The sequence below is a fragment of the Myotis nattereri genome (genome assembly GCF_964212035.1).
Source record: "Myotis nattereri genome assembly, chromosome: 11".
In the NCBI taxonomy this organism is placed as follows: domain Eukaryota; kingdom Metazoa; phylum Chordata; class Mammalia; order Chiroptera; family Vespertilionidae; genus Myotis; species Myotis nattereri.
This window is the reverse complement of record NC_138086.1, coordinates 72,907,548-73,195,905: the sequence shown is the minus strand read 5'-3', so window position 1 is coordinate 73,195,905 and position 288,358 is coordinate 72,907,548. Positions and strand designations below refer to the sequence as shown.

At 39.8% G+C, this 288,358-nt stretch overlaps 1 protein-coding gene across 1 annotated transcript; it reads left to right on the top strand.

The window, feature by feature from the left end:
* The first annotated feature begins 152,502 nt into the window (after nt 1–152,502).
* On the top strand, nt 152,503–287,913 carry VPS41 (VPS41 subunit of HOPS complex). The gene is made up of 29 exons (XM_081101827.1): nt 152,503–152,545; nt 162,628–162,666; nt 178,307–178,414; nt 185,131–185,208; nt 203,354–203,428; nt 213,579–213,641; nt 216,846–216,911; nt 235,917–236,036; nt 237,144–237,290; nt 238,922–238,988; nt 243,483–243,580; nt 247,316–247,445; nt 248,923–249,038; nt 250,697–250,753; nt 253,900–253,961; nt 255,567–255,648; nt 258,411–258,503; nt 260,561–260,688; nt 262,142–262,286; nt 264,204–264,245; nt 264,407–264,457; nt 267,473–267,610; nt 273,224–273,278; nt 276,773–276,913; nt 277,921–278,057; nt 283,389–283,488; nt 283,591–283,635; nt 286,141–286,220; nt 286,788–287,913. The coding sequence occupies exons 1-29, from the start codon at nt 152,525–152,527 to the stop codon at nt 286,866–286,868; spliced, it is 2,565 nt and encodes an 854-aa protein (XP_080957953.1). The 5' UTR covers nt 152,503–152,524; the 3' UTR covers nt 286,869–287,913.
* Nucleotides 287,914–288,358: the final 445 nt, after the last annotated feature.

The window sequence follows — 288,358 nt, the reverse complement described above, 5'->3', positions numbered from 1 at the left end:
GCACTCAATTCCAGATCCACACTTTAAATTTGCCTTCACCTTCTCACAGTAGGCCCTTCCTCAAAAGTTTACCTCCTCTAGGTGGTGGATTTTAAGCAAACATGAGTTCTTGAGTTTGTGAATTCTAAGGAATCCATACCTGGCCTCCACTTTTCTTCTTCCTGATCCCTTTGGATATGACATGGTTTGCACACATGCCCACAATACCATATCTTACGCCTTAGCCAGGCCGAATTAAATGGACATGGTGAGGAGGGTTAGGTCCATGGTGCAGATAAAGATGTGTGTCCTTGCTGTCTGGCGTAAGAGCTGATAATGAGCCAGACTGAAATGGAAGCTGTCACTTTGCATCATATCAGAGTGACCTGAACAATGTAAAGAAATTAAAAGCTCCCGGTGGCAATGGATCCTATTTCAGTCATTAGCTGTGTGGAGGGACAGGCACCATTCAGAAAACTGGATCCAGTGGGAGTCTTTGGTCCCCAGGGAATTGGCCACTAATGCCACTTTATGCCCCACTTCTTTTTAATGCACACCAAGTACAAATAAATCTCTATTCTTTGTTTTTATTATTATTTAGGTTCAGCTACTGTGGATGGAGAAAGAAAAACAAGGCAACAGAAGTGAGGAAGCTCCCATGCACTACAATCAAGATAGCCAAACAAAAATATTTTTAACAAATGTATATGCAAAAGAATATTTGTGTTCATCTGAGAAATATTAAAACAATGAATATAAAGTGTGACTTCTTTATAGGACTTTCTCTCTCTAACAAACTGCCTCTCTCTCTCTCTCTCTCTCTCTCTTTCTTTCTTTTTTTTTTTTTTTTTTTTTGAAGCTGGCCTGCTGAAAATGAATGAGATAAGCAAGCCTAGGACTGACTCTTATTTCAGGCTCAGAAATATGAAAAAAAAAGTAATATATTTTTTAACAGAAAGTCTCAGAATATATGCTTCAATCTTGGGAGTTTCAAAAAAGGCAGCGAATCAGGCAGAAGGACAGAAGGTTACAGATTAGTACTGGTCATTGCTCAAAGAGTACAGGTTATAAATAATAAAGGAGGAAAGGGTGAAGGACACTAAAATATAACTGGGGACCCACAATGGAATAATCAAAGCAGAGAATCTAATTTCAGCTTTAAAAATACCATCTCACATTGAATTCCAACTGTATAGGAATCTTTCTGCTAACACATTCCACAGATACATAAATGCCCACCTCACATATACACGGCTCCCAACTTTCAATGTAAGTACTAGGCTAGTATGTGATTTCGAGTCTAACGGCATGGTATTTTTTTAAAAAAAGTGAAAAATAGTATTTGCTATGGAAGTTAAAGTGCAATTAAAAAGAAAGACAGGAAGACTAAAGAGGATAGTGATAAATATTTTCATATGAAGCCCCAGGATCTATAATTTCATAAACTCTATAAATTGTATGATACATAGACATTTTACATTAGGTGTGTCACACACACTTGGATTATTTTGGTAAATGTACCGATGTTTCCATAGGCAATATCCAGCTTTTCCTTCCTCCATACACAACCACACATGCAAGAAAGAGAAAGCCTATCCAGACACTTAAGGATGTATCTGTATCTCAGCTAACTGTCCCGACCAAAATGCAGGTAAATTCAACTGCTGAAAATAAGTCTGGCTTTCTAGAGTTAGGAAAACCTGTTAGATGAATCTCGGTGGGGGGCTTTTGAATTATTCTGTGAGTCCATAATTTGTATCCACTGAATGCTTGTGGTGGTTTTGCTGCAAGAATCAGTCAACAACCATCGGCTTTTGGTGGTTGTGGTTATTGCTGCAATTTATTTGTAATCTCTTTCCATGAAATGAGCCCCTAGTACTGGATAGAACATTTGAGAATTACACTCTCCAATATGTCTCAGAAGCCACTGTTGTCACCAGAATGACGACAGCTGTAATGAGAATAGCAAGATTATTTACACTGGGAAGTTATTCTTATTTATTTCAAAATATAGCCCAGCTGGCGTGGCTCAGTGGTTGAGCATTGACTTATGAACCAGGAGGTTGTGGTTCGATTCCTGGTCAAGGACACATGTCGAGGTTGTGGGCTTGATCCCTAGTAGGGGACGTGCAAGAGGCAGCCGATCAATGATTCTCTCTCATCATTGATGTTTCTATCTCTCCCTCTCCCTTCTTCTCTGATATCAACCAAAATATATTTTTTTAAAAACAACATAAAAAATACAACTGGCTGTTTCATGAAAGCACAGTTGTTAATCACCAAATAGTATATCTGAATAGTGCAATTTAATTTCTGAAAATGCACAAAGATAAATAGAATTTCCATATCTGTGGAAATGATTAGCAAACTGAATTGTGTAGCAAAATAGCAAGAAATGAGAGTGATCTTCACGTCCACGGCCCTTGTTTACTACACTGTTCAGGTGCAACATCCGGTAGATGTTAATATGAATGGACCTCAGATCCCCATGAGCCTGTGTCGGGGAAGCCCACACTATGGACGGGAGGACACAGCCAGGCAGCGTTCTGAAGGGCTGGGGAACATTTTAGGTTTCTTGGTCATGGTTAGTCACTATGGGCATGCATATATGAAATTTAATTTATATTCTATATATGTTTATAAATACTTATATTTTTATTAATTTACAGATTCAAACTAGTTACTTAATTTTCTTCTTGTCCTATGTGAAGCTGTTGATATGTCAGTACATATACATTAAATTAAAAAATAAAATAAAAAGAGAATAAAGGTCCAATCAAGGAAACCTGCAACTCCCTTTCCAAGAAACTAAGGAATCATTGCTGAGGCAGTACAACCAAAACAGATGCCTTCAAATTATCCAAGACATTTTAAAAATGAACAAGCGATAACAGAAATGTTACTGTTTTTTAAATCCTGACCAAGCCAAATGGACTATAGAAGCAGCCCCACAAAAGTTTTGAACTTGCCCCAAATTTGAACGCAATTGATTCTCGAATAGTATTTGAGAAAATCATGCTTATCTACAAGAAATTATCTTTTAGTTTTAATTTGGCTCAAACCAAAGACAACTGAAGATTTTTTCCACAGGCATGTAACCAAACAAGTGTTCTATCTCCCACCAATTTTGCGAACGCTCGAGTCCCTGGTTGTTGATGGACTGTGATTGGGGGATTTTCATATTTCTCTGGTGAAAAAGCTAAATTTCTAGTTGTTTTACCCAGGGCCTGGCGATTGTGCATCTCTGCCATTGGATGGCAGACGCATTAAGAAAGAGCAAGTGTGTGTCTCGTACAGCACCACAGAACAACGGCTTTATTGCCTGAGCAATTAACTTCCTAGCTTTAGCACTCAGGGAGACCTACTATTTTTGTCAGTTATCATGACAGCCGATTTATGCACATTAGCTCTCACCTGCAAATAAGTAAACCTGGCTTAGTATTTCCATATGAGAAAGCAGAGGCTCAGTGAAATTAAGTAACTGGCCCAGATCACACAGTTCATGACGATGGGGTGTTCAGAGGCATCTGTATCTATGGCCTCCCAAGGGTAGGCCTTCACTGAACCCACTGAGCAGCAAGCTGAGACAGAAGTGGTCCGTTTAAAATAAAGTCCTGGCCCTGTGGCTCAGTCAGGAGGAGCACTGTCCCATACAGCAAAGAGTCCTGGGTTTAATTCCCGCGCAGGGCACATACCTAGATTTAGGGTTTGAACCCCAACCCCAGTTGGAACACATGAGGGAGGCAACAGATATTTCTGTCTCCCTCTCTCTCTCTTTCTCCTTTCCCCTCTTTCTAAAGTCAATAAAAATGTTCTCGGGTGAGGAGGAAAGAAAAGAAAGGAAGGAAGGAAGGAAGGAAGGAAGGGAGGGAGGGAGGGAGGGAGGGAGGGAGGGAGGGAGGAAGGAAGGAAGGAAGGAAGGAAGGAGAAAGAAAGAAAGAAAGAAAGAAAGGAAGGAAGGAAGGAAGGAAGGAAGGAAGGAGAGAGAGAGAGAGAGAGAGAGAGAGAGAGAGAGAGAGAGAGAGAGAAAGGAGGAGGAGGAGGAGGAGGAGGAGGAGGAGGAGGAGGAGGAGGAGGAGGAGGAGGAGAAGAAGAAGAAAACACAGCAACACTGCCTGTTTCCTTAGATTTCCACCCCCTCCCCCCCAGTTATGTCTTCAAGTTCTCTTGTGAAAGGTATGTTAACTGCTTATTCTGCATGGGGCCCTGAGCTAAATATTGCACAAACTTTACTTCACCCAGTGGCCTATGGATATGCCCATTCAACTAATGGGGAAACCGAGTCACTTTGGAGATTAGCTTGTATACGCTCTGTGGTAGGCTGGAGAGCTACCTTTCAAGTGGTGGGGTGTCCGCACCAGAGCGTATGCTTTCCCGGTAGGTCTCGCTGCTCCTCATGCTGTGTCCAAATTCCAGTGCCTGCGAATCATGTGAATTTTACATATTTGTCCTGCTCTAAGCACACAAGGAGGTTTATGACTTAAAGGTAGGTTACAGTACAACTTGCAGGAAATGTAAAATCCTTCTGCAATATATGTTTCATAAAACATATTTTCCCAAAGGCTCAAATGATAGGATTTAGACTACATTACAAATTAGGTAAGAAAATGGGAATGGAATCAGATCTCTTAATCTAATCTATATCAGTGATCACCATCATTATCTAAATCCTGATTTTTAAGTATTTATGTATATGGCACCATATAAATTAACTTAATGCACATTAACCTTTTTCTACTGGGTGGACATACAAACTTTTGAACAAAAGATTCCCTGGACGAATGTATAAGTTAAATAGGAAAACAGCAAACATACTGTTGCCTACAATAAGGTAATGAATGAAGAAGCACATGTTTCGAAAGATAAGTATTGACCAATATCTTCTAACCAGTCGAGAAAAATCACTACAGCAAGACATTCTGCTGAGAGACAAGTCTGGATGGGAGAAGAGACTTGATAATCAAGCCAGCATCTACTGAAGGCTTTAGCACTCCCACTGAACAGATGAGGAAACTGAGGCTCATAAAGGATAAGCAACTTGCCTGAATTTTATGCACACGCACACAGAATTGAAAAACATAATTTTACACAATACTAACCACCCTTAATTGCGTTCAAAGTTTTTCTCCGTGGGTCTTGGTAAAAATCATTTTTTAAGGGATTGAAAAAAATCACTAAGTCACTCTTGCAAGCTGGCTAGGAAGTCTATCAGGACAGCAAAACTGTTGGTTCACCAAATGTCTCTAGACTTGAGTGTTTTTCACCAGTGCTGGACTCCTGTACCAGGTGCCAATGAGGATTGAGGCTCTGGAGAAGTATAGTGAAAGTAATATGATTTCCATAAAGGAAGCATAAGGAGTATGCTTTATTTTTCAAATCAGGGTCATAAATACTCTATTTCATTTCATAATAGTCTGCAATATTCTACTCTATTCCATTTTTAAATAAATGTTATTAACCCACTATAATGGTTTCATGACACCAGTTGGAAGTCAACATTTTAAAAATAAACTAGAGAAGAATTGAATAGAAATATTTTCAATGTAAAGATCACCCTATTGAGTTGGGTCAATACATTAGAAAATGTGGGTTTTCTTTCCAGCTATTTCTATCATGGAATAGCTGTTAAAAAAAAAAAGGGAATATATTTTGTCATTCAACAAAATGACATGATCATTATAAATATGTTACATATGATATTGTTGATTTTTATTAAATGTATGAATTTTCATGGAAGATAGAGATAATAGTTGGTTGTTGGCTGGTATCTTATTCCTGTGTTATTACTAACTAGAGGCCCAGCGTGCACTGGTGGGGTCCCTCGGCCTGGCCTGTGGGAATCAGGCTGAAACTGGTTTCTAACATTCCCCGAGGGGTCCCGGATTGCAAGAGGGTGGTTCTCGGTTCATGCACCCCGGAATCGGGCTCCCTCCTCTCTGGTTCAGGGTGCATCACCCAAGAATCGCAGCTGCTAAGTCACCGCAGCTCAGCAGCTCCTGTGTTGAGCGTCTGCCCCTGGTGGTCAGTGTGCATCAAAGCTACCGGTCAGAGTGTCTGCCCCCTGGTGGTTATTGAGCATCATAGCTACCAGTTTGGACAGACAAACGGTTGGACGGTCACTTAGGCCTTTATATACATACATTATTTTAGGTATATAGGACTCTATAAACAGATACATGAAGTTCAATATGGTATTGAATCTGTTTGATAAATATCATATGCATGGGATTATGAGCTTCTGGTCTTTAAATGTCTGGTGTGATATTTGTCAAGCTCTTGTGGAGAAGTACTGTTTTATCATTTCTTCTTACCACGCAGCTCTTTAACTTGGCTTGGATTTTATTTCCTGCCATGTCAAACATCAAATAAAAGCCTTGTGCTCCCCAACCCTAAGAACTTGAATTCATCATAGATTCCTTTCTCTTATGAATGGCAAGCTCTTGATTCAAGACATTGCTTGTATTTGAACCATTTATGACATATATTCTTATTAATCTGGAAAAATTGTGGCACAAGGAATCGAAGCAACTATCAATTTACTGTAGGTCTTAAATAAGAGTGCTTTTTCCATAGGTTAGGTCTTCACATTTTCTATTTCATTTTTACTAAAGTAATACATCAGCACAATTTTTTAAAAGTTAAGTAGTGCAAGGTTTGTAGGAGAAACTGCTTATTTTGCCCCGTCCTTCTTCACTCCTGGGTAGTTCCCTTCCACACCTACATTTCTATATATTTTTAAGGGCCATGCCATTTCTTGATTTTCCTATCTTAGCCATTATTCATAGCTTTCTGAAGCATAATTTTCTTTTTTCACAGTTAGCTGTGTAATATTAAACAGCTACCCTCTCTCTTTGTATTCTCATCTATAAAAGAGAGATGATAATATATATTTCAAAGGGGTGATAATTAAATGAAGTTATATATACAAAGTACTTAGCAAAGTTCCTAGTACCTTGTAAATGCTCAATAAATAGTAATCATGACAGTGATCATGATAATCATAACTTGCTTCATAATTTTTTAATCCTCACCTGAGGATATGTTTTTATTGATTTTTAGAGCGGGGGGAGGGAGAAACATCAATGTGAGAGAGAAACATCGATTGGCTGCCTCATGCACAAGGCCCGACCTGGGTATTTGCCCTGACCAGGAATCGAACCAGCAGCCACCTTTTGGTGTACAGGACAATGTGCCAACCAACTGCGACCCCCTGCCAGGGCCACTTGCTTCAGCATTTTAACTAGAGCTGGCCCTGAGTGACTTGGAGCAAAGAGAATACCCAGATGCAGGCGCAGGTCTGCTGAGTAGACTTTGTCCCAGTTCACTGCAAGAGAGTGAACGAGGTACTTCACCGCAGAACAACCTCTTCCATTCTCATCTGAAAATGAGAGCCAGTGATCCAAGTCTATAATTAAATACGTACTTTCCTAATCCAGGTCAGAATTGCTGCTTCCAGAACTACATACCTATATTATACAAAGAGAAGGTGCCTTTTTCAAAAAGAGATCTTCCTTCAGTTTATTTTTGCCAAATGCGCTCCTTCCCCTCCCTGTTAAACGTGGTTGTGTCTGAACATGTAGCACCTGAGCTCCCAGAGCGCCCGGGGCCTTGACCTGATGATGCCGCCTTTACCCAGAATACAACCTGCTAGCCCAAGCCCAGGTGCCATGGTTCCTGCCTCAGTAAATACAGAGAAGTTTCTGCTCTCACTTCTGAGACTTCCAGGTAATGGGAGAAGTCTTATGGGTTAGACAAGTCCTGGTATGACTTTTAAAGATGTGAAGCTTTTGGGGGCCGGGGGCAGGGAGTGGCAGGCTCCACAGAGCACCGGGAACAGGAAAGGACAGCCAAGAGGGACTCCGGCCTGAAGTTACTTACCTCTTTGGAGCCTCATTACTTAAAAACAAAGATCAGGGGAGAAAGGGAAAGAAATATACATTGAAGGTACATTTAAAAAGCTTTGCCCTGGCCAGTGGTGCTCAGTGATCATATTGTCAGACCCCAGCTAGGCCTGTGCACCTAAGGGTCATGGGTTCAATTCCTGGTCAAGGACAAGTGCCTCGGTTGCAGGTTCGATCACCAGCTGGTTGGGATACGCGCAGGAGGCACCAAATGATGTATATGTGTCTCTCTCACATCAATGTTTCTTTCTCTCCCTCTCTCTTCCTCCCTCCCTCCCTCCCCCCCCATCCCCCACCACCCCCAGCCCTACTCCTTCCACTTTCTCTAAAAAATCAATGGAAAAAATATCCTTGGGTGAAAATTAACAACAACAACAAAAAACTTTGAAGGTTTTGAGGAAAGCTTCAAAAAAAAAGTGAGAAAGAAGTTGACATTTGTTAAGAAGAAAGATATGGTTGCATATCTCACCTCCTGACATCTCACCACCTAGTAAGTAAGAGAGCTCTGAGGAATGCTGAAAGGCAGGAGACCTCGGCTGGTCTGGCTGCCCCCTCTGTGGCTGCATGATCACAAACACCAACCTAGGTCTTCTGGTCTTGTCCGCAGAGTGAAGAGTAAAGCCAAACATCTCAAAGGCTTGCTTTCCATGCCTGCCTGATATTAGAGGTGGCTCTTCTCTCCTTTCACAATTGGGAACATAAACTGCTCGTTGTATATATTTTAACTGCTAATAGTGTATTTTAGCTAGCTAAATCACTATGATTTATACCTGTGTAAACCAAAGGAATACAGGCATATCACACAAACACACAGATATGCACATATCTACCTACCTATCTGCATATGTTCTCACATAAGTGTGTGCGTAATTAATTTTTATGCATTTTATAAAATTCAAAAGTCCTCTTCAGCTAAGATACATTGGTATTTTCTCAAATTAGCAGCACAGTGTTCAGCACAAAAATATTATTGTTAAACATTAGAAGGTAATCTTCTTTTGGTGTAAAGTTTAACATCTTTATTTTTATGGCATGAAGCTCTAACTCAGCACCTTGTGCACAACAATTTTGTAAATAAAATCCCTTGCCTTTAATACCACAAAAAATCAGTGCCATCTCTTTTCTTCCCCCTGGAAAAATCGCCTTTTCATTAACTTGAACTGATAATTTCCATGTGAATGATATTGTTTATCTGCACTTTTCCCACATTTGACCTTATTTTTTCTAAGAAATATAGAATATTGCTTTGGACCTTTGAACGGCAGGAAGCTGGAGGAAGTGTCTGTTAGAATAATCTTCACCTAAAGAGGTTTTAAGACTCACCACCTATCCATTGACCCATGAAGGGTAAATGCTAAGTTCCCATAGTCAAATATTCATTCGAACCCTTCAGAATAGATGAATGAGCTTGCCTCTTATTTAAATTACTCTAAGATGGATAAGATTTTTACTATCAGTTGAAAGGTTATAATCATGACCACCATCACCATCACCATCACTTGGTTGTTAGAGATGACAAAAATGACAAAGAAATTTGGCTTCACCCAATCACTTCCTATGTAATGTTTATGTGGTGTGCACGCATGTGTGTGTGTGTGTGTGTGTGTGTGTGTGTGTGTGTGTGTGTGAGAGAGAGAGAGAGAGAGAGAGAGAGAGAGAGAGAGAGAGATCTAGCACTTTTCTATGCAAATCCATATTCAATATGTTTACCTATGCATTTTTTGTAAATCTTACAGTCTAGCATCCTAGATGGCCCCAAATTAGCATTCAATTAAACTGTTTCTTAAAGTGACACAATCTGCTGACCTCTACAAATTAAAAGTATGCTCTGGATCTAGCCAGAGGGGCATTTTTCTTGAATTTTTTCCTTATAATGGGCACTTGCACTCCACTCTCCACACCTGCTCACCTTGTTAGCCTGTGACCAACAGCACTGCACCATGTTGGAAGCAAATGTGTGCTGGTGAATCTGCGTTCACAGATTATTTGATCTAGGGTGGATTTTATTGAAATGAGGCACTTTTCTAGGTTTTAGAAACTAGAGATGAACTATTTCTGAGGACCAATCCCTGAGTAGCCAATTTACAATGAAAAGAAACAAATTTGGGATGAGAGATGCAATATTATCACATCCAGTTCTTCAACTTTTTACCTCATTTGTAAGTTGACTGGGGTGGTAGCTAGATCTGTAGGAGCCGTGCTATTACCTGGGCCTATTTCAGCTCCTGTTCCTTCTCTATAACTTTAAGAAAAATGTTCTATTCGCTTAACTATTTTCTCTCCTTTTATATTTTCCTTCCTTTTTACTCTGGCTTGATGAGAAAACATGTTTGTTTTTCCCCAGCAGCAGCATGGGCTACTGCCACCATGAACCTCTGAGACAGCAACCAGAAACCCAGGACAAGATGGTTTGTGGTATGTTCTAAACTTCTGGCGAAGTTTACCCATTCGTTTTACTTAGGCATTTGTTTTCTTTATTCCTGACGCTTAAAAAATTAAATTAAAACTAAACTAAAAGCACATTTTCTCTCTTTTTTCCTTGTTTTGCAAACAATGGTGCTATGTTTTCATAAAGTGGATATCAGAAGGCTTTCCTTAATTTAAATTTAAGACAATTATATACTTCAAATGTTTTCTCCCATATTTTTCTTTTTATATCCTGTGGACCTTTGTCATTTCTTTTCCAAACTGACATAACAATAAAATTAGGATATTTATTTGAGTTTTCTGATTCCCAAAAATAGTTTTTTCCCTGTAGGGATAAAATTAAAAATTTTCAACTGTCTTATAAAAATCAAGAATACTTAATTAGGGGGTTAAAAATATAAACATCTAATCCATAATAGCTTAAGATGGCAGTATGTTTTCTCTGGGGAACAGAAACTTTAGTAATATGATTAGCATTGCTAATCAACACAGATTCTTTCAGTACATAGTTATTATATAGCTACATGCCAAGTCTAATTAATATTCCACTCTGCCAGTCAAGATTCATTTTTGTTCATTTGATCTATGAACTTTTTTTAGTATAGCACTGATTTGGGGAATATAATTGGCCCCTAGAGGGTATAATGTATGTTAAAAGTAGAAGAAAAAACCCACTCAATTCTTATGCCCTAAGCAATTCCATGGAGATACTCATTGAAATAGCCTGACAGTGGCAATTCAGTTTAAACAGTATTTTTAAATGTTTTCTCTCTGTCCTGTCCTCCCCACCTTTTTTTTTTTTTTTAGTTATAAAATAACTGTATTGAAAACTGAGTGGACAAAAAGGGAATTTGTGATCAAGCATAGTACCAATGGCATAAGCGTACAATCATATATCATCGACTGTTAATAGATGAAAGGGCTTATGTGCTATGTGCTACTTCCAGTATACAGAAACATTTTTGTTACAGAGAATACTTCTTTGTAGAAGGATTTGTTCCAATGGAATTTTACCTGAATCCATTCATTTAAAAGTCGTATATGACCACGTGTATATTTCAGTTACCACATTTGAAAGGCTAATTTTATTTTTTAACTTTCTGAACCAACATGTTGAGCCAATTTTCAAATAGGCAGACACATTTGCAAGGACTGGATCCTCCTTTGTATACAAGTGAGAAGTCTGGTGACTCACAGAATTAGAGAAGAGGTCATCTGTAACCACCCTCAGCTCTGCTTTAGGACTTCAAACGATGAAGAAATCGCTGCCTCTTTAGCAGGTATGTTTTAATTTGGGACAGCTCCAGCTAAGAGATAATTCTTTTTACATTGTGCCAAATCCACCCCCCTACAATCCCATATATTGGGGTTTGTTAAGCTCTCCATCTACCTGGACTAAACCTCGTCTTTCTCCAACATAGTTTTTTAAACCTTCCAATATTTGCAGACCTCTGTCATGGCCTTCAAAGCTTTCGTTACTGCAGGTTGACTCTGTTGTTTCATTATTCAGTCCTGTGTGACATGGTTATGAATCCTTTTATCTTCCAGAGCACTCTCACCTGAGCACGCTGTAGTTCCTCACTTCTAAATGGGCCAGCATGCAGAATTGAAGGGCCCTCGCTTTTAAGGGCATATCATATCATTTTGGTCTCTGTACATATATCTATACATCTACATTTTTATCTGTATCTATGTCTAATCTATTTAAGTACATAGGTCTCTAATGCAGCTATGGAATATAAAAGCTAATATCTATGATTTTAATATTTCTTGAATTCCTTAGACAGAAAAACATCAACCAAAAAGAACCCCACAAGTGATAGAGCAGAAATGCTATATTCAACTAACTTGCTAGAATTTCACTTTAATTTTACTACCCACAAATACCTAAATACTAAGAATAATTCATAATCAGCTGCTTCTTTTAGGAAAAAAGAAATTGGTAGTGAAGTAAAAATGCTTCTACAATAACCTTTCTTAAAAAGTCTTCATGGGCCCTAGCTGGTTTGGCTCAGTGGATAGAGCGTCGGCCTGGAGACTGAAGGGTCCCGGGTTCGATTCCAGTCAAGGGCACATGCCTGGGTTGCAGGCTCGATCCCCAGTGGGGGGCATGCAGATGGCAGCCAATCAATGATTCTCCCTCATCATTGATGTTTCTATCTTTCTCTCCCTGTTCCTTCCTCTCTGAAATCAATAAAAATATATATTTTTAAAAAGTCTTCATGGTATTTCTGGTGTCAAACAAATCTTAGTAAAACATCTTAACCTCTTTGTGGGTCTTTACAAGCCTAAAGTTGATATGTTCAGACCGAGATTCAGAAATTTTCAGAGTTGTTTTTAGGGTTAATGACATTCAATCAACTATGTGCTGGTAACTGCTTAAGGGCCAGCTCTTTGGGGGGAAATGGATGCATATATATTTTATTTATTATAAATTGAAAAATAATTATAACACAGTTTATAATAATAACAAGATATACAATACTAAAATTCTGCATACCTATTCTTCTTTGATTTACTACTTCTTACTAAATCTATAATAAGTGAAGGGAGAGAGCATAGGTCCAAGGATGATGAAGTCCAAGGGTGATAAGGACATTATGTTATTAAGCATTAAGGAGGAGGGTCCCACTCTCACTTGTATTTCCCTACATTCTAGCTAAACTTTTATAAATACTAACTAAAGGCCTGGTGCATGAAATTCATGCACAGATATGGTCCCTAGGACTGGCCTGTGATCAGGGCCATCTTCCCCAATTGCCCGCAGCTGGCCCAGCCCCTGCCCCCGCCACCCCCCCTGGCTACCCACCCCCGGTTCCCCATTCGCCATTGGGCGATCGGAGCCTGACGGCCGGGGGAAAGGACCAAGAGGTGGGCCGGCCCCACCCCCACCATGGGTTGCCCTCTGTGTGTGGGACAGGGGATGGGGGTCTTGGCCTGGCGCCACCCATGTCCCCCACCACCCACCCCCAGTTCCCCATTTGCCATCAGGCAATCGGAGCCTGCCGGCCGGGGAAAGAAGCCAAAAGGTGGTCAGTGCACCTCATAGTGACTGGTTGAGAGGTCATTCTGGTCGTTCCGCTGTTAGGGTAAATTTGCATATTATCCTTTTATTATATAGGATGTTATTAAACTCCCCTCAATTGATGCCGAAAAGTATCTGACAAATTCCCGTACCTATTTATGATAAAAACTCAGCAAGTGGCAATAGAGGGAATATACCTCAACATAATAAGGGCCAATTATGTCAAACCCACAGCTAACATCCTACGCAATGGGGAAAAACAAAAAGCGTTCCTCTTAAAATCAGGAACAAGATAGTCATTTCTGCTTTCACCACTCTTATTCAACAGCACGAGAGCTCCTAGCCACAGCAATCGGGTAAGAAGAAATGAAAGGCATCCAAATTGGAAGGAAGAAGTAAAACTGTCAATATTTGCAGATGACATGACACTGTGTATAAAGAACCCTAAAGATAAAGATTCCATCAAAAAATTACTAGAACTAATAAATGAATTCAGTAAAATAGCAGGATACAAAATAAATATCTAGAAATTAGCTGCATTTGTAGACACCAATAATGAACTATCAGAAAGGGAAACTAAGAAAACGATCCCATTTACAATTGCTTCAAAAAGAACTAAATGCCTCGGGATATATATTTAACGAAGGAGGTAAAAGGCATGTGCTAGGAAAAGTGTAAGACATTGAAGAAAGAATTTGAAGAAGATACAAATAAATGGAAGCATATATGGCGCTCGTGGATAGGAAGAATTAACATCGTTAAAATGTCCATACTACCCAAAGCAATCTGCTGATCCAGTGCAATCCCCATCAAAATAGCAGTGGTGCCCTTGCCAGGTGACTCAGTTGGTCATCCTGAACACCAAAAGTTTGTGTATGTGATTCCCGGTCAGGGTACGTACCGTACCTAGGTTGCAGGTTTGATCCCAAGTCGGGATAGGTAGGGAAGGCAACCAATTGATGTTTCTCTCACCTCTCTCTCTCTCCCCTCCCTTTTTCTCTTTCTCTAAAAAGCAATAAAAACATATTCTCAGGTTAGGATTTAAAAAATACCAATGGCATTTTTCACAGAATTAAAACTAATAATCCAAAGATTTATGTGGAACTACAAGAGACCCCAAATAGCCACAGCAATCTTGAGAAAGAAAAATGCTGGAGGTATCACACTACCTGATATCAAATTATACGCAGCGGTTCTCAACCTGTGGGTCGAGACCCCTTTGGCGGTCGAACGACCCTTTCACAGGGGTCGCCTAAGACCATCCTGCATATCAGATATTTACATTATGATTCATAACAGTAGCAACATTACAATTATGAAGTAACAACGAAAATAATTTTATGGTTGGGTCACAACATGAGGAACTGTATTTAAAGGGCCAGAAGGTTGAGAGCCACTGGCTAGCGGAATCAAGACAGCATGGTACTGGCGTTAAAACAGACATACAGATCAATGAACAGATAGAGCTCAGAAATAAACTCACTACTATATGGCCAATTCATATTTGACAATGGAGGCAAGAACATACAGCAGGTAAAGACAGTCTATTCAAACTGCTGTTGGAAAAACTGTGCAGATACCTGCAAAAAAATGAAACTAGACCATTTTCTTATACCATATACAAGAATAAACTCAAAATAAATAAAGATTTAAGTGTGAGACTAAAAAACATAAAACACATAGAAGAAAACATATGCAGTAAAATCCTAGGCATTCCTCTTGGTGGTATTTCTTAATATATCTCCTTGGGCAAGGGAAATAAAAGAAAAAGTAAACAAATGGTACTACATCAAACTAAAGAGTTTTTCCACAGCAAAGGAAACCATCAACAAAATGAAAAAACAACCCATTGAATGGTAGAACATATTCATCAATGATACATGTGATGAGGGGTTAATATCCAAAATTTATAAAGAACTCATACAACTCAACACCAAAAGAAACAAACAATTCAATTTAAAAATGGGGCAAAGGACCTGATAGGCACTTCTCGAGGAGGACATGCAGATGGCCAATAGATATATGAAAAGATGCTCAATGTCACTAATCATCAAAGAAATGAAAATTAAAATCATTAATAGATATCACCTCACACTTGTCAGAAAGGATATCATCAATAAACCAACAAACCACAGGTGTTGGGGAGGATGTAAAGAAAGGGAACATTTGTGTGCTGTTGGTAGGAATGCAGATTGGTGCAGCCACTATGGAAAACAGTATGGAGCTTCCTCAAAAAATTAATAATGGAACTGCCTTATGACCCAGCAATTCTACTTCTGGGTATATATCCAAAGAAACCCAAAATACTATTTCAAAAGAATATATGCACCCCTTTGTTCAATGCAATGTCATTTACAAAAGCCAAGTTATGGAAACAACCCAAGTGTACATCAATAGACGAGCAGATAAAACATGTAGTGGTGCATATATGCAAGTGAATACTAGTCATAAAAAGAATGAGAGCTTACAATTTGCTACAGCATGGATGGACCTAGAGGGTATTATGGTAGGTGAAATAGGTCAGTAAGAGAAAGACAAATACATGTGCTATCACTTACATGTGGAATCTAGAGAACAATATAAATGAACAAAACAAAAACAAACTCATAGATACAGAGAACAGACTATGGTTTCCAGAAGTGAGGGGGCTTGGGGGGCTGGGTGAGAAAAGTAAAAGGATTGAGAAATATAGATTGGTAGTTAGAAAATATTCATAGGGATGTAAAATATAGCACAGGAAATATAGTCAATAATATTGTAATAACTGTATATGGTGCCAGGTGGGTACTGAATATATCAGAGAAAACACATTTTAAATTATGATGGTCTAACCACTATGCTGTATGCCTGAGATGAATACAAAATAATATTGAATATAAACTCTAGTTGAAAAAAATTTTTTTTAATTTAAAAAAAATTTTTCTTGTAGACACACTCAGTAATCTATTTTATTATGAAGTTTTTCTAACTGGATTTAAATGAAATGCTTTTATGAAGGGTTCTGTAGACTTGCATTTCATATTTCTATAGTTATGGCATATGCCACGATCTACAGAGAATGGTTGCAAGCACCAAACTCAATATTTTCCCATGGTGCCCTACTGCCCTTCCCATGTAGGTACATTTGCTGACAGCACTGTGTGAAGGCAGGGACCCAGCAAAGTTCTATTCCGACATCTCAAGAATTCCCTGGAGAAAGGAGGGCAAGAGGGTATTGGTCCAAGGAAAACAAGATTCTGAACTAGAATTCTTACCATAGTAAAAAAGAAATCAAAATTCAAACCATGACTTTTTCTGTTAATAGAACTGCTTAGTCTGTCACTTGAACAACACGTAAGAGTTGAGCACATTTTAATTTGCTGGGTCCATACTTAAAATAATCACAGCTAAATCAGAGCTTTAATGGAGTCTTTTGCTACCCCATTTTACTCAACAGAACCAGAAAGAACTTTATACTTCATTTATATATCTGTCTGTCTATCTAAAACACCAAGTATATGCATTCCTGACTCTGATTATCATTTTTTGTAAAAATCATCATACATTAGAAACTATGTATGTAGAATCAATTTTTATGAGAAATCAATATGCTTGAAGAGGGAATATTCTAGATATAACCAGAAATTTTTGGCAGAATTAATTTAATTTAAATTTATTTTTAAATGTTGGTAGGAATGCAAATTTGGTGGTATAGATAATTTTCTTATAAACAACAATAATTACTGTGAAATGCCTTCAAACATCCAACTTTCTTTTACCAAAGCATCTTTCTTTAGAATGGCCAGTGGCAGACATAAAGCCTCAGAATAGGTTATTATAACTGAAATTTCTGTCTGTTATTACCAAAGAGAAATGTATTGAACTTAATATGTTAGGTTTGGGAAATCTATTTTCATTTGCTATAACCAATGGTCTGTCATAAGTGTGGACATAGTGGACTTCCAGATTCTATCTTCCATGTGTCCCTGATGCCCTAAAATTGAGACTTCCTTTATTTTTTTTTCATGTTTTATAGAGTAACAACCCACTTTCCAAAAACTAAACTATACCTCTTAATCTCTATAAGAAAAAAATAAAAGTGATAAAAAGGTAACTTTCAGTAGAACTTAACACAGAAATATCTATAGATACTGAGCTGTGCTTATTATGTGTGTACAAGTTATTTCTGTTTAACCTTGCCCCAAACAAGATCTTCTGTTCATTAGGAATGTCTAATCCACTAGTAAGAGAATAATTCCTCTAAAATAAATTTACTTATTTTAACTTATCAAAGAAAAAATGAATAGATGTAAAAAAGTATTAGTGCCTTTGTAGTAGTTCTATATGAGTCTCTATTTTTTAAACAATCTTCTCAGCAAAAAAGTAGAGTTTATTTTCCTTCTTTTTTATTTAGAGACAACCTTAATGGTATGATTTCAATAAATAGAAACTGGTCAAAGTGAATGACTTCCAAGGACAGGTTAGCTAAGCCTCATTTATGAAAGCCTAATTGGTTAATTCTCTTTCTCTCTCTCTCTCTCTCTCTCTCTCTCTCTCTCTCTCTCTCTCTCTCTCTCTCTCTTCCCGCCCCCCTTGCCCTTGGAAACTGCCCACCATCTTGTGAGCAAGCGCAGGTCACATGGAGAAGCACATGTAGGTATTCCACTCAGCAACCCCAGGTAAGTTGGAATCAACCACTAGACACGTGAAAAAACAAGCATTCAGATAATTCCAAGCCCAGCCTTTGAACTAAACTGCCACAGTTGAAACCAAGTGGAAGAAATAAGCACTGTTTCTACCAACCCTCCCCAAACTAGAGATTTGTGAGCAACATAAATGTTGGCATTGTTTAAGCCACTAAGCTTTGGAGTAGGTTATAATGCAGCCCTGGGTCGTGGGAACAGCCATAGAGTTGCAACCAGAGTCCTTGTCCTTGAAGGACCAGTGGCAATTTAAGGGCACCTTAGTAGAAGACACATAGGGCTGGTGGTGGGTGCTCTGGGTGGGCCTGAGACTGGGCGGGAAGAATGGGAGGCGGCTGTAGAGTTGTAGCCTGTGTAGAGTTGTAGCCTGTGTAGAGTTGTAGCCTGTGGAGTTGTAGCCTGTGTAGAGTTGTAGCCTGTGTAGAGTTATAGCCTGTGTAGAGTTGTAGCCTGTGTAGAGTTGTAGCCTGTGTAGAGTTGTAGCCTGTGTAGAATTGTAGCCTGTGTAGAATTGTAGCCTGTGTAGAGTTGTAGCCTGTGTAGAATTGCAGCTTCCCCAGTTTTGCTAATTCAGAGGCAGATTTACGTATTTATAATGAACACTCCACCTGGTCCTGCCCCTTTTTCTTCCAGGAAGGCCTAATTCTTTACTTCCCATCAGAGTTAGTCGTAGCTGAACACAACTCTCTCACTCTGCTCCTTTGCCAACCTGGAAGGCCTTCTCTGTTCTAACTTTGAGATCACAGTTTCAGAAAACTGCCTTTCCTAATGTAGCTCTGGAGATCATGAGCATCCAGGACAAAGGTTACCCAGTTGCAGGTAACATGAGACTATTTTGACTGACCTACACAAAAAAGGGAAAGGGGGATAAGATTTGTTGTAAGAGCTTGAGGTAGCTCAGAGTCAACGGAGAAAGATACAGATGTAGACCTCTGAAAAGACAGCAATGAAGACTCTTCCAGGAATCAACGTGGCTAAAAACCAGGGGCAGCCTCTAGGGTTACTACCACTGAGACACACTCTGGCTGCTGGTCAGTCCTTGGATCATGCGGCTCAAGAATTATCTCCCTAGGAGAGAACTTGATTAACTGATTTAGGGCACATTCACTCGCTTTATCCAGGCAAAAAATGGAACATCTCATTTGATAGTTTCCCCAAAACTGTTTCCAGTTGAAGACAAGTAATTTGCCAATTAATAACCACATATTGTGTACTCAATGTTCACCATAACACCTGATCCTTCAAATAAGGCCATGCCCCCTATCATTCATTCCTCTAGCATCCAGTACTTCTTTGGCAGAACAGGCCTCAAAACAGTAAGGCCTGGAAGCGGGGGAGGGTACATAGGGGGAAAAGGGGACATCTGTAATACTTGCAACAGTAAAGATCAATTTAAAAAAATTTTTTTTTGGGGGGGGGGGTAATCATTGTTTAATACCTGAGTTCCTTACCATCTGTAAACTCTATGAAAACAGGGACCAATTCTGTCTAATTTCATCACTGTATTCTCAGCACCTAGTGTAACAGCGAAAGGTTCTCAATAAATATTTGTTAAATATGTGAACAAACACGTCTTTACCTTTGTTTTGTTATCTATTCTTGCTGATACACACACACACACACACACACGCACACACACACACTTACTTTAGTTGAATGGTAGATTCCTATGGGAAGAGTCTATTTCCCTTAATATTGAGTAAGTATTTGCCCAGTGTGGACGATGTCCAGAAACATCCAATTCAGAAGCAGTTCAATTCAAAAAACATTTATCTGGCACTTAATATAGGCAAGATCCATTATCTGTCCTCTAGGGAATTGCTACCCAGCACGGGAGGCAGACAAATGCACAAGTCGTGATAATACCAGGCAAACACTGGAAAGGGCTGCAAAAGAGGTTAATAAATGGAAGAAGATTTGGAAAGCAAGGGAAGGCAAAATTCATTGTAATGAGGGAAATCAAGAAGCTTAGCCAAAGTATTTTGACCACAAAAAGAGGGGTTGCAGCAGATTAGGATGCATGCAGTAGGTATTTCTAGATAAAATAACCTCTCAATAAGTTCATCATCAGCAACTTAAAGACCACATCAAGATATGAAATGGTTATTTGTACCTGACTTTTTTATCTAATTGATACGGAGTGCTATTAGCTAACAGTGTGCCGATATATAGAATCTATAGGTTTTCCTCTAAAATGCGACTAGCTGATAGGGGAAAAGAATGCATCTCTGACGAAACAGAAAACCAAGAATCAAGGTGTCCTTTCTAAGGGTAATATGAAAGAATTGCCACTTTTATGGGGCAAATCACCTTACAGAGTGCCTAAGAGTGAGAAAGCCTTTTTAAATATTTAAATAAAGAAGGTAAACTACATATTCCTAGGGGTGTCTAAGACTCTTAAAGTCTCAATGATTTTGAGGAAGGTAGATTTTGAACCCCCATGAAGCACAAAATCAGAGATAGCAATATTTTTTTAAAAAATCTTATATAGAAGAAGCAATTCTTCTCCTATGCACTGACTTTTAATCAGGACGTGTTAAGAAGGAAACTTAACTTTTATAAAAATATGGAAAATTCAGCTATAAAGTGCGGTGCTAGATGGAAGTGTCTTCGAGGTGGTGGCTAGAAGGGAGCAGGGTGGGAAGGGCACATAAAAGCTGGCTAAGGGGCTCCGTAAATAAATCTGCACCCAATGTATAGCACAGTAGGAGGGGGTGGCTGTGTTCCCTCTGTACAATATAAATCCCTTAAGAGAGCTCAACCTTGTCTTGGTTTTTTTAACATTATCCTTTCCATGATGGCACTACCCAGGGGTGCAGCCACTGCTTAGCTATCCCATCACAAACCCACCGAGGAACCACAATAAAAGCTGGGGCACCTAAGGGGCAAACCTCCTGTTCCCTCAATGAAGAAAGTCAGCACTGTCAAGAAACACATTATATGAAGGAGATAGTCACTGCCACTAGCACTCCCAAGGAGAGCTTGTCTCTTAATATTAACATGAACATGTACAGTAATTCAATCTGAAAACATGATTTAATGTGTTTCAATACCCCCATATATTTATCGACATCAATTGACACATGTTAAATAAGTGGTTTTAGAAGTGCCAATAATTTCTGATAGACATGTATGGGGCATGAATAAATATGTAATTTAAAACGTGTGGAGTTGCCATGGTAATAGCAACAACACAAAGATGCTCCCTTAGTGATCCTAACTACTTTGATGTCTGTAAAAGGAAGTAGGTTGTAGTAATCTCAACCCAGATCTCTAAATAACCTTGATAAAAATAACCATATTTCCCCAAAATATAGTTTCAAATGTCAATTTAACTGACTTAAATATTCACAGCACGCTCAATTCTTTAAAGTATTGCACCAAATGTTTTTTTGAGGTTATCTTACTTTTAGTATATTCCTTTAATATATATATACTAGGGGCCCGGTGCACAAAAATTTGTGCACTCGGGGACGGGGGGGGGGGGGGTCCCTCAGCCCGGCCTGTGCCCTCTCACAGTCTGGGACCCCTCGGGAAATAACGACCTGCTGGCTTAGGCCCACTCCCGGGTGGCAGAGGGCAGGCCCAATCCCTAGGTGCAGCCCCTGGTCGGGCTCAGAGCAGGGCCGATTGGGGAGTTGAGGCGCCACCCCCTGTCATGCACAGAGCAGGGCGGATTGGGAGGTTGCGATGCCACCCTCAGTCACGCTCAGGGTAGGGCCGATTGGGGGGTTGGGGCACCGCCCCCTGTCACACTCAAGGCAGGGTCGATGGGGAGGTTACGGCACCACCCCCTGTCATGCACAGAGCAGGGTCAATCAGGAGGTTGGGGAGCTCCCCCCGTCACACACAGAGCAGGGCCCATCAGGGGGTAGGGGAGCTCTCCCCTGTCACTCACAGAGCAGGGCCCATCAAGGGGTTGAGGAGCTCCTCCCTGTCACTCACAGAGTAGGGCTGATAGGGGAGTTGGGGCACCGCACCCTGTCACACACAGAGCAGGGCCCATCAGGGGTTGGGGCGCCGCCACTCTCACACTCAGGGCAGGGCCAATGGGGAGGTTATGGCTCTACCATGTAACACACAGAGCAGGGCCCATGGGGGGGGCGGTTGGGGTGCCGCACCCCGTCACACACAGAGCAGGGCCCGTGGGGTGGGAGGGTGGGGGCGCCACACCCTGTCACACACAGAGCCGCAGGGCGATCAGGGGTTGGGGAGCTTCCCCCTATCAGGCACAGATCAGGGCTGATAGGGAGGTTGTGGCCCCACCCCCTGTCACACACAGAGACGCAGGGCGATCAGGGGGTTTGGGCGCTGCCCCCTGTCACGCTGATCCCGGTGCTGGGAGGCATATTACCCTTTTACTATATAGGATAGAGGCCTGGTGCATGTGTGAGGGCCTGTTGGTTTGCCCTGAAGGGTGTCCTGGATCAGGGTGGGGGTCCCCACTGGGGTGCCTGGCCAGCCTGGGTGAGGGGCTGAGGTCTGTTTTCAGGCTGACAGGTGACTGAAGTTCCCAACCGCTCCTTTTTTTTTTTTTTTAAATTCTGGGCCAGCTTTAGCTCTGGCTCCAGCTCTGAGGCCTCTGCTGCTGAAAGCAGGTATCTGGTTTGTTTAGGTTCTATAATTGAAACAATGTATAACTCCAGCTCTGAGATCCAGGGCTCGCTGAAAGCAGGTTTCTGGGGTTTTGTTTAGCTTCTATATTTGTTACAAAGTTTCTTAAACTGCAGGCTCAGAGGCCAGCAAGGCAGGCGGTGAACATTGGAGTCCTCCGTCACTGAAGCAAGCAAGCCTCATGTTAGCTTCAAGCTGCCTGGCTGCTGGTCGCCATCTTGGCTGGCAGTTAATTTGCATATCTTGCTGATTAGCCAATGGGAAAGGTAGTGGTCGTATGCCAATTACCATGTTTCTCTTTTATTAGATAGGAGATATATATATATATGGTTTTCCCCAGCTGGGTATCTCAGCTAGAGCATCATTCTGATATACTGAGGTTGCAGGTTCGATCTCTGGTCAGGGCACATACAAGAATCAACCAATGAATGCATAAATAAGTGGAACAACAAATCAATTGTTTTCTCCCTCTCTTTCTCTTTCTCTCATCTCTCTCTAAAAACAATCAATGAATTTTAAAAAGGTGTACAAAAGGTTTATTCTTAAAGATTAGACAATCCTATTTAAACACTGACTATAAAAATCCCTAAAGGACTGAAGACAACATAGACATCTAGTCACAGCCATGTTCCAGTACCTAACATGCCTAACCCCTTCAGACAAGTGCTTTACCTTGGAGGCAGAAAGAGCACCCCACTAGGACAGAGAAGACTCCGGAACTAATCGAATTCTCTTTACTTCTGCAGCAGAGATAATACTCTTTATATCTAGCTTCAGTTTGGGGCTTTGTGGAGAAATTTAGATTAGGAAAGCAGATCTTATTATACAAAGCCCCTCCCTCATGTGATCATTAATATCAGATCCACACCCCCTAGCAGTGATCGGCAAACCGCGGCTCGCGAGCCACATGCGGCTCTTTGGCCCCTTGAGTGTGGCTCTTCCACAAAATACTGACTTCTGCACATGGGCCACAAAGTTTCAATCGCACTGTACGTGCTCGCCCCCATGTGGTATTTTGTGGATGAGCCACACTCAAGGGGCCAAAGAGCCGCATGTGGCTCGCGAGCCGCGGTTTGCCGACCACGGCCCTACAGGATTGCTTCTCAACCTGAGAAAGATGTACTGTTGCTCTAAGAAGTGAGGAAAAAGAACTCACACTAACTAAGCATTCCCATGTGCAGGCTCCTTACTTGCCCCTCCTTTCCGTAATCTTTAGCACACTGTTGGGTTGTTACTTGAACTCTCATGCTCAAATACCCCTCTTTGAAGGTCAAGAGCAGTGATGACCCTTGGTCACAATCGTTCTGCTGCACCATTCTTCTGTCTTCATGTGACTTTCCATGGGATGTTGCTCTTGCTCTGAAATTGTTGTCTAGTTCACCTTGATATGGTCACAAAAGCATCCTCTGAAAGATATCTGGGCATTTAATTGGAGGCAAATGCTATGCTCCCTAGTGTTGGCAACAATGTGGTCAATGTGGAAAGAAAGAAGAGCTCGGTCTAAGAGCTGGTAAATTCCCTGGGAGAGGCAGCTAGCACAACCTGGAGAAACATTGTCCAAAGGCGGGCTGCCATCAGGGTATCGGACTGAACCACAAGTTAAAGAAGCATTTGCTGTTGCCCACAGGCATCTGGTTTCATGTCATTTGTTTAATGTCAAAATTATTTTTAAAATCCCTATGATTCAAAAGAATCATATCCAGTATTTTAAATTTAGAGAATAAAGTCTGTAACTGCCCCTTTCCATCTTTGCTCACCCCCTTGCCCACATATTGTCCAAGATAAAGGTAGTGAGCCTGGCCAGTGTGGCTTAGTGATTGAGTATTGACCTATGAACCAGGAGGTCACGGTTTGATTTCTGGTCAGGGTACATGCCCAGGTTGTGGGCTCAATACCCAGTAAGGGGCGTGCAGGAGGCAGCCAATTGATGATTATCTCTCATCATTGATACTTCTATGTCCCCCTCTCCCTTCTTCACTGAAATCAATCTATATATATATATATATATATATATATATATGTATATATATATATATATATATATATATGATAGTAAATTAGTGTCTCTTCTAGAAACTGGTTGTTATCTATTCACTTTTTCCTGAATGGACAGTCAGAGAAAGCCATGCCTATTGTGCCTGAGGAAGGAAGGGGTGTTGTCATCAGGAGAAAAGGAGGGAACTTTTCTTTGACCAAGAAAGCCCTGGGGCTGATGCTTCCTTGGGGAGGAGCACAGCTAATTCTGAAGGTCTCAGATTTTTGTTATTGGTTTTCTGGTGCCTGTTGCTAAAAGGTAATCAAATTCCTTCTAAAAATGGCAAGCTCATTTTCAAGGCTTTAATAAAGTGTGGAACGACTGGTATTTATTCAGAGCTGGTTCCATTCCAAGCACTCAATAGGGCTTTACACGTCACCTCATTTCAACTTCAGGCCCGCTCTATGAGTTAAGTGCCATCGATATCTCCGTTTAGAGATGGAAAAGATGAGGCTTGAACCTATATGTATACCTTGCCCAAGGCCTGACTCCAGAGCTGTGACCCACTAGTATATTACAAATAAGCAAACATGAATTCTAGAAGAATAGAGACTGGAAAGACAGGGAGGAAGAGATAAATCTAGTTCCTTCTCCCTTTGGACACAACAAAGAAACAATTACTAAAGAATGGCATTTGACAGCTGTCAGAGGGAAGGGGGCTGAGAGGCTGGGTGAAAAGGGTGAAGGAATTAAAGCAAAAAAAAAAAAAAAAAGCAAAAAAAACCACAACAAAACAAAAGACCAAAAATCATAGACAACAGTATGGTGATTACCCCATGGGAAGAGTTGGGTGTGGGGAAGGTAGGAGAGGATAAAAGGGGGGATAAATGGTGATGGAAGGAGATGACTTGGGGTGGTGAACACACAATACAAATATATAGATGACATTATAGAACTGTACACCTGAAACTTATATAATTTTATTAACCAATGTTACCCCAATAAATTCAATGAAAAAAAAAAGGAATGGCATTTGTGTTTTGCAGCAGTAGGCACCAAACTCTATGATAAGAACATTGTGAATGTAATACGTCCTAACTCGCTTAGCAATCCTTCTTCTTCCTCACTTTTTTGGGTAATAGTTTTTCTCAGATATTTAGGCTTCTGACCAATGAAAAACTTCTGAAATACACGAGTGTGAAGACCGAGACTCCCTGGAGAGTCACAGGAAACAATGAAGTAAATAGAACGTCAATATGTAATGTTGGCTGTGGGCTCTTTGAAGGTGGGGTGACTTGTTCATTTTTGCATCCTCAGCATCCAGTGCAGTGGATGAGCTAGACGAGGTGATTGATTCTGTCTGGTGTACTCCCCACCGAGGCCCCAGAACCACCCCACCTCCTGCCGCACGCAGGTGCTCACACTATTTGTTGAGTAGATGAATTCACTGCATGAACTGTATAGTGGAGAAAAGATCTGTCTAATAAATAGAACAAAGTATGGGTTTCACTTCTATTGTGCCACACTGTAAGTACATTGTATGTATGTACATCTTTTTATAGGGGAAAGTAGCACAAATGTGAGAAAATCCGTTTCAAAACTTTTCACAGCAAAGAAGAGGAATATAAGAAATGGACACACAGAGTTGATGAAAATTCCTAGAGAAAGTAATTTCAAAGATAGAACATAGAAATGATCCCAGGATATTATGGTTTTATTTTCATCAAGTGTTTTATTTTGAGAGGAAAAGCTGGTTCTTTTTAGCTCCTACAAATGTGCCCCTCTCCAAAAAATAAAAATAAAAAATGTTTCTTTGTGCAGCTTTGTGACTGTCAGAGAGCAAAGGAGGAAATGTGATAAATTTTGACAGAGAATAATAATAATAATTTAACACCTGCTTTATTTATTCTCTAGTATCCTCTCTGGAAAAGGGCATATATACTAAGAATGGAATTAAATGACAAATACAATGACATTGTAATTTCAAAGAGTGCGACATGTTAAAAGTTTGATAACCATTATAAAATACCCACATAATCACATTTATATTGAAAATGTCATCACCTTGTATCTATATTTTAAATATATAAAGTCAATCTTTAAAGAATTTAAAAATAATTTCACATATATATTTCTTTCTTCTGATGGGCACAATTGTGCTATTTTGCTTTTACATTGCATGAAGTATTTCACTATATAAGCTCATTTCAAATATTGTTAAACCAAAAGCCTTAAATTATTTTTATGTTCACTTGTTAAATGTTCAAATCTGGTTATATTAAAGGAAACAATTTTGACTTTCAGCTATCTATTTTTGAATTTTAAGTCATTTTTTTTCCTAGGCTGCAAAAGTGTATTACCAAATAAACTGACAAAACATCTCAGCAACTAATATAAACATGTAATTTTAATGCCTTCTAATCACACAAATTAATATGAGATTTTTCTGCTTGTGCCTGACCTTCTTCAAATTATCCCCCCATTTTGGCTGAATCAGAACAACTGTGGGCTATTTGATAAAAAAAAAACAAACCCTAAGTGTGTGAAATAAGAGCCCTCGTCTCTTCTGCCAGACTCCTCTTGACAGAAAAATGATAGAAGCATCACATCCCTGGGAGAGTAAATGCAAACTGACAAGAGATGAGCCTTTAGATGTTGAATATAATCTTGAATTGTGCTTGAAGTGTCTTATTATCTTGTCTTTTGATGTCTGAAGGGGTGGCTTATTGTTAGAAAAAGGAAAACCCTAGCACATCTTTGCCATCTTTAAAAATTGTTTGGCCTTTAACAACTGCTTTTCCAACTAATGTCCATTTCTCCTGACAATAAATATGGCAGGTCGCCGGCAAGTGACAAACAATTTACTTTACATGCCACACTCTTATGGGTTTTGAGAGCTCATGTGGAAGTGTTTCTTAAAAGGCCCATAGAAATTAGCAGTGTTATAAATGCTAAGCAGTCTGAGGTCTGTGTGCATATACTGATGTGAAGTTACTCGTCATGGTTACTTCCTGCTGTTTCTGGTTTCGTCTCTTGCTGGTGCCAAATTCAAAATTCAGGTTCTTTCTTTATTTACAAAAAAATAGGCAGGCAAAATAAAAAAGTAACAACCCAGTCTGCTAGGTTCCATGAAGGAAATCCACTATATATATATAAAATTTCCAATGCACACTGCAATATTCAGAATAATATAGAAACAAAATCCTATTTTTCCGTAGGATATCAAGGGCAATGCTGGCCTTGCTGAATTTTGCCTCCTATCTCAGACTCTTCAGCACTTTTTCATTTCTGCTGTCCTTTTGGTACCCCTACCCTTTGTATCTACCATGTGTTTTGTGGTTTTTGTTTTAACTTAAAAGTTTAATGATGTTCCCCGTCAATAGGATTCCTTGGCAGCTAAATCACAGCCATGCCCGTTTTCTGTCACCCAGCCAGACTTTGTGAAAGCTTTCAAGATCTTTTCTCAGACCTCCGTCACTCTAAGAATCCATAAGAATTCTCCAAAGGACCATAAACTGTTACAGGGTTCAGGTTATTGTATCATTATAAAAACATATTGATACACTACAGATGACAAGACGGGTAGCTGCCACTCGAGGCCAGTGCAACCTCCTCAGCTCAGCGCCATCAGCTGTCTCCAATCGGACCAGTTCTGTTCTTTGTTTATGTTTTTTGTTTTTTTAAATCAGGCACCGATAGGCATTCGTCCATTTGAAAACATGATGCTTACTTTTTAACACTTTACTGATTGCCTACATATTTTGGGTGGATTGTTAAAAAAATTACTTATAAACATGGAATCTAATGGGAGGAGTAAATATTCCAAACTAAAGCAAAGAAATAAACCAGTATTCCTGTAAATGTGAATAATTTCTTAGGTAACTCTTAATGAAAACCTGACTTAATCTTAGGTATCATAAAATGATGAGCCAACTGACACCTAAAACAACGGTATTTGTTTCTTTCCAAAAGTTTATGAAAGTTTTACCACATAATCCAGATGAGCCCTGTTCGGAATATTTAGCCAGGGATAGAGGGCGGTGCATTATATCGATATAATGAAAGTGTTAGGCTTATTCAGTATTTCTGTCATGCTTCTCATTTTGCAAACTGTATGCTTCTTTTCGACACATTTATGTCTTCCAATATTTTGCTAAATAAAATTAGATACATTAAGGGAAAATGCAGGTTTGGGAAAGGGCATTTCACCACCTACATCTATAAATTTTTAAATACAGGAAAATTTTCCAATTGATGTTTTTATTCTCTCTTAGCCTCAGTTGGGCATACCAAGAATTCATCCTACAATAATACTTTTTTGTGCTTTTTAGACAACTCTGAATGTTCGAATTTTTAAATCAAATTAATCCCTCAGGCCCCTTCTACTTCAACAGTGATGATTTTGTCATGCAATAGGTAACCACGTCATTAATTTACAAAAATAAGTCTTGCCATACTGAAACTAAAAGACAACTCAGCACATATGTGGCCATCAAGAACTGCAAAAGGAGATTAATAACACCATGCTATTTTAATATCAAATGCTGAAAATATGATTTCTTTATTTGGTATTTATCTTGATATGTGTACATGGAAATGTATATTTAGGCACATGGAATCCTAACAGGAGTGTGTAACAAAAATTGTGCTTACTAACTACTGAACACAGAATACCTTTCACTTAAAAAAGAAAAAGATGTTTATCTTGTGATATATGTATATCCTATGAACAGACAAATATTTAGGTACCCAATATTTAGATTTCAAGAGTCTTTCTGGCGTGGGCAAGTTTGGTATGCTTTAAGTACATATAAATCAGAGTGTGCAGAAACCCCTAAATCTCCTGGCTGAATTAAATGGCTCCCTTTCTGAGAAATCCTGTTGTCTCTTCAGCTCAGTGTAATAGCAGCTTCAAAGAAGACACTGGAATTTGGGTTATAGCCCAACTATGCCTGAAGCAATCCTATCATATAATTAGTTGTCCTTTATTCACAAACTTAATTTGAATAAGCTTATCTGGAAACTTACAATACTATATATAAGTGTAGTATCGAAACTTTTTTTCAATACTACACGTGTATAGCATGAGAGAAAATAATATAAATTAGGTTTCATTAGTTTAATGGTAGGGAAAATACACGCATATTAGTAATTTGACCAGACAACTGGAAGTGTCACACAAACACTAGAAAAAATATGGAGGACACACTAGGGACACACACACATTTTCCATGGGTAGCATCACATTTATTCACTGTGCAGCCATAATGCCTAACAACAAAAGCACAGGGAAGCAAAAATAAAGTATGGAACTGATAAGTAAATAGAATTGCAAGTGGAATTTTAAAATTGTTATTTTAAAACACCCAATATAATCTTTAAATATGCATTTCCTAGCTTTCACAAACTTTTATTACTGAATTTTCCCCCTCATTAATAGGATGAAATTAAAGTAACATGAGATATTTGGAAAGTACCTCAATCTGGGAAATACTGATTATTTTACAGGAAAAAAAAAGATAAAATACTAAGAAAACTGCTACTGCCAAACACATTCATTAAATAATTAAATGGTTTCATGTTGGCTATTGTTAGTACATTATAAATGTCCTAAAAATATATTAATTCTACTTCATTCTCAGGCTACAGTAATAGGTTTTATTTTAGTTATTTACTAAGGAGATTTTTAAGCTCTTGATAAATGAAGGTTTAATTACAGAATCTTATTTTCAAATGGTCTTCAGTAAAAAGCAAACCTCTTAAGCATGCAGTTTACGTGTAATATTACTTAGTTTGTCTAATTGTAATCTATATTTTTTCCTCATATTTTCAAATAGTTTTGATGGTAGTGTAGTCCTCTAATAAAAGTGACTGAGACTGTATAAGTTATGTTGTTCCAAGTGGGCAATTTTTTAATTAAAATTAAAAACTGTATATTCTTATCACATATAAGATATTAAAAGCACTATAAAAGGAAAGACTGGAAGAGAAGTCTGAGTATGGATTTTCTTTTAAACTGTCAAATAAAATAGAGACTTTCATATAATATACTAAGACTTTTTGAAGTGGGTGGAGGTAGAGGAGGGTGTGGGAGGGGTAAATGGTGATGGGAAAAAATAAAATTAGAATATACCTTAAAAAGAAAGAAAGAACTATGTTAAACAGGTATAAAAGAGAGAGAGAGAGAGAGAGAGAGAGAGAGAGAGAGAGAGAGAGAGAGAGAGAGGTCAGAAACTATGCATCTTGATTAGGTAGTTTTTTAAAATGATTTTTGAATACTTACAAAAAAGTTAATTTCCATTCTCTGAGAATTACAAACTTGCTTTAACTAGAAGCGATTCGGTGTTGTATTTTTTTCTGCTTTCTGGCTTCACACTAAAAAAGCTTGTCCATTTTTGATAGCTCACAACAATGTCACAACACAGTGCAAGAGATGCCACCAAACTAGTATGCTCTTGTTTCATATGGTTATGAAAGCTGACTTTGAAAATCAGAGGGTGGGAGTTTACCTTTAAAAAATTGAGTCAGGTCAACATGTTCAATAAATAGAAATCATTAGAAGCCCCCATACTGCCAAAGCCTAAATACTCCTTTATGAATGAATTTTAATATACATATTCCTAAAGGTATTCCCAAAGGCAAGCCCAGTGTTGACAGATTTAGAACCTCGTTTAGGCTGGCAGCAGAAGGTATATGTGCAACTGTAAAACAGCATATTGAAACAAATGATGCTCACTTACTTCCCTCTAAAAGCAATGACACTTGAAATTTAAAAGGATAAGCATTTTGAAAGTAAGACCGAAATGGAATTAATCAAAGGAAAACTAAACAAAAACACCAGCGAAGTACGGAGCCTGGGAAGCCAGCAAACAAGAAAATTCCAGGGCCACACTGGGTATTAAAGACAAACCCATCTGCTGGAGAATGGCAACCGTTACTATGAGCTTTCTCCAGCTACCTCTGCCTTTGGATATTTTTTAAACATTTATTAACCTGACAGCAGGAAACTTTACACAGATTGCCCCCCTGACAGGGTGCCAGTGTGGTATGAACACTTTGCGATCTTTTTCTTTAGCATAAGAAAATCCAGAAACGTGGTAACTGGAGCCAGGTGCACATTTGGGTAAATGGGGTTGCTCTTCCAAAGGTCTCCGTTCTCAGGGAAGATCTGAACACTCAGGGCAGCCCAATAGCGAAACTGCACCCTCCACCCTCCCTCCTTCACATCTCCTTCCTTTTTAATGTGCGGGTGTCTGATGTATTATTAATCCCCAAACATAAATCAGCAAGGTCGCCAATCAAAGCAAGTGCCAGTCCTCTCCCAAATTATCTGTTTACTGTCTAATAACAAGCAAGGTCCACTTCCAACAGTCACGCCTCATTTTTTAAGTGAAAGGAAATTTTATTTGGCCAGTTCTTGAAAAGAGCAGTGCTAACTCTATAATTAAATCAGGTGATTGAGAAAGAAGGCAATTTACTCGAGGGCTGAGCCTTGGGAGCTGGAATCTGGAAGGCACCTCTATTTATTAATGATGACATAAACTGGCCTGGACGAACTACAAAAACATGATTATGCCATGTAACCTTTAAATCAGAAACACCCCAGACATTAAAAAGACTAAAACGCAATCATTTTATGGGGTGATGGTACAGGTTCATATTCCTAATACTTTATCTTATTTCCAGGTGTTTATAGCACCACTGAACAACAAGAAAATAAGCAGCATAAAAATAAAAGAAAAAATGCAAAACCATTATCAGCATTTTGATTTGCTAATGTGTTACCCAGGCAGTAGCATCCTCACACACTGCAAGACTGAACTTTCTTCTCCAAACAGAGGTCTGATCTGAGCACAAGCATGGCAAATGGACAAAAAAAGTGCCCACTGAGTCTTAGGTCAGGGATCGGGCACTATCCTTCATAGCTCAACAACGAACATGATGAAAAGTTTGAACTTCACTGCCATTTAATGTGAATTTACTTTTATTTTGAAGCTCACACCTGCTATTTAAAGTAGATTTATTCATCAGTGCAGTGTCACAATGGGGTAAAAAATACTCAGCTAAATTTGTTTAAACACACACAAACTCTCACTGGGGTGTTTTGGGTTGTTTTTTTTTTTTAAAGAAATACCTTAGTGCATTAGATTTTCTTAAATGTTAAGACATGTATTTAAAGGTGCATTTCCCCCTCAGTCATCAGAGAGCAGCATGACAAGGGCTTGTTTGACTATTAAACTATAATTGATTTTTGACATGCAAATACCTTCCATGCAAATACAGGTGTCTACTGGTTTCTTTTAAATAACTGTTTTCACATAGAATCTATCACTCAAATGATTTAGTTGATCTAAAAATATCCTGTTATAATATTTCCCTAGCCAAACACACTTTCTTCAGTAAAAAATAGTATCAATTTTTAATTGACATAATATTAAAACTTTCAAAAATATAGAATCACGATGCATACTTTAAGTAAATAGATTTCTCTAGGGAATTTTTCTCATCACCTCCCAGCAAAATCCCTCTTGGGCTTAAGCCCGATGTCCTGATTATTGGCCCCAGCATATTTTATCAGAATATTACAAATATCCAAAGCACTGAAACCTTGAGAGAGACATTTGAATAAAGTAATAAAGACAGTGATGACATAATGAAGGCTCCACTTATGCACAGGGGAGAGGCCGCATCACCATAAAGTGCAGTCCTCATAATGCCCTACCCATGACCTCCACGCTGACCTGCGGAGACCACTGTCTCAAGGGGTGACAGATAATTTAGTCCTTTATCCTTTTGTCATTGAAAATGACTCTACTGCCATAAATTCTAATCAAGTCAAACTGGATGGCAATTTAAAAAATAATCTTATAATGCATGTTTCTATGAGGAAGATAACAGAGAGGAAAGGAAAGGAACAGCCCAGTACATTTTCTAGCCAGGAAGAACCACTGACTCAACTTTCAACCCTTTTCCAATAGTTCACAGATAAATGACATTGAAAACACCCACTCTTAGAAGTATCATTGCATGCAATTTCTTTTAACCTAGGAAAACATAAAATCATAAGAGAAAACCAACCACCAATTTTTATTCCAGGTACAATGTTTATATATGGCTTTTTGTTTATATCTCAGCTGAAGGCTTGAGAGTTGTGTGCCACAATCCACGTGCAGTGTGATACAGCTGAGAGGCAAGACTACTAACCCAGCCGCCCAAGGGAGTTGGGACTTTAAGAACAGCAATCATGAGGTTTAACTTGAAACAATAAAAATATTCCTGGGAGGAAAGCTGTTAACAAATCATCATTCAAATTTCAAAGATATATGGGAGAAAATATTTGGGGTATGTTTTATGTGGTCTCACTTCTTAGCTGACACTGCATGGGCAAACTTTAGCACAGATATTTCTCTAGGGATATATATTACTTTCACCCTGTCTGTGGCCATTTTCCTGGCCAAGTTGTTGATGCTACCATTTGAGTTTTAGCATCCAACTTGACTGAATGTGGAACACTGAATTTTTGATGGGCATAACTAAAAATGAAGTGCCACGTTGACACGAGTGCTATAAATGTCACTAGAGAAACACAGCAACCTCTTCCTTTGAGATTCTTTCCCCAAGTTCAATGTGGAGAGTGGTTTTGAATATGTCATCACATATTAAACGGCTGGCCCTGTGCAGCGTCACTCATTTGACCATGCAGCTGAAGCACAGTGAGACAGAACCAGATTCTCTGGTAATGCCGTAATGCCCCTCGGAACACACGTCTGTTCTCCTACAAATGGTTTCCTGCGGCTCAGAGCTTAGCATAATACAGTCAGGAACAGAAAAAGGAGATAGCTCTTCTACAGGCTTTACCAGAGTAAACAATGCACCACTTAATGATATCACAGAGAACGCGCTAACCACATGTTTCTCAATGAAATGTGGATTCATCTCTCTTAAGTGTACTTTAGTTTCCATGGCTGTTCAAGTTAAGCAAAACGTTGCCTCTGATGTAATTACTCTATAAAACACAAGGGCGCTTTTCGGAACTTTCTACTTAGGCTGGCATATGGCTCCTGGTTTCTCCTTCTGGTATTCTGAGCTGCTCAGAGCACTGAAATATTCTGCACAGTATGTTTCTCTTTGGATGCTGTTAAGTGCAGAGGTGCAATTTAAGGGGAGGCATAAAAGGCCCGATGGCTCCTGGAATTTCCTTTGTTTATCCATAGAGGGCATCGGCATTAGCCTTTCCCCTGCAGTTCTGTGCTGAAGGTGCCATACTGTGAGAGAAACAGACTTGTCCTCTGGACTACTAATTTAAACAAGACACAGAAGGAGGAGTCACCGCCAAAGAAATCTATTCATACTGAAACTTCTCCTGGTGTTGCTTAATGTCTCTCCACAAAAGTAAATATATCAAGGGGGACATGATTTGTCATAATCTGCTTCTTTCATTGGAGGGGCACAGTTTTCAGTAGTACAGTGTATATATTATAGGAATGATGCTTTAAGAGAGTATATGAGAAAATCACTATTTAGAAACAAACTTGGATATTCTCAGTTATTCAGGAAATAATGTAATTATTCATTATCAAGTAAAAATTTAATCAACACTACATATAAAAGCAAAAACATTGAACATAAATATGGCAGATAAAATAATGGTCTATTAAATGATCACCCATTGAGTGTTGCCAAAGTTGCTAAAAATTCTGGGAGAGAAAGTTTTAGTCAGTTTCATAGGCTAGAATTCCTAAGCTAAGGTCCCAGTGATGTTAAAAAGTGAGAGCATAACAGACCCCATAAATAAAATAAATTAATATTAATATTAATAGAAATAGAAATAGAAATAGAAATCCCAGACAATGTGGGATGCTTTCCTTCCAACGGGCATTCTGTTTTCTCTCACATTGTCACCAGGTTCTTTTTTTCAAGTTTTTAAAACTGTTCATCTACCTAATTGGAAACTGGAAAATATTCACTCCAGAGGCCAAACACAATCAGATGATATGTAAAGAATATAAGATACAGTGGAGGTTGTTCTGGGTTCTCTCTTACAGATTCAGAAGTAGTAAAGAAACCCAAAGTGGAGATGAGTATCTACTATGATTACTAAACTAAACTATGATTCCTACTTTAACTATAAAGATTCCACTTACGATATATCTTCAATGAAGTTTTAATTTAATTTTCTTTGACTCTCTTGGCTTTTTAAAAGCTATTTCGCTACCATGCAAATCAGTAAGGAGTGGCATAAGTCTATAACAATTTTCAATGGTGGAAAATCTAAATAAATGTTGAAAAGCCAATTTAATTACCCCTCCATTCAAACCAGTGGGGGGGGGGATGAGAAGAAGAAAAAACCAAGTTGGGATTATAAGCCAAAGTCTACAAAACACATTTACTTTTTAATAATGCATGGGAAGTTTAGGGACAAATATCCCTTTATCTGCAGTTAAGTTAAATATACAATCAATTACTTTTGAAAAGTCGAAGTATTAGTTACTCCACATCAGAGAGGCTGGACATGGCTTTTTGCTTTCCTGTAATTTATAATTTTATCTGAGTTCTCTCACTAACCCACTGAAATGAAATGAGTGTTTTAGGACATAACTTTTCCTACACAGATAAAAAGAGACTATAACAAAATATTTCTTTAGAGTGAAAATGCTGACACCTTAATGCCTAGGTATGGGAAATTTATGTCAGAGGTAGAAATGCTGCTTTTCGAAGAACAGGTGATATGATAGAAACCCTTGAAGCTGGAATCTACTATACTACAGTATTTTACCAACAGAAAAATTAGCAGAGTTTCTCTGCAGCAGCCCCCTAATGTTTGATTGAGTGAACATTTAAAATCAGAGAAACACTCCTCAGGCGAAGCTGGCCTAGAGTTGCCAAACTATCAAAGCTCTTTTCTCTCTACAGGTTAAACAAAAATAAAGCTCCTATTTTAAACTGAATTAACGACTTTCTTAACAAAGCAGACTATGCACTGATTTTTTTTTTTTAATTCAGGAACACAATTGTTTATAACCTGAGACCAAGCAGTTCTCTGCCTGATTATGTACATATATTGGTATCAGGTTTACATGTTAGGTTAAGATAAATATAAATATAAATATATATAAATATATATATATATATATGCACACACAGGTAAGTATGTATTATATATATATCTATATATAAAGATATATAGATATATACATATATACATATATAGATATTTAGTGCTATAAACATTGGAAAATAATTAAAGCAAGTGTTTCAGGAGCCACTGTCCTGAAAGCCGCATGTCCCTCTGTCCCATAAAGCGCTTCTCAGCAGAGACAAGGATCACCATCCATCACTCAGTCACCAGCCCCAACAGCCACTCGCTCCCCTTTCTGATTAGAGATCACAGTTGCTTGAGTTGGCTTACGGAGTGTCATCTGTTTGAATAAGCGATGTCTTTGCTGGGGTGGCACTCTGCTTGGTTTTTTTTTGTTTTGTTTATGAAACAAAGATTCCTAAAAGGTCCTGAGCTCCCTCCACACCCAGGAAGAGGCTATGCACATGCTAAAGGGGAGAAGGTCAGGCAAGGGACTCACAGGACCGCTTTCCTTACCTCACCGCCCCCCTTTCTTAAAAAAAAAAAAAAAGAGAGAGACACTAATTGTGATTACAAAATGTTATTTATTTGCACAATCCCTGCAGCCACCTTTGTTTACCTGCCATAGAAGGACTGGTATTGATATTTCTCAGCTCCCCTCTGTGGTCTTTTGACTACAGATAATAACACTTTACTCTCCTTCCCCTTAACAAAAGGCTGCAAAGCAAGCCGAAACCGAGTCAATGTTTACCCAATAATTGTTAACCGAGTCTCACAAATGGCACTGATTTCCTGATTATTACGACCATCTTCTTCTTTCACATAATTTCTTAGCCGGGGGACTCGCGCAGTATTTGACAAGTCGCCATGGGCAGCGGGGAAGTTCCTTGTTGGGAAAAGTTTGGAGGGCACCCTCCTAGCCCGCTGCCGAGACCCGAGCCTCCTCTTTTGGGGACTCGGGAGAACATTGCATGAACCACAGGGAGAGAAGGAAAAGAAAAAAAAAAAAAAAGCGGGGGTGGTGTGCGGAGTGCTGCTCCGGACAGCAGGGCAGCCCTGGAATGACATACCTAGACAGACTTACCGAAGAGCTTGCTGGGAGTGTCCTCGCTGTCATTTGATTCCACGGGCGCCAGCAGAGGCTCATTCAGCTCGCGGTCTGGAGTCGCAGCCTGGTCCTCACCTCTCAACTCCGCATTCATTTCACTCCGCACTGACAGCGCGGGCTGGCGGGCTTGTCCAGCTATCATTGGATCCTAGGACGGGGAGAGAGCGAAGGGGAGGAAGAAAGTGGCGGCTTCAGCGTGCGCGTCCTCTCTCCCTCTCCCTCGCTTCCCCCTCTTCCCCACGCGCCGCTCCCTCTCTCCTCTCTCTCTTATCTCTGGCTGCTCCCGCTGTTATTGCCGGCTGCAGTCAAGTGAAGAGCTATTACAGATCCGAGGACTTCTCCATTACTCCCCACCCTATTAAAGCCCAACTAGCATGGGAGAGATTCAGGAGGCCTCGGAGGGGAAAGAAAAAAAAAAAAGAAGAAAAAAAACTTCTTTGAAAGCAACCTCACCAACACGGCTTTAATTGTGGGATGTGCTTTTGTGCGAATGTTTTTACACCTTGTTCCGTCTTTAATGCAGTCAGAAGAAAGGAAGTGCTGGGTTTGTACTTCAGCCACACGCTGAAAAGGCAGGCGCACCCTATGGAGGAACCGCTGGCTATTTTAAGAAGCCCTCTCCCTGGGGGACCAGCAATTAAACCCTATCCCCCCCGCGCGAGCGGAGAAAGGGGATGGGAGAAAAGAGTCCGCCAAATGCTCTCCCTGGAATAAAAGCGGTTTCTTATGTAAATTCCTTACACACCCTGAGAAGTTGACTCCACCGGTCCCAGATTTGGGACCCACGCTAACGCCAAATCAAATGCACATTTCAAAGCAAACAATGCACCACAACATATAGGAAAATTGGTCTAAACGTTTTTAAAGGAATTGGAAAATACTTACAAACTGTGTCCGATAATTCGGAAACCTAGAGCATCATACGCCCAGAGCATTAAAGAAAATGGAAGGGGGAAAAAAAAAATCACCTTCAAAAGAGGCAAACTTTCAGCCCCGGTAATTTAAATCTGCTTTATCTCCAGCTCATTAGAAGGGCAATTTAGGATCAGAGAAATATTGTCCAAGTGTAGCCTTTTATTCCATTGGCAAACCAAGATGCATAATATTGCTTTAGCAAAAGTATCGGATGCAGAAGGGAAAGAAAAGCAAGAAGTGCCCTCTTTGCATTATCTGGGAGCTATTTATCGCCAAGTTCATGCCTAAATGGTTCCTGGGCAGGAAACAGGTGACCAGTGCAGGAGCAGGTGGGGCCACATGCTCTCGTGTCCCATCATTACATTGGTTGTGGTTTGCCTGTGGTTATTTTTTTAAATGTATTCATGCCTGAAAAGTGAATTTGATATGACACATGATAATCTATGAAAATGTTAATCAATACAAATAGTTTAAGCTGTCATCAAATGCACTTCTTTAGTCAATACTCATACCACCGAAAACAATGTCACTGTCACCAGGGCTTAATTTGCACCGCACTTAAATATTGGACTCCGTGCATCAATGCACTTCTTCTTCAAATACTGTAGGTAAACACATTTTCTCCCTCTTTAAGGCTGAAGCACTCAGCACGCATTTAGCTGAGCCGAATCCTCCCTTTTGAATACCTTGATAGGTCCACTGGAGGGCAAAATTAATACTTAATTGAATCTCACAGTCATCAAAATAATCAATACTTTTTTATTATTTATTCTTTACAGTCTGTTGACTGTTTCAAACCTCTGAGGGAATGGTGGAAAGGATTCATGGCTTTGAAACACTGTCATTTAACAAGGTAATTTTCAGTGGGGCATTAGGGGTTGTGAAACATATAATAAAACAAAAATCGTGGCTTATAATAGGAAGAAAGAAAAGAATTATATTTCTGCCATCTAACAAAACAGGATAAACAAAAAGCAAGTGCAGAGAGAGAGCGAGCGAGAAAGGAGGGGGACGGGGGCGCAAGAAAGACTGGCTTTTGAAGGGTTTTATCATATCAAGAGCAGAGCCGAGCTTTCATAATGCTGACATTTCTCATCCTGACAATCCTAAACAAGTGGAAAGGATGAGACCGCAGATATCATCTTTCATCACATTCCCCAGCTTAAGAACCAACATGACAGCTCCTCTCCCCTTTACACTGTTAATTACTAAATAAAATACCACTCTCTGTCAGCATCAGATGATTGCAGATAGCAACCACAAACATCTCTCCATTGTCCCTCCCCCCACCCCCTCCCCACGCACCCTGAAACAGTAATACCTACCTTGAACTCTTTAGAAAATAAATTAGGCTTGTCTTCCTATATTGTAAATATCTGAAATGTAATCAATGTAATCAATGTGGTCGATCGCAGTATTGGCAGCCTAAATTTGCTGGTGATAGATTAGCATTTCATCTACTGTGTTTGGGTGCTGTGGTTTGGAGAGCTTGAAATTCGGGACCGGAAGCAGGCAGAGGGGAAAGGAGACACAAAATTCTCAGATTTCCCCCAAATTTCTTTCCTGTGTATCTAAGAAAGAATGTGTGTTTGGATTCGTTGGATTCAGTTACTAGAGCTGAGTGGGTTGAGAAAGGAGCACTCACTGCTTTATCTCATGGCTTTGATATGTACACTTATCACATGAGGTAAAGAGCCTGGATTTACATTCTAATACGTTCTTTTTCTTTTATGAAATGCTCAATACTCAATATCTCTAAGCTAATGGAAGGGGTGTGACTTGTGCCTAGTCTTTGAGGCCACCTTGCTCATTTGAGCATTTTTTAGGGTGTAGCGTTCATGGTAAACTGTGTTTAGAATGGCATGCACTACCTCATGATAAGCCAAATATGGTGATTAGTGTACCAGTGAATATCTGGGTAATCTTAAAACAAGAATATTCTCTTCTTGCTTTATTTGTAAATGGTCAACTGAAGCTTGAACCATAGAGAGGAGCCGAAATGCAGCTGCTAAGTTCAAGTGCACTTAAATCTCTAAGATGCTCAGTCTGGTTGATGTGTGCAAAGCATGTCCTGGCAGATGGTATATATTCACTGACCATTACCTCTTCTTTTTAAAATTACTGTTATGTACCTCATACATGGCTAGGTCCTCAACTAGTATCTTTCGGTGACTTGAGCCTGGAAATTTCAGGAGTTTGTTATTCAAGTATTCATTTGATTTCTCATCTCACAAAACACTTTACATTTGCCATGATGCAGCTGCAGCCCACATATATATGTGCCTGACATGGTTAAACAGGAAACCTCCAGTGAGGCAGAGAGCAGACAGCTTTTAATCACAGCTGCAGCCACTGGGGGGTCCATTTGAAAATGTGTCACAAGCAGTAACCACTGAGTACAGTCGTATATGTGATGGGGGAGTGCCTCTTTCAAGCAGCACAGGGCCTGGAAGTCATTCTCTCCCTGCCAAAAGCGACGGCAGTCTGTAAAATCCCTTTCTGCCAGAGTGGAGAAATGGTTTTCCAATGTGCACCTGCACAGGGGCAGGCAGGAATGTAAGAGGGCTGCAAGTTCCTCATGCTTGCTGCAGCAGCAAACGGGAACGGAAAGAGCCAGTGCCAGCAAAAAATCAAGCTGGTGAAGACCTTTTACTTGAAAATCTGAAATTGTCACACTACAGGTGAAGAAGCCGGAACGTCCCTGCAATGCATTTATCAGCCCTGAGAGAAGGAAGTGACTGGTCCGATATGAATGATGGTGAGATGTGCAAGAACAGGACATAGTATGTGTCCATAAAGAACACTCGCAAGGTTCATCGGAGACCCAAGAGCCAGACGATAAGAAAAGAAGCGTGAGACGTAGTTCCTATTAGCAAAATCTCAACAAAAATGTCACTATAATGGAAGGACTGCAATCAACCTCAGAATTACACAGAAATTATTTCAATCTCCTCCAGGCATTGTTACAGAATAAAAATACGCCCCATGTATCGAATGCCTTTACCAGACAGGCGCTTCTAATATATTTAATGTCACCAAACGGTGCCAGGTATTAGCCCCGTTTTAGAGTTACAAGACTAAGACTCAGAGAGGCTAAGTGACTTGTCCCAAAGCCATACAGCTAATCAGTGGTGAAGCTGTATTTGAGCTCTCGTAGACTCATCTCCAAAGATCGACAGCTTTCTATACTGTACAGCGGGCACTGCGTGAAAACACCCATGGACTTAGGAACTCATGGCGTTTTCTAGAACTTGAATTATGGACCATGAAGGGTCTTCAACTCTGGATAATGGATTCCCAGAGGACGCTCTGTTGGTATCTCTTCCCTTCAGACGCTAAGAACAAAGCACTTGTCTGTCCGACCCTGCGTGGGTGAAATCCATCGGGCGATATGGTGTGGTAGGACACCAGGCGGTGTCAACTGTCCAGGCATGCACTCAGGTTCACTCTGTACATAAACTTAGCAAATCATTTAACCACTCTCACCCCTGGTTTTCTCATCTGGAAAATGAAAACGCTGGAATAAAACAGTATTTTCCAAAGCCCGTACCACAGAACACTTGTCCCAAAAGATATTCTACAATAAGAGAGTTTTGCTCTTGGCCGGTGTTCTCAGTGGTTGAGTGTTGACCCAAAAAGTCACCAGTTCAATTCCCAGTCAGGGCACATGCCCTGGTTGCAGGCTCCATCCTTGGTGGAAGGGTGCAGGAGGCAGCTGATCAATGATGTTTCTCTCTCATGATGTTTCTCTCACTATCCCTATCCTTTCCCCTCTCTCTGAAAATCAATAAAATCATTTTTTTTAAAAAAGGAGTTTTGCAATTACACACACATGAAAAACACAGTAGAAAAGTCTTTTAGGAAAGAAACAAATTTAACTCTGCCTAACATAACATTTCCCCAAATTATACAACTATGGAAGGCCTTTCCCTTATCATCTTTATTATATTACCTAATGGGTCTAGTGCTTCTTGAAACTCATTTTAGAATGTGAACACTTAAATGACAGTGAATGTAAATGAGCACATGTAAGTCAGAGCTCTAACTTTTAATGATTCTGCAATAATAGGCTAGAAGGCTTCACCAAGTTCACTTCTGTCCAGTGCTTCTCATATTCTAATAATTTTTTACCTCTTTAACATTCCTTTCAGTTTATTTATATATAACTATATACAGACTAGTACATGGTAATTCTCATCATATATTAATTCATAATATTTTAATATAATTTTTAAATAAAGATGTCCCTGTGTATTTCTGTTGTAAAACCTTTATTTGAAGAACAGATATAAGGCACTGTATGAAGGAGAATTCAACTTGGCTTTTAGCAAGTTGTTAAAAATGCCAGATAAACAAAGATATAATTCAGCTAAAGACCACCAGTAATTCAACCAACAGGGTTTTGTGAGCATAATCATCCTCATTTTATAGTCAGAGAAATGAAAGATAGCAAGATTATTAACTCAGCAAAGCATCCGTGTTGAGTGATGGTCACGCGATAGAAATATCCAACCCCTCTAAACTGAGCTTGAACCAGGTCCAGCATATTTTTATGCACATAGAAGCCAACTATGAAACAGGCAGTCATAAGGGCTTTTAGGAAAATGTACATAAGACAGTCAAGCTTCAAAAATCCAAGGAAACAATTCATTTGGTTGTAAAGAGCCAGAGTGTGGCAAGGTCATACTCAACAGATCAATAAAAAATTTATATCAATTATAAAGAAAAAAATGTATTGGATTCTCCCCTCTCTTAAAATGCCAAGATTCAAATAGGAAAAATGTGAAAACAAATTATCTACAGCAAATTTAAGAGGCAAAGACAGCATCATATTTTGTATTTAATTTCTCCCACTGAGAATAGGTAAAAATCAAAATCACAAATAGTTAAGAGGAAGAAACTAGACCTTCCTGGGTTTGGGGTTAAAGAAAACTTTAAGGGTTTTTTTTTTTAATTTCCTTGTTCACAAAGAAAACTAATCTCTGTCTTTCTTTTACCAATTAGCAATTAGTAAATAGGTTAGTTTTCAATATGATATTTAAGGTAGTATAGAATATTTTCTCTCAAGAGAATTTCTAATTTTTTATCATTAATATTCCATCCTATCAACAATCTTTAAAAACACAATCTATTTGACTTTGGAGAATAAAGCATAGTTTATTTTTATGTTTTTTATTGATATAAGTATATATATTTATTGTTGAAATTTTGAAAATTAATGACAATCAATAAACACTGAAAGTGTCACTTCCTAGACTGCAAACAAAAATTGTTTTGCAAAGAGCAGAAAATCTCACATTCTTAGCAAATACTAAACAGACAGAAAAATTTGCATAAATGAACTTAATTTCTAAGCTTAAACATATTTATGCTTGATTATTTCACAATAGATATTCACAGCAAGATATTGATCCCAATCTACATTTCCTTCCTCAACCCAATAATCTCAACTGCTATTTCCCTTGTCTCTCCACTTTACAGTTAGTGTGGCTGAAATCATTGAATGTAATCCAATCCTGAAATAAACGAGGATTGTGTGAAAACCAGGCAAGGTATTCAAAGTGAATCACCACCTCTTCCATCCTGGTTTCCATACCAACATGGCTTTATATAGCTCAAGGGGGTTCCTGTGAGACTAGAGCGAGGTAATGTACAGATAATGTATATGAATATGTTTGGAACAATAGAAAGTGTCACACAGATAGACATTTCCATCATACCACCTCCCACAAAAGACATGCAATTGACTGTGGATTACTTTTCTCTCCACACCTTCAATTTGGAAGAGGAGAATATGCCGTAGTGGATGCTGTGGTGTGACGCCCAGATCCCCTTTTTTAGGGACCAACTTACTAATTTCCCAGCTGCCACAGATGATGGTGGCTGAGGATGGCTCACAGCTGAGTTCTGCCCCTGGACTGTCCTTTGCCTGAAGGTCATGTCCTTTTCTCATGGGGCAGCCCACATTTTGCTCCTGGCCTGCAAAGCCTAAAATATTTACTCTCTGCCTCTTTACAGAAAAGCTTTTCAGACCTCTGAGCTCCACCTGGGAATCAGTCCGTTCCCTTCATCAATGCTCAGGTGCCAGGGCCAGCATGTCATCAGAAACGCCCACTCCACAAACTCTTCAGTTCTATCTGTTCACTGTTCACTGCCCACCACTCCCTCACCCTGTATTTTACTGATTAGTATAATGTATATTAATTTCAGTAAAATTCCTAACTTGCTCAGCATTAATGGGGGTTGGAATATGTACTGGCTAAAGTATTTTGGAGCTATCCCCGACTCCTGTGTGCAACCAGAGAATATTTAGAATCTAGCAAGTCCTATCACCTATGATCTTGAGGCCAGGGGACTAGGGAGTGACCCCCATACTGTCCCATGTCCAGTCTTTCAGTCAGAGAGTTCTACTTGCCTGATGCTAACTGTGGTAGAAAGAGATATTGCTTCTGGAATCTTGCTCAATCTTCCTTAATGAACCTTCCATGCAAGGTTTGTTAGGTTCACTAAAAATGACAGAATTATGACTTCATCAAGCTTACAGACACACTGAAAGAGCTATTTTGACATGGTATTCAGTAAGTATCTCTATTTATGGAAGCTTTTGGTCTCAGAGCTTGTTTTCATTATAACTAGGTAGCTAGACTTTGGGGATATAGTCTCCAACCACTGGGGATTACCATCATCTACCAAAAGGAACCTAATAGTTGTGCATACAAAACTGGTGTGAGCCCACAGTTAGAACACTCCCCTTAGAGGCTGGCAAGATCATTACAGAGTGAAATAGGGTTTAGAGCCTCTGTTCAGAATATGCCCTGGGCAAATTACACTATTTGCTGCCCCCACCAATCCCTAACACTTTATCCGGAAGATAGTTAGTTAAGGTGAATGTCCAGAATCACTCTGAAAGGATAAAATAAGACTGCAAAATATCTCCTTTGCTTTAGTGTCAGAGGATGGTATTTCATTTAAGTGTGTACACAGTTTGTCTCTTGTCTTTTTGTTGAACCTCAAGTAAATGTGCAATCTCCTTCTTCACCATTAGTCCCCACCTATGGTCTCTATCATTCTTCCAATCCCACCCGGAGTGCCACATCCTCTTAGCAATGTTTATACTCTAGCAACAACCCCAATTAAAGAAAAAAGCAGTAGAAACAGCTGTATTGAAACAAAAACAAGCAAATAATACAAGCAAAACAGCTCATCAGTGCAAACCTGTAGGTTGAAAAAACAACAGAACAGTCAGTCAAACAGGAGTCTGCCAGTTCTTGACTTCTACAAAGCATCTACTGTGCAGTTAGACACATCTCATCTGAACCATCACCTTGAATCTCTATAGCTCCTCTGTCCCCAAGAGGTTAAAATGACTGTATGGGTGATGCTTCGTATATACTTATCTGGGAAGAAAGGGAGACACTGGTATTGACAACCTAATAGCACCATCAATTCAATTTCTGCTGCCTTTGTGAAAAAGCATCAATAAGAGTTCAATCTGGGCTCATCTAGATCTGGTCTTTTGGTAATGGGTTTATACAGCAGTATCGACATTGCATACACATACCCTATATTCATACATTCTTCATAATCTGATGGCTTCAAATGGGTATCAAAATTTAATCAGAATGTAACTCAGATTAAAGTGAATTTCCATTTAGTTATTTGAATGTACAGAGAACATCTGATCTCTATCCTAAAAAAGCTTACTTTCAACATCTTAGAAATTCTAACAGACATAACTAATGTGTATATGTCTGCATACATATATACTGTATATTGTGTGTATTACATAATTTTGGGGTCTCAACATTTGTAACCTTTGGAGAAAGTGGATAACATAGACCTGGTCTCTAGTCTCAGGGTTTTTAAACTGAGCACTGAACTGAGAAACCTTAAGGGTTTTAGGGAGATGCCTCCAAGACCTCAAAGGGAAGCAGGGGACGACCAAAGTGCCCACTCTGGGTGTTTAACACCACATTGGCTTCTCTCACCTATTTTACATGAAGTCTTCAGTATATGTGAAGAAAGGCTTTCCCAGGCCTGCCTATATTGCGTACTTAAAATGCATCACAGCCCTAACCGGTTTGGCTCAGTGGATAGAGCGTCGGCCTGTGGACTGAAGGGTCCCAGGTTTGATTCCAGTCAAGGTCATGTACCTTGGTTGCGGGCACATCCCCAGTAGGGGGTGTGCAGGAGGCAGCTGATGGATGTTTCTCTCTCATTGATGTTTCTAACTCTCTATCCCTCTCCCTTCCTCTCTGTAAAAATCAATAAAATATATTTTTGAAAAATAAAAATAAATGCATCACAGAAGCAATAAAATCAACACTTTTTCTACTGGATATTCAAAAATACTGAAGTGTTAGACTCTACAGCTGAGATTTTTGAGTTCTTTGCAGGCATACGTGTCTCAGAATTCCCAGTACAGGGCATTGTGTCGGATAGAAAACAGGCTCCCAATAAAGGTGTTTTGATTCATTGATTAATGGATTGCTTATGAGGAAGGAAGGGAGGAAGGAAGGAAGGAAGGAAGGAAGGAAGGAAGGAAGGAAGGAAGGTTGGTTAAGGGCAAGGATTGTCCTTGGTTGATATTTTTAACATTTTAGGAATACATTTAATCATGTCTCAAATTACCCCAATATGAAACTAAGGCCTTACCTGCTTATTCTACTTATCTGGCATGTTCACACCTACACTGACCCATATTCTGCTTCTGGAAATGGAAGTAAATTTAGTTTTGTGTGATTGTGTTACTTTGTTTTACTGTAGGACAAAATGGAAGAATTTAATAGCAACACTGAAAGGGGAAAAAGTTTTTATTTTCCCTGGAACTGAGTTTGAATAAGAGAAAAGCTGCCAGTGGTCCAGGGAATAAGCTTGCCCAAGCAAAGGCATGAGCACTGGAGCTCAGGTTGGCCCCAGGTGAGTGCAGCCTCATAGCACTGTCCATGCCCCTTGTTCAGCCTGGAAGCCTGACACCACTCCTACACAACTCACTCTTCTTTGCAGTATCCTTCATTGGGCATTCAGGAGCAGTCTCATCTCACACATACAGCATATTAAAAATACAATCTCTATATATAAAAGCCTAAGAGACCATCCGTTCGACCGTTCAACAGGTAGCTATGATGCACACTGACCACCAGGAGGCAGATGCTCAATGCATGGGCATGGAAACATGGAAGACTGATGAATCTCAGAGGGAAGGGGGAAGGAGGAAGAGCATGAAGAGATTAACCAAAGATCTTATATGCATACTAGAGGCCTGGTGCCAGTGGGGTCCCTCAGCCAGGCCTATGGGGATCAGGCTGAAACCAGCAGTCCGACATCCCCCAAGGGGTCCCAGATTGTGAGAGGCCTCTAGTTTTATTATAAAACTAGTTTACAATAAAGCTAGAGGCCCAGTGTATGAAATTCGTGCACTTGGAGTGGTCCCTCAGCCTGGCCTGTGCCCTCTCACAGTCTGGGAGTCCTCAGAAGACGTCCAACTGATGGCTTAGGCTGTCAGTCGGACATCCAGAGTGCTGCTGTGGAGGTAGGAGAGGCTCCTGCCACTGCTGCTGTGCTCGCCATGGAGCCCCCTGCATTGAGCGTCTGCCCCCTGGTGGTCAGTGCACATCATAGTGACCAGTCATTCCTCCGTTAGGTCAATTTGCACACTGCCTTTTATTATATAGGATGCTCTAATTCTGTCATTTTTCTCAGAGGCCAACATTCATTTAAATAATACATTAAATATGTGCAGACATCGAATTCTAGTCTTCATTCTGAATGGCAAAGGACACACAGTTGAGGAGAAATACTTTTTATTCAAAATATGTCCAGTGCCCTATAGTTCCATAAATAAATAAAAAATTCTATTCTGCCCCCTGCTGACAAACGAATATTCTTAAAAATTCAGTGTGAAACCTGATAGTTTCCTCAGTACCTTCTCACTTAGGTCCAAAACCCTGCTTAACACGCCAGACCCTCCACACCCAGCAGCTGCAGCGTAGAGATAGTCACTGCACAGCCATAGAACATGCCGTGCACATTCCTGTAATGACTGTAGACATGCTAAGACGATTTTCCGGCAGGTTCCAATACAGTGTCAGGGCACTGCCTGGTCTACCTGGCACAGAGACGCCTTCCCTTTGGCCACGGTGGCCAGCCTCACCAGGACCTTGCACATCCGGAGGCCTGCAGTACCAGGGTGAGAACTTGGACACTGGAGCCAAGAGCCTGTGTGCACCCCAGGGGTCACCTTCTACTCACTGACGGGCCTGGGGCAAGAGACCTACTACATCTCTCTGAGCCTCAATGTCCCTGAAGGAAATGGGAGTAATTATAGCATAATGCCCCATGGGAGAGCTGTGCAGATTAAATAAATAATTCACCAATAGTGCTCAGAGTAGGCCGCCTGCACAGAAATAATACGAGATGTATATACTGCACTTTGCGACTCTTCTGACAAAGCAGGACAGCGTGTCCATTTTGTTATGGAAAAGCTCCTTAGCCTTCATCAGACTTTCAAAGAGATTAATGAGCCACCTCCCTAACCACCCCACCCCAAAAAAAATCCTCCCCCCCCAAAAAAAATCAATAAGTAACCACTGCTGAAGTGAAGGGGCTGTCACTGCATCTCCTTACTCCAAATATTAGGACAGTACTTGGCACATAATAAGCCCTCACTAAATATCCTCTCAAGTAAATATTGATTTTATTTGAAAAACAAAAACAAGAATCAATATTTATAAATGAAGAAAGGTCAAAAAATAGATTTTTGAAAACGAAATTACTTTGACGTCTTTTGCGAAGGAATTTACTTTATGAATCCCACGGCTTTATTATTTTAAGAAATTAACCATCAGGGGGCTGTACATCCTGTAGAACTGCATCCCTGAACTAAAGCAATATCTGGCTTTTCATTTTCCAAGGTTCATGGGTCCACATTCTCTAAAGGAACCATTCCATTTCTGCTCAAAAGGCCACTGCCTAATTGATTTCACTAATAGGTGTTTTCCCTTCTTCCACTCTCAAACTGCACGAGCACCGGCCCCTGGACACGGATAATGTGGGTTGCTAGTTGCTACTTCCTGTCCTTCCAAGCAGTCCGTGCAGCGTTCTCTCCACCAACAGCAGCTCCTGTGGCGCTTTCCCTCATTTTCCGCCTTGGGTCTGTACATGGCTGTGCCTGGCCCCAGCTGCTCCCTTCCCCTCTCTCTCCTGTAATACACTCTCCTTTAATATTCCAAGGGTGACCCTTGACCGTCCTTTGAATGCTGCTCCAAATCAAAAGGCTTCTGAGCTTTTAGACTGAGCAGAGATAACATAATTCCAAGGAGATGGATGAGGGGAGGGAGGATGGGAGAATGTGATTGGAAAGATTAGCTAAATCTTCTCATTCCTGGGGATTTGTGGGCTCACAAATACAAGGACTGGGAGGTTTGTTTTGCTACGGGTTCTCCCCACCCCATCAGCTATCTTGTTAACCCCAATTAAAAAAATATTTTCTTTCCAACCCAAACTATAAAAAAAGAGACTTAACTAAATATTTCTTTAAATCTCTAACCTTTGAAATTGAGGACAATTTTAAAACAAGGCTGGCTTTTAGTTATGTATGTCCCCTTTGGTTTGCATGATTAGGGTGGCTCTGAATCAGGGTCTACGTAAGACAAAACTCATGCAATTCAACCAATATTTATTGACTATTCATCCTGCATGAGGTGTTGTGCTAGGGACTATGGGGAATGTAAGGATCAAGAAATATTTGCTCCCATCAAAAATGTCACAATCTAGTACACATCAGTAAAGGAAATGTTCCGCATTCTTCTATGGGTCTAGTATACTTGCTTTCTGATACATTATCTTGGCGTCCTTCCCTCCCCTTTCTGCAAAATGCCAATGTATACTAAGCATTGGCACACACATGCACACACAACACCGTTTCTTTGAAGCACTGTTTTAACATCATTACAGATGCTAATGAATAAACATGTTGCTCCCCAGGGAGAATCAACTTGGTTTTTCTAGAGTTAATTCCACTGTGTTTTGACCCACACGCTAAAACAAGGTATCAACACAGCAATCCGCAGGATCACTGGCTACCAAGGCTGCTTGGCCAAAGGAGCAGCTGAAGCATCTGAGTTTGCCACTGAGCATTTCTGAAGAACTGCTTCCCTAATATCCTCAAGCGCTTACAGCAATGAGAATTGGTATGGTCTTGTCAAGAGAAAAACAGACTTTGTTTTAACAAATCAGTAAGGCACACTCATAAAATCACATAAAAACAGATGTGCTAAAGTCTTTATAAACAACTGGCTCTTTTCCGTGGGCTTTAGACGTCTCCACCTACCCCCATCCCTACCCTCTACCATTAACTGGCTCAGACCAATGCTTCCTAGACTAAAACAGACCATTTCAACTCACGGCTGGATGGATTATCCCAAATCTGACTGTGTAAGAGGGCCCATTCCTGTGACATTGATGTACCAGTGCCCCAGGAAGGCCTAGCCAGCCCTGCTGGAACGTCACCTCATTACACAACGCTCTTCCATTCTGCTCCACTGAGCTCCTGCACTCTTTCTCCACATGCACCCGCATATGGCCCGCGAAGTTTTCTGTTTCCTGCACAAAACAAGTGAGAAATGCACTATTGCTGGGTTCTCCTGCTTTCCCACTACGTAGACGGCAGGGCCTACGTCCCTACTTTCCTCCCCGCCCGCTAACAGGTGAGTCCTGCTGGGAAGCCTGTGGGATCTGCAGTCTGCCTGGAAGGCTTGCCCTCTGCCTTTGGATCTTGAGGGGCCCACCTGCGGGCACCGGTTTCCTGAGGATGCCAGGCGAAAACGCTCATCAGACCTGCAGAGGACTTTGTTTAAAAAAAAAACCAGCGAGAAATCATCTTTTTTTATTATTATTATTAAAAGCAAGCAGAAAAGTGAATCCAAATTAGCATTGAGATAAAGTAGGAGACAAATTTCCTAAGTATTTTACATAAAAGTAAATATAGTCAATTATGATCGATTTTGGAAAATTGGATAACGTTTTTAAATCCAGTGGGAAACAGTTTGGTTTGTTGTTGCACTTGGAGATTTTTTTTTTTTATCCTCATTTAACTTTGATATTGAGAGTGATTTTTAATGCTAGTTATTCCTTTATTAAACAATTATGTACTCAGTGAGTCCTCTATGCCATGCACCTACTTGGCAAGGCGAGGGGAACACATCATTGAACAGTGCAGGCCCTCCCACAACTAAAATGACAGTGGGGAGATGGACACTAGCAAATAAACAATTCGGGAAATATCGTGATGCTGGGTGGTGATGAGTGCTATGGACAGAAAGAAAGCAGGCTGAGGTGTGTGGGTGTGGAATTTACATAACAAGACCAAGAGAGGTCGCACAGATAAGGGACTCTTGGAGATTAAAAAAAAAAAAAGTTTTTAACAGCTTGATTGAGATGTAATTGATATACAAAACTCTGCACATATTTAATGTATATAATTTGGTGAGTTTGGACATATGCACACATGCGTGAAACCATCACTATATTACAGGTAATAAACATCACCATCACCTCCAAAAGTTTCCTCATGTACTTGTGGATAAACTTTAGATTGCAAAAGATTTACTGTACCATATAAGAGGTCTACTGTATCATTCCTATGAGACCAGAAAAAAATTTCAATAACTTGAATCTTATGAAAAACCAAATTTAAGCCACATTTTTTCCTTACTGCGTTACCACAACAGCCTTTATATCAACTTAATTTCTTTTGAGAAGTAATCAAATGAATCATCTCTCAGCTTTACCTGCCTTTGCAGAAGCTGCACTGCTGTTTTCCTCTGGCCTGTTGGGCTTAGCGGAATTGTCACAAGAGTCCCCCTGGGCACCTGAGGCCAGGTGGGGAAGGGACTGGGTCCTTGCTAACCTCGTAGAAGTCTGTTCTTGTTGATAGCTGATTAGCGCCCACTGAGGTTGTAGGACAACCACTTTAACTTCTCTGAATATTTCCTTCAGTTAAAATAATACCTGCCTCATCCCAGTGGGACTTAAAGACTGTACAGAACCTTAAGCTTATAAGAAAAAAGGACATCACCGACAGGACTCTCTCTTTCCAGGCATTGGTACTCCTCCCAGGGCCTGAATATCATTTGGTCCCTCAAATTCTGGGCTTCTGACCTAGGCCTTCATGATAAAACCCCCTTTTGAAACTGTGAATGGCTTGCACAGACCTCAGTTTAGGGACCTCTGCTTTTGAGAGCCCTCTTCTTAATGCAGCTGTTGGCACCGCGGTGGCACTAGCGAGAAGCATGTGCCTTTTAAGTCTCCACTTCAACCCTAACCCATCTCTCTACTGTCATCTACTTTGGGTCACTAGTACCCACAATAGCCAGCCAGGTCCCGGGGATATACTGGTGAGCCAGTTAGGCACTATATTTACCTTCACAGACATTATTGTATTATATTGTAATCATGGTCTCAAAATTAAATATTATCCAAAGCTGTGATTTCAAACAGCTGCATATATTTACTCTGATTAATCTGCTGCTATGATTTATTTAACTCTTTTCTAACTGCAGAATAGTCCACCATGTGGTCTTTGGGATGGGGTACATGCACACCAGGAGATGGTTCAGATAATACGTTGAGGTACAGGAAGAAAGTATTAGAATTTCTAATTTTACTTCATTTTCTTTTCAATTCTATTTGCTTTTATTTTTATTCTTTAAATATATTTTTATGGATTTCAGAGAAGAAGGGAGAAAGATAGAAACATAAATGATGAGAGAGAATCATTGATCTGCTGCCTCCTGCACGCCCCCTACTGGGGATCGAGCCCAGAACCCAGGCATGTGCCCTTGACTGGAATTGAACCCAGGACCCTTCAGTCCCCAGGCTGACACTCTATCCACTGAGCCAACCCAGCCAGGGCAATTCTATTTGTTTTTAGTGGTAAAAATGTATAGTATAATAAAAACAAGAAATCCATTTATGTATATTAGAAGCATTTGGTAAAAAAATATTTTCATTGATAAAACTGGGATATCACAAAAACTTTGAGTCCCTTGATTTAAGATATGCTCAATTATTCACACAAAAGTAAAATTTAGACAGTTTTAAATATATTCTCAAGAGTGAAATTATAGGTGAAAGAGTATGGACCATTGCCAAACTGCCTTCAAGGTGAGTTGTGGAAAATCTATGCGCCCAGTGTAGGAGAAAGCTCCTCTTTTGTATTATATTTAAAAGCTTTGTCTAATTTATTAACTGGAAACTGGCATTTTATTAATGCTTTAATTTGCATCTCATTAGCAAGGCTAAATTTTTCAAGTTTATTAGCTAATTAAGTTTCTTCTTTCATCAATTACTCACATCCTTAGCCTGTCTCTCTATTGAGTTTAAGAATTTTTACTCATTTAACTTTGCATAAGATATATACAAGCAGTAATAATTATAATAAATAATTGCTGACACTGTTTTGAGCACTGGGCTGTGCTATAAATATATACTTTATTTTTAGCCTTCTAAACAACCAACAGCACTATTATTCCTATTTCATTGATGATGAAATTGAGATGAAGTTAAATAACATATAATTGGGCAGTCTTCCTGATTTCAAACTGTAAGAATTTCAAATAGTTTTTCTAGAATTCATTATTTTCCTTTGATTTTTATTAATGTTGATTTTTTTTAAAAAAAGATGTTGTGTGGGTTTGCGGCATTCATTGAAAATCTCACAATTCCACAAATAGTCAAATTTTAGAGCACAATTAGTTGAATAACCCATTTGCATATCATGCTTTCTTCTTTTTTGAATCAAAAACTAAGTTTTAATGGAATCTTGGTCTGTTTTTGGACCATATACACATATGTATGACCATACATAATACCATATATACATGTTAAGTATATAAATATATGCTATAAATAGTATATGCATTTTAATTTTGTATTTCTAATATATATTTTTATGTAATTATATATGTATTATATGTGTATTATATAGTATAAAATATATATAATATCTATTATAATATGTAGTAGAGCAAAATTCCTCTATACATTCTTATGTTTCCTCAATTGTTATTTTCCAGATAAACTTTAGATCACTTTGTCAAATTTTAAAGTTAAAATTGTGATGGATAAATGTTATATTTGTAATATTCTTTGTCACCATCAAGAAACTTGGTCCTCTTCATTTATTTAAATTTCCTTTTGTAATGTATAGTTATTTTTCATATCTATTACAGACATTTTTATTTTAAAAATTTCAAGCCCTGTCTGGTATGGCTTGGTTGCTTGGGCATTGTCCCATGCACTGAAAAGTTGCCCGTTCAATTCAGGTCAGGGCAAGTCTAGGTTGCAGGCTTGATCCCTGGATGGAGGGTGGGGAGAGAGCATGCAAGAGACAGCTGATTAATATTTCACTACCACATTGAAGTTTCTCTCTCTCTCTCTCTCTCTCTCTCTCTCTCTCTCTCTCTCTCTCCCCCCCCCCCCTCTCCACTCCCTTCCACAATCTCTAAAAATCAATGGGAAAAATATCCTCACTCTTCCAGTGATGATTTTTTTAAAAAATTTTTTTAAGAAACTGCTGTTGTATTTTATCAAATGCTTTCTCTTTTTCTTTCAGCTAACTTCCTAATGTGAAATATCATGCTGACAAGTCTCCTAAAGCATCTTTGGATTCCAGGAATATTATGTTGAAAATTAATCTGAGTTTTTTTATAGATGTATATTTTTATTGATATCAGAGAGGAAGGGAGAGGGAGAGAGAGATAGAAACATCACGCCCCCTACTGGGGATCGAGCCTGCAACCCAGGCATGTGCCCTTGACTGGAATTGAACCTGGGACCCTTCAGTCCCCAGGCCAACGCTCTATCCACTGAGCCAAACCAGCTAGGGCTAATCTGAGTTTTGATTTCAGAGTATTTTATTGAGTATTATGCATTGATATCTACTATAAATAAAATTAATTATACATTTTTTCAGTTGCTGTGTTGTATTTGAGTGTCAAGATGAGGATGGATTCATAATATGATTAAGGTCTTTTTTGATATCTAAGGAATAATTTACATAGCAGGGGAATCATTGCCTTTTGAAATTTTGAAATAATTTACCAGTAAAATTATTTGCACTGTGTCATTTTTCTCCTCTCTTTTTTCTTTTGGAGGAATTTAAAAATACTTTTAGAGTTTTACTACGGTATTTCTTAATCAATTTAGATAATTCATATTTATCACAATTTTAAAGTATATTTAAATGGAATTGTGCATATCTTTTTATCATTTTAATCTCCTTCATATCCATTGTTAAATTTCATCTCATTCATGTTGCTATATTTTCCTATTTTATGTTGCTTAGATTTATCAAATCTTTATTTTATTACTTTTTTCAAAGAACTTATTCTTGCATTTGTCAACTTAAAAATTATTTGATTTCTTTTGTCTTTAACATATTTGTCTGCCTGATGTCATTATGTTTCTTGATTTTCACACTTAGTTAACCCATATATTTTATTAAAACTAATGAAGGTGTGAATTTGACATGTCCTGTTAACCCTCAAATTATTTCCTTTATATATTTTTTAAAATAGTAAGTAGTTCATCCTGTCATTTTTTTTCTGAGCTAACAATCATTTTGAAGATGTTTTAAGTATAGGAGAAGCTTTTTGTTTTTTGTTTTAAATTCTGCCTTTTTTAATTTTTTTAATTGTAACATTATGGTGGAGAATGTGATGTTTTAATTCATTTGAGAGAATTTATGTGTGTGAATAAAATGAGTCTATCATTTCAATGAAAACAACAGAAAGTATTTGTTGCCAATGATAAAATTTGAGTTCTAAAGAGGAAATTATAATTTTTGAAAACTTATTATCTGCCATGAAAAGTTTGAGAACTTCCAAGTACTTAAAGACTTTTCTGGTGAAATAAGTGGTGATATAACAAACATGATTTTTTATACTGTGTAATGAAATGTGCCAACATTTGGAAACACAGTGAATGAATATATTCCAAATGATCAATGCATGATGCTACAAAATTATGCATTAATAAAAAAATCCATTCAAACTACAGGATACATCAATGAATTTATTTTAGTGTAAATGAGTACAAAAAGTTTATTAATATAGTTTTCCAATCTACATGACAACAAAGCTTTATAAAACAATCACTTGTCAGACTTTGTGGTGGAATCAAATAACCGCAATTATTCTAAAGAAACAACAAAAATCTGCCTCCCTTTTTCTATCACATATCTGCAAGACACCTAATTTCTTCATAAATGATTACCAAAGGAACATATAACAACAAAACTAAATGCAGATGTAGATATAAGATTCCAGCTGTTTACACTCTTCAAAAATAAATATTTATTGTAATTTATAGCTTTTAATATGATCTTTATGTTAGAATGAGTTAAGTAACAATTATTGTTACTGTGGATGAAAGAAGGTGAAGAGATTAGCCAAAGAAATATATGCATAGCCCTTGAACACAGACAACAGATAATCAGAGGAATGGGGATTGGGAGATCCTGGTTGAGTTGGGAAAGGGGGCAGGGAATGAGAAATATCTGTAATAGTGTCAACAATAAAAATAAAGTAAAAGTAATAATAAAATTTTTAAATGCATCAATATGTAATATTTTAAATTCTTTCCAATTTGTATTTCTAATTTAATAAATATCAACAGATATCACCCACATAAATGAAAGCTCTTTGCCTTTCTCAATAATTTTTGATAATTTAATGAAGTCCAGAGATCAAAAAGTTTGAGAACCATGGTTCTATTTTGTGCAGATAGAAAGAAACAACTTTCTACTTTCTGACCATATACTATTGCTGGACAATCAACGGCACCATTCATCTGTCTTGAAGTTAGTAAAAATTACTCTCAGATTTGGATAATAAATAAGTGGATATTAATTTATACTTGGGGATTTTTTTAATTGTTATATGTTCAGTTCCTTTACATATTTAGTGGAAAGTTGAGAACTTTCAAAAAATTGAGATAAAATTCACATGCCATAAAATTTACCATTCTAAATTATACAGTTCAGTGGTTTTTACAATAGTCACAGAATTATGCAGCCATCACCAAGTAAATTTTAGAATATTTCAATACCTTGAAAAATAATTCTTTAGCTATACCCGCATCTCCTCATTCTCCCATCCCTAAAAAGGGGGCTAGTATTCTTTCTTCCTCTATAGATTGATCTCCTCTGGACATCTCCTAGACACTATGTGACACTTTGTGTCTGGCTTCTTTAACTTAGCACAATGTTTTCAAGGTTCATGCATGCTGTAGCATGTGTCAGTACTTCATTCCTTCTTATGGCTGGGTGATATGCCATTGTATGGATATACTGGTTGCTGGATGTCTGGGTTGTTTCTGCTTTTTTTGGTTGTTATGAATAATGCTGCTATAGACATTTGTAGACAGGTTTTTTTAATGTACATATGTTTTTAATTCTCTTAGAAATGTACTTAGGAGTGTAATTACTAGGTCAGATGTGAGTATTCAAATTTTAAAAAACTCCTTGTCCCAATATAAATCACCCATAACTTGAATTTTCATAGATAATCTCTCCAATCATTCAAATTACATGAAAATTTTAATGAACATTTTCAATACAAAACTAGTAAATGAGTAACCCCTTACGAAGAAGAAATGTTAGAATCCTATAAATATGTTCTTTGTCACTCCAGGTTTCCATAGTGAGAGATCCACTCACCTCCAAATTCTACTCATTAAGAGCCCCCAAATGACTAGACACTAGAAACAAGAAGGCAGACTGATGAAAAAAGATGCTCTACCAAATTCCAAGGGGAGATGTCCAGCAATCGCAGTGCCAGCGGTTGGTGATGCACGGGGACTGCTGCAGAAATGCATTCCCAAAGCACAGGCACGCGGCACTGCGCGGGAGACTGCGTGGTTCATGCCTTCCCCTGACCTGGCACTACCGGCAGGCAAGGATTTCGCCACCAAGAATCTTTCCATTTTCCCCTCTGTTTCCCCCACCCCACCCCCCGCACCCCCGCCAGTGACTGCACTCACTCTCCCAATTCATTTGAAAATTCTGGTTGACTCCGCGTACAGAACTCACCAACAGGCTGGTGTATTGCCCTCTTTGAGACCAGTTTACCTGAGAGAATAGAAGGCGTCTTAGGGAAGAGGATGTAGGACATTTAAATAGGGAGCGAGTAAATACTGTTTCTGGTTTTATGGAAGGATGAGAAAGTCTGAGTTGGAAGAGGAGAGACATTAACTTGAGTCAATCAGACCTTTATAGTCTGAGGACCTGCTGGGCACCAGAAACAGGCAGATTCTGTTCATTAACCCCGCTGGCCAGCCAGGAGCTGCGAGGAGGGGAGGCTGGCCAGCCAGGAGCTGCGAGGAGGGGAGGCTGGCCAGTCAGTACTGATCTCCATCGGGAGGAATGAAGCAGCACCCAGCATGGGCCTCACTATGTGAGGAATAAACCAGCTCAGAAAACACCACAGCAAACATCACCGATCAATGGGAAAGGAAGAGACTGTTTAGTTCACGATTTGGGGAAAATGATTATTTGGGAAACTCTCCACTGACATCCTCACCTCACATTAACAGTGAAATAAACTAGAATAAAGAGACACAAAAAGTGAAACTAAAATAAAAAAAAGAGAATAAAATTGTGAAAATTAATTGGTCTTAGAGTAGAAAACTATTTTCTAATCTTAGTGCAGTGGGAGAAATCACAAAGAAAAATATTAATTTACACAAAACTATTGAACTTCTATGTGTCAAAAACACTAAAACAATGAGGAGGCAAAAGCCAGGCTAAGACTAATTACTGCAACAAACGAGAGCTATGAGGTAATGTTCCTCTGTAAATCAAAAAGAAACAATAAAAATGGGTAAAGGCAAGAAACAAAACACATTAGAAGAAATAGGGAGAAATAAAAACAAATTGAATGATTAATATTAAAGAAAATCCAAATTAAACTAAACCCAAACTACTATTGTTTTTTAATCCTCAACCAAGGATATTTTTCCATTGATTTTTAGACAGAATGGAAGGGAGTGGGGATGTGGGGAGGTGTGGGGGAGGGAGAGAGAGACACATACACATTGATTGCTTGCCTCTCACATATGTCCTATCCAGGACCTGGGACTGAACCTGCAACCCAGATACCTGCCCTTGGCCAAATACCGAACTGCCACCTTTCACTGTGCAGGCCAAAGCTTTAACAACTAAACAACACTAGCCAGAGGACTACCTTTTTTTTTTAGTTTAAAATATTTTATTAAAATTTGTTTCTGTTTTAAAATCGTGGTGTAAATGTGTTGTTTCCCAATTATCTCTTTAAATGCGTGCAAAAATACTAAGGAGAATTAGAAACAGAAACAGAAACAGAAACTCTACCTTCAGCAAAACCGAGAGACATCGGAAACCTTGAACTATAAAGCAATGAAGGTATAGTGGGGTAAGGGAAGGCTTAGGAGAAAGGACCGCCACACCTGTAGAGCTCAGAAAATGCTACCAATGCACCCTTCTCCAAGGTGAAGGGCACACTGAGGTTAAAACCAACAATCATTATTTTTTAACAATGGAACTGGGGAACTGGAGCTGACAGAAATAAATCTCTGAATTTTGTTTGATTACAATGAGAAGAGAAGAATCATTAGCAAGTCATATTTTCAGGAAGCATTTTATTGGTAAGAGTAAAGAAGAAAAATTGTATATTGTCAACTTGTAAACTACCCTGCAATGCCTATCTCCATTGACTGGGGAGAAGTAAAGTCTAAAAGAGCACCCTCATATGCACACTCACACAAGCTTGTCATTTAAAGACTTCTTGGCTGTCATGGAACATAGCATTGGCCAACACCACCCTCACATACACAGGCTCTGAGTTCTAATCCCAAGTTCTAGTTCTGAGTTCTGAGAGAATAACAATAAATGGGAACCAATATTTCAATCATATAAAAATAATACTATATTTACAACAGCTAAGATTTGGAAACATCCTAAAAGTGCTCATTAGCAGATGGGTGGATTAAAAAACTGTGGTATAGCCCTAACCGGTTTGGCTCAGTGGATAGAGCGTCGGCCTGTGGACTGAAAGGTCCCAGGTTCAATTCCAGTCAAGGGCATGTACCTTGGTTGTGGGCACATCCCCAGTGGGGGGTGTGCAGGAGGCAGCTGATCGATGTTTCTCTCATTCATGTTTTTGACTCACTATCCCTCCCCCTTCCTCTCTGTAAAAAATCAATAATATATATATTTTTTTAAAATAAAAAAAATTAAAAAGTCAAGGTTGAAGGAAGAACAAAATTTCCATTTGCTCAAATTGAAGGTAACTTCAATAAATTATTTAATATTCACACTCATGAAGACAGAATTTTTTAAAGTATTAATCTGTCTATAGTATTAGTGTTCAGAACAACAGGATTTGCAGTCAAAAAAAAAAAAAAGGATTCTGAGTGTTCTGAGTCTGGTGGCTTCCTGAAACACATGATGAATCATCACCTGCCTTGAAGGAAGAAAGCCTGCCATTGCATCTTTTCTTTTATCCAAAAAGAAAACTGTAAACAACATATAAATCATAGCGCCACACAGCTCTTTTATACCTTTATTAATAGCCTAGACCACAAAGAAACCAAACAAAAACATTCTAAGAGTGGCACACTGAAATATCGTTTTCCCTTTCTCGTCACCCACACTTCATCCCCAAGGCTAATCAATTCATTTCCTTCACTATCTTTGGACTTTGTCTTCTACTTTGTCCCCATAGTCCACTGCTTCTAGTCCATGTCACTTTCGGGTGACCATTCTTGACCCTATCCAATCCATCCTCCTTTCTGTACTCAAAGTGATTTTAAAGAGCAAATATGATCATGTCATCCTCCACCATCAACAGACACCAGCCCCCCTTAAGACTCTGCAGTGGCTTTCTGTCAGTTCCTTCAAAAAGTGAGGGACAGTCCTCTCCATCCTTCTTCCTCAGCCCATACCATAGCCATCTCCTACTCAGCTTTTGGGTCTGTTTCAAACTCCTCCATCATTGTAGTCTTTCCAGAGCTACTGCTCCCCTTTCCTCCCCGTATTTGTCTCTTCCAACTCGGTACCCATACCTGAAGGGCCATCATTTGTATTAATTCGTATTTCCATTTTACTTCTCAACACCAGAAAATTAAGTAAAAGATGACTATTTTGAAGGTGTCGGAGACCCAGGATGAACCCATCTCTTTTAGATTTCCCTTTGTTTAATTTATTCAATTTGTCCCCATCTTGTAGGTTTGAGTAGGTTGCTTAAACTTCCTGTGCTTAGTAATCTATACTAATAATAGCCTAGGTGACGTCACTCCTCCATGTCATCACAAGATGGCCATTCCGCCTGCTCGCCGGCCCCGCCCCCACCATGGGTTGCCCTCTGTGTGTGGGGCAACTGGCAGAGCAGAGGCCTTGGCCTGGCACTACCTGTGTCCCCCACCACCCACCCCCGGTTCCCCATTCGCCATCGGGCAATCAGAGCCTGCCAGCCGGGGAAAGGTACCGAGAGGTGGTCAGTGCACCTCATTGTGACTGGTCCAGCGGTTGTTCTGGTCGTTCCGCCATTGGGGTCAATTTGCATATTACCCTTTTATTATATAGGAGAACTAAAAGGAAAGAAAATGGGGGGGGGGGGGGAGAAAGAAGGGAGGGAAAAGGCCCTAGTCGGTTTGGCTCAGTGGATAGAGTGGCAGCCTGTGGACTGAAGGGTCCCAGGTTTGATTCCAGTCAAGAGCACATGCCTGGGTTGCAGGCTTGATCCCCAGTAGGGGGTGTGCAGAAGGCACCCGATCCATGATTCTCTCTCATCGTGATGTTTCTCTCTCTCTCCCTTTCCCTTCCTCTCTGAAATTAATAAAAACATATTTTAAAAAAAAAGAAGGGAGGAAAAAGGAAAAAAAAGAATCAGGATTCTCTAGTAGAGAGTTCCTCAATGGACAAAGTTACCAGAGAACAATATAGCAAAGCAGTTTGACACACTACATTGTAAACTTTCCCAAAGGAATGAACTTTCTGGAATAAGCATAAAAGGCCCACAGGAGGGAGCTGTGATGCTGCCCCTGGGCCTGACCTTCTGCACTTCAGGAGTTATTTCTGAAAAAGGAGCACTAAGTCCTTCTTTCCCCATCATCCTAAAGGGGCCATTTCAGCATAGACTAGCCCTGCCAAGGCCTTTTCTAGTGTGATGCACTGTGCCTCTTCAATATAACCCTAGAGTTTCTGATCAGTAGGTCTGGGGCAGACACAAGCATTTGCCTTTTTAATCAGTTTCCAGATGATGCTGGTCTAGGGATCCTGACCTTCAGGAAGCTCTGAAAGCCCAGAGGTAAGTGCATACCATATTGGAAGCAGAGTTAGGTTTTCAAAGAGATAGAAGAGTGGACAAAGCCAAGATCCAACATGTTTCTGGAATACATTGGCACCCCTGAAATATTGAACAGATGAATGAATGATGAATGAATGACATTGTTTTTTGCTAACAGCTTCTATGAATGGCCAAAGGAAGCAGGATATCAAAATAGCTCTGTGACATTTGATTATTATTTAATTTCTCAAAATTTTTCTCATCTTTTTATTGGGGTCAGAGTATCTACCTTACAGAATTATTCTGAGGATTCAAAATAATGGACATTAAACTAGTCCAGTACAGCACCTGTCACATTGTAAAGACACAATATGTATTGTTTATTTTCCACTGTTGTTCCAAAGTTCCAAAAAGTGACATGTGCTACCTGGTATGAAGTGTTTCAGAGCTGAATCCCCTGGTACCCAAATGATCATCAGTCAGCCATGCCAACACCTACCATAGCTACTGGTATGAGTGTGCTTAGCCAGGCTCAGAGTTCATGAATATGTGAGAAGTGAACAGCCACGTGAATGGAAAGTATATAGTGCACTTATATACTTCCCAGACAACACGTTACTGGGCATTGCAAGGGTACCCACATCTTCATCAGCATAGAAAGATGAACCAGAAAGAAGAAAAACACTCATGGATACCGTGAGTTTGAGTAAGGAGCTAGAGTCAAACCTTTTTCGTGAGCTTCCTGTTCACTCCCCAACCCAACTAAATCCATATTGCTCCTGGGAACATGCATTAGTAACTGTTTTAACAGAACATTCTTCCTTTTCCTGGAGAAGATAGCAATCAGCATGAAAAAAACAGCTATACCTCAGTGTTAGAGTCGCACACCAAGAGCTTTGACTTTTTCCAGATTAATATTTCTACAGAGTGTCTCTGAAAAGCACAGGTAGAGAAATGTGATCATTCTTCAAATGTTCTATGTTCCTTAATCAGATACTGTATGGCCCTGAATATTATGCATATAAAGTAACAAATAGACTGTTGAGCATTAGCTCTCACAGGCATTTCCTAACTAAATCCTTTCAAACATACATAATAAGATACAATACAACATGAAAACTAGCCAGTTCTACAGTTTGATCTTAAGCAAAAACAAGAAGTGAGTTGTCATAACTGTAGGATTGACAACCTTAGAGGGTTTCAAGGAAAGTCATCACAAAGTGAGGTACCTATGTACCCCGCAGAAGTCACTAACCAGAAGTCACTAACCAGCACAGCTGTTGCAAAGTAGATTATATAAGATTTGCATCTGTGAGGGCCCAGAAAGAGGCAAAGTCATGCCCCTGAAATGATCCCAGATAGGAATTCACCTTGTGCGATATAAAACTAAAAGCAACAAATGAACAAACAAGAAAAACAAACAGAAACTCATAGACTCAGACAACAGAATGGTAGTTACCAAGGGAATGGGCTTGGGGGGTAGAAAAGGTAAAGGGGGTCAAATATAGGGGGACAGAAGGAGATTTCATTTTGGGTGGTGGGCATATACTGATCATGTGTCGTAGAAAGGTACCCTTGAAATCTATATAATCTTATTAACCAATGTTGCCTCAATAAATTATTAAAAAAATTAAAAGAAAAATATTTTTATATCATTTCAATTTAAAATGCAAATTTAAAATAATAACACTTAAATAATATTAAAAATTCAAAAAAGGGGGAGAACTGAAAGTAATACCAATTAATGTTTCCCAGTTAAACCAATCACAATTACAAAAAAATACCACAGTTATGTGAAAATATATCTTTTCTTCTTTGGAATGCCAACTTGAACACATTTTTTCCTGCCCAAAAAAGTGCTCATATTTATCAACTTATTCATGGGCTTGGTCAGCAGTTTTTAGCCTGTGAGAAATGATGTCCTGTGTTGACCACAACAACTTGTAAGGACAGACATGGATTTCTAATTTAATCACAGCACAGTAAAGAAATCACAACTCACTTCTTGTTTTTGCTTAAGATCAAAAAGTTCAGAAAACATTTGTTATTTCACAATGGAGGTGACAATATTGTGAAAACAACTTTATAAACTTGGGTCAGTCTCCAAAAAACTAACGTTTTAATTTCAAATAATATTACCCTCTGTTCCTTTACTAAATATGACTCTCTCAAAATATCTTGAAGCCTTTCATTGTCACAAATGGCCCCAGTGACCTTGCACAGGTGGCTCAGTTGGTCAGAGCATCGTCCGTACACCAAAAATGTTGCGGGTTCAATTCCCAGTTAGGGCACATACCTAGGTTTCGGGTTTGATCCCCGAGTATGGGAGGCAACCAATCGATGTTTCTTTCTCACTCTGATGTTTCTCTCTCTCTCTCTCTCTCTCTCTCTCTCTCTCTCTCTCTCTCTACCTCTATCATCCCTTGCACTCTCTCTAAAAATCAATGGAAAAGATATCCTCACTCCTTGAGTGAAGATTTTTTTTAAAAAGTACATATAGACAATATTATGGGGATTTGTGAAAACCTCGATAATTGGGGACCAAGGATGCCGACTAAACCAAGGAAGCAACTTGAAAATGTTTTCCTTTGGATGATTCAAATAATTATACTAATACAAAACCCAAGTCACGTAACATCTGTGTCTTCTATGAGTATTCAAGTAGGACAATTGCTAATAATAACCCCCCGATTACCGAGCAAGACATAAATGCAAGGCAACCGGAGGAATCTGTGTGGGTATTACCATGTTCTTTTCTGGTCACAAATCCAGTTGCTGTGCAATTACTCCAATGTGACACCTTACATAAGCTAGAAATCATGTCTTCACTTTAAACATTGCAAATCAATAAAATTACATCGTAGCCAATGACAACACATACAATTTTGCCTGTGTGATGCCCCATTATTGCAACAGCACTCGCCTTGGTTTGGAAAGCAGTCCTTTTCCTGAGAGCATTACAGGAAGTTTTCCCGCCTTGGTCTTCTTGCATCTAGGACGTATGTATAGAGAGCAGTATAATCTCATGCAAATTGCTCACACAAATATTCCTTGCTGCTTTATAATATTGGTATCCAGTCCTAGGGCAGAGTGTGAAATTTTCAAGAGTTATATTTTTTTCCAGTATCTTTTGTTGCCATTATTATAAAAAGATAATGGAGTTAATGACTGCATTACCAGATTAAATGTGTAATGTTAATCATAAAAATTTGCAACGTTTAACTTGTTAAAATTTCAATCCTATGTCATTATTTGCAGATGACATGATACTGTACGTAGAGAAGCTGAAAGATCCTGCCGGAAGCCAATTCCAGCATGTCATAATTGCAAGAGTTTCATCAAAAGGTTGATGGAACTTGGGGACTCAACAAGGGCTGAGTCACATATGTTGTCACCTGTTGGGAATGGCTGAAGGCATTTCCCCAAACCTGAAAAGGGATGATTGTTTGCTGCCAGACAGCTCAGAGCATCTTAATCTACATGTTATTGCCTCCTACTGGCCAAACACCTGAAAAGCCATAGGCGATTCCCTCAAATCTGACAATGGACCTGACCCTTTGAAGTGTATATCTCTGCCTCACCTCAGGACAATTTGTGTTAATAAAAAGCATGGGGTCCTGAGACAAGGAGATCTTAGTTTCTTTAACTAGGCTCCTCTGACCCCCAAATGCCTTTTAAAATTATGCTTCATCTCTGGACTATTTAAGTTACACACAGCCCTTTCTCCAGATTGCTGAACCTTTATTAATGCTGGAACAAGAACCCTGGCAGATTCCATCAAAATCTACTAGAACTTATAAATGAATTTAGTAAAGTATCAGGATACTAAATAAATATCCAGAACTTGGTTGCATTTTATACACCAATAATAAACCATCATAAAGAGAAACTAAAACAACAACAACAAACAAGCAAACCCATTTACAATTGCATAAAAAAGTACTTAGGAACAAATTTTATCAAGGAGGTAAAAGACCTGCTCAGAAAATTATAATACACTGAAGAAAGAAACTGAAGAAGATACAAATAAATAGAAGCATATACCATATTCATGGATAGGAAGAATTAGCATCATTAAAATGTGCCTACAACCAAAACCAATCTATAGATTCAACACAATGCTTATCAAAATACCAATGGTGTTTTTCACAGAACTAGAACAAATAATCCGAAAATTTATATGGAACCACAAGAGACCTCCAAATAGCCACTGAAATCTTGAGAAAGAACAAAATTTGATGTCTGTATCATGCTATCTGATATCAAACTATACTACAAGGCTATAGTCCTCAAAACAGCATGGTACTGGCATTAAAACAGACATAGAGACTAATGGGACAGAATAGAGAACCCAGAAATAAATTCAAACCTATATGGTCAATTAATCTATGAAAAAAGAGGTAAAATATACAATAAAATATACAATAAAGACAGTTTATTTGATAAATAGTGTTGGGAAAATTGACAGATACATGCAAAAAAAAATGAAACTAGACCACCTTCCTAAACCATATACAAGAATACACTCAAAATGGATTAAAGACTTAAAGGTAAGACTGGAAACCCATAAAACTCCTGGAAGAAAATGCAGGTAGTAAACTCTCTGACATTTCTCTTCGCAATATATTTTCTGTATCTCCTCGGGCAAGGGAAATAAACCAAAATAAACAAATAAAATGGAACTACATCAAACTAAAACGTTTTTGCACAGCAAAGGAAACCATCAATAAAACAAAAAGACAACCTACTGAATGGGAGAACATATGTGCCAATGATACATACAATAACGGGTTAATATCCAAAATTTAGGAAGACCTCATACAACTTAAGACCAAGAAAATAATCCAGTTAAAAAATGGGCAGAGCACCTGAACAAGCACTTCTCCAAAAAGGACATATAGATGGCCAGTAGACATATGAAAAGATGCTCAACATCACTAATCGTCAGGGAAATGCAAATTAAATCCACAATGAGATATCACTTCACACCTGTCATAATAGCTATCATCAGCAGTAAGTCAATAAACAAGGGTTCCTTTTCAACACATGCTCCCATGACCACTACAGCTGAAGATCTCACAACCTAAAGAGCATATTCTGGATGGGTAACACCCTTCACTCCTTCCTATAATCCTCTGGCCAGAACTTGTCAAATGGTTCGTTCTAACTTCAAAAGGGCAGAGAAGTAAAGTCCTCCCATGGACTAGAAAACTGTAAACACTAAGAATGTGTATCACAATAGGGAGTATCATTTTAAAATCACCATTCATCTTACTTTAGGTATCTCACAGCTTGACCACTCACATTTTAACTGCCCATTTTCTTCTACCTCCCTAACATCTTAATGTCATGGTCTTAACTAGCATCGGAAAGAAACTTTTATAAAAATGTTCCCAGGGAGACCAGCTGTGCTCTCTGTTCCTCCCACATTCTCTTCTGCCCAGCCTTTCTTTAGCAGGGGTCCTCAAACTTTTTAAACAGGGGCCAGTTCACTGTCCCTCAGACCGTTGGAGGGCCGGACTATAGTTTTTTTAAAAAAACTATGAACAAATTCCTATGCACACTGCACATATCTTATTTTGAAGTAAAAAAAAACAAAATGGGAACAAATACGATATTTGTATTTGCATGTGGCCCGCGGGCCGTAGGTTGAGGACCCCTTAGTGTATATGGCCAAGAAGCCAAGAGCTATGCCATAAGAAACGACTTAATACTCAGGCCACACACACATTTGTAAATCTGGCCCAATAAATACTCATAATATTACCAATCATATTAGCAACTGCTCCTCGCAAGTAAAGAAGCAGAGAAGAGATCATTCCAACATTCTTCGGGTTTGTGGGTGGGAATGGGAGTGCCCTTTTCCATGAAAACATGTGGAGGAAGTCTTGAAGACATCACCAGTCTCTCTCCCTCTCCCTTCCTCCTGAAATCAATAAAAATATATTTGAAGAAAAGAAAGCTTTATGAGTGAGAGTTTTCTAATTTCAGTGAGGTAAACACTCTTACCATATTCCAGCTACTAATGGCTATATTCCAGCTACTAATGTTTAATAATAATTTTATAAGATATTTTCTTTTTTAATTTATTGATTTTGAGAGAGAGAGAGAGAGAGAGAGAGAGAGAGAGAGAGAGAGAGAGAAACATCCATTTGTTATTCCACTTATTTATGCATTCATTGGTTATTTCTTGTATGTGCCCTGACCAGGGATTGAACCCAAAACCTTGGTGTATTGGGACATCATTCTAACCATCTGAGCTACCTGGACAGGGTATTTGCATTTTTTAAAAAGTACATTATGTGTGTGAGTATGTAAGTATGTGAGCATGTATTTGCATGTGAGCATCAAGGCACAGAAAATATATGAGGAACTAGAGCAAGATCAAGTGGGACAAGAGGCAAAGCACCTTTCATACTTTAACATGTATTACTTTAATAGTTTTCTTAAATCAAGATTTAAGTACAGTGGGACCTTGACTTACGAGTGTCCTGACTAACGAGTTTTTTGAGATACCAGCTGTCTCTCTGCTGATTTTTTGCATTGAGTTGACAGAGTAATTTGAGTTAACGAGCTCCTTAACGAGCTCGGTATCGGAAGGAATTAAACTCGTAAGTCAAGGCCTCACTATATTTTATTACAAAAGTAATATATTGTGACTTTAGAAAAATTACAAACTATAAAGAGGATAAAGGAGAAAATATAAGTTACCCATAACTATTCTACTTCAGAGTAGCCACTGTTAATATGTTGGTATAGTTTCTTCCAATTATTTTTCCTTAAAAAAACATAGCTTCGGGTTTTTTCAAACAAAGCTTACATTTTATAAATAATTTAAGTGTATATAAATGTTTATTTTGTTCCTGATTATTTCCTTAGGAAATAGTGTTGTTTATTATTGTAAAACTGGTATTAATTACTGATTAAAAGTAAGATTATAAAATATATCTAAAATAGAATGATGAGATTTTATTCAATGCAATTTCAGACTAATATTATTCAACCATATTTTATTTCTTTTTTTAAAATCCTCACCCGAGGATATGTTTTCTTGATTTTTAGAGAGAGAGGAAGAAACATCAATATGAGAGAGAAACATCAATCAGTTGTTTCCAGTATAAGCCCAACTGAGGATTGAACCTGCAACCTTTATTATTATTATTATTATTATTGATTTCAGAGAGGAAAGGAGGAGATAGAAACATCAATGATGAGAATCATTGATTGGCTGCCTCTTGCATGCCCCCCACTGGGGATCAAGCCTACATCCGGGCATGTGCCCTGACTGGAATCCAATCACGACTTCTTGGTTCATAGGTCAACACTTAACCACTGAGCCACACAAGCTGGGCTAACTTGCAACCTTTGCTCCAACCAATCGAGCCACCCAGCAATGGCCAGATCTTATTTCTTAAATGTACTAAAATCATATAGATAGGTTTGTTTTTTTTTTTATGGCAGTAGAGATAAAGAAATGCTATTAATATACAGGGGTGGGCAAAAGTAGGTTTATAGTTGTGAGAATGCAAAAGTTTATTCTTATATTACTACTAGAGGCCCGGCCCATGAAATTCATGTGGGGGTGGGGGAGTGTCCCTCAATTCAGCCTGCACCCTCTCCAATCTGGGACCCCTCGAGGGATGTCCGGTGGGATCAAACCTAAACGGGCAGTCAGACATCCCTCTCACAATCCAGGACTGCTGGTTCCCAACCGCTCACCTGCCTGCCTGCCTGATTGCCCCTAACCGCTTCTGCCTGCCAGCCTGATCACCCCCTAACCACTCCCCTGCCAGCCTGATTAACACCTAACTGCTCCCCTGCCGGCCCGATCGCTCCCAACTGGCCTCCTCCACCAGCCTGGTCACCCCTAACTTCCCTCCCCTGCAGGTCTGGTCCCCCCCAACTGCCTTCCCCTGCAGGCCTGGTTTCCCCCAACTGCCCTCCCTGCTTGCCTGGTCACCTCCAACTGTCCTCCCCTGCAGGCCTGGTCCCCCCCAACTGCCCTCCCCTGCAGGCCTGGTTCCCCCCAACTGCCCTCCCTTTCAGGCCTGGTCCCCCCCAACTGCCCTCCCTGCAGGCCTGGTTCCCCCCAACTGCCCTCCCTTTCAGGCCTGGTCCCTTCCAACTGTCCTCCCCTGCTGGCCTGGTTGTCCACAACTGTCCTCCCCTGCAGGCCTGGTTGCCCACAACTGTCCCTCCCCTGCTGGCCTGATCACCCACAACCACCCTCCCCTGCTGGCCATCTTGTGTCCACATGGGGGCGGCCATCTTGTGTGTTGGAGTGATGGTCAATTTGCTTATTACCTCTTTATAAGATAGGATTTATTAATGATTGCATTATTTATTTTTATTAGAACTATAAACCTACTTTTGCCCACCCCTATATTTGTTATATCTTTTATTACGTATTCATTATGTTACATGAAGAAAACTGTAATGCCTACAACAGAAACAAAAGACAGAAGTTGCTTGACTTAATTCCAGATAAAGGAATTTAAGGGAAAGAAAACGTGTTCCACAGATATGTCAGGAAGAAAAGAAGTATTAGAGAGAAAGCAGGACCATTAATAAATGGGAAAGATGAAGAAATTGGTGATGACTAAAATGGTAGAGCTACCAGTGGCTTTTATATATATATAAATATCAAACTTTAACAAGAAAAATAAAGCAAGCCAGTGCAGACATTTAAGAAGTAATGAAAATCTTGTCGATAGAGCTGCTGATAAAAAGCAGATAAGGGAATTCAGTACAACCCACTTAAGCCCAGGAATCCAGACACCTGCCTTCACCAGGGATTTGAAGTCATTGAATCCAGCTCTGTAGCTAATTTAATGCCTTCCTTGTCGAGCCCCGAACTTCTGGTTTTACAGTCTAATTTCCAAATGCATTCTTCACCTAAACCTCACACAAAATTCACTGCTCAACAACTGGAAATGCAAAGTTTTAGAAATGTTTTTCATCAGGCACTATATTCAAAGGTATCTCAAGATCTGAGTATGTGGCGTTATGTGTGTTTCAGGCCAATTGTTTCACTTCAGATTATCAACCCACATGATCATACTTCTTTACCCAACACCCACCCCCACTCCCTAAGTTATTTAAGTAATTGATAGAGCTATAATATCCATTGAACTAATTAGGATAACTGGGGATCACTATTGTACCTTCCTTTTTGCAATTACGAAGAATGTCCATAAGTAAAGTGAGTAAAGGAAAAAAAAGTATTCTCTCTCTTTAGTCAAATTCAATTAGTTGATGCATCCATAAAGGGGCTCACCTATTCTTTGCAAAATTGAAGACACAGACATCAGAGGATATAGATGACAAAAAAATTCAATGGAAATTAATAAGGTATCTCAACTATTGATTCTACTTCTTCTTTTAATAAATTAAAGAATAAAGTGAATGTCCCAGAATCAAGGAAATTAAACGTGATGCCAGCATCAATACAATACAAGAGTAACCTCTTGTATCTGCCATTTCCAAACAGAACTTTTGACTACAAGTAACACAGCAAGGGAAATGTTGAGCAAGTCAGATAGAGAGTAATGGAATCGAGGAGCCAATAAGCTGCAAATCAGTAGAAAAAGGGATACCCAAGAGGCCCCAATTTGGACTCTGGTCAATATTGTGATACAATTATCCAACAAAAGTTATGTGAATTCAAACTGGCTTGGATCTATGCCATATATAGATAGACAGATAGAGATAGAGAGATAGAGGTATATAGAGAGATATATGATAGATAGATAGATAGATAGATAGATAGATAGATAGATAATAGATAGATAGATAGATAGATAGATAGATAGATAGATAGATAGATATAGATAGATACCTCTTCCCAAGGAACCTAAAACATTTTGTAGGCAGTTTTGTCTTCCACCCTTCTTAAGCACCTACATTTTCCCCTCTGGTGTCTTTGTGGTGCCAAAATATTCTCTGTCAACTGAAGGAGAGACAGGGGTAAGAGGAAGCTCTATTATTTGCTCAGGACAAATCACAGAGGTACAACTAAGGTCAGCCTAAGTAGTATTATTTTTAAAAGGGCACCAGTCAAGATTTAACCAGAGAACTGAAAGAGTTAGTTAGTTAACAGGAAAAGCAAGAGTAAGTATAGAAAATAAGGTTTTCAGGAGTTTGGCAGCCATGGTTTTTAAAGGGATCCACAAGAAAGAATAAATACTACATTTAATTTCAAGGTTTTAACAAAGTCAAGTCATATTGAAAAACTAGAAGACATTTCGCCAAGATTCAAATTGCCTTAAGGCTAAATTTTAGAGATGTGAATTTTTTTGTGAGGGACCTTAGCTATTAGTTATCAGGGACCTTAGCTATTAGTTATCTTTTAAACTAACTTAAATCTTTTGGGATTCAAATACCTTTACTCTAGGGAAAATAAATCTACCATTTTCTCTGAAGCAGAGGCCTTCAAATGTTCATAGCAATATTCAAATTCTTTAGAAATAGCTTAATTTTCTTCTGAAACAAATGCAAATTTTAATGCCCAGAGGACTAGATGACCTAAACAATGGAAAAGTATAGTACAGTCAGTACAGTTGACCCTTGAACAGCAGTATCGGTGAGGGGTGCTGACCCCCACCATTTGAAAATATGTATATAACTTAACTCCCCAAAAACTTACCTATAGATGGCCCTTTGCATCTGCAAATTCAGCCAACCAAGGCTGGGAAAGCAAAAATATTCTTTTAGTTGAACCCCTGGATATGAAGGGTCAACTGAAGTTACTGAAAAAAGAATCTGTATGTAAGTGGTCCCATGATGTTTAAAACCATGTTGTTCAAGAGTCTCAATTGCATTAGAGAATAGTGTACATGGCAAAAAAAAAAGTGAATTGTACCTATATCTTGGTGGGACAGAGTAACAGGGACTCTAGAGTTAGCAAAGCACTTTCTTCCTTAATCTTTGAATTCTCAATTAGCTGCAGCTCCTATTGTCACAAGACTGTGGACAACACATTCATTCAGCTGGTCACTTCAGCACTTTACCCAGGAGAGTAAATGTTTCCAACAAGGGCCCCTTCTTCAAGATCATCACATAAACCTACTGTCTATTTGAATTTGGGGAGATTTATGGGAAACTGCTTACTGCACATTTCCTATTTGCCTAATCTAATTTGGGGCGATAAATTGTGAAAAGATGTTTTCTTTCCTCTTGGCCTTCAGAAAACTAGAAAAACAGCCTAACCTCTACTGATGATGATACTAAACCATCAGGGTGATGGAAAAAGGATCTCTCAGAGAGCATGATCAATCAAAACCTTTCTCCAGAACTAGACCAATAAACATGACTTGTCAGTCTGCGATACTGAAACCATGGAAGGGGTGCCTCCAAATAAAAATGAAAACAAACCACAAAAGCGCGGAATCAGACCCTAAACCTCTTTATCTGCCTAGTGTATTGCCAGAGGTGCACCGCAGAAAGCAAACAATACAGGAAAGTGGGGTGTTTGGGTTTTTTTTTTTTTTTGAGAAAACAATAAATGCTTTCTCAAAAAAAAGTAAGATGAAAAAGACAGCCTTCAACTATGAAATTGAAGGAAAGCCCATGGGGTCCAAGACTGAAAAAAATTGCACCCAAGCAGTTCATCTGGATGAAGATATGACCTTTGTGATGTTCTCGAGGTCTCTAAGCCCCAGGGTTCTGTTCAGGGAATGTGGCTGCATAAGTTAGGGCGGCTAAAGGGACACTGTAATTTATATGCTCCATTTTTCTGAGATCTCAAAAGAGAAAAAAAAGGAAGAAAAGTGAGGGAAGGGCATGAATGAGGCTAATTTTCAGGGTAGTGCATCCAGGGGTACTTTTGAGAATGAGGATTTTTCCATTATCCCAGTATCCTCACCTGAAGGGAAGCGATTTTGTAGGAAGAAACATCTCAGTGGCAGTCTCATTTCACCTTCTCCAAAAGGCCTCAGGGTCTTTAAACAGTGACTGAGTCTCTCAGATCCATTTTTTCAAATGAGGATCATGTAAGAAAGATTTCAGAATCATAATCAAGGAGTGGGAGTGGGTGGGGAGGGGATCTTTCATTTTACCATGGACCCTACAAGTAAAAATACTGGGACACTAAGAGTTAAATAGAATAATAAATAGAATAATAAGTATAAAAGTGAAATAATAAATATAAGGTATAATAAATATAAATGGAATGAAAATATAACAGAATACTAAATATATAAATATCATATAATACACTGCAAAATATAAAATGGCATGTGTTGTAAATTCATATGCAAATTACATTTACCAGGAATTCCTTCTTGGAATATAAAACATGTGATTTAAAAAAAATCTTTGTCAGAAAAAATTTAGGCATCTCATTATTTTTATAAATAAACATATTTTGGAAAGTAAGAATCGCAACTACAAATTTCAAAGTTCCCCTTTCCTCTTATTTTTAAAAGTCACATGTCTTACAGAATCACTGGTTAAAAAAAAAGAAAAAGTACATATCATTCTACTCATAAGGCAAAATTTATATTTAGTATTATGTAAAACTAGAGGCCCGGTGCACAAAATTCGTGCATGGGTAGGGTCCCTAGGCCTGGCCGGTGATCAGAGCCCATCTGTGGGGCAACCGGTGGGAGTGATGGGGGGGGGGGGGCGGGGGGGGGGGGGCTACTGGCACCGCCTTGGCTGGCCTGGAGCCTGTGGGCTGAAGGCAGCTCCTGCATTGAGCATCTGCCCCCTGGTGGTCAGTGCACGTCATAGTGACTAGTCATTCCACCCACTGAGCCGCTGTTCAGTCAATTTGCATATTAGACTTTTATTATATAGGACTAGAGGCCCAGCGCAAGAAAATCGTGTGCAGGTACAGTCCCTAATGCTGGCCTACAATCAGGGCCACCTTCTCCAGCTGCCAGCAGCTGGCCCCATCCCCTGCTGCCACCCACCCCCAGTTCCCCATTTGCCATCAGGTGATCGGTGCCTGATGGCTGGGGGAAGGGACCAAGAGGTGGTCAGTGCACCTCATAGTGACTGGTCCAGCAGTTGTTCTGGTCATTCTGCCATTAGGGTCAATTTGCATATTACCCTTTTATTATATAGGATAGAGGCCTGGTGCATGGGTGGTGGCTGGCTGACCTGCCCTGAAGGGGGCCCCGAATCAGGGTGGGGGGGCCCTGCTGGGGGACGGGGCAGCTAGGGCAGGGGCTGTGGGATTTGCAGGCCGGCCCCACCTCCAATCAGGGTGGGGGTCCCTGCTGGGGGGCAGGGCCAGCCTGAACAAAGGGCTGCCCACACCCCCATCGGAATGGGGGTCCCTGCTGAGGGGCAGGGCTGGCCTGGGTGAGTGGCCTGGGGCGGTTTGCAGGCTGGCCATGCCCTGATTGGGGTGGGGTCCCCGCTGGGGGTGGGACCAGCCTGGACTAGGGACCAGGGGGGAGGGTGGTTTGCAGGCTGGCCATGACCCTGATTGGGGTGGGGGTCCCCACTGGGGGGGGGGCGGGGCCAGCCTGGGTGAGGGGTTGCTGGCTGTTTGCAGGCCAGCCACACCCCCAGCTTTGTCAGGAAGGATGTCCGGAAGATGTCTGGTCTAATTAGCATATTACCCTTATATTAGTATAGATTATTAGTATAGATAAGTGTTGATGACCCTCTTAAAAATTACTTATTGACTAGAATTAAATAGTATAGCATCTTTCATGACAATTAATTTTAATGAAATAATTATTTCCATACCTTCCAGGTGTTTACATCATATTTCAATATTCTACCAAATGGAAACATACTCTAAAATGCCATTTTTAGTATCTTATTTCTGAGTTGTTTTGGGCTTACTATAATAAAATACACAAACTCAAAATGGTTTAGCTAAACTCTAATCATTCCTAGAAATCATTAAAAGAACTTTTGAGGGTTAAGTGTGATAATGCAAACCAAATCACTACATACAAATACCCATAATTGCAGGCACAAAGACACCCTATTTCAATGCAAAGGCCCTGAAAACAACATCCTATAGGCAAAATTCTTCCATTGTTCACAGCACTCCCTCCATTCTTATCACCCCTTATTCTCTGGGGGTATTTTTCCAGTTTCAGCACATAAATTTAGACCTCTTTGTATTTGACCCGTACTATTACAAATACACTCAATTAGCTCTTTTAAGAAAATGTTTACTTGAATGTGAAAGGCTGCCAGGCTTGTGTGAAGGAGCATGAATTTGGCTTTCTGCCATAGGTCAACAGTGATTTCAACTTATTTCCTCTTGCCTTCTTGTACTAAATTAAAACCCTGTTAGTTCAAATTAAATTAAGTTTAAATTAAAAGCTGGCAGCAATGTTATCTTTTAGAGTGTAAGAAAAAAACATCAAGTACCGATTCCGTGGCAAATGGGTTTTAATGCAATGGACGGCTAACATTCCTTCATTTCCCCAGCTTCCTAGCCCTTCCCTAACTGAAGTCTTTAGATTGTTTTTCTCAGTAGATCAGAACCCTGATTCACAGGAAGAAGTCAAGTTTTACCCTAAGGAAAATGCAAAATGGACCAGTTACTTTTGTCTTAGGGGTTGGCAGACCTCCTGTGGGAAAGAGTGAAAGTGGTGTCCCTAGAGCTTTACTTCGAATATTTTAATAATTCCAGTCTTTTCTCACTGGCCTTCTTCCCCAAACAGGAAGACAGTGCCTTCCCTCCATGACCTGTTTCCTAAATGGCATACAGCCTGTCTCAGTGGCAACGTGACAGGATGAAGAGGAACCAATAAAAGATTCCTTCAGCAGTTCCAGCTTTTATTCTGGTAGGAAAACTGCATTTGTAATTTGTCCTTTTAAACAGGGCAGGGAGCAAGAGGGCTTGAAGAGCTGATGCAAAATCAGAACTCTCCCAGCTTCGTGGGCTATCAAAAGCCTTCCATCCGCATTCCAAGCCAACAAAACATTGTACACATTTATTTTATAAATGGTATTGATGGGAAATACATACATTAGAAAATGCTATCTTCCAATAAGCAAACTGTTGATGGATGGATAGATTATGGGTGGGCCGCTGGATGGATGCATAGATAAAATATAAAAAGATTTAGAAATATTTGGTTTCAGTAACCATTTGTTTTTCATTTTTAAAGGATCCCCTTACTTTTTGATTCATTAAAGTTAGCAAAACAAATAAAGAACAAGGTATCCCCCAGCAATCAAGTAGCTACTCATTTGGTTGCTCAAATAACAGGGCGCCAAATTTGAAAGCAGCACTTGCAGAATGCCTCTCCTGCTCCGTATGCGCCGTATCATCTCACCTCAATTATGATAATAAACAGCCTATTTGCACTGCAATCTACTCTGATCTGAAAAGCTGAGCCAAATCCCATGTGACACGAGAGAGGCACACCCAGCAGGGTCCACTTTAAATAGAAAAATCGCATTGATTGCATGAAACTCAGGGCTCATTTTGGTCCATCGATTCCCCTGGTGACCTTCCGCAGCATCCGAGCCCAGAGCGAACCCCGTCTGACCCCGACTTTATGTGCATTATTATATCGAAAGACAGGAGCTACTTACAGTCCATGCCATTGTCTCCATAGATATGTAATAAAGTATCTGAGAACTGCTCCTGCCGAGAGCACTTCAGGTGCGTCTCATTTCCTTCTCTCTCTTTCTCTCTCTCCTCTCTCCTACTTGCACGCAAACACTTCCACACCAGCCTCCTGCCAGTATTGAAATTCTTCGTTTAGGGAACCTTTCTTCCCTCCCAAGGCAGAACAACTCGAAAAGCAACTTCAGACTTTGAGTAATGCTGAAATAACTCCCAGTAAACAACATCCTTCACCCAAATCCATAACTAATAATAATGCTCTTTATTAAGCTCTTCTGTGAAACAGTATGTCTAATACCAAGCTCCTCTCCACACTGTTTTAATTATAATAAATCACCTTCATTATGATGCATACTTCAGTATAGCATGCCGGCTGCTTCGCTACTCCAGAACTCCCATAATGAGGGGCAGCAGACATGTACATCTCCCTGTTATTTACACTCACACTGAGAAATTCTACAGCATCCCATGGCTTTGTAGCATGAATTTCAACAACTTTTATCTTGCCTTACTGTTCATAACATCACAGCTGAGAAGACAGGGGTAGAAAGAAAAAGCACAGCAGCTGAAAAATGCTGTTTACACAAATAACAGTACCCTGAATACATCCACTAGCATGGAGAAATAAGTCCTGCAGTACAATCATTTCTCTATAAATGTATGAGAATATTTCCCTGCCTGGTGCCACAAATCAGAGATGAGACTCTCGGCCGTGGCGTGCCAGTTCCAAGAGACTGCGTGTCAAAGTCAACTTCCCGGACGGTCCCCTGAGAACTGCGCTGGGCACATTCTCCTGAAAGGTGTGAAAATCTGATTTTCCAAAATGGATCAGTAATTCTCTATGAAGGGGGAAAGGATCGATAAATCTTTGCTAAGTAGATTGTAAAGGAAAAATTATTCTTTCAGTGACAGTACATTAGGATCCCCCAAACAATCTCAATAAACTGAAGACATAGCATTTCTCCACCAGCTACTTCTGACTTCTGATATATTTGTGTAATCTCAGATCATTTTGCAATGCACATACATTTATATTTGCTAGGCAGTGTTCCGCGTTGATGTGATTTATGGGTCTGTGCCATTGTAATGTTTGGCTGTGACTAGAGAAAGAAAATTATAAGCTGCTTGTGACCTGATAGATGTGAAACAACAAAATGTCATTATAACCGTACACACATCTATGTTTCTAACTACATCCGTTCTCCAAGTAGCCACATGGTAAGCTTCAGGCATTCCTCAGCCAAATAGGTCTGTGTCGTTTTTAGGTACCTGTTTATCAATACATAGTGTATCTCTTGATGCCTAAAAATACCTGGGGTGTGGTGGGCCTAGAATCATGGGTGTTACTAGTCTTTCCAGGACTGTCTCTTGCTCTTCCTAGGCACAGACCAAGGAATCCTAGTTGCTGGTTTTATCGCACACACTGGATGGCACAGAACTGGCGTGGCTACCAGTTCTTCCTGACTTACACATTCTCTGTTTGTCTCACAACCAGGGAGCCCAGGCTCTTTACAACTCCAAGGCCAAGAATCCTTGCTGAAGAATTTAGACGGAAGATGTGTATCATGAGAAAACAAGCCTAGGAGGGGACCGAATGCTCCCAGGGGCTCCCTGATTGCAGCATCCTGAGCTGTGTGTGGCTGAGAGCTGCCCTGTGTTAAAGCGGTTATTAAAAAATATGGGCTGTGTGGTCTCAAGGTATTTCCGGGGTCTCAGAGCACCCTGAATATCCTGACTGTTGTCATACCCGGATAAAGCCAGGCAACTCTCAGCGTGCAGGCTTAAATCTGAATGTCCCCGTACTTCGTGCAAGCGTATGTCAGAATTAACAGCAGGAGAGCCCCTTTGGGAATGGAAAGCTCTTCCATGGGAGGTGCTATTTTCCTCCTTGGATTAAAAAAAGGTAGACAAAGGATTGGCATGTTAAACCCTAGCAAACAGGTTTGATTACAGCACATATTGACCTACCGAAGCTTCACCCTTCTTTTAGTCATTTCTCTTAGTTTCCCACTTTGGTAACTTACTCCAGGGCTGTTTATACCTAGGAAGACCAGTATCAAATAAATATCCTCCTATATTTTAATCCTAAATTTTTTTTTACAGAAGTGTTTTCTGTTTAACTATTAAATCAATCTGGAATTTATTTTGGTGTACAATATGAGATAAAGTTCTAACACTTTTTAGACAGGTAATCTATTAAGTAATGGATCTTGGTGGGCCCTTTGGACAGCAGACACAGGGCTTTCTTTAGTACAAGAGAGAGAGTTTCTGATAGAGCACAGATCATCGATCCACTTCACTTAGCTCCCAGGATGCCGCCTATGCCAGCTCTCCTCCCACTTCACTGGCACTCTTTCTGAATCTCCTTTGCTGTTTCTCAACATGCTAGGGGTTTCTTGAAGAACATCAGTCATGTATGGATTGGGTTTATATTATCTGCTTCCATAGCTTCTACCCTAGCGTCGTCTTTTGCACTCTTTGAGAGCTCAATTCATCCTCTGCAAAGAGCAATTACTGGAAGGGGTCAGGGTCAATACCATTTTTGATCTAATGAACATTTTTAATTCCGCCAGCCCCCAGAGCGTTTCCAGTCCTCTCCTCTCATCTTGAGGACCACTTGAGGTCAACAGCTCTAACTGAATTCTAGTGCCTGGCTCTCATCTGCCCAGAGTGGCACGACTACCCCAAAGTGGGGGGAATGCAATGGCCTCGGTCCGTAAGGACAGCAGCTCCAGGGCTCAAGTCACTGGGAGAGCATAGTGGCCGGCTCTGTTGGCCCACTTGTTAGAGAGACCCCTCTACCTCTGAAGTGGCATCTCATGTGTGTGTGTGTGAAAGCTCTGCACATTCTTCTTGGCAACTGTGTCCTACAAAATGAAGCAGAAGCTGATCTCCAACAGTCAGATTAGCAATGACAGTGAACGGTTATTGCTTCTATTGTGCCCAGTGTGTGACATGCCTTCCTTAACAGGCCAAGGAGGTAAGTACTGTTGCTACATATTGCTCTCCTAAAGGTCACCAGGTACGTCACATTGCTAAATCCAACAGTCATTTCTCAGCTCTCATATGACTTGACCTTTTAGCAGCCTTCAAGACAGTCAATCACTCCTTTTTCCTTAAAACCTTCTTGGCTTCCAGGACACTCCATTCATCAGGTGTCCTTTCTATCTTCAGGGCTTCAGCAATCTGTTTGCAGGTTCCTCTTCATTTCCCACCATATGAGCTCAGAAGCACCTTAGAGCCCAGCCTCCTGCCTTTTTCTCCCCCATCTACCCTTTCTGCTTTGGAGACATTACTCAGGCTCTGTCTTTCAAGTCCATCTGTATGCTGATATCCCCAAATGCCTACCTCTAATCTAGACCTGGTTTCTAAGTGCCCGCGTCAAACATTATACCATGCCCTTCATGTATGCCCACTTAAATATCTAATAGCGCGTTAAGTTTACTTGTCAAAACCTGAATGGCTGCTTTTCACCCCGCCAAACCTGTCCCTCTTAAAAGCATCCACACCACAGCAGATGCCAATTTCATCCTCTTAGCAGCTCAGGTCAGCTCCCCACATCCCACATCCAATCTAATCGTAAATCAAAATATAACCAGGATCCAAACACTTCTCACCAACCCCAGCACTTCCACCCTGGCCCATGTCACCATTCACTAGGATTTTCTCAATAGTCCCCAACTGCTGTGCCAGTATAGTATCAGCAAGGGTCCCTTGTTCATTTCACGTCATTCTGAATAAAATACCCTGATAGCTTCTCATTGACACTCAGGAAAAAGGCCAGAGTCCTTTTAATGGCTTAGAATCATACATGGCCCAGCCCACCAGCCCCTACTTACCCCGCCTGCAAGTGCTTCCCCTTGTTCCCTCTGTGGCAGCTGCCCTGATCTCTCTGCAGTTCCCTAGGCGCCTAGCACACTGTCATCTCCCAGGCTCGGCAGGTGCTGTCCTTCTGCCTAGATGCGTCTCCTCCAAATAACCAAATGGTGCCCTTTCCACCCCTTCATATCTCTGATTCAATATCATTTTTTGATAGGTTAATTTAAAAGCAAATGAAACATAACTAAAGAGAGCACTGAAATACTAGAAGATATAGCTAAAGAAATTTTCCAGGGTGCAGTACAGAAGGACTAGCAGAACAAAAACACAAAAGTTAAGTGAGGGGATATAATTTATGCAATGATAAGGCCCACTTTCCTTTAACAGAGTCCCAGAAGGAGAAAATAGACATAAGTTAAGACAGGCAATGTTTGAAGAGATCATAAAATCAAAATTTTCCATAAGTGATAAAAGGGTGAAGCCACAGATTTAGGAAATGTAACATTTTCCAAAATCACTAAATGAAAGTAAATGTAAACCTGACATATTATAGTGAAACTGCAAAACATCAAAGAAACAGAATTATGTATCTACTAGAGGCCCGATGCATGAAATTCGTGCACAGGTAGGGTCCCTAGGCCTGGCCAGCAATCAGGGCCCATCTGTGGGGTGACTGGTGGGGTGATGGGGGGGGGGGGGGCCCTGGCACCTGCCTTGGCTAGCCTGGGGCCTGGGGGCTCGAGGCAGCTCCTGCATTGAGCGTCTGCCCCCTGATGGTCAGTGCACATCATAGTGACTGGTCACTCTGCTCTTCAGTCAATTTGCATATTAGGCTTTTATTATATAGGATAAAGATTATCTTTCAAGAACAAAGATGGAAAAGAGACATTTTAACACATTGTTTGCAGGTAGTTTTTATCGCACGCTAATGGGTGGTGCAGGCCATTTTTGCTAATTTTTTGCGCAAATGGCAACGTTCAGTAAAATTATGATAACTTTAGTTTATGTATTTATACATTACCAGCATTCTACCGCTAGTCTATAAAAAAACGTATTAATACGTGTCCCGCGCTCTACTACACTGGTAGAACGTATAAATACATAAGACGTAGAAATACGTTTCCCACATACAATGTGTTAATTAAGTACACATAGAAAATTTACTATCAACAGATTTTCACTATAGGATTTTTTTAATGTAGTTTAAATACTTTTTAATGTAGGGTGGCTCATTTGGTTGGAGCATCATCCTGTACACCAATAGGTCGCAGGTTCAATTACAGGTCAGGGCACATAAGTAGGTTGCAGGTTTGATCTCTGGTCAGGAAGCATACAGGGGACAGCTGATCAATGTCTCTCTCTCTCTCTCTCTCTCTCTCAAAGATCTCATGTTTCCATTTAGGTCAGTATGATAGTTTACTCAAAGACTCTAAACATTCTTTTGTGTTTTTCATATAAAACTTAAATCATCACTTATATCATTTATTATTATAATAATACTGATACTCCAAAAAAGTATGCTATATTTGTACTATAATGCTAGAGTACTTCATGTTGAAGTGTAAGGAGATTGATATTTTCATTTCTACTTTAGGGACTGGCAAACTAAGACACAGAGATCAGGTGCCCATCTGATTCTCAGGAATGTATTTAGGCAATCGACTGCTCTTCCCTCTACTTTTTGTTGTTGTTGTTAATCCTCATCCAAGGATATTTTTCCATTAATTTTTCAGAGAGAGTGGAAGGGAGGGGGAGAGACACAGAGAGAGAAACATTGATTGGTCGCCTCCTGCACACGATCAAGGTGCGTGCCTTTGCCCGGAACCAAACAGTCCAAGGGTTGGCGCTCTATCCACTGAGCCAAACTGGCAAAGGCACCATTCTTGTTTTTGTTTTATATCTGACTGCCCAATAGTCTGGTGATTGAAAGTAGTATCGTGTAGGTTTTGCTTAGGATTAATAAAAGACATGAGCAATTTTTCCTTATAGCACAGAAAACGATGCAAATAAACTACTCAAGATTATTATAGTGTACCTTCAGAGGGCTTTGAGCAATTTAAATGAGTAATAGGAAATGCATTTGTTATGCTTGAGACCTTGGAGTCTTCTTTGAGAAACATTGGGTACCTTTGATATTATAACTGGAAATCCTGCCCATTCATTCCTGTGCTTTGAGCAGTTGGGGTAGTGGTTACACAGGCATACACATGTGTCAGAAGCTATTGGAATGAGCATCTGTGTGTTTTATTACAGAAAATGAGGAGTGAGGGGATAATCAGCTGAGCAATCATAATTAATAACACAGAAAACAGTGAATGCAGGAAACTGGAGGACATTAAATACCCATATACATTTGAGCCTTTTTGGAAAATTTTGAAAAGATATTTTATCCAGAAAAAAGGGAGCAAACTGCATGGAAAACAAGCAATTGACCGATGTCTGGAAGACAAATTCGTAAAGTCAAAGGCCAAAATTTTTTTTTAAAATGCAGAAAATAACAAATTGAGCATATCATGAAAGGAAAGAGAGAGAGAGAACAGAGAAAAGGGAAGAAAAGCATTAATCAGAGATAAAACAAAACAAATTTCCCCTAAGTCACAAGTCTTTCTATCCAAAGGCTTTCCTAAAATCAAAGCAGACCATTTCCTGATACATACTGGTAAGTTTCTGAATTCTAGGGATAAAGATAAAATCCTGAGGATGTGTAAAAGAAAGCAAAAACAAAACAAAACAAAACAAAAACAAAGAAAGAAAGAGAGAAAGAAAGAGAATAATTGCAAAGAAAAAGTGCTAGGATTGTGGGTTTCCAGAATTGGGTTATATAACATTTTCAAAAATGGTTGCCAAATTTTATTTGTACAAGTAAAAATTTTATAAGGTCAGCATCATCTATCACCATCATCTAATATCAGCACAAGAAAACAGGAAGGATATGTCAAAACTACAAGCAGGCATTGCTCAAAAATATATATACACACACAAATATACCCATTTTTCTTATTTCTTTGCAGATCAGTAAATATATTTTCATAAAAAATTTCCAAACATTTAGATATGTAATCAGATTTCTAGAAATCAGCCCTAGCTGGTTTGGCTCAGTGGCTAGAGCCTCAGCCTGCAGACTGAAGGGTCCCAGGTTCGATTCTGGTCAAGGGCGCATGCCTAGGTTGTGGGCTTGATCCCCAGTGGGGGACGTGCAGGAGGCAGCCAATCGGTGATTCTTTCTCATCATTGATGTTTCTATCTCTCTTTCCCTCTCCCTTCCTCTCTGAAATCAATAAAGATATATTTTTTAAAAAAAGATTTCTAGAAATCTTCCACAAAATGAACTATTTTCCTGGAAATCTATTCTTATGATTTTCCTGGAAATCATTTTTATACTTTCAATGCAAGGACTGAGATATGACATCATGTGCCATTGTGAAATATTATTTAAGGAAGATATGAATCAACATAAATATAGTAGAATGCAGGGAATTTATAATATACAGGAAATATTTTATGAATAAAACCAATAAAATAAATATTTAGCTTAAGAAATTAACAATATGGTTTTAATAAAACTTAGTCAATTATGAAAAAAGACTTCTTTAAAGTAAAATTAATTAAATTATTTTTTAATAAATTCTGGAACTAAAATTTCATATACTTTCAATAAAATATGGCAAACTGGGTTAGAATAAATGAATACTAAAACTTTTAGCTTATCCTATGATTGTGAAGAGAGGCTGCAAATACAGTTTAGATCTTGCTCTGAGAAAAAAATATATATTTGGCCAAGTACATTTATTACAAAAATTAATATTACCCACTAGTGCAAGAGAAGTAAGATGTAGAACTTCCAAATCAGTAAGAAAAAAATATCTGACCACCCCAAGGAAAGATAGCACAAGATAGAAACCCACAAAACAAAATGTAGCAGGTAAGAATAAGACCAATACCAAACCAATCAATTAACATAACAAATAGAATAAATTAAATTTTTCTATAAAAAAACAATGCCTAAAATAGTGATGAGAAAAGAAAGGCAAAATCCATCCAGAGGCTTTTTAAAAGAGCATTTTTTAAAAAGGCTTTATTGTTGAGAGTATTCCAGATGTCCCCTATTGCTCACCTCCACCCAGTTCCCATCCTGCCCCAGTCCTTCACCACCCTATTGTCTGTGTCCATGGGCAATGCATATTAGTGTATAAATTCTTTGGTTAATCTCTTCCTGCCCCTTCCCCCCTTTTCCTCTGAGATTGGTCAGTCTGTTCCATGTCTCCATGCCACTGGTCAATTTTAAATAAAATTATAGGGTTGAAAAGTTGCAGATATGATAAGGAAATTGAAACAAAAGAAAAGCAGGTGGCAATGTTACTATAAAAGTATAGCTTAAGTAAAATGCATTAAATGGGATATTTAATATTTATGAAAGATACATTCTGCCAAACCGATATGTCAAGAAACTTTATACACTGGGGGAAAATCTAATTTCAAAATATATTAGAAAAGAAACTTTTAGAAATACAATGAAAAATTGACAGAAACTGCAATCTTTAGGGAGATAACATACCTCTTTCAGAATGTGAGAGATCAAGTAGATAAAAAATATAGAGAGAACTTCAGTAACACAATTAAGAAGTCTGATTTATTGAAAAGAAAGAGTAAGAGGGAAAAAAATATTTTATCTACCAAACGTAAAAATACTTTTCTTTCCCAAAAAATTTTCAAGGAACAGTGATGAAAAGGAGTCATGGGCTGCAAAGACCATCTCAACAAAAGCTTAAAGCAGAAGCACCAGTTAGCCTACCCTTATCCTCAATGCCATAATTGTGGAAATTAGCACTACTGCATGGACTTTGGAAATGAAAGAGATCACATCAATAAGGGACTGAAAACAATATGGGTGATATCAGACCGTTACATAATATCCTGAGTAGATAGTTGAGTGGCTTTTTTAAAAATATATTTTATTGATTTTTTACAGAGAGGAGGAGGAAGGGAGAGGGATAGAGAGTTAGAAACATCGATGAGAGAGAAACATCCTTTAGCTGCCTCCTGCATACCCCCTACTGGGGATGTGCCCACAACCAAGGTACATACGCTTGATTGGAATCGAACCCGGGACCCTTCAGTCCACAGGCTGACGCTCTATCCATTGAGCCAAACCAGTCAGGGCAGAGAGTTGAGTGTCTTGCGTAGATAAATATCATTTACTCCTTTCTCTTCCCATTCTGAATATTTCATCTCACAGCCTTATAAATTATCTAGTCAGGGCCTGAATGAGGGAGTCCCTTCTGATCCTTGTCAACACTTTTTGAAATGGCAGCACTAGCTTCCAGAGTAAGGAGCGGAACCCACAGTGGGCACCAACTTTCTCTGGGATCTGGGAGGGCCACCCAACCTGATCACCTCCTCCTAGTTCTACACATCACAGAGTGAATTCTGACCTTTGAAGTAAGCTTCAAAGGAAAGCCATGATGGCAACACGTAATAATGATCTTACTCCTTTATTCATAAATATAAATGGACACCAACTATTGTCTTGATTCCTAAGAAAAATCATAGTAAATAACCAAAAGAACCAAAAAGAACAAACAATCCACTGATGCTGGAGAAAACAAATAATTCAGGGATGAGAAAGGAATCTTAAAATAATTTTAATTGGTTTTATGAGAGAGATTTGGCAGACTATTTTATGCATAATACAAGAGCAGTTTGCAATGGTAAGTAACGGTTTGGGAAAATTCAAAATGTAATGCTTGACATTTGAAAGCTTGATGAAAAAGTCAAGAAAACTTCCCAGAATCTAGAAAACAATGACATACAGAAAAGGTGAAAGATTTCAATACAGACAACGATTTCAGGAGGACTGACATCTACCCAGTAGTTCCAGAAAGACGTAACTAAGAAAAAGAGACATGAGCAATTTACCAAAGGAATAAAAGAATGAAATTACCCCAAACTTAAATAAACCAACAATAAATATATCCTCATTTTAAAAGATTCCATATGATGAGCAGAAAACAATTGCGGGGGTGGGGGGAGATCTACATGCATTACCATAAAATTTCAAAACACCAGGATCTAAAGATGTATTATAGAACTGTACACCTGCAACCTGTATAATTTTATTAACCAATACCACCCCAGTTGATTCCATAAAAAGGAATTACTTGAAAATGTACTCCAATAATAAAAGCAACAAAAACAAAAGTTAGAGTTTAAGAGTTGGGAAATATGAAATTTAGGAAACCATGCAACAAATAAGGCATCAAATTGAGAGGAAATGCCAAGAGATGGCCCTGCTGTGGAGTCCTGGAACTCTGAACAAAGTGTTTCCCAGAAGCAAATTAATTCCAAATAATAAATTTGTTGGTAGAGAAAGTGGATATTCTTGATGAAAAGGTAAAGGCATATTAAAATACTTAAAAGTAAAAGCACCCTGCTCTATTTCCCTCTCCACTTCCAACTTTTAAAATATATTTTTTTTATTGATTTTTTACAGAGAGGAAGGGAGAGAGATAGAGAGTTAGAAACATCGATGAGAGAGAAACATCGATCAGCTGCCTCCTGCACATCTCCCACTGGAGATGTGCCCGCAACCCAGGTATATGCCCTTGACCGGAATCGAACCCGGGACCTTTCAGTCCGCAGGCCAACGCTCTATCCACTGAGCCAAACCGGTTTCGGCTACTTCCAACTTTTATTAACTGTTTTTCTACTTTTAGCAACACTGCTTTAAAGACCTAAGATTATATGTCTTAACCTATGAAACACTCTATTTTGTTCTATAGTGAATACTTCAAATACTGGGATTTTCCTTTTTTTATATTCAACTTATAAATAAATATGCAAAATGACTCACAACCCTCTGTGTGATTCCACTGGAGAAAGAAATGAGCCAGAACTCAGAATTTCAGAGATTTTATGAGGATAGTACAATACTTAGACAATATATAAGTACAACATAAATATATTAAGTAACACTTGCAGCATATTCTGGGGCATCATGCTGATTAACATTTCTGCAGAAAAAGATTGTAAATGTTTGACATATCAGATCAGATCAGATTTTGTGAGCAAATAGATACAGATAATTGCCTCAAGCATGGTTAATCCTGCCACCGGACACAAAAATTAAACTCCCGGGTGGGCTTTACCCCCAGAAAGACCAGTCAGAATCATTCCGTATTTCCCATTCCAGGGAGAAAGTATTTCTGGGAATAAACTGATACAAAGGACAATAATGGTGAGAGACAGAGAGAGAGGCAGCCTGAAATGCTTATTTGAAACTCACAGTCCACCTCTTCCCGCAGACAGTCCTATAGCTGGACTTACCAAGTAGGTAAGCAAGCTTGCTTAGCAGTTTGATTTGGGTTTCTCTCATTTGCAACGAAAAGAATTCAGATTGACCCTATACTTAAATCACCAGGAACTTTCAACAGGCTGGAAGAAAACCCATGCCTGCTATCACTATGAGATTCCTACATGGACATGCGAGTAATAGCCATAGAGCAAGACAAGAAAAAGAAATATATATAACTATTAGGAAAAAAATTAACATAATTAACAGATAATATAATAAAAATCCAGAAGAATCACTTAATAAATTAAGAGATTTAATAAGAGAATTCTGGGGGTGGGAGGGGAATTCATTCACATCACACAATATCTAGAAATAAGCTTGATAAAAGTTTTGAATGTACAAAAGGAGTCGTGTAACTATTTAAGGGAAGGGCATTCAGGCAGAGGGAACAGAAAATTCAAAGCCTCCAAGTTGAGAGCGTGTGTGGCACGTGCTTGGGGAACTGCAAGAATGACCAGTGTGGCTACACCAGAGTGGACAGTGGCGCAGGTGGTAAGAGATGAAGTCTACTGGACTGTAGAGGGACCATACCCGTCAGATCACACTCCTAGAACTGTGGCTGGCTCACAGTAGAAATTCAAATAGTTGAATTAGGGCAATTATCACTACATTGCGATTATTTGTTGACAGTTTTTATGATAAATCAAAGCTCCTTGACTGCAGAAACCACGTATGTTTTTACTTTTATCTTGGGCATTCAACAAAATGCCTCCCACATAATAAAGTTGAACAAATATATTTTGATTAATTGGTGAGTGAATAAGTTAATGAATGAAATTAATGGGGAAACAAATAAGCAAATTAACTTTTCCCTAAAACCAACTTCTACTTCTGAATTAAATCTCTTTCTATTTTATGTCATTAGAAGAATATACATATAATCAGACCAACAGGTATTCATTAACACACAGAAATTAGATTCGAAGAGCAAGAAATTATTAGGCATCCGCATTTTTTAAAAATTCTGCTTGTAAAAAAATTGAATATTCTAACCATTACTAATAGATAGATAGATATAGATATGGGTATATAGCTATATATAGAGAGAGATATGTTTTAATTCAGTGTTGTTGTTAATTCGTAGGTAAAAAGGTAAATATTCTTCGTGGTCATCTGAATGGGAACCACAAGGAGGGAGACAATAATTTATCCCCAGATGCAATTCTTTCGCCCAAAGGCTCTTGAACCCCACTAGAAGTGAAAGGTCAGTATCAGTAGGAAGAAGGAAGCGATAGCTTCGTGGAAATAATTCCGTTTTTTCCAAAAGGAAACTAAGAACTCGGGAAGGCCCAGCACTTATTAAACCAGGGATATATTTTTATTGCCTACTGTGAAAAAGAACTCTCCAACGTTTATGAAAGGACGCTCCACATGACCCTTGAAATTCAGAGAAGAGGAAAAGAACTCGGGGAAAAAATAAAAACAAAACCTGAAGAGGCTCCTTTCCAAGTCTAAGCAATCACGACAAGTAGACGGTAAACACGGAATTAAGATAAATTGGCCCAGCATGAAAATTCTACAATTCAGCTTCGTCCGAATCCCTAAGATTCCACATATAATATGTGAGTGGGATTCATCAGGTCAGTAAGCCTCGCCCTGTACACAGATTTCTCAGAAAACTACTCAATAGTGCTGGCTTCACATTACCCAAGACATAGAAGAAAGCTTTTTTAACATTAAAAGTTGCTAAACCATGTCTAAAGTTTTATTATTTCTATAAAACGAAGCTTCCATTTATTTTTCAGTATGTTCACCTTCATTTTTAGAGTTACAGCAACTACTCTCAAGAAAACATGCTCCTCCAATTAGCGGGGAGAGAAGGCCATGCCACCTGCCATCTCCACAGGCCCATCTGAAGTCATCTCCTGCGGGGAAATGTTCATTTAAAGCAGCTTTTGCGAACTGCTGGCACTGGGCAAGGCTTCTCTGAAAGTTCGGCTGCTAAACACTGGCTTTTAAGTAACTGCTTAAAGACACTCCCAAGAGATAGACAGTTAATGGTCTCATAAAGAGTCGATTCTCCTGGCAAGAAAAGATATTTCCGCCACATTCATATTTGATTTTCTGGAAAATCTATAGTAGCCTAAACTTCACGCCAGTATAAGCTTATTATAAGCCTCCAGTTTTTCTTTTTGTAACTCGTGTGGACTCTCCCTCAATGCTCTGGGGTGGAAATCCAGAAACAAAGTAACTTGACAAGCTGAGTACATAAATTAAGTGCATAAATTCTTTACAAATGGGGCTCTTGATAGTACATATAAAGTGCAAATAGTGGTTCTACAGCACACCCAAGGAGTTCATTTTTAAAATGAATGACATGATGCTGGAAAGATGACATTTTAGAATTATTTTCCCCACTCATCGACTTACAGAAGCCCTGTTCTCTTAATGTTTTTAGGCGAATGCTGTTATTAGAAAGAAAGAAACAAGCTTCTGCATGCATGCTGCCTTTTTCACACCGAGGAACACTACGAAATGGCATTTTCATGGAAAAAGCAATTGATTATATTATCCCCAGTGTTCTAAAACGCTATCCACCAAGACACTCTGAAGACTTGTCCCATTTTAGAGAAGTATATGTATAATATAAAGAGAAGAGAGTCAGAAAGCTGGAGACAAACTGTGTCCGAAATCCTTCAGCACTGACCTAGGTCCCCTTTAAACAACACTGTGCATTTAAGACACAGGAAGTACATGTAGCTGGAATTTTCTTCCCCATCTTCTTCATAAGGGAATTGTGAGTATCACTAGCTTAATATCTTGTAAACACTTTGGGCTTTCCAGATAGACAGATCATATGGAAATGCAAAGGTAAAATAATTACTCAGAGATCTATAGTATCATTCCCTGTAAAAGCCACACTCTACCTAGCTTATTTATTTTTAATGAGATATAATAACAGGAAATAAAAATTCCATAAAAGATCAGGTATTTGCAGTTTGTATTTAGAATGCAAATTCTAATAGTCAAGTATGTAAGCAATATGCACTCAATGCAGGTGTAAGCAAAATAAACCACTATATCACCCATGGAAACAGGATTAACCACAGTTGGGAACAGGGGATGAACAGGGAATAATTCTGGTGTAAAATACATCTAACCTTCTGGAGAGGCAGCAGGTCAGGATAAAAGGGGATTTCACTGTTTAATTAAAGGAAATGTGGCAATGCTTCCCTCTCGGATTTATGCAATAAACTCACAGATTATAGTTTTGGGAAAATTTTTCTATTGGTAGGCTTTCTGAAAATCAACAAAATTCCTGAAAAGGGCATTCATTTGCCACTTTCTCTTGTATCATTATAAGAACACTAGGGGCCCAGTGCACGAATTTGTGCACCTTGAAAGGAATGGTGGGCCAAGAGGCTGTGGTAGGCACAGGGGTGGGTCTTGGCCCATCCTCTATGCCCTGCCCAGCCCCTCCCGCCACGGCCCCTGATCCCCTGGCTGCCGGCAGCCCCTTTCCCACCACCCTTGCTCCCACACACTGACAGTGCCAGCCTCGCTTTCACTAGCTGACAGCGCAGAGTAGTTGAGGCCAGCACCAGCAGCAGGTGCAAGTGGTGGCTGCTGCCCTGACTGCCCCTCAGGAGCAGGGAGAGGTGGAGATTAGGACCATCAGTCGCTGCTTGCACCCACTAATGGTGCTGAGCATTTGGGAGCAGTGCTGGGGCACCTGCAGCAAGTGTAAGTGGTGGCTCCAGTGCTGGCTGCATGTACGAGTGGGGCTGGCGCCAGCAGCGGGTGTGAACAGGGCCAGCACTGGTAGCAGGTGCGAGCACTGGGTGGGACCGTGGCGCATGGGAGCAAAGAATTTTCAGTAACCATCAGAGGCTCACCCTGATGAAAGCGACCGGTGCCCCACCTTGGTCTGGCGACCCCGCTCACCTGCTTCACCATCCTACCGTGGCTCACGCCCGCTATGTTCTGTGCACGCCCCCTGGTGGTCAGCGCACGTCATAGCGACCGGTTGTTCGGTTGTTCCGGTTATTCTACCGTTTGGTCTATTTGCATATTAGCCTTTTGTTATATAGGATTCTCTCAGTGTCTTAATAGTGAACAGCACATAGGGTCACACAACCCAAGAGAGTTCATGCCTAGAAGAAAACCCTAACATTTGGTTTAAATGACGGCATTGCAAAGAACACTCAGCTGCAATGACAGACGTACTTCTGGTAGGACTTGGCAGATGGAAGACTACACAACCGAGTTCTAACTAATGAGCCACAGCTCTTCCCAAGAACTAACTGTACAGCAGCAACAAAGCCTTCATGCCAGACGTCTTCTAGAAACAGAGGAAAAGTAATTTGAAGGTGTGGCCTGTAGATTAGTTTTGTTTTGTCTTTGCCGGGGTCCAACCCCAGCGGGTCCAGGGGTCCCCAAAGGTGTGGACGGAGTCGGCGGAGAAGGAAAGACACGGAGACAGCGTTCAGTTGATCAGCAGCCTAGCCAGGATCTCCAGCCAAGTTCTGGTCTCGATCTCCAGAGAGGTTCTGCTTAGGATCTCCAGCCAGGTTCTGTGTCCATGTTCTCTTGCTAGGTTCTCCAGATTCTCCAGCCAGGTCTGTAGCCATGTTCCCTCACTAGGTTCTCCAGCCAGGTTCTGTCCAGGTTCTCCAGCCAGGTTCAGTCACCAGGTTCTAGTCAGGTTCTCCTGCCAATTTCTGTAGTCAGGTTCAGTCCAGGATCCTCCGCCATGTTCTCCCGCTAGGCTCCGTCTCCAGGCCCTGAGGCCAGTCTCTGTCCAGGATCCTCTGCCATGCTCTCTCCAGCGAAGTTCCTCTGTCTCTAGAGAACGTTCTGTGTAGGTTCTGTGCCTAGGTTCTGTCTCTCTAATTCTGTGTCTTGTTGTCTTGTTACAACTGTATTTATACCAGTTGATTCAATCCTATCAATCTCTATTACAAAGGTTAGGGCGTTTCTTATCTCCATTCCAGGGAGTAAAGATTATGTAGCTTAAGCATGATTGTTCATAGTTAAAGTGATTAATTACCCGCCTGGCACTTAGTTAAGAGGTTTTATTCCCTCCCTAACTTCAGGGGAAAATCCCCACCTGGGGAAACAACCTTTCTCAGAGACCTTGGTTAAAACACATAGTGCCAAGAAGGTGAACAAACATATTAAGAACAGTATGCCATATATGCCAGGTCCCTTGAAACAGCAAGCATGGACCGGCTCCCGGCATGTCTTGAACAAATCCTGGGTTTTACTATTAATAACCAGGATGAGGAACTTAGAAATATGATCAAGTATAACATGTTTACGAATGCCCCTGACCCCCACACTTTTAAACTAGATCCTAACTCCGAGTCATGTTCCCCAACACCATGTAAATGCCTGGCGCAGCATTGCCTCTCTTTAGGGATTATTTTTTAGGTGGAAAATCTGTTATTGTACGTTGTGCAATTAAATACTATCCCAGGCCTTTGCCAGAGATTAAACAAATATTAATTTGGCTTCAGAGAGTTCCTTTCTGTAAGGCCTATTGTGCCACTTGATGCCAAGACGTGATGAAGAGGTCCAATCATTTCTGAATATAAATACAAACTTGCAGAGTTCTGAAGAATCCTTTAGAAGATAAAGCCACTCTTGGCATTATTATAAATGGTTGGCTTTAGGAAAGTCTGTGCCAAAACAAAGAAAATCAACCCTGGATCGTATTCACTTCAGGAGTAAAACAGACAAAAACAACAACCCTACCAGTGCAGGTCAAGGTAGCATGTGACTATCAACCAGAATCCACACGTTCGTCCCTCTCCCCCCTCCTCCCCTCTCCCCACCCCCCCACCCCCACCCCACAAAAGCCTTCATAGTAAATATCCACTCAGACGACAAAAAGCCTCCTTTTTCCTACTGCTTTTGTGCGCTGTGTCAGGAAGCAGTTGTCACTGCATTCATGAGAAATAACAACCGCAGACGCTCAGACACTGAGACACATGCCACAATGTTCCAGTGGAAATCAAACTCTGAGAAATTTTTTAAATGTTTTCAACACATCAGCATGAAGCATCGACTTAGTTGGAATCACTTAGATCTGAAGCAAATGCACTGATTGTTTTCACAGCAGGCGTTTCTTCCTGGAGCTGGAACAGGGACGCTGGCGCGGGCCGTGCGGAAAGGTTTTCAGCCCCCTGCCTCGGTCTGCTATAGCCTGTGACACGATCAATACCAGGGTGAGCAGCAGAGGAAGCTCAGGGAAGATTATGAAGATGAGGCCAGCGACAGAATTGCCGTTCAGGATTTGTTCTTGCTCTCACCTTGAAGCTCATCTGTCTCGGACCTAGATGGAACACCATCCGGGCACAGACCAAAAATGAGAGGTGGACAGGGGGTAAAGGGCATCGGATACCATACGTGCCGAGAGCCTGGCCATTGTGTCTTTTTACGTGTTACAATCATCAGGCAAGGCCAAGTCCTAGAGCAAATCAGGAGCGAGAGTCACTGATTCCGGCCAAGACGAATGCCAGCGTCTCTGGAAGGCCTGGCACACAGCAGGTGCACAGTAACTGGCAACCAGGATTTTCAATATCTTTTTATTACTATTGATACAGTTACTTCTCCTGTTTGTACTTTTTTACCCTAGACAGGTACCATTCGTGGAAATGTCACAGAGGAAGTACAACTGACCCTTGAACAATGCACTAATCACCCCTTCCCCACGCAGTTGAAAATCTACCTGTAACTTTTGACTACCCAAAAACTTTACCAATAGCCAAGTAGTGACCAGAAGCCTTACTGATAGAGTAAACAGTCAATTAACACGTTTTTATGTTATGTTTCATATACTGCATTCTTATAATAAACTAAGCTAGAGAAAAGAAAATATTTTAAAAATCATAAGAAAGAGCAAATGCATTTACAGTATTTTTTTAGAGACCTTAAAAGTGTGGTTCTGAACTCTAGATCTTCCATTGACAATTTTGTCCTGTTTCTTTGTCTCCGCATTTTGTTATGCTTCCTTGGTGCACCCCCTAGTGGTCTTTGTGCACAGTCTTATAGTTAAATCTTGTAGCTAATTCCAGGGAGGGTTTGACCTCCAGGCCAAGTGGCTATGAGAATCAGCTGTGTCAGCAGTGAGAGAACTTCTGTCCTCTAGGGAGGTGCTAATCTAGCCTTTGCCTGAGGCTATCCGGCAAATGCCTCTGTGCAGGGCTTGGGCGGGGCGGGTCGCACAGTATCAATAGGGTGGGCCCGAGAGAGCAGTGATGGCGGCTCTCAGTCCTGTCCCCAGGGGCTCTGCCTCTCTGAGTCCCAGCACCCGCTGCAAAGCTCGGAGAGAAAGCTGCACTCGCTCTGACTGAAGCCAGGCAGTCCCGCTTCTCCCGTTTGAGTCTGGGTCCCTAAAGACTCGCCCGGATCTGGAGCTCAGAGTCTGCGACTCCCTCCCGATTGAAAACGCCAACCGCGCCCTCCGCCGCCAGCCCGCTCCGCGCGCGCACTCCGCACCTCAGAATTTGACTTCAGCACTGCGCCTCCTCTGAGTGTCCGTATGCGTTTCTCTTTCCTCCTAGTTGTAGGACTTCCATTCAGCCAGCGTTCCAGTGGTTTTGGGTGATGTCCGTTCTGTCTTTTAGTTTCACTTTTGAAGTAGTTGTTCAAAGCAGCAAACTCCGGCGTTAACCTATGCCGCCATCTTGGTTCTCCCCTACAGTATTTTTTTAAAAAAATATCTGCAGATAAGTGGACCCACACAATTCAAATCTGTGTTGCACCAGGGTCAACTGCATTTGGCTTCCAGTTAAAACTATGGGATGGGATAGACAGGACTAAATGTGTTAGGTGCCCTCTAATCACTCACTTATTTATTGGGGCGGGGGGCTCCTTTGCATGGGTCACTGCAAGTCCACAGGTTTTCTTCCCCCAAGCCAGGGGGTCCAGGGATGCCTAAGCAATTGGATCCGTTCACATATTGAGTTTGTCCTGTAGCTTAGCAGGGGCACCAAGGTTAACACAACCAATCCTATTCCATATGTCCAGAATGCAAGAAAACCTTCAGGAAACCCTCTGTGGCTTATTAACCTGATTGAACTCTCCTGATCAATGGCACAGAGTTGATAATGTGGCTAACAATCATATTAACAAGAATATGTCTGAGCTATAACTGCTTAACAATCCACTAGTTCTATCCTAAAGCTTGAGACTTCTTTGCATATCGAGTTTAAACAGTATATACGTGTCCAAGAAAGTCAAAACTTGTATTCGCTCTTATTTATTTAAGCCCCTGGGTAAACACAGAAAAAAGTAACACATTCTAGGGCCTAATTATTTTCACCAGAACAACTAAATGAAATCTTATCTGGATCATCTTGTTCTGATTGTTTTCATAAATTATCAGTGTTTATACATCTCATTTTAAAGGGAATACCTGTTCATTGAAAATTTAAGAAACATGATTTCCCAAACCTAGAAATTATACTGCCAAAAGTTTGGTTATTTATCTATGGACTTTTTTTCTTCTACACATAGATTTTATGTTTTACCTAAATAGTATCTTACTACATGAACTATTTTTTTTCATTTAACATGACATCATAAGCATACACCTAGATCATTCAACTTCTTAACAAAATTTTAATGGCACATCATCTGTGGATTTATCTTAATACCACTCCCCTCTTTTATGAGCCTTCTTTTTGTGTGTGTGACAAAAGTGACATAACTTGTTCACCCAGATGTCTGATTATTTTCAAAATTACTAGAATTACCAAGTTAAAGGCCCAAACAACCTAACACTTTCTTTGTGGTTTATATTTAAACTAGAGGCCCGGAGCACGAAATTTATGCACAGGGTGGGTGCGTCTCTCAGCCTGGCCTGCAACCTGTCGCAATCCGGGACCCCTTGTGGGATGTCCAACTGCCGGTTTAGGCCCAATCCCGCTAAACCGGCAGTCAGACATCCCTCTCACAATCTGGGACCGCTGGCTCCTAATCGCTCACCTGCCTGCCTGATCATCCCAAACCACTCGCCTGCCTGCCTGATCATCCCAAACCACTCGCCTGCCTGCCTGATGGCCCCTAACTGCTTGCCTTCCTTCCTAATCACCCGTAACCACATCTGCCTCGGCCCCCACCACGGTGGCTTTGTTTGGAAGGATGTCCGGAATGACGTCTGGAGGTCGTTTGGCTGTCTGGTCCTATTAGCATTATTATACTTTTATTATTATAGATGTAGCCCCTTCATTGCTGAAATTTTAGAACTTAGGAAAGGAAAAAACAGAAAATTTTCTCAAAATATCCCACTAGTTAGAGGTTAACATCAGTTTCTTTATGGCCCTTGCATGCACATGTAAATATTTATATACGCATTTTATAGTTTTGTGTTATTTATAAGATTGAAGCATGCAGTACATAATGTGTTATAACTTGCTTTTCCCAATTAACAAAATAATTGAGATTCTTTTCATGTCATTAAATCTTCCAAATTCAAAAACAGGAGGTAAATATATTGTGTTGGTTTTTCACAAGTGATCGCCCCTAGATAATGGATAAGACTAAATATAATCACCAACAACTTAGCAAATTTTAAAACACTGTGTCAGTTCATAGATAATACCTGATCCTAATGAAACCTTCATATTTAGATGCAGGAGCAGGGAGAGGCGGAAGAAATGAAAGAGCATGGTGGAAAGGGAGAAGCTAACCATCAGAAAATATTCAGAAATTCCCCGGAAAAGAAAAATAAGCTAGTGCTTAGAAGAAATTGATCAAATCAATAAATTATCAAAACAGCAGGTCAGTAATCATTTTATTGCCCTAAAATGTTCTTTCTTTCCAGATACTTGTAAAGCATTGATCTCAAGACATAACCAGAACTATATTAAGAAACTGGTTTCAAAACTCCTGGATTTTGCCTAAAAAAAGAACAGAGTAATAGCAGTCTCTTGGGTTTTTTTTGTTTTGTTTTGTTTGTAGAATTCATTACATAAAAAGAAAAAAATACATTAGTGTTAGAAATATTGCTTGCTCCTTTGCCACTAAGTATATGTTCGAGAGTAAATTGTTCATGGACAAAGGTAAGCTTAAACATGTTATTTAATATCACCTTAATCATTATTATTCCTAGGTCTTCTTGGATAAAATGTCAAAGAGTAACATTTGAGGTAACTTTGTTATTTTCAACATAGAGTAGTTTTAAACCTCATTGTGGTTCCTGATCATCATCACCATCGTATCTCCCCCATCCCATCACCAGCCTCAATAAAGCTCACCATTTAATCTTGGGGAGTTAACTTAAACATGGCCTGCCCACTTTCCCCACAGCCAATCATAATTCACCTTCTTAGCAATATTTTTTATTTTCATCCTGGTACTTACCACAATTTATAATTTTTCTTTGTTTTGCTTGTTTTTTCCCCTTATCTACACTGCAGCCTAGGTGAGGACAATGTCAGTTATCTTGACTTCCATCATTTGACTTCCCAGTACATTATTTAGTGCCTGGCCAATAGCAGGCACTCAATAAAAATCACATCAATTAATTAATCAATTACCATTACATATCTTCAACTCTGGTTATATACTCTAACCTAACTAAAAATAAATAAATAAATAAAAATTGCCTGTGATGCCAAATGATCTTTCTAGGATAGTTTGTCTCAGTATAGAAATTTAGTGCTGCTATACCCATAAGAAATTTTTTTAATTTTTGTTTTTGTCTTCTTAAGGAGTTATTTTAAACTGTCTACAAACCATACAGGCACCATCAAGAACAAGCAGAGGAAGTAGCCTGATAAGTGGATGGACTGAGAACCTGAGTGAACTGTTCACTCAGGAACACCTCTCACCTGCCCAGCACACAATCCCTGCCATTAAATTAATTTTTAAGTTTAACAGACTGCAATGCCATGAAACTCCTTTTTAAAATCTAATTACTATGTGGTAGTTCACATATTAACACTTAGGTGTGAACTCATCAGACTGTTTGAACAAAGAATGCTGGACAGGCCATTTTTGATTTGCCAAGGACTGGGGTGTTGGGAGATGTAAGGAAAAGGCAAATTCACGTTAATACAGATGGGCCAGATATTGTGCCAGGAGACCCTGTGTACAGGGGCCAAGGAAACAACAATGGACAAGAGTGGTAAAAAAAAAGAAGAAGAAAAAGTCTCCTTTTAGCTTCAGCTTTTCTAGATATTCTATAAGCAAAATTTATTTTTATTCCATTTCAATAAGTGTGCTTGAGTGAACCCACTCATGAGTTATGAAGGAGAAACAAAGAATCTAAGAGTACAGTCTTGAGGCCAGGGCTCCAGATGTAAAAGAGGGAGATTAAGATCTGGAGTGTGTGTGAGTGTGTGAGTGTGTGTGTGAGTGTGTGTGTGTGTGAGTGTGTGAGTGTGTGTGTGAGTGTGTGTGTGTGAGTGTGTGAGTGTGTGTGTGTGTGAGTGTGTGAGTGTGTGTGTGTGTGAGTGTGTGAGTGTGTGAGTGTGTGAGTGTGTGTGTGTGTGAGTGTGTGAGTGTGTGAGTGTGTGAGTGTGAGTGTGTGTGTGAGTGTGTGTGTGTGTGTGAGTGTGTGAGTGTGTGAGTGTGTGTGAGTGTGTGAGTGTGTGTGTGTGAGTGTGTGAGTGTGTGTGTGTGTGCGCACGCACCTGCTCACGTACATGCTGAAAGGATGGAGAGGATGGGAAATGTGTTAAGGAAGAAAGAGCACACTAGCAGAAGAAATGCGGTGGAGAGAGCCTGGTGCTAACTGCTGATGTGTAATAAACACTGGTAAACGATCCTATTTGCTTCACTGTTTGAATGATCACCAGACGGGTAAAGGCCTTATAAGTAAATCAGTCTTAAATTTAGAAATGCTCTCAATTTAGAAAGACATAGATACGATGACATTTCCCCTCAGAGAGTAAAGCGGATAGATCTCCGAGCTTCAAATAACGCACGCAGAACTATCTGCTGGCTCAAAGCCAATCTGTTTAAGCACTGTGCTCCCACATCCGCCAGGGACTGCTGTCGGACCTGGAGGGGGAGCACTGCACTCCGCCTGACCTCTCCTAAGGCCTCTCACCAGGACACTGCCCCTGCCCTTGGCTTTCTATTCATGAAGCTCAATCGGGAACTCAGAGAAGAGCTAAGAGGTTTAGCTATTTTTCTAAATTTCAAGAAACTCCTTGTAATCTGTACCGATAAACAGACAAGGAAACGTGAAAGAATCTACTTTAAGAAAACAAAGCCACTACGTTTCATCTGTGGCTGCATGAGACAGGATGGAGGAACATACTTATTCTACGTCACTGAACCTAGGAATATCTTTTTTTTTTTTTTATTGCTTAAAGTATTACAAAGGGTATTACATATGTGTCCATTTTATCCCCCCGCCCTAGACAGTCCCCTAGCCTCCCCTATCCCCCAGTGTCTTATGTCCATTGGTTATGCTTATATGCATGCATACAAGTCCTTTAGTTGATCTCTTACCCCCCTACCTCCTGCCCCCCAACCCTCCCCAGCCTTCCCGCTGCAGTTTGACAATCTGTTTGAGGCAGCTCTGCCTCTGTGTCTATTATTGTTCAAAAGTTTATAATGGTCTCTATTATCCATGAATGAGTGAGATCATGTGGTATTTTTCCTTCATTGACTGGCTTATTTCACTTAGCATAATGCTCTCCAGTTCCATCCATGACGTTGCAAATGGTAGGAGTTCCTTCCTTTTTACAGCAGCATAGTATTCCATCGCGTAGATGTACCACAGTTTTCTAATCCATTCATCTACAGATGGGCACTTAGGCTGTTTCCAGATCTTAGCTATGGTGAATTGTGCTGCTATGAACATAGGGGTGCATATATCCTTTCTGACTGGTGTTTCTGGTTTCTTGGGATATATTCAGAACCTAGGAACATCTTACATAATCCAACCACCCCTTGAATTGATCCTCCTTTCAGACTGTTAGGTGTAATATAAAAGTACCCCTGACAAAACAACCGGGCCTATAAAAATGACCTTCAGAAACATTGTCATCGTGTTGCTCGCAAAAACACGATTAAGCACAGAGTTATCGTCATCATCCGCACATAAGCTTGTAGCTTGATGTGTCAACCAAACTGAGGGTCAGGGAGAGGAAGCTGGGCATGAAAAGGTCGTCCGGTGACTATAACGTCTGCATAGGCTAGTATGGCCAACAAGGGCTTATCTTAGGTGAGAAAGGCCCTGTGGTTCCCCAAACAACTGTAGCTTAACCAGTTACATGTATAGGATACTGTGACACGAGAGCTGACACCACACACAGAAATACTAAATACTACATATGCTCCAGGACTACACGCTACTGTTGCTGTGGGAGCTGTATGTTTGGAGAGGAAGTGAAAATGGAGTAAGAACCACCACAAAGCTTCGGAGCATGTCTTTATGGAAACCCCATGCGTTCACACTCTGGGTAAACATGCATTGAGAGCCTACTGTGTGAAAGCACTGTGCTGGAAGCTGTGAGAATCCTGCCTCGGGCAGCTCATATGAGACCATACCCTCGGGGATCCTCCGGTTGTTCTACAAGGAATGGGGAATTCCTTCTTCTGTGGCCAATCAGCAGAAGCTTCCCACCGTGTTCTTCAAATGCCATGTGGAGAAGCATGGAACGTGGAAATGCTAGGAGAAACTACGCCCAAATGACCACTACTTCAACTCCAGCAACGGTCTCCGGGGGCTAACCCTCCAATGCCCACAGCTGGGCCTCCCACTGCTGGGTCTTTAAATTACGGTGTTGGCCTACCCTGTCTTTCCTTGTCCCCTTCCAAGTCACCCTAAAACAACTAACACAATAACCCCTTTCCACCCCCCCGCCCCCGCTCAAAAAATGTTTACTGCTTACATTTTTCCAAGCGTTCTCCTTGAATTAAAAATACTTTACAGAGTATATGTGTGTGTGTGTGTGTGTGTTTATATATGTTCAGATTACATAATGACTTGCTATATAGCCCATGAAATCTCAATAACTGTCAAAATATGCCCATGTCTAGATATAGCTATGTTATTTAAACATGAGACATGTCATGTAAACTCCCTCTCTCATTGGGAACTGGCTGAAACCCCACCTGCCTAAATTAACACCCACTCTAGTACACCTTAGTCAGTTAAGACTGTGCAAGCTAGGTTTACCTGATAAAGAACTTGAGAGAACACTCCCTTCCCCACTCCTAACCTCAGGAAGTTTGAGGATCTAGGTGATGTCACAGGTAATTTATTAACTGTGACATTTACAAGTAGCAGGGCAAATAGTAAATGCGTATATTGTTCATGGGATTGTTGGGAGGGGAGGTGGTTTGCTGGTAGTGACGGGAGGGAAAGAAAAAAAAAAAGAGAAGAGATTTAATTATTCTAAAAATGGTCACAGAAAATAGGATATAGCTTTGGCCAGGTGGTTCAGCAGATTAGAGTGTTGCCCAATACACCAAAAGGTTGTAGGTTTGATTCCCAGTCAGGGAGTATACCTAGGTTGCAGGTGCCTAGGAAAAGCAATCCATCCATGTTTATCTCACATTGATGTTTCTCTCTCTCTCTCCCTCTCTCTCCCTCTCTCTCCCTCTCTCTCTCTCTCTCTCTCTTTCTCTCTCTTGCTCCTTTCCTCCCTCTCTCTAAACATATCCTTGAGTTAGGATTTAGAAAAGAAAACAGGATATAAAGATAATTTTGCAAACTTTTTGCCCACTTTTCTGATAGCATGCCTAGGACCCATCAGAGGCAGCCTAAGAGGTGTGACAGAATGCCCTGAGAATGAGTCTCTCTCATCTAGATTTGGCTACTGACCTTGGTTACATCATTTCACCTCTGATTAAAACAAGGGGCTTGGATCAGGTGGACTTGGTGCCCTCTTTCCTCTAAAATTCCTATAGCCATATGAAGGTCATACTTCTGCAGCGGAGGACTTCATCCCATCTGCTCACCTGTATCCATACCTGTCGTCAGTGTCAAAACAGCTGGGACCTTGCATCTCCAGGGCCTAGATATTTGCCTAACAAATGCCCAATACACAATTGTTGAATGAACGAATCGTCTTTCACTAGCTTCAATACGCTGTGTTCAATAAGTCTAGATTCATGGCTACGTGCTTAGTGCTAGAATCAAAGAGATAGAAAGGGGACAGCCCTGGAGAGGTTGGCCTAAAAGGGAAACGGAACACGGGTTTACAATAACCCCAATACAAAGCAGAAGATGGAGGCCAAAACGAGGCATAATGTGCTCATAGTCCAAATGGTTAGACCAATGGGCATCCCGGGGATGCCGTTGTTTCAGAGAGATGGACAGGATTTAAGTAAACAGGAACTGTGATGGAAATTAAAAGATATGCAGGAAGGAAACTGCAGATGTTTGAGAAGGGTGAGTGGCCCAGTTCTTGTGGATTAGAATGTAGAGTCTGCGTGGAGGGAGCGAGGGAACATAAACAAACCTGGGAAAGGCACTGGGAGCTCCCTTGGCCTTATGTGCAAGTCTCTGAACCATTGAATGCTTCAGAACAGGGAGGGATACGCTCGGAGCTGTGTCTTAAGGAACTTATCCGATATTTGGCTCAATAGGAGGTTTTACACTGAGTTTCCACTGAGGCAGCAGGAGCCACCATGGAAGACAAAATCAACACAGGGCAGACAGGAATCTGAGTTTCTCCCCCAACTTCAACCAGAAAATCTGAAAGCAGAAATGTTTGAACATCACTGACGTACAGGCAACATAGGAAGAGGAAGACTGGGAGTGGGTTGGTTAGTTCAATATTCCAGGGGGGAGGAAAAGAAGTTTGAAAGGGAAGGTAGAAGCAAGAACGGACAAAGAGAATTTTTAACCCAGGTAGATTCCATGAGCTGTGACCATTCATTAAATGTGGGAGGGGAGGGCAAGGCAGAGAAGCAAAAATGACTGAGGTTCAGCCCTCGCCGATTTGGCTCAGTGGTTAGAGTGTCGGCCTGGGGATTGAAGGGCCCTGGGTTCGATTCTAGCCGGGGGCACATGCCCAGGTTGCGGGCTCGATCCCTAGTGTGGGGTGTGCAGGAGGCGGCCGAGCAATGATTCTCTCTCATCGTTGATGTTTCTATCTCCCTCTCCCTTCCTCTCTGACATCAATAAAAATACATTTTTTTAAAAAAATGACTGAGGTTCCAAGGTTGAGTGAACGCAAGGCTGTGACATTCTTTGCAGACATTAGCAAGTCAAGAAGAGTCAGACTAAGTTTGCATCCCAATCTTGCCACTTATTTCATTGAGATAGGTAGGCATATAAAGTTCTTAGAACACTGTCTAGCACATAACATGAGTTCATTAAATGGATGGGTTTGTAGAAAGATGTCTTTAGACTCCAACATGATGCCTGCCAGGGGGAAGCCCAGTATCTGTGTAGACACAGGTGGTCAAGGCAGGAAGTGGATTCGAGAATAGATATGCAGAGAACTGACAAAGTCACTGAGGAAGGGCCTTGCTTCTGGAGAGGAGGAAGCAGCAGCAGCGAGTTAAGAAAACTAGGATTGCAAGGGTAGGGTCAAGAAATTCAAGTTGTGCCTGTCCAGTGTGCTCAGTGGTTAGCACTGTGTTGAAGATCGTGGTGATACAGTTCACCAAATCATCACCTTGTTTCTTAACCATATACCTATGAGTTCTAACATAACTGAATTATGTGTAAAAGGTAAAGGAGATATTTAAAAGTAAAATCTACTTGGTCCTACATCCAAACCCAGAAATGCAAATGAAATCATTGTTTTCTGAAAATTTCAAACTACTGAATAGAGAACAGATTTCTCTTTTTCAGCCTCACTATAGTCTCCAGGACCAGAAATGTTAAAAATGCCATTTGACAGAAAGAAATTTAGTTGAAAACAGTTAAGCAGGATGAAAGATATCCTTTATTTACTTCAAATTTTTTAAATGGAATTGTAATAGAATAAATACCACGAGAACTTATATGCATATATGCATAGCCCATGGACACAGACATTAGTGCCATGAAGGCCTGGCGTGGGTGGGAGCTGGGCAGAGGGGGACAAAGGCTGGGATAATGGGGACATCTGTAATACCCTCAACAATAAAAATGAATAAACTAAATTAAATAAAGGGAAAAAAAGTTCTCCAAAGTTTAAGAAATACCTCCTTGGTACAATCACTGATTTTCCATAACCTTAATCCTTAATTACAACAATATAATTAGTTCATAAAAATTAGTTTAGATGTGCCAATGCCCATTTGGCTAGAATTTACTTGAGTTTTTTATGAAGAAAGAAGAAAGAAAACAAGCTCATCTTGCAAATTTAATGTTTGAATTCGGATTCAGGCAAGATTGTTAATCAGTTAGATAGATACATACATAGATAGATAGATAATAAATAGAATGTTAATCAATTAAAATATGAAAGACAAAAGAGTGAGGGTACTAATCTCAAATAGTGAGGACTATTAAAATATAAACTTAGTTATATTTTATACACATTAAAACATATATCATATAAAATGTAAATATTTTATAAATTATGTATACGTATAATAAAATATAAACTTGTTTTTAAACCTTCCCAGATACTAGACTAACCTCCACTCTTTTTTTCTGCTGTGAATTTATGATGGGGGAGGGGAAACATGCCTTATTTAATCTTCACTGCCTCTTTTCTTATTATTTCAAATAACCTTCACTCATTTTAAGAGGTCCTATGATACAACACATTAGAATAACCGGTAAATCTTTTTAAAAATACCAATACCCAGATAAATTAAATCAGATTTCTGGGAATAGGTCCTGCATATCATATTTTTCAAAGGTTGTCTCACGTGGTACTAAAAGGCAGCCAACGTTAAAAACTGGTGGAGAGGAAAAGAGTCTTAGAAAAAATGTTGGGTTTCAAACCTCACTTCTACTCGGTAGTTGGCTATAAATAAGACACATGGCCTCTCTGAGTCAGTTTCCACTTCCATAAATGGGAATGATGACTTGTAGCTACTTCTCACAGGTGTAAGCTTCACCAGAGAGCAGTACTCTCAATGGCATGCTCTGCAATTTGCTCCTGAGGACCTGTTTTGAGCCTCCAGTGAGGGCGGCTGCTGCTTTTAAATCTATAAACGAAACATTATCATTTCCTACCAGGGTACTTGTACCAGCATCTGTGTGGAAGGCCAGAGAGGGAGAAAACAAACACTCACCCACCCAGCAGTTCCACGGAATCAATTCTGAGAAAAATATCACCGTCAGCTCACACTTCAATCTTGTATACAGATATAAGATCTCATTATTACCGACTTCACTTTCTTCCTAGCATCTGTGAAGTGGTGTGATTAAGAGGATGAGCAGAGACATATCCTAAAAGAAATGCACACCATGGTTTTTCACATTCTCTTAAATATCTTAGTATATCTCTTGTCTACCTTACCAAAACCCTAAATTAGTTGAATTCAAGGGCTACGTTGGATTAATTTGGATTCAGCCCTTCACTGGCTGCATTATTTAACCTATGAATCATGGTTGAAAGATTGGTCTGTCAATATGAAATAAAGAAAACTGGAATTTAATTGACAGGAATTACCATGAATTTCTTCTGGTCTCTTTTTTCACTAATCTAGGATTGCTAATTGAATAATGCATTGAAAACATATATCTCTGTCAATTACCTTTTTACACAGCATTGAGGCCCATGAAAGAAAGTATGCTATGCATTTTGTTCAGTTGAGTCGCTGGTTGGAATAAACATAGAGGTTTTAAAGTCACAGTGGACCTGCTTGAGAACTGGTGCTTTAGGTCATTAGCTTTTATTTTTACTTCTTTATTACGAAGTAAAATACTGTGATCCTTATTGCTATTTTAGTTGGCTTGAGTGTTCATTTTATAAATGTCAACTATCTATTCTTGTGGCACAAAGCCATCCTTCACTTTTAAAATTGCACCCATTTGGAAGATTCTGGAATTTTTTATGCTAAGAAATTAAACGCCTCTACTTGTTAGTGCCACTGCAGAGAATAACATTTTTTAAAAGCTAAACACTCATCGAGAGAAAACTGGTTACTTACTATGGTGATGATTTTGCAATATATCCAAATTTGGAATCATGGTGTACACCTCAAACTAATATTTTATACGTTCATTATACCTCAATTAAAAAAAGAAAAATAATTGGTTAAACAACTCATAAAATGGACTACCAGACAATTACTACAATATTGGTAGTAATATGAGATGTACAACATGTTTTTAAAATGTAAAAGTAAGTTGCAGCCCTAGCTGGTTTGGCTCAGTGGATAGAGCATCGACCTGCAAGGACTGAAGAGTCTCGGCTCAATTCTGGTCAAGGGCACCTGCCCGGGCTGTGGGCTCGACCCTCAGCAGGGACCGTACAGGAGGCAGCCAGTCAATAATTCTCATCACTGATGTTTCTATCTCCCTCTCCCTCTCCCTTCCTCTCTGAAATCAATAAAAATATTTTCTTTTTTAAAAAAAAGTAAGTTGCAGATCTCTATGCATACTATGGATCTACTCAGGTTGTAAAAAGCTTTCATTCTAATTTTATATATGCATAGAAAATTTCTGGAAGGATAGAAAAGGAGTTATGGTTATTTGTGGACAGTGGAATAATAGGGCACTTGCTTTTCCCTTGGTACTCCCCTGTACTGTTGAAATTGTTTGTTATAAAGCATGTATTGCTTTTATAATTTGTTTAATAGAAATGTTTAAGTCCTGGCTGGTGTGGCTCAGGTGACTGAGCATCATCCCATTCACCGAAGGGTCACCGATTTGATTCCCCAGTCAGGGCACATACACAGGATGCAGGTTTGATCCCTTGTTGGGGCCTGTGCAGGAAGCAACCAATGGATCTCTCTCTCTCTCTCTCTCTCTCTCTCTCATCAATAAAAACATTGTTTTTAATGTTTAAAAGACTCATAGGATTCCACCATGTAACTCACCTCAATCATCTGCATATAACAATTGTGTTCATGTTCTGCAGGTTTTACACAGATGCTCCACTAGCTCTGCCTGAACTAGCTGCTTACATTCTATTTGATGGATAATGGTAGAAAGGGAGAAAGCAATCTCAATTGATACGTTTCAGCACTGGTAGGAAGTAGCTATAAAATGGAAGTACATTGCAAAACAAAGCACCCTGATTTTGGAAGGAAATAACCACAATAATCATTCCTTTACAGTATAGTGATCAACTATGTACACAGATTTCTACAAGAATCTTTATTTCCAGAAGTTGCAATGTATTTTTCCATTCACTTGAACAACATAGTGGAGAGGAGCAGTATTTTAAGTAAAATTTTTTTCATGTATTAAACTAAAAAACAGAGACCTAAAATATTTTTAGATTATTAGAGGTCAATCAAATATTCCTAAAAGGTCTAAGGAGTATGTGTGTTTTCACTAATTAGATTGCCTCATTTTCATTTTTACTCTACATTCTTTAGTCCCTGGAAATCTAGACATAGTTCTATTTACAAATGGAAAGTTTTCAAAAAAGAAACAATTTTAATTCCTGAATTCAGTATTAACATTTTGCCAAGAAAACAAGTATGATTGTCTTATTTGGGTAATAATGCTACCCTATGTTTCAGAAACTTTTTGAATATTACTAGAAATACTTTTTATATTAACAAAATTAGAAATACACTAAGAAATACATCAAAGAATATGTAAAAACTCACTCTGTTAAAGATTTGAAACAGAGAAAATGAATACACCAGTGTTCTGCTTGTTAGACCCTAGAGTACCATCTGCTGATATGAATAGTGAGAAATTTTCAAAGTTGGGGTTCATGTATCACAGCCAAATTTCCACAGAATCTCTTATTTTTCCCCAAATTTTGACCTGGGGCATTTTGTCCCACAATCATCACTTCTGCCTACCATTCAAACAGCATCTTGTCAAATCTGGCTGCAAGATTAAGTTTCCCGATTCAGAATTCAATATTGTAACCCTAAGGATATAAGATCCAAGCTGGAACATTCTGTGTATTTTAAAAAAAAAAAAATGGATAAAATTGTTTCAGCCCAGAGACCACAGTGTGCCCTGACCGTAATGATGAATCATCGGGACTGACACTAAGTGAAATGAGCTTGATGTCTTGTCTTTATTCGTGCACATTAAGCAGCATTTTACATTTGTCTCAACTCTCAACCTTTTCCCCAAAAGGTTGAAAGAGCCTTGTTTCCCAGTGTTATTGAAGGCTGACAAAGTTGACCAGCTCTGTCGGAAGCAAGTCTGGCCTGTTACAGCCCAGAGCTGTGTGCCTGGCTCCACGCTCGCCCAAGCTGGCCTTCGGTTTTGGAGGAATACAGCTTAAGATCTAAGAAACATCTACCTGTTTCCTCAGACAGCTTCAATGTCCATTTGAGTTTCTGGCATCCATACTTTTGTGTCGTTGCAATATTACCTCTCACTCTCAACAATAATTTCAATTTTGTTGAATCTGTATATGAATTCTGCACGGTAAACTAACCTCTCTGTAAATGGTGCGCTTTATTCGTTTCAAGAGTTTACCTGAGTGAGTTCTGATTTATGTTAAAACACCATTTAATAGGCATTTAATTTTTTAAAGTATATATGTTTCTTTAAGTTTTCAAGGGCTAAGGATAAATGTTTTCTACTTAAAATAGTTTCTAATTATTCATGAAAAAAACCGAAGTCCTAAAATATGCAAACAGAGTCAACATCATATTAATAGCCAGAAGCATCTATTTTTAATAGGGCTGCTATTTCACAACACCCAAGCACTGATTACACTCTTGTAAAAAGGTCAAAAAACACAGGGTTGCTTAATTTTGAAATTCATGTTCCATGGCACAGGCACTGTAAAGGTTTTTATTTTATTTTTTTTTTTTGATTTGTTTTTTAATTTTCTGTCCTGGCCTAAAGTATTGTTTTACTGCTTACTTCTGCGATCTAAAATTGCTAGGTGAGATGACGTACACTCACGAAATAACTTGACAAAAATACTGACTACAGAAGCAAGTGTGGTGGTGAGTTTCCTGCTGCCGTGTTGCTTTGTTTTGCTTCAGGCCCTGTCTCTTTCCAGTGCCCTTTGCTGCCCAGCCAGCCCACAAGGATTCACTCTCCACTTATTACTCATCAAACTCACTCCGGATTACAGTGGAAAAGAGAAGCAAAGCTGATGGAGAAATGATGTGAAGGGAAAGAGCAACATACCAGAGCAATGCATTTGAGTAACTATTTCCTTTTCAACACGTTATTTTGTATCTTTGACCTTAGGAGGTGGGAGTTGGAAATTGTATAGGTCTCTCTTCCCACGGGAATATTCCACCCCCTGAGGGAAAAAAAACAACTGAAAATAGGTTAAATTTAGAATATTCTCTTGATCCTCAATTTTCTTGCTCTTCAGGTTAGAATAATGCTGCTGAAGGGAGTAAGGATTCCGGCAGCTCACCAGGAATCAGTTTCAAGTACCAACTGTTAATCTCTGTCTTCAGAAGGTTTTGAAGCAAGCGATAAAACAAAAAGTTATTTTCTGAAGCCAGGCAACTTGAAAAATAAAGTGTTTCAACACCTAAAGAGCAGCCTTTGACGTAAATAATCAGAAATGTTTGCATTGTATGTAAGTGACTATTTACATACAATGCTTTTATATTTAGAACAGTGGTTCTCAACCTTCCTAATGCCGCAACCCTTTAATACAGCTCCTCATGTTGTGGTGACCCCCAATTTCATTGTTACAAATTGAACATAATTAAAGCATAGTGATTAATCACAAAAACAATATGTAATCATTTGTGTGTTTTCCGATGGTCTTAGGCGACCCCTGTGAAAGGGTCGTTCGACCCCCAAAGGGGTTGCGACCCACAGGTTGAGAACTGCTGATTTAGAAGAAGTGATAGCTCTGAAATGACAATATAGTCTATTATGGATGGGGTGAAGAAATAACACAAGCATAGGGCAAACCCGGAAGAAAGTCTTCAAATAAAAATTAGACAATTTTTGCCAAAACTGGCTCACATTGTTGAATGGGAAGAACAAGAAAATAATAGGGGGGAAAAAGGATCTTACTGAAATATAATGACAGTCTCACACAAGGCCTTCTTCAACCTAAGATTTAGAAGAAATATGTAAAAAATAAAATTGGTACAAATTTTGGATGAAATCAAGACAACATAGCTAGTGAGTAATCGGCATGCAATCCCAGAACAAGGCGTGGCCCAGTAATTTACTTTATTGGGCACACATCTCACCTACAACCACTCCTACTACTAATAATAATGAAGGGAGAAAGAGAGTGAGGGAAGATGGGAGGGAGGGAAGGAGAAAAAGAACACAAATGGGGGTTTAGGATTATATTTAGAACAGCTATTATCTCCCAAGTAAAAGTTTGGCCACAAAATACAGATTAATGTAAAAGTTGCATAATTTGTATTTTCTGTTAGTGTTCGAATAATGGTCAATATTTAGTTTTTTGCATACTTTTTCTTCAAGCCCGATCCTTTTAATTTTCTCCTTATTTCACAACCTTACTTTTTACTCAATCAAATGTTAGAAAAAAGCAACAGTTCATAGGATATTACAATGCAATTGAAAAGTGGAGTTCTATAGTATTTGCAGACATTAAATTCTAATTTTGGTAAACAATAAGGATGAAAACAGAAAGATGCTTTCAACTGTTTGATAAAATGCGGTTTACACAGTGAAGAAACAGTTAACAAAGAGCCTTTTTTCACCCACTTCTACAACAACTACTACATATTTTACACATAAACATGTTACATTCAAATTTTCTTTCATAAGGGGGCGGGGCCGGCCAGCCAACCTCTCGCATCCCCTCCCCTTGGCCAGTCAGCCCCCGCTCAGGGCAGGCCAGCTGGACCCCACCTGTGCACAAATTCGTGCACCGGGGCTCTAGTAGAATATAAATAACTAACATCAACTTCCTCTAAGTAGAGGTGGAGTGCTGAATGGAATGTGTAAGGTCAATTAGAAATACATGGAATAAATTTAATATTAGTGACCCCCACACTTAAAAAATGAATACAAGCACTATTTTGTATTCATAAAGAATAATCCTTAATTAATTTGTATTTTCCTACTATGTTATTCACCTGTAATACCCTAAAAAAGGTATTAAATCCAAACAACAATTTCACATCCCCAAAATATATGTTTGTTGAAATGACATGACACCTACAAAAATGAATTTTAGGAGCATATGAGTTATGCTTAGTATGTGTAAAACAGGGTCAGGTTAGCCGCAAAGTGTAATTTTCATACAGAGGGCATGAAAATCAGTCTAAATGGACTGAGAACAATCTGCAGTCATGTTATTCCTGCCAGGTCCCCTTCCCTAGACCACTTTCTCTTCGCATCAGCTTGAGTATGTTCTAGGTAAGTCACATTAAATACTTTTTTGGAACAAGCAAGGGGAAAATAAAACGATACATAAAGTTGTTTTGATACTAGAACAGTAAAATATTTTTGTGCCCTAGTTTATATGAGAAAACATGCACTGAGATGCTGTCAAATCAAATGCACTGTTACCCTCACTCCCGCTCTGAGCCATTATTAGCACACTGAGCATCTGTCCGGGACAACTGCATTCACTTTCTAATGTGCCACTTTCAACCACTTTAAAATGTCTGACTAGACCTTGAAGAAAAGACCCATGTAACTGGTAAGCAAAATGGCAAAAGGTTTTGATTGCACTTGCAATGTTCTCAAATCTGGTTTGTTCGCTCTTGCACTAGTAACTTGGCCATGTCTACGGCAGGTGCACCCATGAGCACTTTTAGCCTGCGGTGTCTCTCCCATTCCCCAAAGCATTCATAGATACGCTCAATAAATATTTTTATCTAATTTGCCTCATCTGTTGTTTTCTTATTAAAAACCAATTTAATACCCTCTGTTTTGTAATATTTGCAGATGTCAGTATATAGACATGTCCCGCCAACCCAGACCCTCAGGCCTGCGCATCAAGATGGCAGGCTGGTCAAGGGCCCTCTAGGGACAGCCGTGCCAGAAGGAGGCTTGGACGTGGTGACCCGTCTGTGTGAGATGAAAAAGAAAATCAGGAAGTCTGTAATTCTGCTGAACTAATATGTCCCTAACAAGCTCAGTTTTGCAAAAAAGGAAAAGATGCAGTAAACATATAATGACTATGAGAGGTGGAAGTGCGAGTCTTCCTTTTTATTTTTTATTTATTTTATTTTATTTTATTTTTTAAATATATTTTATTGATTTTTTACAGAGAGGAAGGGAGAGAGATAGAGAGTTAGAAACATCGATGAGAGAGAAACATCGATCAGCTGCCTCCTGCACATCCCCTACTGGGGATATGACCGCAACCCAGGTACATGCCCTTGACCGGAATCGAACCTGGGACCTTTCAGTCCGCAGGCCGACGCTCTATCCACTGAGCCAAACTGGTTTCGGCTTCCTTTTTAAATGATATTCAAACCCTCTGCTTAACTGTTTAGTTTGAAGTGTTTTTAAAAATCATTCGCAAGTAATAATCCATCCTATAGTTCCAAGGGTTAGAAGGCTCGCTACAGATAACTATCAAAAATCTGGATTTATTTCCCAAAACTGTATGGATGACCCAAGTTTCTTGATCTTGATATGCTAGGCTGGAAGTGTAAGTATTAGACTGCTTAATTGCTTGCTTGGGGGAGGGTCCTGGGGAAAAGAGCTGAGCAATATCTGCTCCATGAAGTCAGTACACTCTCCCCAGCTGGATCCTGGCCAGCAACCCAGAGGACTTCTCCTTCCCCTCCAGTGGAAGCAACTGGATATTTGATCCTAGGGATGAATGGGGGGGAAAAAACTAACGATCATATTTCAAGGGAATCTATCAGTCTCCTGAATGGAAAATGCCATTGAAAACTGGTTATTTGCTCTTCCAACCCCAAGCCATTGAGTAACAGAACTGAGAACAGGAAAAGGAAAGGACAAAAATAATTATTGCAGTATGTATTTGAGAAGGAACACACATAAACAGTCTCACGATCAAATGGGACTTTCGCACCTGCTGAGTAGGTATAAGTGATATTGAAATCCAGAGCGGACAAATAAACCACCTCTTTCTGATTATGGGTGACTGCAAAGCAATAAAATATATGTTCACGTTCTTTTATTTACAGTTAGGAGCAGTTATTTGGGTCAATATTATTATCTGTGCTATAACAATTAAAAGGAGATCATTTCAAATTTGCATGCCCTCTTTCTTTGTATATGTATAGATACAGTTTCAATTTATGTTTTCTGACTGTTATGTATGCATATGGGACAGTATACCATGTTTCTGTCCTTTTGAATATTTAGTGTTTCCGTTCTAAAAAATAAGGAGCATTTTATTTTGTTAGGAGCATTTTTAGTAGAGCAAATTTTACAACCTTCAGAACAATTGCTTTTATAATTTACTAGCTTGACATAAGTATCTGCGTTTTTAAACAAATAATTTATGAGAAATTAAATCTTCAGAAGACTTTGACACAATTATTTATAAAACATTCATAACAAGTAAATCGCATATATAGTTCCTGGACCTACTGAGCCTTTAAAAATTAGAGTACATACAAAATACATAGAGAACTATGTAATAATTACCAATTTTAAATCCTGACAAATTAGAAGTTAAGTCTGGTACCTGTAAAGTGTATACTATTCCTTTTTTAAAGTATATACTGGAACCTTTTAAAAGTATTCACCTTTGCAATTATTTCCAATAAACATTATTAAATGACATATTGCAAGTACATCTCCTGTTTTCTCACCCATCTCTTTCCCCAAGTAAGAAAAATATATACAGAATAAAATCCTATTTCTTATTTGGTACTAAAACACAGTAATTTTGTACAGTATTAAGATCATACTATGACATATGGAAGAGAGAATATCTTGCAATCTAAGTAAAGTGTCATTAAACAGGTCAAAACAGTTTTCAGGAATTCGCTTTATTTACATACAAAAAGGTCTTTAAACAAATATTTATTTAATCCTATATGCCAAATTTAATTATTTAATCTATATTTCATATACTTACTCATCATTGAACATGTACACTGAAATGCATATCAACAGTATATAAAATCAGTTCTTACATATTTTCTTCTGAAAAATATATGCCTGAAGACTTCACTTTATCTATGTCTGTATAACAAAACCAATTTGAAAGTTTAAAATAATATTGTTCTGCTTTTAAAAGAGGATAAGCCTGTGGAAACATATCTGACATTTTCCATCTAAAAGTACATTATGAAGCATGCTGGTGTTAATAAACCATGTGCTTTCAGGACCCTAAAGTGCTCTGCTGTAATTTTGTTGAAAACCGATTAAGATGGTTTATCTTCTCCCCATACTATTAATATACAGCCAACAAATTTTATGCCATCACTTTGCCAGGATGTCTTGATTGGAAAGTGTGCAAAAAAAAAAAAATCCCACAACTTTTAGGAGTTTATCAATGTTCATAACCATATTCTGAATGCTAAGTTAATAGTTCATAAGTAAGCACAGAGAACTTAGGAAAATGCTGGTCAAAACATACATTACAAGACAACAACAACAAACAAACAAACCCCATATATTCTCTTTTTCCTCACCCCACCCCCACCAATCGTCAGAAAAATCACCCTTCCTTTGCAGCCGGACACTAGCATTCCTTTCACCACTTCAGTTATCTGAAAGCAAATGAAAATACAACGATCCTTTCCTCCCCCGATTTAGCTTCCAAGGCAAACATTTCCACACAAACAGAAAGTACCGATGCAACAGAAAGCACGGAACCGAAAGAGCAAGACTCACTGACCCATTTGGAAGACAAAGACGACAGAACAGGAAAGCTCTAAACATCAGCTCCTGAGGCCTCTGAGAGAGATTCTTCTGGCATTTCATCACGGCAGCCCAGACCAGTTCACCTCCCTGGATACCGGGAGGAGGAACTAAATAGAGCTGTTTATTAAAGCTGTGGTGCTGGATTGCATTAGGAAACGCAAGCAGACCACCTGGACCTTTCAGACTGTGTCAGTGTTTAATTTGCAGCCTGCCCCTCTGCAGCAGCCAGGACCACTACTACATTTACCAGGCTCGATCACACATCTCCTGGGCTAGAAGTAAACGCACGTGTACGTATATATTCATATTTTCCAGAGAGAGAGAGAGAGGAGAGAATATAAAAAATATCAAAATAAAAATATTGAACAGAACATTTTTAACTACTACCTAGGAAACACAACACTTTATTCTTGCCTCACACTTTCTTTTCCAAGATCACAATATCCACAGGAAATCAATTCTTAAAAACAGATTGTTTTAAAACATTCAGGCCAAATTGTAAATTAGGTTTGTTCTAGAAGATTTTTGTTGTTGTCTGAGTTTTAATTTTTAAATATCGCCATGAAGTTTGAAGCTGAGGTTTCCTGGCTAGATTTAATGGGTGCCTTTTGCACTTTCAGCACTACCCTGGCAGGTAACGGGAGATACAGATAGAAAGATGGTACTGTAAATATGAATTATGTGAATGATATGGTGAGACCCTTGCGGAAAAAAAGGGGGAGTTGAGAAATGGCTGACTCCATACCTGACCAATTACAGCTTGCATGGTCCCTGTGTTCTGCTGGGCTGAGAGATCGCAATCCATCATATGTTGTCTTTGAAAAGGAGAATGGGGGTTTCTGGCATGCATCTGTCAATCAACTTCTGTACTCACAACCATCACCAAAAGCAAGGGGGGAAAAAAGTCAAGCTGCTCCACCAAATAGGATGAAACCGTCATGTGACCTCCGGCAGGCACGCACACACACATTCACTACCTCTATAGAGCGTAAGAATTTTCTGTAGATATGAAATGACATTGACAAATATCCAATACCAAGTAAATAAAGTGAGACAAACAGCTATTCACCAAAGACAAAACATTGGCTGTGATCTTTCACGAAAGGTTTAATAAACCTAAGAGGATTTTTTTAATGCTCTAGGAACCTATGTTTAACACAAAAACAAAAAACAAAATTAACTCTTTCATGTGCTAATTGAGACTTTGATTTCACATACCATATAATTTTTTTCAATTATAATTAAATATCCTACTTCTCTTAAGTTGTCCCTAATGATTTTATTTTCACATTCTCTAAATTACCTTTCGACAATAGGCAGTAATCTCTGCAGTTTTAGTTAACATCACCTTCCTAGGAAAGTTTAAATGTTAACCCTCGCATAACAAAGGTACCTTAACATTCGCTGATTAAAAATGGATGTATACAATCATTTGTGGAAACTGTGATGACCACTCAAATATAAAATATTCAAAGTGTGTAAACAGTAGTCACTAAACTTTTCATCTTCTAAAACAGCGGTTCTCAACCTGTGGGTCGCGACCCCTGTGGGGGTCGGACGACCCTTTCACAGGGGTCACCTAAAACCATCGGAAAACACATATATAATTACATATTGCTTTTGTGATTAATCACTATGCTTTAATTATGTTCAGTTTGTAACAATGAAATTGGGGGTCACCACAACATGAGGAACTGCATTAAAGGGTCGCGGCATTAGAAAGGTTGAGAACCACTGTTCTAAAAGTTTAAGAAATCATTTATTTGCAGCTCATCTGAACTGATGTAATATGATGACAAATATTTCAACTTTTTTCATTTAATTTAAGCTATTTGGTCCCACACACTCTGAGGTGAGTGGTCGATGTGTTATGGGTCAGCTATTGTAAGGGTAGCATGAACATAATCTAGAAGCTACTTAACCCTCTCAGGATTAACATCAGAACCCGATTTTCCATACAACCTGACAGATATTGCAAAGATGCTCTTTGAAAATCCAAACCCGTAGATTGTATCCACTAATTTGGTAGCTTTGTGGAGTTACTGAAGTTTGCATTTGTCCACTTTTTAACTTTAAGCTCATTACTTGGCCTACCCCAACTTTTCAAAAAAAACTTACAGGAAAACTTTGTGTTGTTAAAATGGGGCTGCTTTTTCAAGGTTCAAAACTAACGTTAAGATGGAGAGGTAGGGAAGTTATTAGCAATGTTTAATGCTGACTATATACTATTATGTATTTTATGGCATTGTAGTATAGCTTTAAAATTAAATAAAGGGAACTTAAAATAAGGAAATTTCAAAACTTTAAAAGAAAGCTCCAGGAGATTGAGGTCTCATAGATTTCTCATTAGGAGTTGCCCCACAGTATAAACAGAAACACACACACACACACACACACACACACACACACACACACACACCAGCATCCCCAAAGTGAAACCGTGCACTAACTGGTAGCCCTCCTGGAAACGGAGGGCTAAGCGTCCTCCTAATGATGATTAAAATGCACACTCCAGGCTGAAACCTGTCCATGCCCCTGGAGACACAGACCTACCGGGGTGTTTCCGCAGCGACCCCAGAACCCAGAACCGGACGCCGCTTGCCAGTCCGTCGCCACCCCTGGCGGGGGAGGAGAGGGAGGCGCGGCAGCGGCACCGGGATCCCAGGGCCCGAGTCCTGGGGGAACCAGCCTGGGCGGTGCCAAACTGGCCCGAAGCCTGCGGGCTCGCAGAGGGCATGTGGTGTCGCCTTCCTGGGGCTCTGCCCACGCACACGCCAGACACGCATGGAGTGTGGGGGCACCAGGGAAACATGTGGAAGAGGGGGAGCTGAGGGGCTTCCACTCGCTCCGACCCCCCATCCCAGCGGCTCTGTCATACCAGGCGCCGAGAGTGCTGAATTGCACCTCCTACAGCCGGAGAAGGGGGAAGCCTGGGGCGGGGCTGCCTCCAGGCACCTCTTCCCGCAGCCCCCTGGCCACTTGCCTCCACCTCGCTGCAGGCTCCTCCCTCCTCTGGGATCTAAGCTTCTTGGGCGCCTCCCCAGGGAGGTACAGGGGCAGGGGTGGGGGATGTCCAGGTTGCAGGATGAGGCCTAAGACCCTCTTGGAAGCTCCATCCTCTAAATTGCCATGGCCCAGGCTGGCACAGGGACAACGCGGGTTACTTCCGGGTGGCTTACATCTGGTCTCTATTAATGACAACCATTACTAGGCCACACTGATGCGGAGTCTTGAGCCAGGCACTGGGTCAGACACCGACTTGCATTTGCTCACTAAATCCTCAGCACAGCTCAGTAAGGCAGATACAATTAGTCCCATTTTACAGATGAGATTCAAAAAAAGGAGGCAGATAATTGCCCAAGATACACAGGGCCATGATTTGAACCTGCTCTGAATTCACAGATGGAGCTGTATGTATGAAAGCGGGTAATCAAGGAGCATTCTGAATGTTGGCTACCATATATAAAGCATGAGACTCATTTAATAAGTATTTATAGAGCCTGTACTATGTGCCAGGTACTCTATTATGTGCTAGCGATACAGCAAAACAGACATCATTCCTCTGAGAGCTTACATTCTAGCGGTCTGGACAGATTTTCATCAACAACAACAAAAAGTCACAGAAATGTAACTTTTTAAACTATGCTGAGAGCTAAGGGGAAAAGCAAAAGATTAACATAAGGACCTATTATAGCGAAGGAAGTGATCTAGCCTTGGGTGTGTATGTGAGCAAGGGGAGTCAGCAAACCTTCCCTAAGCAATTGACTTGAAATAAACTAAAATTGGAAGGATGCTAAGAGAACACAGGAAAGCAGGAAGTTGGGTGATGGGTAAATATTCTCCGCAGAAGGAAGAAATGTGGAAATGGGGAGGAGCATGGCTTATTGAAGCTCGAGGACAGTCTGTTGTGTGTGGGGGGCACAGCAAGGAAGAGAGAGACCAGAGCACACAGCGTCTCCTGGGTTGCATCAAAGGTTTGCTACCTTAGCCAGGACCACCGCAAGGCCACGGAGAGTACTTTAAGCAGTGTCTTCCCACATTTAATTTTGAAACATGTCTCTGCTGCAGTGGAAAGTTAGGGGTGGGGGAGCAATAAAAGGGGATAAAGCGGATTTGGCGAGACCAGTTAGTTATAAGGCGATAGTGCTGGTGATGCAGGAAATTGGATGATTTCAAGATAAGAAGTATAATTCACAGAATTTGGTGGTTTATTGATAATGGAACTTGAAGAAGAGGGAGCTATTTTTCCTGGTTTGCACAAAATGCGCATCCGGTGATGCCATTTACTGAGATAGGGAATCAAGAGGAAGACCATGTTGGGAAAGGGTGTGGTAGGTATTATAATTTTGGTTTGAGATTCATTTTCACTACAATCCTTAGGGTATGAATGATTATCCCCCTTTTTAAGGAAAAAACTCTAGAGATTTGAGAGGTGAAGCAACTTGCCCACAACCAGGCAGTAGCTGGTAAGGTTCATATGAAGAAATAAAGGTTCTTGGCCCCTTCATTAGCCTGCTGTGGAATACACTGTGATTCCGGCATTGCCCAGTTGATTAACATCCTCCTACCAAGGTCAAATTGATCAGCAAAACCATTCTTAGGAGCCCCCATAATGAAAAGTCTCCAGATAGCATGAATTCAGGCATCTCAGTTTGGCATGAAAAGTATAGTTGGAACCCTAAGTCCCTGCCCAAACAGAATGGAAGGACTGGTCTCCAAGTCTAACATGGCAATGGCAGGAGGGGTGTGAAGATAAAAACACAAAGGTAGTTTTAAGTTGTTCAACTAACAACTAATATGTAGGTACCTCCTGGTCGTCACTCTGGATAATACAGAGACTTGAATAAGACCTGCTTCCTGGCATTCAAAGATTAATAACCTAGTGGGAAACACAAACACATATAAATGACTTCAATGCAGCACAGACTGTGTTTTTAAAAATTAACTAAATGCATAAAAATTCATCTGGGGTGACTGTTTGAGTCCACCTAGTTGAAGAGGCATACATTTTTAGGTACCGCCAAGTTCCGGTTGGATTACCACCTACTCCATTCCTTACCTCCAACTAGGTGTGGCCTTGGGACAGTGGCAATTTCTTTGTGACATGCGTTTCTGAGAACTCTTCAATGGTACTGTAAGTATTTTATTTTGGGGTGGGGGGATAATGTCTTGTGAGAGCTTATTGACTTATACTTTGTAAGTACCCAGCAAATGTTAGTTATTTTCTCATATGAGAGGATTATAAAGAGTGAGTTCCGTTGGGGAATTGAGGAAGACTCCATGAAGATGGTAGGAGGATTTTAATATAAACAGAAGTCATCTTGTATTCAGGTTAAAAAGAATAGCATGAGCCTGACTGGTGTGGCTCAGTGGTTGAGCTTTGACCTCTGAACCAGGAGGTCATGGTTCGATTCCTGATTAAGGCACATGCCTGGGTTTGGGGCTTGATTCTCAGTGGGGGCATGCAGGAGGTAGCTGGTTGATAATTCTCTCATCGTCGATGTTTCTCTCTCTCTCCCTCTCCCTTCCTCTCTAAAATCAATAAAAATATAAGACACGCACACCCAAAAATAAGAATAACATGAGCAAAACCATCCCTCCACCAGTGTGGGTGGCAGACACTGTTAAGGTTAGAGCAATGGAAAACAAATGGAAAAGGGCAGGAAGTATTTCAACTAATTTTTACTCCCACTTCCACAATAGAATTTAGGAAAGAAAATTCCTTAAGTGAAATATTCGCCATTACTGTCACCTCTTCTACTCTCCCTTGTCCCCACCAAATTTCCATAAAATCCTGCTTTTTCAACCCTCTAAGTCTGTCTGCCTTCTTACATCAGAGACCAGCTAGACCTGCCCTTTTCCCAGTGCTGCCCACTTGGTACAAGACAACAACAGATCACCACAAATTAGACCTAGTCCCCAACTTCTTAGGATAGGGATGTTCTTTGTTGTAGTAGTAGTTGTTTGAGGTTTTTGTTGTTGTTGTTGTTGTTTATCTCAGAGAGAGAGAAACATCAATGTGAGAGAAACATCGATGTGAGAAACATCAATTGGTTGCCTCCCCCACATGCCCCAACAGGGGATAGAACACACAACCTGGATATGTACTCTGACCAAGAATTGAACCCTCCACCTTCTGGTGTGCAGGACGACATTCCAACCAATGGAACCATACTGGCCAGAGTAGGATAGGGATGTTCTTAATTTCTTAATCATTAAACCACAAAGGATACTGAGAGATAAATGTTACAAAGAGAACCAAGATAAAAGTGAAGGTGTCAGTCATTTCATATTCAGTAAATCCTTTGCAATGTTTAAGGTGAGAAGAGATAACACAGTAGTCTCCCCTTATCCAAGAGGGATACGTTCCAAGACCCCCCGTGTATGCCTGAAACTGTGGATGGTATGAACCCTATATATAGACTATGTTTTTCCTATACATACATACCTACGGTAGTTTAATTTATAAATTAGGTACAGTAAGCAATTAACAGCAATAACTAATAATAAATAGAACAATTATAACAATATACTGTAATAAAAATTATGTGAGTGTGTTCTCCCAACCCCCCAAAACTGATCTGATAACGGAGACAGGTACTGAGTGACAAAGTGACTAATGTATACAGAGCGGAGACACTGAACAAAGGTATGACTTGTGTCCCAGTCAGGACGGAGTGAGATGGTGAGAGAGTTCATCACACTACTCAGAACAGTGTAAACTTATTAATTGTTTTCTTCTTGAAGTTTCCATTTCATATTTTCAGACCAGAGTTGACCATGGGTAACTGAAACTGTGAAAAATGAAACTGTGAATGGGGATGAGGGCTACTGTATACCTGGGTGCCTCCAGAATGCCAGAACCAAAAGAAAATGTTCATCAAGAAAAAGCGAGAGGAATCCACTCCTACTTAGACTTACCATATTTCCATTTACGCTGTTGCAACATGTAGGTTTACTTCAATTCTACACTTCTGCCTTTTCTCTCTGCTAAGACTTATTCTTTCTCTTGCTTATTGTTTGTTCCTTTGTTACAGTTTTATTTTCTTGATTTCTCTACTTCTCTTCACCATGCATTCCTTTGCTTCCTGGTCTCTAAAAAAATTAATGTCACCATTCCTTCAACTAGTCTATTTTCTTACCCCAGATCTCCCACCCACCCCTATTTTTTTACATGTCCACATGAGCTTAGCCTTCCTTCTAGAATATAAATCATGGCAAAGCATTCTCTAGAGTTTGCTCACTGGGCAGCTGCTGCATGATTTTCAAGGCTGATGTAGGAACGAAATAATAGGTGGATGAGAGACAGCATGGTAGGAATAAGTACACACAGTCAAGATTTCTTGTGGCGCCCTTCCTCAGTCTTAAGTTCGCTCCCCTTTGGCACAGCTCCTGCCCTCTATTTTGAGGTCATTTTTTTTCCCTTAGAATTTCATGTTGTACCACCAGCCTCTGGAATGATCCAGTCTCTGGAATGATTGCTTTCTCTTTGCACCCTCTCTCAATTCCACATTTTTGCCTAAACTTTCAAGTTCTGTAGATCATTTTTCTGGAATGATCTTTTCAACCACCATCAATTTCCTTAAGCAACATTAGAAGGATTTTACATCCATGGACCCTTAAGCAGTGCAACTAACCTTTACCCTTGGATTTTGTTGTTATTTTTACATTTCTAGGGAAATTGAGCACAGCAATCTATATCTACACTAATAAAAGAGAAACATGCAAATTGGTTTCACTCCGCTACATCCACCAGCCAATCAGAGCAACTATGCAAATTAAGCCAACAAAGATGGCGGTTACTTTGCATACACAGGCGCAGAGCGAAGACTGAAGGCTCCAGCCGAAGTGAAGACTGAAGACTGAAGACTGAAGAGGCTTGGCTTCTCCGCTGCGGGCGGACCAAAGGCCTGGGTCCCGGGTGCCGGAGGAAAACCGGTGCCGGCAGCCAGGGGAAGGAAGGCCTCTTGTGCGAATCTTTGTGCCATGGGCTTCTAGTATATACATAAGGCTAAGTGTCTTTCTATATGACCAGTAGCTATGACACGCACTGACAACCAGGGGACAGACACTCAATGCAGGAGCTGCCATGATGTGTGTGCACTGGCCATTTAAAAATAAACGTCACCACGGACCTGGTGCCGACAAACCAACACTTGGCTTCCCCCAAGTGGGACACAGGCCCCGCCACCACCGCAGAGTGATACCCCACCAAATTGCAGCCAATGCTGCTGGGACCCCATGGAACACATATGTGGCCCCCAGTCCAGCCCAGCCCAAAAACAGTGGTTGTGGGTGCTGGCTAATGACGTCACATAGCAACACCCAGCTTCCTCTCCCTAGCAACTAGCATCCTCGGGAGTTTTTTCAGCCAAGGAACCCAACTTGCTTTATAGCCAGGTGCAAACATTTTACAGTTTAACCAAATGTTTGTGAAGCGTTTTCCCATGCCTCATCTCATTTGATCCTCACAGAAGTCCTGAAGTAGGTAGATAGGAGACTCGGTAGAATCCTATTTTCTTTTCATTAGCAAGATGCAAATAGCGATATTAAAATATTTCTTCTAATTAATTTCCTTTCAATGTGCATGAATCCGTGCACCAGGACACTAGTTATTTTTATAAGAGAACAAGAGGAGGAAGGAAACTTGGCACGAAGACTCAGGGACTGACTACAGGATGGGGAGTGGCTTGGCAATGCTGAGCCAGGCTACATTGGTTGTGAGGGCCTGTGATTTAGCTTATTTTCTACAACATAATTTGGGAGACCTGTTTTCCCCTGAGACAAAGTGTTAAGATTTCACCTTTCAAATGAATAGCTGAGGAGTTGAAGAGCCTGGGGATTCCTTGCAAGGATGGCCTGTGAACATACTAATGCATTATCAGACCTCTGACTTTCATCTCTTCTACCAGGTATCTGTATCCTGGATAAAAACAGAAAAAGCCAGCACAGGGAGCCAATTACCCCTTAATTTCCATTTCCCCCTTTAATGAATTGCTTGAAGACAGTTATGCATTTTGGTCTTCCAGAATCTATTTCTTCTCCCTGAACACCTAACTTCTCCTGAAAATTCTCCACCATAGTACAAACACACACTCTGTCTCTTCACAGCAAGAGTACACTAGAGGGCCAAAACCGGTTTGGCTCGTGGATAGAGCGTCGGCCTGCGGACTGAAAGGTCCCAGGTTCGATTCCGGTCAAGGGCATGTACCTGGGTTGCGGGCACATCCCCAGTAGGAGATGTGCAGGAGGCAGCTGATCGATGTTCCTCTCTCATCGATATTTCTAACTCTCTATCTCTCTCCCTTCCTCTCTGTAAAAAATCAATAAAATATATTTAAAAAAAAATAAGAGTACACTAGAGGGACTTTTTCTCCTTATTTCATGGCTATAGCTCCATATGCCTGAAAAAGCTAAACACCACTATCCTTTTATTCCTCATATCAATAGGTTCACATAACTTTGACTGAAACCTAGTTCCACTCTTTCAAAGACAAGCAATTTTTTTTAATACCCATCCAAGAATATGCTTTTATTGATTTTAGAGGGAGAGGAAGAGAGAGAGAAACATTTATGTGAGAGTGAAACATCAATCAGTTGCCTCCTGAACTTGCCCCAATGGGAGGGAGAATAATCAAACCCAAAACCTGGGTATATGCCCTGACCTAGAATCAAAACCTCAACACTTGGGTGTAAGGGACAACACTCCAACCAACTGAGCCACACTGGCCAGGGCTCAGAGACAAGCATTGTTAAGGGGATGTTTGCATGGAACCAGTTTCATTAAGAGAACTTCACAACTCTGAGCTCTAACTTTGGAAAATCCATTTCTACCCTGGTTTTCTCTGTCATCATCATGATCAATAATCATAACAATAGAAAATGTAGGAGTGTTTCTCAAGGTGTAGTTTATTTGAGGGCTCCTGGGGGTCCCTGAGACTGTTCAGGGGCCCATGGAGTCAAAACTTTCTCAAAATAAAATGAGATTTGCCTTCTTCACTCTTATTTTGTGAGGAGAGTACAGATGATTTTTCCAAGGCTTTCTGACTTGTTATTTCACAGCAGATTGAATGCAGAAGTAAGTGTGGTTCTGAGTATATCCTAGTAAGCCAGACAGGACCAAGACTAGATTTGCAAAAATGTAAAACAATGCTACTCTTCTCACTAATTATTTCACTTGGGGAAAATATAGTTTTTTTTTCCACTTAAAAGTTATGTTATCGTGTAATTATTTAAATGACTTCAGAAATAAACCTTTTTAAAGTTTCTTTAAAACACAAAAGCTTTTGGGGTGCTACATAATTTTATAATAATAAAGAGGTACTAAGACAAAAATATTTGAGAATTGCAGACAGAGTAGAGTATTAGCTACATGCCATGTACTGTCCTAAGCACTTAATATGTTTTAATGTATTTATCCTCATCCTGGCCCTAGAGCAGGCGTCCTCAAACTTTTTAAACAGGGGGCCAGTTCACTGTCCCTCAGACCGTTGGAGGGCCGGACTATAGTTTAAAAAAAAAACTATGAACAAATTCCTATGCACACTGCACATATCTTATTTTGAAGTAAAAAAACAAAACGGGAACAAATACAATATTTGTATTTGCATGTGCCCCGCGGGCCATAGTTTGAGGACCCCTGTCCTAGAAGATGGATAATTTTTATCTTGATTTTACAAATGAGGACACTGATTGCAGTATTTTGACAATTATAAAGGTTCTTAGACATCAATGAACCAATATAAGAATTGGTATACAATGTAATATAGTGGCAGGTTAGTAAACTGAAAAATGCAATACCTTCTGAATGGGAGTGTTATAAAAATCATTGAGTTAGGGTTTTCAAAGGTCTTACCCAGAACACTCATCTATGACCAGAATCAAACCTATGTCATGGTATCTGAAGAGTGTCCCTGGTTACTGCTGCATGACTCAAAGTAAAGCCCAAAATAATAATTATCCGGTCCCATTCCTATCTCTGCCACTAACATCTTTATGACATTGGGGATGAATGAAGGTGTTGGACTTTTAATACCCTTTCCAGTTATAACGTTTTTGTATTTTCCAAATCCCCATGTCAAGTAGGTAAGCAGATCTATACAAAACATAAAAGAATAATATTTATAATTCTTAAACATTCATTTGATTATAAAACTATAGTTGGAAGTGCTGGACCAAAAAAAAAAAAAGTGATGACACCCATGAAACAGAACAGAATGTATGTAATGACATAATTACCTAGCCATGCCATTCAGGATTATCCTTTTACAGAGGGAATTTTATTTCTCCAGGAAAATATTTGATAAACTGCTTAGCCAGGAAGACCTAAAGGCAAGGTTGAAGAAGTCAAGTAACAAAGACATAGTAAACTAAAATAAAATTCTAGGTCAGAGAGAATAGGAAATCAGAAAAAGATAAACAAATGGGACAACTCAAGCTAAAAAAATTCCGCACAGCAAAAGAAGCCATCAACAAAATGAAAAGAAAACCCACTGTATGGGAGAACATATTTGCCAATGATACATCCAATAAGGGGTTAATTTCCAAAATATATTAAGAACTTATACAACTCAACACCAAAAGACCAACAATCCAATTAAAAAATGGGTGAAGAGCCTGGCCAGTTTGTTCAGTGGTTAGGATGTCGGCTCTCGGACCAGAGGGTCTCAGGTTCCATTCACAGTCAAGGGCACATACCTGGGTTGAAGGTTCACTCCTCACCCCAGGTAGGAGACAACCAGTCGATGTGAAATCTCACCTCTCTCTCTCTCTCTCTCTCTCTCTCTCTCTCTCTCTCTCTCTGTCTCTCTCTCCCTCCCTCCCTCCTTCTCCCTCCCCCCTCCTTCTCCCTCTCCCTCTCCCTCTCCCTCTCCCTCTCTCTCCCTTGCTCCCTTCCATGCTCTATAAAGCAAAGGAAAAACATCCTCTGCTGAGGATTAACAAAAAATAATAAGAAGAAGAATAAACAAACAAACCTCCTAAAAATAAATAATAGATAAAATACCTTCATAGCTTTACAACAATCTTGTTTTCAGTTTGGTGGAAGTTTCTATAACTTGGGGATGTCACTGTTTAGGTTAGGTAAATTATCTGTTAAAAATAAACAGGGTCTTTTTGTTGTTAATCCTCACCCAAGGATATTTTCCCATTGATTTTTAGAGAGAGTGGAAGGGAGTGGGAGAGACAGAGAAAACCATTGATGGGAGAGAGACTTCAATTGGTTGCCTCCTGCATGCACCCTGACCAGGGCCTGGGATCAAGCCTGCAACTGAGGTGGTAAGTGCCCTTGACAGAAATCAAACCCGGGACCCTTTCAGTCCTTAGGCCAGTTGCTCTATCCACTGAGCAAACTGGCTAGGGCAGTATTGTGGGGGGTTTCTGAGAAAAAGAATAAGAGACTTTTCTCAGAGATAGGAAAAAAGCTGAACAAAGATCTCTCAATGTGCAGAAACCGGTCCCCCTGTACAACAGCTTAGACTGTGCACTGCACAACTCCAGAGAGTTGTTCACATCCTAGGAGACTATGGTGCTCCCCGAGATGTGCAAAAGCAGCAGCCGTGCAGCCCCAAGCAACGACAGTGGACCCCTAAGTCACCAACTGTATGCTGTCGCTCAGCATACATATATATTTTCAGCACTTAAAACTAATGAATACAATTTTACTAACTTTTCCTGATTTTAAAAAAAAATCCTCCTTTTATAAAGTTTAGTACTTACAGAAAATCACAACCGTGGGAATAGAAATCACCAGAAAAATACTGCTAGGATAGCCATTAGAATTGCACTAATTTGCAAATAATTGATGTCTTTACTATATTTTGTCACCCATCTAAGATCCACATTTTGCTAATTTTTCCGCGTTTGAATAAAATCTTGTCATTTGCTTCTTATAACTTCCTGACAACTCTTACGGAGGCTCTTGCTGGATAGCTACTGGTTTTGGTTTTCAATGTGAGTAGCAATTTTTTTTTTAGATATGTAAATCTTGACCTTCCAGCTACATTGAACTCTTCTTCTAGATCCACTCTTGTGAACCCTCCAAAACTAGGCTGTTTATCTTTCCTTAAGTTTGTCCTTTGATTCTATACTGACTATCTATTGCTTGCTGAGTAACTAGCTGGAAACCGTATATAAAAATAAAATCTTTGATACTTCGTTATTACTTGTGTTTCAGCCAGAGCAAATGATTAACACTGTGTTTGAAGTTGCTGATGCTATTCTGAAAACTCTGATCCAAGGCAGATTTCATGATAAATAGCAAATCATTATCATGTCCCTCCAAATGAGACATCTAAGTTGTTAAGGAACACTGCAACACATTTTTCACCATATTTTCATTTTGAATAATGTAATTCCATTCACCTTCAGTTACTTTGAGTATATCCTGCTATGAGTATTTCCAACACATCTTCCTCTATGGCAGTGGTTCTCAACCTTCCTAATGCCGCGTCCCTTTAATACAGTTCCTCATGCTGTGGTGACCCCCAACCATAAAATTATTTTCGTTGCTACTTCATAACTGTAATTTTGCTACTGTTATGAATCGCAATGTAAATATCTGATATGCAGGATGTATTTTCATTGTTACAAATTGAACATAATTAAAGCATAGTGATTAATCACAAAAACAATATGTAATTATATATGTGTTTTCCGATGGTCTTAGGCGACCCCTGTGCAAGGGTCGTTCGACCCCCAAAGGGGTCGCAACCCCCAGGTTGAGAATCACTGCTCTATGGGAACAATTATGTCTTACTGAACAGAAGGCTAAGAGTGCATCACAGAGAAGAGCTATTTGAATAGTCCAAAGCAGTGAATTGGATGGTAAGAAATCTTAGTTTTGTAACAGCTAAACACATGCAATAGTATCCTATATAATAAAGAGCTAATATGCTAATGACCATGATACTTGTAGGTGGCTAATGACCATGATGCCCTCACGCCATAACAACTGATCAGCAGGAGGCACACGTGGGTGGGCAGGGGCTTAACGCTGCATCCATGATGGAGGTGGGGCCGGCTGGGTCTGGGTCTCTTCCCTTTTAATGTGCATGAATTTCGTGCACCAGGCCACTCGTTTGTCTATAATTGTGTATGTGTAACTGAAAGTTAATATTTCTTACGTAAGAAAATATTTGCAATTTCAAGTGTCCTTAATGTTAAGCATGGTAAACAGTAGATTAAAAATCAGCAGACTCCTCTAATATTAAATTTGAAAGGAGCCTGAAATTAAAAAGACCACCCAGCTCATCTCCTCCAGAAAAAGGTTCAGTGGTGTGATCCAAGAATGTCTTTTTAAATATGAGATTAAGCCAATGCTGCAGACTGGAGTCAGCCCACCGATATCAACTGATAGCCTCACCTGGTAACTTTGCTAGCTACTGTACATTTCACGAAATACACTTTAAACAGATGGCCCAGAGCATAAGAGGTTAAATGCCACAGAGGACTATTTTTCTTACCAATCTCACCCACGGTTAAGGGCAGAGGGAAATAGTCTCATTTGGTATTTACCTAGTATTTGAGGATTAAAAATGCCAATTTAGAACTATGCCAGTAGTTTATCTACATGATAATTCTGGAAACTTTATTTGACACATATTTAATATTGGCATGATTACCTGAAGGCAATTAAAATTAAATGCTTTGAAGTATCATAGAACATCTTTATATTAGTTTGTAAGTGCTGCCATCACAAAGTCCCAAATGATTTAAACAAAAACAAAAAAAATCATTTTCTTACAATTCTGGAGGCTCAGAGTCCAAAATGAAAGTGTCAAAATCAAAGGGCTGGTTTCTTCCGAGGCCCCTCTCCTTGGCTTGTAGGTGGCTGTTTTCTCTGTGTTTGTGTTCGTGGCCTAATCTTCTCTTCTTTTAAGAACACCAGTCATACTGAATTAGGGCCAATCTGCATGACCTCATTTTATCCTAATTATCCTTTAAAAACCTTATCTCCAAATATAGTCACATTCTGAGGTACCGAGGATTAAGACTTCAATGTATGAATTGGGGATTGGGCGGGACACAATTCAACTCATAACCATTCCCTATCCAATAACTTTCCTTGTCCCTTATCAGATGGCTCATTGGCAAATATGTTCTCCCATACAGTGGGATCCCTTTTCATTTTGTTGATGGTTTCTTTGCTGTGCAGAAGCTTTTTATTTTGATGAAGTCCCATTTGTTTATTTTTTCCTTTATCTCCCTTGCCCTCAGAGGTGTATTGGCAAACATTGCTATGAGAGATGTCTGAGATTTTGCTGCCGATGATTTCTTCTAGGTTTCAAATCTTGCATTTAAGTCTTTTATCCATTTTTAGTTTATTTGGGGTCTGGTATAAGTTGGTGGTCTAATTTCATTTTTTTTTTGCATGTACTTGTCCAATTTTCCCAGCATCATTTATTGAAGAGATTGTCTTTACTCCATAAAGAACTCATATAACTTAACAAAAGGAAGGCAAGCAATCCAATTTTAAAAATGGACAAACGACCCAAATCAACACTTTTCCAAATAGGACATAGAGATGGCCAAGAGACATATGAAAAAAATGCTAACAGTCACTGATCATCAGAGAGATGAAAATAAAAATGACAATGAGGTACCAACTCACACCTGCCAGAATGGCTACCATCAACAAATCAACAAATGACAAGTGCTGGCAAGGATTTGGAGAAAAGGGAGTCCTAGTACACTGCTCATGGTAATGCAGACTGGTGCAGCCACTGTGGAAAACAGTATGGAGTTTCCTCACAAAACTAAACAATGAAACTGCCATTTGACCCAGTGATCCCACTTCTAGGAATACATCCTAAGAATCCTGAAACTCCAATCAGAAAGACTAGATGCACCTTATGTTCATAGCAACCCTGGTTACATAGCTAAGATTTGGAAACAGCCCAAGTGCTCGTCAATAGATGAGTGGATAAAAAAGCTGTGCTACATTATACAATGGAATACTATACAGTCATAGCATTCCATTGTGAAAAGAAGGGTCTCTTACCCTTTGAAACAGCATGCATGGACCTAGAGAGTATTATGCTAAGCGAAATAAGCCAGTCAGACAAAGACTAGTATCACATGATCTCACTTATATGTAGACGCTAATGAACAAAAGAAACTGAGGAACAAAATAGATCTAGAGACATGGAAGCATGGAACAAACTCACAAATCTCAGAGCGGGATAAGGAAGAGAAATTAACCAAAGAACTTATATGCAGTATGCATAACCCATGGACACAGACAATAGTGAAGTGAAGGCCTGTGGAGGGGGTGGCAGGAGTGGGTCATAGGGGTCAATGGGGGGGAAACGGGGGACATATATAATATTTTCAACAATAAAGATAATTTTTTTAAAAAAAGAACTGTCCCTACCTAGTTTTCAAACTCCTCCCTTGTGGTTCTTCCTTTTGCTCCCTGATCTCCAGTCCTTTGGCCCTCCTCTGGATTACTAAGAAGTGCTGAGATTTCTTCTGCACTAGCTCCCTAGACTGCACTGCCTGCCTAACTGTGCCTCACCAAAGCCTTGTCCTTCTTAAGGTCTCAGTTTACATGTCTCTGCTCCACAGAGTAGAATATCATGTCGGGCTCCCTCTTCTTTCATAGTTTTCTGTACGTTTATCTTACAGTACATTACACATTATAGTGTGTACAGAGGCATTTATTTGCATAAGCATTTAAGTCAATCATGATATTTATGAAATGCCTAATAGGTACTAAGTAAAATAATTAAAAGTGATATGCTCCCTGCCTTAATTAAGCTTACAGAGATTAAAAATGTCTTTTATAAACTTTTATTTACCACACATTTATCATTTCCAGTGCGCTTCATCATTTTAAGTGGCGTGTCATGTAGAGGTTCAAATATGGACAAAACAGAGTTGAAATGAGACAGGCTGACTAGATTGGAACAAGGCCTCCCAGAGGAGCACCTAAATTAGAGACTCTTATCAGCATACAGGAGTGAACAGGCCTGAGACACTGTTTTGGAAAACAAAGTGTTCAAAAAACTAAGGTAAGCACCAGGACTACCAGTTTGTTGATTTATGATGAGAAACAGAGGTCAGATGTGCCAAAATTCTGGCATCAGCATAACAAGGAAAGTCTTATAAAAAGTCAAAATAAGAAAGTTATCTAGTGGACATGCGTATTAAGTAGATGAATCAACAAATTAAATGATTAGCAGCCAGATTATGCTGTTTTGTCTTATTTATCTCTACAACAGGGACAATATTGATAATGGAGCACAAAGTTGATGGCCAAGTTCTGATTGTCTTGCCATTATCTTTCTTTAGAAAAATTATACCTTAAATTTGGTTACCATTGAATCTTACAATTCTGTGTTTATTATGTCACTTAAGGTCATTTTTACTGTTACATTTTATGTGGACCATAAGGATATGCTTCAGTTTAGCATGTTCTTTGTCATTTCCTAGCCTCCATACCAACAGCACAGAAATAGCACCCTTCATTGCCAAGGAAGTACAAGACTCATTACAAGACCCTTCACAAATAACCTGCTTTACTTTGTACATTCTTGTGGTAATATGGTGATGCTCTCTGAAGGGCTGTCTGCTCTCAGTGACATTTTTACTCAGATATGAACATCTGAATTATTCTGTTTCATCACATTTTTTTAATATTCATGATCATGAACACATTACATTAAGCTTTATGGACTATTCAAAAGAAGCACCAAAATTGTATCCTCACTCATGAGAAATCTTAATTTTAGTTGGGAAAACTTCTTCATAACTTCATTCAATGCTATTCTGTGCCTGAAACTGCAGTTACAAAAGGAAAAATAGTGAAATAAGATTATGGAGATCAGTGTGGGGTGGAACAAAGATAAGAAGATGTCTTGTAGAAAGGGAGGGGAGTTGGATTTTGTGGGATATTTAGAATGGATAAAGGAGGTGGGGAGAACCTTCTAGACTAGGGGCACAGCAAGAAGGACAGGTGGTAAGAATGAATACAGTGAGTGAGACCGAGAGGAGAATGTAATGCAACCAATGAGGTTGCAGCCAAGAGACGAACGTATCAACAAAAGAGAAGAAGTAGCATGTCAGGTCTGTACATTCCTTATCCTTCCAGGCCTCACAAAAGTTTCAGGAGGTAGGCATTAGCCTCCCCATTTTACTGCGGAAACTCAAGTGCACACACAAACTCTCCCTCAGCTAGGAAGCTCTGCATCAAAACTCTAGGAAGGGGCAGTGCCGGATCTGTCTCTTGCTTCAACAGTGTTTGGACGGAGGAGACCCAGGGACGCCCCTTCTTCCAGCCTCCGTCCACCCTCCTGCATCTTATCCAGTCACCACCTCCAGAACCACCTCCAGGACTAGCCAGGACACTGCTTTTATTTCTACCTCACTCCTTATTGCCGAACAACCAGGAGCTCCCAAACTCATCAGAATCACTCCACCGAGGTGGAGGCTGCGGTCAACCGCCTGGCCAGCCTGCATCTGGGGCCTCCCACACCCCACACCTACCTCTCTCCGGGCTTCTGCTTCGACTGTGACGATGTGGCTGGGCCTGGGCCACTTTTTCCAAGAGTTGGCAGAGAAGAAGCAGGAGGGCAGGGTGCTGGGCGTCTCTTAAAGTTGCAAAACAAACGCAGTGGCTGCATTCTCTCCAGGTTGAGTGGGCAAAACTCAGGGCGCCATGGAAGCCGCCCTGGCCTTGGAGAGGAACCTGACCCAGGGCCTTGTGGAGCTGCAGGCCCTGGGTTCCCCCCACGCAGATCCTCGGCTCTGGGACTTCCTGGAGAACCACTTCCGGGGTGAGGAGGTGAAACTCATCAAGAAGATGGGCGACACCTGACTCACCTCTGCAGGCTGCCGGCCCCCAGGCTGGGTGGGGCGAGTTTCTCTTTGAAAGGCTCACCCCCGAGCATGACCAGGAGCCTGTGGAGCCCAGAGGCCTGGGAGGGGCCCCTCTGCGTCCCCTGGTGTCTGGCTTTTACCTGAGCCTCTCCCTGAAGCTACTAGCCATTCTTTTAACCACCTTGAAGCCCTCTCCCATGCATTGGACCAAATGAAACAATAAAGCTTTTCACAGCAAACACACACACACACACACACACACACACACACACACACACACACACACCCTAGGAAGGAAGTACTGTTTTTCTGTTTTTCTCAAGGAGAGTTAAGCAGACAGCTCTGTCCCACCGGGCAAAGGAACCCTGAAGTGACATTACGCAGGGATCACACACCGGAGCCACCGACAGCATGTCTTGCTGACATTTTTGACCCACAGCCTTTGTTTTTCTTTTCAACTTTTGTCACTGTCCTATCTAAATAACAGGGCATTTCTCATAAAACTACTGGGTCTGCCTTCCAGCTGGGATGTATCAGAAGACAGGAGCCCTTCAGGTGAGGCAAGCCCTCTGCAGTTATCACTGGCTGACTCGGACGTTCCCCTCATGTCCAGAGCCAGCCGAGCTGCGCATGGTATTGCTGCCTCGCATCCGTTTCCTTTGGCCAAGCAGCCCGCAATGACGTTAACTGGGCACTAGCCCCTCCTGCAAGCGCAGGCCCTATGCAGCACTCCCACGCAAATGGAAACTCTTGATGTGACAGCCCTTTTGATCAATCTCTGTGCCCCCCTTAGCTAAGACCCCTGTGAACTGACCAGCCTGACCCCAGCCCAGGAACCCCAAATCACTCCAGCCACGGACCATAATAAAGACAGGTGCCCCAGGTTCTCTTGCTTTCTCTGTCTGCACTCTGCCTTGATCTCCCCGTACGGCCTCTTGTAGTATGCTGCGTACTTCCTCCAGGACCCGTGAGGAGTAGACTTCTCTAGTTCACTTTCTCCTTGTGGTCTGTTGTTGAACTGTCACTCACCATCCAGCACCCTGTACTCCACTGAGCAAATGTTAATTTAACAAAATCATAGCAACTAATGTTTGTCAACTAATTCTTCCCCCTTCGTTTAAAAATGCTAACTCTGATTTAGGACACAGGGCTCTAATTTAAGGCATTGTGCTAAGAATTTAGGCTTAGGGTAAACCTCTTCCTTCTCAGGAGCTCTGGGTGTGGGTGTGTATGTGTGCCTATGTGTGTGGGTGTGTCTGTATGCCTGTGTGTGTGGGGGGGGGGATATATGTGTGCCTGTGTATATGTGCCTGTGTGTGTGTGCCTGTGTGTGGGTGTGCCTGTATGGGTGTGTGTGGGTGTTAACTGCCTCTGATTTACTTTGTTGATGAGGAAGGGATCCCTGAACTAAGGTTAGGGGTATGGCTGAGCACATGACATCATTAATGGACAGGTGATATCAACAGCAGTTTATTAGTTATATATACTCACAATCCAGAGTGTTCTCCACACACCACAGAGGGACACATGGGGTTTGCATTCAAAAACAGTGAACAATCAAGTTCTGTGAGAGGCAGTCCTTGTAGTATCAGGAGGACGGGGTGCCCAGTCAGTGTGACTCAGTGGTTGAGCGTCAACCTATGAACCAGGTCACAGTTCAATTACTTGTTAGGACACACGCCAGGGTTGCGGGCTCAATCCCCAGTAGGGGGCGTGCAGGAGACAGGCGATAAAAAATCTCATTGATGTTTCTGTCTTTTCCTCCCTTCCTCTCTGAAATCCATAAAGATTTTTTTTTAAAAAAAGAGGATGGGGCGCCCCCTGGTTCTCAGGGGAGTGTGTGGTTGGCTCCTTTGAATAATTCCAGGCACTGTCAGGAACGGGAACTGGAAGTGAGGAAAAAGCAGGCACTGTGCTTGGTTCTTGAAGAGGAGGGTTATTTGGAGAGAACCTGATCTGTGGGGGCAGAGTTGCGAGGGGAGCTTATGGTGGTTCCACCATTCAAGGCCATCCCAGGTCTACCAAATGTCAAGGCAGCACATAATACTGAGCCTTAATTTTAGGCTTTAAATCAGTGTGTGTGTGTGTGTGTGTGTGTGTACATGTGTCAAGGTGAAGTGAAGAGAACACGTGGCCACTGAGTGTTTGGGGAAACAAGGGACCCTGGAGGCTGACAAGATCAAAGGCAGTGCCCGCCCCCTTCCCTCCTCACACAGTCCCGCACTCCTCCGTCTGTAAACCCTGTGCCACCTGTCTGCAAGGAGGTAAGTACAAACATCCGGCGTATTTAAATACTTTTGGAGCAGTTTGACCGAGATCTAAGAGTACATGATTCTAGGCACATGTACAAGGCAAGCACACGACAGCAGGCATGGTTTCACACCGAGGAGAGCTCAAGCGTGGACACCGGTGAAAGTTGGTCGACAGGAGTGTTATTTTATTAATGGTTAATTCTGCGCCTGCACTCCTATCCCCATTCCAATTAAGTATAAAATACACATCTCAAGATTTGATGCCAAACCGTAAAGGCTAGAGACAAGCCTCGCCATCCAGCAGTAAATATTAAGGGAAAGATTTAATGTAAACGGCGGCATATGGCAGTGCTGATGATTTCTCATAAACTACATGGACTAATTTAGAAAGGAAAAAAAAAAAAGAAGCCTTCAAGGAAGTAATAACCCAGAGGTAAGAAATATTGATTAGGGAAAAATATTATCTTAATCAAAATATGTCTTTTAGCTGGAAGTTGTTTGGGCTCCAGAAAAAGGGAACAAAGTATGTTTCTAAGATGCACATTTTTTCCTGTGGTTTTTGTTGAACAATGAGCAAGGCCATCACTCTTTCTGAAGCCTTTGCTCCATAAATCAAAACAAAAGCTTTACTAATCCCGTAGGAAACCGTATTTACAACCCTGATGAAGAGTAAGCAATGTTAATTGTTTTTAAATACCTTACTATATACCTGTGACTTTTGGTATTTCTTGAAGATAGATCCTGATAAATTTTATAGGACTTGCCACACACTATGTTTTCTTCTAATGAGAGCATCTTACTTCTGATCTTTTTCATCTCTGTCTTCAGAGGCAAACGATTCAAAATAACTTGTTCCTGTTAGCATTTGCTGGTGCTCCGGCAACTTATTTTTTACTATCTTTCCAGATTTAAGCTTAATCTTTTAAACATTACAATCAGACAATGTTTAAATATGCCTCATGTATTTTTTAGGGATTTCTAAAAATCAAAATATAAAATGAATTTATAGTAGGTAAGAGTTACTTCAAGTCCTAACACCACTCCAGTTTTTCCTTTATCTTATCATGTGTGGCTGTCCTCAACATTTTGTAGACCAAAATACCTCGTTTTCATTCACCATTTGGACTGCGTGAAGAATATTATTCATAGGAGAAACTGCCATGGGAACACGTGACACCATTTTGCATCCTATCTGGGGAGAAGCAGAAACAGTGCTAAGTGATGTGCGAAGAGTGATGGGGGGAAAGCAAAATCAGAACATATTCTCTCACTACTCACTCCGTGTCTAGGTACACAAAGTAAGAAGTTGATAAATTATCCAATAAATGTAGTCATTATAGCCGAGAAAATGCAGGTGTAATTGATGAACAATGACCCAAATCCTTCAGGGATCCAAGTCCCTCAGAACCCCAGGCCCAATTCATGTGTAAACACTGGCTGTCCCCAAGGTGCCCTTCCCTGACCTATGTATGCATTCCCTCACTCTGATTCTGAACATATTTGCAAAACCTTTCTGTTTGAGGAAAGCTACAGTCTTTAGTTTTGCGTGCAAAGTAAAGAAAAATAAAACTGGATTGTTTTGAATCAAATCTTTTTTTCCTTCATCCAAATATGCAGTGAGCACCCCCTGTCGGCTGCCCAGCAGCAGCGAGTCATAAACATGCTGCCTTGTCGGTTGCCATGGCCAGGACACAAAGAAGGCAGCAAACCAAAGGTCCATGGCCATTTGCACGCCTGTATCACCAGTGGGGGAGGGGAAATCAATATTTGCTTGATAGAAAAGGAAAGCACGGATAGGGAAGGAAGTTTATTCTCAAGCTTTTAATAGGGTATCTTAACACTAGGAAGGGAAACATTTCTCTTTCTCTTTCTTTCTTTTTTTAAACTTAAAGCTATATTCACTTTCAGTGTTAGATGTGTTTCTGAAAGGAATAGTAGGGGAGCAAACCTAACACATATATTTGTTTGGCTAAGGCCACATCTGACATTTTAAGTTGTACTTTTCCTCTATTTTATGCAAGTCAAGGGCTAAGAAATCTATTGTAAAGTCTAGGTTTCCCCCTTCCATGTTTTCATTTTTATTCTCCTTCCATATTTTCAAGTAAGATGGGCATTGAAGGGGGGAAATGGTTAGGAGAATAATGCATAAGCACATATATGCTTCCATTCTGATGTCCTAAGGATTGAGTCAGTAGAAATAGATTTCCTTTCTATTTATCATAAATATGCTTCCAGCCCCTTCAAGTCTACCTGCTAAAATCTGGTTTTACTCATCTACAGAGAAAGATAGATTTTACTTTAAAATTCTGTTTTAAAAGTACAATAATGGATTACTTTTAAGACAATAAATACTTTATTAATCCTGCCAGTAGAAGAATAAGATGAATTTTTCTCCAAGAAACCTCTTCTGTTGGAAAGTTTAAATATTCGTTTTTTTATTCTCAATGATATCTTTCCCTAATTATAAATTTTAAATATATGATCAGTGAGCGGCATGGCAAGAACACTAGACTAAAAATTAAAAGACTTGTGTTCTAATCCTGCCTTTGCCAGTTTCTATTCCTATAACCATGCAGGCCATTTAACCTAAGTTTCAATTTCCTCATTTGAGATATGGAAGTCATTAATTTGACCATTAATTCAAGATACATTAGATGACAATTACTAGAGGCATTAGCTCTCCTTGCCATGAGGGAGAGAGACTTAAAATAATAACAGTGAGCTTGTATTGAGCTTCTGTTATGTCCCAGTCACTGTGAATGTCAGTGCTTGACTCATAGGAACTCAGAGAAGCTCAGCTCTGGAATCAGACTTGGCCCCAATCCCATAGCTGCCATTTTTCCATCCAGGGAAACTAGTTAATATTTTTGAAACTCCGTTTCCTTATATACTAGTAGAAACATTGGATTGTTTGCCCAAAGTCACATGGATGGAAAATGACAGGAACAGATTTGGAATGCAATCATGCACTGGAGGAGCACAATTTAGAGTGAATTGCCACAAGCAGAACATTGTAATGCTGTTCAACTTCCTTCTTTTATTTTTCACTAGAGGCCTGGTGCATGAAATTCGTGCACTGGAAGGGGGGGGGGGAGATGTCCCTCAGACCAGCCTGCACCCTCTCCAATCTGGGACCCCTCGAGGGCATTCTGACATCCGGGAATCGGGGCTAAACCTGCAGTCGGATATCCCCCTCACAATCTGAGACTGCTGGCTCCCAACCACTCACCTGCCTGCCTGCCTGATTTCCCCTAACCACTTCTGCCTGCCAGCCTGATCACCCCCTAATCACTCCCCTGCCAGCCTGATTGACACCTAACTGCTCCCCTGCCAGCCCAATTGCCCCCAACTACCCTCCCCTGCTGGCCATCTTGTGGTGGTCATCTTTGACCACATGGGGGCAGCCATCTTGTACCCACATGGGGGTGGCCATCTTGTGTGAGGGTGTGATGGTCAATTTGCATATCACCTCTTTATTATATAGGATTCTATTCCTTGAATGGCCCTAAATGTCATGCTAAAGGGCTGAGACATTCACCTGTAGTTAAAGGAGAGGTAGTGAAATAGTATGAGGAGGGAAACATGATCATGATTAACTCACCAGAATCTTGAGAGAATTTAAGAAGCACCTATATATGAGCAAAATACATTTGTGCAAAACATTATGATTCTATTTGTAGATGATCATGTAAGGAAAAGACCCACAGACAATTTCTTGCTCTGATATTTCAGTATTGGGCTCTAATATGATATCCCATGAGGATAAAGTAAGGCTATTCCCCTACAGTTCAGAGATGTGAGAGGAGGAAACTTTCTAGGTGTCAGGCATAGAGGAAAGAAATACACAGGAGAAGAAATTAAAAATTGGAAACGGAGTCAGTGGCCAGAGGTAAACCTTTCCTGTCTCCAGTCATCGCTTCCTTTGGCCTGGATTCTAAGAAATGCTTGAAAACTGTCTACATTGGTGTGGAAAACTGACCTCTGTCAAGGGAGGCAGCCAGTCCTTCTCACCTGAAAATTCTCCCTCCAGTGACAGCTGGGGAGCATTGTGATGTGGTGAAGTTGCAGCGACACACGTAGAGAGCATGAATAAGGATAATTTTGTTGCCTTAAAGAGAGGCACCCATTTTACTGTTGCTGTAAAGCAAATATAAATCAACAATGGCACTTAAGTTCCATATCTAGTCCTTGACAATCAGGAATATGTTCCAACTAGTGTGACATCTAACTAGTTCATTTATTGCCAAAATGTAACAGGATTATGTTAAACTTTGGTTATAATTCCTAGTGCATGCAGTGCCTGATTTCATTATTTCATCTGGGGCTGAAAGTCAGGGGGGAGTGGGGGGGAAGTGAGGGGTGAGCTGTGCTATTATGAAAGGTCCGCATGCAGTGAGTATAGCTTTTCTAAATCTGGGTCATGGGTTCATAAAAGGCTTATGATCTATCCAGATGCTTTGTCTGAGTCTACAGAATGAAAAGAATGTAGAAAAGCTATTGTTTGGGGAAATGCTTTGCCTGTTCTTAATACCTGATAAGTTCAGGTATTAACTTCCTCTGTAACGCAGTCGCCCAATTAGAGTGCTCTACTTAAAATGTGTGTCTTTTGAGTGTCACATAATCTTTTCAAACACCGTAGGTCTCCCATTTCTGGAAAATTCCTCTCCCTCATGGATTAGGAAGGCGGTTCTCTCCCTTAATAGCGACAGCCTCCTCCTCCAGGACAGATCTGTTTGCCTCCACTTGACCCTGGGGACGGGGCTTGGCTTTAATTCCCTGAAACCTACAGATACACTCTCCACCCTGGGAGAGGCTCTTAGCTCCAAATGTATTTCCTTAGAAAGGTTTACTGAGAAGAAGAGGGGCGGGAGGAAAAGAGCACAGCTCACCACAAAGCCAGGCACTTCAGCAGTTTCTTTCAAGCACCACTGAATGGCTTGGAGCCGACCGGCGCCGATCAAGATCCTGACATCGGACCCAGCTACTCGGTGGCTTCTTAGTCAAGGGCTGCCCACGGGTGAGCGCTGGGGCCTCCGGGCTCTGGGATTTCGTCAGTTATTGAAGGAGTTTGGGGAGAAAGAGAGGAAATAGGAAGGACAGGCTGTTTCTACGAAGAGGAGAGAATTGATACAGCCCTGGAGTGGAAATTTTCCTGGGAGATCCATCCCACTGGCAAGGCTGTGATTAGGCGCCAGGCACTTCCATCAGAATTTATCAATAAAGGTCAGGGACCTGATCTATCGGAGGCTCTTTGGTGCATCGTTTACTCTGGGTTTCTTAAAGTGCAGTTAATGCCAAATTTTACTCCTCAGGAAATATTATAGGAAAACGCCTTCACTGAGCGACACGGGTTGAATGTTTATGGCTAAACTACAATGACGTTTGTGACAATGCAGGGTAGTTTTTTACTAAAAATAATAATAAAAAAATGTCCAGGTTGATAGAATGGAAGAAGCCTTGGGAAGTCACCCAGGCCAACCCCCATTCTATCACCTACATTCCTGCACCCACCCACTCCCCCACACTGTGAGGGTAGGGAATCTTGTATTAGTCATACTTGTATTATATTATCAGTGCCTGGCACTGGGCTTAATTAACATTGGTTAACAGTTAAGTACTTTTATGTAGAACTGTCCCTTAATTTGGGGGTTCATGTGTCTACCCTTACTACGTACTAATTGTTAAATGAATGAATATCATCTGTGTAAATGAATAATAGTAGCCTTGCCTTTGAACAATCATTAAAGAAAATGACATAGTAATAATATATTGATAATATTTCTGAGTGAATAGGGATCTTAGACACATTTCATCAATGAAAGAATCCAGTAACAATGGCTCAGAACAAGTTTAGGGGGGCTCTGGGACAAGCTGCTGCCCCATATAATTCTTTGAATAGGCTGAATAAAAATTCTCCCAGAAACCTTCTTGCAAGAAACCATGAGAGAAAGTATTTAAGCACACTTTACTCTCACAATATTAACTACATATCAACCAGACTTAGTGTACAGTGAGTCCTCACTGTTTAAAGGTTGTGAAACTTTAAGCGAAATAACTTAAAAACAATTTTACCATAGGCTAATTGATGTAAACAAGAATTAAGTTTCTATGACATATCCTCAATATTATGACAAAATGATGTTGAATGAAATGATGTTATTCAAAGACCTGCTAAATTATAAATGTCAATATCTTACACATGGAGTGAAGAAGAGCTGCCTGACAACATTAAGTGGGGGTTGTGTCAAGTGAATAGCCAACAACCTTTACCCTTCAAGAATTCACACCCTGTTACAATAGGAGAGGACTTTTTGGTTGAAATACCTGTTATCTACAAGGTAGCACAGATCTTGCATGACCAGTGGATCTGGGAGTCACTCTGGCATGATTTCTAAGAGTTTCAACTAGGCTAGTCCAATTCATGGAATGCAGGACGAGCAAACACAGAAAAGAGCCATTATTATAGAATGAAATGACTCTGGGTTTATAGATGCATTAAAAGCATTGATCCTCCAGTCATTTTGCAGCTATGCGGCACTTGGAGCATAGTATATAACTGTTAGCATTGAGCCCTTTCCCAGGTATGAAATTACACTGAAATTACACCAGGTCTTCAAAGACTATCAATATTAAAGTCTATTTTCTTCAATCCTGAGGTTTAGCATACAAGAAGCATCTCAGATAACATTTACAAATTGTGGGCCAAAGTGCAAACTTAGCAACATTTTAGATCATTAGAAAAAGAAAAACCTATAATTCATTTCAGTTTGCTCGTGGAAAAGGAAAGATCTCCAAGTATTATAAGATGAGAACTCAAAGAAGGTAGAAATTCAATCTCTGAGAATAAACTGTACCTGATTTAGGAAGGGTTGTAACGCAAAAAGTCATGCCTAAGTCTTGGTTGTCCAGTGCTTTATTCCTTTCTACCAACAAGCAGGAAACTTCTCTTTCAGCCACATGACAAATAAGTGTCTACGTATCACGTTGAACTCAAATGAGAATACTGCCGAGGCCGTTGCATGTAGGTTTTTGGCTGGCTGCCTGGTTGGCCTCAGGACTTTCTTGAACACTCTTTCCTTCATCGTCATCCCACCTCCAGGTCAACCAGGAATGGGAACCCAAGGCTAGTACTCGACTGACCTGGTCCCTGAACCAGATAAGAGTATCTTTGAAGAGCTCAGTATTGTAGTTTCTCCTGAACTTGAAATTGCCTTTCAAACCGGCTCCTGGTCTGATATCCAGCTAATCTGTGATTGCTTATCTGAAATCCAGCAAAGAAGGCATGGTAAAATCAGTTGCTGGCTGGAATTCAGCTGCTATCAGAAGGGTGGCAAAATCCCGCAGGCCAGTAAGGGAACATATCAAGGAGAGATGGCCAATAGTATACTCATCCAAAGAGCAGGGCGTCCATCCAGCCCTGTCTCTATTCTCAGATACTTTTCCTTAATCCCCTTGAGATGGGAATGAAGACCATTACCCTGGTTACCAAAGCCCACTTGCCAAAGCAAAGGGCAGGGAAGATATGACATAAAGATAGCTTGGAGGAGAAAGCCGATTTGTGTGTGTGTGTGTGTGTGTGTGTGCACATATCAGTTAAATGAATTAGGGCTTTTTAAAAAATTTTGTTTACTCTTTTAAATTGACTTTCTTGGGGTGGCATTGGTTCTCAAAACCATAGAGGTTTCAAGTGTACAACTCAATAAAGCATCATGTGCCCATTGCCCCCACACTGACAGCTGTCAGAGAGGAGGGGGTCGGAGGACTGGGTGAAAGAAGATGAAGGGATTGGCCAAAAATCATATTTACAACACATAGACACAGACAGCATTGTGGTGATAGCCAGAGAGAAAGGGGGTGAGTAATGGGGGTGGGAATGGAAATGAAAAAAAAAAGGGCTTTTTTAAAAAAAAACAAAAAAAAAACTGTAAACATCAGAAAACTAATTTGAACTTGTTTCAACAACAACAAAAAGTTTCTGGGATATCTTACAGAATCAGGGATAGTTTGCCCTCTCTCAGTCTTAATTCCAAAAATCCCAGAGAAGGAATGAAGATCAACAAACTGTATCCAGTAAGTGGAAGAACTTCATAAGGCACCATGTGGGTGGTGGCCAGAAGCATGGGGTAGTAGGAAGACATATCCTAGGAAAGGGTGCTAGACAAACAATGGAATAAATATCTGCCACAACATATCATAAATATTAAAGACAGGTTTTTCAACAGCATTAGGCCTTCTCAACTGCAACAAACACACCTCGGATGGAAAAAACCTTGGTCAGCCTTGGCAGAGAGCGGTCCACCGTCCACATCAACTGATGGTAGGGCATGGTTTTCTTCTCCATGGCAATCTTATCTGAAAGACCTTCCCACTCACCTGCACCACTGACAGGCACTTGAAGCACAATGAAGAGAAGGGCTTGGGGGGAACAGTGTCTCTAGAATGAGATGGAGTAGGAGCTTGCTTGTGAAAACAGCAAGGCCAGAAAAATCCCAGTTTGAAGTAGGATCTGCAAGAATCATAGTGGGGGAAAGGCGTGAAAGGAAGAGCATTCCAGATGGGCTTGGAAGGAGTTTGGCAGGAGAACAGAGGGGTTCCTCCAAAACTTTCCAGGCATTTATATATCAAAGAAGAAATTGGTTTTATACCATCTAGAGATGTCAGGCTTTAGTTCTTGCACAGCTACATAAGTATGGTGAGGACTGGGCAGCTATATTTCCCCATGAGCTGTCAAACCAGTTAGAAACATCACGTGGCAACCTAACAAGGATGACCTAAAGATTCAGGTCTGGCTTTTAGTACATGTCATCTCATGCATTCATTTTGTGAACTTCCTTCTTTCTTGTAGTCTTTTTTCTTAGGCTGGGAATTTTTTATTTTATTTATTTAAAATTTTGTTTTATTGCTTAAAGTACTACAAAGAGTATTACATAAGTATCCTTTTTTCCACCCCCCTTGACTTTCCCCCCGCCTCCCCTACCCCCCACCCAGTGTCTTGTGTCCATTGGTTATGCTTATATGCAAGCATACAAGTCCTTCGGTTGATTTCTTACCACCCCCCCCCTCCCCCCCGCCGTAGTCTTCTTAATATGCTGTCTTTTTAAGGGGTAAGGCTTTCCCTGTCATAGTTAAAGCAACAATCAAAGGACCCTAGATGGTGACTGCCATAAATGGTGACTAAGCCCCTCGGTTGTCACATTTCCATAAACGACTGAAGTCCAGCAGAAACACAATGAAGTAAAAAACAAAATCTTGTGATGATTAAGTGTAGTTTTCTTCATGAAAACTACAAAACCATTAAACCTACATCTTGATGTTTTTACTTTATGTAATTACTGGAACTACAACAGTTACGTTTTCTCTTTCCTAACATGTATAGATTCAATAGTACTGTGGATTAAATAGTTTTCTGGCTAAAAAACATGTACATTACTGTTTATACAAAAAAGTAAACATTAGGTTTCAATTAATTAACATACTGGTTATGTTAATATTTGGAAGACAATTGAGAACTGCCATTGCTTTCATGTAGTGTAGCCAACCCTTCCTCCTCCTCCCCTTTTCTCCTCTTCTTCTTTTTCAATGTTTGTGTCTTTGTGTTTGAAGGACTCATATATATGGAAGAGAAAGGCTCTTGTTCCACAAACATACCTTGAAATTGGATTCTTGCTGAAAAATGGACCTTGTTTCACAAATGATATTTGGATCCAATGGCAGGATGTGTTTAAGTATTTTGTTTCAAAATTTTGATTGAAAATGAAAGATTCTCTATAAAATAATACATTTTCTTGGCACAGCTAAACACCTGGATTCAGAACAGATTGAATTCATGCTTTAAGTTAAAAAATTAGTTTTGTGCTTTCCTGTCAAAAATATGAAAGAAGTTCAGTAAATGGATTGCACATAAGCAGTCTATGTCTGGGGAAAACTCAAACAGATGGCCTTTGAAATATTTGTTAGTAAGACATATAATAGGAATCTGAAGGATGAATAAAAGATTTACTACAGTATTCAAAATGAGGACATTAGTATATTCTTGCTATTTCCACAGAACTCTCCTTATAACAACTTCAAAGGTCCACTAACCAATCCATTCTATTTCTGCACATTTTTCTAAGAAAGTATTTATAAATTGTACAAGTGTGCAAAGACACAATGTTCACCACATGTGGTTTATAATAACAAAATATTGAAAGTAATATTCAAAAGTGGGGGATTGGGTGCATAAATTATAATATTCAATTTGGTAGAAGACTATAAGAGCACAGACAATTATGTAGCTCTCTATATTTTACTTGTGTGAAATTACGTTTTTTATATGTTAATAAGTAAAAAAAAAGTTCTATAGAACTGTAGAGTATAATCTAAATTATATTTAAAACTCACACATAGATAGTCCCCTGAATATCATATGAGAAAAATAATATGGAAAAATAATCCCAAAGTACCATTTTGCACCCCCCACTGGCAATAAATGAGGGTTCTTATTGCTCTATATCCTAACCAGCATTTGCTGTTGCCAGTGTTCCAGATTTTGGACATTCTAATCAGTGAGTAGTGGTATCTCATGGTTGTTTTAACTTGCATTTCCCTGATAATTTATGATGTGGAGAATCTTTTTCATATGCTTATTTGCCATCTATGTCTACTTTAGTTAGATGTCTGTTTAGCTAGATGTTTGTTGAGGTGCTAATGTCAATGGTGTTGTGTTTTTGGCCCAATTTTTAATCAAGTTCTATGTTTTCTTATGAGTTCTTTGTATATTTTGGGTAAATTCTTTATCAAATGTGCCATTTGCAAATATTTTCTGCCAGTCTCTGGCTTGTCTTCTAATTCTCCTGACATTGTCTTTCACAGACCTGAGGTTTTTAATTTTAATGAAATTCAGCTTAACAATGACTTCTTTGTGGATCATGTCTTATTTGATTCCATTGATCTGTTTGTCTGATCTTTCACCAATACCCATGTCTTGATTGCCATAATTTTATAGTAAATCTTGGAGTTGAGTAACATCAACCCAACAGCTTTGCTCTTGTCCTTTAATACTGTGTGGACAATTCTGGCTATTCAATATTGTGTTGGCTATTTTGCTTCTCTATAAAACTTTAGAATTATTTTGTTGATATCCATATAATAATTTTCTGGGATTTTTTAAAAAATATATTTTATTGATTTTTTACAGAGAGGAAGGGAGAGAGATAGATAGTTAGAAACATTGATGAGAGAGAAACATTGATCAGCTGCCTCCTGCACATCCCCCACTGGGGATGTGCCCGCAACCCAGGTACATGCCCTTGACCAGAATCGAACCCAGGACCTTTCGGTCTGCAGGCCAACGCTCTATCCACTGAGCCAAACCGGTTTCGGCTTTTCTGGGATTTTTATTGGAATTGCATGGAGTTTGTAGACCCCATTGGGAAGAACTGACCTGTTGACAATATTGAATCTTCCTATTCAAGAACATGGTATATTTAGTTGTTCTTTAATTTCATTCATCAGAGTTGTGTAGTTTTCCCCATATAAATCTTGTACATATTTTGTTAGTGTTATAGCTAAGTATTTAATTTTTGAGGTGCCAATGTAAAGGTAATGTGTTTTTAATTTTAAATTCTTAGTATATGTGCTGCTCAAGCAAGCACAATTTCAAATTGTTTTAGGTGTGGTTTGAAGTCTCTTCACAATATTAGGTCCTATATACTGTGAATGAGAGGTTGACTCTTACCCCTACTTCCATAGATTGAAGGTGAGAAAGGTGAATTGATGATGTACAAGAAAGAAACAGGTAATTTTCCAGAGAAGGAAAGACTGTTAAGTCCAACATTTCTCAAATTTTAATGTAAATATCACCTGAGGATATTATTGAAATCCAGTTTCTGGTTCAGTAGGTCTATGGAGAGGCCCTACGCTCTTAATTTCAGACAAGCTCCTAGGTCATATTGATGCTGTTGGCCTGTGGATCACACTTTGAGTAGTAGGAGGCTAGAGGACCACCTAGATAGATAAGGGAGCCCCAAGCTCTCATTTCACTTGAGGAAACTTGGGGCTTGGAGGTCATATGTGAATTTCATCTTGCTCATGGGCCCAGCATGAACCTGCTTGTCTCTAGTGGGTTTCTTCCTCTAAGTCATCTTTCATATGTGTCTTTTCACCTTTCTAGTCCGTCCCAAAAGACATTGTAACACAGTGGTTCTCAACCTTGGCTGCACATCAGAATCACCTGGGAATCTTTTTAAACTCCTGATTTCTGGGCCTCATCCTCCGGAAATTCTGTTTCTTTGTTATGGGGTGAGGCCACAACAGTAGTAATAAATAAACAGAATTTCTGGAGGATGAGGCCCAGAAATCAGGATTTTAAAAAGATTCCCAGGTGATTCTAATGTGCAGCTAAGGTTGAGAACCACTGTTGTAATAGATTCAGTGCTCATCATATTTATTACCGTCAAAACAGAACACTGAACTGGGAACAAACTTGGGGGATCCAGAGTCTCTGAGGTTGTGTGAGCAGGGGTGAAGCTGCAGTGAACTTTGAGCACCTCTTCAATCAGACCCACGAACGTGTATGGCTAGGCCTATCTCATAAAGGAAAATCACACTTTGTGAGGAAAGTCAGAAAAGTAGAGGGACTAGGGTATTTTCTTGTTTTTCCTGTGGATACTTGACTGAGGGTTCCCACAGCCTCTTTAGGCTGTGTAAGAGAATCCTTGTGGGACTTGAAGCCCATCATGGGCACTATAGGGTCCTGTGCTGCTTTGTGAGAAAAGGTCTTACTGCATTGGGTGCTTGGCTATGGATATCTAAATGCTTTGGGGTTGGTCTTTCATCATTCTCTTGTGACTTAGTGATAAGCAAACTGGAAGAGGGATTCCAGCAAGTCTTGGGGGAAGAGGATGGAGCTAAGGCTTTTAAGGCCCAGGGGAGAAAACAAGTGTCTCAGATGAAGTCACCTTGCAGCTAGAGACCCAGGAGGCACAGAATACTAAGTCCATGACTTTTTAGTAGGTCAGAGCCAATAAGGACAGAGAGTCCAAAAGGGTACTGGGCACACACCACAAGCTGCCATGTGTGATGCCCTCTTTCAGGTATCAGCGGCTGGAGATGAGTGGGGAAGAATAAAATCCCTGTCTTTGGATAAGATGCTACAAATTCCTGAGGATTAGGAAGGTGAATTTAAAATGCCTGGAAACATGGAGAGGGAACCATTCATTCTAAAAGTTGTAAGAAATACAGTGGTTTTACAGATTTTACCAAGGATAAATTTTTATTTCATTTCAAAGATTTATCTATGGAATATACTCAATACAAGTTTAATAAATAATTTGAACAACAGAGATTTTTAATGTCAATGTCCAGATTCCAGAAGAGCCCTCAGAAGAAAATGTCAACTTAAAGCAACAAGCAGTAGAATCCAAATAAATATTTTTGGAGTATAAACTATTCTTCGGTTCTCCTCTGCAAAGACTGTTTTATATTCACTTAATATGCTTTTTTAAAATTGCAAGAACACTTTTAGACTAAGCGGCACTTGGTAGTCAAGTCTTTAGCATCAGGCGAGGCCAAATTTAAATTTTATTTCTGTCTCTGATTAGCTGTGTGACCTCTGAGGCACGGTATTCTCCTCTATAAGTGGGGATAATAGTAGGGATTTCTGGAAGGATTAAATGAGATAATTCATGCAAAACTGTAAATCCAGTTTTTTATATTTACTGATACATAGTAAATACAAATAAATATTATATATTATAATTATCACGGAAAAATAAGGGCAACATCAAAATAAAACATCAACAACGGTTATGTTCAGATTCTCCAAAGCATAACTTCATTAAGCTTGGAGAGTTGGAAGCAGAAACAAAGGTCTAATAACCTTGCCAAATAGAGAAGATGTCCAGGCTCAGATGCTGCCGAAACTACATTTCCCAGCAGGCCCTGGGCCTCAGGCTCTGGTTTTTCTCTCATTTCCGGGTATGTCACATGACTCCCCAGCTGCACCATGGCGGAAGCCGAGGAGCAGGTAAAGGCTACAACTGCTGGGCAGGGAAAGGGTAAAGTGGCCGGGCCTTGGAAAGGGGCGCGTGGAGGTGCGGAGCTGCTGGAGGGCCGGCAGGGCGGGCGGGCGGGCGGGCGGGCAGCGAAAGGCCATTCGGGAGCGGAGACGCGGTGGGATGCCGGTTCCGGGAGGGCACCTGGGAGAGGCACCGACACACCCCCAGCGTTTGCCAGCTGGCTCTTCGCTCGGCTCTGCCCGGTGGCCTGTGCCCAGTGGCTTGGAGGCAGCCTGGGCTACGGCAGGGACTGACTGCCCACGGGAGGCGTGACAGATGACGAGTTTTGAGGCTAGGAAACTGGAGTTCCCATTCCTTTCCGCTCCAAGGAGGGCCGTGGGAGCGGTTGGCGGGAGGGCTGGGAGACAGTAATCGATGTTCGTTTCGCATCTGTTGCCTTTAGACACACAGCCGGGTCCCTGTGGCGTGTAGTGGCGGCTACGTGCGTCTGTTCCAGAGCAGAAATGACTGGGTTCCCGCGCTGGTTCTCTGTCTTACTATGTGACTTTGGGCTCGTTATTTAACTTGTAAATAGAAGCTCTTTAAAGATAGAGATCTACGGTAGAAATAAGATAGATAAGATCGTATAAGACAGAGATAATATAGTGCCGTCTTTGGAAGGTGGTTTAAGTTGGAATGAATTGGTACACAACGTTGACGTGCTTAGTAAAAGTTGGGCATAAAGTTAGGAGAGGAGGGATTTGTTGCCGGCAGAAGGTCCGATGGCAATGTCCAGCCAACCCATGGCAAAGTGGCACTGGACTTTAGGATAGAAATTAGTGATTGCGATACAGTTGTATTCATTACAGGCAATAGTGGCTGCCAGAGTAACATAAATAAGACAAAAAGAGCAAAGAAAGTTCGGGGCCTGGGGCAATACCTTCATTTTCCATTTCCGGGGCCATTTTTAAGCCTAGCACTGCGTTTCCTCACAAATTAATAGGGCCACCAGTATCCAGAATTGTCTCTAAGAAGGGATTTGATGATAAGCTGTTTAGTATCATAATAACAGAAGCTTATGGAGTTTATAATTTGTACCATTGGCAACATACTTTACTTACATAATGAGAATCTGCCCTTTGTACACATTAATTAAGAAATAAGGTAGAAAATTTGTTTGTGTGGTCAGTGCTGATAAGAGTCTCTACTGACCACTGGAGCCTCCCTCTTCTGTTGTAGGCAGTTCAAAGGAAAATGCTCATTAAGCACATGTCATCTCATGACACATTGTTGGGTTTGATGATAATGCTGAGATTGGTTTTCATACTGTTCACCTTTCATATAGAAATATAATTTTTTGGTGGTTTGATTTAAAAGCAAGAAAAAAAGGAAGCTCCTATGTTCTTAGATATAGGGTGGCAGAAATGGAGACAGTTGTTCTGAGTAGGAGTTTTGTGCAGGAGTTTGGCCAACCTGTCTGATGGAGAAAGACATGCATAAAGTTAGTGGTACAATAAGAATGCTTTGAATTTGACAGCACTTTTCAGTTTAAAGAATCCCTTCACATTCGCGTTTGGTCCTCAGAAAAGAATTCTGTGTGGTAAATGTTCTGATGTGTATGTCAGGACAGGCACCTCCTACTTCCAAACTTTCTGGTCCTTCTCATTGCACTCTGAGGGAAAGCCAACGTCTTTGTAGTAGCCTAGTTGCCCTACAGGACCTTGCCCCAATTGCGCTGTCCCATTTTCTGACCTAATTTTTCGCTGTTTTTCTTTCCCTTCTATCATTTTGCACCATCTAGACTGGCTCCCTTACTGTTCCTTCAACAAACATGGCATGTTTCTCCCTGAGGGCCTTTGTTCATGCTGTACCCTTTTTTGACCTGAGATATCGACAGGGTTTTCTCCCTCATTCTCTTTGTCTTTATCAAAGTGTTATCTTTTTTATTTTTCATTTTTATTCTCTCCTGAGGATATGGTTACTGATTTTTTTAAGGGGGGTGGGGTGGGAGAGAGAGAGAGAGAGAGAGAGAGAGAGAGAGAGAGAGAAAGAGAAACATCAATCTGTTGCCTCCCATATGCCCTCTGACCAGGGATCAAACCAGCAACCCAGGTATTGCCCTGATCAGGAATCAACCAGTGACCTCTTGGATTATGGGTCGACACTCAACCACTGTGCCATACTGGCCGGACCCAAGTGTTCCCTGACCATTCTTTGCAACTCTTCTGCATTATTTTTTTTTATCTTCGTGCTCGTCTATTTTTTCTGTATATTCTCTATGTTTCTATATTCATTTCGGTATATTCTCCCCATTAGAATGTAAGCTCCATGATGGCAAAGATTTGTTCACTACTGTTTGCCTAACACATAGAGTAGTGCTTGATATGCAATACATATTAAAGGATTGAATTTTCCAGGTAAACAGTAGAAATCCAGGCAACTTCAGTTACTTGCTCATACTTGTATGTATAATAAATCTCCAGTCATCTAATTTCAAAGCTCATGATTAATAGCAGAAAGAAGTGAACACTCACAAATTGTTGTCCTGTTTATTTTTTTAAAGAAAGCTAATAAATAATTGTACCTGTATTTAATCTATAGATTGTCTTTTGTAGATTAAAAATAGTTAGACTTTTCCCACTCTGCTTGTGTGTGCATTTCACATTTTACAGTAGGAAGCCATTAAAATCTCAACTAAGATAGTAAGGCCTTTATTATACATGTTTTTGAGGGCTAAAAGGGTTCAAAAGTGGAGTTAAGTAAATTTGCTAATTGTTCCGTTTTGATACTCTGAATGTTTTAGAAAATCTTGACATAATTTTTCTCTTCTGAATGCTTTAAGCAGTGAGATGTGTTTTAAAGTAACTGATGACAGGTTAGGGCAAAGGAAGCTTTTTTAAATGCAAACAGCCCTCCATGATAAGGAAGACAAAACTAAACCTCTCTTAACGTTTCTGAGCGTTGTATTCTTTGGTGATTGCTTGCCCTCCCCTTTAATTTTAGGAAGAACCAATATACTGAGTGAGTTAACGAAACATAAAACAGTTCATAGACTCTCAAACTAAAAATCACTTTTTGGATATGAATAAACATTTTTAAGCATTACTGGGATATCTTTGTTTATGCTGAGTATGGTAAAGGTAGTTCCCCCAAATACCTACATATGTTATACAAGGAAGAGCTCATACCCTGCCTTCTGCCTGGAAATCTTCTAAACAGCCGTTTTATCTAGCACCAAAATGATTTATAGTTGACCTTCATAATCACAGATGCCCCTCGGTATTTGTCCATACCTCACTTATGAATAACATTCTGCTTGAAGTCTGGTTGTTTGTGTATTTATCTTGTCTCTCCCACAGATTGCTGAGTCTTCAAGAATAAAGGACTAGAGCTTACTCATGGCTGTAACTCTCACAGGGCTAGTGCTTTACAAGTACTAGGTCTTAATAAAATGTGTAAATGAATTTATGAGGAGAGAATAGCCTTCTGAATTGAAAATGTCAAATTGTAAGTAAGGTCCAGTAGAATTTGGATTGTTATTTTATCTTACTTGAAACTTTTGAAAGTTATTAATTTAAATGTATTGTAGATTACTTTCCCTACGTAGACTCCTTACTCAGCCAGCCAGCTCCCCAGGTACCCTTTCATCTTTCCTACAGCAGGGAACCTAGTCTGTTGAAATAGTTGATCAATCAGACCATCTACTGCTTAACCAATTAGGAAAGTTTCTTTTTTGACTTCTCTGTCTATGTTTTATAAATTAGGGAAATTCTATCCTTATGGTAGAGCATTTACATATTATCAGAGGCACATTCATGAGCTTGTATACTCCCATATGGTTGTGCCCCATGTTGTAAAATAAAAATCAAGTCAGTAAATAATTGAGTGCCTCAGTTTCCTTGTCTGTAAATTGGCGATTTTACTCTCCAGGACTCTTGTGAGTATGACAGAAAGCAGTTTAAAGTGGCCAGATTAAAATGGTTGTCTTATAAAGAGGACAATGATTTATCATCCAAATGTGGGCTTGTCTTAGGTATGTGCGCCTCTCTTCTCTTACAGGTTGGCCAAGACAGACTTACAAAAGCAACTTTACTTATAACTAAAGGAAAAAAAGAAGCCCAAACAAGTTGCAAAAGTACAGTTAGAGAAATTTTTAGATGGCCCACTCTTTACTGTCATGTCACTGAAGAGTGGTCACAGTTTAGCTTAGCTGGGCATGCTCGTTGCCTTGTTAGTCTTTTTCTCTCATATTTGCCTGGGTTGGTTGGCTGAAGGCCGATGTCACTGGCTGGCTATTAGCAGCCTCCCCAGCAGCCACATTGCTATCTTGGAGAGGGAGCCCTTGGCAGATTAGGGTCTTCCGGGTTTCATGCAGCTCCCCATGCATGGCTGCCCATTCAGTGTTGCCCTTTTTTCTTCTAGAAACTTGGTCCTTCTCATGTTTTTGTTACGAAATGCTTGTGATTTTAGGCTCTGTTAATACCCACTGAATCAGAATCTGTGAAGACAGAGTGTATTAAAAGGTATTAGCCAGTCCCCCAATGAGTTTAGATGATTCGGACGCAAAGTCGGATTTGGGATTGGGTCACGAAGCCACCAGGCCGAAGCAGGTGTCAAGATACTTCTTTGCTTGCCGAATGAGATGAGCGCAGTAGCTAAGGCTAGTGGGTTGGACAGGTTTGGTAACCTGCGTCTTCTTGCTCCTGCTCGCTCCCCAGATATTTTAAAATCTTACCTACTAAGCCAGCCTAGTCCCTGGGTACCCCAAAACTTTTTGAAAATAAGACTTTGTGACACAAGGATATCAAATACATATCACACAAAAGACTCCTTTTTGTGTGCCTGTGTCAGACATTGAGAGCTATCACCCTGTCTTTTCCATTAAGCTCTGCTGTGTCACACACTTTGCTGGGAAGGAGTGTTTAGTGTCTGATTTCTTGGGCCCTGGTCTTTGTTCTGTTTCTTCATCCTGTAGAACTTGGAGTTGGCCTTCATCAAGTTCCAGCCTCCCATTTCTCTCCCAAATTCCCTTCATCGCCCACAACCCACAGTGTGTACACCCTCACAATTCTGAGGACTTCACAACCGGGAGGTCCTGGCTTCTCTCTCCTGGGATGACAGCCTTCCTTACCCTCCTGCCTCTGAGGCCAGCTGGGCTGAGTCTTCTCCCAGGTCTTGGGATTAGGAGTGAGGGTAGTTTGAAAGCCTTTCTTGGAAGGGTCATCAGAGAACCCAATTAGCTCCTTTCCTGGGCGGTTGCTAGGTGGTTAACATTCCATTTGAATCTTTCTACCCTTGTTTGCTGCTGTCTTCCTCCAAGCCATAGCTAATTGAAGCGTCTGCCTGGAGAAAAGGCACCTGCTATTGCTCATAAGTGGAAAAGGATTATATGGAGGAGGGATCGGTTGCTTATTTTGTATCATCATCACCAGTAAATGGTGTTGAACTGTTCCTTTGGGTAGGATAGTGAGAGACAAGAGGCAAAAGCATTTGGGCTTAGCTACAGTGTGTTTTAAAGGATAACTTAGGGTAAGGCTGTTCCTGTTATGTGTGAGCCGAGGGTTATGGGAAGAAACAAAGGCCACAGGAGCCCAGGCCGGGCCTTGTGTCTTTGGCTCACTAGAGACAATTATGTGAAAGAGGTGAGACGTAAGTTGGGAAGAAAGGTTCGGATTTAGAAACAGCCAGTGCATTTCAAACTCAAAAAACACACAACACAAAGCAGTAATTGGCAACATGAAAATATAAACCATGAAGTTAGAACTCTGTTGTTGACTACCTACCTCCCGGAGGTACCCTTGTGGGTTTCCTTGAACCTGTAGAGCATGCTGGGAGTTGGAAGACTGCTAAGATGAGTGTAGAATTGGGCCAAGGGCCTTCTAAGCTGAGGGAAGCACTTAGGAAAGACTCAGTGCAAACTTCACAAGTTCAAGGCAGGCACGTGGCAATGGAAATGGGTGGGATTGTCTTGATATAAGGGAATCAGGAGTTACAGGTATTGATGGGTTAAGTGCATTCTGTCTTATGGGTATAGCTGCTCAGCTCCAGCTGATGTTATATGGAAAGGTAGGTTCTGGTAAACATGTAGACTGATTTTTATATGAAGTCAGAAATACAGATTTTTATGTGGAAGTCTTTTTTTAAAAAAAATATTTTTATTGATTCAGAGGGGAAGGGAGAGGGAGAGAGAGATAGAAACATCAATGATGAGAGAGAATTACTGATCAGCTGCCTCCTTCATGCCTCATACTGGGGACCAAGTCTGCAACCCAAGCATGTGCCTTGACCAGAATCGATCCTGGGACCCTTCAGTATGCAGGCTGATGCTCTGTCCACTGAGCCAAACCAGCTAGGCCTATGTGGAAGTCTTAAATACACTATCCAGGCCGAACAGAACATCTGCGGGCCACCTTTTTGTCACCTCTGGCATAGAGGCCTGAGCATGTGACATCTTGGTGAGAAGTCACCCAATGTGGCTAGAGGGCCCTGGATTGTGCAGAGTGGGAAGTGAGGTTATAAGTCTATTTGGGGCCAGGTTGGGGTGGGCTTTGACTACCTTGTGGAGGAATCTGAAATCGGAGTCCCAAGGATTCTTTGAGGAGAGTAGTGACTAGTCTGATGTGTGTTTTGAAAGGTATTCTGACGCAGTTGATGAATAGATTCGAGGGGTGTCATGTCAAGCTAGGGAGAACATTAGGTTTAGGTAGATGATTGAGTTTAAGGGCTTGGTCTGCAAAACAAAGGTAAGGTGAAACAATTATTGAGTTTAGCTTTTCAGCCTTTCGCCCAGAATTTGCCTGGCTATGCATTTGTGTAACTGGGTAACTTTTAGCCCACCATTTTTGCTATAACCAGAACAGCACAATTTTTTTTTTTATTGTGGTAAAATATACATACCATATTTACCACTTTAACCATTTTTAAATGGATGGTGCAGTGCCATTGAGTACATTCACATTGTTGTTCAGTCATCACCAGCATCCATCGCAACAACTTTTCATCACCTCACACTGAAACTCTGTACCCTACATTACTCCCTCCCCCAGCCTTGCTCATCTCTATTTTACTGTCTCATATAAGACTAATCCTAGAATATTTGTCATTTTGTATCTGGCTTCTTTTACTTAGAGAAAAGCACAGTTTCATAACTTACATTTTCATGATTTGAAGTTAGATTATTTGAAAGATAGGGTGTGTACTTAAAAATTTTTGGAAAATCGCCCCAGCCGGTTTGGCTCAGTGGATAGAGCGTCAGTCTGTGGACTGAAGAGTTCCAGGTTCGATTCTGATCTAAGGCACATGCCCGGGTAGGGGGCATGCGGGAGGCAGCCAATCAGTGATTCTCTCTCATCATTGATGTTTCTGTCGTTCTGTCCTCTCCCTTCCTCTCTGAAATCAATAAAAATGTATTTAAAAGAAAATATTTTTTTGAAAACTGCTGATTTTCTAAATTATAATTATTCTCAGGGTTCACCCTTGTTTCTAGGATCCCTCACTGGGGACATTCATGTCATTTCTTACTTGCCTGTCTCTAGAGCAGTGGTTCTCAACCTTCTGGCCCTTTAAATACAGTTCCTCATGTTGTGACCCAACCATAAAATTATTTTCATTGCTACTTCATAACTGTAATGCTGCTGCTGTTATGAATCGTAATGTAAATATCTGATAGGCAGGATGGTCTTAGGCAACCCCTGTGAAAGGGTCGTTCAACTGCCAAAGGCTGAGAACCGCTGCTCTAGAGCATTAAGCATAGGGCTTGATGAATAAATGAAGCTAAGAAATAACAGAGCAGGCTAGTTCTCAAAGTCACTCATGCGTTGCGTTGGTAGGATTGTGGAAAAAGGTCATTTTTTTGAGGCCGAGCTGTGTTTGCGAGGTTTGTGCTGGTGCGCAGGAGAAGTCTGAGCGAGACCTGGAGTAAATGTTCTCGGTGGATCCCGGCAGTCACAGGAAGCGCCTCTAAACCTAACGACGCAGGTTTCTGAGATCGGACTGCGTTCTGGTGGGGAGCTAGAGTGTAATCTGGTTTAGAGCTTTTGGATTGAAATTGCTGAGTGGGGCCTTAAGTCTTTTTTCTAATCAAGAATGTAAACGGGATCTTTGCGATTTCCCCCTTGTGCATACTTTAATGAAGTCCAAATAAGAAAAAAATTCCTCCAGTTTAATGTAATTTTTCTGAAAAGAGTAGTCCAGTATTGTTTCAGAGTTCTAGAGTTGGGAAATAGGAACCTGTGTCTGGTTCGTTGGCACATGTCAAAGCTTGTTTCGGCTAATGCTAACAACGTGATACTCGGGGACTTTGGAAGTTCGTCCTCTAAGCCTGAGTGTTCGTCCTGCAGGGGTAGTTGGAAATTTTCAGATGCTACCTGTAAAGCATTTAGCATTATGAGAATATATATAAAAATGTTCAGTAACGATGTCAGAATAGTGACTGTTAATATTAAGTGAGGGTTTGTTCAGAAGAGTGAAGGGTAAGGATGCCAAGTGGACTCAAACCTGAAACTGGGGATGGTTAGCACAGAGGAAAAATAATTTAGAAGGGTAGTCATGATTTGTATCATTAACTCTTGGAGAACAGTCAGATAGTAGTAGAATAATTGGATTTTTTTCCCTGGGTCTTATTGGTGTTAAGAATAAAAAGTTACTGTGGAGAGATTGTAGCTCCAAATTAGTAAGAACATCCTAATATTTAGAATAACATGAAACTAAATAGGCTGCATTGGAATGTAAAGAAGAGTCTCATATTCATCATGGTTAATGATGTAACTGCAATAAAAGTCTTAATTACAAGGAACTTTCATCCCACTTTACAGATATTTTTTAAAAAATATATTTTATTGATTTTTTACAGAGAGGAAAGGAGAGGGATAGAGAATTAGAAACATCGATGAGAGAGAAACATCGATCAGCTGCCTCACACCCCCTACTGGGGATGTGCCCACAACCAAGGTACATGCCCTTGACCGGGACCCCTCAGTCCGCAGGCCGATGCTCTATCCACTGAGCCAAACCGGTCAGGGCCAGATATTTTTTGAGAGCAGAGGCTAAATTGTCCACTAGACTGATGCCCAGGCAGCCTGCCACCTGCCGGGTTCTTACTGATTTTCCATGAATGAACTTAAAATGTTTTAAAACACCAGATTTGCATTTATCCTGCTATCCAATTTACATTGAGTAATATGTGCATCTAACTTTTAAAAAAAATGTTCATTCTTTTTGTTGGAAAAAAAATTGTTATGTCTAAAACAATATTATGCCCTTGCCTCAATTTTTTTTGTTCTTTCTTTATCTCATGGATTGTTGTGAAATGCTTACGTTCTGTGTCAGCGTATTAGTTGTAGCCTTTTATTGCTGTTGATATCTATAAGCACGTTAAGTAAATCTTCATTTTGCTGACCTCTTTGAGGATGCATGGCATCAGCAGATTCTCTTTTTCAGTGGACAGGTGAGAGATTAGCAGGATCAAGTCAATTTTTCCCCTTTTTGCTTTGTTTTCCACAGAGCAGCAAGATTCATTGTCTCGCAAGAAGGAAACTGTGTTAAATGGCAGAATTTGTCTTCCAGTTAATGGTTTAAAGAGTGGATATAAATTATACAGCTTGTTTGCCCAGTGTCTGATAGGTACCACTCTAGAGGAATTCTTTTGTAAACGTTTAAGCAAGACAATCACTTTGACTCAACCAGATGAATAGCATAATAATTAATAGCACAAGAGCTTTTCAGTAGAAAAATTGGCTCGTAGATATTTTGAGATGGCAGTTTTCCTCTTCCTTTCTGAGATCAGTAAGGCTGCTTTGCCGAAGCAATTTGCATTTTTAGCAAGAGAAGAGCCTTCTGCTTCCTCACATGACAATTTGTTAACCTCCTGACCACTTGAGGGAGGTCAGCAGGAACTGGATTTGTGAGGCCCCGAGTAACCATCTCAGTCCTGCAGGGTGTGGAGAAGTAGGAGGTCTGTGAGAGTTGGACCATGGGGAGTCCTTTACATTGTATTTGCAGATACCTCCAAAAAAGGGCAGGCGGATATTGGTGGGGACATAAGAACGCTTCCCTTGAAAATATTTTTTTTATTATTTTGTCTCTGACCATTTCCCCCCTCTTTGCTTTGTAGGAAACCGTGTCTCTTGAAGAATCTACCGATGAGTCTGAGGTAAGGTGGTGATTCAGGAGCCTGGGGATTTCTGGCTAACCAACCAGGTTATCCTGACCTTGTTCTGCGGCGCTAATAAATACAGCCTTCCCAAGGCTTGGGTGGTAAAGTAGGGCCATAGGTAGTTGAGCCGTGGGGAAGAACAGGCCAGTTGTCTTTAAAAAATTTTAATGGATTAGTTTAAAAAACAAACAGGAAAAGGAACAAAAAGTTTTCTTCTAATCTTGAGCAATATTGTAACCTGAAGCATGTTGGCAGTGGGAAAATTGATGGAAAGTTTTACAAACGAATCTTGACATCAAAAAACCTATTTAAAAAAATAACCGCTGTTGGTTCTACAATATTTATTCTTTTATCATTCTTTTAATAAATATTGCGTGCTCATTGGTATAATTTCTGAGTCATTGAAATTATAGTTTATTTTATAAAATCAAAAGGGAAGTAGTTACCTTAAAAGCTGCTGGGAGCTAAGTTGTATTTAAGATTTCATTTTAAGGAGGAAAAAGTGATATATAAGGAAGGGTTTTTAAAAAATTCCTTTTCAAGGCGAAGAAACAGTGTTTAGTTAAATTGCCCATGGTCACTGGGCTGATAAAATGAATTTGAACCCAGTGATCTGACTTTAAACCTTGCTCTTCGAACTTTTTGTTCAACTACTGCCTCCAACTTCACTGTGCTCTATCTAATTTTATGCCAGACTCTTCCTTTATGTATCTTTGTATAAGTGGACAGGGTTAAAAAAAAACTTACTTTGAATTCCTACCGATGTATAAGATGATATTTTGGGTGATGTTACAGTTTGACTTACTCAACTAGTAGGAAAAGATATCGATTTCAGAATCTTTGAACTTTGCTTTCTTTTATGGAAAAGAGATAATTGTCTAGCTAATTTATATATAACATTAATAATTTTATTAAAATTCCTGTTTTACCACAAAATAAAGTTATTTATTTAGAAAATAATGATTATAAACATATTTAGAATAGTTAATTAGAAAATAGTGTTCATTACAACTTTGTTTATAATATAAAAATTTGGAACAGGCTAACTATCCAGAAATAAGGAGTTATATTATCTTTTTAATTGAAAAAAGCTTTTTACAAAAGTGCTATTTAGAGCAGGGGCTGGAAAGCTTTTTCTATAAAGGTCAAGAGGATATTGTGTAGGTTTATAAACATATAAAAATATAAAAATCCACTGGAAGGCTGTACTAAAATGGGCGTTTGGCTGGATTTGACTGTGGCTATAATTTGCTGATTCCTGATTTAGAACGTAATCTAATCTAGCTTCTTTCCACCCTCCAAAATCCACATGTAAGCTTAGAAAAAAAATACCATAAGACGATATTATTACTGGGTTTTGTGATTCTTATTTTATTTATTCTCATTATCTGCCTTCGTTTTCTAAATTTTCCATAACAAATATGCATTGCTTATATACTTAGCAAAACAATTCAATTATTATTTTTTAACAGAACACAATATTCTCTGAATGTTCATAGTAGTGTTTTGTGCTGATGTTACAGAACTTGTGGGTTGCAGAGCTGTGGAACCCAGACTGAAGCCACATGTCCTTTCTTCCCCCCTCAGCTTCGAACAAGGGATTTAGGGAGAAGCTTTGGTTTATTTCTTAGTCTCTTTACTTTATCCAAGATTTAAAATAAGCCAGAATTGTTTTCACTCTAACACACTATATTTTTTCTTGAGATTTTTTTAAAAAGTTTTTTATTTTGAGATAATTGTAGATTCATATGCTGTTGTAAGAAAACAGGCAGAGAGATTCTGTATACCCTTCACCCAGTTCCCAAAGGGTAACATCTTGCATTTTCCTAGTACATCAGAACTAGTAAGTTGATATTGATATAATCTACAGACTTATTCTTATCTCACCAGTTTTATATCCATTAATTTGTGTTTTTGTATGTGTGTGTGTTTAGTTCTGTGCACTTTCATCACATGTGAAGATTCATGTGACCTCCACTGTATTTAAAATACAGAACAGTTCATCATCAGGTTCTCTGCTACCCTTTATAGTAGGGGTCCTCAAACTTTTTAAACAGGGGGCCAGTTCACTGTCCCTCAGACCGTTGGAGGGCCGGACTATAGTTTAAAAAAAAAACTATGAACAAATTCCTATGCACACTGCACATATCTTATTTTGAAGTAAAAAAACAAAACGGGAACAAGTACAATATTTGTATTTGCATGTGGCCCGCGGGTCGTAGTTTGAGGACCCCTGCTTTATAGTCATGGCCACTCTGTCCCCCACATTCATCCCCTGGCAACCACTGATCTGTTCTCCATCTCTATAATTTTGAGTGTATTACTTCTTTTTTTAAAATTAGTCTCACTAGTTTATATATATATATATATATATATATATATACACACATATATATATATATATATATACACACACATATATATATATATACACACATATATATATATATATATATATATATATATATATATATATATATTATTGAGTTTTTACAGAGAGGAAGGGGGAGGGATAGAGAGTTAGAAACATTGATGAGAGAGAAACATCGATCAGCTGCCTCCTGCACACTCCCTACTGGTTATGTGCCCGCAACCAAGGTACATGTCCTTGACCGGAATCAAACCTGGGACCCTTCAGTCCACAGGCCGACGCTCTATCCACTGAGCCAAACCGGTCAGGGCTGATTGTATTACTTCTTAATGGTTGCTCTGGGTATTAAAACATCTATCTATAATAATAAAAGCATACATAATATGCTAATTAGATTGGACAACCAAATGACCTTCCGGATGTCCTTCCAGATGAAGCTGGGGCTGCGAGGGCCAGGCCCTTTTGCATGAATTTTCATGCATCGGGCCTCTAGTATATATATAAAAGCCAAGAGACCAGAACGACTGGAATGAACGGATGGCCACTGTGGCCAGCCAACCGGCCTGATTGGGGGCGGGGCCGGCTGGCCAACCTCCTGCAGCCCCTCCCCCAGGCCAGCCCGTGCCCCGATGGGCCCCTCCATCCCAGTTGGGCAGGGCCAATGGGCCAACCTCCCATGGCCCCTCTCCCCAACCCCCCTGGCCGGCCCTGCCCTCAATCACCCCCCCACCCCAATTGGGGGTGGGGCCAGCCAGCCAACCGCCCATAGCCCCGCCCCCTGGCCAGTCCTGCCCTGATCAGCTGCAATCAGGGCGGGCCAGCCCAAACCCACCCATGCAGGAATTCGTGCACTGGTCCTCTAGTATATACATAATTTGTCAGAGTGTTTGGTATCCATGATTTTTACCACTTCTTATCAAGTATAAAAACTTTACTTCCACATATGTCCCTTTACCCTCCCCACGTTTTAAACACAATTGTCCTAAATATTTACATTCATTGAGCACATCATTTGGTAATAAACATTTTGCTTCACCTATCAAATATGATTTAAGAAACTCATGGAAAGGATAATTTACTATATGTACCCCTTTTCATCCTTCTTATATTCTTTTTGAAGTTCTAAGTCTTCTTTTGTTATCTATCTTTTGTTTCTTTCTGTTTAGAAAACTTTAGCCATTCTTTTAGGAAAAGGTTTACAAGCCACAAATTCTCTTTGTTCATCAGAGAATGTTTTTATTTCCCTTTCATTTTTGAGGGATATTTTCACCAGATACAGCATTTGCAATTGATAGTTCTTTTCTTTCAGATTCTGAGAAATGCTGTGCCACTTACTTCTGGCCTCTTATTCAAATCAGAAATGCATTGTCATTTGAGTTGGTGCTCCTTCATAAGTAATGTGTCACATTTCCCTGGCTGCTTTCAAGTGTGTGTGTATGAGTGTGTGAGTGTGTGAATTTAATCTTCACCCGAGGATATTTTTTCCATTGATTTCTAGAGAGAGTGGAAGGGAGGGAGGAGAGGGAGAGAGAAACATCATGTGAGAGTGACATCTAAACTGGTTGCCTCCTGCACATGCCCCGATAGAAGGGGACCTGCAACTAAGGTATGTGCCCTTGAGCAAGAATTGAACTTGCAACTCTTTGGTCAGTGGGCTGATGTTCTAACCCAGGGGTGGGCAAACTTTTTGACTTGAGGGCCACAATGGGTTCTTAAACTGGACCGGAGAGCCGGAACAAAAGCATGGATGGAGTGTTTGTGTGAACTAATATAAATTCAAAGTAAACATCATTACATAAAAGGGTACGGTCTTTTTTTTTTTTTTTAGTTTTATTCATTTCAAACGGGCCATAGTTTGCCCACGGCTGCTAACCACTTATCTAAACCAGCCAGGGCTGTGTGTGTGTTTTTACTTTAGTTTTCAGAAGTTTAATTATAATATCTCTTGGTGTGGATTTCTTTAATTTGTCTTTTTGGGAGTTTGCTCAGCTTCTTGAATCTGTAGGGTTATGTCCATCATCAAATTTGGAGAGTTTTCAGCCATTATTTCTTTGTTTGCATAAATTTTCACTTCCATTCTTTCTTCTCCTGCTGGGACTTTTAGTATGAATATTAGCTCTTTTGTTATTGTCCCACAGATCCCTGAAGCTCTATTAATTTTTTTTAGTCACTTTCTCTCAGTTCAGATTGGGTAAATTCTATTGATCTGTTCTCAAGTTCATTGGTTCTTTCCTTGTCATCTCCACTCTGCTATTGAGCCCATCCAGTCAATTATTTCTTTTGGTTATTATACTTCCCAGTTATAAATTTTTCATTTTTAGTAACTTCTATTTCTTTGCGGAGATATCCTAGTGCCTCATTTATTTCAAGGATATTTATAATTGCTTGTTGAAACATGTTTATGATGACTGCTTTAAAAGCCTTGCCAGGTAATTCTAATATCTGATTCATTCTTGTGTATTTTAAAGGAAAACAATAAGTAATGAAGAATCATCACTTACTTCAACATTTCAGGTCCACTTACTATGTACTGTGGGTTGGGCTGAGTGCTTTATATGGATTATCTCATTTAATATAAACCACAACTTATCAGGTACTGTATAAGGCAGGAGAGGCTATCTATGCTGCAGTAACAAACAGGTCCAAAATTGTAGTGGTTTAACATATCATAGTTTTATTTCTGAGTAGATTCAGTGGTGTAGGGAGAGGAAATTGTGGTATCAATAATACAGAAATGTCATCATTTTCCGTAGGGTGTTTCCTATTTATGTATGGACCAGTGTGCTGTGGAGTACTTGGTGGTCATACAGCTGAAAACTGAAGCAGCTCTGTTTCATGGAGATATGTACTTTTTAAAGCCCTGCTTACTTTGAATAGGCTCTTGGTATATTATTATTTGGAAGTATATTTCACGTTTTTTTAAAGGAGTTTAATATATTGTACAAAGAAGTTTGCAGTAGAAGCATCAAATTGTTAGCCTAACATTTCAAGGTCGAACTTGTGCAGCAAAGAGAAGAATAACAGGGGAAAAACCATTAGGCTAAGGAGGGGTGGCAAGGAAGTAGAGGAGTGTACTTAATGGAAATTAATTTGTAATAAGGTCTGCTTTGTACCAGGTATGGGTTCCAGTGACTTTTTGTTGTTTGTGAAAGCAGCTGAATAGTTAAACGAAGGATTATTCTGTTTATAGTGTGTTCCTTTGTAACAAAGATTGCATATAAATGATATCACCCCTTGCCTGAGCCATGGCATGTAATGACAGAGAGTTAATTAGTGCCACCTCTGTCTTTACAACTTTTGTTATCATTATTAACAAACATACTCCCTAAATAGATGTCCATTCAGATCTGGCTTAGTTCTTGCAAATATCACAATTAGGAGGCCTTGAACATGTTACACATATTAACTGTGGACTGACAAATAGCTATTTAAAATAAACCAACATGCAATTTTTGTTGACTGAGAAACTGATATTAAAATAAAATGCAACTTCTAGATGTATCAGCCACATGGAGAGTTCTTTTTCAGATTTGTTAAAATAAAAATCAGTCATGAGAAATCAGGAGATAGATTTTTTTAAAGTCAGGAAATGCATCACACAAAAATTATTTATTTATTTTACCTGGTGAGTAGAACATTGTGAATAATTTATTAAAATATAAATTGATTCTTTACATGTATTAATTATAATAAACAAATTTATAGTAACTAAAATGGTAATGCACCTTGTTATGAGATTGATTGCTGAGAAAAATGAAGCATGGGATTATAATAGATCCTTCCAAATTGCCTTTGAATTTAAAATTTGCTCTTTCATTTAATGAGCTATTAATATTAACAGGTTCTGCTGACTATTGCATCATTCATACAGGCATGGATAAACATTCCCTTTGAAGCATATATTATAAAAATTATGTTTGGAAACTTAGTAGAAACTTTCTGGATGCAAATACAGATTGTGAACATATATTTCTGCCACTTGTTAGAGATCGGAAAGATAAACATGACTCTAGCGTAATATATCTTTGAACAGAATTTATAATTTCACTACCTAGGAGAAAAATTATTTTAGGCAGTTGAGATAGACTGATTGATCATTGTATTCAGTTAGCAAATATTTATTGAGTACTTTTGTTTTCTGGGTGCTAACATACACCAGTATTTGATGAAGAAGGGAGACAGTAAGCAAAAATATATATGTCAGGTGGTAATAAACATTGAAGGTAAAAAAGATAACATTGGGTAAGAGGACTGTGACATGGACTGAGGTGTTGATTTGTCTTGGTCAGGAAAGGCCTCTCTAAGGAGATGAAATGTGAGTAAATACCTGGGGGAAGGGTCTTGTAGGTAAAAGCAAGAGCAAATGCAGTCTGGTCAGGTGGGGTCATGCTAGACATCTGCAAGGATGTGAGTGGGGCTGGAGCTGTGTGGAAGCAAATGAAGTAATGAGTGGCCAAGAACATAGAGCCTGTAAGTCAATGTATGGACTTTGGTTTTTACTGTAAGATGGGAAGCCATTGGAGAGTCGTTGTTGTTTTTATTAATATATTTTTATTGATTTCAGAGAGGAAGGGAGAGGGAGAGAGAGAGAGAGAGAAACATTGGTGATAAGAATCATTGATTGGCTGCTTCCTGCATGCCCTACACTGGGGATCAAGCCCACAACCCAGGCATGCGCCCTGACCAGGAATCGAACCATGACCTCCGGGTTCATAGGTGGATGCTCAACCACTGAGCCACCACAGCCCGGCAGGAGAGTCATTGTTTTTTCATCAATCAATCAAATTTTATTGTTGGACCACAGCCCGGCAGGAGAGTCATTGTTTTTTCATCAACCAATCAAATTTTATTGTTGGAAGTATTACAGATATTCCCCTTTCTTCCCCCATTGACCTCACCCTGCCCATGCTCCCCACCAGGCCTCCACTACACATTATTGTCTGTGTCCATGGGTTATGCATATAAGTTCTCTGGTTAATCTCTCCTTCACTCTTCCTGCCTTCCCTCTGAGATTCATCATTTTGTTCAATGCTTTTATGTCTCTGGATCTATTTTGTCCATTAGTTTATTTTGTTAATTAGATTCCACATATGAGTGAGATCATGTGATTCTTGTCTTTCTCTGACTGGCTTATTTCACTTAGTATAATACTCTCCAGGTCCCTCCATGCTGCCACAAAGGGTAAGAGCGCCTTCTTTATACAGCTGCATAGTATTCCATGGTGTAAATGTACCACATCTTTCTTATCCACTCACCTACTGATGGGCACTTGGGCTATTTCCAGATCTTAGCTGTTGTAAATAGCACTGCTATGAACACAGGAGTGTATCTATTCTTTGTGAATGGTGTTTTAGGATTCTTAGGATGTATTCCTAGAAGTGGGATCACTGGGTCAAATAGCAGTTACATTTTTAGCTTTGTGAGGAAACTCCATACTGTTTTCCACAGTGGTTGTACCAGTCTGCATTCCCACCAGAAGTGTACTAAGGTTCCCTTTTCTCCATATCCTTGCCAGTTTTTGTCATTCATTGGTTTGCTGATGGTTGCCATTCTGGTGGGGATGAGGTGATATCTCATTGTCATTTTAATTTGCATCTCTCTGATGATTAGTGACTTTGAGCATTTTTTCATATGTCCCTTGGCTATCAGTATGTCCACTTTGGAGAAATGTCTATTTAGATCCTTTGCCCATTTTTAATTGGATTATTTGTTTTCCTTTTGTTAAGTTGTTTAAGTTCCTTATATATTTTGGAAATTAACTGCTTAGCAGATGTATCATTGGCAAATATGTTCTGGGCTCCCTTTTCATTTTGTTGATGGCTTCTTTTGCTGTGCAGAAGCTTTGTTTTAGTAAGATTATTCTAGATGCTGCTTGAAAAATTTCTGGGGTAGTGGTGTGTAGCAAGTAGGAAGCAGCAAGATTAGCTAGGAGGCTTTGGGAACTCTTATTAGAGGCGAAAAAGGACTTAGGGTGTTTTTGAAGTAGAGCCAGGATATTTGCTGATTAGGATTTGCAGGTGTAAGTGAAAGAGGAGTCAGGTTGAACAACTAGATAGGTAGACTATTCCAGGGGACAATAAATGCACAGTCCATAAGGCAATAAAGAGATTAGTGAGTTCAAGAAACGAAAGGAGTCCAGAGAAGATGGAGTGTAATGGTCTAGAGTAGTGGTCGGCAAACTCATTAGTCAACAGAGCCAAATATCAACAGTATAACGAATTAAATTTCTTTTGAGAGCCAAATTTTTTAAACTTAAACTATATAGGTAGGTACATTGTTATTAACTTAATTAGGGTACTCCTAAGGCTTAGGAAGAGCCACACTCAAGGGGACGAAGAGCTGCATGTGGTTCGCGAGCCGCAGATTGCCTACCACGGCCCTAGACCATAGATAATGCACTGCCCAGCTGTTATGGGCTGTGGTCTCTGCTGGTAGAAGAAGGATGTAGACAGTTGGTGGCCAGGGCTGAAAGCCTTGGTGTGGAGAAACAATGGCCCATGGTCACCTCCTTTTGGAGGACAAGTTCTAAGGGGTGAGGAGGGTGTCTGCTTGGGCTAGAGGAGCAGGCTCCGAGTTGTGGGCATGGAGGGCTGGTGGGATTGCTGAAAGCATCTTTCTACCTTTTGGTCAGGTATTTTATGTTTTCATCAAACAAGTCAAGGTGTGTCATGAATTCTAATTCATATTAAAGAGAAGTATTAGCTTTCCCCTTGATTTTGATTATCATTTATCTTCATTTTTAATGTTATTGTAGGTTTTTATCTTCATAGAAACATTTGATAAGCTGTCAGAGACTTTGATGGGGGTAGCTAGTAGGGTGCTTCTTTGCAATCTCCTCTAAAATATAAGATAATCCCAAGAACTGTAGCATATTCCTTTTTATATAAGAATAAACATAAATTATAAATAAATGTAATTTTCATGAAAATTTAGTTGGCAGGACCTCTTTGCTACTGTTGGTAGATGGTGATACAGCTTCATTTCTATATATTTGTCTATAATTATAATTTATACTGTTTCAGAATAGCCACCCTGTCTGTAAATTAATACATAACTTAGATGATCTCTGAGGTTCCTTTTGGCTGATAGTGTATGATTTGGCTTTTCCTGTCTGGAAATCTCAGCGAGAATGTCTTTAAAAAGCTTCTTTCTAAACTCAGTCTGCTGTTACTACATACTTTTGTTTTCACTGTTCTTTATTAGGTACCTATAGTCACGCTAGCTGCATGACTGTACACACAGTTTTGGTAGGTGAAGTTCAGAACAACGAAAAGGCATAAACCCTGCTTCTAAGGAGGGAAGAAAGGAAAAGAGGGTTATGTTGGCTTTAGTGGTGGGAATTGTCCACCTGAATGTCATATCTTGAAGATTGGTAAGGTTATTCCATGTGGCTGGAAATAAATGAAAAGCTTATTTGCTTTTTTCATTTTTGGTCCTCCTCTATATATTCTTATCACTTTCCCAATATAAAGTAAATGATGGGATTTGAACCTGTTTATGGTGTTTGGCTTAGGGCATGAGAACTTTCACCTTATTTTTTTCCTTCTTCACTTGAACATGAAATTCTGATACTACAGGGCAAAGGAGAGACCAGGGTTTATGAAGACTGCATATCTTGTGAATCTTAAGAAGAGCTCTTCAATTATTAGAGGCTCAATTTTTTCTCACTTTTCCAAAGTGCTATGATAAGGAAAGCAGCTTTCAGAGATAAGAATCTTAGTTCAGTAAATACAAAGTTTTGAAGAGGATGTTGAACAATGGCTTTAAACTATTACTTATTTTTGTCATATACTTATTTTTTTAATATATATTTTTATTGATTTTAGAGAGGAAGGGAGAGGGAGAGGAGATAGAAACATCAATGATGAGAGAGAATCATTGATTGGCTGCCACTTGCGTGCCCCAGCCTGCAACCCGGGCATGTGCCCTTGACCAGAATCGAACCTGGGACCCTAGCCAAACCAGCTACGGCTGTCATATACTTATTTCTGTAGTAAATATAATACATGTTTATTTTGGAAAATTTAGAGAATATTGGTAACAGCTCATTAGGGATTTTTCTTTTCTGTTTCTGGAATGATGACAGCAGCCCTGTGATATAGGTCCCATTATCACTTCCATTCTATAGATGAAGAGACTGAAGCACAGGAAGGTTACTGTTTTGGTGGCTAGTATTCTGCTCCCCTTTTCCCCGTGTGTGTATAAATTTCTTCAATAAAATTTGGATCATGCAAAGCAGATTTTATGACCTATTTTTTCACCTAATACAATGTTTTGAGAACATTTCTCTTCGTTATTAGTCTTTAAAAATAGATTTTAATGTTTCAACAATAATCTTTTGAAATTTATTTAACCCAGGATTTCTCAACCTTAACATTATTGGCCAAATAATTTTTTGTTCTGGGAGATTGTTCTGTACATTTTAGGATGTTTTAGCATCACCCCTGGCCTCTATCCACTAGATACCAATAGCACCCACTCAGATGTGATAACAAAAATGTCCTAGGAACACAGAATCACCTCCTGTTGAAGACCACTTATTTAACCATATGCGTTTTACATTTTTATACAGTATTTCTCATCATAGTACTTTTTTTCTGGAAAGGCTCAAGATTGGTATAGCACAGTGATGGCGAACCTTTTGAGCTCGGCATGTCAGCATTTTGAAAAACCCTAACTTAACTCTGGTGCCGTGTCACATATAGAAATTTTTTGATATTTGCAACCATAGTAAAACAAAGATTTGTATTTTTGATATTTATTTTATATATTTAAATGCCATTTAACAAAGAAAAATCAACCAAAAAAATGAGTTCTCGTGTCACCTATGACACGCGTGTCATAGGTTTGCCATCACTGGTATAGCATATTTGGAGATGTTCTGTATTGTCCATGTACATTTATTGATACCATTATAGTTTCATATAAATGTATAATTATATATGATTTATACAATGATATGCAGTTTTTTGAGCATTTATGTTACTTTGTTGATAATATATAGTGAATAGATGTCTTAAAAATTTTGTTAGTTGTGTTTTTGAGACTCAAATTGTATGCTTTGATTCACTTACAGTATAATTTCAGTTATGCTTTAAAAGAAAAGTCTTGTATTTGACACCAACTGTGTTTTGTTTTGTTTTTTGTTCTCCCTCTATCTTTTTTGATAGTAATAAAAATAAATATTTTAATATAGGCTATGATTTATTAAGAGAGTATTATTTAAAATGTAAATTTTCTAAAATGGAAATGTTCTGATACTTGATTTTGATAGCTTTTTTTGTATCTTAAACTTAGAAGGTTGACTTACCAGTTTTGAATATTTCAATTCTCCTTAAGGTAATTAGAATCCTATAGAGAATGTTCTAGAGGAAAGACTTTATTTTATACCTTTCTATTGATGGTTGATTATTAATTTGCTTTTTATTAATATTTGCTTTTTCAGTGTAGAAGTTTAAATTGCATTTTTTAACAAGAATTTTTTTTTGAGTATGTGAGTGTTCCCTATTATGTCTAGCTTTAAATCACTGGATATTTATTAAAAGGATTTGTCCCTGGTCAGATGTAGTTTATGGCCTGAGACCAAGGAAACCAATCAATCACCTTATTAAAGTTCCTAGAGGTTCAGCTGAGATTTTTCTCATAGGTGAAGCTGGGTGGGATAAAGGCCATCTCCATAGAGTGAGATTGTGAATTGTCTAGGAGTGCTCAACTGGTGGTATTTTTCACTAACTTAACTTGGACTTTGTATCTTACTTCTCCTCTTCAGTCTATCTATTGCAATTTTATTTTGTGGGGTTGAAAAAATAAAACAAGATAAAACTGGATTTTAATAAATAGTATCCAGAAATAAAATTTTAAGTTCTATATATTAATAGTAACAACAGAAAAGGTAGTGATCTTTCTGTTAACCACTAGAATTCATGTAACACACATTTAAAAAAAATAAAATCCAAGTCTTCATTTGGACTGTAATGGTTTATAAAATGTACCAGTGTGTGAAGATATGGATAAAATTAAAACAGCATGAAAAGTTGGTTGACACACCAAAAAATTTCTTATACCCAAGTTTGAAATTATCAGGTGAAAAGGGCTGTATTCTCAGTGGTATCTATGTTAGGTGACAGGACTCCCACCATGCAAATTTACCTTTAATGTTAGTAATAAAATAAGAGGCTTGCCTTATTTTGTTATCCCAAAAGTTGTCTTTTTTTTTTTTTTTTCGCTTTTAAGTTCAAAATTTAGTAAGAATGACTGTGATATGAAATTTATTTTTGGAGTATTCTAGAATCCTGTACAATGGTTTAAAGGACTTGTCTTGAATTAAAAGTGCTATACACTGAGTGAAAATCCATGTTAGTTGAAGAATTGATTCTTTTTAAAGGAAAGCTGCAAATTTTTCTTGTATGGGTAAATGTCACTCTCTTCATATCTCTGCTTTGCTGCATTTCAGGACTTGTACTATTCCACTAGGTTGTCATAGAAACGCAGTTAACTGTCATTTCAACACACTGTTGATGGTTTTATTTGTAGGTTTGCCTGATTATGAAAATTTCACAAAAATTTTGATTTGCTTTTTATTAACACTGGATGGTTTTCCTTGGAAGCTCAAGTTGTACAGAAGCCTTTTTGGTGTTTAAATATTTAAAAAAGTGAAACACTTTATTAAATCTGCTTGATTTTTTAAAAAATTGTTTTTTATTTAGAATGTGATATATAGTTTGCAGCAGTAGAATAACCTCTGTGAATTGTATTTTTGAATCACTTTCCATTTTCTTTGTTTACAGCAAGCAGAAAAAAAAAACTTAAAAATTCACCGTTAGCTTGCTTTTAGCTTAACATAAAAGATACCTGTCAGAAAAGGGTGAAATGCTACATCAAGTGCCTAATATTGGAGTTTCCATTTTATTTATGGTTTTTGAAGCCTGGCACGAAAGCTCCAGTGAACTGTGTTGTGAAAATATTTATTTTTATATATTTATGTGAGAGGAATTATTTAGTTTTCACTTATAAATAAGACAAGCAAACCTTATTTACAGTAACTTTATCTAATGGTCCGTGGATGAGTGCTTTTATGCAAAATAGTCTAGAGGCTAGAATTAACTTTTCACGTTGGATGCACATTTGATGTCCAGACTTGAGCAACATGTGGCATCTTATTATAAAGACTACCATTCAGGATTCAATTTGTATTTAACACATTTACTTCAGAATGCACACATCATTTTTGCCACATTTTATGTTAACTTTGTAATGATTTCTGTTTCTTGCTTGTGAGTACATAAGTAGAAGTGTTTACTTGTGGCTTTGTGGTTTTCCTTTTTCTAGGTTCTTTATACTTGGTTAATGAGCTATTTCATATTTTATTTTAATAACAGGTCACTTGTTGACATGTAACAGCTCCTTGGGTTGGGTTGATTATCATTAGTTACTTTTTAAAAGAAGTATTGGTCTTTTAGATAACTGTGCTTATTATATGTCCATTTGTTGCTATTAGTTCTTAAAGTTATTCTTGCACATAGTAACATTGTCTTTGATTTTAACACTGTTACTAAATAAACAACTAATAGTCTGTATGTACTTGGGGAAGAAAATTTGACAGCTCATCATATGCGTGGAATGCTGATTTCTTAAAACCAGGTTTATCGCTTTTAAAATATAATCGCTACTCTGTAGCTAGACCACACGATGGCCCCCGATGAGCCTCACCTCCTATTATTCCTGCGCTTGTGTCCTCCCTTCCCACTCTGAATCATGACTGACCTGTATGATCAGTAGGATACTGCTGAAGTGTCAGTGCACGACCTCTGAGGCCATATGCAGCATTGAAGCTCAGTTTGCTTTCTCTTGGATCACTTACTCTGGGGGAAGTCACCTTTCATGTCCTGAGGAGAGGTCCATGAGACAAGGAACTATAAAGCCTCCTGCCAACAGCTAGCACCAGCTTGCCAACCGTTTGAGTGAGTCATCCTGGAAGCAGAGACTCTCACCCCATTTTAACCTTCAGATGGTCGCAACCTAAGCTGACATCTTACCTGCAGTCCATGAGTAGATTATTTTTGTGAACTTCTGATTTGTCCAGCTTTATCCTATCACAAGTATTGATATATGCACATTGTTTGGTTTCTCATTACATACCAATGCAGTAAAGTAAAATATTTTTCAGAATCACTGTAGTAATTTTTATATCTATCCTTGATTTATTAATTAATGGCCGTTATAGTCATTAGAGATTTCCTAACTTAACTATGAGGATTAAGGATATCTTGTGATGCTGTTTCAGCACTGAGGTTAAACATATAAAGTTAGTAATATTACCTATAAATGATTAAGGAATTTATTTTATTGTGTTATTGTTAATCCTCACCTGAGGGGATTTATTTATTTAAATATATTTTTATTGATTTTTAGAGAGGAAGGGAGAGAGATAGAGAGAGAAGCACCAGTGAGAGAGAAACATTGATGGGCTGCCCCCTGTAGGTCCCTTCTAGGGATTGAGCCTACAGCCCGGGCATGTGCCTTGACTGGGAATCGAACCACTGACCTCTTAGTTCATGGGTTGACACTCAACCACTAAGCCACCAGCCACGGCTGATTAAGAAATTTTAATGCATATGTAGGTTTATTTATATAAGAGTAAACAAATATTTTTTAACATAAACTGAATAAATAATAATTGTTCATGGACTACCAGTTATTTAAAAGGAATGTTAAAATATTTTTTCTCGGAAGGGGAAGAATACATTTTGCTTTATATAAAATTTATAATTTTCTTTGATTTAGTTTTTGTGGTTATATCTTCTAATTAAGATATTCTCAAATCTGACAAAAATATTAATATTTTTGAAATATAATAATGTCCTTTAGAGGTTTATTATATTCCTATCTTACTGCTGTGAGTTTTTATGACCAGGAGGTCATAATGACAAGTATTTTGCCGACTCACTTTCTTTGGCATATGTCTGCAGAGTGGTCAGACAGTTTTGTATTTAATATGCCACAGTTGATTACTATTAACAGTAAGTGTGTGTAATCCTGTTTTCAACTTTTGAAGTTATTCTACCAAAATAACTTACAGTTCGTTGTAGCAGTTGATACACCTCATTGGAAAAGTGAAACATGAAGATCTTACCTTTCGCTATGGTTGTAGTTATTGATAATCATTGAGGGAACCATCTCTGGGTCCCCCTTAAGAAATATGTTTTGAGTCTTGGACAGTATCAGATAAATCCATGGCAGTGGTCATTTTCTCTGCTTTCTGTGCAGGAAGAAGAGAGTGAAGAGGAACCCAAACTTAAGTATGAAAGGCTTTCCAATGGGGTGACTGAAATCCTTCAGAAGGATGCCGCTAGCTGCATGACGGTCCATGACAAGGTAAGGTAGCCCTTGTAGGTGATTCTGTAAGTCATTCTGTTGTAAGCTTGCTTATACTTTGGAGTCCTGATGCTTTTAGAGGTGATTTTTCACTGTAATTGTGTCTTCTGCCACTCTTCCTCTTTTCTTCCTCACCACAAAAAATCAAAACAATGACCAAAAAAATTATATATATGTATTTGTACACACACAGAGAGCACACCGTAAGGGTGTATTAAGTAGAATTTAGACAAGGATGGATGTATAAGATTTATAGTAAGTGGTTCTTGGGAAGACTATTACTTAATTCCTCAAATCCTAAGTAGTAGAATAGAAAAGTATTAAGATTAGAAATAGTGTGGAGCTCAGTGCTTCCATAAGAGTAGAAGGGATTATGTTGGAGTTATTAGGAATTAGTAGAATGACCCCACATTATTACATATATTATATGAATGAATTAATCTATTCCACATCTGAGTTTTTGCTGAAACAAAGCTCCCACCAACTTTCTGAGTCCAGGCTAAGTACTGTACAGCACCCTTAGCCCATTCTTGGACCAAAACAAAATGTGTCATAATTGGAGTATTGGAAGCCAGGCAGTTTCGACTATTGCCCTGTGAGCCCCAGGAGCGAGCCTTTGTCCTCCACAAAAGGCAGACTTCCCAACTTTGATCCAATTCCTGCTTTATCCTGTGTGACCATCAGTGTGGCTCATCCTCCTCCTTTCTCCACCCAGTTCCTTTGTACTTCAAATTTCATTGAATTGTAAGCAGATTCCTGTACTCACTCAACCTGTCACTAGAACCTTTGCTGTCTCTGGTTTTACCAGAAACACCCTTCTTGAGGCACCTGCCTTTTAGCTGCACCACCATCTACCACCCCCCCCCCCCCCCCCCCATGCTGCAGCTCCCAACTTCCTTGTCACTTTCCTTTATTCGCTGAAGACTGGCCTTGCAGTTCTTCGGCCTAATTTAATTACACTTCTGCCCGGTTTCATCTCCCGCCATTAAGGCCACACTCCGGATGGTGTCAGAACCTGGAGCCTGAGGATCTTTAAATATACTCTGTCAGGCTTCTGTGTTAATTTTTCTAATCCTGTTCTGTGACTTTATAGAGCCCTGATCTCTGATCCATTCTTTCTTTAAATTTTCTATCTAATGGTTAACTATCCTAACTTCACGAGCATCTTCAGTTCTCTGATGCCCCTGTCCTTCGTTGTATCCCTCAGCCACTAAAAATGCTGTTGTTGGTTCTTCATCAGTTTCTTTAGTCCTCAACCGTCCTTCTCAATCACTATTCCTTCACTTTTAGAGGGTGATGTCAGTTCTATTTAATTAAGAAAATTGAAACTGTCAGGCATGGTCAACCTCAGTTCCTGACCCCTTTCCCAGCTCACCTGAATCCCTACCCATCTTTCTTTTCTTCACCCTGTTCAAGGGCCTTTTAGTCTACTTTTGTTCTTTGTCTCACCTCATTTTCTACCTTCTCTCCTAGTGATATATGCTATGTCATGGAACAGACCTAACTCTAGCTCCACATAATCACTAATCTACTTCTTCTTTCTGTAGATTCGCCTATATTGGATATTTCATATAAATGGACTCAAACACTGTTTGGTCTCTTGTGTCTGGCTTCTTTCACTTAGCATAATGTTTTTGAGATTCCTTGTGATGTAGCATGTTTCAGTACTTCATTCTTTTGTATAAATAGCACAAAGTAGTATTCCATTGTATAAACATAGCACATTTTGTCTATCCATTAACCAGATGATGGACATTTTACTGCTTTTAAAACTGTGGATTTCGCCTTCTCAAAACTTCTGTATCATGACACCATTCTGCTTCAGGTTCTTGATCTTTCTGTTACTCCCTCTGGTTCTTTCACTTACTTTTACCTCCATCTTTCCCCTACATGTTAGGTTTTCCCAAGGTTTGGTCCATTGTCTACATTTCTTCTAATTTTGTGATTTTCCAGTTTCATGATTTCTATGACCACCAACGCTGCCTCTTCCAGAATATTGTACTTATTTATCCACCTCTATCTTTTGTTCTGTTTTTTCTTTTAAATATATTTTATTGATTTTTTTACAGAGAGGAAGGGAGAGGGATAGAGAGTTAGAAACATTGACGAGAGAGAAACATCAATTAGCAGCCTCCTGCACACCCTCCACTGGGGATGTGCCCACAACCCAAGGTACATGCCCTTGACGAGAATCGAACCCGGGACCCTTCAGTCCACAGACCGACGCTCTGTCCACTGAGCCAAACCGGTTAGGGCCTTTTGTTCTGTTTTGACCTGAAACTAAGCATGTTCATAATGAACTCATCTTTTCCCTCTAATCTTGCATCTATTTTTGTTCTCTGTCTCATTTGGTGGTACCACCATCTCCTCTGTCATGTAAGCCAAAGCTGACCCGTCTCCTCTAACACCCAGTCATTCCTTAAGTCATGGTGCTCTTCTTACCACCTTGCCCTAGCTGAGGTCCTCATCTTCTGTCTGCACTTATGTGTCTGATCTTTCTACTTTTAACCCATTTGCCACCTGATTGCCAAAATGATCTGTTGAAAGTACGTATTTTAAAACCTTGTATAATTTTCATTATTTACTAAATAGAGTCTAAGTTCCTTAATGTGGTGTGTAAGACGATGATCTTGCCCTCTGTGTAATTGGCCTTGTGTCTTACCACTTTCTGTCATAAGTGTGGTACTCTGACAGTCGTGCTTGGCTGTTTTTGGTTGTGTTTTTTTAAAAATTTTTTTTAAATTTTCATTGATTTCAGAGAGGAAGGGAGAAGGGGAGAGAGAGAGAAACATCAATGATGGGAGAGAATCATTGATGGACTGCATCTTGCAGACACTCCACTGGGGATCGAGCCTACAACCTGGTCATGTGCTCTTGCCTGGAATGAAACCTGGGACCCTTCAGTCCACAGGCCTATGCTCTGTCCACTGAGCCAAACCAGCTAGGGTGTGCATGGCTGTTTTTACTCATAACATCTCTTGCCTGGACTCCAACCCATCTCAGCTGCTTGAATGCAGTCCCATCCTGAGTCCTTTGCTTTTAGTTGAGGCATTCTTTATTTCTGCCTGGAACTAATGCACACACTGTGAACCAATCTATTTTCCTTTAACGATTTGCTTTCATTCTAGTCCATTCCTAACAGTTCTTTCTTCTAGAAACCTAAATCTGATCGGATAATCCTTCCTAGAAGTCTTCATTGGCTCCCTGATGTCTTCATAATTTGGACACACATACTCCTTCCTTAAACTTTTCTACTTTTCATCTCTCCATAAATATTAATGCCTTCTATTAACCAATCTTTCCTGCCCCATTGCCTGTCTCCTCCCCTGGGCATGAACTGGGTGCTTCTGTCATGTAAAACTGCATGTAATTTCTTGACTTTTTCTGCTTTTTTTGCTCTGTGCCTTTGAGCAAGTTGTATTCACTCTGCCTAAAATGGTCTTTACCACAAGTCTGCCTCATTTGCCTCAGAGCCTATTGTCTAACTCTTTCAAAGTTCAGAGTTCAGCACACCTAATATCTTTGATGTTTCATAAAGTTCTTAGAGATATTCCATTTTAAGTAACCTTAAATTTAATTATAATTAATCATATTTTTATATCTTTCTCGCTCATTGTAGTGTCACTCTTTTAAGTCATACTTGCTTATTGTCTAAGCATATTGTAGGTGCTTTTGTGTTTTGTGTTTTGTGTGTTGAATGAACCATTGAATGGATGAAATGGAGAACAAAGTTTACATGCTCGGACATCACACTTTATCAACACTATACTTAAACCAACTTGGTCAAGGAGCCTGACAGTTGGAACTACAATCCGTGCTAACTTTTATTTATTTTTTATTTTTTTCGTGCTAACTTTTAGAGCATACACTCTTGATCTGAGGCTCATATTTCTTTTTATGAGATTTCTGGTACAGTGAAGAGTGTTTTAACTCTTAATCCTGTACCTAGCTCTGCCATTCATTGACTATTTCCAGGGAAGACATATGAACTGCCCGACTTACTTCCTCTCATGTAATTGAAGGCACTCTCTGCTTTGATACTAAAAATGCGATGTGAAACAGATAATATGCAGCTGACCACATTTGAAATGTTTTCTCTGTGGTCCAAAGGACTGCTTGTTACTTCTACTTGTTTACGTACAAAAAGCCCAGTCACCCTCACCAGTTTGGCTCACTGGATAGAGCCTGGCCTGCAGACTGAAGGGTCCCGGGCTCAATTCTGGTCTAGGGCATATGCCTGAGTTGCCAGCTCAATCCCTAGTAGGGGGCATGCAGGAGGCAGCCAATCAATGATTCTCTCTCATCATTGATGTTTCTATTTCTCTCTCCCTCCCTTCTTCTCTGAAATCAATAAAAATATATTTAAAAAGAAAACAAACAAAAAAAAAACAACAAAAAACACAAAAAGTCCAGTAAAAGCAGTTATGTTAGGGGAGTGTTCAAAAGGATTGGGTACACAATCTGATACTTTATAAAATGAATCAAGTTTCTGTAATTAAACCTGGAAGGGGCTAATAAAGCTATATTCTTTGCTTATCCTGGGTTGGAGGTGCTGACAGTATTAAAAAAAAAATTCAGTAGCTGCAAATTTTAATGACTGGAAAGTTAGTCACATTTAAAGGACTTGTATTTACATTTGTGATTTATGGCCAATTTTGCCCTTTTTTGTGTGTTGTATTTTAAGTAGTCAAAAGCATTAGCAAATGTATGTATGACTCATCAATAATTTTCATAGTTAAATAATTTTTGAAAACCTCTCCAATTGGCTTATCAAACTTGGATTATTTTAGGCACATAAAGTTATTTCTAAAAGAGAACAGCAGTGATTTATCTAATCTAAATGATTAAATGTTTTTGTAAACAAAAGGTAGCTTATCATGAAAACCACTCCTCCCCCTCCTCCCCAATATTCTAAAGTAATTATAGTTTTTAGGTTAAGCTATAAAATCAAAATAAATATTTTATGTTTCAGATCTTAACTATTAAATGGATTAAACTAGTAATGAATAAAATAAGAAAAAGGGAAGGAATTAATCTTTGGATAAAGTATCCTACATAGAACCTTTAAAACTAATAAAATAAAATATAATTGGAAGTTCAGATATGGCCTTCCCCGAGATGTCAGAGAATGACCTAGTAGTAAAGTGTTTTAAGGCTCCAACCCACCTTAGTTTCCTAACAAACTAAATACGGTATTTATGAGGAAGTCAGTACTTCAGAGTACTTGGGGTATAGTGAGGCGGAGTACTGTTTGGTTTTAATTAGTATTGTATGGTTTTTTAATTCAAATATGGTCAGTGTCACTGTAGAGAAAAATATTACAACCATCTGAGTCCTCTGTTTCAGATTAGAATGTTCTTTTGTTTTGGAGAAAATATCCTGGTTTTGTTTCTATATGCAACTAATTTCCCCCCAGAATTACCTCTTGGCCCTTCCCTCTCCAGGGCCCAGGCATCCTCTTCTCACCAGGCCTGCTGTCTGCCCTGGATGAGTAATCGGCATGGCACCTGGTGCATTCAGGCGGCCTGTGCAGTGGAATCGTCATACCTAGTTATGTCTGCACATCTGATGTTTTATTAACCAGTATTGATTTTTTTACCCAGGGGACGTTTTTCTTCTTTAAAAAAGGCAACCTTGCAGGAGTGAAAGGCATTGCTGGGGATGAATTTCTAATGAACCCCTTCTTTTCCCTTTTTGTGACTCCTCTTTAAGGTAGCTTCATATTTTAAGTGCCTGAACTGAAATTTCGTTTTAAGCAATTCCATTTTGATAAATCTTTTTAAATCTTGACTTTCTATAAGGTTATTTTTTTAAAGATTGTGCTGCTTGACTGAAATGCTTAGTAGTGCCTATAAATTTGAACATTTCATTATAGGTTGCAATGAAGCATGCTTACATGCAATGAAATAGGGAATTTGGAACTATTTGAGTAGTATGTAAGGAAATAAAAAGGGAGAAAAATATCATGTCATATTTTCGGTAGTCCTAAAGTTTCTTCTGGTTTATTTAGGTTAGTGCAGATTAAAGGAACAATGGAAGTTATGAACTAGTTTCATATCATAAGATGAATATGGAGCTCAGCAGTTATTTTGTGACAGAAAAATATTTTTTCGTATTAGAATATAAACATTTACACTCAGTATTATACATTAACTTTTATAGAGGCATTCTATTGCTAACTGATAGTATAAGTACATCTGAGTTTTTTCATCTCTAGATATGTGAGTTTTTTCATCTCTAGATATATGGCATGGCTTTTTCTTTCTAAAATAATAGTACTTTGTTGTTTGTGTGTATATAGGTTGAATTTAAATGATAGCACAAATTTACACACTTGCCATAAATTGAGGCAAGTTGCTTAATAATTCCCTTCTGACTTTGAGTTCAACCTTAGGTTGGTCATGCTTTCATAGCTGCATTTTAATTTGCTGCCTCAGTCCATCAGGCATTGTGTACAGACCACATACACACCATTAGTTGTCAGTAGATGAGGGTCCTCATGAGTCATTCTGACAGCTGGCTTGCACTATCACAATAAAGTAGGCCCTGTCCTGTTATTTCCCTGAAGCTGGAAATAGACCGTCTCTGAGGATTGGATATATTCTAAGGCAGTACAGATCACTTATGCATTAAGAGTCTTGAGTTTGAAAATGGTTTTATTAGTAATTGTGTTTTAATGGTACATTAATAAACTGACCTGTTTGTTCTTCTTACAGTTTTTGGCACTGGGCACACATTATGGCAAGGTTTATTTACTTGATGTCCAGGGGAACATCACTCAGAAGTTTGATGTGGTACGTATGCAGTATAAAATAATGTGTGAGCTAAATATCATGCAAAAACTTGAGTTTTAGAATATTAGCAGTTTGTTTTAAGAGCATAAAGGATATTTATTGATTAAGTCAAGTGCTAAGAGCATATATTATATATATATATATATATATATGTATATACTTATATAACTGAATGTTATATGCTAAAAATTTTAAAGGTAAACTTATAAAGAAAGAGGTCTGTTTATATGTATACATTATATATTTTGACTGGATTATCTTTTACATACAAATTCCATTTAAAATCTACTTTTATAAATTTATTTAATTGCATTTCTTTAGTTAATTATAGCCATCCATTTGGACTTAAGTGGAGCATTTAAAATACTTCTATATGTGTTCTTTTAAAATTATAACACTATACAATGTCTAGATGAAATGTTATTAAAAGAAAAACCTTTTATTAGTAACTAGGGGTCCAGTGCACGAATTCATGAACCTTGAAAGGAACTGTGGGCTGTGAGACTGGTGGGCACAGGGATGGGTCTTGGCCCATCCTCCGCGGCCTCGCCTGGCCCCTCCCTCCGCGGCCCCTGGCCCCCTGCCTGCCTGCCTGCAGCCCCACTCCCGCTGCCGCTGCACCCACAGAAATAAATCATTTGGGAATGAGACGAATGGAAAGAAGTTTTGAGAAAGATTCACCTCTTTGGAAAGAAAACAGTTTTGTCCATTTATTGTGTCATCACTGTTTCAAGTTAACACTTGGGTTTAAATTTTCTGCAGTTAAATTTATAAGCAGTTTATATATCAGTCTTTGCTGTTCATTAAAAACATTCCTAAATACCTTTTTATAAACTTTAAAAAACATCCTGTAACAGGAGTTTCTAACCACCTCCCCCATGAGAGCACATTGGGTGTGACTTAGATGCTGAAAACTTACAAGGACCATTTGCAACCGCATCTGACCCCTCAAACCCCAGGCTGCTGTCCCTGCCCGCCGCCAAGACCGACAGCCCCTGTGCCCAGCTGACTGGTGAAAGGCTCAGACTTTCATCTCCTGCTGCGCACTGCCAGGACGGTACAACCTCAGCAGAGGCAGGGGCATGGACCAGCCTTTCAGTCTGCAGAGGGCTTATTAGACAGACGTTCGTTTCCTAAATCCTAACAACCTTTAAAAACACAGGGAGGATTTGGAGGGGATTGTTTCCTAGGAAGCTGGCATACTGCTGATTCCTAGAGCTGTTTTCCTTTTGTTAAACTTCATCTTCTGCCTGTGCCTGCCACATCCCAGCAGAGAATGGGAGGAGGCTGGCTTCCACACAACGTGCATTCAAGACAGTTATTCACAATCTGGGCACAGATTAAAAGGCTAAATCAGGCTATTGGTCCACATTTTTTCTTTTATTTGCCTGCTGTCACTGTGCTCGATCAGGTGCACATTGAGATGGTAAATGTTACCCTTATGAGACTTGCACATCACTGAAACACTGTTCACATTTAAGACAGTGACCTGGGGATGCTACACACCTTCAGTTGCCCTCTGCAGAGAGATGGGTGAGTAGCTAACTGGAGTCAGCGCATTCTCTCCAGAGCTTGCAACGCCCACTTGCTTAACAGTCCAGAGTAGACATTTTGGGGACGTCTCCCTTGATGCCTTGGATGGTTGTCTCCAGTACTAAGTTTGGCAGATGAGTGAGGAAAACTTTAGTAGGAACATCTAAGTAAATCAGTGTGAGTAACAGCATAAGGAGCCAGCCAACTTCCTCTTTCTAATATCCATACTAGAATTGCTGAGCTCTTGCCAGCTACCAGACGCTATGCTGTTGGTAGGCATGATACCACTGTCAAACAATCTGTTTTACTGAAAAGCCATTGTTAAAAGAATTTGTGTGTTCGGTACATAAATGACCTGAGAAGAAATACAACTGACAGTTTTCAAAATGGTGAAAAATAAATGTGTGAAGTCCAATTAAGATTATTTGTTTTTAAACGGAGCCAATTTTCCTTGCTTATACATGTATCCATAAAAGATACAAAGAAAGGAGTGATTTAAAAAACAAAAGGAAAGCAGATTTACCAGACAAAGCAAAGTTATTGGAATATTGCAAGGGAATAGTGGAGAAGAGAAATTTACTAATTGCATTTAACAAAAGAGGAACTAATATTACCAATAGCCCTACACGATACAAAGAGGCCTGCCTTCAAGGTATCTTATGTACAGTCTGTAATCCCAGCACATGGTAAGACCTCTATTTTAGAATTTAACACATTATATTATAGGTCATTGTTTACATGACTAGCTCCACAACTAATTACACCTGAGATCAGGGGGCTGCATTGAATTATTCTTTACATCCCCTGCACATCCTCACAGAATGTTTGCTAAAGGAGTCAGAAGCAGTCACTGAATATGAAAGGTGAACTCCTGTGTGAGGTCATCAAGGAAGGTGTCACAGAGCAGGCGGGACACTGGGCATTTCCACAGGCAAAGATGGGAAAGCATGTTTCAACAGTAGCGGGAGCACCACGTCTGGGTGCACTGCAGGCCACGCCGTGGAGAAGACTGTAGCCCAGACAGCGGGAGCCCTCCGGGCTGCCGAGAAGAGCTCTGTTTTATTCCACAGGCATCAAGGAGGCACTCAAGTGTGTTCAGTCAGGGGAGTAACAAAATCCCAGCACTCCTGTGGGAAGATTACTTGGGCAGCTCTGTGAAGGATGGACTAGGGGAGACGTGTGGCGGGGAGATCAGTTGGGTTTCACTGCAATAACCCAGCTGAGATTCAATAAAGACTTGAACAAGGGTGGTGGCAATATAAGAAACCAGCAAAAGAAAGAACGAGCTAAGAGAAGAATCTAGGGCCTGTACAGGGAATAATGGAGGATATAAGCATCACAGAAATGGAAGTAAACACCGAGGAGCAGAAAAGATGAGGCCTTCTGAGGAGATGATATTCATCAGTTAGGCAAAGATGGGCTTTTTCTTGGCTACAATATTTAGATTAAAAAAAAAATACACCTTTACTTTGGCCCACTAGACCCCACTGATAAAGAAACAAGGACTTAGGAAAGATGCGCAGTCTAATTAAAAGGCAGGACCTTGTTGGGAGCAGTAATTATTATTATTTCAAATAATAGTTTAGAATAGAAATAAATACTAATGTTTTAATGCTAAAATAGGTTTAACTGAAAGGTCGGCACCATGAATAAGGTATCCTCTGCAGCTGGCCATGCTCTCAAGATTCCTAGCCTACAGGGTTCTAACATGACAGTTCCAAAAAACAAAATTCTTTTTTTCCCAGAGAACATTGCTGTAGAGCAGGCATGTCAAACTCGTGGCCTGTGGGTCGCCTGCCTTGTTTATTGGGCACGTGTTAGCCTTTGAGTTTGACATGCTTGCCCCAGAGCAGTGGTCAGCAAACTGCGGCCCCTTGAGTGTGGCTCTCCCACAAAATACCACGTGCGGGCGCGCACGTACAGTGCGATTGAAACTTCGTGGCCACACTCAAGGGGCCAAAGAGCCGCATGTGGCTTGCAAGCCACAGTTTGCCGACCACTGCCCTAGAGTATATATTTTTTTCTATGAGTTAATGCAACAGAAATGGGATTATCACCCCAGAAACCATGCAATTAGAAAAGGAACAATAAATGTATTATTATTCTTTAAAATTAATACTTAGAGGGCTTCCCCTTAAACTACCCAAGTCCTAAGCATCTGTTATGCAACACCTTTGAGGACAAACTTCATGAACAAAGTCAGCTCAAGAAAGCCAAGTATGGTGCAAATCCATGATGACTGCAAACCTATGTGAACATCTCAGCAGGGCCCACACATATCTTTGCTTAATTTCTCTATATGTAAGATACCATCAGTGATAAAGGAATAATCTGTTAGGGGAAAAGACATTCTTTTTTTTTTTTAATTAAATCTTTATTGTTCAGATTATTACATTTGTTCCTCTTTTTTCCCCCATAACGCCCCTCCTCCCAGTTCCCGCCCCACCCTCCGCCCTCACTCCCCACCCACTGTCCTCATCCATAGGTGCACGAGTTTTGTCCAGCCTCTTCCCGCATCTCCCACACCCCTTTCCCCCCCAAGAATAGTCAGTCCATTCCCTTTCTATGTCCCTCATTCTATTATAATCACCAGTTCATTCTGTTCATCAGATTATTTATTCACTTGTTGATAGATGCATATTTGTTGTTCATAATTTGTATCTTTACCTTTCTCTTCTTCTTCCTCTTCTTAAAGGATATCAGAAAAGACATTCTTAATTCTTTCTCACTTTTATTTGTAACATGATAGCAGCAGCATTGCTTATGCATTCTATTTATTTAAAAACAGTTGAGAAAGTAAAGCCTTTGTGTTTTCACGAATGGGGAAAAAAATCACCTACCTAAAAAGGGCAATACAGATACTTTAAATAGCTGAGACCAACTTATTAATCAAATAAAAAAAAATGCCTAATTTGTTTTTCATATATAACCTGAAGACCATTTAAATCATCACAAATTCAGCTGTATCTTTGCCACAGAAATTATTGTTATAAAGCTCTCCAGTGTAAAAACATTGCTTTATCAATTCCCCTTTTAAGTCATTTCCCAAGTAGATTGTCATCTCTCAACAATTCTCAAAAGAAGCATCTTGTAAACCAAGTTGCTATGTCTCTACTAAAAAATTCCTGGAGTCAATTCACTAGACCTGCATTGGGAACCATTTCCCAGAGCCTGGTTACATAAGTAAGCATGTTCTTAAAACACCAAAGAAATAAACCTATTTGTTCCACATATGGAGTCCAAGAAGAAAGTCATTTGACCTGAATCCCCAAAAGAAATTTATCAGCTGAGATGGACTCCTCATGGTCAACCAGGGCCCCGTCAGTCTTCATTTCCAATCATCACAACAGCACTTCTCTTTCTGCATCCGTTCTGGGGTACCTGAATTTCTAGTTTTATTTTTTACTAGAGGCCCAGTGCACGAAAATTTGTGCACTCAGGGGGTGAGGGGGTGGTCGCTTAGCCTGGCCTGCGCCCTCTTGCAGTCTGGGACCCCTCGGGCGATGTCTGATCCCCACGGGGGGATTGGGCCTAAGCTGGCAGTCAGACATCCGTCTGGCAGCCTGGGAGCCCTCGGGGGATGTCCGAGTAACATCTTAGCCATCACTCGGACATCCTTAGCACTGCTACTGGCCAGCCATGAGCCAGCTTCTTGCTGAGCAGCGCTCCCCCTGTGGAAGCACACTGACCATTTAGGGGGGCAGGTCCTGCGTTGAGCTTCTGCCCGTAAGGCACTGGTGGTCAGTGCTCATCATAGCAACTGGTTGTTCTGCTGGTAGGGTCAATTTGCATATTACGCTTTTATCATATAGAATATCTTTTTCTTATTTGGTTGTACTGTCTAGGACAGGGGTGGGCAAACTTTTTGACTCGAGGGCCACAATGGGTTCTTAAACTGGACCGGAGGGCCGGAACAAAAGCATGGATGGAGTGTTTGTGTGAACTAATATAAATTCAAAGTAAACATCATTACATAAAAGGGCACGGTCTTTTTTTTTTCTAGTTTTATTCATTTCAAACGGGCCGGATCCGGCCCGCGGGCCATAGTTTGCCCACGGCTGGTCTAGGACCTTTAATAAGGTGTTGTTTCCAAAGAGGAAGCTCTCAACGTTTCGTCAATATGTTAGGTTGGTAGTATTTAATTTAATAGCAGCATGTCCTTCATCTTTTATTGTAGGATTTTTTTTTTTTTTCAGTTTCTTCCCTTACTATTTATTATGCATGTTCACTTGACATTTAAAAGTGTTTTGGGCTTCTTCAATGTGTTCATGTATTATTATAGCCTTTTAAAAAATATATATATATATTTTATTGATTTTTTTAGAAAGGAAGGGAGAGGGATAGAGAGTTAGAAACATCAATGAGAGAGAAACATCAATCAGCCGCCCCTGCACAACACCCTCCTGGGAATGTGCCCACAACCAAGGTACATGCCCTTGACCAGAATAGAACCCGGGACCCTTCAGTCCTCAGGCCGACGCTCTATCCACTGAGCCAAACTAGTCAGGGCTATTATTATAGCCTTTAAAAAAAAACAAACTGATGTGCTAGGTAAGAATGATGTATTTAGCTGTTATCACAGGATCATAAATAACAAAAAGGTTCCTTATCATTTTATTCTTTTTTTCAACAGTGTTTATGTAGCTCAGTGTGGTAAGTTCACTAATAGAGAGAATGTGGTTGTCACTACTGAGGGAAGAGAAGGTTGGAAGAAAGCAGTGCTCAGTGGTGTCAGTTGTCACAATGGCTGAGAGAAGCTGAAAGAGGTCTCATTACATGAGCTCCAGAAAGTTCTTGGTGGCTTTAGGGAGAGTACTTGGCAATGGAGGGGTGGGCAACAACTCGTTGCCATGGCGTTTAGGAGTGACGGGGATACAAGGTTGCGGGAACATTGAGCAGATCTCCTAAGGAACTAGCTGGGACCTTTACATCTTTACTTTTGCTTTCACTGAACCCATATTTTGAGACTTTCGAGAGTTCTCTAACTTCAAGATTGCCTGTTGATAAATTTATTCCACCTTAATTTAAAGAAGGATTTCATGTGAAACTAGAGTTGAAATCCTGGAACAAATGAGAAGATTTGAGAATTTATAGTTAAAAGTAAGGCATTTTTGGTCATAGAATAAGTCAGTGAGAAAATAAATGTTTTGTATATTTAAAGAAAAACACACAGGTGTATTTTTCAGAGACTTCTTAAATCCTAATGGAGGTCTTGCTTACCTTAGAGTGTATCATCAGGGAAGAGTAAAGCAAGCACTAAAATGAGCTTTTCCCAAGTATAAAGAACAGACTTTTGCTTTTCCCACATGTAACATAAGTGCAGTTTTCTGGCTAACTGTGACTAAAGAGCCTGAAGCTGCATGAACAGACAGCCATGTGGATGTTGGGATTGCTAACTAGAGGATCTCTGACCGAAGGAAAATGAAATTCCATCTTCTGTTTCTTATTCATTCCACCCAGCGTCCATGGGGATGCAGCATTTGTGAAGGAATCAATTATCCATTTGTTAGTCGGAGGAGACTTACAAATTATACATTAGCAGATTGATTTCTTAGGTTCACTGTTGGGGGACCGATAGCTTAAGGTGGGATGATGAGAAGTACCAAGGGAAAAGAAGTTGCCACAAAGAACACTATTAAAAGCAGCTTTCGAAATGACCGTGAATTTATTCCTAATTGAAGAGCTGACATAATCCATACTAAGTGTATTTATTTCAAGCATTTTACATTAGGTAATTGATTATCACATGAGGAGTACATGTTGGTAATTTTGCCTTTTCTTTACATTTAAGAACTACAGACCACCTGTAGTGGACTTGGACTTAGAAGGTATATGCAAGTCCTTGCCCCCTCCTGCTTCCTTGGGCTTCTTTTTTTGTTCCATTAAGGAAACATTTTTGTATGTTCTGTAGTGTCAGCTTGACATTATTGATTTTTGAACAAACTCACTTATATTGTCCAGAATTCCAAACATGTCTCCATTAGGAATAAGATTGTGGCTAATGGAAAATACAGCTGAGGCCATTTTTCTCCGGCCTTTTTTTCTCTGGTCTCGTACCCTTACCTAAATCTACTCCAGGATCCCAGTTTTGCAAACATACCCCTAAATTATATGTATATAACAAGCATTTGAAAAATCAGTATTGAAGAAAGACAGAATCTTACACTCTATTTTTTTCTTGTACCCTTTTTCTTTTTTGTTTCTTTTTCTATTGCTGTAGTTATTGTTTTATTTCTAGTATATAGACATGACAGACATATATGTCAGACATTTGTTCCTATTTCTGAGAGGAATGATTTTGCACCATTGACAGCTCTAATATTAGATGTTATGGAACTATATATAGGAACTTTTATATATATATATATATATATTGATAATACTTGATTATCACTCAAGATAAAAATATGTGCTGCAGGTCTCCAGAATGATGGCTGTAGCAATCAAGAGTAATTTTGTGTGTGTTTTCTTGATTGATGAATTTGCTACATAATTATTTAAAATTATTCATCTTTTGATTACAAACAAATTAAATATTTGTTGTAGAAAATTAGCAAAACATGAAAGGGGACCATCTAAATGATAATATCTCAGCACCTAGATATAACCATTGCTGATATTTTGGAGAGTGTACCTCAGGTGACATGCATTATATATATAAACTAGAGGCCTGGTGCATGAAATTTGTGCATGGGTAAGGTCCCTAGGCCTGGCCAGTGATCAGGGCTGATTGGGGCCTTACGGCTGCCGGCTGGGGCCTTCCTTTGTTCTGCACCGCCCCCTGGTGGTCAGTGCACATCATAGTGAGCAATCAAACTCCCTGCCTCCTGGTCGTACTCCCGAGAGGACACTTTGCATATTAGCCTTTTATATCTATATATATAGATATAAAAGCCTAAGTGACTGAATGACTGAACGACTGGTCACTATTATGCGCACTGACCACCAGGGGGCAGATGCTCAATGCAGGAGCTGCCCCCTGGTGGTCAGTGCACTCCCACAGCCAACCTCCTGCAGCTGGCCAACCTCCCGTGGTCCCTCCCCCCAGCCAGCTGGCCCGGGTGGCCCCAATTGGCCCAGCTGGCCAACCTCCTGTGGCTTCTTCCCCCAGCCGGCCAACCTCTCGTGGCCCCTCCCCCCAGCCAACCTCCCGCAGCCCCAATTGGCCCTGATTGCTGGCCAGGCCGGGGGGGGGGGGGGGCACCTGTGCATGAATTTGTGCACTGGGCCACTAGTATATAAATACCTGTAAATGTAATATTATTTATAAACATTAGATTGTACTTACACAGAGCTAACCAAATTATGAGATTTGAGGGCATCGTTCTCCAGAGTGCAAAGCCTGTTAAAGACTTATGACACCAGCTGCAACTTCTGGGGGTTCCCAAATCTGCCCTCATGTTTGATGATTAGCTAACAGGCTCATGGGGACTCACTGATAGCTATTATATAGGGTATGCCAAAAGTAGGTTTATAATTGTGAAACACAGAGTTTATTCTTATATTATTATTTATTTACTAATTATTGTATTATTTATTTGAATTATTTGCCATCTTATTATTGGTGTTCTTATTTTGCATCCTTACTTATAACTTATCTTTTGGGTAACGATGGCTGGTAATTTTCCTTCTTTTGCCCAGCCCTGTGTTCATGATTATAGTTTATTTACAGGGAAATGATACAAATCAAAAAAATCAATCAAAGAAAGAGATGCATTGGGCAGAGCCTGGGATGGTTGTAAAAGTGATGTTTCCATTGTACAAAGCACATGTTACCTTCCTGGCATAGACGCATGCCTACCAGGGAGGCTCACCTCGGTGTCCCGGGTTTTTATTGGGGCTCTCTTATGTAGGCGTAACTGGTTGATGGTTGATCCACATGGTTGATGTCAGCTTTTAGGTTGACTCCACCCTAAATCACAGGCTCGTCTTTCTCCCATGGCCAGCCCCCCCACCCCCCAACCCCCCTTAAGACTATCAGGTATGACTGGCTCCTGCCATTAACAAAGACATCTCTAGCATGCAAGGTGGTGTGACAGATTATCTTTCAGAAGCCAGAAGGGCAAAGGCCTTCTGTACATTTTTAAATTTTAAAAATTCTGTTTGGGCAAGGTCAAATTTTGTCCTACATAAAACTTAAGGAAACCCACTATTTTGTGGGTTTATGCTTTTAATTGTTATCATTTAGATTCCTTGCTTTTAGAAATTAAGATAATTTCCATGTCTCAGTGTCTTACAAAAGAAACCTGCTGTGAAAAGCATCTTTGCACAGTAATCTTCTCCTTGGGTATAATAGGCAAGGCATATTTTAAAGAATTTTGATATGCCTTGCCAAATAAGCTTTTAGAAAGTTTCTCCAAATTTGAGTGCCCATCAGCAGTGTAAGAAGTGTATCTATTTTTGTGGTTCCTTGCCAGAACTAGCTATTTAAACAATCTTTTCTGATTCTACCCTGGCCTGTTGGTTAGAGTGTAATCCTGGTATGCTGAGGTTGCAGGTTTGATCCCCAGTCAGGGCACATAAAAGCATCAGCCAATGAATGCATAAATGGAACAACAAATTGATCTCTCTCTCTCTCTCTCTCTCTCTCTCTCTCTCTGCCCCCTTCTCAAAAAAATTTTTTTTAAAGAAAATATTTCCTGATTCTATGGACAAAATATCTGGCTGTTTTAGTTTTCATGTATTTGTTATTACAGAGGTTGACTCTTGTTCTCCTTTACCTATAATTTACACTGTTTCTTTTGTGAATTGACTGTTTATTTGTGAGTAAAATATCCAAATTTCTTTCGAAACTAAAGAAAAATTTAAAATGTACAGTAAGCTGCAAAATTGTTTACAATGTATATGAGGAGGGATAAGTACCCCTAATCTATAATAACCTGTCATGAATCAGTATTAAAATGATGGTCACCCCAGTAGTGAAACCGTCTCTTTCTCTGGATTTATGCCTAGAACTTATAGTTTAGGATTGCAGTTTTTACCGATGTACTAACTAGCTTTTCTCTTCACTTCTACTTGAAGTGGCCCAAGAAATATAAAATATTTTACTTTCACTTTAAAAGAGGTAAGGGAAGGAGGTAGTAAATGAACATGTGCTAAATACCTCATCATCTAGATGCAATTGTGTTGATTTTGGGAGAGACACATTCATCACTAATAAGATGAAAATAGAATGAACTACTCTAAAATTTTTCTAGATAGACAAGAGAAAACAATTTGAGTAATATAGCAAAAGAATAAGAATGAAATGGGAAAACATTATTCTAAAAAGTATAAAATAATATAGCAACTAAGCTATATATAGTTTATCACTAAAAGAAAAATTGCCTCAGCTTTAAAGAACAGATATCTCACAAGATTATGGAAATAAAAAATAAAGATATGAGCAAAAATATACTATAAAAGCCAAATTAAAACTAAACATGTTGGCAATAAAAATGTGAGACAAAATAGGGTTAAAGGCAAAGAGCATTAACTAGCAGAAGATATATTGATTAAATTTACAAATTAAAGGGAAAATATAACAGTTATATTCTTTTATGTGTCAAATTATAGGGCATGTAATACCCAGCCAAAGCTTATTTGACTAACTTGTAGAAAAAATGGACAAAATTGCTATTGGGAAGATTTTGAAACAGTTTCTTCCAGTTTTTGAGAGATCATGAAGAAAACAATGATATATAGAAATGAGATAATACAAATAACATGATTAAAATATATTTATTTTGAAGTCAAATAGAGAATATGAAAGGATGTATCTTAGGTTTCAAAGACAAATCAGTAAATTTCTAAAAATAGATATACACGTTCTCTGAATGTTATTGTAGTGACACTAGAGTTTATTAATAACTAGATAAATAAGCAAATAACACTGTCATTGTCCTTAGAAATGAAATAAAACAAAATAAAATGTTACTTTTCTCAAAGAGGAAATAGTTTATTGCATTTCACATTATTTTCTGGCTTCTAGTTTCTGGCCAGTGTTATACTCAAAGGAAAATGCAAATCATTATTTTATGATTAACAAGTGAGCAGTTATAATTAAAAAGAAATAAATTAATGTAAGGAAATTAGAGTAAGGTCAGCAACACTGTTCTAAGACAAAAAAGGAAAATTAATATTGATTGAGAATAGAAATTAAGAGAAAATATTAAAAAAAGCAAATTTATTGATGAGGTCTGGCTTCTATAAAAAGGCCTCTACAACTGTTAAACAATTGGTAAAGGCAATCAAAGAAAAAAGGAAATAAAATATTTGTATACCTACCTGTAAGATAGTGTTATGTATATATTTTCATATTTGTAAATATAAAATAAAAAATTAATGTTACCTACCACAGAATTGCTGTGAAGAGTAAATAATATAAAACCCTTAGAATGAAGCCTGATGCATAATAATCATATATTAAATGTTAACTTATTAGTATAGTATGACTTCTTACTATTACTACTAATACTGTTAAAATGTTAAATGAACAAAAAATAAAAAAGATATATTTCCACCACTAAAAATTTGAAATGCACTGTTTTCTGAGAAAATAGAAATAAATGACCATTATAGAATTAGAGCATTTGAGTAGCTTGACAATCATGGGGAAAAAACGTAATCTAAGAAATAACTCATTGAAGTTCTTGACCCCAGACATTTTCATGGGCAAATTTTCTTTTTTTATTTAAAAATTTTCAATGTTTATTTTTATTATGAACTATAACTTTAGAAAGTATATAAAATGTACAGTGAAACAGTTAAAAAGCAAACAATCATATAGCGACCACTCTGTTAAGAGTAGACCATGTGACCCTTCTGCTCACAGTTCCCTTAGAGCAGTGGTTCTCAACCTTCCTCATGCTGCGACCCTTTAATACAGTTCCTCATGTGGTGGTGACCCCCAACCATAAAATTATTTTTGTTGCTACTTCATAACTGTAATGTTGCTACTGTTATGACTCGTCATGTAAATATCTGATATGCAGGATGTATTTTCATTGTTACAAATTGAACATAATTAAAGCATAGTGATTAATCACAAAAACAGTATGTAATTATATATGCGTTTTCCGATGGTCTTAGGCGACCCCTGTGCAAGGGTCGTTCGACCGCCAAAGGGGTCGCGACCCACAGGTTGAGAACCGCTGCCTTAGAGGGTCCCACTATACTCACCTGTATAATAATAACTGCCTAGCTTTTCTTTTTCATTTTATACCATCTATGTGCACCTACTGTACACTGTATTGTAGTTTTGTCCATTTTTTATATGTTGTGTAAATGGGATCATACATATCAGAAATGAGAAAAGGATGCTCACTATCATTGCTATTCCCAGAGTAAAAAGTGCAAGACTTCTAAGGGGAAAAGTATAAAACTTCATTCAAAGTCACTAAAGAAGGCCTGAATAAATGGAGAAATGCTTCATGGATATGGATTAGAAGAATCAATATTGTAAATCTATCAAAGGGAAAGCTATCAACAGTTCACCATTAAGTGAGATTGAGGAATTTTTCTCCTAGTGTGCTAAGAGTTTTTACTGTGAATGGGTGTTGCATTTTTTTTCCTTCTTTTAAAATTTATTTTGTATTTTCTTTTTCCATCAGCATTTATCCCCTTTATTCCCTCTTCTACTCTCCCCCACCATAATCACCGCACCTGTGTGCATGTTCATGAGTTCTCAAACTTCATCAACACTTTTTCCATCTACTGAGATGATCTTTCAGTATTCCTCATTTCTTTTATTAATGTAGAAAATTATAATATATTGATGAATTTCCCTATGTTACATCAGCCTTGTATTTCTGGAATAAACATGGCTTTTCTATATATGCTGATTTCATTAATATTTTCTTTAAGCTTTTTCTATTCCTGTTCATGAGAGATTTACTTGTACTTTTTCTTTCTTTTAATAACTTTGTTGGGTTTTGTTATGGTAAGGTTACACTGGCCTGGTAACATGAGTTGGGGAGCATTTCCTTTTAATCTGTTCTCTGGAAGAATTGTGTATGATTGGATTTTTTATTCTTTTAACTATCTCTTTTGAAGTTAATATTCTAGTTAGTGAGTTTGACAGTAAATAGGATAAAGTAAAACACATAAGTATAAATAATAGTTTACTGGCTCTAGAAGAATGTATTAGTCTTTAACTGAGATACGTATACCATCAAGACAGGCTCTTTTATGATGGAATATCAGGATGTTGGTTTTGGATATGTTTTGATTGAGATGCCTGTTAGGCATCCAAGTACATATATAAAGTAGGCAGTTCTGTATGTTGGTCTGAAATAGGGAGTGGTCCATTCTGGAGATAGAAATTTAGGAGTCATTTCATGACCTGAAAGAGAATACCAAGGGAGCCAGTATTGATGCAAAAGAGAAAAGGTGGAAGGACCAAACCATGAAATACAAAGATCAATAGATCAGAAATGGGGGGCAGGGCCCTGGTGGCAGGGGAGGTCCCCCATGGGGCCAAGGGAAAACTTTTTTTAAGAGAGGAAGGAAAAAAAGAGGGATCAGGAATATCCACCCAAAGAGACTGAGAAGGAACAACTAGAAATGTGAAAGAAAAATAAGTATAGTAATCTGGAAGCAAAGAGGAGAGAGTTGTCAGAAGTGTTACATGCTTCTATTAGGAAACATAAGTTAGGATTGAATAATGACCATTATGTTTAGTAATATAGGGGATATTTCAATTTGCAATTTATTTGGAAGAATAAAATTTCTTGAAAAAAGCCAAGGAAAGTGTGGAGTTATGACTGGATCTTGCCGCTACCACATATCAGAACATACTATATTTATCCTATATAATTAGATCAATGTTGAATTGACATAGCAGTGGACAAAGAGACCACAGTTGAAAACCCAGAAGGTTATTTAAGTGAATATAAACATTTATTATATAATAAACATAGTTTTCTGTAGAATGAGAAGGATGAATTAATAAATGGGGCTAGCCCAACTAGATATTCATTTGGAAGAAAATAAAATGAATCCTGTAAATATTAAAGACTTAAATGTTAGAAATAAAGCAATAACCATTTTGAAAAAAAAAAAATCTAATAGACCACGTATACAATGTCTGGGTGCAAAACTGTGCCAAGACCTCATATCCTAAAAACGAAAAAGGAAATTGACAAGAAAACAACAAACATGAAATAGAAAATTGGGTAAGAGCCCTAGCCGGTTTGGTTCAGTGGATAGAGCGTCAGCCTGTGGACAGAAGGGTCCCGGGTTCATTTCCCATCAGGGGCTTGTACTGCAGTTGCAGGCTCCTCCCTGGCCCCAGCCCTGGTAAGGGTGCATGCAGGAGACAACCAATCGATGTGTTTCTCTCACATGATATTTCCCTCTGTCTTTCCCTCTCTCTTCCACTCTCTCTAAAAATCAATGGAGCCCTAACCATTTGGCTCAGTGGATAGAGCGTTGGCCTGCAGACTGAAGGGTCCCAGGTTCGATTCCGGTCAAGGGCATGTACCTTGGTTGCGGTTACATCCCCAGTAGGGGGTGTGCAGGAAGCAGCTGATGGATGTTTCTCTCTCATCAATGTTTCTAACTATCCCTCTCCCTTCCTCTCTGTAAAAATCAATAAAATATATTTTTTAAAAAATCAATGGAAAAACATCCTCTCGTGAGGATTAAAAAAAATAAAAATAGGTAAGAAATGTGAACAAAGAGTTTACAGAACAAATTAGTTGGCCAAAAGACTTACGAAAAGTGTTTAAGTTTCTTAGTAGTCAGAAAAATAAATCAATGAATATTGATCTTTGGTAGAAAAAAAAAGGAAAACTTCAGTTGCTAATAGGTATGTAAGGGAAAGAGGATTCTAATACTTTGAAGGTATGATTTCCCTCCCTAATGTTGCTTATATGGTGGTACAAACGGATTCCACTCAGAAAGAAACGGGTTGTGACGAAGTTTGCCTTCTTTGTGTGTAGAATACTAGCGCCACTGGGGGGCTTAGACACTGAGGAACAGTCACTCGCTTCCAGACATGGCACATAACTCTCGAGGCCTCATTTTCCTTGTGAGGCAGAGATAACCATCTGTCAGTGCTGACTGCTTTCCCCTGAGGTTGTGAGGATCAGCTACTGTGTCTGCCAGGTCTTTGGCAGTGATAAGTTGTGATTCAGAGGATATTAGCTCAGACCATGAGCTTTTCAAAAGTACCAATTTAAGAACAAATTATGTAAATTTTGTGTATGTGAGAAGAAAATGTACTTCTGAATATTAGTGGTAGTGAAGAAGGGCCTTGTAAAGAAGCATTGCATTCAACCCTAGTTGGTTTGGCTCAGTGGATGGCGCGTCGGCCTGCAGACTGAAGGGTCCTGGGTTTAATTCCAGTCAAGGGCACATGCCTGGGTTGCTGGCTTGATCCCCAGTAGAGGGCGTTCAGAGGCAGCAGATCAATGATTTTCTCCCTCTCCCTTCCTCTCTGAAATCAGTAAAGATGTATTTTTTTAAAAAAAGAAGAAAAAGGATTGTGTTCAGCATTGGGGCTGAGTTTCGAAGGCCTGGAACTGTGCTGCCTAATAGGACACTCTGCAGTAATGCATACCTTCCGTGATGTGCGCTTACTACGTGATAGCTCTAGTCCAGTGGCTGTTGAGCATGTATTAGTGCAAATGAGGAACTAAATTCTTAATTATGTTTAATTTTAATTAATTTAACTTCCTATATAAATAGTCATGTGGATAGGACAGGTACATAGATCAGGCTCCACATACATATTAAATTATAGTTTGACGTAGGTGATAGCCAAAATGGGTATTAAAATGTCATTTGCTACAGAAAGACCAGAATAAGAAAACTGTTAACAGAAGGTATTTATTGTGGAAAGCATTCGCCAGAGTGTAGAAGCTGAGCAGTGGGACTTCTCAGCCGGAAGTGGGGACATGCTGGCCTCAGGGCTTTCCCTGCTCAGCTTTTGTTTTGCTGTGCCCATCACAGCGTTCTCTTTGCAGGACACCTCTTCGTGGCTCTGAAGGCCGGAGCCCTGGCTCTGACACTTTTCTGTCGTGATTTTTATCCATGGACTTCAGTTTATTCTCCTGTAAAATGAATTAAATATCTCTCTTCAAGGTCCTTTCCTCTTCTAACATTCTGGGAACTTAAGAAGATAGCTTGTGTGGTGATATAGGGATCAAGATGAGAAAAGATTCTGTGGCCAGTTGTTTTAGCCTGTACCACAGGAATCTCTCTCACATCAGCCAGTCAATAAGTGGACTTTTGAGGGCTGGGAATCTTGGTTTTTGTCCTCACCTTCACTTACTAGCTTTGAAATATTTTCCATTGGAGAAGGATCCAATTTCAGTTTTGTGTATTTCCATTCATTATTAAGAAATCAAACTATTAGGAAATAAGATATTTAAAAGTATCTAGGATGTAGATACTAAAAAGAACACTAATTTGCAAGCTCATGTTATAATCATTGATGACTGACTTTTCAGGGTAAGTTTGTTCCTGTCATGTTTTATGTAGATAGTTGGGAATTGCCATTATTTAAGAAGAAGAAAAAAGAACAGCTTGTCATATTTTAATGTTGTCAACATTTGCTGATTTTTACTTCTATTAGAGTATCTACCTGCATTAATGTTTTAGTAATTAAACAATTATCTACATAGAGAACTGGAAGGCTTTGAAAAATATTAAAAGTACAGTTGTGTATTTATACCTGGGAAAATACATCTAATGGCGAAAGCCTGATTCGTATCTTCACAGATTTTTAAATTTGAGATTACTCAAAAGAATGGGAGATAACAAAGTTTGTTAATATCAACTAGACCCTGTGAATTTCCCCCAGGAAGTACTAAGCATAAAGTATAAATAAAAATTGATTTAGTAATTTATAAGAGAAGAATAGATTGGTTAGTGAACCAAAGTAAAACAACTAAAAATTTTTTTTACATTATGATTTTTATTTTGTTTTTTCTTTTGTCCTTTTAATGGATTTGGTTGGGAAAGCATTTTGGGAGTGTGGAATAAACAGAACAGAACAAATAAAAAGGCATATAGCATGTGATAAAAATAACATTTTAGGGACTTAAAGTGTGTGAAATAGACAGTTTGGGGAAATCTTAGGTTTCTGGGCATTTTACATGTCTGGAAACAAAGCTGTATTTTGCCCTTTTCATTGGCAAAATTAAAATATGTTTTCAGTTCATGCATCTAAACTCACAGACAATTTGTATTATTTAATTTTACAAAGATCCAAGGCATTTGATTATTAATATACTAGAGGCCAGGTGCACAAAATTCGAGCATTTGCGGGGGGTCCCTAAGCCCGGCCTGCGCCTTCTCAGAGTCCAGGATTCCTTGGGGGATGTCTGACTGACGGCTTAGGCCCACTCCCAGCAGTCGGACATCCTTAGCACTGCCGCAGAGGTGGGAGAGGCTCCTGCCACTGCTGCTGCGCTTGCCAGCCGTGAGCCCCACTTCCTGCTGAGCTGTGCTTCCCCTGTGGGAGCATACTGACCACCAGGGGGCAGCTCCTGCATTGAGCATCTGCCCCCCTGGTGGTCAGTACGCATCATAGTGACTAGTTGTTCTGCCGTTCGGTCTATTTGCATATTAGCCTTTTATTATATAGAATACTTTCCTAAAGATTTACGTTTTGTTTCTTAAATAGAGTCCTGTGAAGATAAATCAGATTAGCCTGGATGAAAGTGGAGAACACCTGGGCGTGTGTTCCGAGGATGGCAAGGTACGTGCTGATGTGGTCACCTGGAAACCGTGCTCTGGCACTGGAGTCTCCAAGTGCTTGGAAAAGCACTCCCCTTACTGTATATGTGCATTAAAGAGAAACTTGCTTATTCTTTGTGGACATGGGCTTGCTTCCCATTGCTCATAATTAAAGTAAAATATATTTTTCACAAATGTGCCTTAGGAAAAGTAATTACAAGAATGTCAATAATGTAACTAGTATTAAGCTGATTAACAGCTGTGGCAGGGGAACGTGTCACCTTAATCATTACTGCTATGCCACTTAGACTTCAGTGACTAGTCTGCAGTTCCTGCAAGACAGTAGTTTAATGCCTTTCTGCCATAAATCCACAAAATTGGATTTTGTGGTCATGATTTCTGTGGGCCGGTGGTTTCATTTCACACAAGTTATGAATGTTTCTCTTGAATTATAGAATCTTTTGATAAGCAATCATAGCTTATCAGAAGAATAAAGTGTCTTACAGTGGCCACATTAAATAAATATAAAATCAATATATGTACAGTTTCCTAAAAACCTGGCACCCACTTCCTCAATCGAGGACATACATCATTTGTGCTGTATATAACTAACAATTATTAGTGCTTCTTGCTGATGTTGAGCTGTGACATTTAGTGGTTGTGGTGATTGATTTTCCACTTATAAGAATGTCTTTTTTTGTTTTCCAGTCGATGGAAGTCTTTTCTAATGTTGGTTTGCAATGCTAAAATTCTAATGCACAATGTGTTTAAGATACTTTTCTAAAATAACAGTTTAAGAAGAAAGTGCATTAAGAATCATTAGAGAACCTTACCTATTCCTGACAGAAGACAGGAGATTTTCTAATCTAATTTTGATTTTTACGTGATCTAAATGCAATGTGCCATTAGGATGAGTAAATTAAAAACAGCGTACTCAGTATAAAAGATTTATACCCATTTGATCTGTTACCAAAAGAAAAATGAAGTCTTCTTGACATACAAGAATGCATTTTATGTACCTAAGCCTAATGTTTCTTAGAGTCTTTTGAAATAGTAATTGGAACACAGGTGCTTTTCAAAAAGCACTATCAAATTTTATAGTACCTTCTGAAATTCTGAGATAAACCAGACTGTCAAGGAGAGATTGAGGGAAGAGTTGTTATGTGCAGAAATTGAGAAGAATTATCCGAACTATTGAGACATATTTGTATTTATATATTTGTAAGAAAGGTCATCTTCATTTTGTTTTCTGAATGATGACGAATTCCTTCTGGGCTGTTATCAGTTTAATTGAACTAATTTATTGAAAGAGAATATTCAGTTTTTGAATTGAGAAAAATTTTTATTAAGGTAATTCATCTAGGAATGTTTAAGGCTTTAAATTTTGAGCAATTATTATTTGATGTAGCAAATTTCTGGTGAATAATGAGATGACCCTCATATCTCATGGGGTACACTTTTTGACAAACACCTCTGTTTTTCTATTTTACTAAAATTTAAAACTAAATTTTACTAAATTTGGTGTAGACCTATGATACATTTTAAAAAATGCTTTTTTCATATATTTTATTAGCATTGGTAGAATTGAAAACAAGTATTTCATGCATATTTTTTGTGTAAGCTAGCCTTTACAATGAGTTAGTCATTATTGTGAAAATTGAGTAGCAGTATAGCGTGATCTGGTAAAGTGATTAGTGATGATTAAATAAAGATATTACATAAACTCCAGATATCTAAAGTGAATGCATCTCCTAAGGGCTGTTGTGCTTTTTCTTTCTTTAGTGTATTAGAAATCTATCTTTATATATAAAAGCCTAATATGCAAATTGTCCCCATGGGAGTTTGACCAGGAGACTGATCACTCGCTATGGCGTGCGCTGACCACCAGGGAGTGGCGGGGAAGGAAATAAGGCACTGATTGGCCCTGATCACTGGCCTAGGGACCCTACCCATGCATGAATTTCATGCACTGGACCTCTAGTAGTAGATAATTACTTATGTCCTATTTCAAAGATAATCTTCAATATTTGTATTCAGTTTTGAAGCCATAATTCTAACCATTGTTTAAAATGTTCTCTTTTAATTCAGCTGGTGCTCATTTCTGTCTTTATTCCATGGCTTCTCTGTGATTGAGTTCTAAATTTTGAGATATATCGTGTGTGTGTGTATGTGTGTGTGTGTGTAGTTTCAGTTTACTGGCATACATATTTAGGTAACTTTCTGATAAGTGCATGTAAGATTTACTATCTGTTATAGATATTTCCTTCATACAGAAACTAGAATTAATTTAGTATAGAGTTCTGGGTTGAAATATTTTCTCTCAAAATTTTGGAGATGTTGCTCCCTTTTGTCTGACTTCCTTTTTGTAGACATGTCAGAGGCCAGTCTAGCTTTGTTCTTTCACAAAACCTTTTTAATTATTCTCTTGTCCTGCCTTGGAGCTCAGACTAATAACACTAGCAACAACAACGACAATAAACAGCCGTTGTAATGGAGTTTGCTAACTTATGTCATGTTTGGGTCTGTTTTCATTAATTTTGTCTGGAACACAGTAAGTTCTTTAGATCCATATTCTGAAGTATTGTTTTCATTTCAGGAAAGTTTACTTCTGTTCTGATTTTGATTATTGCTCCAGTTCCCTTAGTTTTCATTTCTTCGAAGAAACTCAATAATACATGCTTAGGCCGGAGGCAGTGTGGTGCAGAGGCTCAGAGCAGAGCTCAGTACTCCACCAGCCTGCGTGGCAGCCCAACCCCCGGCCCCTGTGCCGTGCTGATGGGCATGTTGTTTGCCCTCCCAGTGCCGCCGCTCTCTCAGCTGGGCAGTGGGCACAGTGGGAATCCTGCATGGGAATGTCTCCAGGTGTCAGGTGTATGGTGAGCTCGCCACTGATTAACCATTTTTATTGCTAACCATTCATTTCTTAACCCATTACCGTCTGATCTCTCCCCCTCCCGTATTATTCCACTTAAACGTTTCAAGGTGAGCAGGTGAATGGATAAGCGCTATTCACGCTTCCTCTCTTTCCTAAGAGGTAGGTTGTAAGAAGATTGGTCATATTGTGTGACCCCCCCCCAACCCCCACCATGTATGTGCTTAGCTTTCTCATTATTTTTATCCTCTCGTTTCTTTGTCATGGAGAGTTCTACTTGTTTATTCCCTTTGCTGATTTGCTTTTCTTCCAGCATCAACTTTACTTTGTGGAGTAGAGTTTTATTTCATTTTGCATTTTTTTTTATTCTCGAAATCTTTGTCTCTCCCAGCTCTGTTTTCATATTAGCCTGATATATACAGTAGGCCCTCGGGTTATGTCGGAGATCCGTTCCTACGGGTCGAAGTAACGCGATTTTCGCCGTAAGTCAGAACCCACCCATATAAGTACCTATACGTCACTCACATGGAGCCCATACACGGCAGTAATGAAGTGAAACAGTAAAAAAAAATTTAAAAGGAAGATAACAATCCTGACCTTTACTTGTGGTAAAAAAATAATAAAAAACATAAAGCACATATGTACATATGTCGAAATGATGGAACTTTTTTTTTAAAATAAATAAATGGGAGATGGCAACGTAACCATGAAACAGCGTACGTCGAGTCCGAGTCCGACGTAACCTGAGGACTGCCTGTAGTTAGTTTTTTAATTTACAACTTCTTATGTGTTTTAGAATGTCAGGCAGTATGGTCTAATGGTTAAGAGTGGGATTACCTGCCACTGTGTTTTAGCTATGTGATGTCAACTAAGTTATTCATACCTCTCTGTGCCTCAATCTATTTCCATCTCTATCAAATGAAGATAATAATAGCGCCTACCTCATTGGTTGTTAGGAGGAATAAATGAGTTAATATATGTAAATTGTTTGGAAGAGTACCTGGAGTAGAAGAAACATGTGATAATTATTAGCTATTGTCATCCTTGTCATCATCATCACCATCAGTAACATCATTCTCTGTTTCTGTTCCGGATTCATGGGGGTCTTTTCTTCTTATTGAAGTCGCTAAAGAGTTTTCTAGTTTTTCTTTCTTTTCTGATTATAATTAAAACATTTTTTAAAGCATAGTTTTCTCCCTCAAAATTGTTGGAATTTTGTTCTGCAGTATTCTTTTTATAGCCCTGGTGTGTGTTTTGTTGCTTGTTTATCCATTACAGAATAAGAAGAGCTCTATCTAAACCTGGGTTAACAAAGAGATTCATGTCTGACGGTTCTTGGCCCTGCATGTTATCATTTTGGGTGTTGTAGAATCACTTCTGAGCTCCATGCAGGGGGCCTGTTAATGAGCTCCATTGCCTCTGACCAGAGGTAATCAATCAGGTAAGGCATCCGCCCCAGAGTGAAGTGGGAGCCTGTGTTATCATCCCTCCCTGCTCTCTGACACTCTTCCTGGGTGGAGAAGAGGAAAAGCAGCAATCTCCCTTGTGAGGGTCCCGCCAGCTACCTCCCTCATGTAATGACAGTTCTAATTCTTGACCTGTTGTTACTTGGAAGCTGGGGTTTGAGAGAGGCTGTGATAAGGGAAGTACCGATTGGGAGGGCTGTCTGACACTGGCCACCTCACTCACAGTCACTCTATGTCAGATGGTCTGTCACCCAATTCTCTGGTTGGCAAATACATTGAAATCCTTGCTAAAGTGGAGAAGGATACGAAACCTTCCTTACTGTTTCCTTTACTTCAGGCAGTAAAAACACACAGACCTTCTGTGGTTCTTACATGTCTCTGTGGTTTTGTGGTTAATGAGAAATCCTCCGGGCCTTTGCAGTAGACTAACTATAAGGCCCATTTTTCTGAATTTTCTATTTTTCTTCATTAGGTATTTTGGTGACAAATTGGAACAGGTTGTTGGGGCTGCTGTAGGGGATATAGTTTTCAAAAGAATCCTCTCTATTTTAACCTTTTGTTATTCTTAGATGAGGTCTTCCTAACAGCTCTCCAGTCTGTCATTCAATGGAATCTTTTCACAGATAAGTATGATATTCACTGACAAAATGGCAAAGTAAATAAAGGGGGAAAGAGGAAATGAATGAGAACTATTTGAATTTTATTAGTTTTAGTAGTGTAACTTGTGACCAATTAGTTTGGGCTGTCACGTAAGTGAAATGAAGGAAACATCGAAGGCGTTACAAATCACCCTGCTTTTACTGATAAAGTTTCCCACATTTGTCTTATGAAGTTATATTGTTTTTTTATGCTGGGGAAGATGAGGACAAACGAGGAAAATGTTATTCAGTGAAGTGTAGTAATAGAGACTGACCTAAAAGTCTAATCATCTTTGCCGTCTTCAGCGAGCACTCCTGGAGCCCTGGCTATGACAGTAGAATTTTTGCTTCTGACTAGTACTCAAGCATAGTGATGAGTGTCAGCCTGTTTGCCAGGAACTTCTGTGATGTGTTCTCTTTTCCGTTTATTCCTTTTCATCACTCTATTATATTTTCAATATGGATTCATAATTTTAAAAAACATTTTTATTAATTTTTAGAGAGAGAGAGAAGCATTGATGTGAGAGTAAACCATCGATCAGCTGCCTCCTGCACGCACCCCCACAGGGGATCTGTCTGCAACCCAAGCGTGTGCTCCAACTGGGAATCGAACCAGTAGCCTTTCGGTGCGTGGGAGTACACCCAACCAACTGAACCACACTGGCCAGGGCTGGATTCATAATTTTTAAAGGGACATTTATCCCTGGGGATTTGTAATTTAATTTTCACTATTAGATTCATTATCCTAGTATTTACCGTCTCATTTATTGGTACCTCAGTCTTTTTCACCAGGCTTATACATCATTTATTTATATTGCAAATACTTTTGCCTATAGTGAACATCACTTAACTTTTGTTCTTAAAATCACTTTATCTTGCTATAGGCAGACGGAAGTTTATCCTTTTGAATTAATAGTCTGCTTCATTTTTCAACCTCTGTCACAGAGTTGCATAATTCAAGTCAATATTCACTTTCACTTTAGTTTGGCAAATATTTGGGACTTTTGGATGTATTTTTTTCCTATTCTACTTTTCTTACACTTTATATGGAAAGGTATATATATATATGTACTAGAGGCCTGGTGCACAAAAATTTGTGCACTCGGGGGTAAGGGGAGGTCCCGGCCTGTGCCCTCTCACAGTCTGGGACCCCTCGGGAGATAACGACCTGCTGGCTTAGGCCTGCTCCCGGGTGGCAGAGGGCAGGCCCAATCCCTAGGTGCAGCCCCTGGTCGGGCTCAGAGCAGGGCTGATTGGGGAGTTGGAGTGCCACCCCCTGTCATGCACAGAGCAGGGTGGATCGGGAGGTTGCGATGCCACCCTCAGTCACGCTCAGGGTAGGGCTGATTGGGGGCTTGGGGCACCGCCCCCTGTCACACTCCAGGCAGGGTCGATGGGGAGGTTGCGGCACCACCCCCTGTCATGCACAGAGCAGGGCCAATCAGGGTTTGGGCTCTGCCCCCTGTCACTCACAGAGCTGGGCCCATCAGGGGGGTTGGGGCTCCGTACCCTGTCACGCACAGAGCAGGGTTGATCAGGGGGTTGGGGAGCTCCCCCCTGTCACGCAAAGAGCAGGGCCCATCAGGGGGTTGGGGAGCTCCCCCGTCACTCACAGAGTAGGGCCGATAGGGGAGTTGGGGCACCGCCCCCTGTCACACACAGAGCAGGGCAGATCAGGGGGTTGGGGCACCGCAGCCTGTCACGCTCAGGGCAGGGCCGATCAGGGGGTTGGGGCACCACAGCCTGTCAGACACAGAGCCGCAGGGCGATCAGGGGGTTGGGGAGCTCCCCCCTATCAGGCACAGAGCAGGGCTGATCAGGGGGTTGCGGCGCCTTCCCCTGTCACGAACAGTGCAGGGTGGATAGGGAGGTTGTGGCCCCGCCCCGTCACACACAGAGCTGCAGGGCAATCAGGGGGTTTGGGGGCTGCCCCCTGTCATGCTGATCCCGGTGCTGGGAGGCATATTACCCTTTTACTATATAGAGGCCTGGTGCACGGTGGGTGCCGGCTGGTTTGCTCTGAAGGGTGTCCTGGATCAGGGTGGGGTCCCCACTGGGGTGCCTGGCCAGCCTGGATGAGGGGATGATGGCTGTTTGCAGCTGGTCACACACCCTTCAGGGTGGGGGTCCCCACTGGGGTGCCTGGCCAGTCTGGGTGAGGGGCTGAGGGCTGTTTTCAGGCTGGCAAGTGACTGAAGCTCCCAACTGCTCCTTTTTCTTTCTTTTTCTTTTTTTTTATTCTGTGCCAGCTTTAGCTCTGAGGCTCCAGCTCTTAGGCCTCTGCTGCTGAAAGCAGGTTTCTGGCCTTTGTGTACCTTCTGTAGTTGAAACAATGTTGCTATCCTGCTGGCTGAAGCCCGGCGACTAAAGCAGGTTTCTGGGGTTTTGTTTAGCTTCTATATTTGTAACATAGTTGCTTAGACTTGCAGCTCAGCGGCCGGCAGCGGCATGCGGGGAACGTTGCAGTCCTCCGTCACTGAAGCAAGCAAGCCTCATGTTAGTTTCAAGCTGCCTGGCTGCCAGCCGCCATCTTGGCTGGCAGTTAATTTGCATATTGCCCTGATTAGCCAATGGGAAGGGTAGCGGTCGTACGCTAATTACCATGTTTCTCTTTTATTAGATAGGATGGATATATATATATATATATATATATATGCAAATTTTAGGCTATCTCACATAATGGCATTATGTTAAAAAATAGGGCTTGGGACACTTTTCTTGCTTTTGATCACTTTTGGCAAGTAATTTATTTTTCTGAAGAATCGTCTGTTGAATGGGTGTGACGGTGTTTATTCTCGTACCTGGCAGTATTGCTATCAGGACCAAGTGAGGCAGAGCAGGAGTTTTAGTGCTGGCTGTATCCCGTCAGTTGTGGTCCTTTAAAAATATAGTTTCGGCCCAGCAGAAGGCTTAATTAATCTAGGGTGGAGCCTAGCCATTAATAACTGTGCAGGGTAGGCAGGGTCGGAACCACCGAGGTGAAGGATGTGGGATCATTGAGAGACATGTGAGCAGTAGTAATAGAAGATCTGACACAGGACCATGCTGCCACATTGTTGTACAGAAGGGAAATAGTGATGTTAGAAGAATTTGAACTTCCGTGTCCAGCATGAGTTTATACTGAAGTAACTTCAGTGAGTTGACCACTTATTGATTTACTCCTTTAAGATTCAGATCATATAGTAACACCCCTACTTTTACCCAAATTTCTTGGATTCTGCTTATCAATTAGGTTAAACTTCCCTTGGGTAAAGTAAAACTCTGAATGCAATGCTTATCTTTCCTACTTCTTAATCACCATTTTATAAGAAGTCTGTTGTATCTTATGCTTAATACATTTATATAAAAATAGTGATTGGATACCCTCTAAGCCAGTCGTGGGCAAACTACGGCCCGCGGGCCGTATCTGGCCCGTTTGAAATGAACAAAACTATTGAAAAAAAAGACCGTACTCTTTTATGTAATGATGTTTACTTTGAATTGATATTAGTTCACACAAACACTCCATCCATGCTTTTGTTCCGGCCCTCTGGTCCAGTTTAAGAACCCATTGTGGCCCTCGAGTCAAAAAGTTTGCCCACCCCTGCTCTAAGCAATGAGAAGCAAGGTAGTGGTGGGCATACATGTATTGTTATGTTAAGAATACATTCTAGCAGGCTACTTCAAGGTAAATCTAATTCCTTCTGTGTTACGTTGTACCATGTGCTGTTCTTGGAACCCAAAAGACATACTTGGCACAAGGGTATAAAAATAGTAGTCACTAAATGAATGGCATGACCTATAGAGTTTAGATTTTAGTGAATAAACTTTTCTCCAAAAATTATAGCATGGGTAAATTTTTCTCTTTGAACTTGCAACAGTGAACCATGCACAACTTACCAGGATTAAAACAAAAAGAAATAAAAAGTTGGGCAGCTTTTATATCTGTTTAAGAAATTGAATTTGTAATTAAAATCTTTTCACAAAGAAGCCAATAAGATCTAGATGCCAGGCTAGTGAATTCTTACAGAATTTAAAGAAGAAAAATGCCACTTTTATAGAGATTAGAAAAATAGTAAACTCATCCCAAATGTTGGGGAAAGTTCTGTGCCCCTGATAGCTCCAAGTGATTGAGGGCCCCTGGAATTCTTACGCTCTGCTAGTGAGAGTGGAAATTTATCCAAACCGCTTTGTAAAACCGTTTGGCTGCCTATGAAATGTGAATAGATGCATAACCTCTGACTCAACAGTTTCATTCCTAGTTATATGAATGTCTATAAAAGTGCACCAGAAGATTTGTAAACAGTGTTTATTGTGGCATGATCGTAATGGCCCCAGTCTGGAAACAACCCCAGTGATCGATACATAAATTTCATACATTAAAATACTGCACAGCAATGAAAGAAATCAGTTACTGCTGTGTACAACGGTATCGGCAAATCTCACAAAGAAAACGTTAAACGAAAGAAGCCAGTAAAATTACTTATGGTTCATGTACATAAAATTCAGACACCACCACATCCTAACTGGTGATCCTCTTTAGAGTAGCAGGTTGTGTCTGGGAGGGATGGGAAGGAGCATCTCGGGTTTTCCTTCTTGGTCTGGGTGGTGGATACAGGTGTATGTTCATTTCCTAAAAGTTGATGAAGCTGTAAATTTATAACTTGTACCCTTTATCATACATCTATTTATTTTTTCAAAAAGTAAACAACTCAGAAAATTGATTAATTATGAATAAAGTGGCCTGGAATGACTTTAAGTAGGCACTGATAAGTAGAAACTTAAACCATACATTTATACAGTCTCGGAATATTCAGCATAAGATTGTAAGTGAAGTGCAGTTCACCTGATTTCTTCCCACGTTGCTCTGCATGGTTGATTTATATGTGACTCAAAAAAGAAGCTCCTTTTTCCTTTAAGGGAAGGAAAAGAATTCCTGTAGGGATAGCCTATGGGAAGCTCATAAAAGAATACTAATGACCTATTCATATGTGTTTTATTTGTTTAAATTGGCATCATTAATAAAAAAAAAAGTGTAGTGAGTAAAGTGAACTCTATCCATGAGATGCTTAGAAGTGCTTAATTGTGGTGGTATTCTCTCACTCTGTTAGAATTGTTTTCATTGGATGCAGAATAGAGACCAGAAGGACCTTCGATTATTAAATATTTTACTTTGTTGCTGTCGTGGTGAAATGACAGGATCTATTTCCTTTTTAGGTGCAAGTGTTTGGACTGTATTCTGGAGAAGAATTTCATGAGACCTTTGACTGTCCCATTAAAGTAAGTATTCAGTAAATTTTAATTTTTCTAAGGGTTTTCTCAGTGAAGGCCATAGGATTACAATACTTTGAGTGCTACCAATTTTTTAGTAATTTTGTTAATAAGCATCTATTAAACACAATGTACTATAGAAACTATTCAGTCCTTTAAAGGAGTACAAGATGTATATTATATGATTGTGATCTCAGGAATATTCTTGTAGTGGGTGAGATATCTCTCTCTCTCTCTCTCTCTCTCTCTCTCTCTCTCTCTCTCACACACACACACACACACACACACACACATGCATGCGCCTGTAATTAAAGACTCGGTTGGTAAAAAACAATATGAAGAAGTCGAAAGCTAAGAGAAAAGTTACCTTTAGCTGTTCTTGTTAGTGACGTTTTTAGATAGAATTTTGTTTGGGCTTTAGTGAATGGATAGGGCAGATGGAGAAGTATGTTTTCCATGTGGAAGAACAAAATAATAGAAACGGAAAGGCCAGAAAGTTTAAATTGTGTCCGGGAAGTGGCAAATAGTCTAGTGTAGATAGTGCGTCCATAAAATACTGACTCAGCAGGATTGCTGTATATCCAGGCTAAGGCACTTGGGCTCCATCCGTTAGATAAGGAGAAATTATTGAATGTTTAAGAACAAAGACATGGCATAAACTGAGGTGAGCTTAAGGAAAAGTAATATGGCAGCTATATGCAGTATAAACTTGGAGGCTGATAGCCACAAGGCAGGAAGACCAATTTCAGATAAACAGTTATGTTAGTTAAAGCGATTATTGTAGTTGTTAAGGGAAGAGGTCATGTATTTTTCTCACTTGCTTATTCTAACATCTATGGATTGACAGGTAAAGAGGAGAAAGGACCAGATGGTGTTTGAGAAAGCCAAATCTGTCCAAATAGAGCGTGATTGCAGGAGGAGAGTGACTGGGAACGAGACAGGTTAGAAGGCTTATGCAGTGCTCCAGGCGGGGCGGGGCAGGATCTCAGTAAAAAGAGCAATAGTGAGTGCAGCAAACCTCAGAGATACTGAGGATCCAGTTCCAGACCACTGCAAAAAGGCGAGGATCGCAGTAAAGCAAGTCATTCTCTTTTTGCTGGTGGAGGGTCTTGACTTCAGTTTGTTAAAACAGCACCTTTGAAGCTCGATAATGTGAAGAGCAATAAAATGAGATATGCCCATATTCAAGATGGAGTAGAAGAGATGAATTTGGAAAGCCTTACAGCAGTTCTCAAGCCATGGATCGCGACCCCTTTGGTGGTCAAACGACCCTTTCACAAGGGTCGCCTAAGACCATCCTGCATATCAGATATTTACATTACGATTCATAACAGTAGCAACATTACAGTTATGAAATAGCAACGAAAATAATTTTATGGTTGGGTTACAACATGAGGAACTGTATTTAAAGGGCCAGAAGATTGAGAACCACTGCTTTAGGAGGTAGACCTAACAAACCTTGGTGATGGGTTTGATGAGGGTGATGAAAGATGAAGGAGGTGAGGGGAAATCGGGGTTCTTGCTTTGCCACTGGTGTGGGAATGCCATCTTGAAATACGGGGTGATTTAAGTAAGGACGTTGCTGATTTGGTTTTGAGATTAGATAACTGTAGCACATCTTTTAGGAATATTATGGAGGTTTTGGAAACATGAGTGAGGGACTCAGGATAGAGAGTGGCCCTAAAATCACAAAGTTGATAACCACAGTTGAGTACGGTGAAACCACTTTGAAGGGCATTATCTAGTTAAAGGTTAAAGAGTGAGCAGAAAACAAAACAAAAACAAACTTATAAATAGAGAGAGAACAGATCAGATTGTTAGTTACCAGAGGGGAAGGGTTGGAGGGTAGATGAAAGAGGTGAAGGGAGTCAATTGTTAGGTGATGGGTGATAACTAGACATTTGGGGGTGATCGTTTTGTAGTTTATACAGATGTTGAACTATAATGTACACATGAAACTTTTAATTAAAATATTTAAAAAAAAAAAGAGTGAGCAGAGAAGAAAACATGAAATTTTAGAACATCTAAGTTAAAGGTTCAGGCGGGGGGAGGGGGGGGAGGGAAGGTGAATGACAGCAGGGATTGAAGAAGCTTCAGAGGGAACAGAGGAGATCCAGGAGAGATTTAAGAATAAGAACATAAAATGTATTTAATAGAAGATGCATGAAAGTATAATTGTGTGGATTTTTCTGCCGAAACCGGTTTGGCTCAATGAATAGAGCGTTGGCCTGCGGACTGAAGGGTCCCAGGTTCGATTCCGGTCAAGGGCATGTACCTGGGTTGCGGGCACATCCCCAGTGGGGGATGTGCAGAAGGCGGCTGATCGGTGTTTCTCTCTCATCGATGTTTCTGACTATCTCTCTCCCTTCCTCTCTGTAAAAAATCAATAAAATATATATTTTTAAAAAATTTATAATTGTGTGGATTTTTCTAATGCCTGGAAATTTTTTGTGCTAAGTTAGAAACCCCCCTGAAATGTACTGGTGATTTCGTGGGTTTGGGGATAAGAAGGCGCCAGGCAGAGTATGTGCCGGCTTACAGCCAAGAAGGGAGCCCATGGTCCTGCACTGAATGGTGCCACGAGACCTTCAGAAAGCCACTGGCAAACGACGTGGGAAGTGATGGGGTGGAGCAGCCTGGGGAGAAACCTGTGTAAGGGGTTCGAAGGAGATTGGCTGAGTGGAAACAGAATGAGAACCTGGGGGACAGGACCTGAGGGTGGAGGTGAAGGGAAGGTCCCGAATGGTTAGCTCTGGTCTTGCGGCTTTTTGATGTAAGTACACTCGGTGTCTCTGAGGCTGCGCGGCCCTACCTGTTCCGCTTGGTGCCTTCAGCCATTGGAAGGCATCCTGGGCAAGGAAGGAGCTAGTTGGGTTCTTTCTCTGGGACCCTTCTGTGAATTATACTCAGTTGCAAACATTCTTGACACCTTGATTGACCTACCTTGTGGCCTGTAAGGAGGGAGACTCCTCACTCATTCAAAAACTAGAACTAATTCACTCTCAACTTTTAGCTTTGACCTGCTTCATAGAAGAAATATTTTAACAGCAGCACAAAACTCAGACATCTGCAATTGTTGCAGAATATTACCTGAATAGATTACTTCCTGCAATATATAAGGATGATTTTTAGATCATGCTGCCTCTAATGTATAGCCTTTATTCTGTGCCTTAACCATGACTCCTAACCTGGCGTCGGGTTCTTGTTCCCTAGATCATCGCCGTGCACCCACACTTCGTGAGGTCCAGCTGCAAGCAGTTTGTGACTGGAGGGAAGAAGGTAAGTGCTGTGTCTGCCCTCACATGCAGGCTTTGAGGGGTTGCTCTTGAATATATCGTCAACATTTTTAATGTTTGTTCATTAGGAGGAATTTTAAGAAATAACAATGTAATGAAATCATAAGACCATCATGCCTTGGGGAGGTGTGGCTCAGTGTTTCCCACTGGCATTCCCGTGGAGTAGCTTCAGAGCAGGAGAAAAAGAGACAGGTCGTTACTCAAACTACCTTCTAACACTTTGAAATATTGTCTCTCCCACGAAAAAAGGGGTAGAGGTGGCATTAAAAAAGTAACAAAATCAGTTAAACTAGTTTTTTTTCCCCCCTTTGTAGAAAATCTCTTGCAGGCCTTGATAAAGTTTTAGAACAATTATGGCTATTTTTACTGACATGTTCCTCACATATTTTATTATCTTAGCGCTATTTTTAAAACGAGATTAAAATAATCCTTTTTTGCATTTATATGTTTGTTTATAGGTATAGTAAATTGTAAAACAGTACTTCTGTTTTAGAATGTTAATTTTTTCTATTTTCATTAACCAATGGTATTTTTTAAAACTATCTTTATAGCAAAATGCAACTAATGTGCTGGCACTCTGAACATTATTTCATATTCAGTTTAAAACTTGCTGAAAGGAGGTGGTCTGTGGTCTGCAGTGCATAGCTATGGAATGGCTACTCTGAGGCTCAGACACGGAATGTTTTCTAATGGTTTATGGCAGTTACCTGTCTTTTTTCCTTGTTCTGCTGCTTCACAGAATGATAGTGTTACCAAGCAAGGGCCAGCCACCTGATGCACCTAGGAACCAAAACTCGGCACCTCTCAAATCTGTCCCCCCAATCTGGGGTGTGGACAGTATTAAGGGCGAGGGAGAGCAGGGTGGCAGGCGGGAGTGCTAGGGAGCACGTCTGGTTTTGGTGTTATATTTAGGAAGTCATTGCCTGATCTAAGGATCATGACTATTTATGCCTGTGTTTTCTTCTAGAAGTTTCATAGTTTTAACTCTTAAATTTAGCCCTAGAATCCACTTCAAGTTAATTTTTTCGTATGGTATAAGGTAGGACTTCAAAGTCATTCCTTTGTATAGGGCCATTTGTAGAAAACGTTGGTTGTTTTTTTTATTTTTTTCAACATTGGCTTGGTCCCTTTGTCAAAAATAAGTTAGCCATAAATTTCTGGACTTTCAGTTCTGTTGATCTGTGTATCAGTTCTTGTACCAGTACCTCTTTTAGGTTTAAGAGCCACTAATTTTGCTATAATTACTTATGGGATGACCAACAAATTAACTCCTCTTCAGGCATTTTGATTTTGAGTTCTTTCCCTTTAAAAAGCCATGATAATGTCTTCTACTTATGTTAGACTAGAGGCTTAAGAAACGTTGTCTGTAAATGTGTCCTCTATTAGAGACTTCAACATAAAGTATTGACTGATTTATTTGGATTCATTAAAGTTTATTATGTAAATATGTATTTAGTTAATAAAAAGTAGTGTATATTCAATAAACCATAGTGACCTCTTTGTATACAGTTAAATAACTAGAGATTTCCAAAATGTACAGCAATTTGGTGAAGCTTGCCGAAATCTCCAAAGAAAGTCCGTCCTTCTCTTCTGTATGTGTATGTACTTTTTAAAGAGCACTTTAACTGTGTAGTATTGCCATTAGTGTGTTTGGTTTGTTTTAAAATAGAAAAAAAGCTTTTAATTAAGAAACGGGTAGTATTGTAAAATGATTCTTTTCATCTTGAAGTGTTAGCAAATTTTTAAGAGGAGAAGTGTTTGTTTGTTTGTTTGTTTTTTAAATAACCAATTACAACATTTTAGACCTTAGAAAAATGAGGAAAGCAAAGCTTTACAGTGGCCCAATCACAATACCACTCAATCCAACTTCGTCTAGTGCCGTGATCGGCAAACTCATTAGTCAACAGAGCCAAATATCAACAGTACAACGATTGAACTTTCTTTTGAGAGCCAAATTCTTTTAACTTAAACTATATAGGTAGGTACATTGTTATTAACTTAATTAGGCTACTCCTAAGCTGGCCTTTGCTAAAAGCATCCTCAATCTGATTGAGGTACGTTCACTGAGGTTGACCCCTTCCAACTCTCCCATCCACACTCGTCTTATATACTTGTTTTGTCTGTCTCCTTTCGTTCATCCTCTCTATATGTCCAAACCGTCTCAACATACCTTTCTCAATCCTCGACACTACATCTTCTTTCACTCCACAACATTCCCTAAAATTAACTTAATAAATTTTACTTAAAGTACTGTACGTGCGCCCCCGCACGTGGTATTTTGTGGAAGAGCCACACTCAAGGGGCCAAAGGGCCGCATGTGGCTCGCGAGCCGCGGTTTGCCGACCACTGGTCTAGCGCCACCAGCTAAGCAGAACAGTTTGAAGAATCCAACATTTAGCAAATTGTGGTAACCTTGCAATGATTGTATATTGCAGATATCAAGCCCTCTCAGTTTAGAGCAGATGGCGGACAATGGGAGGAAAAGAAAGACAAATATCATGTAACTGAGAGGTTATGACCTTCTGCCTTTAAGAAATAATTTAATCTTCAAAAAACAAATTAGGGCAAAGACCAGACAGATGAAGGTTTAATGTGGAATAAAGCATTTTTAACCCTTAAGAACACTGATTTTCCCTGGACTGACAGCCAAATGAATCTTGGAATTGTATGCCAACTCCTGTTAATAGTGAAAGTGGCATGGAGACTAGGAAAGTGAAACATGAAAACTAGAAATCCCACAGTGAGATATTCATGATATTATTTCATAACGATATTTGAAAGAATGCCTAACTTATTTTAGTTGTTTTGATTTTATTAAAAATTTCCAGTCCTTAAAAACATTATTAAAAGTAATTAGAACATTTCAGAATAACCCTGCAAAAGAACAGTGTAGCAGAAAAAACCTGATACTACAGTTTGACACATTTTTTGATATTTCCTTTAAAGGTTCCAGCTTCTTAGGTCTTTAGAGATACTCCATATCCACCAGGGACTAGGAAGAGGATGCTATCGTTCTGTGTGGCATAAACTTTTATTTTAGGCTTTCAAGGTAACTTCTTAGCAGTTGAATGGCATAGCTAGATTCATGGACTCCCCTGCCTGACACATGAGCATATGAAAAGCTTATTCTAAATTCTGTTTTGTTTCTATGTTGGGGCAGGGGGAGGGGAGGAAAATAAAAAGCACATCTCTTAAAAGGCCATTGGAGAGAGCTTTCCAATGTATGAACCAATGGATTTTTTAAAAAGTATAACCGCCTTGTGTAGCAAGAATTCTAATACATGAGCATAGCAATGAGGTTTATCTTTTAGAAACAAATCTGTCAGGCGCAGGTCTTGTCTGGATTTTTTTTTTAATTGCACAGATTTTTCTGTTAGCAAATAAACTTTGGCTTCCTATGATCTTTACCTTTGAACCCTGAAATGCATTTCATAATAACTGGTTCTCCTATTTGACAAATTATTAAATTGTCTCCATGCTGTTAGCAGCAGAGTTCATTTTTAGAAACGAGGTAGTCAGCTGTTTGGCATTGTGGTGGGGTAGAATGAGGGGGTGGCTGCAGGGACAAGTTGCTTTGTAAGCTGGAAATTGTCACTCAGCAGATGAGGAAAGGACCTGTGTGAATGAAATGAGGAGAAGCGTCTCACTGTTCGCAGCTGAAGGCTGGTGGCAAATTTTACCTGAAGGACAAAGGCGGTAGCATCAACTAGCTTCTGTAAGTTTCCAATGGTGATTCGCAGCAGCAAATTGCATTTTGAATCTTTTTTTTTTTTTTTTGGAAGAGGATTCAATAGAGCAGCTTTTTGTAAGAATACAAATCTTTTTAGATTTCAGATGGCCCAGTGAACCGCTGTGACCACCAAACACAGGAGTGTAGAGGTGTTTCCATGTGTGTTTGCTTATCTTCTCGTCTGATTGGGACTGGAGGCCTTGGCGTCAAAAGGGATTTGGCATCAGTTATCCCCCTTGGTCCGCTGTCCAGTGGGTCTCCAGGAAGATGCTTCTGCAAGTGGTCAGATGCTTGATCTTAGGCAGTCTTCTACATGCAAACTGTTCTCACACATTACTACACAGGCAACCATCAGTTTTATGTCCTAGTGGTTGCATGTTGAACTGTCGTAAATAAATACCTTAATTTCTACTAGGTACTATGCTATAAATTGTCATTCCATTCCTAGAAATTCATTTCATGGATTGAACATACCAAAATTTATTAAAATCCATCAATTATTAGGAGGTAAAACACAAATACGATGGCCACAATCATTTTTTATGTATGTAAAACCAAGTTGTAAAATAGCTATATTATAAAAGTATATATATTTATGTGCTAAACTGGCTGAAGCTAAAAACAGAAATCTAGTGTTTAAAATAGAAATCATTTTTAGTCTCAAAAATAGGTGTTCATTTCTTTCAAAATTTAGTTTTTTGTTTCAAGTATTAATTACTTTTCCATGTCAGTATGAAGGACTCCCAAAGTCTTTGAGATGGATCCATGGTAACTTCATTATCCTCAGTGATCCTCCTTGTTTCATGTCCATCAAAAGCCTGTTGAGAATTGAAGCCTTTTTTTTTCTTCAATGAGTTCAACTAACTTTTCCGTTTGTAATGTCTCCATATGGATTGCAGTGTCCCCCCTGCCACCACCACCCCCCCCCCCCCGACTTCTGATGTTAAGCCTCATATCTTCCTAGAGCCATCAAACTGCCTTTGCTGCTGCTGCTGAAAACACTTTGCTTTGCATGTGGAGAGTGCTGTGATTGGGCTTAAGTATTTTGAGTAGCAAATGACTGTGCAAGAATCATTACCTAGTTCAGAATGCTTGTCCTGTTTCCTTGAGTTTAATACCAGTTGATTGGAGGTTTTCTCTATCTTTTTTTTTTTTTTTTTAAATAAGGCTCTATGAACTACGGTTACTAACTTTGGGAGGTTTTTATTCCTTCTCCCCCCCCCCTTTTTTTTTTAAAGATAAGACTATATATAGCAAAGGGTCACAATTTCAGCCATTGTAAGTTCGCATCACTAAATACAAACGTAATCACATTCATTTCACTAGTGTCTTTGGTTTCTTCTTAAAAATGTATTTTTATTGATTTCAGAGAGAAAGGAAGAGGGAGAGAGAGAGAGAAACATCAATGATGAGAGAGAATAATTGGTTGGCTGCCTCCTGCACTCCCCCCACTGGGGGATCGATTCCGCAACCCAGGCATGTGCCCTTGACCGGAACCGAACCTGGGACCCTTCAGTCTGCAGGCCGACGCTCTATCTACCCAGCCAGCCAAACTGGTTTCTTGAAGACAATTTTGTGTCAGGGTCCATGTTGGGTCTGTGAATACATAGTATCTGGATTTCAGGAATGTCAGTGCATTTCCAAAGGCAGATAGGTAGAATGCTATGGTGGAAAGCAGTTAGACAACAAGAAGGAAGGAAAATGAATATACCAGGTTTTTTGAGAAGGAAAAATGTGTGTGTGTGTGTGTGTGTGTGTGTATAGTAATTTTGCAGTCTTTTGTCATTATGCATTTGGATTTTTCTCCCCTGTTGTTTGTTTCCTTTTAATTTTCTAATTCAATTTCAACCAATATTTCTCTTTGATGTGTAACAGTGAAAGTTGGAACAAACTAAACGTCTAACAATAGTGAATTAGCTGTGTCTTGACCTGCAGCCAAAGATCACCAGGCACACACTAATGGGGTGTGAGGAGGAAGGTGTTAGAAGGAAGTTATTAGAGGATTTGTGTTGGAATGGGGTGATTTGGAAGGGTTTAAGGAAACGGGGTTTTGCTCTAGATTGGATATTGTCAAGAAGCAAGAATAATTCTATCATTGGTATTTGAATAAATTTTTCCTAGAAGGAGGAAAGGCTAAATCAAGGCTAAAAACATAACTGGTGAAGAAGCAACAGTGTCCGTTTTAGCCTGGTTAGGGGATGTTTTGTCATGCATGTGGCTGGAAGAGCATTTATATTTTGTCTGCATTCAGACATGATTGTGGAGTGGTGGTGTTTTGTCCTCATCCTTCAGGAGGCCTTGTCTGATGCTGGTGTTCTCGGAATTGTTTATATCCATCCGGATCACACCGCGCCCTAGATGGGAGTGCCAGGCCAGTTCCTGGATGTCAGCTCCTCTTTCTCAGTTGGAAAAATTCACATGCCGGGCATTAGCTAGTTGCTTCTATTGAGGTATTTTACAAAAATATATGTGTGGTCTGATTCTATTTTTTGTTTGTTTGTTTGTTTGGAGAAACATGATTATGTAGCAATATTTATGGAAGACTACAGTAAATTATTAACTGTGAAAATTATTAACAATGTCTGGGCAGCATTAAGATTGTTCTTTCTGGTTGTCATTGGCTTTTTTGTATTTGTGGTAGTAAACAGGCATTACTTTTATAAAAATAAAAAGCAATAATAAAAGAATATATAAATTAATTGCAACTCTTTGGATTTCCCTTCCTCTCTCTCTATTTTAAACCTCACCCAAGGATATTTTTTCCATTGATGAGAGAGAGAGAGAGAGAGAGAGAGAAACATCAATGTGAGAGAGATACATTGATTGGTTGCCTCCTGCTCTTGTCCAGACCGAGGCCAGGGATCGGACCTGCAACCAAGGTATGTGCCCATGACTGGGACTCGAACACAGGACCCTTTGGCCCACAAGCTAATACTAACCACTGAGTACACCAGCTATGGCACAAATATTCTTTAACGGTTACATAATATTCTATCCTACAGGTCTATTTAATTTTCTTAACCGTTCTCATATAATTGGACCTTTAGATTGTATCCAGTATTTGGTTATCAAATCGTGCTGTAAGGAAGCTAGAAATCTTTGAGCATGATCTTTAGTTTATGCTTTTTGATGTTTGTCTAGCACTGATTCCTACTTTGGGAATTATTGAGTCAAAGATGATGGTTGCTTTTTAGGCTTCTGATACATACTGCTGAGTAAAATTGCATTTCAGAAGACATGCCAATTTTATACTAGCTGTGTGTGAGCAGACCTGTTTCACCACATTCTATTTACCAATTTAATATACAAAGATAGTTCATTGTTCTATTTTGTAACTCTTTTGAATTATTACTGATTTTGTACATTTTTATTTACTAGCCACTTATCTTATATATCTTCCAGTGTAGTTTGTCTGATTGTATTCTTTGCTTGGGGCAGCTTTTAATATTACCATACAAGCCTGGACAATGAAGACTGTCCATTTGATATTTATTGTTAGTTTGAGCACAAATTATTGCTGCTTACTGATTAGCCTGCAGGCTTTTCTCCAATTTTGGCTAAATCTAGGATAATTATTCTTTCTCCCAGAGAGGCCTAATATAGGAGTCATAATGAGACTTTAGAGTAGACATTGGCGTGTGTGAGAGGGTGGATATATTCTACAGATGTGTGTCTGCCCCCGACCCTCAGTCCTGCCGCTTCCACACAGGCTGCCAAGGGCAGGCCAGTGTGCCCGTCTAGGGCAGGTCATTTGACTTGGTTTCTTCTGTAGTGCCCTGACCTTTAGTTTTTCCAATTTTGCTTTTTTAAAATTGAGTGAAGTGCTTGTTCAGATATAGAAACTTGTGTGTTCATGTGACTTTTTTGTTATTTAAGACTTAACAATTTTGTATTTTTTTAAATCCTCACCCAAGGATATTTTCATTGACTTCAGAGGGAGAGCGAGGGAGGGAGGGAAGGAGGGAGAGGGAGAGAAAGAAAGAGAGAGAGAGAGAGAGAGAGAGAGAGAGAGAGAGAGAGAGAGAGAGAGAGAGAGGAGAGAGAGAGAGAGAGAGAATGCGAGATTGCCTCCTGTATGCACCCATGTGCCCAGACCGGGGATTGAACCCACAACCTAGGTATGTGCCCTGAGCGGGAATCGAACCCACAATCTTTCTGGTGTACAGGAGGCTGCCAGGGCTGCAGTTTTGCATTTTTCTTCATATCCTCACTGTACAAAGATCTCCCTGCAGTCACCTATGATTGAGATTATTTATGTATAGTTAAAATTAGAGGTATTTGCTCATCGCAGAATATGAATCCAGGTTAATCACCCAGTGGATGACTTCTGTGTTTTCTCTCCTTTGCTGCTGAAGGGGTCCCTCATTGAACCCAGTCCTGGGACATGTAGCCTCAGGTGCAAACTGACTGACAGACCCAAGATGTTTGAACAATCAAATCTGTTAAGTCTGTGGATTCCATAATGGAAGCTCCCCCCACCCCAACTAAAATTGTTTTAAAATACTCTCATTTATTTCTGAAATCACATTTGCAATTGTGAGTTTGCATATGCAGAAATTGCAGATTGCTAGTTTAAATAGGAGTCTACCTCACACGTTGGCTACAGTAGATATGTAGATTTATATCCATCTGTCATCACTAATTTTGTTGTTGTTAATCCTTACCTGAGACTATTTTTCCTGTTGATTTTTAGAGCGAATAGAAGAAAGAGAGAGAGAGTGAGAGAAAGAGAACGAAACATCAATGTGAGAGACACATTGATTGGTTGCCTCCTGCATGCACTCTGGCCCGGGGTGGGGATCAAACCTGCAACCCAGAAATGTGTGCCTTGAATGGGAATCGAACCCACAACCCTTCAATGGAGGCCAGCACTAACCAGTGAGCAACACCGGCCAGGGCACTAGTTTTTAATAGAAAGGAAACTGCTCCTAAGTGGCACTTAGCTTTTTTTTTTCTTTTTTTTTTTTAATCACATTGAACCCAGAGCTTAGATTTCTTGGTCAGTAAATTAACTGTTTCTTACGTTGATGTGGAGTATTTTTAAATTTCAAAACATTATTCTATCTACGTGCTTTTCACAGGATCAGTTAATTTTCAGAGGTTTTCCAGAATCTGTGTGGCATTGGACTTGTGTTTACTCAAATATTACGTGAAGCAAGAGGCCTATCAAGTGACCTGGCAATCGTCTGCAGCAGGATTAGCCTATATTAACTGCTTTTAAGCATGTTAATCACCTTAAGGCAGTGGTTCTCAACCTTCTGGCCCTTTAAATACAGTTCCTCATGTTGTGACCCCACCATAAAATTATTTTCGTTGCTACTTTATAACTGTAATGTTGCTACTGTTATGAATTGTAATGTAAATATCTGATATGCAGGATGGTCTTAGGCGACCCCTGTGAAAGGGTCGTTCGACCGCCAAAGGGGTCGCGACCCACAGGTTGAGAACCGCTGCCTTAAGGGAAAGAGTTTGAAGGATTATAACTTGTTCAGAAATAACCATTGCATTTAAAGCAATAATATATGTGGGAAGTTCCCTTTTTCTTCCTATGTGCCTTATGTCTTCTCTTGATGGCGTTTGAAAAAGTTGTGTGTTCTAAAGTTTGGTACTGGGCCGAAGCCAGAAGCAAGACAAAGGCACTAGCTGCTCACTGGGATCTTCTTCCAGCCGCTCCTGCCTCCATCGAGACTCAAGCCTCCTGCCTGCTGTCAGCAGCCATCTACCATCCCGGTCTTCTCGGTGCTCACCAGCGTCTTCTCACTTGCCTTCTTGACTTTGAAAATTTCATTCCTCATCTTGGGTGTGTAAATCCTTCTGTGACAAGTCCTCCCCCTCCCTCATTATTCCCTTTGTCTGTTCTGAAAGAGAAAAGTCCTATCTGGCATGTTGTCATTTGCTGGGTTTGCTTTTCTTTGTTTCTCTGCTGTATTATCTTGGCTCCAGAATCTTCTCTGATCGAGCGTTTTGCTTTTTATGGAGTCTTTGTGTTCTCTGAGCCCCTGGTTCTTCCTGCAGGGGTGCACCTGGTATCGGAGGCCGGCCCAGCGCCTGACACCTCAGTCCAGTCTTCCCTGCTTTCTTGTCTGCCTGAGAGCGAGCAGGGCTGCTGGTGTTTAGGAAGCCTGAAGGAGTCCAGTGATTTATAGACTTGAAAGATCACAAGATGATTAAAAAGGGGCCAGTCATACTTCCTCTCCTCCATCAGGGAAGAGTGGGTGATGGGTAATGACAGGTGTTGTGCGGCCAGAACCGGCAGCTTTATTACAGCCCGATAGGAATCCCGCCACATGTGAGGGAGACTCTGGGATGTGCATCCTGACCACTCTGTCGGGTGGGAAAGTACTAGATAGATTTATCAGCCCAAAACATAGAAGAATAAAGTATATTGCTGAAGATGTGAGGGCTCCTATTGAAATACAAGTACTGAGAGTGCTGACTGCCGGAATGTGGATTTATGGGAAATAAAGCCCTAAAATACTTTTCTCCAACAACAACAAAAAAATAGACCTTTTGGAAACAGTTTTTTCTCTCTCTGTACTTAGCTCCCATTGAGCTTAAATTGCTCTCAGTATTGTGATAATGACAATTCACTATTACAGGATGTGGAAGATGAACCAAATAAATTAACCAGCTGCTTTTAAGGTAGTTCACTCAATGGCTAACCCTCTAAAATGCTTTGTAGAACATTCGTGCTTGGTAGGTCTCGAGGCAGTTTTATGACTAGAAGAAAGAAATGGATTTTATTAAATGTCAGTGAAATATAGGCAGATAGTTTTGTGGTAGTTAAATTAGGGTGGGATGTTTGTAAGAAAAGCAGCTTATCTTTACTTAAATCACTGAAGCAGAACTTTCCCTGGCATTCCTGCCAGACAATGTGCTTCTGCTTGAAATTCCCATAGATTAGGATTAAAAAGCAAACGGAGAGTGGATTGTCTGGTCCTCTCCCTCCTGCATGAAACCGTATATCCTACAAAATGTGATAAATCAAATCTTGCATGTACAGCAGATGTATTTGGAGAGTTTCAAAGGACAGTAATCGGAATGATTCCATAATTATTAGCTGACATTTAAAGTTGTATACTATGTATTGGTTGGAAAATAAGACTCATTAGTGAAGAATGAAGTGGAGTGGTGAGGGAATGCAGAAATGGAGGCTTCCAGGGCCAGGCAGGCAACGTGGAGGAGAAGCAGACGAGGTACAGAGACAATGGGGAGAAGGGGGCTCGGCAGCAGCCGCAGAGCCTTCAGCAGGCTGCAGACACATTTCAAATAAACACTTTCAGACCCAGTTGACATCCCTGAAATAAAGGAACTGCAATTACCTAAACTGAATAGGGGAAGATTAGCCTTAAAAGTAGTTTTCAAAATTTTGACAAGCTGTGCACAAATTATATCCTCTGGCATTGAGCAAAGGGAAATAGACCAACATTTCAAGAGTAGAACATGGGGTCAATACAAGTGAGTCCTTTCTCAAAGCAAGGAGATTTATATATTATACGTTTTTATTGATTTTAGGGAGACTGGAAGGGAGAGGGAGAGAGAAACATCCATGTGAGAGAGAACATTGATTGGCTGCCTCCTGCACACCCCCTATTGGTGATCGAATCTACAACCTGAGCATGTGCCCTGACCTGGAATCCAACCAGTGACCTTCTGGTGCATGGGGCAACGCCCAACCAACTGAGCCACACTGGCCAGGGCAAAGCAAGGATATATAGTAATTATATAAAGAGTCACAGGATTCTTTCCTTTAGGTTTTTGGGATTAGGGCAAATTCTACTGGACATCACTAATTACAGATGGGCTAAGTAACAAGGGTTTGGGGGAATTTCGTAGCTCCTCTTAAAGGAAACACATAGTGTGTATGAACAATGAAGGAAAGAATAGGATTAGTATACCTAGGAAAGCCTACTCAGTATTTGTTATTTATTATGCCTGTGTGTCTAGCCAAGTGTAAGATGTGGGCTCTATCCCCAATACATTTACAGTTTGGGAGATGAAAGATAAATACATGCATCTTTGTGAACAAAATAGAATATGGCACTCATTATCCTTCGATAAAACCAGCATGACCTTAAAACATATACTGAACTAAGAAATTAGGGGGAAATTTTTTGACTTGCAAAAGAATTCTTCTGAACAATGACCTTCCTAATATATTTAAGGCTTCTTATGTATACACTAGGGGCCTGGTGCATGAAATTCATGAACAGAGGGGTGTGGGGGGGTGTCCCTCAGCCTGATCTGTACCCTCTCCAATCTGGAGCCCTCAGGGGATGTCCTGCTGATGGCTTAGGCCTACTCCCCGTGGTTCTCTGCTCTCTGCGGACCTGCCTGCTTGATGCCACCTAAGGCCCTGGTGTCTGCTCGCTCACTGCCAGGGATGTTCCTGCCCCGCCCCCGGCTGTTCGGCGCCTGCGGGCGTAGGCCCGGAGTGGCTGGGGCTGTTCCGGAACCCTGGCCGCTCCAGGACTACAAGTGGGCCTACAGGCTCAGAGCGGCCTGGCTCCCAAGGACGCCTGTCCCCAGGACACAGGTTGCTTGGTGCCGGTGCACGCACAAGCGGCCACCCCACCCCTGGCCGCTCGGCGCCTGCATATGCAAACTAACCCACCATCTTTGTTGGGTTAATTTGCATACTCACTCCTGATTTGCTGGTGGGTGTTGCGAAGTGATGGTCAATTTGCATCTTACTCTTTTTTTTTTTTTTTTTTTTTTTTAGTGTAGATTATTGCTTATTTTTTCATCCAAAAAATATAAAGGTAAAGTGATTGAAACTACTGCTGTTTGAAAAACATCAGAAAATAATTTGAGTCTGGCTGGTGTAGCTCAGCAGTTGAGTGTTGATCCAGGAACCAAGAGGTCTCCGGTTTGATTCCTAGTCTGGGCACGTGCCTGAGTTGTGGGCTTGATCCCCTGTGAGGGGCATGCAGGAGGCAGTTGATTGATGATTTCTCTCATTGATGTTCCTAGCTCTCTAAAAAAAAAAAAAATCAATAAAAACATTAAAAAAAGAAAATAACATGAATCATGTCTAAAATTGTAATGTAAACTAACATTTATTTCATTTATAGAAATTAATGTATTAGCCCCACACACACTTTTTGAGCACCCTATCAGTTGCACAGAATGCCATGTGCTATCTGTAATATAAAACTATCATTTAGGGAGAAGCTTTTTTGCTGCTTTGATTTCATGTCAGAGCATGACACAAGATTTGTAGCAACAGAACTCTGGAAACTCAGACTCAACCATGAGATGGACTGAATTCAGAATTCTTTCCTTCCTTTCTTCTTGCCCTCTGCTGGAAGTTTTCTTTGGAGCTAGAGCAGGAGACAAAGGGAGGCCATCGTCCAGCAAGCCACAACTTCCTACCATAACCAAAAAGCACACCAACCACAACAGAAAGGATCAGTTGGAGTGAATTTGGACTTTGGTTGCTATTGTAAAACTTCATTAACAATTTTCTATAGTAATGTTTTATTTAAAAATAGTTACAGTTTGTGTGAATTAATTCTAATTCATATTCAGTATACTTCACACATTCCTTCTTTTCAAAATTTCAGTGAATTTTTGAGTTTCACTGTTTTGTTTCAACTATTCCCCTAAATTATCTTGACTGTAAAAATAAGAGAATAATGGATTTTTATCCCCATGTTTATTAACATTATAAAAATAATTCACATTTCATATAGAATAATTATAAAATAGAAATAACATGAAAATCTATCACTTATTTCTAGGATTAATTATTATTACTTTATGATATTTTTCTAGATTTTTATATATGGATACACAGTCATATTTTATTTAAGTATCATCATATTTAAAACTGTTTTATAATCTGCTTTTTTATTTAATATGCCCTGAACATCTTTTTATGTTAATATCCTATCTAATAAAAGAGAAACATGGTAATTGGCGTACAACCGCTACCCTTCCCATTGGCTAATCAGCAAGATATGCAAATTAACTGCCAGCCAAGATGGCGGCCGGCAGCCAGGCAGCTTGAAACTAACATGAGGCTTGCTTGCTTCAGTGATGGCAGACGCCAGCGTTCCTCACCGGCCTTGCCGGCCTCTGAGCTGGCAGTTTGAAACATTGTAACAAATATAGAAGCTAAACAAAACCCCAGAAACCAGCTTTCAGCGAGCCAGGATCTCAGAGCTGGAGTTGATACAGAGTTTCGATTATAGAACACAAACAAACCAGATACCTGCTTTCAGCAGCAGAGGCCTCAGAGCTGGAGCCAGAGCTAAAGCTGGCCCAGAATAAAAAAAGAAAAAAAGGAGCAGTTGGGAGCTTCAGTCACCCACCAGCCTGAAAACAGCCCTCAGCCCCTCACCCAGACTGGCCAGGCACCCCAGTGGGGACCCCCACCCTGAAGGGTGTTTGACCAGCTGCAAACAGCCATCATCCCCTCATCCAGGCTGGCCAGGCACCCCAGTGGGGACCCCCACCCTGATCCAGGACACCCTTCAGGGCAAACCAGCCGGCCCCCACCCGTGCACCAGGCCCCTATGCTATATAGTAAAAGGGTAATATGCCTCCCGGCACTGGGATCAGTGTGACAGGGGCCAGCGCCCAAACCCCCTGATCGGCCCTGCTCTGTGTGTGACAGGGTGCGGCACCCCAACGCCCCCCCCCCCCACGGGCCCTGCTCTGTGTGTGACGGGGTAGAGCCATAACCTCCCCATCGGCCCTGCCCTGAGTGTGACAGTGGTGGCACCCCAAGCCCCTGATTGGCCCTGCTCTGTGGGTGATAGAGGGCGGCGCCCCAACCCCCTGATGGGCCCTGCTCTGTGTGTGACAGGGGGCGGTGCCCCAACTTCCCTATTGGCCCTACACTGTGAGTGACAGGGGGGAGCTCCTCAACCCCCTGATGGGCCCTGCTCTGTGCATGACAGGGGGGAGCTCCCCAACCCCCTGATGGGCCCTGCTCTGTGCATGACAGGGTACGGAACCCCAACCCCCCTGATGGGCCCAGCTCTGTGCATGACAGGGGGCAGTGCCCCAACCCCCTGATTGGCCCTGCTCTGTGCGTGACAGGGGGTGGCGCCGCAACCTCCCCATTGACCCTGCCTTGGGCCCCAACACCCCAATTGGCCCTACCCTGAGCGTGACTGAGGGTGGCATCGCAAACTCCCGATCCGCCCTGCTCTGTGCATGACAGGGTACGGAACCCCAACCCCCCTGATGGGCCCTGCTCTGTGCATGACAGGGGGCGCCGCCCCAACTCCCCATCGGCCCTGCTCTGAGCCTGACCAGGGGCTGCACCTAGGGATTGGGCCTGCCCTCTGCCACCCGGGAGCAGGCCTAAGCCAGCAGGTTGTTATCTCCCGAGGGGTCCCAGACTGCGAGAGGCCACAGGCCGGGCTGAGGGACCCCCCCTTCCCCCCCGAGTGCACAAATTTTTGTGCACCGGGCCTCTAGTCCTATATAATAAAAGGCTAATAAGCAAAGCAACCGAACGGCAGAATGACTGGTTGCTATGATGTGCACTCACCACCAGGGGGCAGATACTCAACACAGGAGCTGCCTCCTGGTGGTCAGTGTGCTCCCATAGGGGGAACACCACTCAGCCATATGCCGGGCTTATGACTGGCAATCCAGCGGCTTTGGCGGGAGCCTCTCCAGCCTCTGCAGCAGCGCTAAGGATGTCTGACTGCTGGCTTAGGGGGAGCAGGCCTAAGCCATCAGTCGGACATCCCCTGAGGGTTCCTGGACTGCGAGAAGGCTCAGGCCGGGCTGAAGGACTGCCCCCCCCCCCAGTGCACGAATTTTGTGCACCGGGCCTCTAGTAAATATATAAGCACATTTAAAAATGAATGCATATGCTTCATATGTATCACCCTACTGCTTTTTACTCAATCATTCCCGAGTTTTTAGTTCATTTCTGGCTGTTATAAATAACTTTACATACATCTTTACTCACTTGTCTGATCATAGCATGAATTTCTAGGCATGGACTTACTGGTTTCATTTTTAAAGCTTTTGAGCCATTAATGCTAAAGGATCCTCTAGGAAGATAGTGGGAATACTACTGGGTAGTTTGAGGAGGCCTTGTTTCCTGCACACACACACACACACACACACACACACACACACACACACTGACCTTTTCATTTGATTCATCTTTGTCAGTTCTTTCCTTTCTTTCTCCTTCATCTGTCAATTCTAGGACCATTGCTATACTGTTTTGAGTGTTAATTTTATAAAATGTTTTACTGTCCGGCAGGGCCAATCCACACACACATACACACACACACACACACACAAATTGCTTAATTTAAAAAAAAAAAATTCCTGTTATTCTTACATATTTTCAAATGTATTTATTGTATTTTAGAAGTTCTAGAAATAATTCCTTTGAGAATTTCTTCGGGCTCACATTAAAAACATATGTTGATTTAGAAGACTTAAACTCTTCATGAGAATTTTGAGTCTTATTATCCAGGAATATATTACATCTTTCCATTTAGTTAGTTCTCCTTTTAATACCTCAGTAAAGTATTTTTGTTTTTGTCATGTAGTTGGTACATGTACATTTGTTTTTGGTCATTAACTGTTAGAGCTGTGGACTTTCCCTTGTTTATAATTGTGATTGTATCCCCTAAAGTTTAGGCTTGTGGTATTTGTATTCTCATTTCAGAGTGCTCCATTATAGTTTGATTTCCTCTTTAACCCAACGATACCATTTTTTTAAAATTTCAGTTATTTTGTTTTGCTTAACCTTTATTACTAATTTCTTGCTTAATTTTGTTGTCACCTGAGAACAAGAAAGATTATTTTTGAGGTTCTTCTCTGTTTTATGACTGTCATCCATGTGGAGTCAGAGTGGGAGATTTCTCTGGTTCCCTGGATAAGTCCTATTGTTTACAAATATTGAATTTTTCCATATTGCTGGTGGTGTTTTTCTTGTTAGCTCATATTTACTGAGAGGTCTGTTTTCAGTATTTAGAGTTGAAGTTGCTGTGAATTTGTAATAGATTTTTCTGAGAACTTGTTCAAATCTTTTATGTTGGATGGGGTGGGAGAAGGAGGTTTTTGTTATTGCCTGAATCGGAACAAAATTGTCTTAGAAAAATGGCTGCCGAAGAACAATGATCATTGGTGCAGCAGGGAACTGCCTTATTTTTTTTAAAGCCTGCTCTCTGCATTTACTAAGGAATTGGAGTGTGCACAGGTACTGTCCGCCTCTCATAACTGGCACAACTGTCTTTGGCAGGTGCCTTTCTGTTGCCCGCTTTCCTTCTGAACTGTCATCAAGTGAAGGTGGGAGTGGCTACTCAGGTGTCAGCTACCAGTGCTGATCAAGCCTGTGACCTGCATGGCATTTTTCCCATGACTCCCCTCACCTCCAGCCCCCTCTGCTCAACCAACCACTTCCCAGGCAGGCTTTTTCTTGTAGTGAGTTGAATCATGGCCTTCACTGGGGTCTTATTTTTATCATTTTATAGAATTTTTAACTTAAAATATGGGGCATATTTAATTTTTCTAAAACACAAGTACAGATTGTCCCCTTTTTAATCCTGCCTTGGTCACGTCTAGGTGGGAATTGGTGAGGACGGGAACTTGATGTAGTACTCCACGTCCACCACACCTTCGTCCTGACCAGCACTGTTCCTCCCAGCAGGTGGTCATGGGGCACTCCCTGGCCCCAGCCCAGTCACCCAACCTGATCCAGACCTCAGATGGAAGAGAAACATTTGAGTCTTATCAGTTCCTCATGTTTAATTTACGAGTTTGTTTTCAGCTACCATAATCTTTGGTGGAGTGTGTACCAGGAGTATATTCACAGGTTTTCTCCTCGTTTCCTAAATTTCATACCTGCCCTGTCACAAAATACCAAACACATTCAGTGACCTACCTCCTTGGGTCTTTGGGAAAGCTGAATCACAGACAGAGGACCTAAGGGTCTAACAGGAAGCAGGGACGCATGGTTGGCGATTTCTTTCTTAGGACCTGGGCTGGGAGAGCACGAGAGGGTTAGCAGGTCTTTGAGGGGATATCCTGTAACTGTCTAATGGAAAGACAGGACTCCATGTGTTCTGTAAAAGCCCTGCCTCCAGTCTCCACTGTGGACTGTGTGAGGACATCTTTCTTTTCTATGGATAGTAAAGAACTTCAGGCCCTTATGGCATTTAAAAGTGACCATTCTCTGCTTATTTGTGAAGATGGACACATTTGATTATAGGATTTCCCCCTTTATTTTGTATTTTTTTTACTATATGAGCCTAACTATTGAGAAAGACATGTTAAAAAATATAAGTAAAATATGAATTTGCTCTCTTTCTCCTATACTCATTTCCCCTCCCTTGTTTGGGGGTGAGAAGGGACATAGAATATACTAAGGTAAAGTGAAATCTACTCTGATGATAGGAATTTTTTAAAATCCTGTATGTCATCAGCATTGACTTTTAAATGGTAGGTAAGCATGTTTCAGGATTACATGTGTGAGATTATTGTAAGTTATACATTGTATAAGTACATCTTGTATATATTAAGTTATATATTGTATAAATGTCTTTTCTTAAAGTATTTAAATTGGATATATCAAGAAAAACTATTTTATTGTACCTTAATAATTCATGAATTATTAAACTACAGCCTTAGAGGTTTGGACCAGTTATATTTGGTAATAAAACTTACCTAGCAGATATTTTTTTAATACATTCTCCCCTTTACAATAAAGACCCTAGCTACTCTGAACTTTTAAAATAAGTTTAATCCTAAAGCAAATTTCTCTTATGACATGAATTACTGTCAAATGCCATTTAAAAATTATTTTTCTTGGGTTAAATGAAAAACAGACCACAGATGGGAGAGAAACATGCTTCTAACTATTGTAGTTTAATCTGTAACTAATGTTTTTACTTTCAGAGAGACATTATGAGGTTTTGATTTCCCAATTTACCAAATAAATTAATTCTTGGGCAATCATTTAAAGAACATTTTGTGATACAGATCTTTTGACTAATGTGCAGTATTCTCCATGAGTTTGGTATGTTAGTGCCATCTTGTGGCTTGACTTTGTAGTAACTTCAACACATACATTTTAAACAGTGTCCTGGGTAAGATAAAATGTAGTGGGAATTCTTTCCAAAATGCAAATGATATAGTACTATGAGTCTGAATAAAAATTGCCGAGAATAAGTTGTTTGTCATTTGGTCAATGGCCAGGAAAAAATAGTAAGGAGGGAATCTATGCATGCTTCTTGGTTTCTAAAATTCTCTTTTTATACTGCTTGTCCCTAGTTGCTGCTGTTTGAACGGTCTTGGATGAGCAGATGGAAGTCTTCTGTTCTGCATGAAGGGGAAGGGAACATAAGGAGTGTGAAGTGGAGAGGCCATCTGATTGCTTGGGCCAATAATATGGTAAGAGAGGGTCACCATCTTCCTAATGCTTCTTCAGCGAGAAAGAGGGGCTGCAGTGAGAGGGCTGTGACCAGGAGGAAAGATGCCACTTGTTGCGGTGGTCACTGCTAAAGGATACAAATGGCAATTCATGTCATACCTGGAAGGTTAAAGAAATTAGATTGCTCTTGGCTTTCATAATAGAGGAACTCCCAACATATTCTGGACTCTATTTTAGAGGAAGAAACCTGAGGCATGGAGAATAGTCAAATAAATGAAAAGGTATCTTAATAATTGAAGGGCTGCATTGGGAATGTGATCTTGAAAATAATTTTTGCCTAATAGCCAAGGGCAAGTAACAGTTGAGATGAAACAAGTGCACAATATTGCTGATTCCATTTTACTCCCAATATAATCACAAGAAAAATATAGGCTTGCCTTATAAAAAGTCAATCATGATATTTGGTGCTACACTTATTTAAAAGTTTACTCAATATGAGTTAGAGCAAATAGAAAGTTTAAAATTATCTTTTTGACATCTGGCATATCGTTTTGAATTGCGAGGTATAACTTAGCAAATTAGTTCTATTCTATTGTCCCAGAATCTACCTTGCTATTCAGGACTTACTTTTCCTGGGTCACAGGAAAGGCAAGCAAACCTGTGGCCTCTTGGTTTATTTTCACTTAGCTGCTTGCTCGATGTTTCCATGTGAGTATTTTAAATGTCAAGTGTAGTTTTCTGTACGTAGTAGATTTTCGATTTCACAGTGTTTCTGAAAAGCAAACTTCATTTTGTAGTGAGTGGAATGAATGTTACACAATTAGAAATGTTACTTGGCTGTCATTTTGGAAATGCAGTTGTCTGCACATTTCACATTTGCGTTGTATCTGAGCCGCCGATGCCATCCACTAATAATCGCCGTCGTGCAGAAAGACGCACAGAGGCTTTCTCCTGTCTGGGGTTCTCACAGGTTTGTGTGGAGGAGGCATTTTCCTTCGCGTGACTCCCAGCGGGCTCCGTAGACGCCGTCCGTGTTGTGCAGAGCTGGTTGTCAGTGGTGTGGAGCAGTGTTTTCCGTTACTTTTCTTCTCCCCAGTAGAGTGTGTTAATGCTCTTTTATTTTCCAGGGTGTGAAGATATTTGACATCACCTCAAAGCAAAGAATCACTAATGTGCCCCGGGATGACATCAGTCTTCGCCCAGATATGTACCCCTGCAGCCTCTGCTGGAAGGACAGTGTGACACTGATTATCGGCTGGGGGACTTCTGTCAAGGTGGTTTTGCTTGTCTTAGAATAAGTCCATGTTGTTATAGGTTCACTGAAGATGCTCCAAAGGAATATGAGTTCTTGAATGCTTCTTGCAACTAAAATACTTTCACCTGAGTATTATCAGCATGTGATAATCATTTAATGCTCAATCCTTTCATATGCTTAAGTTTTAAGACAGAGTCTTTCTTTTCCATGCCATGAAAAACAAATTGTGGCCCAGCCCGTGTGGCTCAGTGGTTGAGCGTTGACCTATGAACCAGGAGGTCACGGTTCGATTCCTGGTCAGAGCACATGCCTGGGTTGCTGGCTCGATCCCCAATAGGGAGCATGCAAGAGGCAGCCGATCAATGATTCTCTCATACTTATGTAATGAAATGCTATGAAGACATTAAAGAATTGTGGAAGAATATTTAAATAATATATTCTTCGTAGTAAATTGTTAGTTTTATAAAATATTTTTTTAAAAGGTGGTTAATGGTGTTCACTTTGTGCTGAGACACCGAATAGTATTTGTATTTTTCCCTTTGGGTTTTCTGTATTTTAGAGTTTTCTATGTTGTAGCTATACTTAGGGATAGCAACTATAAAAGAACACAAGAAATACTATCTAAAGACAAAGGAAAAAAACCTGATCCCTGATGAAAGTGGCAATGGTCAGTATTTAATTTTAGATTTTTTTCACCTCCATGGCTGAACTTAATGTAAATTTTTTGTGTCCTATTACAAAATAGAATATATTTACTTTAGAAAATATAGCAAAGTAAATATCTCTAGTCTTACTACCCTAAAACAACCAGGTGTTGAGTGTTGTGTGTGTGAGTGATAGATAAATACTAGTGTGTGTGTGTGTGTGTGTGTATATATATATATATATATATATATATATATATATATATATATACCCAAACTGTATACATATAATTTAAAATAGGGATTGGCAAACTTTCTGTAAAAGGCTAGCATTATGTATTATAGATTTTAAGCTACATTTTGTTTCTGCTGAATATTTCATTCTCTCCCCTCCCCTCCCTTCCCTTCCCTTCCCTTTAAAAATGTAAAAACTATTTTTAGCTTACAGACCTGGAAAAAAACCAAAAAAACAACAGGCCTGGGCCAGGCTATAGTTTACCTAATTTAAATTATATAACACATTGATTTTAATATACTCAAAAGAAGAAGAGTCTGTGCCACTGTTGCTAAGTATTACTTAGCAACAGTAAAATAAATCACTAATATGTAATCAGAAACATAAGACCTAGTATGAATGTTGCCCAAATGAGCCATTGGCCTTTTTTGGATATGTGTTTCTGCCAGAGCTTTATTGTCTGATGACAGAAGTAGCTCTTAAGTAGAATTGGAAAGAATGGGCCATTTGAAACGTTAAAACTATATAATAGTTTCCTTCCTTTCTTTGCCCTGGAATAAGACTTTATTGAAGAATAATGTTGAAGAATATAAGTAACAGTTGCTATATATCATGGAAATTAATTTTTGTCACTTAAGTCAGTGGGTAGATTGTGTGCACTCCATCTTCAGTACTACATGGTTAATTTAATGAAAGTATCATATAGTGAATGACATGCTATGAAGAGTTTTCCATCAAGTGAGTAAAATAACCTGTGAATTTATTTTCTAGATATGCTCGGTGAAGGAACGGCATGCCAGTGAAATGAGGGACTTGCCAAGCCGATATGTTGAAATAGGTATGCCTTCCGTGAGTATGAAACCTCAAAGGAGACTCCATTTTGCTAAGGGGAAACCTAAGACCATGTTCTTCTTCAGGCCTTATCGCTTGGAACCGTGATGAAACTGGTCAAGGAGCTTTTGCTTTAAGTTTTGAAACTTCATTCCAGAGACCCTTTTGTCTAACTGTATTTCTAATTTTACACAAGAACTTTGTAGTTGGCTTTGAAGTTGAATGACTGGGCTCTGGTTCTGTCTACTACCTGGATTTGGAACAAATTCTTACCTACCTCAATATTCTTACCCGGAAATTGTGGAAAAGAATACCTGTCTCACATGTTGTTTGTGAGAATTCCAAGAGTTAATATGTGCACAGCTCATAGCACAGTACTGACATCTGGTCCTGTCAACGTGTGTTTTCTGAATATTAATTTTCATCATTACTGGTCTGGTCCAAACTGCCATAATCTCTTTTCTGGATCACTGCAGCAGCCTCCTAACTGGTTTATCTCTGTCCCCTGTGAATCACTGTAATCTAGTCTCCCCAGCGCAGTCAAATTACAAATCAGATCATGTCACCACCCTTCAGTCTCCTGTTGTTCTTGGGATTAAAATGAGACTCTTGGACATGACCAGAGGGACCTGTGCCAGCCCTCACCTGCCTCTCTGGCATCAGCCAGGCTTCTCCTTGCTCTCTGTGCTGCAGCTACACTGGCCTGCTTACACCTACCATGCTCCTTCCTCCCCTCTGTCTAGAATGCTCCTCCTGCTTCTTTACTTCATTGACCTTGGATCATCCTTAATCACACCTCAGGTCAAGTATTGCTTTCCTGGGAAAGCCCCCTGGGCCTCCCCAACTAGGTCACATCCCCCAGTATGGGCATGTGGAACTCTCCTCTTTTTAGCACTTGTTTCCGTTGCAGTGATCGTGTGATTATTCATTGCGTATCTGTCTTTTCCACGAAACTATAGCTTCCTTCACAGACACACTTGGCCTGTCTTTGCTCAGTGTTTGTACCTCAGGGATCTGGCACAGTGCCTGGCACATAGGAGATGCTAAATGATACTGGGCCGAATGAATCAGTGACTCCTGGAAGTATGCCAACAGTGATATACCGTTTACTTCTTCAACTTAGTTTTAAAACTTAGTGCCAAAGTTATTTAGATAGAAAGGATGAAAACTGACGGACTTTTGTCAATTAAACAGATACAGTAAACGTGATTTTTGTATTATTTAGAACTGAGAGCAATAGGAGACATATTTGTGTGGCAGGAAAAGTTTTGCTGTCTTACAAGTTAGCTGAAAATTTCATTTACCGATTGGGTGATGAATGGGGAATATAAATTTGATGGGTCATTGTAACAAAGTGAAGCTGAGATAAGTCATTTGCAGTGACTCTATTTCTGAAAACTGAAATACTTAAATTACATGGCTAATACGGTTACGGCATTTAAACCTGGGGTATTTTCTATTTGAAGTCAGATGTTGGTGGTATGGTTTTTAATAACGTTTTGCCTTAGAAGGATAAATACATACAGAATAGATATATGCAGAATATAATGGTACTGAGAAGAACTGAGGAACAAGATAATATAGAAGACTGATAACACCAAGATAAAGATAATTATGTTATGATCTCTATCTTCTATCCTGCTGTCCTCTACCAGGAAAAAAAAAGAAAACCTTTGAACATCTCAGTACTTAATGTCCTGAGAGATACATATTAGAATATTTTAAATACAGATGAGTTTAAAAAAAAAAAGAAGAAGAAGAAGAAGACAAGAACTCTGGGAATTTTTGAAGATGTAAAAATTTTCAGGGAAGGATAAAAAAGTAGTCAACATCTCATTAGTTGATGTTTATTGCTCACATAGTAGGTATGGGGCATTGTGCTATATGCCTTACCTGCTATATGCCTCACAGCTCCCCTTCTAAGGGCATGTAGTATGTTTCTCATGCTATAGATGAAGAAAAATGGGGCTTAGGGACATAAATAACTTGGCCAACATCTTACTACCATGGTGTTAAAATGGATAGAATCTTCTTGTTAAGGTTACTTCACCTTCCCAAGCCAGAAAAGCCTGGATGGAGGTGATACCTACCTTTGAAGATGGTTATGAGAATTAGACATGACATACATAATGCCTGTCACACATACTTGGCAGATAATAGGTGCTCACTAAATCATGGTGGCTATTGCCACCATGCAAACTTCCACCCAGCTTTGTGATTACTAATAGCTGACCCAGTATTGGCCCTGGAGCCCTGGGATCACGTTATTAAACTGTAGTTCATCTGTACTACAACTGATGTGAAATACAATGTGCTTGAGTACTAACAATATCACATTACTGACATTTTAGTACTATGGTTAGTGGTTAAGTACCATATTTTTCCCCCTTGAGAGGAAACCTTTAGTAATATAAGCCATTTCCACAACAGGAGGCAAAGTGGTTTAGATAAGAGTCCTTAACTAGGATAAAGGAAAAGAGAAATATTAGAAGGTCTGGATTACAATTTGCTTTAGCCCAAAACAACGTGATTTACTGTTCTCTAGTAAATGAGGCAAAACCAACATTGAGATTAAAGAAGTTCTGTGACTATGCATTTCTTAGACACCAGATGTTTATAACTCTTTCTAATAAGTCAGAATCTCAAAAACACAAAAAATTATTCCTCTCTGTGGGATATTAATTTTTTTGTGGCTGTTTCAAAGGGTAATTTCTTTCTTGTTTTTCTTTTTTACAACCAAGTACTATAAGAAAGCAAGAAAAGATTTGTAGAAGTACATGACTATTTTATTTCTTAATTTCACATACTGTAATAATGCTAATTTGTTAAGTACTAAATCTTACAAATTGAGACTTTACAAATTGGGAATTACAATAGTTTAGGCAGAGACTACATGAAGTGCATAAATTATAAACAAAAAAAGATCCTGGTCAAGGTGGCAGCGTAGGTAAATGCAGTACTCACATCCTCCCACAACCACATCAGAATTACAACTAAATCACAGAAAACCATCATTCAGAACCACCTGAAATCTGGCTGAATGGAAGTACAACTAGAGAATTAAAGAAGAAAGCACATTGACCAGAGTGATGAAAAGCAAGGACCTACAACCAAGATTACTCTACCCAGCAAAGTTATCATTTAGAATTGAAGGTCAGATAAAGAGCTTCACAGATTAAAAAAAAAAAAAGCTGAAGAAGTAAACCAGTATTATTTATCACCAAACCAGTATTTTATTTACATTCTAATAAAAGTTATACCCAAAGAAATTTTATAGATAGGAAAAGTTATACCCATAGAAATAAGATGATTTATCCAAGTTCAATTTAGTAGAAGTTAAAACTCAAATTTCCTGATTCTACATTAAATATAATTTACATTATACTATACTAACTTCCCCAGGTAAGAAAAGAGGGTACAGTTTAACCTCCATATAACAGACTAATTTGGGCAAGGGGTTGCCTATTAAAGCCTAAAGTCCGTCATATAATAAGGTGTTTTTCCCGAATGTCTATGTTAAAAAATTGACAAATTAGTTACCTATTTTTACTTATGTGAACATGTTTGTCTAATTAAAATTATCTATGAAAAATTTAATTTCACAGAAATTAAATTTCTATATGTTTTCTATATGTATTACCGTAATTCTAAATTTATACTGAATAGGTCTAGTAAATGCCTGAATTCACCAGTCACTGCACATAAACAGATGCACAGGGCTGGGTCATGGCTTAGCACACATTGGCTGGAATGTCTTAAAACTACAACAAAAAGTCATGCCACTTGACAACAGAACCAGTTATCTCTCTCAATATGGTGTGAACATGTGCTAATCATTAGCTAACATTGTGTACAAGTGGTGATTCTTGGATTTACATATATAGACCACTCACCATTTATTTCTTAAAGTGATGCAATAATTCTTCATTGTAAAGACTGTCTTTAAAAAGGAGAAGGGAATTTATTTCCTCTGATCTTTGTTTCACATAAACAATGGTTTTATCATCATGTAATCTATATTTATACACCCTTTCCTCCTTTTAAATCTTTAAATAAAATGACTATTAAATGTTAAAAAAAAGAATTAGAGCTTCCCAATTACAAATAGCCTTCCTTGTGACCTTTATACACCTATAATGCCCTAACTGTGAAAAACTCTAACTCAGGCATTTTTAAGAAATTATTATTGTTATTAGTAGTTTATGTTGGGTTTTCATGGGATTTTACTGTCATTTTTAAACTAGCTGGGCACAGTGTCACATTGGACCATTCATGCTGCTGTTATTATCAGGTTTGCTTTTTGTCTGTGATAGAAATTTTCAAGTGAGGTTTTCAGATGCCCTCTTCTGGGACTGACTGCTGTCAGGAGGGTATGTCTGTGGCCCTTTGTGTTAGATTTCTAAAATGAGTGCATCCGAAATTCAGAGTCGATGCGTCCTTTCCTTTATGTGCTGCTTTTTGCTCCTGTTAATGATGAATCTTTTATCCCTTTTGTTTGCAGTGTCCCAGTTTGAAACCGAATTCTACATCAGTGGTCTTGCCCCTCTCTGTGATCAGCTTGTTGTGCTTTCCTACGTGAAGGAGGTTTCAGAAAAAACGGTAATTTATTTCACTTCAAATACAACAGGAAGAGTGGGTTCATTTTCAGCATTATACCTAGGCCAGGTTGTCCATGAAAGGGCTCTGCTATAGTCTGAGCAGAACTTCCTGACCTATAAAATAAGGTCAGCAGAGATTGCCCTGTAGACCTAACGCATTTGCCTTTCAGAAGCTCCACGCATTGCCTGCCTTTGTTCCTTTTGCTGAGCAAAGGGGAGTCCTTTTTTTCCATCTCTTGGTATTTTAGTCGAAAGGAATGAAGGATTCCTCTTTCTGAAAGGCGAAGAAACTAAGCTGACACTGTGCATTACCAGAAATGACAGCAGTGACGTTGATCTGCTGCAACAACAGGGCCCCTGTGGTCAGAGGGAATTACGGAAAGGGCAGTTCATTATTTCCTGTGGTCCAGACATATTTGTTTACTTCCCAGTGGCCTAGTGATTCTGAGCAGCCTGATTCTGGCTTTGAAATAGACTGTTGCTAAGTCTCAGCTATCAGTGCAAGCGATGGTATGAAATGTATGGCTAAATAAGAAGCCGCGGAGAGTCTAGATTTTGTGATACATGACTCTGGAATGAAGCCCTTTGCATGGTCCCGGGGAGGGAGGGGCATGCACACTCAGCCTCTCTTTGAAGCCTAGGCCAGCCCCATTTCCAGCTTGTCTTTATGTCCAGGGGTCCGGTCAGGAAGGGGGTAGGGGTGGCTTCAAGGCATAAACAAGGAGAGCTTGTTATAAAGGATTTTGTTTTGATCCTGTATATAAAAGAAATAGCAATTGATTGTCTAGTCCTTTACAGTAAGTAGGCTCTTCTTTTCTGTATCCTCTCCTTTCTTTTCCCCCTTTTCAAATGCCAAGGAATAAAATGGGGAGAAAAACCCTGGGAGGCCCAGTTTTGAAGGGGTAGCTGCTCTCAAGCTTTTCTCTGTGATAGCACTTGCATCAGGAAGCCATTGCTATAGTAACCTGGAGCTCTGGGTGCCCATGTTGCTAGGCAATGGGAAGCTGTAGACTTAAGTGAACACTCAAACCTGCTAAAATCAATATGGCTGGCTTCTAGCTCTGTTGCAGGACATCTGTTTATTATTATTATTTTTTATTATTATTATTATTATTATTATTATTTTGAAAATACAGAAAAGCAGTGGCTCCTGAGAGAGTAAATATGGTACTTTTTGATGAGGAATGTGGGGAGGATTGAGAATGTGATTGAAAGACATAAGGAAAGAAGTAGTAAAGTGAAAAAGGGAAAGCCTAATAAACAAGTGACCAAGAAAAGAAAGAGAGGAAACCTTTGTTAATAAAAGAGAGTATTGGAAAGGAGTGAAAACCAAGAAAGGCCAACCACATAGAGAAAATTAGAAAATGAAATTTTTTTCAGAGAAAGAAGTGAGGATCTTGCAGATGTCTTAAAAATGTGTGTGCCATTATATTCATTTCATATAACACCAAAGTACCTAAATCCTTACACACAGAATAAACTGACAAAATTAAGACAAAAGGAATAAAGAAGCAGCTTGGGACCAACAATGCCTCCCCACCTTTTTTTCCATATCGAGAAGATCACTTATCTGCAACATTAAACTTTGTTTTTATATCACTCAATATAGTATCCCCCAACATAGCTTTCTTTTTACCTTTGTGCATTTTTTCCACACAATTGCAGTCATAGTTACACGCTATTCCTTATTGCCATATTTTTGGTGTCCTTATTCCATTTGTCCTTATTCCATTCTCTCTCCGTGTGGCCATGGAGTCTCCCATCATTATCTCTTACTAGCGGCTCAGTGCAGGGAGTCCCTCAGCCCAGCTTCTCCCTCTGGCAGTCTGGACCCCTCGGGGGATATCTGGCTAACGGCTTAGGCCTGCTCATCCTTAGTGCTGCTGCGGAGGTGGGAGAGGCTCCTGCTACCACCACTGCGCTGGGCAGCCATGAGCCAGCTTCTGGCTGAGCAGTGCTCCCCCTGTGGGAGCGCACTGACCATCAGGGGGCAGCTCCTGCGTTGAGTGTCTGCCCCATGGTGGTCAGTGTGCATCATAGCGACCGGTTGTTCCATTGTTAGGGTCAATTTGCATATTACCCTTTTCTTTTATAGGATAGTGGTTGTGTACTATTTTATCTGGTTGATATACCCTAATTTATTAAGCTATTCCCCTAATGTTTTATTTTTCTTTCATTCAATAATAAAGGTAAGGATTGTGGTAAGCTTGCGGGTTAAAATCCTTTATAATAAACTCAGGACCAAATTCCTGCTTCTAGGAAGTTTACAGATAAGCAGGGTTTGTTTGGCCAGTGAACAATGGTTATCAAACAAGGCGATGAATCACATTGTTCATGGTTTTCTTACACATATAAAGGAGCTCTTTATATGGTCTAGCAGGGCAGTTTTCTTTTACTATTATTGGTTCAAATATATTTTTTTTCCTATTTTGCTATTTTTGTCTTTGTTACAGCAGTTAATTTTTTAAATATTCACATCTTTCAGCTATTTCTTTATTTTTTTTTGTTTCAAAATTGAGATAATTCTCATTTATCCACAGATCTGATAAATTATGCTCTGTATTCACTGTTGTTGTTTTTCTCTACTAATTGATCTTCTAGAGTTGACATTTATTTTTGGAATGTTTTCAGTCTATGAGGGGCATAGCTAATGTAATTACTTCTCAGTTAACCTAACAAAATTGATCAAGGAAATCCTCCAGGCTTACTGTTTACTTAGGGAACTTGAGAGTTGGTGGTGGCTCTGGACCTCTTCCCTTCTGTTTCATTGTGTCACACTGCCCCAGGCCTTGTTGCTTCGGATAGTGGTCAGGTGTATGTTGTATTTGTGTGCTGAAGGCCCTGAATCATGAACTTCAAAGTAAAACAAACTTGGTTTGAAACCCAAGGTTTACCATACGTTCCAGTTTTTTCACAAACCCAGTTCCATCATTTACATATGTAATTTTTATCTTAGTAAATCTTTTGATCCTCAGTTTCTTCATCTGTAAAATTGGGAACACTATTCCTTGCTAAGGGGTAATTTAAGAACTCCGTGAGAACAGTCTTTGCGGAATCACAGTAGGTGAGTGGAGCTGGCAGAGGTCCTCAGTAAATCACTTGCCGCTTCTGTCTTGACCTAGAACTGCACTGTCCAAAATTCTATGTCACTAACTATATGTTTAAATTAAGTTAGGACTAAATTTAGATTAATTAAAACTAAATATACTTAAAACTCAATTTCTCCCTCTCCAAAGTCGCCTTTCAGGGGTTCGGAGCCACCAGTGATCATGTCTGTCGCGTTGGACAGAGCGGATAGGGAGCGTTGCCGTCACCTCAGCCGGCTCTGCTTTAGACGTGGGTCTTCAGCCCTGACTTCTTACTTTCAGCATTACCTGTCAGCTTACCTGTAGTGGCGGCGATTTGGACAACGGAGCCGTTTGTAATATTATTTGTACTCTGCTCACCTTTGTGACGAAGAGGTGCAGCAAAGTGGCCTAAGGCTGTGGTCACCGTGGCGTTGAGTTGGCTGCCGTCCTGGGCTGCTGACATGGCACAGTAGTACCTATTTATCTCATGCAAAGGTCAGAAAATAAAACACAGTTACGAGGCTATCTGTGGCAGGTGGTTAGAAGGGCTTAGATCCGCCGAAATGATAAAACCAAGGCATTTAATTATGGCTAACTAAATGTAATTTGTATAATTTGTAGAGATGTCATAAAAATGAGCTTTTTCCGTTCTTTTTTTTTGCCCTTAGGAAAGAGAGTACTGTGCCCGGCCCAGGTTGGATATTATCCAGCCACTCTCCGAGGCCTGTGAAGAGATCTCGTCGGATGCTCTGACAGTGAGAGGCTTCCAGGAAAACGAATGTCGGGATTATCACTTAGGTGAGAGAGATCCAGGAGCTGGCTCATGGTGTTGCTCGCATTTATATTCCCTACCCCCTTCCACTCGAGTAGCACAGCAGGAATTGAAATTGAGGCGCTGAAAGGATCTTAGAGAATATCTGGGCAGGCCTCTTAGGTTGCAAGTGTGGGCATCGAGGCCGAGAGATACTATAGAACTCGCTTGAGCTCCCACAGCAGAAGGGAGGGGGAAAGATGGGGCCAGGATGGAGGTGAGTAGGCTCTGGGGTCTTTGTTTTTATTCTTGGTCTATTGCCCAAACTATTTAAAGTGACACCTAACCTACACTGATGTTAAACAGCATGTTCTAATTACTCCCAACTTTTTGTCCCTAGACAGAGTACTCTGGGATGGCAGAGAAGTTATCTTTCTGTTTGTCACCAAATGCTCGGAGCCTAGCAGAGTGCCCGGCACATACTAGGGATTCACTGAATATTTGTTGAGTGGATGAATGAACATACTTAGTCACGGCTCACAAATAAAGGGAAAGACATTGCTGGTTTGTCATACCAGAGGCATCTGTGTTCGGGTATTATCACATCCTTCAAAAACACATGGATGAAAATAGAACAGCTTAGGCTTTGAAGAATGTTTTTCTGCTTTAAAAACAATCGACATTTTTGTGTGATATTTTTAGTTCTCATTTTAACCAAAGCAAATGAAGAAAGAGTCTATACATGTTTGACTTTTCTTATATGAATCCCCTGATCATCTGAGAAATGTGAGAAGAGTATTCTGGACTTGGCAAAAAGCAAACGTGACTCACAACTGAGAGAGTCCAAGCTAGGTATTTTGCTCAGAGCAAACTCCGCTGCACACTTAGAAACCCTTCCGAACAAGTTTTATAATTGAATTCTGCAAGAAACCCTCACAATTGGCATTGTGCACAACATGCTGAAATGACAGATTATATCCCCAGGGCTCGGGGCATCTGTCACTTATGCTTTAGATGGCCTTGACCTTGATGAGGAGGAAACATTTATCGCAGACTGTAGGGTGTGGTTGTTCTGTAAAAATAGGACAGTGCTGTAAATAGCCATTAATAAAGTTTATATACAGTACGTGAATTCTGATACGCAGTAGACATGGAGAATTTTGAACATTACCTTTCAGCTGAAGTCAGACTATATTAAACACAGAATTTTAAACTCACCTTATTTTTAAAAAGATTTTTGGTATTTCTCCCCTCACCTTCCTTCCTTCCTTTCTCCTTCCCTTTCTTTTTCTCTTCCAAATAATTTTACAATTGAATACTTTTTAAAGCACTGGGATATATTCTGTCATTCTCTACCTTGTCCCACCCCTACCTTCAAACAGAACCCAACGCACTTGTTCCAAAGGTGTCGAGTTTTCCCTTCACTCTTACTAAATTGGGTTGCCTGATTAGGTGCCCTAAAACCTCTGCCCAGGTTTCTGCTGTTGCGTTGCCCCAGATGTTCCTCTCTTCTCTCACCCGTAGAGTATTCTGAAGGGGAATCACTCTTTTACATCGTGAGTCCAAGAGATGTCGTGGTAGCGAAGGAACGAGATCAAGATGACCACATTGACTGGCTCCTGGAAAAGAAGAAATATGAAGTAGTTTTAATTTTACTTTCTTGAAAATATTGACACATCTGTAGCCTAGAGGATAAAAGGTTTTTGTGATAAATCTTTCATGTAGGTGAATTAGAATGCCCTACGCTAGCCAGGACCGGTACTCAAGGGTCCCGGGTTCGATTCCAGTCAAGGGCATGTACCTTGGTTGCGGGCACATCCCCAGTGGGGAGTGTGCGGGAGGCAGCTGATCGATGTTTCTCTCTCATCGATGTTTCTAACTCTCTATCCCTCTCCCTTCCTCTCTGTAAAAAATCAATAAAATATATTTTTTAAAAAATGTTGATAATGCTCTAAAAAAAAAAAAAAAAAGAATACCCTACGCTAGAAAATATGTTGGAGGCTAATAACTTTCCAATATTCTTTTTTAGAAATATTTTTGGGAAAAGATCACAAGGAGGTTAACTAGCTTTACTGTTCAATGGAAGAGGCGTTGGTAGTGGAGGGAGGAAAGGGGTTCCATCCAGCCTGTTGAAGTGTTTATTTTGTGCTTATTCAAGAGGAATAAAATAGAGCTAGTATTTTAGAATTGTCTGTTTGGATGTTTTCGTGGAATCATTCCTTTGGTGCTTACTTCATATATAAAAGTAAAGCTGCCGAATTCTCACTTAGGATGGTTGAACTACCCATTCAGATGGAAAGATGCCCACTTCATTGAGTTCAGATTAATTTTAATAGATAAGAAAAGAAAACATGTTTTTTTTTTTGTTTTGTTTTTGTTTTGTTTTTTTTTAAATATATTTTATTGATTTTTTACAGAGAGGAAGGGAGAGAGATAGAGAGCTAGAAACATCGATGAGAGAGAAACATCGATCAGCTGCCTCCTGCACATCTCCCACTGGGGATGTGCCCGCAACCCAGGTACATGCCCTTGACCGGAATCGAACCTGGGACCCTTCAGTCTGCAGGCCGACGCTCTATCCACTGAGCCAAACCGGTTTCGGCAAGAAAACATGTTTTAACCTCAGTAACCATAATCTATTTATATGTTGCTTTAAGTTTGTAACCACCTGAAAGGATTTGGGGAAAAATTTTTTAACTTATAAACTATTCAGAGTTCAGGCATTGATACTAAGTTCATACCATACTGCCTTTAGCTCCAGTAGTTTCTTAAAGAAATAATTCTGTGTTTTAAACATTTGTGTTAAAGTAATAATTACAAACTTTACAGAATAAAAATCAAATCAGAGATTTTCAAAATGTTATTTGTATATATACCTAAACATATGCATATAGTTTACTTTTTATGTTTCGTAAAGGAAAAGTGTTCCTTTGTCAATATAACTCATACAGATTTAGAATGACAGATGACTTTTTTTGTTTGAACCTGGGAGCTTTAATTATATTTTGATTTCTGTCCGCAAAGTAATTCTAATATCCTAATGTGGAAATGAATTCAGGTGGAAATAAGAGGAGTCTGCATTTTGGTTGGCTGGTTTTGTTTGAGTGTGAATGCAGTAAGGTTCATTCAACCATAGCATTAGCAATTCCTGTGCTTGAAGCAAAAGCTGCAGGAAAATGGGGCTTTATTTATGTAGTGTAGAACTCTAAAACATAATAAATACAGTGTTTATAACCTCCTGTCTTTCTCATTTTCTCCCATTTTTCCTCCTCCTTTTATCATGCTCATGTAAATATAGGAAGCTTTGATGGCAGCTGAAATTAGCCAAAAGAACATTAAAAGACATAAGATTCTGGTAAGTGTGTAATTTTATTATTTGATATATAGCTTTATCTTTCAATAAGTTATAATGAAACTGAAAGTAATTTTAAAAGAACTGATTCTTCCTGCCTTTTGAGAATTTATTTCAAACTAATTCTCCAACCTGTAAGATCAAAATATTTCATTTTATTGAGTCAGTTTCTGCTTGTAAACAAGAGACTTGAACACCTGCTAGGAGGTAGTTTTAGGTAATTTGGAAACTGGATTTATGAAATACACTTTAAATACAAAGCTTTCCAGTTATGTGTGGTGAGATTTCTTTAAATCATAGGTAAAATCACATTATCACAAAATGTATCAAGAGTAGTTTTATGAAAGTGGATTGCTTCAGTGTTTCCATAATAACAGACTCAATTGATTTTGTTATGGAGACTAATCTAGGACATCAAATACATTTTTATTACATTTGGACTCTGGAAAAATATAGTGACTGAAAGCCTATTTCTTTGCTAACTGTGACAGTGAATGTGCAGAGGGAAAGCAGAAAATAAATCTCCTTCTCTCTGAATGTGAAGGGTCCCTAGAGACCATCTAGCCCAGGACTCTTGTTTACAGCTGAAGGCTGGAAACTTAGTCTTTTATGGATACTTGGTTTCAGCACAAATTCCTTTTGCCTATACTTTTCCTACCTTAAACCTCTCTGTAAAACTTCACATAAAGGCCTAATTCTCAAGAATGTACAAGCAAAATAATTCAGGAACTAAACAGAGAAAGAACCAGAGCATCTTTTTATTTATTTATTTTTTTATTCAAAATTGTGGAGAATAGGCAGGGATTATCTAGAAATGAAGCAGCAGGTGGTCCAGCCAATAATATATGTGATGGTGCAGAGTCGTGAAACTGCTTGGCCCGCTTGGTTCTGTGGAGCAGTGAGGAGTTTGTACATCGGAAGCGTCTGATTCTGAAGGGCCATGTGGAATTAGGAGCTTGACTCTGTCTTGGAATCTCTAGAAGACAGGTTGAGCTTGCAGTGCCTCATCCATCATATTTGCTTGTTAGAGTCTCTGATGGAGATGGGAATCAATGAGGTATGATCCCCTTCTTGGTGTGGAGGTGGAAGTGATGAGACCTGCAGACTTGATAGGAACGGAGTGGTGAAGATAGATGGAAGACATTGTCAACTAGACTCGGGTTTGGTGACCGGCTCTGTGTGCATAGGGAAGTGAGAGCGAGAAATCTAGGCTGACTCCCAGGCTTTGGGCTTGGGCCTCTGGTGGATGGTGATGCCATTCAGAGAGAGAGAGAGAGAGAGCAAGAGAAAGAGAGGGTTGGGGAGAGAGAGTGAAAGACAGAGAGAGAGAGAAGGAGGGAGGAGGAGGAGAAGATGAAGAAATGGAGAAGAAATGAGAGAGAGAGAAGAAGAGGAGAGGGAAGGAGAGAGAAGAAGAGAACAGGGGGAGAGAAGGAGACTGTTTAAGGAATAGTAGGATCAGGTGTGTGTTGGCGGGGGGGGGGGGTGAAGTTCGATTTAGACACATTGAGTTTTTGCCTCCTATGGAACATAGTGGAGCTCAAGAAAGATATCCGGATTCAGAAATAGACTCGAGAGAGTCATCAGCAAACAAGTGACTATATGTGTTTGGACCAATCCACAAAGGGCAATTGTCTAGCATTAGAGAACAGAGGACCACGAATGGAACTATTGGGCACACTCACATTCAAGGGATTATGCATGGAAACAGAATTGAAACAGCCAGAGGAAGGTTGTGTCATGGGAGCTGAGAAAGGAGAGAATTTCAGGGTAAAGAGAGTTAAATGCTTAAATGGTTGAGGTTAGCAGGCCAAAAGTAAGACTAGCTCAGCTAGTTAGTTGTACATTTGACTTAGTAATAGGAAGGTTACTAGCGAATTTTATGTATGTTTCATTTATTCTCAACATGTTCTAGAGAGTGAACAGTGAATAGGAGATTATGAAGTAAACCTAAATGTAGACTAGTTTGGAAGTTGAAAAGAGTGAAGATTGTGGTTGGGGGCTATGGCATCACGGGAATGTTGGTGGTGATGGTGAATATTTTGTGTAAGAGAGACACTTAATATGCTTATGTTAGGAAAAGAGACAAAATTGGGTTGAAGTTCAAGGTGTACAGAGAAAGAGGGTGAGTGGCAGAATCCACTCCACATGGAGAGGGGGCATGGCATGAGGAGAAAGGTTGCAGAAACGGCACTGCAAAGGAGACATTCTCTTCTTTGAACCTGGACAGACTCCACTGATAGTGTGATATGTGGTCTGTTTTCAGAGACATAAATGTAAGCACCCTTTCTTCACTCTGTAGTTCCTATAGACTTGAAATATGATTCCCTACATAGTAGTCATTAAAGTAAAAATATAATAAACTAAGAACTATGGGTAGTTCCCTTCACTCTTGGAATGGGCATGTCCTATGCATTGATTATGCATAGACTTTTCCTCCTGGCACAATATAATTTCATAACGAGGCAGGCGGAGAGAGAAATGAGCTCCTGCCAATTTTGTCATCAAGGGAGAAAGTCAGTAAAACTTCTTTGTACATAAAGTAGAACTTAAAGTCCAAGTTGCGATATATATGCTGAGTTTAAGCTTCTCATGAAAATGCTTTTGGGTGAAAATAATATTTCAGAGGAAGAGTTGTGGGATGGTCAAGCAAGAGCCACAGGCCACCCCAAATCCTTCCAGAACCGAGGTAGAGTAAGTAAAGAGACATGAGTACTCTGAATCCAGTAGGCCCAGTTTCCTCATCTGTAAACTTCTGGGTTTGAATTACATATTTTTTCTGGGCTTAGTTTCACTTTAACATTACCTTTAATATTTCCCTTTAATATGATGTCCTGTCCTTGTGTTTTACTTACAACTCAGACTTGACATAGACAGGTGGCTCACATTCTGCAGATGAAAGCTCATTGCGAATTCGAAAATTTGTGAAAATACAAGTGTATTTAAATATGATTAGGAAGGGAATGAGTATAATTACAGGAATATGCTTAAGAAAAAAAGAGCATAATTACATAAAGCATACTAAGCTGTATAAATAGGTTCCAGTCAGTAGTGCTAATAGGACCCTAATGTCATGGCTTCTTCAGAAATAGACTCAGCTTTTTCGTTGTTCCATTTAATTATGAAATTCCTTCATTAATTTTCTCTAGGACATCGGCTTGGCATATATAAACCACCTGGTGGAAAAAGGAGAGTATGACATAGCAGCACGGTAATAATGACATTTACTTGCTGATATAAATAGAATTGATCAATGTTAGCAGTAAAAATAAACCATTCTCTGCAGTGGACAGATGTTTTTATTTAACCTTTCTAACGGGTAATTTTGGACTATTCATGATTTTAACCACAGCACAGATATATGTACGTATGTGTATATATATAAACACCTACTATCTACTTTTTACCAAACAAATATTTTTCTCATTAATGATAAAGGTGTCAAAAACCATGAAGAGTCTGAAATTTTATCCTTTTTATAAGCTAACAAGTTAGCCTGTCACAGTTTCAGGGGTGTCTCAGCAATAGTAGTAGCCAAACACCAGCACTTGTGCCCGGTCCCACAGCACTGCACGAAGAGGGCCAGGTGACCCTACACAGCCAGTGGGTTGTGTTGCAGGAAAGGGACTCTGAACTTAGGGTGCCTGATTCTTTTGTAATGGGCAGTAAGCTTGCCTTCCCTTGGCCTCGGAGGAAGATGTTACTTCTGTTATACTGGACAGGAAACAAACCTGTTCTTTGCTCCGGAGGGAAGCACTGTTTGGGTCCTCTAATTTTCAGGGCTCTTCACTTAACCAGTATCCTTGAGAAGAAGATAGTGTAGAATAAAGACAGTCAGTGCCTCTGCTTGCAATTCAGTCAGAATTGTCTCTCAACAAGATGGTGGCAGTTAAACGGAAATGATCAGACTGCAGGCTCCTGGTTTGCCGGGGTCTGTGGTGGGCAGAAAACATACCTATGGTTGTATGGGTGTGTCGTGTGAAAGGCTTTGCCTGCAGCTATGTGGTGCCTGTACATGGCTGACCACAAGGTAGCCTTCAGGCCTACTTTTCCTCCCCTGAGATTTAGGGAAATATGCTTCTTCCATGTGCAAATTGAGTAAAGTTTTATTCTCCAGATTATATACTATATTGTGGTAGGATTCTAATTTTCTCAAGTCTAATTTTGTTGTCCATTACTTAAAGCCATTCAAGAAGTGGTTTAACCCCTAGAGTGCCAGGGAGCGCGATCACCCTCCTCCTGCAGTGTCCAGCTCTAAGTCTGCTTTTATTAGTGATGATGATATTGCTAAATATGTCAATTCTTGCTGTGAAGATGACGATTTTGTGGAAGATATTGAATATGTAACTTCATTTACTTGCGATTCATAATTTTTTTCCTAAACTGCTGTAAAATCAGCAAGAATGCCTTGGCAATTTTAGCATAGTTCCTAGGATATTGGTTGGCACTCAAAGGGTTAAATTGGCACTTTGGGGTGTGATGACATTTCTTCAAGGCAAGACAGGTCCCCAGATCAGCGGTGCTCATCTGGATAAATAGGAAACTCAGAACGGGAAAGTCATGAGAAAAACCCCTCAGTGTATGTAGTCTTCTGAAAGGTATTCATCTTTATTTATAAGTATTTTGTATTTTTATGATTTTCATCAACCTTGTATATACAAACAAGTGAGCACCAGTGCTACTTGAGGTAGAATTTGGTCAAAACTCTGAGATAAGAGATTAATTTAAAACATGAGGGGAAATGTCTACTTACTCTGTCTCGGTTTATTTCTTTTTACTAAAACTTTCTTTCTCTCGGGGATATTTTTGCTACCAGCAAATGCCAGAAAATTCTTGGGAAAAATGCAGCACTCTGGGAATATGAAGTTTATAAATTTAAAGAAATTGGACAGCTTAAGGTAAGCCTAACTTTATTTTTAACTCTTAATTTTTTTGTGTAGTATATTAATATAGGTATGCCTCGGAGATATTGTGGGTTAGGTTTCAGACCAATGCAATAAAGCAAATATCTCAATAAAGCGAGTCACATTTATTTCCCAGTGCATACAAAAGTTGTTTATACTATACTGTAGTTTATTAAATGTGGAAATAGCATTATATCTAAAAAAAATACCAGTACACATACCTTAATTAAAAAATACTTTATTGCTAAAAAAAATGCCAATCATCATCTGAGTCTGTTGGAAAAATGGTTTCAATTGAGTTGCTCCATGCAGGATTGCTACAAACCTTCAGTTTGTATTTAAAAAAGTGCAATGTCTATGAAGTGCTATAAAGCAAAGTGCAATAAAACAAGGTATGTCTTTATTGAGATGGAAATAAAATTAAGACAATAGTAGTCACTTCTTTATTAGGAAGTGAGTATTAGCTCAGCTAGGAAGAAAAATCAAACTTTCAGAAATTAATTTAAAACTTAGTTTATATATTATATGTATAAAAATTTACATATATAATATAGTACATAAATGATGTGTTCACTTTCTTATCCCCTTCCAGTTCTATGTTCAGATGAAGTTTTCATATTCCTTTTTAAATTTTTATTGATTGATTTTAGAGAGGAGGGGGGAGAGAAAGAAATTCATTGTTCCACTTATTTATGCATCCATTGATTGTTTCTTGTATGTGCCCTGACTCGGGAGTGAACCTTCAACTATGGCATATCAGGATGACTCTAACCAACTGAACCAGGGCTAGTCATGTTTTTTTAGTGTGGTTTTTGTTGTTTAATCTTCACCTGAGGTTATGTTTTTAGAGAGAGGAAGGAGGGAGGGAGAATGAGAGAAACATCAATAAGAGAGAGAAGCATCAATTGATTGCATCCCATATGGGCCCTCACTGGGATTGAACCCAAAATTGAGGTATGTGCCCTGACAGGTAATCGAACCCACAACCTTTTGGTGCACAGGGTGATGCTCCAGCCAACTAAGCCACCTGGCCAGGGCTGGTCATGTTCTTTTTAATGGTTGTGGAAAATAGGTATTATCTCATCCAGTAGATTTTAAAACATGAGGGTGTTTTTTGTTCGTTGTTTTTCAAATTTACTAAAGATTAATGCTTTTTAAAATAATATTTTACTTACTGTAAAATAAATGGAAAAGTTTGATTCTAGCTCTAACAAATAATTTTGATACTTCATTTTTTAATCTTTTTTTTTGGTTGTGTTTTGTTAATCCTCACCCAAGGATATTTTTTCCATTGATTTTTAGAGAGAATGGGATGTAAGGGAGGAAGAAAGGATGGGGGGAGGGGATAGATAGATAGATAGATGATAGATAGAGAGAGAGGGAGAGAAAGAGAGAGGAAAACATCAATGGGAGAGAGACACATCAATTGTTTGCATCCTACAGGTGCCCCAATCTGGGGAGGGGATTGAATATGCAATCCAGGTACATGCCCTTGACCAGGAATGGAACCTGCAACCCTTCTGTGTGCGGGGCTATGCTCTAACCAGTTAGCAACACCAGCCAGGGCCATTTTTTTAAAATCTTTCGACTTGGTGCACAATGACCAAATCAATAAAGTATTCTTATATTTGTTTATTTAAAAAAAACCTTTAACATATGTGGGGGCCTTTTCAGTGGTCTCTTAGTGTTATGAATATTCTTTTAAAAATTCCCAGTTACTCAGCTGGTCAGCCCCATATGTCTTCTCGTCCCTGGGAAACCCCCAAGGACACTGCTCCTCATGTTTATTGGGCTGCTTCTGGAGTGTGTTATCCAGTCCTGTGGCCATGTTAACCCAGGTGGCTCCATAACCTAGACTTCTCTTTTGAATATGTTCTCTATGTTAGAAGTGTGTGATAGCCATTTTTTGCTGTATATATTATTGATAAGGACCGCTCAAATTAATGTGACTCCATTTTCTTCCCAAGTTCGGTCATTCTCCTTTCAATCTGTGTTTATGACATCCCATTATACCCATTCCTCCCTGCTTAGTAGCTCAGCGCCACTGTTTTGATGTGAATTCCTAACTCTCCTTATTCTACTTAAACCTCCAATTCTTGTCAGTTTTACCCTGTGAGTATCAATAGGGCCTCTCTCTTTCCTTCTGGTACTGCTGCCTTAACTCTTGATAGATCTACCAACAACCCTGGCCCAGAGTTAGCTGTTTAAAAAATCAGTGTGCCGCTCTCACGTCCCCCATACCTGTTGTTTGCCTCTGCCCACAAGGTAAGATCTGAACTCCTTTCGAGACCCCGCCTCCCCTTCCTCTCCAGCCTCTTCTCCCTTCAGTGGCCACATTCCGCATTCCACATCTGTGACCACCCTGAATGCAGAGTATGCTTTCATGGCCCTACGCCTGTGCTCATGCTGATCCTCCTTTTAATATCATCTCGGTGATCTTCTCCCTCTTGCTATTTAGATTTTCATTAATTCAACAGAAAGAACAGAGTTGTGCAGGTTAACCTAGGCAATTTTTATTCATTCATTCAAGCATACATATCCCTCATAGATACATTTAAAAATTATAATGTGATATAAGAAAATAGAATTCATTTGAATTTTTCCTCCTTATAATAATTTCCCAAAGTACTTTGTTGCCTTAAATGTTAAAATTGAAAATATACTTTCATGTTTTCTGCATAATTTGAGTATAGTTTGGTTTTACCACTTTTTAAAGATTTTTGTTATGTTTTGTTTTTTACCTTTTCCTTCCCTAGGCCATTAGTCCTTATTTGCCAAGAGGGGATCCAGTTCTGAAACCACTCATTTATGAAATGATCTTACACGAATTTTTGGAAAGCGATTATGAGGTATGGCATTCAGGCATGGCCATATTTACTTGTTCTCAATGGAAAATATTACGAATTTTAGAAAAAATAATATAATGGAGCAACTGGTTTAAAATTAACTGATTTGCAGTTTGTGTGTGGTAGATGAAACTGAGATAGATAAACTCTAATGACTACTAATGTTAATGATGTAGATGGTGATAATCTCTAATCCATGCAAATTTTGGAGAATCTCTTTAAGTTACCGCCTTAATAGAAAAAGGGACTCTGTGCCATTTGAAGATTTCATAAATGGAATAGCAGCTGCTATTGCTGTTTATAATCCCCCTTAATAAATCAGAACTTTCTGACATGTAAGACACAGAACTAAGTTTGCCAGAAGAGAATTACAGAGAAATTGAGGGAGTAGGAATGGAGCAAGGAATTGGAAATGATCTGTTTGCTTATTGATTAAGAGAAAGGCAGTACATAAATTGATTATCGACTATATACTGCACTTTTACATGGAAATTGTGATGTTATACTCCCAACAACACTATACACAGTAATTTCAATTTTACAGGTGAGGAAACTAAAAAATGAAGAAATTAACTAACTCGCCCAAGGCCATAACATTTAAAAAATAGCATGCCCAATTGTAGTTTAAGTTTGCAGTTTGCATGCACCCAAAACGGATTATAATTTTTAAAGTTTGTTAATTTAACACGCACTTATTCTGAAAGTATCTGTTTAGTGCCTACTACATTCCAGGAGTGTGCTAGGCACCAGCATACAAGTGTGAATGGGATGATGATCCTTCAGCAGCCACTCGTGGTCTGAGTCACAGCGAGCATGTAAACCAGTGGTTCTCGACACAGGGGCTGTTTTTGTCCTGCAGACGGGTTTGTGCTCCTGTCATTGAGTGGGCAGAGGCCAGCAGGAATGCTGTTAAACATCTCACATGCACACGATAGGCCCCTGCCACAGAGAATGCTCTGTCCTCAGATGTCAGTCAACTGCAGTCATGCTCATCTGTGGGAAGGTTGCAGTTTGGATGGGAATGTATAGCCTGTTGCTGTAGTGTCTTGCCATCCTTCCTGAGGGTCACTAGAGGACAAAGTGTGTAGGCCTTTAATGGAGACTCTATTCCTGATTCTTCTGTGATTTTCTTCTTACCAAATCCTGGTACTTTACAGAAGCAGGTTGTACCCTACAATTTTCATTTCTAAATATCATTTAAACAAATTCAAAGTAGTTTATTAAAGCATTGGTTGAGTTATTTAATATTAATATGATTTTTTTCAATAATATGAAAAGTTTTACTTTTATTTGCTGTGTTTTTCCTAAAAGTTGTTAAGGATCAGTAAGCTGCTCTACTGTACTGAGTTACAAAGCCTAAGGGCTGAAGTCAGGAATCAGGAGGGCAGAGGCTGCCCAGGATCCAGGCCAAGAATCAGTCATGGGAGAGAAACAGGATCCAGATAATCTGGGGTTTTCTATCAGAAAAGTGATAGTCAGGGTAAGAGCCAGGGGATAAGACTTGAACCAAAGTCCCAAATTCCCAAACGAAACCAGGTGTAGAGGCGGAGTGGGAGGAGGACAAGGAGGGTAACTCGTTGAAGGATGCTGTGGGACGAGCCACGCTGAGCCGTAGTGCTGGCTGTGCAGCCCAGACCTAGCGTGCGTGAGAGGCGGTGGGCGAGGAGCTGACCTGACAGTGTCTGTAGGATGTTAAAGATGTCATCCGCATGTGGTAGTTGGTCCAGAATGAGGACAGAGCAAGTCAAACCTGCATTCTCTGTGCAGTGATGCTTCATTGAAGGACCAGAGGGCATTTCTTATTTGTGCGTTTCACCAAGTAAGAGTAGAAGTGGGTGACACCACCTACGTCCCAGGAATGGTAAATAGCGATTAGGGTGCAGTCATTCTGTCTCCCGTGTCCACCCCCAAACCCATAGTCTGAAAATTGATGTGTTTATGGACCAACGTTTTCATCATAAAATTATTTTGCCTGTTTACGTGAGTACTTTTAGGCATGTCTAGACTATTTAGATCGTGATCCTATTCAGAGAGTGTGCTTCCTTTCCCCCGTGCGCTAGGGTTTTGCCACGCTGGTCCGGGAATGGCCCGGAGATCTGTACAACAATTCGGTAATAGTTCAGGCAGTTCGGGAGCACCTGAAGAAGGACAGTCAGAACCGGACCTTACTTCAGACCCTGGCGGAATTGTGAGTATGATTTGCTGCTTTTTCCAATTCCGTCTGCATAGGAAGTTTTTCATATTTTAGGTCGGCAAACTCTGAGTAGGGAGGACACAGAGGAGGGAAGGGAGCCCTTTATACCATTTTTCTATATTCCCTCTTAGTGAAAACCTTTCATGAACCTTCAGTGAACAACTGCGAGGTAAGAAAAATGTGTGCAATTGTAACGTAGTCTGTTTCCCAGAGGAGAAGAGCCCTGGTCAGCAGCACGTAGTAGAGGCAGTGGTTCAGGGAGGGCAGGGTGCTGCGTCTGAGATTACGTAGGCAAAATGGTTCCCCCAGAGGCTGTGGATTCTGTCGTTCTTGGCTCTCTAGTCAGTAAGTCTCTCAGACCTTAGACTCCTCATCTGTAAGATTGCAGGAAACAATTCCTTAGGGGATGGTTTTAAGACTTCAGTGAGATGTCATAATCAAGAACTAAGTTCAGTGCCTGGCGTTGACGTAGGGCTCCGTAAATGGAATCTGGGTTACGTTTCATATTTATTGGCTACTTTTACAAAGCGGCCCAGGCTCTGTGCTACATGCCTGTGATAGAGAGATAGATGAGGCACACCCGTGCCCTCACGGAGCTTTGGTCTAGTGCAGCGGTCGCCCACCGCTGGTCCGCGGACTACGGGTGGTCCATGAGGTCTGAAAGGTTGGCGACCGCTGGTCTAGTGAACAAGAAGCAAACTGCAGGTAATCTCAGGAAGACTCTTCCTGCTTCAGGCCCTCCTTGGCACTCCCACCACTTCTTCGCCCATCTTACATCTTTTGTCAAGACCGAGAAAGGTCTTGGCATAGAGAGAGTTGTGTTTGTGGCATTCATCATTTTCCTCTGGGAACACGGTTCTGGACATTCCTTAGGTTCTGTAGTACTAACAACATACCAAGGATACTAGTAATTCTGTAGCAGTAATGCTGGACACACAGTGCAGTTTAGGTGCAGTCGGCTTTTTCAGGAGCCAGCATAGGGAGTGAAGCAATGTGAAAACCATTGTTTTAACAGAAGAACACATTACATGTTATACAACTCCCTTATAAATAAGCTTTTGGAATGTCATTATTTCTCAGCTGAATACTGTTTATAAGAATTTGAACTGAATTTTCTACTAAAATAAGCATTTCTTTCATTTGGATAATAGGGTGTGTGGTTTTTTTTTGTCTGATATGTGGATTTCTATTTTAAAAAATTGAGAATTTCTATAAAAAAATTTTGTTGAATACTGTAAATTTTCTAAAATGTTGGCAAGATTGTGAGAAAGAAATATTTATTGGTCATGTATAGTTAAATCCCAAGGCATGGTTTCCAAAAAAAGTTAACTTTCCTCTCTAAACCTGTTTTTCATTTTCTAATATTGTAAAACATGATTTTTATATGAGTATGTGTGTTTAAGTGGAAGTATTGATGAACATTAATGTAAAACATTTTTATTACCAGGTACACCTATGATAAAAACTATGGCAATGCTCTGGAAATATACTTAACATTAAGACATAAGGATGTTTTCCAGTTGATTCACAAGCATAATCTATTCAGCTCTATCAAGGATAAAATTGTTTTGTTAATGGATTTTGATTCTGAGGTAATGTTTTTTATTTTAATACTGATAATTTAATTTTAATCCTCCAAATTTTTAGTAACTAGACATCTATCCAAATGCTAGAGTCGTTAATAAATCACTAGCTTGGCTGTATGCTGATCGTGTTCAGAATACTCTGACTATCTCTATATGTTAGGTATTTTAGAAGTTGGCATTCAGAAATCCTTTATTTGATGTGGCTTTTCTGTGAACGCAATCATAATTTGATAAAAACTTTTGAAATTATGTGTGAAGTAAATTTTTAGTAAAACAGTTCACATAATTCATAGAAACAAAGAAACTATATGCTTTGACTCATTCAACCGTCTTAATTGTATGCTCCAGAACTAAAATTTTAAGTAAAGTTTTATTCCGATCTATTTATTGTAGTTTTATTCCTTGGTATTTACAGATTTAGCTTGTGGAGTGTCCACTGGCCTCAGATGACGCTGAGGTCCAGGACTTGTGGGATGTGTTGTTTTATTGTAAGACAAATCTGAATAGTGGATTGCTTGACTAATGATGGCACCCAGCCTCTGCAGCTCACAGTGGCTCTTGTAAAGTGATACAAACTGTGTGTGTGTGTGTGTTTATAAAAGAAAGTTAATGACAAGTTCTAGTGATTGAAATAAAGAAGTTCATAAACACAGTAGTTTTTATTCAGAAAATTGAAAATTTAGATAAATCAAACAGGAGAACCTTAAGGATCTGAAAGGTTTACTTGGATTTTTTTCAATTTTATTTTGAAATGTAATGTATTTAAGGGTATTATATGCTATATTATGTATATTTGTATTATATACATATGTTATACATATATTATGTGCTATTTATTAGTCTTCACAAACTTAAACTTAATTTAAATAGGAGGTAAATATACTTTTTTTTGAAAGATGATTTTAGCCCATTTTTCATTCTGAATGAATCAAGTCTTTAGGGACTGCAGATCTAAATAGAATTAGTGCAGTTCCCAGGAAGTTCAGGTATAGAGGTTCTGCTTCTCTGGCAGAGATAATTAAGAGGATGAGGTGCTTACATAAAAAATATTACATTTGCCCATGTCCTTATGCCTCTTCATTCACCCATCCATGTGTCTCAAGAATCTAGTTTTGCAAATGTAGATGTAGAAAAAAAAATGAATGAGCTGAAATGAATTGCTATTCAAGAGTGTGAACCAAAATTAAGGAATCATAGAATTTTCTAATTACAACATACCTGAAGGATAATCTCCAAATATCCTCATATTTCAGAAGAAAAAACTGTCTGAAGCAGACAGGTAGGGAGTAGCAGAGGCAAGAACAGGACCTGGTATTCTGAGGCTCAGTCTCGTGGGTCGTGGGGTCTTGTTGCAAACACTGTCTAATTTGTGTTTTGTGACTAATCAAAGGCAGTTAAAGTAAATTGTAAAAGTCCATAAGCCTTACGTCATTTTCAGAGTGCAGGTATCTTACTTTTTCTGGCTCTTATCCTCTTCTCCACATAAGACCAGTTCCTCACATCGGTGAGATCTGTATAGGGACTTGGTCAATAATCAGGTGGCCAGAAGAAAAGCTCATTTCTGTGGTACTGGGAACAGTACTTTCTCCATAATGACTGAGAGTCACATGAGAACTTCTGAAGATACCTGAGGGGTCAAGGCTATAATATGTGTGTAAAGATATTTTGTATTTGGTGAGTGGTAACAAGATACCATTTCAGGAGTATGCAGAACACATAGACCTCAGGTTGAGGCCCATTTTAAAATGCATTCTTTTATAAATATATCACTTAATGGTGATTGTAAGGCTAAGGACCTCCTTATGTATGGCAAATAAGCCTTCTCCCTTTAACTGACAGCAAACACTATACATGTGTTCAGTGTTCTCTTCTTATCTGGCGAATTTCAATGACTGTGGCTTTTTTTTTTTTTTTAAATTTCAGAAAGCTGTTGACATGCTTTTGGACAATGAAGATAAAATTTCAGTAAGTGTCTTTTATTTTATTTGTCTTTTATTTTTTTATATGTTAGCAGGTGAGTGTCTGGGACTGTTGTAACCAAGAAGAGGACAAATGTTTATCAGATAATTTTGCACCTATATTCCTGTCCTCATAACTCTGTGTTTAAAATTTTCCTTTTTCTCCAGATTAAAAAGGTAGTGGAAGAATTAGAAGACAGACCAGAATTACAGCATGTGGTGAGCATAACCTCGTCTTCTTTTGCCCTTTAGATTGCGTAGTGGGGCACATCACCTTTCAGTATTGGGGAGAGAATCCTGCAGTGAATTCTTCATGTTAATACTCAGATTGCAGTTTTGATGACAAACAATGTTCTGTAATTATTAATGTTCAGCATGTGCTCTGAATCCAGGTTAGGGATTAATTACAGATCAGACACTTTCATTTGACTCACAAGTGATTTGTGATTTAAAAAAAGTTATATTTATTTTTGTGTTGATCAAACTGTGCCTGGGAGTAAGCACCTTCCTTCTATCATTGCTGTTTGACATAATTATAGCATAAACTAGAGGCCCAGTGCATGGATTCGTGCACTGGTGGGGTCCCTTGGCCTGGCCTATGCTCTCTTGCAATCCAGGACCCTTCGGGGATGTCAGAGGCCCAGTGCACGGATTCAGCCGATCCCTGCAGGCCAGGCCAAGGGATCCCACTGGTGCATGAATCCGTGCACCAGGCCTCTAGTATACATATAAGATCTTTGGTTAATCTCCTCCTACCCTCCTCACTCCCCCCTTCCCTCTGAGATTCATCCATCTGTTTCATATTTCCATGCCTGTTCATTGAGCATGTGCCCCCTGTTGGTCAGTGTGCATCACAGCTACCAGTCGAACAGTCGCTTAGGCTTTTATATATAGACTAGGGGCCCGATGCATGAAATTCATGCAAGAGCCTTGGCCCCGGCCCCTGCCCACCGCCGCCACTGCCACGGCCCCCGCCCACCACTGCCGCAGCTGGGGGCCTCTGCCACCTCTGCCTCGGCCCCCGCCTGCTGTGGCTTTGTCCGGAAGGAAGGACTTCTAGTCTAATTAGCATATTGTGCTTTTATTATTATAGATTACAACACCACAGAATGATCAAGGAACAGTCTTCTTTCTTCCCCCTCACCTGACAGTAATTAATCCCACTTTTCTGGGGTTGTCTTGGTGGTGGTGCTGTTAAGGCCCTCTGTTCTAGATCTTTGGGGGAATATCTTATTTGTGTGCATTGCTGTCATCATGGGAGTAAAGCAGGAGTAGGTGTTTGCTCTGTCCTTTAAAAACTGTATAAGAAAAGGTTTCAGTGACAATAGGGATTATTCTGGTAGAGAGTGCTCTTGTATCTTAGCGCACCTTTTTGTACCCCAGGAAGAGGCTCTGGGAATAGAGTATTATAGTTTTCTGTAGATGCTGTTGCTATATTGTTTGTGATTGGAAATCTCAAGATTATCTGCTGACCCAAGCACGGTGGCACTGTGCTGGCCACCCTGGCATTTGTTTATAAAACAATGATTTCGGGCCTTCTTGTGCCATGCGGCAGGATTACAGGTGGTGGGTGCCCTTGTGACAGTGTAATTATTGCAGTGGTGAAATGGTGGCCGATCTCACCCCAAAATGCTCATCTTCCTGTCAGGTAAAGGGGGGTCCCTATGCATTTGTTCCGGCTGATGTGACAGAGCCTTCCCTTCCTGCTTATGCCTCTGGGAAATAGCACTGTGTGTCCAGCTCACACGCTGAACCCAGCCGGGGCCAGTGGAGGGCAGTCGCCTCTGTCAGACCGCGTGGAGTTCTGTCTGTCTGCTCCCCCTTTCCTGCCTTCGGAAGATGCATTGGTCGGGGTTAGGCTCCTTTACTGACCCTACGCAACAGAGGATGTCAAAGGTCACCTAACTCACAGAGAGCCCCAACTTCAGGGGCAGGCGGATGCTCTGTGCTTCTTTGAACCAGTTTACTAGGGGTGCAGATGCACTTTACATGAATGGTGTGATGCAGTCTTTTAGCCTCCCGTGGGTTATGGGATGTTTGTTTACATTAACTAAACATTGAACATTGATTTCCAATTTCTGTGTGATGTATTGATAGACTTAATCTTGCCTCTAAATACCAAATGAATTACTCATTTCCTTTGAAGTCCATTAACTGTTTCAGACAGCTAGGGAAAGTAATCAGTTTTGAAAATTAGTTTAGAATACCTGTTCTCTTCTTGATTTTTAGTTGTTATTTTTATCTTTAATGTCACCAGTACAGGCAGCAAATCATTGCAAACACAGACTCTCAATAATCCTAACAGAGGAGATATAGAAGGTATGAGAATTAATTGAGCGCTTACTGTTCGAATTTTTAAGATCATATTCTTGTCCATGACTCATCTACCCCCTTTTATAGAAAGGCAAGAATTTTTATGATCTAGAAAAACCACTAATCAAGGGTTTTATTTCTGCAGCAAAATAGATGATGATGACAATGCTAACAACTATGGTTGACCCTTGAGCAAATGCCAGCGTTAACGCACAGAGGTGAAAATCATGTGTAACTTTTAACTCTACAAAAACTTAACTATAGTCACTCCTCTGTATCCTGGGGCGACTGGCTCCAAGACCCCCTGTGGTTGTCAAAGTGTGCACATGCTCAAGCGCCTTTTATAAAATAGCGTAGAATAATGCATACACTCAGCCCTCCACATCGTGGTTCCCCAGCTACAGATCAAAAATACTGTGTTTGATCTGTGGTTGGTTGAATCCCCAATGCAAAACCCCGGATATAGAGGGCTGACAGTATATTTATTGAAAAAAAATTAACATGTAAGTGGACCCACACAGTTCAAATCCATGTTGTTCAAGGGTCAACTGTACCATCACTAGCACTTCTGTAGTGCTTAGTGTATGCCAGGCATGGTTCTGAGTGACTTACAAATGGTAACTCATTCAAACCTCACAGCAGCCCAATGAGATTTTTGCAGGTAAAGAAACTCGGTCACAGAGAGGTTAGTGACTTGCCCACTGGATAGTAAGTGGTAGAGCCAAGTCACTCTGGGCCAGAGAAAGTCAGTCTCCTTGTTCTGGCAAAGATATTTCTCTTTCACATTCAGATTTTTTATTCTTGTAAGCTGCTTTCCCTCAGCCTCACCAGGGAAGCTGTTTAGAATAGAAAATTGGGATGTTAAACAGGTATTGCTTTTCTTATTTTAATATTCATGGTTTATCCCTTTGTTCTTTTTAGTATCTACATAAGCTTTTCAAGAGAGACCATCATAAGGGGCAGCGCTACCATGAAAAACAGATCAGCCTTTATGCTGAATATGATCGACCAAACTTACTTCCATTTCTCCGAGATAGTACCCATTGCCCCCTCGAAAAGGTAAGTCACAGCTCCCCCAGTCACACACTGCAGGTGAAGAAGTTGTCCTTGTGGGTAAGCTGCTGGTTATTCTGCTCTTCCTGTCCCTGCTCGTCCGTCCCTCTTTTGGGGGAAGACTGTTGCTCTAAGCAGTAGGTTTGGTTGGGGCATTCTGATGAGAGGTAAAGATCCTGTTGGATTAGATTTTGGTAAGAAGCCCAAGTATTTCTGTGCCAGGTTTCATTGGAATAAAGGATTAATCCAGGGCCTAGTCGGCCATAGAGCAGACACTGTGTCAGGAGCCTGAGTCAGTGTACCAGGATCAGCATGGACCAGAGGCAGCCTGGGAGGGAGACACAGACTGTCCTGAGCCAGAAGCACTTGCTCCACTCAGGACTCAAAGTTGATAACTCAGCTCCTACGCCCTGGCTGCCTTAGTCACCTTGAGTGTTTCTGTATGCCTCTCTCACTCTACAGTTCACTTCTCTAGCATACTGCATCCCATTATAATTATAACCATAATTATAATTATATTTTAGCCTTTTCCCCCAGTATCTTGTAAATTCTGCAAGGATAAGGAGTTTTTCTCACTCATTTTGGTGAACCCACACCTGTTAGACACTTACTGTGTGTTGCATCATGAGCAAGTGCATAAATTAATACAAACAAGGTTCTAGTGAGGGATGAATAGGAACTAGCAAGTTGAATGTACCTGTAATAAATAAATTATAAATACTTCCTGTACAGGTACTAGAAACTGGGCAATCTAAGGCCATAGGTATTGTTTCCCATGATTCTTATAACATCTGGAATGCTATTTAACATGTATAAGTGTCTTATTAAATAAATTCAGATGGCGAGGTAAAAAGTACTTTATAACCAGCAGTATGTATCAACAAAACAAAAAAAGTATTTGACCCAGCTTATGTGCACTCACAACCTAGTTTCTTCTTCAGCCCATTATGATTAAATGTATTAGATTTACTATAAACAGTTTCAGCTCAATGGATTTTCAAAATCTGTTGAAAAAAAAATCTTGCCTGCATATTAATTTATCAAAAACTTTAACATTTTATACTTTGGCCCTAAGACATTTTCTCAAAAAATACATTTGGAAATACATCATCTTACTCTAAAAGTAAAAGCAAATGTTCTCCCTCTTTTCTAACTACAGAATCTGTAATCTAGAAAAAGCTGGGAAATGCAAAGTTTGTAGATTTTCATTAAAGAAATTTAAAGACAAAATTAGATAAACTATGATTGATAGACTCAAGGCTAGGTAGAAATCATTATTTAATTTATTATTGATAAGGTTCTTGTTAGTTACTCCAAACTATGTTCCTTACCATTGTACTACATCAGGAAAAGGAAAATTAAAATATTTTTGCAACATTTTTTACTCAATTTCTGTCATTCCTTTTACCTTTATTTTTACTACTATCAGTATTCCACTTTTACCTGTATGTCCTATTAGCTTTAAAAAAAAAAATCTTAGTTTCCATACTCCTTCCTCTAGAGGGAGCACTATGGCCCAGGAACATTCAAGAATCTAAAATAAGGAGGCATGATTTTATATTGCACTGTGTCAAGAATAGAAAAATTATTTGAACCAGAAATACTTTTCTCAAAATTTCTAGAAATTACTCTAGAGTCTCTACATTCTCAAATATGAGAAAGGATAATTTAAGATACTATTAGGAACATAAAACACTTAAAATTCTGTGATATTCAAATTTCAGAGACTCACATTATCTTTGAGCTTGGTGTCACGTATCTGCTTGCATTCAAGAACCTTCTTGACTTCAAACTTGCCTTTAGGTATCATGTTGTACATGAATGATCATATTTGATAGTTTCCTAAAAGCTTTCAGCAGTTTTATCCTGTAGAATGTTCTGCAGCTGAATATTTGAAAAGTGGCTAGAGAGGAACTGAATATAATAGATTTTAGTAGCAACATGTAGAAAGTGGCTGCTGTCTGGTGTCGCTCAGGAGAGCCTCCAGACTGCGTGTGGTTTGAGACAAGCATATTCTCAAGCATTTGCATTTACTCAAGAAGAGGGCGGGTGGGTGGTTCTGTTTGAAACATCTGCTGGCACTTCAAAGTGTCAGTAAATTTCCAGGTACATAATTGATTTTTGGATACCTTCCAATAATAAACTACTTTAGGCAGCATATTCATCTTTATTCATATTGTCTTTGTCTGAGCATTCTACCTATCCAGTTGTGTTATTACCATTATCTGTTTACCTGTGAATGACACAGTCTCACTAAACTATAAACTGTCCATCTGCATCTCTGTCTGCTAGCACACATCTGGGCACTCGCCTGGTTTCTCATTTTTTTTGTTAAAATAGTCCCAGGTCCTCTGACTTCAGATTTTTGCTTTTTCTCTTACTATTTAAAATTCTCACATGTGTATCCTGACTCTGTTCTACTATCATCCCAGAAGAGTTAAGAGCTGGTAATAAAGTTCTGTTGTTTAGGATGATGATTTATAGGCATGACGGTATAGAGAGAGGTGGACCATGAACCATCTTTTTAACCAGAATGAATGAGGAGTGCCGTGGCTGGGTGGCTCAGTTGGTTGGATCATCATCTCCTACACAGAAAAGGCTGCAAGTTCAGTTCTTGGTCAGAGCACATATCTAGGTAGCGGTTTTGATCTCCTGCCTAGGTGCATGTGGGAGGCAATTAACCGAAGTCTGTCTCTCTCTCTCTCTCTCTCTCTCTCTCTCTCTCTCTCTCTCGCCCTCTCCACCCTCCCTTTCTCCCTCCTTCTCTCTCTAAAAATCAATAAAAAGATGAAGATTTTAAAAAAAAGATGAAGATGGAATTTCTAAGTGGTAGTTAGGATTAGACTCAGCCATGAGTGATAAAAGTTCCAAAATAATAGTGGCTTAAACAGAGTAGCAGTTTAGTTCTCTGTCGCACGGAAGTCCTGGTGGGGTGTTCTGCTGGTGGTGCGTGTCACAGGGTCCGAGACCCAGGCTCTTTTCTCTTGCTCCCCCACCTGGTATGACTTAGACCTTGTGATGTGAGCTAGTAGCATCCATGTTCGCAGGATTGGATTGGATGGAAGGACTGAAAATGAGAGCGAGAAGGGTTCACCGTGCTGCTTCTTAAAGAGCACCCCAGACGCTTCCACGTTTCTGGTTCATCATTGGGGAGGCTTGGAGATTTTTTTTTTTTTAATTTTGGGCAGTTCCCCACCTGAAATCTTATTACTGTAGAAGAAATGAGTAAAAGACACTGGGGGACAACTAGTTATCTCTGCCATGTAACTTTTAAAGGAATCTTGTGAGAAATTGAATTAACAGTGTTTCCTCCTCTTTGTGACCTTCAGGCCTTCTCATTTCCTCACTGAAATGATCTGTGTACTTTAAACGCCATCCTAATTTCATTGCCATTCCACAGGAAGGTGTTCTTTGTTTTTTTCCCTTTTTTATGTTTCATTTGGGTTTTCCCGCCCTACATCATTGATCTCTATGGTCAACATTTTTTTCCTCCCTTTTAGTTGTTAATCTCCAATCATGGACATAGACTTAAATATATATTTTACTCAAAAAATTTTAAGTCAGAAATCAAAATGTCAAAACTAGCTCCTGCTGTCATTTCCCAAGATGGCCCATTGAGCTGAAAGGGCTGAAGAACTTAAGCTGTTCTTTTTACCTCCTTGGTTTTGTTTTTAAAGTAACCTTGGCTGGTTGTTTTTAACTGACTGCTCTAACTGTGCAACCCAGTGATCTTCCTCCTAAAACCTTTTCATTTATTGAAAAAATATTTATTGTACACCTATGAGCCAGATGTGTGCAGGTGCAGTGAGAGTGAGTGCCTGGGGTCTGGCGTGATGTGGGTCCAAGGAGGCTTTTATCTGAAGGACCTGCCAGGGGTGCAGAGTGGAGTGGGAGGGCAGCCCTCGAGGCCGAGGGGCAATGGTAGAGAGATGAGCAGGGTGTGAGGCGTTACTGCACAGAAAGGCGGGGCTTCCGAGGCCACAGTAAAGATTCTCAACTTTAAGCAGAGTAACAAAATAAGAAGGGTCCTTAGTAGGCATGTGAGTGAGGTTACAGTGAAGGCTCACGCATACTGCACCCGTTCAGATGCCCCTCTGAAGGGCCACACCAGAACTCAGGTCCTGTATTGATGCGCATAGCCCTCTATTCATGCTCCCCTGGTCATGAGATTCTGTGTTGTCACTGCTCCCTGGTGGACTCGTGCTGCCTCCACTTCTACTGAGCCACCTCCATCTCCTCCTCATCTTCCTTTTACGTGTCATCACCATCATCAGCATTTGTATTTCTATCATCGTTGTATCTCCAGCCAATGACTCTCTAGTGCACAGCAGAGTATATAGTAAATTTGTGTCCGTTCATTTAGATGATTCAATTGTTTATAAGCACATAGTGGTGGTGTTTTTCACACTCAAGGAAATGCTATCACCTATATAGTCCTTCATTTCTTCACTCGATCTCCTCCTTCTTGATTGTTAGATGTGTTTTTCTCTCACTTTTGACAAATCCTTGAGCAGAGTTATTTTAACTCTGAGAGCTGCAATAGAAATATTCCCGGTACTTAGTTATTTATGTACCAAATGTTTACTGAGCTGTGATGTGCACTCAGTACTGAGGGCGTGCGCAGTGAGCAGCATCCTTTCATGCAGCTGCATCCCATGGAGGGAAACAGCTCCACCACGGACAGTGGAGCAGCTGGGAATGGCAGTGCTGTGAAGGAGCTAAGCAGCAGAAAGCAAGAAAGCTTGGTGGGAAGGGGCCTTTCAGCATCTTGCTTTCTGCCTTTACCCATGGAATGCGCTAAGTCAGTGATGGCGAACCTTTTGAGCTCGGCGTGCCAGCATTTTGAAAAACCCTAACTTAACTCTGGTGCCGTGTCACATATAGAAATGTTTTGATATTTGCAACCATAGTAAAACAAAGACTTATATTTTTGATATTTATTTTATATATTTAAATGCCATTTAACAAAGAAAAATCAACCAAAAAAATGAGTTCAGAGGTGACACGCGTGTCATAGGTTCGCCATCACTGCTCTAAGTTGTCTCAAATATAGGGATGAGCAAAAGTCAGTTTACAGTTGTAACATAAACATATAATACAATAATGAGTAGACAATAATACAAGAATAAACTCTGCTGCCCAGTTGGTGTTGCTCAGAGGTTGAGCGTCAACCCATGAACCAGGAGGTCACAGTTCGATCCGGTCAGGACAATGGCTTGATCCCCAGTACGGGGTGTGCAAGAGGCAGCCAATCCCTAATTCTCTCTCATCATTGATGTTTCTATCTCTCTCTTTCCCTTCCTCTGTGTGAAAATCAATAAAAACATATCTTTTAAAAAAAGATTAAACTCTGCTTTGCATATTCATAACTCTAAATCTACTTTTGCCCACACCTGTACGTTACCGTTTGAATTGTATAGGGACCAGTACCTCTCTGAGAGATAAGTGGATCCAGACACCAGCAAACCTAAGGAGAGTTGCGTTTTTGTTTGTTTGCTTTGTTTTTTTTAAAGTGACGCAATGGAAAAATTCTTTCAAATTGTGTGTTTAAGTGACTCTATTAATATTTGTTCTTGTCTGGTAACCCATGGTAACATTTTTGTCCTGCTTTATTTGAAGGCTCTTGAGATCTGTCACCAGAGGAACTTTGTAGAAGAAACAGTTTATCTTCTAAGTAAGTAGTTTTCTCTCATTTTGGTCCCCATAAACCAAGAAACGGGGTGAAAATGTGATATAAATTATCTAAGAATTGGCATAGGTTTTAGAGCAAAGTAATATAGAGGTTAAAACCTCTTTGTATAAGGATTTAATACATGAAAAAGGAGGATTCACAGCTCAATAGAGAATGAAGAGTTATTTAATAAATGCTGTTGAGGTATCATATTAGTATTGTGTAACAAACAAACACATCAGCTTCTATTACCACCATCTTGATAGAAAATAAATAATGTTCATTTTCAAAAATCACACACACCCTAAACAATGGAGGAAATGCAATTGAACATCATAATTTTCAAAAGAAAGGGAGAGTTTGTAATATGATCCAGCTGTCAGTTGTCCCTGGTCCTCTGGCTCCTATTTCCACCTTTCAGTTGTCTTAGAAGCAGTAGAGAACTTACAAGGGAAGCATAGTATCCTTTTTAAGTTATAAAAACTTAAAAATGATATACACACTTTTAAAAATTAGCCATTTTTAAAGATATGAACTGTGGGAATATTTGTAGGAAAAGCAAAATGCTATAGAAAATATAACAAATGGGATGTAATTTTACTCACAGCCAGCTGTTTGCTTTAATAATGGCTGCCCTGAGTGAGAAGGACTCAAGATCCATTACTAGCTCTTGCGGCAGGCCAAGGGCAAGGATAAGGGCAATTGCCCACAGCCAGGCAGTGGCTGTACTTGCTCTGAGTAAAGCTTTCTGCATGTATTATATTAAAAACCCATGGAAATTGATAATAAAACCATTAAAATGCCAGTAAATGAATGAACACAGTGTATAAAGATAATCAAAGTGAAGCATAGTTGGTAAAGAGTTATTTCATGAGAGTTACTGAAAGGGTTTCCCCTGAACTGGGAAGAGAAGGAAAATGAGGTCACTGTCTGATCATTGAGGTTGTGGTTGGCACACAGTGTATCAGAAGAGCAATATGCAAAGCTGCCTAAAGAGGCAGAATGACTCCAAGGCCTTTATTTATTTACTTACTTATTTTATTTATTTATTTTTATTGAATTTAATGGAGTGACATTTATCTTCTGTATAATAAGAGCATAAGCAACTGTTACGGTGGAACGACCAGAATGACCGGTCACTATGATGCACACTGACCAACAGGGGGCAGATGCTCAAATGCAGGAGCTGCCCCCTGGTGGTCACTGCGCTCACACAGGGGGAGCGCCGCTTAGTCAGAAGCCGGGCTCACAGCTGGAGCCTCTCCCACCTCCGTGGCAGCGCTAAGGAGCAGCGAGCCAAGCGGTAAGGGGCAGTAGCAGGCAGGCAGTAAGGAGCGAGGGCTCCCGGACTGCGAGAGGACACAGGCCGGTCTGAGGGACCCCCCTGTCCCCAGTGCACACATTTGGTGTACTGGGCCTCTAGTATATATCTAAGCCTAGGTGACAGTTACAGTGGAATGACCGGAACGACCGGTCACTATGATGTGCACTGACCACCAGGAGGCAGATGCTCAACGCAGGAGGAAGGGGATGGGGGCTCAGCAAGGCTTGGAGGCACATGCTATGGCCCAGGGATCCCAGGAACCGCAAGCCCAGAGCTTGCTTTCCAATAAATAAAAAAAATCTTTTTTTGAAAAAAAGAAAAGCTGCCAGACTCCGCCACCCTGAGAAGAGCAGCTCCAGGAGGAAAAGGCCTCCCCAGGCCAAGCCCAGCCTGGCTGGGCGCAGCAGAGGACCATGCACTGACCATGGCGGCACCACCTTCCTCTCCCTCCCCCCTCCCTTCCCCCTCCCCCCCACCCCTCGGTCCCACTGCTCACAGCAACTCACCGGTGGTGTGCCGGAAACCCCTTCAACTCCAAAGCCGGTTGTGCCGACAGCTGCTCCCCATCCTGCTCCATGGTGGACACAGTGCTGCCAGGCTGCTCTGCGTCAGCTCCGGCTTCCAGCTTCCTGCCCACTCTTTTGTATACTACATGCACTTGGGGGCGTGGCTTCGGCCTCCGGCCAATAGCACTGCAGCACAGCCAGAGTGTGGTAGGACACAGCCACCAGGCTGGCTGGGCATTGATTTGGCCGGGTGACTAATGTCCATGTCCAGGTACACTGATTGTTTACATTTGTAGGGAAGCAGGGCAGCCCACTCCTGCTGCCCGCATCACCTTCTAGGCTAAGAAAGGCTCGCTGATCACTGTGTTCCTCCTCCTGTCCGGAATCAAAACCTCTTGAGGATGAATGATCCCACCAATGGTCCCAGCGCATGCTTGGTGTCACTGTCGCAGACATTCCCAGTCTTTACAGCCCGTTCCTCAGCCCGCACTGCCCTGCTCCACCTCCTCACCTTGCACTCCCTGAGGACCACCTTATGTTATCTTATTTGAAATGTGAGCAGTGCCCCCCTGTCCTTTTTTCTTTCAATAGCTCCCTTGCCCTACATTTCTTCCTCTAAAAACCTTGCATTTTAAATATATATATTTGATTAATTTCGGAGAGGGAAATAGAGATAGAAACATCAATGATGATAGCGAATCATTGATCAGTTGCCTCCTGCAAGTTCCAAACTGGGGATTGAAACCTCCCACGGCTCCTCCCCCTGGCCGGCAAATCTCCCTCAGTCCCTCCCCTGGCCAGCCGGCCGGTGGCAGCACAGTGGTGAGGGAAGGAGGAGCAGGGGAGGCAGGAAACTGTGCAGCTCCGAGGGCAGCTGGCGTTTGTTCCTTCCACGCCCAGCCCAGCAACCGTTGCCTCCTCTCCCGACCCCACGGGGGCCTTCAGGCCCCTATAGGCCCTGATCACCAGCCAGGCCTAGGGACCCCACCTGTGCACAAATTTCGCGCACCGAGCCTCTAGTTAGTTAATAAAATTATATAAGTTTCAGGTGTACAATTTTATTGTACATCATGTGTATATTGTGTTGTGTGTTAACCACCCCAAGTCAAGTCTCCTTCCATCACCATTTATTCCCTCTTTCACCTTCCCCCAACCCCTTCACTTCTGGTAATCACCATACTTATGAGGTTGTTGTGGGGTATTTTTTTAAATTTTGTTTTCTTTTTTGTTTTTGCTTCATTTCTTCACTTTTTCTTACCCAGCTCTTTAAAAGTCTTAATTGTATGTGGGTATGTGGGGTTCAAATACAGGCCTGTGAGAAGCAAGTCAGCATCTGACAGACCCGGGTTTGGATTCCAGATCTGCTGTTTAGTAGAAACATTTCTGTGTCCTCTTCTATAAAATAGAAATATTAGTGTGACATATCCCATTGGACTTTAGTAATAATGAAATTATGTCATTCATGTGAAGCACTTAAATGAGTGCTCAGAACACAATAGACACCTAGCAAATAGACATTTATTTTATTATGTTATACGAATGTCACATAGGAAAATATGTTTTTGTGTTAGCTTTAAAACTGGGTGAATAAATTAAGAGATATGCTATTTCTCTAACAATGTTTCATTAAAATGTCCTGAATGAAGTATTTCTCACATCTTTGCTAGGCCGAATGGGCAATAGCCGAAGTGCCCTGAAGATGATCATGGAGGAATTACATGATGTTGATAAAGCAATTGAATTTGCCAAGGAGCAAGACGATGGAGAGCTCTGGGAAGACCTGATTTTATATTCCATCGACAAACCACGTAAGCAGAAAAACCATCTGCGATCATAACTCTTTTCTCTCAATATAGCCAGTTATGTCTAGAGTAAGAATTATCTCAAGACACAGTAAGTTAAAAATATGGTCAAGTATCTATATAAAGATAGGCCAGGCATACCGAAACGCTTTCCAATGCCAGTCCTGTGCAGAGCAGCGTGGAGTCCCATCACTTTGAGTTACCTGAATGTGATAAAGAGCATGTGGCTCACCTGGTAATATTAACTTGTCCCCATGAAGCATATTTTTACCTACTGCACCAGGAATTTACTGATTGGCTCTCTGCTTGACCATTGTGTTGGGTCTCCCATCTTGGAAAGAAACAAAAGCAGTCACCTAACAATAATCCAAGTTCTTCTTTGTAGGAAAAAGAAATGATTCAGAAACTAGCAGCAGCAGTGGTTTAAAATCTCCTCCCTTCTCTTTATTTTTTGGTAGAAGACTTATCTATTTCAGAATTTTCAAGTTCTAGAAATTGCTGTTCTGATTGTCTTTTAAATATGAGGATAATGTTAGCATGACAAAGTAGTAGTTTAAGGATCTTAAAGGAAGCAAAGTGGGTATAAATGTAACACATCATGGACTTGGGTCTGGCTTAGTTTTGAATTTGGGCTTAAAACTTGCTGGTTGTGTGATCCTGGTTAGATTAATCACTTCGTTTCTTGTTTCTGTAAAATAGGGACAACTAACACTCCTACCTTGCAAAATATTGGTGAGAAGTATATGATATTGAGCCATAGCAAAATCTCAATAAATATTTGTTGCACCCTGTTAACATCACAAATTATATTCTGAAGTAATCATTTGTTCTCTGTTTTAAATTCTCTATATTTAGCTGCTTCTTTATGTCATGAGGAAAGTAAAGGAAGATTAGTTCTTGAGAGTTTATAAATTCAAATTTGAAGGACATTTTTTTTCTTTGAGTTGTTTTTGGCTTAAAATTGCATTATGTACATTGCTTATATGTTAATTGCTTTTTGTGGTATTTTATAGCATTTATTACTGGCTTGTTAAACAATATTGGCACGCATGTTGACCCAATTCTACTGATTCACCGTATCAAGGAAGGAATGGAGATTCCCAATTTGAGAGATTCCTTGGTTAAAATTCTGCAAGACTACAATTTACAAGTAAGTATCCTTTTGTAGAAAAATAAGTATACTGAGTGAGTTGACTGACTGAAGGATAAACATTTATAGGGTTTATTTTAAATATTAGTCAAATAATTCACTTTGATAGTTACAGTCTGTTTTGAACAGTTTACTTGGAAAATTGTTCAAATAGAGAAACTAGAAATATCACCCTTTATGGAAGCCATCTGATATTTAACCACCCCCAAGTTTCCTCTTATTGATGAACAGGTATTCTTACATTTGTGTGGTGAATACAGCATGGCACTGGGGAGGGAGTAGTTACTGTGACTGTTAGATCAGACCACCCAAACCTTTTTTAAGTAGAATGAATATTATGTCCACTTGGGAGAATAAAAAAATATTTTTCAAAGGGTTTGATAATTTCCTTGAAGCCACTTAGTAACCTATTGCCTGAAACATGTTACATACAGGATTTTATTTAACATTTTGTCTGTTTTCTAGACTAGTAAAAATTTTATTATCTATAATAATTTAGAATTTGTTGTTTATTTTCATATAAAAAAATTTATATGCTAATTTCATAGCATCCTAATCTTTTCTTTAAAAGGACTCTGTGATAATTAATATTTTTTAGAATGCTGGTAGCTTCCATAGAACTTAAAACTATTTAAAGCACGTTTCTTTAACAATTCAGACTACACTTTGCCTACTTTATTTTAAACTGAGTTTTTGTTATAATATGGTTGAAATTGCTTTCCTGGACGTGTAGAGAATTTTTCAGGTAGAGCGGGAAGATAAGGTTGGGATTGGGAGAAGAAGTGGTTATCTGGATAAATAAGGAGAGGGAAGGATCATGATGAGGATTTGTGGGGCCTGTAGTCACTATGAAGGGTGCAAGTGGGGTGCCTGCTGAATTCAGGTGGTGGCCTCAGTCAGAAAAGAGGCAGGGTGAGCCCTGCCAGTGTGGCTCAGTGGGATGGGTGTCATACTGGGCATCAAAAGGTTGCTGGTTCGATGATTCCCAGTCAGGACACATGCTCAGGTTTCAAGCTCAGTCCCCAGTAGGGTGTGTGCAGGAGGCAGCTGATCGATGTTCTGCTCTCACAGGAATGTTTCTCTTTCTCTCTTCCTCTCTCTCTAAAAATCAATAAAAATATTTAAAAGTGCCCTAACCGGTTTGGCTCAGTGGAGAGAGCATCGGCCTGCGGACTCAAGGGTCCCAGGTTCGATTCCGGTCAAGGGCATGTACCTTGGTTGCGGGCACATCCCCAGTGGAGGGTGTGCAGGAGGCAGCTGATCGATGTTTCTCTCTCATCGATGTTTCTAGCTCTCTATCCCTCTCCCTTCCTCTCTGTAAAAAAAATCAATAAAATATATTAAAAAAAATTAAAAGAAAAAAAGAGGCATGGTGAGAAGGAAAAAACATTGAAGAAGATTGATATGAGAAATGTAAAGGAGTGACAGAGCTGGAGGGACAAGAGCCAGGGGGTGGAATATTGTTACATTAAGTTTCCGAAGGAGTCATTGTGAACATGTTCAAAAAGTGGGGTGAAGGTAGAGGTCATTGGAGTGGAATTAGTGAAGAAAATGTGAGAGCACACTGAGAAGGGGGAGCAGGGGCCTGTCAGCCAAGTTCCATCATTCTTAGTGATCGGGGAGGGTAGTTTCGCAGCTACAGGTGACTGGTATTACTGGGCAACACAACTTTAAAGGAGAAGAGGTTTCTTGAAGGTGGGATATGAGAAAACAAGGAGCCTTCACTCAGGAGGGCTTGTGGGAAATCAGGGTCCTGGGAGAAAAATGGATTAGGACAAAGGGGTAGAGGGCCTGTTCTGCAAAAAAAAAAACAACTCCAAGATATACAGGTATGTATTTATTTGGAGGTTTGCAGATGACCCAATAGTACAAGGTTTGCTAGTAACAAATTGATTGTACAAGCTATAACTGGTTGTCTTGAAAATGATGAAGACAAAGGATAAAGGTAATGTTAAATAAAACTTTTAGAAAAACTTAGAATTATGGAGGGAAATGTAAAATTAAGAAAACAAGTGGTAGAGAAGGATGTGGAAAGCAGTTGGCCCATTGATTTGAATAACCTTGAAAAAATGATGGAAAGTCCTATAAGGAAAATTAATGCCTGAAAGATATTATACTTGGTAAACAATGCCTACAAATGTTTTTTGAGATGGGAACTGATGGCATTATGAAGTTGAGGAAAGAAAAGATTAGACAGTGGTTTACTTGGCTTGGTGAAACTCTAATATGAGATATAGATTACAAAGCAGAGATTAATAATGATGTTGTCGTATTGACCAAGTGTAGACATTTTCTAGATGACACAGTAAAGGAGTTCCAAACTGATTTTAATTTCTGAAAGTAATATCAGAGGCTACCCTACACAGAGAATAAAATAGGAAATCAAGATAAAACAGGAGGAAATAGGCAAGAAAGATTTTGCTGAGCAAAGAATGACTTGATCTTTGAAAGGCCAGTAGGCATCCTTTGGAAAACAAAGACTACCTTTGGGGGAGAGAGATGATGGGTCCTTAAAACTTCTTCTCAGCTTAACTTATGTAGCCTATAAATACTCTGAAAAATTTCACAAAATGTATTTGCAAATTCTGTAAAGTCTGAGAAGATATGGGGAAACAGCCAACATAACCATAAAAAAAGAAAGTCCTTACAGACCTAATTAAATTTTTGACATCTAAAGTCAATAAGAAAAGTTCATTTGACCAAATGTCAAGGTCAATGATAAAGACTAAGATTTTAAGAATTCAAGTATAACAGATTTAAAAGAGAGTTAAAATAGATGTAATCTATGTTGATAGGTATTTGCTTTGCTTAACATGTTCAACAGTATATAAACTAGAAATTAATTTTTCTAAACCAGAGAAGCTTTAGCTTTTTGGATACATGATAGACTAAATTGAATACTCCTTTATTGTTAAAAAAAATGTTAACTAGGATATTAAAAGATAATTTATTTCCATTTCATAGCTGATCCCAACAGATATGAACAGGTGCCAGGAAACACTGAGAGCAAACCCAAAGTAGAAAGTGGATGTTGTTGCTATGGTAGCCCTCTGGAATAGCAGACACAGCTTCTAGATTATGGGCTTCTTATACCTATGCTAGTGACCCGGTGCACGGATTCGTGCTCAGTGAAAGGAACTTAATTAGAAGGTGGCTGGCAGGGCAGGACTTGGCGAGAAGGGCCAGACACACCCTGGAGTCAACCTCCCATGGTCCCTCCCCAGCTCCAGTCATGCACTGGTGGGGTCCCTCGGCCTGGCCTGTGCCCTCTCGCAATCCAGGACCCCTTAGGGGATAGTTATATATAAAAAGTAAAAGGCTAAGATTACCCAAGAAGAATAAGGAGAGTAGATTTATCAGATATCAAAGCTTAATATGTGGAAATGTAAAATGGTATAACCACTACTTGACAGTTACTTAAAAAATTAAACATCTATTCCATGACATAGCAATTTCACTACTAACTGTTTACTCTAAAGGTAAGAAGCAGGTCCACAAAAGATCTGTGCAAGAATGTTCTTTGTAGCTTTATCCTTAATAAAGTCTAGACTGCCAGGCCTCCCCTTCTCCTGTATTATTCATGCAACAGACTTAACACATCCACCTAGCTCTTTCTGAAACATTTTACCAAACATACAGTAATTGACACTTTTCCCTAAAATTTTATTTGGGTATTCGAGGCTAAGGAGCTTTATATTGTTTGCTTTTAAATTTTCTTAAAGTTTACTTACATGAGTATTTCTTAGCTATCTTTCTTACTGTATTTGTTATTTTTTCTGCTTTAATGCTGTCAAAGTTTTAATGTCTTTTTTTAAAATGAATCAGAAAAATTCAACCAGTGCCTCAGTTAATATAGAAGTAGTGTTACCTTTGGTTATTTCCTGCTCACTGATACTGGAAATGGCGTGTGTAAAACTTTAATCTGGACATCAGGTTTGTTTTCTTGAATATTAGCCTTCATATAATTAGGGGAAAGCCCTCTGGCTGCATTCACCCAACACCAGGGCTCTGTGGGGTTTGAGAGGAGCACCTGGTATGGCAGATGACTGGGGATGGAGGACCAAGTCGGTCACTCCCTCCTTCCCTTCCCTGGTGGCCTGAAAACAAGAAAGCAAAACGCTGTGACGCGGAGCTGGACCGCAGTGAGGCGGCAATGTCATCATCACGTGAGTTTCCACAGCAGCACATGGAACGTGCACAGAAGCACATTGGGAAGCCACAGGCACTGCACCAGACTCTCTGCCCTTCCGGCCTTGAGTGTCTCCCTCTTTGAAAAGCAGCGAGTTTTTGTAAAAGTGTCATCTGGCTTGAGAACACTTCACACAGCCTCTCTTAATTTCTAATAAAATACCTAAGAAAACTCAGAAAAGGGTGGAAACTCACACTCTGTCCAGCAGAATGGGTTTGAAAGGTAAGGTAGGTTGCCTCTTACCTGCTTAAAAGCAGGTGAGCAGTTTTGTCTTCCCAGCTCTGAAACAAAGTCACTGTCAATCAAAACGGGCATTTGACCTCTGCTACCTGCATCCTCACTTTGGAGGCTGCTGAAGGCTTAGCCCTGTAATTCTCCGGACAGAGAGAGGGGAAATAAGGTAGCCTGTGACTAACAGGAAAAATGCATAAGCAAAGAGGACAGCACTGGGAAGAAGGGCAGAAAGTGAGTCTTGTGACAGAATATGTAATATCTGTGGTTGGTTTTCAGTTGCCAGCCTTTTCAGAATCACCAAATTTGAGGATTAATATAATCAATTACTCTTACACATCACATTAATTGCTAAATGGTTTGCACCCTGAAGGGGGTTTAAGGACAGAGATCACATCTGTTTAATTTATTGCTCCATTTCTTCTGCCTAATGTATAATAGAGACTCAGTACAGTGAAATATTTGTGCAGTAAGGAGATGGATTTATGAAATAAATTATTTTGGAATAGCAGGTTTTCCATCCTGGGCAAAGACCAGGGGCTTGGAATGACCTAGTCACGTAGGGGCCAAACTCTGCCAGAGAGAGTCTGTATTGGGAAGACCTATAAGACAACAGTAGGGGTAGTTAATAGAGGGCCTTCTGCGCCAGACTTTGGCTTGGTATTTGCTTTCACGAGCTCTAAGGGCACCACTGTAGGTTCATAAGAAAAATTGCCGTCATGACTGAGTGGAGGCTGGAAAGGTGGGTCTGGCAGTGGCCTGGAGAGAAGAGGGTACTGAGAGCAGGGAGCCAGTGGGTGCCTCTGAAGTATTTTAAAGAAACCGATTTTCTGAATCCCCGGTAAGAGCCCCCTCTCCCGCAACTGTAGAGTCTTTTTAAGATGCCATTTCTTTTATAATGTGCACCTTAGATTCTGCTTCGTGAAGGCTGCAAGAAGATTCTCGTGGCGGACTCTCTGTCTTTACTGAAGAAAATGCATCGAACTCAAATGAAAGGCATTCTGGTCGATGGTGGGTAAAATGAGGTGATCATGGAGGAACTGGATGCCTCCCTTGGGGAAGAGACAGAGCAGGAAACACTGTGTAACCTCACCTGTGTGTGCTTCCTTGCAGAGGAGAACATCTGTGAATCGTGCCTGTCCCCTATTCTTCCATCAGGTGAGATTTTTAGGAGAGGAAAAGAAATCCCCAAATATGTGTTCATAATGAGTGGAATTTTTATAAAATTATATAGCTTTCAGGATCATCAAGTTTAGAGAAGATTTTCAGCCCACAACTCTACTCACTTGCATGCTGATGGTGCCATTCTCAAATTGTGGAGTAAATTGGCCTCACCTGACAGGCTTGTAAAACCACCATGCTGGTCTTACCCACCGAGGTTCTGATTCAGTAATTCCAGGGTACGACATAAGAATTTGCATTTCTAACAAGCTCCCAGGTGATGTTGATGCTACTGGTTCAGGAGCCATACTTTGAGAAGCACTGCTCTAGAATAAAACAAAATAAAATGAAGACTTACCATCAGGTGTTTAAGTTCCAAGGTTGAAGAACCATGTGTGTATGTGGGACATTTTCTTATAGGTAGCTTTCCCTTTCCTTTAAATTGTTTTTCTTCTGATCCATTCTATACTACAAAGCTACAATAATCAAAAAAGTGTGGTATTGGCATAAGAACAGATACATAGATCAGTGGAATAAAATAGAGATCCCAGAAATAAACTCTTTCTTTTATGGTCAATTAGACTATGACAAAGGAAGCAAAAATATACAATGGGGTAAAGACAGTCTCTTGAATAAGTGGGGGTGGGGGAAACTAACAAGCAAAAAAATGAAATTGGACCATATATAAAAATAAACTCCATGTGGATTAAAGACTTAAAAGTGCTGCTACCATAAAACTCCTAGGAGAAAACATAGGTAGCAAACTCTTTTTTTTTTTTTTTTAATATATTTTATTGATTTTTTACAGAGAGGAAGGGAGAGAGATAGAGAGTTAGAAACATCAATGAGAGAGAAACATCGATCAGCTGCCTCCTGCATACCTCCTACTGGGGATGTGCCCGCAACCCAGGTACATGCCCTTGACCGGAATCGAACCTGGGACCTTTCAGTCCGCAGGCCGACGCTCTATCCACTGAGCCAAACCGGTTTCTGCGGTAGCAAACTCTTTAACATCACTCTTAGCAATATCCTGTGGGATGTGTCTCCTCCAGCAGGAGCAACAAAAGAAAATATTAACAAATGGGACTATATCAAACTGAAATTTTTTGCACAGCGAAGGAAACTCCAACAAAATAAGAAGACACCCTACTGAATTGGAGAAAATATTCGCAAATGATACATCCAATAAAGTGTTCATAACTAAAATATATAAGGAACTCATACAACTGAACACTGAGGGAACCAAACAATCTGATTAAAAGTGGGCAGAGGTCCTGGCCAGTGTGGCTCCGTTGGTTGAGCATCTTTCCATGCACCGTAAGGTCACTGGTTCAATTCCCGGTCAGGCCACATGCCCACCTTGCAGGTTCGATCCCCATTCGGGGTGCATACGAGAGGTAACTGATCAGTGTTTCTCTCATATTGATAGTTCTCTCTCCTCCCTTTGTCTCTATCTAAAATATCAATAAAAACATTTTTTTAGCCCTGACCAGTTTGGCTCAGTGGATAGAGCGTCAGCCTGCGGACTGAAGGGTCCCAGGTTCGATTCCAGTCAAGGGTGTGTACCTTGGTGGCAGGCACATCCCCAGTAGGGGGTGTACAGGAGGCAGCTATTCAGTGTTTCTCTCTCATCGATGTTTCTGACTCTCTATCCCTCTCCCTTCCTCTCTGTGAAAAATCAATAAAATATATTTTTTAAAAAAACAAACATTTTTAAAATGGGCAAGAGACCTAAATAGACATTTCTCCTAAGAAGACATACAGATGGCCAACAGAAATATGAAAAGATACTGAAAATCACTAATTATCAGGGAAATTTAAATTGAAACCACAGTGGGATATCATCTCACACATGTCAGGATGGCTATCTTTAAATAATCAACAAATAACAAGTGTTGGCAAAGATGTGGAGAAAAGGGAACCCTTGTTCCCTTTTGGGATTATAAATTGGTGCAGCCACTATGGAAAAAGAATGGAGATTCCTCAAAAACATTAAAAATAGAGCTGCCAAATGACCCAGCAAGTCCACTTCTCTGTATTGATCTGAAAAAAACAAAAACATTAATTCAAAAAGATATATGCACCCCTATGTTCATTGCAGCATTATTGACAATAGCCAAGATATGGAAGCTACATGTCCATCAATAGATGAATAGATATAGATGTATATATAATGCAATATGACTCAGCCATAAAAAGGAATGAAATCTTTCCATTTGTTACAACATGGATAATTAGAGGGTATTATGCTAAATGAAGTAAATCAGAAAGAAAGAAAAATGCCATATGATTTCACTGATATGTGGAGTCTTAAAACACACACACACACACACAAACAGATGAATGAACATAACAGATCTATACATATACAGAGAGAAAAAGCTGATGGTTGCCAAAGGGAAGGGGGATTGTAGGGTAGAGCAAAAAGAAGAAGACTGGTTTTAAAGCCTCTGACCTGCTTGTTGCATTGAGTCCTTCTCCTTTCCTGTCCTCTACCCCCAGATGCAGCCAAGCCCTTCAGTATGGTGGTCTTCCATTGCCGGCATATGTTCCACAAGGAGTGCCTGCCTGTGCCCAGCATGGTGAGTGGGCAGCTAGGCCACCAACAGCTAAAAGGAAATGGATGCAGTCAGAGGGACGTGCTCAGCTTTCTAGCCTGTCATTTTATGGCTCTGTGCGTTCTCAAAGTTACAATATAGTTTTATATCACATAAGAAAAATTAATTCATCTAATTCTCAAATGTAAAAATGTTTAGAATACTATACTGAACATTATAAAATCATATTCATTTAAGTGAATTTGTTCAGGTAAAACTGATGACTGTTGAGCTATAGAGCTATGGACACGTGAGATACAGTGAGAACCATTTTATGTCTTGTACAACTTTCTCAACCTGATTTCAGTACCATGACGCTGCTTTTTTTAGTGTCAAGTCATATTCCTCTGTCAGATTACATTTGTTTTGCTGTTCTAGACGGAATCCTATGTGAACCAGCAATAATATACAGGAAAAGGGAGTGGCATTTCATAGTGTCCCGCTGCCCCCTGACTGATTCTCCCATAATACTTCTGAATATGAAAGAAGAAAGATAAGATATATATACATATATATATTTTTTTTAAATCTGTGTTTTTTATTACATTTTAGACCTCTCCAGCGCAGTTCTGCAACATCTGCAGTGCTAAGCACCGGGGACCAGGAAGTGCCATTTTGGAGATGAAAAAATAGCTATGTTCTTTTTGTCGGTCTCTTTCTCACCGCTCTTTTGAAGATGATTTTTTCAACAATAGAAGCATTTGTTGATACCAGTGCTGTTAAGAGTTTTCTACATGTTTATGCTATGCTCAAAAAAACTTTCATCCTCACTTGCCTACTAGAGTTTTCTCTGCATTTGCAGTTGATAAAGATGTTAGGTTTTTTCCCCCCAGCCATGCCTTGAAATATTTGGGTCCATGGTTAATATTTCATGATTTATTTGTTTAGCTCACTCTTTGTTTAGGAATGGAAACTTAAGTGTGAGCGTTGGAAATGAAGTTTTAGGTCCTAGTAAAACTGCCTCCAGCTGTCTGAGCATCGCCAGTGCGGCTGTCCTGCCAGCTCCTGCCACACGGCCTCGTTCTGCATGCTCTGCAATTTATTCGTTCTGGATCTGGCTTTTTTTTATGTCGTCCATTGTGGTTATTTTCTTAGTAGGTATTTAATGAAACATTATGCAAATTGTCACTTATCCAGTGATGTCTGGGTGACACGAGCAGGTGACATCATGCAATGTCATATTGACTGATCACATGTTCTGTGTGTCCCAATAACTAGCAGAGTCTGGCCCTGGCAGGCACTCAGCATCTGTTAAGTGAATAAATGTCATCTCGGCCCATGTGAAAGCCTCACCTTTATTGGGTTGAACAGCTTCGGTCAAGAATTCTGGCACCCTCAGAAGGAATGGAAGAGACTTTGAGCACCTTAGAGTGACGGGCTATGGTTACGTTTGTGACAGGGAGGAAAGCATGATGCTGTAGAATCTGAAGGATTCCCAGGAGAAATGGGACTGATGCTGGGGCATGGGCTCAATGATGATTTTATTCTCTGGAGCCTCCTCTGCCCTCATCGAACAGAAAAAGCATAAGAAAGAGGGAGAGAACTCAACCATGTGACTGTTTTCTGTTTATTGGCTTCATCCATCTTGGGATGTGTTGGCATTCTCTACTGGGTATGAAAATGTGAAAAGCATATACTCACTGCCATGAACAGGAATAAACGCAGCTTTCCGCTTCTATCTTTTGGGGAGAGGGCAGGATTCTAATGAGTACTGAGCACATACCAACCCTGAAACTGGTACAGTCATTCCCCTGAGCAGCATCTCACTTCATTCTCATGGTGCCCCAAGAAGAATATATCGTATCCCTCAGTTTACTGATGAAGAGACCAAAATGTAGAGATGTTATCGCAGTGGCAGAGTGACTGCCTAACTCAGAACACAGGGGTCTGCTTTAAGAAATCACAGGGCCAGGTTCAGAGGAAATGCACAGCACATCTCATTGCATGGGAGTTAAACAGAATATTCTCTATTAGACAACAGACTTTCCAGTAGGCTTAAGTATTTAGAACTGGAAGGTTCTTAATTATTAGTGAATGTAAACCTCAGTCCTCTCATATTTCCTTATTCTGAGAGAGAAACATCAATGATGAGAGAGAATCATTGATTGGCTGCCTCCTGCATG

Excerpts from the sequence above, each read along its gene's own strand:
- VPS41 (XM_081101827.1), top strand. The coding sequence starts at position 152,525 with ATGGCGGAAGCCGAGGAGCAG. Across the intron at positions 250,754-253,899 it reads TTAAAAGACATAAGATTCTG|GACATCGGCTTGGCATATAT; the intron begins GTAAGTGTGTAA and ends AATTTTCTCTAG. Across the intron at positions 283,489-283,590 it reads GAAAGGCATTCTGGTCGATG|AGGAGAACATCTGTGAATCG; the intron begins GTGGGTAAAATG and ends GCTTCCTTGCAG.